The sequence below is a fragment of the Tripterygium wilfordii genome, chromosome 8 (genome assembly GCF_013401445.1).
Source record: "Tripterygium wilfordii isolate XIE 37 chromosome 8, ASM1340144v1, whole genome shotgun sequence".
In the NCBI taxonomy this organism is placed as follows: domain Eukaryota; kingdom Viridiplantae; phylum Streptophyta; class Magnoliopsida; order Celastrales; family Celastraceae; genus Tripterygium; species Tripterygium wilfordii.
The window spans coordinates 10039435-10257709 of NC_052239.1; the positions used below are offsets into that span (position 1 = coordinate 10039435).

A 218275-nucleotide genomic window follows, 5' to 3' on the forward strand; every position below is an offset into this window, starting at 1 on the left:
TTAAGATTAATCTAATAAAACTCATCGACAATGAATCTTGTTAGAAAGAGTTTTATGCGCTGATTCTGAATATGTAATTTTTTTTAAAATCTAACATGTATTTTGAGAGTTAAAACGTTTTAAAATTTTATTTATGAGACTTGTCTTTAATTATATGGGCTATCTAACACTAACACTGTATTGTAAAAAAAGGTCATTAATGACGCTATTTGGATTTTGGCGGCGATCTCACTTTCAAACACGTTTCTGGCCCTTTCAGTCAAACAATTCACATTAGTGATTTTTCGTCTCCTCCATTTATAGGATTTGCTCGAACTAACAGAATTGAGAAGTGAGAAGATTAGAACCAAAGAGAAGATGAGTAAAGTAAATAGAAGTTAAGATGATACATTTTATTCATCGTGCAATGTTTATCTAAGGAGATGCCTTATATAATGGTTTGAAATAATGATGTGACAGTCTGTCACTCAAATTCGAAATTAATCAAACTATCCGTTAATGAATCTAACGGCTAACTCACAAAGTAACGTTACAATTTGATAAAGAGTAACGTTACAATTTGACAGAATGGGCTGAGTGGCCCAAGCTAATATAAGTGAGTTAAATAGGCTTGGCCCAAACTATATTGTTTGTCTTCAACTGGTCCATTGTCTTCAATTGGCCCATTCAGAAGTGTGCCTTTTGGCCCTTGTCTTCAATTGGCCCATTCAGAAGTGTGCCTTTTGGCCCTCTTCTTTCACGAGCTTCCCTTTTGTTCTTGAGAGCTTCCCTTTTGTTCTTGAGACGATGGCCAATCTGCACATTGTTCTGACATCCCCCCGCAAGTTGAGCATGAATATCCTTCATGTTCAACTTGGAGGAAAGAAATTTTACTCTTTCTGCAGTAAGTCCTTTGGTCATAATATCCGCAGGTTGCTCCTTAGATCTGATATGATTCAATTGAATTAATCCTTCTTGTACTCTTTCCCTGGTGAAGTGTAGATCCAGCTCGATATGCTTCGTTCGCTCGTGAAATACTGGATTCCTTGCTATATGAATAGCAGCCTGGTTGTCGCAAAACAAGGTCATAGGAGTTTTGACTCGAAATTGAAGATCTTCAAGCATCTGTTTGAGCCATTGAAGTTCACTTGCCGCTGATGCCATGGCTCTGTATTCGGCTTCCGCAGATGAACGGGAGACGGTTTTCTGCTTTTTGGACTTCCACGAGATTAGAGCTTCTCCAAGCTTCACACAAAATCCAGTAATCGATCTGCGTGTGTCTTTGCAACTTCCCCAGTCAGCGTCAACAAATCCTTGTATCTGCATGCTATTATTGGAAGGATAAAATAGACCTTGTCCAGGACAACCTTTGAGGTACCTTAAAATTCTGTAAGCTGCACTTAAGTGTATGTTAGTAGGATTTTGCATGAATTGAGCAAGAGTATTAACACTGTAGCTAATATCAGGTCTACTAATTGTTAAGTACATTAGCTTACCAATAAGCTGTCTGTAATAGGATGCATTCTCAAGAGGTTTACCATCAGTAGCACTGGGTCTGGAATTTACTTCACTGGGAGTTATTGCTACTTTGACATTCATAAATCCTGTATCTCGTAAGAGATCAAGACAATATTTTCTTTGATTGACTATGTAACCATAATTTGATTTACTTATTTCTAAGCCAAGGAAATATTTCAGATTTCCTAGATCCTTTGTTTTAAAACATTTACCTATATAGGATTTTACTCCCCGTATTAATTCAATATTGTTTCCCATAATTATCATGTCATCAACATATAATAGAAGCACAATCACATGAAAGGTTTTCCTGAATACAAACAGAGAATGATCAGATCTGCTTTGTCTAAATCCATAGTTAAGTAAGGCTTGTTTACACTTTAGATTCCATTGACGTGGTGCTTGCTTTAGACCATAGAGAGATTTGTTTAATTTACATACAACATTTTCATTCTTGCATTTAAAACCAGGAGGAAGTTTCATGTAGACTTCCTCCTTTAAATCACCATGTAAGAATGCATTGTTTATGTCAACATGATGCATAAACCAATTATACATGCTAGCTATAGCCAAGAAAAGTCTTACAGTGGTTATTTTAACCACTGGTGCAAAAGTTTGATTATAGTCTAATCCCTCATGTTGACTATAACCAAGTGCAACAAGTCTAGCCTTGTATCTTTCTATTTCTCCATCCTGTTTATATTTAATTTTATATACTCATTTAGAGCCTATAGCTCTTTTTCCTGGAGGTAGTTGTATTAGAGTCCACGTATTATTTTCTTCTAATGCTCTCAACTCACTTTCCATAGCTTCACACCACTTGGGATGTTTGCTGGCTTGGCTGAACCTAGATGGTTCAGAGTGTGCAGTTATGGCACAAAGGTATTGTCTGTTACTTTCAGACAGTTTATGATTATTTACTAGTTCTTCAATAGGATCAATGGTTGTGAAATTCAAGTTATGTTCATAGTCTTGCAAGTATGCAGGTATTTTCCTAACTCTTCCCTTTCCAGTAGTTGTAGAAGGTTGGATTGCTACTTTATCTCCTGAGTTAGTTTCCAAGTTTTCTGATCTAGTTGTCATTTCAGATTGATTCCTATAAGGAAACTGATTTTCTCTAAAAATGATATCCCTTGATATCATTATTTCCTTAGTATCTAAATCCATAACCTTGTATCCTTTGGTACCTGGTTGATAACCAAGAAATACACACAATTTCCCTTTGGCATCAAATTTCGATATATTAGGTTTGTTAATTTTAATTATACATGAACAACCAAAAGTTTTGAGGTTTTCATAGTCTACTGGCCTATTGTACATGATCTCATAGGGTGACTTTTTGTTTATGACTGCTGAAGGCAGTCTATTGATAATGTGTGCAGCTGTTAATATACAATATGACCAGAAGTTTTTAGGTAGCCCTGCCTGAATTCTGAGAGATCTAGCTGTATTTACTAGGTATTGGTGTCTCCTCTCAACAACCCCATTTTGTTGAGGGGTATAGGGGCATGTTTTCTGGTGTACTATACCTTTTTCTAGATATAGATCCTTGATTTGAAATTCTAATCCATTATCACTTCTAATTGTCTTGATGGTTTTGCCAAACTGAGTTTCAACCCATGAGATAAAATGTTTTAAGTGTGCTCTGGTTTCACTTTTCTCATGCATTAAGTATAACCAGGTCATTCTAGAATGATCATCAACAAGTGTCAAAAAATATCTGAATCCATCAATAGAGATTTCATTACTTGGACCCCATATGTCTACATGTAGTAGTTCAAAACAATCTGTGGATCTAGTGTTACTAATACCAAAAGTATTCCTTTTAATTTTTGACAGTAAGCACACATCACACTCCACAGAATCTACATTACATTTTACAGGAATCCATTTAGATATAGTAGTGCTAGGGTGCCCTAATCTGTTGTGCCATAACATCTCATCTTTAATAGCAAAAACTGCTCCTAATGGCTTGTTCACTCTCAGATTCTGAGTCTGGAACATGTACAGTCCATTATTCAAATGGCCCAGGAAAGTCTGCCTCAAGGTGCCTAAATCCTGCAGCCAACATTTGTCATGAGTAAATTTAACAGTATATTTCTTACTCTGTGTTAGTTTACTAACTGACAGTAAGTTAAATTCAAATGTTGGCACACAGAGCACCTGATCTAACCTAATTTCATTAGTCAGCATTACAGACCCTGTGTGTGTAATTTTGTGTTTTTCTCCATTAGGTAAAGTCACATAGGAATCATATAGAGGCAGACAATTATCTAGCAGAGAAACATTACACACAACATGACTAGATGCACCACTATCTAATATCCACATTTTGAGTTTTTGAGTTTGATAGTTACCTCCAACAGCAGCTGCTGTTGCTATATTACCCTGACTACTGGAGGTTGCTTCTCCATTCTGCTGCTTTCCTCTTAAGATCTCCAAGATTTGTTGATATTGTTCAGATATTTGTCCCACATTCAGACCTTGAGTTTTGCTGCCATTCCCTTCAAGCTGATTACATGAGTTGATTGAATTTGTTCTGTTTGGCCCCTTGTAATTGTTGTTTCTTGGCTTCTTTCCTGGTGGAAAACCTACAACCCTGAAACATTTGTCAACAGTATGGTTATCTCTTTTACATAATATGCAAAATTGATTTTCTTTGCTTTTAGATTCAGCATCCTTGTGGAAGTTTCTTCCTGGTTTTCCAGTATCCCTGTAGTTGTTCTGCTTCTGATTGATACTTTGGAACTGATTGTTGCCTTTCACAGCCATAGCTAGATTTTCTTGAGATGAGTTCAGCCCTTGAGCAATGTTCTGCTTTTTCTCCTGCTGCTGTATCATTGTTAATGCTTTTGTTATATCTGGCCTTGGTTCCATAAGAAGAATTTGATTTGTTGCATTGCTGTACTGCTCATTAAGGCCCATAAAGAACTCCATCAATTTCTGGCTTGTATCTTGCTCATGTACCTTTTTCAGCACATCACATTTAATCACACACTGACCACAGGTGCAGGCTGCCTTCTTTTTGTATCTGTCTATTTGCTCCCAGAGAGCTTTAATGCGATTATAGTACTCAATCACAGTACTTGAACCTTGCTTGATGGTGGCTACCTCTCTAGCAACTTCATAAATTCTTGTAATGTTCTCTGTTGAGTATCTTGTTTTGAGGTCTTCCCAGATGTCCCTTGCTGTCATTCCATCACCAATACTTGCATTTAAGCTTTCTGACATTGAGTTTGTGAGCCAAGTTTTTACAAGGCAATCACAATTTGCCCACATTTGATAGTTGGCTTCACTTTTATCTGGTTGAGGAATGCTTCCATCTAGAAAACCATGCTTGTTTCTTGATTGCACTGCATCTCTGAATTGTATGCTCCACCTGTGATAGTTGTCACCAGTTAAGGTGGTTGAGATTAGCTTGGTTGCAGCATGATCACATGGCTGCACGTTGTAGGGATTCTGAACACTAGGAGAGCTGCCCAGAATTCCAGCAGATTGAAAGTTTGGGATAGCATTTTGCTGCCCCAATGCATTTAGGAGACTCATTAGACTTTGCAAATTCTGCATATTGCTCTGCAGTTGCTCCTGTTGTGTAGTAGGAACATTCATTTCTTGTGGCAAACCTTCTGTTAGTTCTGCCATTTGATTTTGATCTCTTTTTCTCCAAGATCCTCTTGAGTAAACCTGGAGCTCCGATACCATAACAGAATTGAGAAGTGAGAAGATTAGAACCAAAGAGAAGATGAGTAAAGTAAATAGAAGTTAAGATGATACATTTTATTCATCGTGCAATGTTTATCTAAGGAGATGCCTTATATAATGGTTTGAAATAATGATGTGACAGTCTGTCACTCAAATTCGAAATTAATCAAACTATCCGTTAATGAATCTAACGGCTAACTCACAAAGTAACGTTACAATTTGATAAAGAGTAACGTTACAATTTGACAGAATGGGCTGAGTGGCCCAAGCTAATATAAGTGAGTTAAATAGGCTTGGCCCAAACTATATTGTTTGTCTTCAACTGGTCCATTGTCTTCAATTGGCCCATTCAGAAGTGTGCCTTTTGGCCCTTGTCTTCAATTGGCCCATTCAGAAGTGTGCCTTTTGGCCCTCTTCTTTCACGAGCTTCCCTTTTGTTCTTGAGAGCTTCCCTTTTGTTCTTGAGACGATGGCCAATCTGCACATTGTTCTGACACGAACACCGAATCCCTCGCACTCTCAAATCAATCTGTCGTGACCAAGAAAATTTCAGGCAATCAGAGATGGAGAAGATAGAGCACACTACAGGGTCCACAAATGGCATCAAAATGCATGTAGCATCTATCGGCACTGGCCCAGTGATTCTCTTCATCCATGGCTTCCCTGAGCTCTGGTACTCATGGCGCCACCAGCTACTCTCTCTTTCATCCCGCGGCTACCGCTGCATTGCCCCTGACCTCCGCGGCTATGGCGACACGGATGCTCCTCCATCACCGCGCTCCTACTCTTTCCATCACATTGTGGGCGACCTCGTCGGCCTCCTTGACTCTCTGGGGATTGAGCAGGTTTTTCTGGTCGGCCACGATTGGGGGGCGATTGTGGCGTGGTGGTTTTGTCTTTTTAGGCCTAATATGGTTAAGGCTTTGGTCAATTTGAGCGTGCCGTTCATACCGCGGAATCCAAAAATTAAGCCTATCAATGGCTTCAGGGCCGTGCTTGGGGATGATTTCTACATGTGCAGGTTTCAGGTTAGCGATTTTGAATTCTTCTTGAGCTTCCTGAGGAATATTATTCACAATTCCACTCTTTCGTTATTCTGTTTTTTAAGGGATTTGTGATTGATTCATTATTTATGCAAATAAAATTATATATCCAGTGCTTTTCTTCTACTGTCTATGGATTGGTGAATGATTGGTTGTTTGATCTGAGCAGTGCAATTAAAATGAAAAAAAAATGGTTGGTTGTCGATAGAGAGGTGGTTGTTTTGGTTCTCTGGTTTGAAGCTCTGATGCCAAGCTCAAAATAGGAAGATTAATGAGTCTAATGTCCTAATTTGGCCCTTTCGAATTAATTTGACTTCCTTTGCCGCCGAAATTTTTAACCTGAACCATTTTAGACCAACCAACTACAGCCACCATGAAGTCAGATTAGGATTTAGGCATCCACCCAATTAGTTTGATACTTATTTCTTCTCATTAATATTGCTTATGATGAAGATGAATGATCTTCCGTTGGATTCCAAATATGTCTCATGAGGCCTGAGGGATGGTTCATCATTATGGAGACTTTCTATTATGAAATACTAATGGATTCTCTAGCCCAAACTTGACTATCTTTGTAAGATATTATCCGCTTTCTTAAACCCAAGTCCAACCCAACCCATCACAGGCCCTAAAGGGCTCATGGCTTAAAACGCGTCTTACTAAGTCAAGAAAACTCACGAGTTTATAACTTGTCCATTAAATCAATCTTTTATTTTAGTAATGTGAGACTTTTCTCAACACTTTCAATAAGAATCATGGAGGAAATACTGGAAAGTTCAAGATTTCATTATATATATATCTTCCTTAAGACATCAGAAGTGAGACAATTTGATTGGTTTGGATGAATTTTTAGCATTGTCTGTTTGCAGTACACTATACACATCATTTAGTTATGATATGAGGGAATAGGGATGACCATTTTTATGCCTTACCATTCAATTCTCATCATGTCAGCGTTACTCCTTTTCGAGTCATTTTGTTCTCCGCTCTTCTAATTGATATTATTGTGTTTAATTATGCTATAGGAACCTGGAGAAATTGAAGAAGAGTTTGCTCAATTTGACACTGCAACATTGCTGAGGAAGTTTTATGCATTGCGCGATCCACAACCTTTTTGACTACCTAAACAAGTAGGACTAAAAGGTTTGCCTTACGATTCAAGCTTGACGCCTTGGCTCTCAAAGGAAGATATTGATTACTTTGCCAGTAAATATAGCCAGAAAGGGTTCGTTGGAGGACTGAACTATTACCGTGCATTCAACTTGTATGCTCTCGGCTTAATATATTGAACTTTAGACCATTAAGTATTACTTGAATTGAAACATATATAGCTGCTGCACAAACTCTTCTTTATCTTGTCATAAGTTTGGTGATGATGGTCTCATCTTCAATATCAAAGTTTGACGCTTTACTGTCCTATGATCCAATTTGAAAAATCTTATGATGATAACCTAACACTAACTGTTTCATTTAGTGCTATTTTATATAATGAAAGAGTTGGGTTCATAGTCCATGTAAATTGTTCTCTTTGCAGAAGCTGGGAGCTCACTGGGCCTTGGACGGGGGTACAAGTCAAAATACCGACAAAGTTTGTTATGGGCGATCTGGACCCTGTCTATTATATCCCAGGCATGAAGGATTACATTCACAGTGGTGGCTTCAAAAAGGATGTGCCGTATTTGCAAGATGTGGTAATTATGAAAGGAGTAGCTCACTTCATCCAGCAAGAAAAGCCTAAGGAAATCAACGACCTCATTTACAACTTCATAAAAACATTTTGATGATGTTGTTGTCATGCTTTTTGTATGGCTCGCTGGTAAGAAATCTGTATGGCTAAATCCAGTTTCAGTTTCTATGGATTCCATTTCGCATCATACACATTAGTCGTCACTAGAAAAATAAATTCAGAAACTGCTGTGGGATGATGCATTGCGTGGTATTTTGTATGGTGTGATTTTCGGTTATAAAAAATTAATTTCGTCGCTTACTGTGCTTGCGCTCTTCCTCGTCTCCAGGTTAAGAAAGGAATTGGGGATATGTTTCACTTACATGTAAATCCACATAAAGATTTGCTACGATAAACATCATAACTTTATTCCTGCACTTTACTGTTTACGAGAGAGGGCGCTCAGAACAGCGAGCAACCTAAAACCAATATCCAAAGTCGTGTCGTGTCATGTCATGTCTTCGGGAATGTAAACGGTTGTTGACGGCGGTTTGGACTATTTTGAACAAACTTCGTACAATACAAAGCTTGTTTTATTAAAAAAAAAAAAGAATGGGGAGGGACACTGACAAAAGTTGTAAATTACAAGGACTAATCGCACAGCCGGCGATCTTTCACTTTCCATTCCGTCTGCGTTTGTCAGTTCTTCCGGTCACTTCTTCAGAATTCCACCGGAGATACCACTTTTTTCTTGCCCTTTGAAGTCAAACAATTCATATTTTTCCTCTCCTCTATTTGTTTTTTAAGGGATTTGCTCTAACAGCAGATCCCTCATACTCTCAAATCAATCTGTTGTGACCAAGAAATTTCCGGCAAGCAGAGATGGAGAAGATCGAGCACACAACAGTGTCCACAAATGGTATCAAAATGCATGTAGCATCAATCGGCACGGGCCCAGTGAGTCTCTTCATCCATGGCTTCCCTGAGCTCTGGTACTCGTGGCGCCACCAGCTACTCCTCCATCGCCGAGTTCCTACTCTATGCCCCACTTAGTGGGCGACCTCGTCGGCCTCCTCGACGATCAGGGGATTGAGCAGGTTTTCCTGGTCGGTCACGATTGGGGGCCTCTGTGACGTGGTGGTTTTGTCTTTTTAGGCCTGATAGGGTTAAGGCTTTGGTCAATTTGAGCGTGCCATTCCCACGGCGGAATCCAAAATTTAAGCCTATGGATGGTTTGAGGGCCGTGCTTGGGGATGATTTCTACATGTGCAGGTTTCAGGTTAGCGATTTTGAATTCTTCTTGAGCTTCCTGAGGATTATTATTCGCAAATCCACTCTTTCGTTGTTCTGTTTTCCAGGGGATTTGTGATTGATTTATTGTTTATGCAGATAAAATTATATATGCAGTGCTTTTCTTCTACTGTCTATGGAATGGTGAATGATTGGTTGTTTGATCTGAGCAGTGTAATTCAAATGAAAAAAAAAAGGGTTGGTTGTCGATAGAGGGGTGGTGGTTTTTGGCTCTCTGGTTTGAACTTTGAAGCTCTAATGCCAAGCTCAAAATAGTAAGATTAATGAGTCTAATCTCCTAATTTGACCCTTTTGAATTTGTGCTAACAATGTCTTTGAAAATAAGTCTCTGGCTTATGTATTTGTTAGACAAATCAGTGGTCGTACTAATCGATATCTGCGGAACTTTAACCTGAACCATTTTAGACCAACCAAGTACAGCCACCATGAAGCCAGATTAGGTACCCAGCCAATTGGTTTATACTTATTTCTTCTTATCAATATTGCTTATGATGAAGATGAATAATCTTCCGCTGGATTTCATATGTGTCTCACGAGGGATGGTTCATCATTAAGGAGACTTCCAATAAGAATCATGGAGGAAATACTGGAAAGTTTAGGATTTCATTATATGTTTCTTCCTTGAAACATTTGAAACATGAAAAGTTGTCCAACTTTTTAACCCCGAAGTGGGGATCTTCTATTTGCGTCCACAAGTTGCAGCAAGGGAGTTGAACAACATGTGGCATGGCATCGGTGAAGTTAACCAGGTATATCTGACAATAACGTGATGGTGCCAAATATGGAGTAGTTTTTAATTCAGTATATTCAATACTAATACTCGAGACACTCAAAATCTAACCTCTATTTTATCCCCACATCTCTGTGACATATGTGAAATAATCATTAATTGATTATAATCATGCATTTAAGGTTCGCTTAACATTAACATTTGACATTGATCGAAAAAAAAATAAAGATCTTATTCCGGGATATCAACATAGGTGGACCTACAACAATGGCATTGAGGGCACGGCCCCCCAATCATCTAATTTTTTTTTCCACTAAATAGAGTCTTAATCCTTGACAAATTGACCCTAAGGTTCCTAGTCAAAAATAATAATAATAAGGCCCCCAATCCGCTACCTAGCCCAGCTCATTGACTAAGTTTGACACAACCATAAAATAAGACCCAACCCAACTCTATTGATACTCATTTTACCTTGTCAAGCCCACTTGCCCAAACCCTCATTCCTCAATCTCTCACTCAACTCAAGTCGAGTAATCCCTAATCCCTTCCGCCTGAGTTAACAAGGCAGTGGCACCGAAAAGGGTGATAGCTCGAATGTATTTTCTTATTGTTTTAAACTATTATTATGTGTTTTTATGTTTGTGATTTATGAGCTTCACATACCAATCCCGTGATTGAAAATGATATATAGCTATAGCACTGCGTACGTAAATAAATCAATTTCAAAATGAAGAATATAATAGAGGTTTGGCACAATCACTTGTAGAGTCTTAAGATTCGCAACGATTGATTGTGTCGTTAAAAGGGTTTTCTACTATTGAAAGGAGTTGGATTCAAACTTACGTACCACACAATTGACTCTCACCTGATCGATGTGTGATATTTTATATTTTTAAGATCATTAGATTATAAATACTTGAACTACCTCAAGATTTAAAAAGTTGGTAATTTTTTTAACTGAGAACGACATAATATAGTTTTTCTTTTAAACATCCGATATGAGTCTAAACTCAGATAGTCAGACCCGCACGCACCCAGAAATTTCTCACTTAATAACAGGATAAGTTGGGTCAAAAACTCTGGGCGTATCCAATCCACAAGTGTATTGCTTTCAGCCGGAAAATCGAATTCAGAGAGAGAATGCGGTGTGTATTGTTGTTTTCTTATTCCCAACTTGACTAATTATATTCTACCTAATCTACAACTGACAAAAGTAGCAGCGGGAATGCAGATGATGAATGCCCATACTATTTGTTCTGCGACTGAATGTGATTGTACTATGTACGTGAATGTGCATTACCAATACCTCCTTTTTTGCACATAAAGCCAAAGGTGATATGTTCCTGTACAAATATTGAAACTGTGGGTGGTCAGTGTTTTACGTCTGTCTATTGCCACTGAAAATTTTATTTTATGAACATAAATTTGATGGACCACGTTTTCGTAATTTTATCTAATTTCGAACAAAACTTAATCGCTAGCACAATAGAATGTAAACGATGAACCAAACTTGTAATCCAAACTCTCTTAAATATAGACACGAGAAAAATGATGATGTAAATTTTTTTCTTCACCCTATATTTAATTTTTGCATGTAAATATTCTACGATCATCTATCATCGGGGATGTGAACATTTTTCCAACACGGACCAGTCCCAAGGACATGTGAGGCCCACATTAAATGGCACCCAAAATAGGCCCATTGCTCATACCATATCCAACAGAAACGAAATAGATTTTCAAATTAGGGTGGAATCCCATTTCCGCATTTCAATTGGGATTAAGAGCACATAAACTGAAAACGAAGAGTGATTGAACCTGCCTTCGACAGGGCTTTATTTTGGACTTACTGGGTTACGAACCGATGTTGGGCTCAAGTCGGCCTTTTGATATATAATAGGCCTTTTTTGTGTAGTGGGCCGGTCTTTGTCTTGGAAAAAAAAATACGAAAGCATTAGATGTCCATAATTTATGTATCTATAATGCGTGCATAACTAGGTGGCATCAGAAAAATATGGGGATCATAATTAGGTGGCATGGGGAAAAGTGTGGAGACTATTTAGAGTTAACATGCCACTTAGATTATGGACGATTATCAATACTAAAATTATGGACACATATAGGCTACGTTTGGTTGACAAAGGACAATTTTGGGACCCGAAAATCGAGGTATTTTTTTAACAAACGGCGTTGCTATTTTTACCCCCTAAAATTGCTTTTTACACCCCCACTAATAGGACTAACTGCCAATTCTTTTTGCTTTGTGTTTAATTGTTACCGTAATTAAAAGTCTCATAGATATAGACTCTCTCTCTCTCTCTTTGTGCCCCTACTGCCTTGGAATTTGCCTCATCCCTCTCTCTCTACCTCTTGTCTGTTTGTAACCTCCACTTGGGTTAAGATATATATATATATATATTCCAATAGTAGATTCATGTCACCACCATATAAATTTCTTTTTTAACAAAAAAGAAACCATTTAAATTTGTTATTTGAATATTCGATATGATACGTCAAACACACGTAAATAAAAATATTTGACGACAACATGTTGTAATTAAAATCTTTTTTTAGTTGCTCATATCATATACATATACATAATTCCATAAAGTCAACTATCTCTCATATGGATCATCTAAAATTATGGGGTGAAGAGCTAAGATTGTCAAGTGGTTCTAGTGATAAGGTAAATATATCAATTTTATTGTTTTAATAATTATATTGATTAATAGCATATATTAAAGTGAATTTATATTGTTGGCAGGATGATATTGATATAAATGAAATAAAATAAGAAGCAGAATCTGATCTTATAAACGAAGGTCAAGAAAACATTGAAGTGGATGTTACAAATGAATTTTTCACCGATATGGTACGCTAAAAACTTGAAAAATATATTTGGGTGATCTATTTTGTACATTTTGAAATTTAGTTGATCAAACTGAAACATTTTAATATGTAATGTACATATTAGAATATGAACTATTTTTTGGTGATCGTGTGTGATATGATACATACTAATATTAACTCATTAGAGCACCCACAGTGAGTGCTATATCTCACACTTGATACCCCACTTTTTGGAAAAGTTCGGCACTATACCCTCACAATGGGATCTTTTTGCATACTTGATAAATAATGGTGTACAATGGAAATTTTAGAAAAACTTGAGAGCTCAAACGTGAAGTAATTTTTCCAAAAGCCAATCAGAATGGGCCACCTGTCCTTGGTTGTTAGAATGGGATATTGTTTATGAATGCTATTGTTTATGAATGATACTGTTTATGAAAGATACTGCTTATGAAAGATACTGCTTATGAATGATACTGTTTATGAAAGATATTGTTTATGAATGATACTGTTTATGCATGATACTGTTTATGAATGATACTGTTTATGAAATATACTGTTAATGAATGATACTGCTTATGCATGATACTGTTTATGAAAGATATTGTTCGTGAATGATACTGTTTAGAAATGATACAGTTTATGAAAGATACTGTTTATGAATGATACTGTTTATGAAAGATATTGTTTATGAAAGATACTGTTAATGAATGATACTGTTTATGAAAGATACTATTTATGAATGATATTGTTTAGGAATGATATTGTTTATGAATGATATTGTTTATGCACGCAATTTGTTATTGTTATTCCTATTGTTAATTAATTATATGCATGCATGTTTGAGACAATATCAAGTGTGTATCAAGGGCATTCATTGTGGATGCTCTAAGGATTGTAGGTTGCAAACAGTATGTCATTTCACATTTGTTATGTAGTGGTTTATAACCAAAAAGATGATTTTGTGAACTGAATATTCTCTCTAATTAATTATTAGTTGTGTGCATGCTTTTATATATATATATATATATATATATATATATATATATACATATATATGCACTGTATTATTTATGTAAGGTTGAGTTTCCTTTATCAATTTTTAGCTTATTTTTCTCATAAAAATTATTAAAAATGAGTAAATAATTAACATTGGACCTAGAAATAATTTATAATTTATTATTATCTTTAATTAATTTAAAAGTTATTATATTATTTTTATAATTTATTCATGGAATATATTAGTTAATAATATTTTTTGGTAACTAGAATCACTCAACCCAATTTATTTATAAGTATAAATGTTAATTTATAATTGTTATTCATTTAATTTAATGATATGTTTTGTAGTTTATTAAGAATTTAATTTAATTCATTAAATATTTCTTTTAAATGTAAAGTTGATGGTCCCATAATTTTAAAATAAATTAATAAAAAAGTTTGTTAAAGCATGTGGTGTGTGGGACCTATGCCTAAGAAAAAATAAAAAAACATAAAAGTTTGTAGTCAAAAGCCGCCTCTCTTTTCAATAGGAGGTTTATATAGTAAAAATGGGGGTTTGGATAGCATTACCTTTACCAAATATTATGAAATCTGGAATGGTCCCATTTGAGACAATTTGAACACAAGATTACTTAACTACCCTTGATTTTAATCTGTCTTGACATTAATACCCTAACCATCCTTCTCGTCAGTAGCACCATAGGCGTCTGAAAGTTTGGTACTCCATGAACGTTTTTACTCTCGGAAACACACCGACGAAGAAGAGACCGAGAAACCCGACCCGGATAAGAATCCTCTTGGTTACTGGTTCCTCTTCGAAGCCTTTCGAGAACCCAGTTGATAATGAAAATTCTGTTGTCGCATCCGGAAGTGGAGTTTCTATGGTGGATGGACAGTGATGCTATGGTCACAAATATGTGATATGAGGTGCCTTGGGAGAGGTACAAGGGTTACAATCTCGTGAAGCACAGTTGGAACGAGATGGTATACGATCAAAAGATTATTTTTAAATTTATTAACAACCCAGTTGTATTTGTTAATAAATATAAATTTTACTTTTATATTTATTAAATTTATTTAAATAATTTTTAATTTTATGATCATTTGTTTCTTATTTATTTAACCCGACTTTAATATGTTACAAGTTAAATACATAATACCACTGTATTTAATTTACACAACAATTTTAACACCGTACATATTACCATCAAAAGTAATACTAAATACCTATCAGCATTTCAGGAATCATATCTGTTATCATTTATTACTATTATTTATTATATGCAATATATGTTATAATATATATTATTATCAAAATTGTCTACCAATGCATTTAATTTACACAACAATTTTAACACCATACATGTTACCATCAAAAGTAACACTAAACACTTATCAGTATTTCAGGAACCATATCTGTTATCATTTATTACTATTATTTATTATATGCAATATATGTTATAATACATATTATTATCAAAATTGTCTATCACACAACCCATATTTTGGAAAAAAATAATCTTCGGATTCTCATCTTTGGACATCATATTCATGGCAGAAGTGCTGAACATGAATCATATAAGATCCCACCGAATCGCATGATATCTATCATTTCTTCAGATTTCCACCGGTATTTATAGGATTTGCTCGAACAGCAGATCCCTCACTCTCAAATCAATCTGTTGTGACCAAGAAAACTTCAGGCAAGCAGATATGGAGAAGATAGAGCACACAACAGTGTCCACAAATGGCATCAAAATGCATGTAGCATCAATCGGCACGGGCCCAGTGATTCTCTTCCTACACGGCTTCCCTGAGCTCTGGTACTCGTGGCGCCACCAGCTCCTCTCTCTTTCCTCCCGCGGCTACCGCTGCATCGCCCCCGACCTCCGCGGCTATGGCGACACAGATGCTCCTCCATCACCGAGCTCGTATTCTGTCCACCACTTAGTGGGCGACCTCGTCGGCCTCCTCGACGCTCTGGCGATTGAACAGGTTTTCCTAGTCGGCCACGATTGGGGGGCGTATGTGGGGTGGTGGTTTTGTCTTCTTAGGCCTGATAGGGTTAAGGCTTTGGTCAATATGAGCGTGGCGTTCACACCGCGGAATCCACAATTTAAGCCTATCGATGGAATGAGGGCTGTGCTTGGGGATGATTTCTACATCTGCAGGTTTCAGGTTAGCGATTTTGAATTCTTCTTTAGCTTCCTGAGGAATATTAATCATATTTTCACTCTACCATAATTCTGTTTTCCAGTTACTTAATATCTTATTGGCTGTTGTGAGATTATTGATTGATTTATTGTTCGCCCTTGTTTATGCAAATAGAACTATATATGCAGTACTTTTCTTCTACTGTCAATGGATTGGTTGTTTGATCTGAGCAGTGTAATTAAAATGACAAAAAATGATTGCTTGTGGGCGGAGAGGTGGTTGTTGTGGTTCTCTGGTTTGAACCTTTGATGTAAACCTCAAAATAGAAAAGACTAATGAGTCTAATGAAACACTTCACGATAGCCTCGTTGGTTATCTCTTGACTCAAGGCATATACACCCGAGGTCTGAAGGCCGAACCAACCAGGTGGGATATTTCGTTATGATATCCTGGTTCCGAGGGCTTTTTCGCTTGGTTACCAAAAAAAAGAGTCTAATGTCATAATATGGCATTTTTGAACTTGTGCTAACAGTGTCTTTGAAAAGTCCCTAGCTTATGCATTTATTGGACAAATCAGTGGTCGAGCTTATCAATATATGCGCCAAGTATGAGTTTAGAACATCAAGTTTTAATTAATTTGAGTTCCTTTGCTTCCGAACTTTAACCTGAACCATTTTAGACCAACCAACTACTATTGCTTATGATGAAGATGAACAGTTTTCAAGTCATTTTGTTCTCACTTCTTTAAATTGATATTATTGTGTTTAATTATGCTATAGGAACCTAGAGAGATTGAAGAAGAGTTTGCTCAATTTGACACTGAAACAGTGCTGAGGAAGTTTTATGCATTGCGCGACACACGGCCTCTTTTTCTACCTAAACAAGTAGGATTAAAAGGTTTGCCTCATGATTCAAGCTTGACGCCTTGGCTCTCGAAGGAAGATATCGATTACTTTGCCAGCAAATATAGCCAGAAAGGGTTCACTGGAGGACTGAACTATTACCGAGTGCTCAACATGTATGCTCTCTGCCTAATATATTGAACTTTAGACAATTAAGTGTTACTTGAATTCAAACATCTATAGCTGTTGCACAAACTCTTCTTTTATCTTGTCATGAGTTTGGTGATGATGGTCTCATCTTCAATATCAAAGTTTGACGCATACCATCCCACATACCTCTTATTTTACCGTCTTGTGATCCTTTGATTTTAGTTGCGTTAATTTGACTATCTTTTGATGATGGCCTTACCCTAACTGTTTTATATAGTGAAAGAGTTGAATTCATAGTCCATGTAAATTGTTCTCTTTATGCATTGCAGAAACTGGGAGCTCACTGGACCTTGGACGAGCGCTCAAATCAAAATACCGACGAAGTTTGTTATTGGCGATATGGACATTGCCTATTATATGCCAGGCATGAAGGATTACATTCACGGTGGTGGCTTCAAGAAGGATGTGCCGTATTTGCAAGATGTGGTAGTTATGGAAGGGGTAGCCCACTACATCCATGAAGAAAAGCCTGAGGAAATCAACGACCACATTTACGACTTTATAAAAACATTTTGATGATGTTGTCATGCTTTATATTGCTCGCTGGTAATAAATCTGTTTGCCATGTATTTTTCTAAGACATTAGTCAATCACTAGAAAAATAAATTCAAAAGCTGCTGGTGGATGCATTGTGTGGTATCTGACCAGGAAATTTTTAATATTTGAGGTAACATATATTTCGTTGCTTATTGTGTGGATCGGTTACGCTATCGTGGTTTTCATATTACATGTACTTAAGAGGTCATGGGGACTCATTTTCCCACCTCTAAGAGGTCGAGGGGATAGGGGGGCCGCAATGTGCATTGCAGCATTTACTATAAATTGTTTTAATCTCAATCATTCCTTTCATCCAATGGTTAAGATTAAACTTGTCTAAAAGAATATGAGACAAATTCAAAACTTCTCTAAAAATAATGCTTATTATCAAGCTGTATTAGAAATGCCCCAGTCCTTTGAAGCCACAAAAGCTCACAGTGGAATTCAATTATATCAAAATTAGTTAAAGAAAAAAAAACACATCAGAAAGAGCAACACTTCAGGGGAAGAAGGTGCCTGAGGTCTTTCGTCAGTGGAATGGGTTTTTGACAGGTGCCAAGCCAAGGATTTCAAAGAATGGAAAGGGAGAGGGAAGAGATAAAGTTGAAAGAAAAGAAGTCTTCTTTTTTTCAATGTTATTTACCTTGTTTAATCTTAATCATTGGATGAAATGAATGGTCAAGATTAAAACAATTTCTAATAAATGCTGCAATGTACATTGCAGCCCCCCTATCCCGAGGTCGAGGGTTCAAGTGGATTGGCAGGATCATTTCTTGAAATAAGACACACAATATCTTACATTGGGCATATGAGTCAATCATCATCCGTATTCCGTCTTAACAATCAATGTATTCCGTCTTAACAATCAATATCTAACTTTTCATGCAAGCGCGCTGGTCACATATAAATTTGGGCTAAAGTATTCATATCCAAGAACTTTGCACATTTGTCTTGTTTATATTCTAGTCTCCAACTCCTTAACGGTCAAATTTTACTTGGCAAACGATTGACCGTTAATCACACGGTCGAGATTGACAAATGACAATATAGCAGCTTACATGGATCAAAAGTAAATAAAAATTATTTTTTAAAAAAAGAAATCAGTAGAATGACGTGGAAAACAGAAGGCAAGAAAACCAAAATTTAGGGAAAAAAAATCCGGAATTCTTCCTTCTCATTCACTGTGGTGTGGGGATTCTCAACAACCATACATGCAAAATTCTTCTCTCGCATCATCCTTAGTTGTCTTTCTTTTTTTTAAATGAAGAAGAGGAGATTCAAACCTGTCAATAAGGGGAAACACATCACTCTTACTACTTCAATTAGTAGATCGGATGTAGTTGTCATTTCAATCCGTCACTATGTTCATAAAATAAACAACAATTTCAAACTCTTCAACTAATTTAAGATGATATAAAATGAAGAACAGAATCAGATCATTTTTGTATATGATTCTAGTAATACCAAAATATACTCCACTGAGATCTAGACGCGTGGCACGTAAAACCAATACCATCAAGAAACTTTCTCAATCACCGACAAAAGTAGAACCAAGGACACCGATCGAGAAGAAAATATTCAATGAGTCAATATAGGAATATTGTTTTGGGTCTTACATATTTTAAATCGTGAAACTATAGGTCTGTATTTTAGGCCCTCAGTTTAATTCGGGAGAGAGAATTCGTGTATTAAATAATATTAAAAAAGTATCAATGAATCTAATGATATTCGCAATAGTGTTAATTGTAAAAAGGGATAAGTATGAGGAAAGCCCTCGAACTTTCAAAAACAGACCAGTTGAGCCCTTTATCTTTTTTTTGTGTCAAACCAACCCCTCACCTTCCTGTTATGGTCCACGTTAGCCCTTGGTCCAAACTTCCGTTAAAAAAATGCTGATGTGGATCTAAATCTATGACATGGCATTCATTTGATAAAAAATAAAATTACCTGTAAAAAGTGACATGGTTTTCAAAAAAAAAATCTAAAAAACAAGAGGAAAAAAATCAGCCCCTCAAGAGTCGAGATCTACAATCTACATCCGTCGGAAATAGCATTGCTTTTCAACAATAACAAAACAGAGCTTTCTCTGTTTCATGGCCACCCATGTAATCCCACCCAAGCTTCTCCGATCCGTCAATCGGTGGTGGATTTGGGTTTGCTGGTAATGAGGTCTCGATTGATGGAAATAAAAGGTGTGCGTGATGTGTTGTTAAGCACAATCAAACACTCATTTTACGAACAATTTTGTGCGGGTAATGAGTGTCTTTTGAAGGTTGATGAGATTGGGTTGAGAGGGATGTTGGTTTATGGGGTTGAACATACCTGTGACGTTGGTGCTTGTGATCGCAACCCATCTCCTCGTTCTCTCTCTCGGGTTCGAAGCTTACCGCACCCACAACTCCGTCACCACCACTTTCTTTATTCGATTTCTCTATTTTGGTCGAATCGAAGAGTGATGTAGGTCAGTGCCAAATTGTTGGTCGCCGGAGATGGGCTCAGATGACGACAACTTTTCAATTAGGTCGAACTGAGTTTCTTCAATTTGGGAAAAAAAGTGACGTGTATGATTTTTTTAACGACTAACTTTATTTTTTTTATCAAATGAATGCCATGTCACATATATATTCAGGTCCACATCAACATTTTTAACAGAAGTTTGGACCAAGGGCTAACGTGAATCATAATTGGAAGGTGAGGAGTTGGTTTGATACGAAAAAAAGATTAAGGGCTCAACTGGTCTGATTTTGAAAGTTCGAGGGCTTTCCTAATACTTATCCCTTGTAAAAAAGGTCATTAATGCCGATATTTGGATTTTGGCGGCGATCTCACTCTCAAACACATTTCTTGCCCTTCCATTCAAACAATTCACATTTTTTATTTTTTGTCTCCTCTATGTATAGGATTTTCTCGAACACCAAATCCCTCACAGTCTCAAATCAATCTGTTGTTGTGATTAAGAAAGCTTCAGGCAAGCAGAGATGATGGAGAAGATAGAGCACGCTACAGTGTCCACAAATGGAATCAATCGGCACTGGCCCAGTGATTCTCTTCATCCATGGCTTCCCTGAGCTCTGGTACTCATGGCGCCACCAGCTACCCTCTCTTTCGTCCCACGGCTACCGCTGCATTGCCCCTGACCTCCGTGGCTATGGCGACACGGATGCACCTCCATCACCGGGCTCCTACTCTTTCCATCACATTGTAGGCGACCTCGTCGGCCTCCTCTACTCTCTGGGTATTGAGCAGGTTTTCCTGGTCGGCCACGATTGGGGGGCGATTGTGGTGTGGTGATTTTGTCTTTTTAGTCCTAATAGGGTTAAGGCTTTGGTCAATTTGAGCGTGCCGTGCATACCGCGGAATCCAAAAATTAAGCTTATCGATGGCTTCAGGGCCGTGCTTGGGGATGATTTCTGCATGTGCAGGTTTCAGGTTAGCGATTTTGAATTCTTCTTGAGCTTCCTGAGGAATATTATTCACAATTTCACTCTTTCGTTATTCTGTTTTCCAGTGGATTTGTGATTGATTCATTATTTATGCAAATAGAATTATATATGCAGTAATTTTCTTCTATTCTTTGTTTGATCTGAGCATTGTAATTAAAATTAAAAATATGGTTGGTTGGTCGTCTATAGAGAGGTGGTTGTTTTGGTTCTCTGGTTTGAATCTCTAATGCCAAGCTCAAAATAGGAAGATTAATGAGTCTAATGTCCTAATTTGGCCCTTTTGAATTAATTTGACTTCCTTTGCTGCCGAAGTTTTTAACCTGAACCATTTTAGACCAACCAACTACAGCCACCATGAAGTCAGATTAGGATTTAGGCATCCACCGAATTAGTTTAATGCTTATTTCTTCTCATCAATATTGCTTATGATGAAGATGAATGATCTTCCGTTGGATTCCAAATGTGTCTCATGAGGTTTGAGGGATGGGCTCTCTAGCCCAAACTTGACTATCTTTGTAAGATACTGTCCGCTTTCTTAAACCCAAGTCCAACCCAACCTATCACAGGGCCTTTCAGGGCTCACGGTTTAAAAAATGCGTCTTACTAAGTCAAGGAAACTCACGAGCTTATAACTTGTCCATTAGATCAATCTCTTATTTTAGTAATGTGAGACTTTTCTCAGCACTTTCAACAAGAATCATGGAGGAAATACTGGAAAGTTCAAGATTTCATTATATATATATATATATATATATATATATTCCTTAAAACATCAGAAGTGAGACAATTTGATTGGTTTGGATGAATTTTTAGCATTGTCTGTTTGCAGTACACTGTACACATCATTTAGTTATGATATGAGAGAATAGGGATGAGCATTTTTATGCCTTACCATTCAATTCTCATCATGTCAGCGTTACGCCTTTTCGAGTCATTTTGTTCTCTGCGCTCTTCTAATTGATATTATTGTGTGTTTAATTATGCTATAGGAACCTGGAGAGATTGAGGAAGAGTTTGCTCAATTTGACACTGCAACATTGCTGAGGAAGTTTTATGCATTGCGCGATCCACAGCCTCAGCCTTTTTTACTACCTAAACAAGTAGGACTGAAAGGTTTGCCTTACGATTCAAGCTTGACGCCTTGGCTCTCAAAGGAAGATATTGATTACTTTGCCAGTAAATATCGCCAGAAAGGGTTCGTTGGAGGACTGTACTATGACCGTGCATTTAGTGCTATTTTATGTAATGAAAGAGTTGGGTTCATAGTCCATGTAAATTGTTCTCTTTGCAGAAGCTGGGAGCTCACTGGACCTTGGACGGGGGTACAAGTCAAAATACCGACGAAGTTTGTTATGGGCGATTTGGACCCTGTCTATTATATCCCTGGCATGAAGGATTACATTCACAGTGGTGGCTTCAAAAAGGATGTGGTAATTATGGAAGGAGTAGCTCACTTCATCCAGCAAGAAAAGCTTGAAGAAATCAGTGACCACATTTACAACTATATAAAAACATTTTGATGATGTTATTATGGTTCGCTGGTAAGAAATCTGTATGGCTAAATCCAGTTTCTGTTTCTTTGTATTCCCTTTCGCATCATGTACATTAGTCATTACTAGAAAAATAAATTCAGAAATTGCTGGGGCATGATGTATTGTGTGGTATTTGTATGGTGTGATTTTCGGTTATTAAAAAAATTGATTTCGTCGCTTACTACGCTTGCGCTCTTCCTCGTCTCAAGAGTAGGAAATGAATTGAGGATATGATTGACTTACCTCTAAATCCACAGGACTCAAATAAAAAGGGATCTGCTATGGTTAAACCTCCTAACTCTATTCATGCACTTCACTTGTTACGAGAGAGAGCGTGCCCAAAACAATAACAGAAGATGACAGAGGTTGGTGCAACGGATCCACTGCACCAAACAGGAGCAACCTAAAACCAATATCCAAAGTCGTGTCGTATAATATTTGTCAAGTCAACGAGAATGTAAACGGGTATGGACTATTTTAAACAAACTTCATACAATACAAAGCTTGTTTTATTAAAAAAAGAATGGAGAGGGGACACTGACAAAAGTTGTAAATTACAAGGACTAATCGCACAGCCGGCGATCTTTCACTTTCAATTCCGTCTGCGTTCGTCGGTTGTTCCGGTCACTTCTTCAGAATTCCACCGGAGATACCACTTTTTCCTTGCCCTTTGAAGTCAAACAATTCATATTTTTTGTCTCCTCTATTTGTTTTTTAAGGGATTTGCTCTAACAGCAGATCCCTCACACTCTCAAATCAATAATCTGTTGTGACCAAGAAATTTCCGGCGAGCAGAGATGGAGAAGATCGAGCACACAATAGTGTCCACAAATGGCATCAAAATGCATGTAGCATCAATCGGTGCGGGCCCAGTGATTCTCTTCATCCATGGCTTCCCTGAGCTCTGGTACTCGTGGCGCCACCAGCTACTCTCTCTTTCCTCCCGCGGCTATCGCTGCATCGCCCCCGACCTCCGTGGCTATGGAGACACAGATGCTCCTCCATCACCGAGTTCCTACTCTATGCCCCACTTAGTGGGCGACCTCGTCGGCCTCCTCGACGATCAGGGGATTGAGCAGGTTTTCCTGGTCGGTCACGATTGGGGGGCCTCTGTGGCGTGGTGGTTTTGTCTTTTTAGGCCTGATAGGGTTAAGGCTTTGGTCAATTTGAGCGTGCCATTCCCACGGCGGAATCCAAAATTTAAGCCTATGGATGGTTTGAGGGCCGTGCTTGGGGATGATTTCTACATGTGTAGGTTTCAGGTTAGCGATTTTGAATTCTTCTTGAGCTTCCTGAGGATTATTATTCTCAAATCCACTCTTTCGTTGTTCTGTTTTCCAGGGGATTTGTGATTGATTTATTGTTTATGCAAATAAAATTATATATGCAGTGCTTTTCTTCTACTATCTATGGAATGGTGAATGATTGGTTGTTTGATCTGAGCAGTGTAATTCAAATGAAAAAAAATAGGATTGGTTGTCGATAGAGGGGTGGTGGTTTTGGCTCTCTGGTTTGAACTTTGAAGCTCTAATGCCAAGCTCAAAATAGTAAGATTAATGAGTCTAATCTCCTAATTTGACCCTTTTGAATTTGTGCTAACAATGTCTTTGAAAATAAGTCTCTGGCTTTGTATTTATTAGACAAATCAGTGGTCGTACTAATCGATATCTGCGGAACTTTAACCTGACCCGTTTTAGACCAACCAAGTATAGCCACCATGAAGCCGGATTAGGCACCCAGCCAATTAGTTCATACTTATTTCTTCTTATCAATATTGCTTATGATGAAGATGAATAGTCTTCCGCTGGATTTCATATGTGTCTCACGAGGGATGGTTCATCAATAAGGAGACAATAAGAACCATGGAGGAAATACTGGAAAGTTCAGGATTTCATTATATGTTCCTTCCTTAAAACATCCAAAGTAGTAAGACAATTTGATTAGTTCAGATGAATTTATAACACTGTCTTTTTGCAATAAACTTGTAGCTGTCATTTAGTTATGATATGAGGGATGACCCTTTTTATGTCCTAGCATTCAATTCTCTTCCAGTCAGTGTTACTTATTCTCTAGTCATTTTGTTCGCACTTGTTCTAATTGATCTTATTGTGTTCAATTATGCTATAGGAACCTGGAGAGATTGAAGAAGAGTTTGCTCAGTTTGACACTGCAACGTTGCTGAGGAAGCTTTATGCACTGCGCGATACACAGCCTCTTTTTCTACCTAAACAAGTTGGATTAAAAAGTTTGCCTCACGATTCAAGCTTGACACCTTGGCTCTCGAAGGAAGATATCGATTACTTTGCCAGCAAATATAACCAGAAAGGGTTCAATGGAGGACTGAACTATTACCGAGCATACAACATGTATGCTTTCTGCTTAACATATTAAACTTGAGACAATTAAGTATTACTTGAACTGAAACATATATAGCTGCTGCACAAACTTCTTTATCTTGTCACAAGTTCGGTGATGATGGTGCCTCTTACTTTACTGTCCTATGATCCTTGGATTTCAGTTGTGCCAATTTGACCATCTTATGATGATGGCCTTACACTAACTGTTTTATATAGTGAATGACGAGTCGGGTTCATAATCCATGTAAATTGTTTTCTTTATTCTTTGCAGAAGCTGGGAGCTCACTGGACCTTGGACGGGGGTACAAGTCAAAATACCAACAAAGTTTGTTATTGGCGATCTGGACCTTGTCTATTATATGCCAGGCGTGAAGGATTACATTCACGGTGGTGGCTTCAAGAAGGATGTGCCGTTTTTGGAAGATGTGGTAGTTATGGAAGGAGTAGCCCACTTCATCCAGCAAGAGAAGCCTGAGGAAATCAGTGACCACATATACAACTTTATAAAAACATTTTTATGATGTTGTCGTGTTTTTTATGGCTTGCTGGCAAGAAATCTGTTTGGCGAAATCCAGTTTCAGTTTCCGAGGACATTATTCGTTACTAGAAAAATAAATTCAGAAACTGTTGGTGGATGCATTGTTGGTATCTGACCAGGAAATTTATGACATTTCAGGTAACTTATATGGTTATACTTCATTGTGGTAGTACCAGCATAAATGATGTAGTTATATTTCAGTTAACCTATATAGTTATATTTCATTATGCTAACATTTCAGGAAGATAAAGTTGAAGAGAGGAAAAAGACGAGGGTATTTTTGATAGTTCGATATTGATTTGAGGGTATTAGACTATTCGGAGGATAATACAAATGCACATACAAATGCTACCCACAAGTCAAGTATTGAATCATTGATCACAAGGTAGAAATACAAAAATGTGAATCAGCTACGCTGACACTCAGTTTGTAAAATTGTTTAGTGGTTGCCACAAAGCATTTATGCTAAAGATGAGCATAAATATTCGTAAAAATCGCTTATTAAACTGATTCTATAATATAGACACACTTTTGGAAAGTAACATATATTCAATACCTTAGAGCATCATAGCCTCGGTCAAAACCTTACAACCGTTGATAGCATGAGTTATTGGGGGTTGTAGTTTTTTTACAGTAGCCCCTATTGTAATTCCATTATAGCCTTGAGTAAATTTTTTTAAAATTTCTAAAAAATTATATTTGTATTTTGATCGTTTATATGAATCCAACGATACATCATTTGTCCAAAACATAAATCAAATTCAACATAAAAAAGATATAATAATTTTGAATCGTTAGATATAAACTTAAAACTTTCTATGTCTTTTTTCTAATGAATTTGATTTTTGTTTCAAACAAAAAATATATGATTATTTTCGTTAAACAAAAATACTACACGTATATAATTTTTTTTTTTTATTTTTAAAAATAATATAAATGTTCAAAATTATAAGAGCGCGGATGCTGCTGTAATTTGATGTACAACAACTCCCAATAATATGTAATTAAAAGTTTAATCAATGATGATGCAACGGATGTTATGGGTGGAATGGGTTGGAATCATTCCAGCACAACCATCTCAAAATGAGTATTTTGGAAAAATTGAGGTCCCACCTAAGACTAGGAGAGGATTTCTATATGCGCAGGTTTCGCTTTCCACCCAACTCCTATGACCATCCCCAAGCCAAAGTAGGGACGCAGAAAACTACGGAAATATGTTGTTTTTTTTACAGACGTTGATAGGTTGTGATTGTGACAAAATTCACTTAATTTATTATCTCCAATCAAAAGTCCAAAGATGTCACTCCATTAATGGCGGATCTTTATTCTCTTGTACCTAAAGAAACAGGATTGAAAAATGGACCTGATGTTGCAACCCTACCTCCTTGGCTCTAAGAGGAATATATCAATTATTTCGTAAGCAAATTTAGCCATAAAGGATTCATTGGAGGATTATGTTAACATATATATAGATAAATCTATTTCTTTATCATCACCAAGTCACCAACGCGTTTTTTTAGAGAAAAACATTTCGTAGTAACTCCGCTATTCAATGTGTTTATGCGAGAATATCATTGGGATGATTGACCTCCTGGAAAGGTAATGTCATGCAGACCTGATGTATCAACAAAAATTGGACAAATCAAAGCAGGATGAGTGACCTCATGAGAAAATAAAGTCATGCGAGCCAATGTATCTATAGAAATCAAACAACTCAAAACAGATAATATTGTCAATGTATATTGGGCTGAAAATTCTAATAAACTAAACTTTTACCACTTTGATTTTTCATTTTTTTGCTAATCGAGGAACCATAGAGTCCATTATGAATTTCAGATAACTAAATTAGCATAACCTTGAGCCGCCAGAACACCCTGCATCATAATGGCAATAGGTAAGACTGAGTCGAAGAACATGCGACAAAGGGCACAAAAGTGGAACCAAGATTCCACAAAAAATATCTCATCTGATTGGTTCAAAATCCAAACCATGATTTTCGATAGTTGAGTTGGCATAACCTCAAGCCGCCAGAAAATGACGCACCATGTTGCTGACAGGTAAACCTGAGCAAAAGTCATGCGTGAAGGGGCTTGGAAGTGTGACAAATCTATAGAATCATGATCACACAAAGAAATATCCCTAGTATTGATTCGGATTCCCGATCTCGGGCTCACACGCCTAAAAATCCGAAAGATAACCAGTGGCTGATATCCTTACTTGATGATATTGGTTGGTCGGATTATAGCATATTAATGTTGATCACAATGAACACCCAAAAGGTCTTTCCGACTGCATCACGAGGAAAATACTACAGCATTTAAACACGATGATTGCTGATTGGGGTGGGGCTTTGATTGGATTGGATTGTAGTTGTAGATGCCTAAACATTTGATATCAGTTGGATCGATGGTTCTTTGGTTGTCGTTTCTGGAATTCCAATTTTTTTCCTCGTGAAAATTATTAAAATTTCCCAACTTTTGTCTTCTTATCTTTCATATTCTCTCCTTTATTCTTTCGGTCAAAAGAAAAAACCCAGTCTTTTCTTCTTTTATTATCCGTCCCTTTGTGAAGAAGGGCATCGCTGCAACTCTCGATCCCACGAGCACGAAACAATGGAGAAAATAGAGCATACAACAGTGGCCACAAATGGCATAAACATGCATATTGCTTCAATCGGTACTGGCCCAGTGATTCTCTTCCTCCACGGCTTCCCTGAGCTCTGGTACTCTTGGCGCCACCAGCTCCTCTCCCTTTCCTCCCGTGGCTACCGCTGCATCGCCCCTGACCTTCGTGGTTTTGGCGACACCGATGCTCCTCCATCTCCAAGCTCTTACACGGCCCTCCATATCGTGGGGGACCTCATCGGTCTCCTCGACTCGCTGGGCATCGACCAGGTGTTCCTAATTGGTCATGACTGGGGAGCCGCCATGGCGTGGTGGTTTTGCGTCTTAAGGCCTGATAGGGTGAAGGCGCTGGTCAACATGAGTGTGGTGTTTGGTCCAAGGAACCCAAAAGTGAAGCCTGTAGAGTGGTTCAGGGCTCTGTTTGGCGACGATTACTACATCTGCAGGTTTCAGGTCAGATTTTCGATTCTGTTAAGGGGATTGGTGATTGATTTTTGCTTAAATTTTCGTGGTTGATCGATTCAAATTTCATTAGGCCTAGTTGGGAGAGTCTTCTTGTTCTTGTGTGGCTGTTTTAAATGCGATTGTGATTGTTTGGTACTAAGCTTTATAGTTGGGCTTTAATGGCGGATGAAGCAATTAGCCACTCTGGTGCTCAGTTGTAAGATTACAGGACCAGCCAGATCCTTGCCCTTGACAATTTTGATTCACTAATTACCTTGACCAACTATTTATAAGTCACTGCTTGTGTTAGAAATCCAAGCTCAAACACAACAATAAATATTGTCGGTTTTGGCTACGGACTCGCACGGAGTTGTTCTCATATGTCATTTCCGTAGTATTTAGACCCAGAAAATGTTGTGTGAGAGGTGCCGACCTTTGCTTATATATTACTCAGTTGGGTTATGTCAATTCGATGTAGGATAACAAGTTTTGACAGCTTGTCCAAGCTTTTCATGGCAGTGAGGATCCCATTTTTTCGATTTTTGGCTTCTAGATAAAGGATTAGGGTAAGTGTACACTCTGACATTAACTATTGTTTGGTTCTAAAATCCTTCCTAGAATTCTGAATCACATTCAGAAGTGAGGACACTTGATTGAATGATCAAAGGTTCTTTAAAGCTGTTACTTTTCTTAAAATCATAAATTTTTTTCTCAGCTCCTCTCACTTGGTTGTTTTTGAGTTATGCTTTAGGAACCCGGAGAAGCCGAGGAAGATTTTGCTCAAGCTGGTACTGAGAAAGTGATGAAAAGGTTTCTTACTTCTCGTAATCCAAATCCTCCTCGTATACCAAAAGAAACAGGATTCAGAGGTTTACCTGATGTAACAAGCTTGCCTCCTTGGCTCTCGCAAGAAGATGTCGATTATTATGCAAGCAAATTTGACCAGAAAGGATTCAATGGAGGACTGAACTATTACAGAGCACTTGACCTGTATGTCTGCAGAACATAGTACCGATATTTGATTTCAGATACATTCTATACGGACTCATCTTCCATTTCTTTGTTTGATGCATACTTTCTGCGTCTAGTTTCAATAAATTGTTTGTTCTTTTAAGCAACAGAATGCCTGGTTCGTGGATTCAGGAGTATATGAGTTTCTGTTGTTTTTCGAAAAACGTTGAGCGACTAATTAGGCATGTAAATTGTTTTCTTGAATTCTTTGCAGAACCTGGGAGCTCACCGGGCCGTGGACTGGCTTACAAGTCAAAGTACCAACGAAGTTCATCGTGGGGGATCTGGACATCACCTATAATATCCCAGGCACGAAAGAATTTATTCACCATGGCGGCTTCAAAAAACATGTACCATTTCTGCAAGATGTGGTTGTAATGGAAGGAGTAGCCCACTTCGTCAACCAAGAGAAGCCGGATGAAATCAACGAGCACATTTATGACTTCATCCAGAAGTTTTAATGGGATTTCCACTCTCCCTTTTGCGCTCTGATGCTTGGATTTCCATGTGGTTGGATAGCAAAAAATAACCCAAGTGGTCTTTCTCTGACACTTCTGCTTCAGCTTACTTGTTTTTCATCCCACTGTTTGTGTTTTCTGCAGATACAAGTAGAATGCAGAAATAAATGGTGAACCTTTCGCATTGTCTGGGAACCTAATTTGAAACAGAATAAAGATTGTGGAACTTTGCATTTTAGTTTGTTGATTATGTTGTTTTCTTTAATTTCATTGCTTTGTTCAGGAATTTACATTTCAGTAAGTTGTTTGTGTTTGACAGTTCAGGAATTTACATGGAGGACTGCTAAGTTAATTACGGAATACAATGGTTCCATTTTAGGGGGTCATGGATGTCTTTTGCTGTCTCTTTTTAACGGTCATGGTAATGAAATGGTTTCAATGGTGGTAGTTTGTTGTCTCTATTTTATTGTGGACAACATGGGGGCATGGGACATTGTTGGCTCCAAACATGAGTCCTACTTGAACCACAATCACAACTAGATTAAAAATAAATACTGAGATTTACCTCTATTACATCAAAAATAAAATCAAGCCAGTAAATTTATACTATTGTATAACATTTCATTCTCGATCATCTCAGTAAAACACGTCTCTCAATACATTTTATTGTTCCCAACAAAAAAAACTCTTCATTGCAAGTGCTAGCAAAAAAAAAATCAACCGACCCGGACACTGCGAACTGATTGTTCCTTGTTTACTACGATTCCTATCTGAAGTTTCTATCCTATATTCAAAAATCAACCGTTTAATAGTCAAAATGCTTCATCTTCTGCTTTATCTCCCTTGCGTTCCTTGTCAACGACGACAAGTGCTCGTCTTGTCTTGTTTATCTGGTTTGATCTCTCTGTGACTATAAAATTCGCAAGCTTACCTTACAATCAAGGAATCTTGAGAAGTAGAATCAATGGAGAAGATAGAGCACAAAACAGTGGCCACGAATGGCATACACATGCACATAGCTTCAATAGGAACGGGCCCAGTGATTCTCTTCCTTCACGGCTTCCCTGAGCTCTGGTACTCGTGGCGCCACCAGCTCCTCTCTCTTTCCTCCCTCGGCTACCGCTGCATCGGCCCCGACCTCCGCGGCTACGGCGACACCGATGCTCCCCAATCTTCAAACACCCACCTCTCTCCACATCGTCGGTGACCTCATCGGCCTCCTTGACTCGCTGGGCATCGACCAGGTTTTCCTTGTTGGCCACGACTGGGGCGCAACCATAGCGTGGTCTTTCTGCCTCTTTAGGCCTGATCGGGTCAAGGCCCTGGTTAACCTAACTGTGCCTTTTCTCCCAAGAGACCCAAAAATGAAGCCCGTGGAGACTCTCCGAGGTCTGTTCGGTGATAATTACTATGTGTGCAGATTTCAGGTGAGCAATTGTTGAATAATTGAATCTTGATTGATGTTTAATCGAACTATCTTGACAGATTTCTTGATGAATTATGCTTCAGGAACCTGGAGAAATCGAAAAAGATTTTGCTAAAATTGATACTGCAACAATACTGAGGAGATTTCTTACATATCGTGATCCACATCCTCCGATGATACCTGAAGGTTTACCTGATTCTTCAAGCTTGCCTACATGGCTCACAGAGGAAGATGTGAACTACTATGCAGGCACATTTGAACAGCAAGGATTCACAGGAGGATTGAACTATTACAGAGCAATGAACCTGTAAGTTTTTGCAGAACATATATTGTTAAACTTGAGAAGTGAAATGTCAAGAATAAAATCCCCTCGAGTCTAGCTCTTCTCACATTGTAGACGCATATAAATCTAACCATGAGCGTAAACATGTGTATCCACATAGAACTGGAGCCCAAAGAAGACTATCTCTTGTGGGTCTAGTGCGTCCACTGTGACATTATGAGGTCTAAGTACTAATGACGATGGTCCGTAAAGAACAAATATGTGCAGGTCCAAACACAAAGCAGACAATACCTTGAATGTATTTGAGCTGTGAATTTCAATATGAAATATTGATTTCTGAACTGAGCTGTGAATTTCGATATGAAATATTGATTTCTGAACTTCTCTCTCTGGCAGAAGCTGGGAGCTGACCGGGCCATGGACGGGGCAAAAATCACTGTGCCCGTTAAATTCATTGTGGGGGACTTGGACCCTACTTATAATATGCCAGGGGTCAAAGAATACATTCACAATGGTGGTTTCAAGATGCTGGTGCCATGTTTGCAGGATGTAGTTGTAATGGAAGGAGTAGCACACTTCATCAACCAAGAGAAGCCTGATGAAATCAGTGCACACATTTATGCCTTCATCAAGAAGTTTTGATCAGCTTTCTCAGGCCAACAACCCTTCAACCCCTCAGCCAAGGTGGTTAAGTTATATACTCGAATCGAATTGGGTGATACCCAAGTTCAAGCCCCTAGTCCGGATCAGCTTTCTCAATCTTTGTGCTTCAGCTTGCTTTTCCTTTAGTTTATCTTAAATAATGAAATGAATTTGTTATATACCTGTTTTCCATTTAGTCAATCATGAGATCTTCATTACTTGCCTTGATCCAGTTTCTCAGTAAACTGTTGGCTGCATAATGATCTACTAAATGAAAATTGGCTAGGATTCCATTAAAAGATTAGGAAAAGCTCTACTGAAAACTCATTTCTTAAGGGAGAGATGGTCACAGTAACTCCAATAAAACACCATTATCAGATGCTTTCTTAACACAATTATATGCAAGAGACTATTCAGGTAGCAGTTTTGGGTATCCAGCTATCCGCATCACAGAATTCACTCATTTAATAAAGGAAACCATGAAAAACATCATTTGTTGCAGAAGAGTTCTAAAAACAACTGATACATGAAACGGGAAAAAAATGGCACAAGAAAGTCGGGATTGCTTACTCGATCTACGCATGATGGTAATGATGCAACTTGTACAACAAAACTTTTCCAGCAGCATTTCCCACAGCCATAAAGCCTCCACCAGGACTGAAATCCAAACAACGGGGATAATGCAGCAGCCGATTTGGTCCAGGCCAATTGGAGAATACAGTGCAGGATGGGATGTGTATCAACTTCATACTATTTTTCTTCATGTTTGAACACATGGCCAATATTTGAGCATCATTGTTAAACCTTAAGAAGTCCACTTTCGTGGTCAAGTTCTCAATAGTTTTGATCGGCTTTCTCTTGCCACCTAAAAACTCCTCTCTGTTGTAAATATTGACTATCCCACTATCCGAACCAGCTGCAAACAAAGCTCCATTTGTGGAAGTGCAGAGAGCAGTACCATTTATGCAGCCTTCATCCACCCCCTTGTGGAAGCAAGCTCTTGTTCTTTAATCCCAATGGTAGATCTGACCATCACCTCCAGTGCTTAATAATTGCAGGCCATTGTTAGCAAACGCTAAAGAACGAGTAGTGCCATTCATCTTCAGAGTTCCAATCAGTTCCTTCGTTTTGGAGGAAACCAATAATATATAACCTTCATTGCCAACAAAAGCAATCGTACTAGAATCAGGGGATACCTCAAAAACTTCAAGGCTTTTCTCCTCCCTACCAACCAGGGGGCCTATCCTGTCAACTTTTGCTTGCACCAAATCAAAGCTATAAAAGAAGTTTCTCCTTCCCACCACAATAACCTGAGATCCATCGGGAACAAAAGATGCCTTCCGAATAGGGCAATCATCAAGAAAGATGCTTTGTATTTCGTTGTTACGTTTGCCGTCAATCTGAAAGAATCTAAGTCTTCGATCCAATCCAGCTGTAAGTAGCAACTGAGCATTTCGATGGAATTGAACCGAATTTATTGGACAATTAGAAGGATCCTCAGCATTTGCATCCACAAGTCTCGAGTACTCAAGGATTCCTGGCAACAATTTTGCATTGCTCTTAACAACAAGGTCTTCATTTGTTCTCAGAATGTCATCAAAAGCTTCAAGCTCCTCAAATCCACGGGCTGCAACTGCACCATCTTCTTCATCCGATAATTCATCATCATATCCGCTGTCATCTCTAACACGTGAATCAGGTAGGGCCCAATCTGTTCCGGGGTTCAGCTTTACATGTTGGGCTCTCAATCTCGATACATACTCCGAGCCAGAAATCAAACTCTCATCCTCCTCCTTCATTAGTTTCCTCAATCTGTTGGTTTTAGCTATGTGCACATTAGTTTTCTCCTCCTCATCATCCACCCACACAGCTTTCCTCTGCTCAGTTGCTCCCTCATCACTACTCTCCTCATCAGTTTCAGCATCCTCTTCATCGAAAGACAAATCATTTGCAGAACGATCAACATAAAACAAAGCAGATCCCTTCTCAGCCTCATCTTGGGCTTTTTCCTTCCCAAATTCAATAGGCGAATACAAGGAACCAAACAGAAAGTTCTCTAGTTTCATCATTTGCTGTTCTTGTTCAACTCCCAATTTCCCTTCCTTTTCTTTCTTCCTCTTCTTCTTTGTTGGGATATCCAATTCAGACTCCCTTAAATCTTCATTGTTTTTGTTCTCCTCAAGAAACCTAGGTTCATCAGCCTGCTCCCTTCTAGCCTTTACTCTGTTTCTAGAAATAGCATTCTGAGAAATTAAACTCATCTTCACCTAGCAGAAAATTCAGCCTCCGCAAAAACCAAACAAAAAAAAAAGAGAGATGTCATCAATTTGACCTATATATATATATATTCTTCTTAGTTCATATAATGCAATTAAAAAAAGAGGAAATAATTCAATCAACTAACTACTAGGGCTGTAAACAGTCACCGATACGGGTGCGGAGATACGGGATACGAGATACAGGGATTAGCCATTTCTTCCAAAACCTAAGATACGGGTCCGACTGGATACAGCTTATATAAATATAATTTTTATACATTTATATAAAATTTCAACAATATATTTATATACATATCTTGAACAAAATAACAATATAAACTAAATTCATCACAAAGCAATATCATCAACCTGATTTCATCACACAAGTACAATAACAATAAAACAAATAGAAACTCGTCTCTTGCCACGAAAAAGAAAAAAAATACATCATCCTTAATCAAAAACAAAACAAAATATGAAATCATGGAACTTGTCCCTCCCTGTTTTGATGTATTGCTTGTGCTATCAACCTATGTAATTAACAATAATTTGATTACAGTTATAATGTGCAAAAAAACAACCCTTTTGGTTATGGATGCCTCTTATTGCAGAGTTTAAAGTTTGAAACTTCAAAACAGAGTAACCGAGTCAAGTTAAAGAAATACCCTTGAGAATGAAGTGAAGATTGGAGGGAGACTGTAGAGTTGGAGACTATCGTCGGACTCCAGGAGCCAAGCGTCGGCGTCGAGCAGGTGATGTGAATGTGATGAACTGAGTGATGATCGATATCGATACAGTGAAGATGATGAAGCCTTTGTAATCTTTCAATGGGCTTGGGCTTTTTATCTTTTAATTATGATTGATGGGTATTATGGCATAAGGGCTTGGGCTGTTATTAATCAAGTTTCAGCCCATTATTTACCTTTCAGCCCATGTTGTTATAAGATACCCAAAATTTTGGCTCCCAGCCGTATCTCATATTTTTTCATGAGCAGATAAACAGGAAGCAAGGGTTGCAGCTTGCTGGGATTTGGGTATACTGTATACAATCCCAAAATTCACGAACTACATAATTTTTCAAACTGGGCTCAAATTCAGAAGAGAAACCAAACCAAATTAAATAGTTAATCAATAACCGAGAACCGTTGGCCGGATAATTAACTATTAAATGAAAATTAGCTTGGAATCCATTAAAAGATTAGGAAAAGCCCTACCAAAGAACTCAATTCTTAAGGGAGAGATGGACACAGTAAGTCTCAATAAAAGACCATTGCAAGATGCTTTCTTAACAAAATAAGAGGCAGCATCAATCCTTGAACATTTAAAAACACAATATCCAAAAGAAGATAAACGATAATCTGCTAACAGAGAGATTAATTGTTTGATTTAAAGGGTCAATAGGAAAAACAAACAACTGCATGTAAGAAAATAGATGGCATCATGGATTTGTATGAAGTTGATCAATAGCTCAGAATTTTCTCTGGATGAGTTAAAAGACTTAATTTCTGAAGCCCCTGCTGTTCCTTCTTCCTCTAGCCTTCTCAAATTTCCTTCCTTTTGCTCGCACATAGGGTTTAGTGTGGCTGTGGGGCACACCGGGAGCAGGTCCAAAATGCTTCACGGCTTCACGAGCATTCTTTGGGCCTCTGAGAAGAACCTGTAAGAGAGGGCCAAAATAATAGATCAAAATGTAAGAGAAATATGAAGTAATTCTTTCTCGGAATCCATGTTTTTGCAGTACTATCACCATACAAAGAGTCGGAAAAGAAAATAGAGTGAATAGGGTATGTCATCCTAAGAAAAAAATAAGACTGAAGGTACCATCCCCTTGATCATTGATATGATCAGGCCACAAGGAGGACAGAGCATCTACGAAACACACGTAAAATGAGCTAGAATCTTGTTTTGATTTAAAATGTTATCTGTGAAAAGAAATAAAAATCGAATAAACTTGAGCCTTAAAGATTTGACCGGCACACTGAATAGCAAAAAGAAACCACATATTTAGTATATGAGGCTTAACATTCTTACTGACCAGTGAACTACCCATGTGCATAGTGTCAAACACCTACAAACTTCCTATGCATTTGTAATAGAAGATCCTAACAGAACAATAATTATCCAGTCCCAGCATTGCTTAGATAAGTTAGCTTAAGAAGAAGCAATACATGCTTTTCAACCTACATACTCAAATTCCAGCAACAACCATAGTTGTTCAAATACCCAAGGTTGAAAACACCCAAGCTTACATAATACAAAAATCACTTATCCACCAACACTATGACCAGCCATTTCTAAATGAGAGCATTCAACTGTCAAAACATCACCAAACGGAACTTTCACCAAAAACAAATGCCTACAGATTAATGCTTATGCTATATGATGATTAATACAAACAAGACAAAGCACTTGATACCAAGCCATCTACAAAATATCATTAGCAGTTTTGGGTATCCAGCTATCCACATCACTGAATTCATTCATTTAATAAAGGAAACCATGAAAAACATCATTTGTTGCAGAAGGGTATTAAAAACAACCGACACATAAAACAGAAGAATAATGGCACCAAGAAACATTACCGTGTTCTGACCAAGAGGGGCTCGCAGAGCAAGTTGATCAAAGGTTAGGCACTCTCCACCAGCCTTCTCAATCCTTGCCCTTGCAGTCTCTGTAAACCTCAGCGCTGTTACCTTTAAGGTGGGAACTTCATAGACTCTGACATCATCAGTTACTGTCCCAACAACCACGGCAATCTTATCACCCTGGTGAATCAAACCATAACAATGCAGTAAGGTAACACGAGCATAATCTCTCCACTTACTTTCATTTTCCTACTCTCTAACACAAGGTGTGACCAAACCAGATCTAAGTATTAGACTAGATCAAAAACAAAAAGGTTCCGAATTGGACTGCTACCCGCTTGGTTTTCTTAGAAAAATAGATAGTTGAATGAGTAAAAGAAGCACCTTTCCCTCCATGAAACGAACCAAACGAGAGAGTGAGAGCGGAGGCTTGTTGACCTTGCTCATGAAAAGCCGCTTCAGTATCACTGCATTGAACTTGCTACCAGTCCTCCGAACGAGAAACCGGTACAACTGAACACCATGAACGGCAAATTTAGAATTTGAATCAAATTCTTTAGCACAAAAACATACGCAAAATACAGCGGAAGGGAGAGATAAAGACACTGAACCTTGACGATGAGCTTTAGGTAAATATCATCTGATTTTGGAGCAGTGCGCTTGGTCTTCTTGCTCTTACCTCCGGCAACCAAATCGATACCCTGAAATTGGAAGGCAATAATCCCATGAGATGGCGTAAGCGTAAGAGACAAAGAAAGCAAACCATACCATTCTTCCTCTGCTGGTGCCAACAACTCGGCGCAAATGTCCTTCAGCTTCAAGAGAGCTAGGGTTTTAGAAGAGTCCGACTTTGTATGAGAAAGTCGAAACGATTTTGGGCTGGAAAGGGTGGAGTTTAGGCCCAATCGTGAAAAACTAAACGACCATTTGGTCAATATTGATGGGCCGCTGACGACAACAAATATAAGTTTAGGCCGGGCCTTAAACAGCCCATATGTAACCCTGACATTCTTGAACCAGCCCATTTAAAACTGTTCTAAAAAGTAAAAAACTAATGTCTAACAGCTCGAGAATAACAAAACCGTGCGGGCATGTAACCCAAAACGTATAATATTGATTTTATAGTGCTTGAGCTGGATTTTCTAACATATCTCATGTTAATGTACACCTTTGCAATACATTGAGCCCGTTTATTCACTTCAAGAGAGCTAGGGTTTTCCCTTGCACTTGTGTTCTTCTTTCACCTATGTCAATGTGATGAGTTAGCAAAATACATTGCGAGGGATGTCAACGAAGTGATTACCAGATTTCAACTATTTTTCTTCCTGAGATTAGATTTGAGTAGTGGTGAAAACGTTGGTTACGGTTGTTTTTCTTTTTTTAAAATTTTTGATATGATTTTTCGATCAATTCGTTAAAGAAATATGCTCTCTTTTAAAAAAAAAAAAAAAAACCGGCCGATAATTTGGTTATCAGTAGATTCAATTATTCGGTTATTTTCTTCAGAGTCCTAGATTTGAGGGTTGGCAACCAAACTTTTGTCTCCAACTCTTAAGTCTTAAATGACATTGGATCCTACCAATAAGCCACTTGAACTATTAATTGTGTTTCCAACTTGGCAAATGGCCAATTAAAGGTTTTAATTTCACAAGTCTGAACACAAATTAATATATGGTTTATAGTTGAAAATAGTTAACACTACACGTGATTCCCATTAGTGATAAATTATTGGGCTCAAGTCAAGTCTAAACGAAATTGAGTTCCTCGTCTCTTTTTATTTCTTCAAAAAAGCAATTATGTGTTGAATATGAACAACGTCTAGCTGTAAAGGTTCCATTGGATGTATAAATTCCCCACATATTTGGTTTGCTGGTTCCGAGTCAAAACTACGTAGGTTCTTGTCACCACACGAATCAGTGCTGAACAAGTCACCGCATTTGGGACATACCAGAAGAATACCACATTATGTTTTCAGATATAAAAAAAAAATATCAAAGAAATCATTAGGAGACAAAAATTGGCCTAACTATGCAAACGTCATATATTATTATATCTTTCTTATTAATATATAGTATCTTCATTGGTGTTGCATACTGTTTCGGCCTATTATTCTCTCTTCTCATGATTGAACCAAATAATTCATCCAATGCATTGAATAATCAGAGGGGTAGTAGATCCAAGCAACCATCATGATAGGAGGGGTGGCAAAACTCTATTCGGTTCGTATGACCGAATTTATTCAATTCGGATTAAATCAAATTTGAACATAAATTATATGTCTGAAATCTGGGTACAAATACAAAAAAATTTATAATTTAAAACTGGGTTCGGGTCTAAATATAAAAATACTGTTCGATTTACTTGTCTGAACCTAACCCGGACTACGTTATTATCCAGTTTTAAACAAACTCGGGTTTTGTTAATTAAGTACGTTCGAAATCCAATATGAGTTGGGGTCCGAACATATAAATATTTTATAAACACAAGATGTTATCCGACCCAAAAGCGACTCGGAACCTTTTTTCTTTTTTTTACCCCTACACCAACATTCCACATGGCAATTAGCCATAAATTTCTTAGGCCAGAATGGAGAGGCAGAGAATTTATGGAAATCTCAAGGAAGCCGGAGCCATACATTATTTTTGCCTTTTTGGAAGATGAAAACAAACAAGCCATAACAAAGGAAAGGCTAACCTTCACCTTCAATCTCTCTTTTGTTTTATGCTTGTATTAAAAGAGGAAAGGATAGAAACAGAGTGATTGCTTAAGTTCATATTATCTGCGGTTTTTTCAATCAAATGAATCCCATGAACATGTAATTTCAAGATAAAAGAACGACAAACAATCTCTTCTGATTATAAATAAGTAACTGTTCTTTATTCATTCTGTGAAAACGAAAATTACATCCCAAGAATCTCTCTCTAATGGTGCCTAAAACAGAGGAGGAAAAGCCAAATCAATCCTTTGATGTTACATTGATTTTAATTCAAAGCGCACATCGACGGCCTTCTATGGAAACCCGGCATGAGAGTGCCAGACTTCGTTCAAATCTGTCTTTAATGCTTCTTAAGGAGCAAAGCACGGAGCTCCGCCACATCAATCTCCTCCGCACCACTCTCCGGTCTGTAGTAACCGGTGACGGGGTCCGGCACCCACGAAACCTTCTCCCCTTCCTTCTTCACCATCGCAGGTGCGCTGCTGCTTCTCGGACCAGCTGCAGCCACGTTAGACACAACTCGTCCTTGTGAGGGAGCCGCGGCCGTAGCATAACCTCTCCTCGCGACAGCCTTAGAGATCACATCGAAAACAACCTTAACGTTTGAGAAATAGCGAGCCATTTGGGATTTTATTTTGAGGATTAAGACTTCTCACCACCGTAGAAAGATTAGATCAATCGAAACGATTTTCAAGAACTCGGATTTCGAAAAATCTTTCTACAGCAGTGAAAAGAAAGAAATCTTCTTTGTATTGAAGACTCCTCTCTCTCTCTGGAAAAAGTTTGCTGAAGATGGATTTGAAAGAGAGGGGGCGGTGGGTTTATATGGAGTGGGAAACAATTGAAGAGAAGAGGCGTGATTCTTTGCGAGTTGAAGGGAAACTCCGTCGTTTGGTGGTAAGCCGACTCCGTCAAATCAGTTTTTATTGCCACCTGGCGTTTTTACGTCAAGACGTTTACGTCATCTGCCCTTTTTTTCAAAACGTATTATTAGGGGTGATAAAATAATCTTCTATCCGGATAATCGAATTTATCCTATCCGAAATAAACAAAGTTTAGACATAAGTTATACGTTCAAAATATGAATCCAAACACAAAATTTTTGACCAGTTTAAAATCGAATTCGGGTCTAAACACAAATTTTACTTGTCCGGATCTTAACCCGGATTAGATTATTGTTCGATTTATTTGTCTGGATTTAAACCAATCCGGGTTTTATCAATTAAGTACATCCGAAATCCAACTCATACTAAGATCCGAACATGTAAATATTTTATAAATACGTGATGTTGTTAGGCCTGCACCGAATTTGTGTCACCCATACGTATTAGGGTCTCTAGAATGCTCCATGCAATTGTTTCATTTTTCCAACTAATAGAAAATAACCTCTAAAACACTTTTTGTTGCTCTCTTTAGATTGTCGCAGCAATAAAAAATTATTGAAGAACAAAAAACCAAAAAAAAATTACAAACCAAATGGACGCATAATTATTTAGGGGTGATCAAGTTAACCAAAAATGAATCCTTCCAATTAAAAGATATAAATTAAACTCTCCACATCAACACTTACTTATTAAGTGTTTGTAAAGAGTGAAACGATTTAAGTATTTAAAATTTGTTATAACTCAAAAGTCCCACATCAATTGAAACTCCACTAATCAAGTGGTTTATACAGGTAAAATACACCCTTAACATGCATGCAACAAGGTGTTTCCCAGTCAAGTGAGTTGGACTTTGACACATGGATTTCGGTCCTTAATAATTAGGTTAAAGTGGAATAAAGTCCAGAGCCCATGTATCATCGGAAATCGAATAACTCAAAAATAAACAATATTATTGGCATGTTTACATTGGTTGAAGACTCGTAATACCTCCTCATACAAAAAAAAAAGTGTTTAACTTAAAAGAAAAAAACGAACGGCTCTAGTACGATCACCTTGATCAAACGGTGCAGGTTTAAAGATTCAGAAAGAAGGGTCGGCGAGAGCGTCAGGAAACCGACGTGAGACGGGAAAGATGTGTAGTCGTCGAACGTTTGACTGTGTCGCACCTCACATCATCATCGTATACACGAAAGTCAGAGAGGCGGCTTGGAGTTGGAGGATACTTTTTCTTCATCGTTCTGGAGTACTTGACCATTAGGGTTGGCGAAAAGTCTTGGTCATGGAGAGCAGTCGTCGTCGACAAGTCTACAATAACGTTTTAGGATGTGTTTGTCTTGCTATTTGTTATTTAAAAAATTTTAGTGAATATATTAATTAAAACATGTAAAACACTAATTTTTAAATTTTAATTTTTTTTTAATATTAACTTATTTACACAGTGTTGGTTTGTTATTTGTTAGTGTGTGTTTTGTTTTGACGGGAATTCCAAACTATGGTGATGTGAGTTACTCTTGAAAAAAATGTGGCGGGTCATTAAAATTATTGCGGTGATGTAACAATAAAATTGGATATTTTACATTTATATCAATCCATTTTTAGATTAATTTATTTTATGTAAAAATATAAATGAAATAATAAAAATGACCAAGAGCAAAATTGAAAAAAAAAATTGTGTTTTGACACTGAAAATACGATCAATTGCATTGTGTCAAGAATAGAACTAGCTCCCTGTAGCTTTACCATAATGCATGATACATAGGGTCCGCATAACTTTACATTTCCATGAGGTCACCCATCCCTATAATACTCTAGCAGAAGCATATTTAACTGCATAGTTACTACAAAATGTTGTCCCTAGGAAAATGAATTGTTAATGATTAAGAATTGAAATTAATTTTATATGTTAACTCGTGGTGCATTCAAGCCAAAAGTATTACGTTGGAGAGGTACAAACATGCTAGTTCGAGAGGTAGAAACATGCTACCAAACGCATGCATAGACAAAATGACAGAATTGTTGACGGGGTAAATCAAACAAACACGTTCGACATGCTGTTGCGTTTCGCTTTCACCGCACAAGTTTGGGGCTTTCCTTGAACAAAGTTTGCCTAAATCAGCAGCTTTGTTTATCTTCTTTTGCTCTCTCCCTCACGATTTGGTTGGTAATCAAGAGTGGCCATAATTGCGCCGCACTCTGTCTTTTGTTTCAAAATTCGAAATTCAGGAGTGGTGGACAAACAAGGCATAAAAGACCTTTATTAAAAAATTTAGTGCAGAATTGCTGTGAAGGGAATGGCATAAAGCCTCGAAGAAACAGAGATACCCACCCAAACCTGTGAGCTCTGCAAAACAATGTCAGATTATTAAGTATCAAAAATTCACCCCTCATACATATCAATCATATTGTCCCATTTAGATTTATTGATTCCCGTGAATAAATCGAGTCCGCACGGGACTCGATTTGTTCTTTCTAAGTCAACAGCATGAACCGAAGCCCAAGTAAACCAGATTCTCAAAAATGCCTAGTTGATTGTTGAGGGAAGACTTTGCCCATATAAATTACATAGTAGATCTTAGTCTAACCGATGTGGAATTTGGTTCTTTACATTAAGGGTCTCTCTTTAGGTTTTATAGTGTTTGGGATTCTCTAGTTGTTTGAAATCTCTTAGGTTTTTCTGCCAAAAAAATCGTAAAATATCTAGACTATTTTGCATGCTTGCATGCACACACATTACAACTAGATACAGCTCTGCTGATTGCCTATGTTTAAGGTAGCCACCAGCAATGCCACGCTGTCTTGTCGCAGGCATCCACATACTAATTAATTTGTGTAGTTCAGTGTGTCTACCATCTGTTTCCGTGAAATTTGATAGCAGGCGGCTCTTATTGTTGTCTACAAATATTGGTAATAATGATATCCGCAGAAACCATGCCAATGTCTTGTTTTATTTAAATAGTTCGACTCTCGTACCAATTCTGAGTTGACTGTTCGACGCCCGAGGAAAACCTCCGAAGGGGCCGTTCCCAATCCGTCCCCCGGCCGACTATCGGCAATCCGCTCTCACCGCAGGAGCAACTTGAGCAGTCCATTGACAGTCGTCGGGTTCGAAACTGAGACTCCCTTGCCCAACCATCAAAGTCAATCTTTTTCCCGTGATTACGGATCCATTTTGTCTACTTACACTAACACATGAACGACCAATCAGAAGGCCCATTCACTAAATGGGCTTTGACTTACACGACATGACCTCTCGTTTGGGCCGATATTACTTCTTCTCGAAAAGTTTGTTTGACTTGGGCTGTAAACTTGGGCCAACTCGATCACTTTTAAGTTTGCTATTGCAATCTTTCAAATATTTACGCTTTAAATAAGTTAAATTATCAAACAAAACAAGTAAGATCCACTGTAGCACAATGGCAAATTCTTCAGCATGAATTCCGGGTTCAACTCCCGGCGGTGGAATAATTGTAACATTCTTTTTATTGCAAGGGAATTTTTATGGGCCACTGTTGATTGTTTTTAGTGATGGGCCCAATTATCAGGAGACTTACGAATAACACAGCCCAGTTTTTGGAAACATGTGGGCTATAAGCTCCATTATCTAGCGCTTTTCTTGATTTCAAATTTCAGTAGTCTTGCTTCACAAATGTAAGGTTGGTTTGGTAAGCAATATTCTTAAGTAATTCTTTTTTTGATAAACGCAATATTGAATAACTTTGTAGCATAAATGTTATTTGTTTACCAAACAATCATTTTGTAGTATGTATTTTTAAGACCATTTTGGGACAATAAAGTTAGCATTATTTCAAAATGGTACTCATATGAATAATTTTGTGACAATTTCAAATTTCATGACCAATATATCTGTCTTATTAAAGGAATGCCGAAATTAACCCTGTGGAGAAGTGTAGTAGAGAAGTGTAGTAAATTGTTAATTATGGTTTTAATACATTTTTGCTATAATTATGTAGCGAATTGTTTTCATTTATTAAATATTAATATTTAATTTATTGTTTAATTAAGTAAAAATATGAACGTATTAATTTTAAATATTTATAATTATTTTTTAAATTATTTGTTATTTATTTTATTATTCATTTTACATTGTGTTACAACTAAAATATATAATACCACACATCATATTAAGCAATATATATTCTACCAGTAAAAGTTGAAACAAACATTAACATATGTATGATGTCGCGGGTGCTCACACGCGGGATCCCTCATTTTCATTAATTTGTGGGATATGGTTTTTAACCACACGATTCATCCAACGCTCACAGGAGAGCATACCTCTGTACCCATTTTGAGACCCACTTCCATGCTTCTAACCCGTTTTCATGCCCGTGCAATAACCTATGCCACAACTCTCACTTGAATCCTCACCCATTGAATCTCCATTTCCACTTTGATCTCGATCTGGTATGCCCACCTTGACTATCGACACTGGGTACCAAAGTTGCTGACAACAACCAATCTTGGTTAGCGTCGACGACACTGCCAGGAACACACCCACGAACTAGGTTTGTACTCATGGTATTTGACATAGGAAAAGCAAAACAACTAATATTCAATTCCAAAACAACTACAGCTCATGGAATTGCAGATGGAACCCCAAAATCTAAACCTCATGGAATTGTAGAATTGGCAAAGTTCTCAAACCAACGTAGTTTGCATTTGAAGGAAGTTGCGTTACAAATTGAACTAAGAAATTATCATAAGACTTCGATTTCGACCCATGATGATCCCAAAAATCTAAACTAGGTAAGAATTGCAGATTTGCACAATACCCATTTCTGAATTTCACAAAAATCCCCAATGATCCATAGGTTATCGCATGGGCAAGATTCATATGGATGACGTCGATTCGGCTTATCCGCAAGGGAAAGAGGAGGAACCAGATGAATAACAATGTCAAGGTGGGCACGATCTACCAGGTGGAGATTAAAGTGGAACGAGATGGAGATTCGCACGAGCAGCTGTGATGAAAACGGGTTAGAGTCATGGAAGTGGGTCTGAAAATGGGTACAGAGGTATGCTCTCCTGTGAGCGTTGGATGAATCTTGTGGTTAAAAATCATATCCCACAAATTAATGAAAATGAGGGATCCCGCGCGTGTGAGCAGCCGTGTGTATGATGTATCATGTATTTGGGAAAAGCTTGACGAGGGAAAATTATAGAACAATCATAACATTGGGCCAAGGGGCCCAAGTACGAATATACCCCAAAAGTTATAACATTGGGCACTCTCGTAACCCATTTGTTCCTACTGGCCCGGCCCAAAGAGAAAAAGGTCTCTAGAAAACACGAACAAATGAAAAACCCTCTGTGCACTGAATTAGGATTTTTAGGGCATCAAAACCCCATTGTCCAGTTCCTCGCTACACTGTTTGGTAACTTGAGAGGAGGGAGAGAGAGAGAGAGGTAGAAGTTATGGCGGATGCTAATGCGGGCACGGGGGCCGAGGTTCCTCCAAACATGACCATATATATCAACAACCTCAACGAGAAAATCAAAATTGACGGTATCTACTCACTGAATCTTCTGCTTTGCTGTTTCTTGTGAATGTTTGAGATGAGATTTGACGGTTTGATGATGTGTATAGAGTTGAAGAAATCGCTGCACGCAGTGTTCTCCCAGTTCGGGAAGATACTGGAGGTGTTGGCATTTAAGAGACTGAAGCATAAAGGGCAGGCTTGGGTTGTTTTTGAGGACGTTAGTGCTGCAACCAATGCGATTAGGCAAATGCAGGGCTTCCCCTTCTATGACAAGCCTATGGTACGCACCCTTACTCTTTATCTTCCTGGATTTGTTTGTTATCTACGTGCATCAGTGAAATTGTTTTCTTCAATTTGTGTAATAAGAATGGAAAAAAATTCCTACTTGCTAAAGGATATTTTCTCAAAAGGTGGATAATCGTTCTTAACCTTAATGATGACCACATTTTTTTTTTCCTTGTTAAGTTTGGTCGGTACCAGTTCATTCTAGTGGAAACCTATAGGCAGCATGTTAGTATAAGAAGTCAGTTGATGCCTGATTGAAATCATGTTGAAACTGTGATTGAAATCACGTTGAAACTGTTTTATGGTTGTTTGTGAGTGCTTTAGTCACGCTTGTTCAGAAAGGTTCTGTTTTAAATCATTGATTCATTTGGTCAAAACCCGGTTAGCATCCAATGAGCAAGGATTGTTATGTAAAATCCATTGGCAATTTTAAATCATGTTTACTATGTTTATTTTGATGAATCATGCAAGTTTATGTGCTTGAAAATAGAGTCTGAATGCTATTCTCTAGAGATTTATATTATGTATCAAATATAGGGAATGTGGTGTCATTTGTTGCAATTAGTATTTACTGTCGCAACATGTATTTAGATTTTAGAGTGTGCTTTTGACATGCTGATGTGAATGCACCTTGTGGCCTGTTGTTTGATGTGTGTCTTGGGATAAGTTTCAAGGTTTTGAACTTTTTATAATGTAACTCTGGCAGGCAGTAAATTATAGATTGAGTTGCCCTTGGATTTCTGATGAGATGAATCGCCATGTTGCTTACTTCCTCAGCAGCAACTTATTAACTAATATGAATATGTATTATATTATCATCCTGATGATTTGCCTTCAATCTATTGAAAATTTTCCAACTATGGTTGAGCTTAGGACTTCCTGGCTTGTTTCAGTTGATATTTATGTGTGTTTCTCTATGTGTATAGTCTCCTTCATTGGTTTTCAATGTTCTAGAAATATATCCAATGATGTTCGTGTATAATTACGTAATTCTTGCAGAAATTACAGTTTGCAAAAACTAAGTCAGACATCATAGCAAAGGCTGATGGCACTTTTGTCCCTCGAGAAAAACGAAAGAAGCATGAAGATAGGGGTAAATCACTCTCTCTATATTCAAAAGGATCGATTAATACTGTAACAGATTATGACTACCTAATTTGGCAATTTCTCAAGTTAAGAGTATAATCAGTAGATGTGGCAACAGTCTAACAATGTACATTGCAAGTCTATGTTTTTCCTTCATGCCAAATCTTCAAGCATATTTCAAATGGATTCCAAGATCATAATCATCTATGAATCATCTGTAGCTGTTATCATAGGTGAAATTCCCATTGTGATCCTGCTGATATCTTAACAAATTATCATTTGGGGAATCACAATCATTAGTTGACACTAAGCAGCTTATAATTCCTATTGTGTCAATAAGAAAAGAAATAGACCTTTATAGTTTAGATATAAGATTTTATCTACAATGGAAGAAAGTTTCTTCATGTTTTGCTGCATGTTACATAATTTGTTAATTTGGACAGCATATATGTTCCCCTAATGTCACAGGTAAAAAGAAAAAGGAGCAGCATGATAATCAAGCAGGAGTGGGTGTAAACCCAGCTTATGCTGGTGCCTATGGTGGAATGCCTCCTGTAAGCATGTTTTCTATTCTTAGCCTCACCTTTGAATTCTTTACGATTTGGCTTCTTTTTTTTTTCTTTTTTTTCTAGATTGTTTATTTGTGGCTATATGTGGATGAGTTAGTTCATCTGCTATTAGTTTGTCTTTAACTGCAGTTCTATTGTGACTGATCTGAAATTGCTTTGGTATAATGTTAAGCTAATTTTGAAAAGTTGGATTGTTGACTTGTACGGTTATACCATCAAATATAACAAGCTAAATGCTGGAAAAGAATCTGATATGTAATAACTAAAAAAAGTTGACCACAATACTTGAATAGAGTACTTAATGAAAGGTTTGAACCAAAATAAACAAGAAAAATGAAAAACAGGAGAACATTATTATTGATAAGAACGACTATACTCAAAGTTCTTGATTAAAACGGCTTCGTGGAATATGATTTACAAATAGTAACAAACCATCAGTTTGGGGATCCTAGTCCTGTGGATATTTTACCTCGAATGTTTTTACATTGTGCTCAGGGCACTGCTCTGTACATGCCTAGATTTTACCAACTTAAGCACTCATTTGCAGAAACTTGATTTGCTTTGGGTAGCAATGGAAGAGTAGATTCCAAATGTTGCCGCTTTTGTTGGATCTTACCTTAACCTTATATCTTATTTGTTACTGCTTAAGTGCTTTTTCCTAACTATTTATTTTCTTTTTGAAAATGTTGTAGCTATCACAGATTCCTTACCCCGGCGGTGCAAAATCCATGGTCCCTGAGGCTCCAGCTCCACCAAATAACATACTGTTTATCCAGAATCTTCCTCACGAGACAACTCCATTGATGCTGCAAATGCTGTTCTGCCAGTATCCTGGCTTCAAGGAGGTTAGAATGGTGGAAGCGAAACCGGGAATTGCTTTTGTAGAGTATGAAAATGAGATGCAATCAACTGTAGCAATGCAGGCACTCCAAGGTTTTAAAATTAACCAGCAGTGCCCTCCAATGTTAATAACCTATGCCAAGAAATAGATAGACATTTTTGGTTTTGCGATTCAAGCAAGAAGGTGGCTGTAGTTGAGGATTGTCAGTTAAAGCCGTGCACCGCTTTGTTGCTTCTTGGTGTATCTATCTGTTCTGTAGGAGGTTTGAACTGCTAATGCATCCTCGTAGCTAGGATGCTTTTCTTGGCTGTGTGACTTTCCGATCATTTGGTTTATAGTACAATTTGTAGTGCTGTGAATCTTTTAAGATTTGATAGATTTCTTATATTATTGTGTAAGGAGAATTAATTTTCCAAATTTGGCCTTGTGTAAACTCAAACCAAATGGACTGCATTCTTCTTTCTCAAATGATATAGCAGTATAATGATATGCCTGAAGAGAATGTCACTCCCTAAGAAGAAGATATCCCTCCTGATATCTGGTGAAGGGTGAACCTTCAACAGAGGCAGTTTTGAGTTCTAGCAAGATTAGTCCAATTGCAATTAGTATATGATTTCCCCTTTCCTTTTTATAAAAAAGGACAAGCTCTTCTTTTTTTGATTACAGGGATGGGCAAGCTCAAACTCAACCTCTATGATATACCACACACGTGAGTGTCATATGAGTTATTTGTGGTTCTCAAGAACAAACTCTTTTGTTCACCAAGCATACACACATTATCATGTTGCTTTCTACATCCACAAGATCACCCTATATACTTTTCATTCTCAATACATGTTAAATCTCAGCATCACCAAATATAAAGAAGTTCTTGTCTTTTTTCCATCAATGCTCCGAATTGCTTCAAGAAGATCAACTGATCAAGTATGCAGTTATAAACTATATAAATCTTTCACCATAATCTACATGCGACTCCTAATCGAAAATGCCACTTTTAAATCGAAAATGAATTTAAGCATCGAAACTCTGAAATAAATATGCAGTTGCTCGGAAAAAAATCCAAAAAGAAAACTAAAAGAACATCATCATCTAAACCTAGATTACAAAATCTTATGGGTGCAAATCGAGCAGGTTTCGAATGCACAATTTGTTCTTAACCAAAGACATGCTTTTCGAAATTTATAAATTTGCGAACGAAACAACATTCACCAAGGAATATGCGACCAAATTATACATTTCGGGGAAAGGATTGATGAGAACGAACCAAGTCTTGATATACCAGAGATGAACATTCAAGTTTCAACGGCCTGGAAACAATGAGAATCTGTCAATATGAAGAAAAAAATGAACTAATTAATCAAATATAATGAACTAATTAATCAAGCAAGCTTTCTATGATCAATTCCAGCTACGGTACTTGTTTCCAACAGAGTGCATTGTATCTAATGCATAGAAAACTTGCTGGATATTGGAGGTAACCTCATTTCCTTTCCCTTGCTCGAATGGTGCTAAAGACTATTTGGTTGGTCCCAAAAGAATGCGGCTCCACTTGAGAGTTGGATCATTTACCAGTAATCTTTGCAAGAGCATAGTCCCCCTCTGAAATGGTGAAACCGATTGCAATCTCTAACAACAATCTCCCGGTTAAACACTCTAGAAATCATCTTCATAACAACATGACAGTCCCTGCAAATCCTAAGATTCTTAACTATTCTTATTGAAGTGCCTGGTTTTGTCTTTAGAAAGCAAAAGGCAACAGCCAATTTTTCGCTATGACGGGATAGGGCCAATTCCTTTCCTTCATCCTCCAAATCAAGTAATACCTCGCTCGTATTTCCCACATATCCGTCTATCTTCAACCTATTCATAATTTCATCAAGCATCATATATATTTCCTGGCTTTCAGGATGAGACTCATCCCCAACAAAAAACTCATGAAGGATTCCTTCCAACTCAACTAAACTACAACCAGGAACTTTCTTTATCCCCTTTGTCTCCATAAGGTCTCTCACATCCCTTACTTCCTTCCACCTACCCATCTTTGCATAAACATTAGAAAGAAGCACATAGGCACCACTGTTTGACGGATCCAATTCAATAAGTTTCTTGAGTGCAGCCTCACACGAATCAATATCCCCATGCATCCTTGATCCACTCAGAAGAGCTCCCCAAACAAGCACATCAGGCTCCATTGGCATGGATTTTACTATATTCCATGCATCCTCAATGAGACCAGCTCTACCATAAAGATCAACCATGCAACCATAGTGTTGGATCAAAGGAGCAAGACCATATTCCTCGGTCATCCTCCTAAAATACTCGTTCCCTTCACCCACGAAACCTCCGTGGGCACAAGCACAAAGCACACCCAGAAACGTTACATGATTAGGCCTCATCCCAATCTTTTTCATCTTTGAAAACAATTGAAGACTTTCCTGTCCACGACCATGCATAGCGAATCCTGAAATCATTGCACTCCAAGCCATCACATCTCTGCTAAGACCCAAATTGTTAAAAACCCACCTTGCTCGTTCAATACTCCCACACTTTGCATACATATCTATCAAACCAGTCCCCAGAACCGCATCAATTTTCATGCCACTTCTGTCAATATAAGCATGAGCCCATTTCCCCTGGTCAAGTGCACCTAACCGCCCACAAGCTGAAAGGACAGCTGACATGGTAAACTCATTAGGCCTAACACTGTCCACTTCCAACATCTGCATTTCACGAAACAATGCAAGCGCCTCCTTGTACTCGCCACACCTCACATGCCCATTAATCATACAGCTCCAAGATATCACGTTTCTTTCAGGCATTAAATCGAACAGATTCCGTGCAAGTCTAACCAATCCCACCTTAACATTGGCATTAATGATGGAATTCCAGGACGGTAAATCAGGGTGGACAATCTCGTCAAACACTTGATGGGCAAGGTCCAATCTGCCACAGCAGGAGTACATATTAATGAGAGATGTCTGGACAAACTGGTGGCAATCAAGCCCAAAGAAGAGGGTTTGAGCGTGGATTTGTTTCCCGGGAAGAAGATGAGGCGGGGAATTAAAGCACTGGATGAGGAACGGGAAAGTATGGAAGTCAGGTATGACGCCATGGGAGCGCATACGGCGGTAGACAGAGACCGGAGTTAAGGCCGCAGATCGAGCCGCGGACTGAACATGGGCTCGTATGATGTTGTTCCAAATGAAGGACTCGAGGGTCGGGTGCGCAAAATGAAGGGTTGGGTGCGTAGAGGATATGAGCTTTCTAGGAGCCAGCATTTGGTTATTCTTGATGGCCGGAAAATTTTCTCGCCATTAATGCTCTTCGTTGGCGCATTTTGTCGAGCGGTCTGTGTACAAAGGGGCAGCCACCGTATATTTGATTCAAGCCGAATGGATCGCATTCTAATTTCTAACAAACGGCCTTTAAATATTTGTAGATACGATACTTGCTACAATCCTGAATCCATGTCATATGAGCCCAAATTGATCCTATACAATTCATGTACTACTCTTACCCATATTTTTATATTTTTGTTATACCCACTTAATTCATGTACTACTCTTAACTATATTTTTATATTTTTGTTATACCAACTTAATATTTGGATATCTTATACAGAGCTAGACCTAAACTCTGGCCACTACACCTTCATGCACATAAATTTCTCACCTCTCGGGCTACCAAGCCTTCATGCGCATAAATTTCTCATTTGACGTTGAGATACACCACTAGACTATTAGTCAAGTGTTCTTTTACTAACTCCTCAAGGTTTCCTGTTCTTTCGGTTCCTTTTAGTAACACATTCTCAAAGCTACGATTAAATTTGGAAAGCTAAAGTTCTTCACGGTGCAAGGTGACACTAACACCAATGTCAACTTCATATCAAGGTTATAAAGCAGAGTAGAGTTTGATGTACATTGAATCATCTCAATCCCTGGAACAAGTTTTCACTCAACACCTCTGCAGTAAACTAGAATGATCAAGGCATATCACACTTGCAATAAGGATACGATACATCCAATAGAAAACTACATGTCACAAGTCTATGAATTGAAACATAAAGAAAGATTGGCTGTTCACCTGCCGGAGCAGGAGAAACTTCCTGCCAAGAACCAAAACAGCCACCTTAGCTATAAATTGAACAGTAATGAGAAGAAGCAGTACGGCACCAGAACTACTTGGCCTGTCATGAATAACATCTATAGCAGAAAATGCAATGGAATGCAATTCCTTACTGTAAGTATAACTAAGCAAAATAGGTGAACATAAGCGGAAGAAATTGCATCACATCCAATTGCCCTTACAAGAATAGAACAACCGTTCTAAGTTACCAAAATTTCAGCAGATAATGTATTACGGAAGGTCAGAAAACAACTGCAGCAAGTCTGTAGTCTAACAGGCAAAGTATATAAAGAAGCTTAAAATAAGTAAACCAAATGGATAATATAAGATACAGAGCTAGGTCTCTACTCTTCCTCTTCCCCTTCGTTCTCAGCTATGTTGAAGTACCGCAATTCGTAAACATTCCTATCTTTGTTGGAGGAAATCACCCGAAGCCAATCACGCACATTGTGTTTCTTCAAATATTTCTTAGTCAAGTACTTAAGATATCTGCAAAAAATATAGTGATTGAACTATCTTTCTCCGAAAGTAAAAAAGAAGATTTCATTAAACAAGCGCCACGAATTCGCAACCTCAAAGAGAGAACATTACAAGCTTGAGACATTGATTTCCTCCAAAAAGTCTACACTACTACAAGGAATTGAGCATGAAAACCAAATTGTCAAGGCACAACGCCAATCTTCAATAATACCAGACAAACAAGATTACCTACTATTGTTAAAAGACAATTGTTTTCCTAGATAGTAAATAAACTATCATGAGTCATTAGGAGACTGAAGGTGCAGTAGATAGGGAATATAATGAAACTTTAAGTAAACATAGAAAACCCAAAATTTCAAATATTATCATATCTTTTGGATGACTAAGATCAACGCGTAAAAGAGATGCAGCAAGTAAATGACCATGAAAACAACTCACTTGTCATCATCATCAAAGCCTTATCCCAAACCATGCCGGGATACATGAAACAACCAAGTAAAAAAAGAAGAAGAAGAGGAATGGAGCATCCAACATCCTAACTTTCATCAATTCATCTCAATAATGTCAGCAATCTCAGAAGAAAAAAAAAAGAAGATCCACAGACTTGAATTTCCAGCATGGACTCCCATATTCATTTCAAACCAAATGCTTAAGATGACGAAAAATATCTCAATAAAATTAATCTATTATTGAAGAACAAACTCTTTGCCTAGCAGTGGCAACCATATTCACCACTCAATCTGTAACCCTTTGTCAATTAAGGAACCACTTCCAATTACTCCACACTCTAATAAATTGATAAGAAACAACAGTCTGCCAACCCCAGAACGAAAAAGGGAAAAAATGTTGGGTTTGGCTAAAATTCCAAATGGCCAATGGACTGGCATATCTGAACATAGATTTTGCACTTGACATCCTTTCTGCGTTGACAAAGAAAGTAAAATTCAATCTAACAACTTCAGCCTTGTAATACCCAATTTTTGTCCAAGTCATATTTTTACTTTTATTTTATTTAAACATTTTCTATTTATTTTTTTAAAAAAAATTAAATTTCAAAACCCAAAACTAAAGTCCAACCATATTTTTGTTGAAAGTCCAATTCATTTTTAACCCAACTTATATTACTCTAACTCATAACCCAAACCACTTGTAACCCACTAGTCCATAAACTACGAGTTCTCGGGGGCTGCTGTAGTAATAACTACAGCAGCCCCAGCTGTAGCCCTTTTTGGGCTTCAAAATATTTTTATTTTTATTTTAAAAAATTATATATGTGTAGTATTCGGAGTAACGATTCCAACGACATATTTTTTGTTCGAAACAAAAATCAAATTTAACGTGAAAAATGCATAACAATTCTGAACCGTTGAATATAAACTCAAAACATTCGATGTTTCGATCGCGATGAATTTGATTTTTGTTTCGAACAAAAAATATGTCGTTGGAATCGTTAGACCGAATACTACACATATATAATTTTTTAAAAATAAATAAAAAATATTTTAAAGCCCAAAAGGGCTACAGCGGGGCTGCTGTAGTTATTACTACAGCAGCCCCCAGGAACCCATAAACTACAAGCCCAATTTCCAAACAAATTCAACCCGACCCCTATTTAGAACATCTTTTTTTGGGTTAATGTGCTTCGGTTGGATTTATTTGGGCTTGTAGTTTATGGGCGAATGAGTTATGGGTAATTTGCGTTATGAGTAATATAAATTGGGTTAAAAATGAATTGGGCTTCCGACAAAAATTTGGTTGGACATGGGTTTAGAATTTTTTTTTAAAAAAGAACTAAATAGAAAATAGAAAATGCTTAAAGAAATAAGAAATAAAAGAAATAGAATAAAATGAAAACTTAAAATAGAAATAAAACTAAACAACAAAAATAGGGTATTAGAAGCCTCAAAAGCTAAATGAGTCGGGCGTAAACCGTCTCCTCTTCATACTATACTTCCTTCAGATATAACAATCATGATTGAAAATGACAAACATTCCGAAAACAAATTGGAACCAAATCCCACCATGAAGCCAATGACCCAGTGGGCATATATAACCATGTAAATACCAAATAAAACTGGATTGAACAGGCTGTTAAACAGCCTTCTGAAAACGATGTAATAGTGGGCACATAAGGGGCAGAGAATTGAAAGAGTATCAAACACTTATCCTAGGACCATTCGACCCTAAATTGAATAATTGTATAGACTTAAATTATTGAATCACATGCAAATGCAGGATTAAGAACCATTTTCCAGATGTAATTCACCAAAGCACCACGTCGAGGATGAAAAATTACATGAAACTAACCAAACAACTTAAATCGAGGAACGAATTCTTGAAACTGATAAAAATTGCATAAAATCAACAACTCAAGGAGGAAAAGTGATTAAACATAAACCAATGACTACCTCTTAGAGAAGTCGTTGCTGGAGGTAACTGTGATCTTAGACTTCTCTCGTGTCACGGTGATGTCGTCACCGAGGGCACCAGCCTTTCCGCCGACCTTAATCCTCTCCTGAAGAAACTTTTCCAGTGAGGCAATGTCCATGATCTTATCCTCCACCGGCTTCGAGCAGTCAATAACGAACGTCGCTCCCTTCTTCTTCCCTTTCGCTCCTGTTCCAGCACCGCGACTCATTTTGCTCTCCCTACTCCTCCAGTCACAGAATCAATCAGCCCAGATGCACAGCTCGCCAATGCCCGTGGTATTTCCGTGAATATGTTTGCGATCTGCCGCCAGCTTATGCTTTTAGGGTTTTGGATTGGACCGGGGGCTCAACAACAGTTTGTTTAAAACGTCACCGTTTATTTGCTACAGAGAGTAACTTCTAAGTTCTAACCTTTTTATTTTTATTTTATTTTTTACCAGCTAAGGCGCTATGTAGAATGTTATTGGGGTTTGAACAAATATAAACCCCCTATTTTAAGGTTATGCTATTAACACCCTCTCTTTTTACTTTTTACACCCCTAATGAAAAGACATCATAGGAGGGGTAGCTTTTTATTTTTTTTATTCTTTCTTAGACATGAGTCCCACATGCTTTAGACAATTTTTTATTCATTTATTTTAAAATCATGAGACCCATCAACTTTACATTTAAATGAAATATTTATTTGAAATAAATTAAATTGTTAATAAACAACAAAAACATACTATTAAATTAAATTAATAAAAATTATAAATTAATATTTATACTTATAAATAAATTATTCTTATAATAAATTAATAATTGCTATAATAAATTAGTAATTATTATAATGAATTAATTATCCATTCTGAATAAATATTAAAGTAAATTAACAACTATTACAAATAATAATTTAATATTTATTCATTTATTGTTGTAATAACGTATATATATGAAATAAATTATTTTTATTCATCAATAATAATTAATACAATCAGAATAAATTTTTTTATTCGACGTTATTATTTTACTTTTACTCAATAGCTTTTTCACTACAATGAGTTTGAAAATTAAGTTACAAGAGGCTCATTTCACTCTCAATACAACGCGAAAGGGTAAGAGCATCCGCAATGGATGCCCTTGATACACACTTGATATTGTCTCAAAATTTGTGCACTCAATGTCTTTTGAAGTGTGTAGTTCATAGACACTTACAATGGTACAAGCTTCACCATTTCTTGAGAATGACCAACATTCACTTTCCCTCCATATCTCCTATAATAAAAATAAAAAAATCATTGAGCACAAACTACCAACCTCCACTTTCTCTCTATCTTTCCTATAATAATAATGAAATTATGTTATATTAATTCATAAATTCTTATATGAACAAAATACTTCAAATTATTAAATAAATAACAAATTGCATGCATAAACAATATCATTCATAAAACAGTATCATTCATAAACAGTGTCTTTCATAAAACAGTATATTTCATAAACTGTCTTTCATAAAACAATATATTTCATAAACAGTGTCTTTCATAAAACAATGTCTTTCATAAAACAGTATCTTTCATAAACTGTATCTTTCATAAAACAGTATCTTTCATGAAACAGTATCTTTCATAAAATGGTTGTGATTTCACGTATTGGTATCTCTTAAAGTTTGTTTGTCACAAGAATTATAAAATCGTCAAGCCTAGAGAAGTAGATTTGACCTTAAATTTGACACTTTTTGATGATGATATGACTACCCTACCGATAACATATGTATCCTACCGATAGGATACTTATGTATCCTATATCGGTAGGATACAGTGATTAGACAAAATATTTATTTTTAAATTTGTTCAAAAAAATAATATTAAAAAATATTCATTTAAGATATATATTGAAGTTCATAGTTTTCCAAAGAAAAAAAAAATGTTGTCGTCAAATATTCAAATAACAAATTTAAATGATGTATTTTTCATTAAAAATGAAATTTACATGGTGGTGACATGACTCGACTATTGGAATATATATATATATATATATATATATATATATATATATATTTCTTAACCCAAGTGGAGGTTACAAAAGGGATGGGGCAAATTCCAAGGCAGAAGAGCATAGAGAGAGAGAGTCTATATCTATGAGTATTTTAATTAAATCAACAATTCCAACGTTTTTTCTGACACAAAGGTGAAAAGACTGCTACCTAATACTAACAATGGGGGTGTAAGAAGCAATTTTGGGGGGTGAATATAGCAACGCCGTATTTTAAACCCCTCCTCGAGATTGTCATGTCATGTCATGTCATGTCTTTTTTTTTTTTATGTCATGTCCCATCACACACACATATATTAGGTACATATATATATATATATATATATTACGTACATATATATATATACAGATATATACATATACATTTATTAATTTAAATGCTTTGATTTTGATTAATATGTTTGGTTTTTTTTAATTATTATTTTTCTTTTTAATTTTTGTGTAAAGAAAAGAGAAATTATATTTTTTTTGATATTAATTTCATAATTTTGTAAGACGGACAATAATTTATTCAAACACATAAATAAAAGTTTCTGATGAAGATTTGATGAATCCATATGAGTGCATGTACGCATCTAATCGTTCTGCATACGGAGTCGTCCATGCAGCTGCGCAAGTATGCCTACAGTGAACCCATTCAGGTGTGATGGGAGGCATTGGATAATTCCTTGTCAAACCAACTTTGACGTAGTGATTACCATTTACATGCCCTATAGCGATGGCAACGCGCTGATAGGGTGATGGAGGAGCTGTACGTAGTGGTAGATATGTCCAACTCTCTGCATGATGAAGAACATGCAATATCACATTGTATGCAGAAGCAATCAATAGACCCATGTCTGGCATTGTCATCCAGTGCTCAAATGGTGCTGCAACATCATATCGAAAAAAGTTCAATGAGTGTTTAACATTGTATGCCCTCTCTTCACCGCCAAGTATTTCAACATATTGTTTCCAAAATACGTTCAACTCTGCCATCAGGTTATATCGAACATTGGGCCATTCATCTTCCCCATGACCAAGACACACAGCTATCGATCGAAAGCCGCAATTTCCATCAGCTTTTACATCTTATACGTCCCTAATGTAAGGATGCAGTATAGCTGGAAACTAATCAATATAGGATCGTAAAGAGTAGTCTTCCTTTCTTAGCATCGAACTTCCCTGTGTAGAGAGACTGAGTATTGTAAATTGAGGAGCAACTGTGTCTCTCTGGTTCATAAGATTGAAAAAAATCGTACTAAAAAATCTTCGATTCGGGGCGTCCGAATGAGGAACTGTGTCTTTGAGGCTCCTGAGGATGAACAAAATCACTCCCATCAATGACATATGCAGTTGGATTGTTACGAGTGGTGGTGGCTACCTTTTTCTTTGTGGACGGACGTCCTCTAGTGTTGGTCTTCACAGTCGGTTCACGGAGAGAAGTTGTTGAAGGTCTGAATATTTCCCTCAATTTCCTTAGCCAACTGAGTTTAACATGTCTTGTCTGCTGCTAGAAATATTCTGTGAACATTTGTACATCAGCGCTACAGTAGATGTCATCATCCTCAAGCGTCTGACAAGGCAATAGATCAAGCTTTCTCCAAAATTTATCAATGGCATCAAGCGGTACAGTATGACCCTTACTCACGTACATGGCTTGTTCGTGAGCACACGGTAGTCCGTAGCTCTTACGAAGGTGACATCCACATTTGTAAGCAATTTGTTCAACATCTTTCTCGACCGCTCAAATTCGATCAACATTAGATTCAATGCCTCGATTGAAACAAAACCACATAAATCCCGAAGGTGCTGTATATTGAATCGGTGTTGGACGATGGTTCGACTTCTCTCAATGCTAGCTTTGATAGCTGTATCCTGAGACAAGATAACCTTATGGATCCATGACATGGATCTCTCCAAGTCTGACTGTGACGAGCTCAAATATCTTTTTAGCTTAGCATGCTGACTCTCGACCCTATTAGTCGTGTGGTTCCCGAAATGTAGATATCTGTCAGTCCAGGTGGATACAAACATCTTCTTATATGGTGTCAGCCATACATCTTTCAGATATTTTATCCCTACCGAGAACTTCTGTAAGACTACTTCAAGGCGTTCCATATTACTTATGTACGCGCTCTCATTTTCAGACTCGATCACCGTAGTCCACATGTGGTAGAATGCATTCCATGCTCTATTGTCTTGCATTGATGGTTTGCATTTGGTTAAAATACTTTGATAGATGTGTCATCTACAGAGTAGTTTCGAAGCCTCTGGAAATACCTGAGCACACGCTTTCATCAGTCCCAACTCTGTATCTGTAATGATAACTCGTGAGCTAGTGCATCCATGCATTGCGGATCGCAAACATTCCAAAACCCATGTATAACTGGCCTCTTTTTCTAAGTTTAAATATGCAAACGCTATGCAAAAAGTCTGACTAGTTGAAGTAACACCAACAATTTCTATGAAAGGCAACCCGTACCTGTTGGTCTAATATGTCGTATCTATCAACAACACGTTCGGGAATGCACGCAATCGATCTAGTGAGCCAGGATGTGCAAAGAATAAATCTTCAAGCTCATTGGTTGTATGGTTTGCCTGATAATCGAAAAGGTATTCATGGTCATTGAGGAATGAGAACACAGATTGCATTTGTGATTGACCCGATCTCTCAGTAGTCTTGTGCTTCTTGAGTGCATTGTGTATAGTTCTGATGGTGCTCACGTTGTTTGGATCACGCTTTTTTAACTCCGTCAATATGTCCCGTGACTTGACATTTCGCGCAGACATGTCAACCATAATTTGAATTTCAACTTCAAAAAGCCGATCGGGATATGGATGTCCCTCCATATATGATGCTGGATCATGATTATGCTCCGCACACATCACCTCCACCATCCAATCATCTTCGTGCTTCATTTTCCTCCCTCTCAATTTGAACGGACATTCTATTTTTTTGGTGTCAATCTGCTTCAATGAGGGTTTCTTGCTTTGATAATTGCCACCGCGATCACAGTTGAATTGTAATATGTGTTTTTTACCGAGCCCACCAATATCTGATCTATAAATGACGATGATATATCCCAATTTGCGTCCAGTTTGTTGAACCCAATCGATCAACGATTGTCGTGATTTGAACACCTGATAATGTGTTAGATCTTATTAGAAACTTACGAATATTCATTCAACATAACAAAATAGCTCATATTTTGATAGACTAAAACATTATACCATATCAGTTTCAAATTCACATCTATCGTCAACTTTGATATTATCTGTCATCTCATCCGCATGTTCGTCTTCTTGCTTTATTTCGGCTGAGATAAAATCACCCTACCAAATAAAAAATAAACTAAATAACAAATACACTAAATAAAAAATATTTATTTAAAATTATTAAATCAGTATATGTATTTACATGTTCACTTAAATTGCTTGGCAAATGATAGTCGAAAAGATCGCTGAAGTAATCCATACCCACAATAGATCTCGGCTGCACTTTAGCGGAAGTGGGAGCTACGAACCGATCTCGTCGAGATGGCTAAAGGCGGAGATACTTGCACTAATTAATCTGAGAAGTAGGCTGGATTCAAGGTAACAAGAGATGGGTCCTAAAGGCCCACTTTGGGAAGAGATTTCAGTAGGAATGACGAGGTTGGGTTACAAGAGGAATTCCAAGAGATGCAAGGAAAAATGGGAGATATATATAGGTGTATATGGGAGGTGTGGGTTGCACTATAATGGAAGCAGAGGAATCTCACGCTTGTTGGAGCATAGTGGTCTCATGTTTATTGACCATGAATTATCAGAAAAAGACAAAAAAAAAGAGGCAATTGGAGCTAGGTTATAGAGTTATAGGTGGGGGTCTGAATATATAAGATTCCCGTGAGGTGAGTTCGTGTTGCATATTTACCGCTCAAATAATTGAGATAACTTATAACTGTGGATCAAATGCAATTCTTTTCTTTTTTGTTTTTTTTTTTGAGGAAGCAATCAATACAATTCACAATAATATATAATATAGTTACAGGCTATTACGGATTCCCATGCAAAAAAAAGAAAAAAAAAAGGGATGGCATGAGATTCTCTTCTCACGTTTGTCTTGATGTAAGCTTTATGAGATTCTCAATGTGATTGATTGATGAGATGAGATGAAATGAGATAGGGAGGGTTTGTATAGAGTTATTGGGAGGGGGTTTGAATGGTGCATCCCATGTTATTGGCATGGGTGTTAAAAAAATCATAAAAATCGATTCGGCATCAAACCGGATCTATTGGTAGGTTATTTTCAAAAGGAATTTACTTAAAACCAATCAAAATAATTATCGACGATGGATTGATTGTTCGATTAAATTCATGTAAAAAATAAACCGTGTACACCGTAATGATGCAGCTTAAGGCTAAAACTCCTCCGTATAGGACGGCAAACCTCGTTTGGGCCATACAATGCATCATTTTGATCTTTAGTTGCAGGCCCAATATCATTTTTGGCCCAACAGCAACTTTGCAGACCGTGGTTATATCATCTATCGATTTATTCGTCCTCCTTCAAGCTCAGAGGGCGACAGATCCCGAAACCCCTTCACTAAACCCTAACTTGTGTGAGCTCTCTGATTATTCCGATATTTTGATTGAAATTGTTAGTTTTCTCTTCCATTAATTGTTGCAGCTGCGGTTTTAGTTAATTTCTTGGCTTCAACATGAGGTACTTCGCTATGCCAATTTTTTCCTCCATTATTTTGAAACTTCTCGAGCATGTAGTGACTGGTGAATGATGAGCTTGTGATTTAGTGTTATTTTGGATTTTCTTCTTTTTTATTTCGCGTTTTTAGTTTTGTTCATTTTTGTCTGACACAGAGTACTGCTATAACTCCCTCCATCAATGGATCTGTTTATTAGTAGGTAGACTGTTTATTGCTTTGCATTGCATCCTAATCCTTTCGGATTTCTTTTTTTCTTTTTTGGAGTAATTTGTTTCTCTCCTGGGAAGTTCTGTTTCTATGAGTTTTCTCAATTTTATCCATCGATATTTTTCTTCTTTTTTCTTTGCTTGCGTCTGCACAACATTAAAGCCAAACATCTGGAGTTCTGGTTGTTATTATGAGGAAAAGAGGGTCGAAGACACTTCTAGTCGTACTTTAAACGAATTGGTTATGTAGTGGCAGATTATGGTTATGCATCATTTGCATTGTATTGATCACAGATTACTCATACCTCATACCATAGTTGCAATTGAATTGAATCACTCTCTAATTTTTGTTGTGATAGAAGTTGGTTATGGTTAACATGACTTCAATGTTCTGATATTGCTCTCTCTTTTTCTCTGTTGTAGTAAGCCAATGGAGGAGGATGCAAATGTAAGTATCTTACGGCTTTATGTATATATATATTTTTTTCATGTTGCACCTTGTTCATGCTTTTCCCAATCTGTGTCCATAGCCTGGGTTCAAAAAGGGTCTTCAGAACCGTTAATCATTTTATCAATATATTGATCATATTATGAGGTAACATATGGTTGCTGAGAAAATGCGGCATCATAACTTATGAGAGAATGGTGATAAATGTAATGAATTTTTGTGCTTGACCATGTCTCTACACCTTCACCAGTGCAAAGTGTATCAAAGAATGTGTGGGGGGAATGTTGATTGCACCAATGCTTCCTGATTAAAATATAGGCTTTCCTTCTTTTGCTTTTATTGAGTCGGTGAGCCCTCAAACACGAAATTAGGATATGTATATGTTTATTTATACATGCACTATGTTTAAGGAAAATGTTATAAACAAAAAAAATCAGTTCAGGAAGCTCCAAATTTTTATTAACTATATATAACCTTTTGTCTTACTGGCTGCGCTTGTCTTGTTCTTCTCGCTTCATTCTTGATTCTTCCATCCCATCATCTTGAATTTTTTCGTTTAAGCTAGATGCACTTACTTAAGAAGTCTTCATGACAGGGTGGCAAGACCAAGGAAGAGGAGTTCAACACTGGGCCACTTTCTGTGCTGATGATGAGTGTTAAGAATAACACCCAGGTAGGGAGTTTTGTTAGAAGCAGTGATTCTGTTTTCCTCATATTGCTATCTTTTAATTTGGCTAATCTTCAAAATTGTAAATAGAGTGACTGTCGAGAAGTGACACATAAGTCAGGGTTGATTGGGTAACCTGAACCTGTTTACCTGGGGAGAGGCAGGTTAGTTTCATTTGGTGAGTTTAGATATGTAGGTTTTTTTATAGCCCTGATCGATGCTCTCTTAATTATTGTTTTATTGGTTTTAGCCATAAGTAGGTAGTGCCATTTGTGTCGTCATAGTATGCTCCAATACTTGTAATAAAAAAATCCTCATTTTGAGTTTTGGACTGAATACTGTACTCATATGGCTTGTTCTTCTATATTGTTATAATGATGCAGTGTTCTTTCTCATCAGGTGCTAATAAACTGCAGAAACAACAGGAAGCTTCTCGGTCGTGTGAGGGCGTTTGATCGGCACTGTAATATGGTTCTTGAAAATGTTAGGGAGATGTGGACTGAGGTTTGTTTATTTTGTCACTCCTATTCTATAGTATTCTTTCAGGAAATTGATAGTGCAATTAATCAATGCTTTCTCGTGTTCAGGTGCCAAAAACTGGGAAAGGAAAAAAGAAAGCTCTTCCAGTCAACAAGGATAGGTTCATCAGTAAGATGTTTCTTCGTGGAGATTCTGTCATCATTGTGCTTAGGAATCCAAAGTGAGATTTAATCTAGAGTTATTTAACGTCTGGGTAGAAGCAAGCAAGTAGCTCCTTGCAACTTTAGTTTCGAACTCATTGCAATTGGTGATATCGTAATGTACCGCTTGGCCAAACATTTTTTTATCCGAATGCCATGTGTTCCTTTAGGTCTAAGACTGTCGACGAGTCCAGCGGTGTTCTCACTAATCAACAGTCATTTATTTCAAGCATATGGAATTCCGAATTTGGGTTTCGTTACTAAAGATGCCATCTTCATGAACAACTACATGGGAGTGCAAAAATACACAGCCCATGATACCATTAAACTTTTAAGGAATCAACAACTCACTGTCTATTAAGACTGAAAGGGAAGGTAAACAAGAAGGTCTCGAAGATGACTGAAAATAACAAATGAGGTTCAATTCCCGCTCTAATGCTGCAGTTGTTCAACAGCTGCACTGTTTGGGGGAATAGATCTTCCCCTTTCTCCTTCTATGTATAAACACCACCAACTTAAGATGCCACGGCGGGGGTTGTGTTACCTTCCTTGTGGTCGCCAAAGATGCGTTGCCGGAAGTCTGAAACCATTAGAGGTAGACCCTTTCGAAGAGACACCTTGGGTTCCCAACCAAGTTGATCTTTGGCCTTTGTGATATCAGGTTTCCTCTTATGTGGGTCGTCCTCTGTGTTGGGTCTGAATTCAATCTTGGCATTGGGGTCAATTGTTTCCTGAACCACCTGCACCAGACCAATAAAACAACTGAATATACTGAACACAAGGCCCTCAACAATAATCACAACTATTTTTACCCCACCACCATATATAAATGAAATACAAATGCCAACCGACAGGGGCACGGGCACCTAAGGGAAATAAGGGAGCTTACAAGGCCTGATTTATCAACTAGATATTCACAATTATTTAGATTTTTTCCTAAGGGCCTACATTGTATATAGAACAATATTGAAAATATTGATAGGTACGCTTTCAAAACTCATAAATTGCCCTTGCAACCACCATTACCAACATACCTCTCTAAACAACAGCAAGAAAATGCATAGTACATATTTATCTTTCGTTGTTTCTTACTTTAATGGGCTATTAAATGCGCATATAAAAAAAAGGCTATTAAATGCCATCCTTCAAATTCAGTTTAATGGTAAGGAAATGCCTCCCTTCGTCACTAACAACACTTTATCCGCTTTGGACCAAGGCCCACATGAATTTCTTTCTCAAACCCGCACGGGAGTTTGGGCCCGAAAAACCGGTCGAACAACCGACCCCCTGTATACACAAGCCCGGTTATTCCAGCTCACATACCAAGGTACAGAAAAACCAGTTATTGTTAGTTAAAAGAGTTTGGCCTCACTTATACTCTGCACCAAACTATGTGCGTAACATGTTAATGTTTCAGGTATGCAATTCTTTCCTTTTTACTCAAAGAACAGAAGCAGAACTCTTTGCAAAGAGTAATTTGAAATATGGACTACAAGAATAAACGCACTCACCTGAGCAAGTTCAAGCATGGTGAATTCACCAGGATTTCCAAGATTGAAAGGTCCCACATGTTCTCCTTCCATAAGGCGCATTAAACCCTCAACCTGTTTTCGGACACATACATTACATCATCTTAGTAATCCTGACAGCATCAACTATAATGTAATTGTTGTTGGGTGGGGATGCACAACTACTATTTAGTATTAAGAAACTAAGAGAAGATACACCTTCCTTAGATAGTACAATAAATTCACAAGATCCCACCACCAATGAGGAAACACCTCCAATCCCACAATCCTGGCATATCTATTCAATGCTTTTAAAGGTTGCTCAAATATCCTATTTTCATTACATGCAAACTATTTCATACATGGCCACCACAGGGACCTTCATTGATTGTGAACTAATGCAGACCAAACCAAACAATAGTAACACCTACGTATGGGCAACTGAGATAGGTGGCCCACTTAAGTCTTTTCAATGTGGTGGGGTCACATGGGTACCAATTCTTCAATCTTCCCTAAAAATCTCAACATGGAGTGCTTTTCGGGCCAAAGAAAGCAGTGGGCCTGTGTAAAAACTTTACCACAATTTAACAAGTTGAAGCTTTCAGAATTTAAATCTACCCTCTCTTTGTAACATCAAGTGCAAGAGAAGGTAGACTGTACACGCCGGTGCTCAACTCAGTTGGCTAACTATTCATGTATTTCTAACTAAGGTGCGGGATCCGTATCCCGGAGACAATATATTTGTGTATATAGTGAGTGTATTGTTGAATGTGTGTGAATTCTATGTGTGGCAAAAAAAAATGCAAGAGACTCAGTAGAGAGGGTCTAGTTAGGTCTCATTCTGGGCAGGTTGCCTAAGTTCAAATCCTTGCTTTGGCCATATTCATGTTTTCACGTGCAAAAAGCTTCTTAAGTTAAAAAATGTACACAAACCTCGTTAGACAATAAATGGCAATTGCATAAAAAGAAAACAAACCTACCCATTACATAATAGCAGATTGGGTATGCAATAAAGCATATATAATTAAACAAGGTATAATATAAAACTCTTACCAAGTCAGAAACATATTGAAAGCTCCTTGTCTGTTTGCCATCACCATAAACAGTCAAAGGTTCCTTCCTCAAAGCCTGCATTGTGATCATTAATTAACTTCCATCATTAGAACTTTACCATGGAAGGAATATTATTAACAATGTGATTAAAAAGCAAATAATAATATTACCTGAGCAACAAAATTACTAACGACACGGCCATCATCAATGCACATGCGGGGCCCGTACGTGTTAAAAATTCTGGCTATTCTCACCTGCAACAAATCATTTTTTATATTTCTCTTTCTTCTAATTTTATGTAAAATAACAAAATTTTAATTATAAAATAAATATTATTTTATTTTAAAAAATAGTAAAATACAGACCTCAACACTAGCACCTCTGTGGTAGTCCATTGTCAATGTCTCAGCTGTCCTCTTTCCCTCATCGTAACAGCTTCGGACACCTGTCACAGAATTTCGTATCAGATTTGACTGACGTGCTTGGAATCATTCTACTCTCACTTTTTCCACTTTTAATTCAAGACCAAATTCCAGGATTCAGATCTCAGTAATACTACATACCCAGCAAAATGTTACCCTAAATCCATGTGACATACAAATATTCATTGATTATAACACATATGTTGAACTAATTTAACATCAACACTCCACATTAGTTCGGGTGAAATGGGTTTATATTTTGGGAAGTCTCGAGTATTATTCTTTAGATTTAACCATTAACCGGCACGTATTGTGCTCCTACTTCAACAATTGACCCATCTCAAGCATGATTTCACTGTGGACCGCGACTGTCAAATAACGCACAAATCACCAAATCACCCGAGAGAAGCGTAAGACTAAAATATTATGTCGAATTGACATAACTCAACAGAATGACTTAAACTCAACCCTCTCACATTGATGACTCATTTTCTAGACTTAACGACCGATGATGACAATCTGGGAGAATAAACATGTGCGGCCCGTGGCTCAGAGCAAGTAATATAGCTCATATGTTTTGGGATCTAAGGTAACGGAGGGTCATGGTCCCCACCATTGCAGTCCCACGAGAACCAGACTCCTAAAAGAGACAATTGACCGTACCGTACACACGCATATGTCAATGTTGTAAGCACGTTAGGCCAACGACCCTCCTAGATCGAGCCAGAAGTGAGCCATGTGGATTGAGAAAACTGGATCGCGGACACACAGAAATTGCAGAACAGAAATGAATAAGATAAATAAATAAAAATTAGTAAACTAACCAATTGGGTTAACGTTGCCCCAGTAAGTCTCCACCTGTGGATGCTGCAGAGGATCACCGTAAACCTCGCTGGTGCTGGTCAGCAAGAACCGCGCACCGACTCTCTTCGCCAGTCCCAGCATGTTCAATGTACCCACCACATTCGTCTTGTGCAATGATGAATCAAGGAATAATTCAACAAATATTCGCAAAAACAGATCAAAATTCACGAAAAAATGAGATTGCAAAGGATATGATAGTCTTGACGGGGTTGAATTTGTAGTGAACAGGGGAGGCAGGGCAAGCGAGGTGATAGATCTGATCAACCTCCAGCAAAAGGGGCTCAACGACGTCGTGTCGGATGAGCTCGAATCTCGGGTTAGAGAAATGGTGCATAACGTTCTCTTTCCTTCCGGTGAAGAAATTGTCCACGACAATCACGCTATCTCCCCTCGCAATCAGACGGTCCACAAGGTGCGAACCGACGAACCCTGCCCCGCCTGTGACCACGATCCGCAGCCCCTTCCGCTTGAGCCCTAGAGGCACCTTCCCGCTTGAGTGCACCAACATCCGGTTATGCTCGTACGGCTTGTTCGACTGCCAGTGCGAGTCACGATCGAAGTAAGAGATGGAGCCCGAAATCGGGACATAGCTTTCGTGCCGGTAAGAGGCGGGAGACGAGGACTGGAGGAGAGTAAAGAAAACAGTAGCTATTGCAATGCCAACGACGACGAAGATCAGTCTCTGCTCGCGAAGCAAGTAACGAAGCGGACGAACTACCGAGAACCATGGCTTCGCTGGCTTCGGCGAGTAGCCGTCCGCCGTCGGCTGGGCCTCCTCGTGCCCCCTGTATATCAACTCCGATCCCATCTCCTTCAAGACTCAAATTCAAAATTCAAACCCACAACTAACAGACTTTCTCAGAGATTCAAATTTGGTACTTCGAATCCGTTTTATTGCAATCAAGAACTTGTCTCCGGAACCGGTCTCCGACAACGCCGGGTCACGTAAGGGCGGGTTCCGGTTTGTGTATGTGCCTTAGCGAGACATCCCCTGGCTATTTAAGGTGTGATGTGACAACTAAAAGGGCCTGGTTTAAGAGTTAATTACATAAATGCCATAGAACTCTTTGTTTCCTTACGTTTAAGCTGTTGGCATTGGGTGGGACTAGGACACGTATTTGGCAAAATATTTAATTAAGTTTTAAAATAATAAAATATTGGTTTAGTTGGGAGGGAGTGGAGGGATTGAGTTGGCTAATTTGACTTTTGGTCAGATAGATTTTGCCCCAGAAAGAATCAAAATCAAAGTGCCAAGGGGCTTTGATCTGCGGTATACATGGGCTAACACCTGCCCAGTTAATTCGCACACGAATTTAGTTTCACCACAGACTTAATTAATATACTCGAAATTATTTTTAACACACATATTGAGCTTCCCAAATTATCATTTCTTATATATTAATTACATAATATTTAATATCCTAAACTATCATCCCCACCTAGCCACGTATCTGATTTTCTTCACCTACTACTGTCAGTTAAAACAAACATATACCCATCTTCATTAGCAAGCATTTGTTCATATCTAGACCTCCCTCTAATATTTCACTAGTAGGTTTACTGGAGGAAGAATGATGAATTGGAAGGCTCCATGTCATCATGGCACGTGCTAGACAAAATCTAAGAGAAATCATGCGGAGGTGTGACTCACCATAGAAACAAGAAACCTTGATAGATTAAAGATATAAATTGATCTTTAGCCAATTTAGTTGTATGGAGAAAAAAAAAGAAGGGTAAAAAAAGTAAACAAGTTTTAAGGTAATTTCATAGAACGATAATTTAATAAACTTCATTTTTTTTAAAAATGTGCGCGCAATGAGTTCAACTTCGTGTGCGAATAGCAACTCTCGATATATAATTCTTCTATTTAGTCTACATCTAATACACTAATACATTCGCATTCTGAATTAAGGTTTAGCCCTACTCAATCCACTTAAAGTATTGTTCGCTTTAAGCCTAAAGTTCGTATAATTTTGTCTTTTAAAAAGACTCTCAAATTTTTGAGATTGGACAATATCTTATAAATCACATCACTTGGTTTTCACCAAACGACTTGGGACTTCTTACTCTCAACAATGCATGAGTTTTTTCATATGCGCTCATAGGCTAAAATTTATATATATATATATACACACTTATTGTGGGAGACACATATTAGAGCCTAATGTTCAATAAATTTACAAATGTAAACTTCGGCTTCCTTCATAAGGATATATATATATATATATATATATATATATATATTCACTAATGACCTTAATAGGGTTAGGGTGATCCTTAAGGCTACGACCTTTGAAAATGTCGATAATTGCGCCAATTACTACTCACAAAAGTCCGTTTGGTGTGTAAGCTTTGAGTGGTTTCAAAGATCGATCATTCTACATAAAAGAAAAGAAGCAAGTTTTATATTTCATATTATTATTTATTACTTTGTTGTAATTAATTTGTTGCACTGTTTAATTGGTTTGTGTTAGGAATGGTCTCCCAACCTCAAACTTGACTATCCTTGTAAAATAATGTGCACTTTCCCAAATCCAAGTCTAAACTCAATCCATCATATGGTTTCCAGGCCTTTCAAGGCCCATGACTTTATAAAGCATCTTACTAAGTCCATGAGCTTAAAACTTGTCCATTAAATCTTAATGAACATTATTTGTATTCCATTTTTTATTAAGTACACCACACTCTAACGTGTTTTTAAATAGTTAATGGGGCATACTTAATAAAAAATAGGGTATAAATAATGTTATCTAAATATTTATTTTAACGATATGAGACTTTTTCTCTAATAGTTTGGAAAAGTCCAATTTTAGTTACATGCTAAGACAGAGGCGGTGATGATGGAGACCTTACAGTCTTGCACCATAAATGGAGCTAAACACACATTGGTGTGGACAATTCAATTAATTAGACCATTGAAAGCAACATTTGAAGAGAAGGAATTTTGTTCCACGAAAATGTGAATGGTCGAATTTATTTTGGCCTTATCAGAAGGTTATGAACTTGATTCTCATTAAAAATAAGACCCTTATAGACATACGTTGAGACTTAGTCAAACTTATCATCATGTCTCTATATTAGAAACTTCTACAAGTGCGGGCCTGGGCCTAAGTTTAGATTCGAATTGGATGTCCAGAGCATAAATTCGTGCATTGTCATTCTCGGTTTGAAAAAAAAAAAAAATAATAAAAACCAGTGTCAACCCTACTCCTAAAACAAATATTGATGACAAAATAATGAAATGAAATAAAACAAATATTGATGATAAAATAATGAACTGAAAATAATTAGAATTATTGGATACGTATCATTTGTCTTAAAACTTTGGAGATGACTAACAATTGAAACTTTAATGTTAGAAAATCAATTAGGATTGATTGTCCAAGTGCAATGAATATGAAGATATGCCTTATCTGGAAATTATTAATTTTAAAATACTTAATTACATTACTTTCAATTCTATTAAAGCGTAGAATACCTTTTTTTGTGGAAATATCGTTGAGTAATATATTTTTTATTGGAATCGAATCTTATGTACTCATATGTTTAACCCAGTGGATTGTCAACCGAACCACCTCTCGTTGATAAGTGCAGAATAATTAAATAGTAAGGCTTTTTTTCTTCGGAAGTTCGAATTGCCCCAACGACTAGAATTCAATAACAAGTGCGAAAATCAAGATTTTAAAGTACAAAACAAAAACAAAAAAGGAAATGAAAAATAGAAAAATAAACAGAATTAATTTCAATTATTTTAATTAGCATGGGGACACAAAGACAGGCGCTTCAAATGCGCGTCGCATGAACATTCGTTATTGTTAAGCAACACTGACTCGCACAGATTTTTTATGGGCACAAATATTATAAGTAGCATACTCGTGAGAGCACCATACAATTTCAACTCAAACGATCCGAAGAGTTATTATTCGTTTTCGGCTTAAGGCCTATATAATTTTGTCTTAAGTGAGGGAGATTGAATATTTACTTATAAGATCTATATTGATAAGTGGTAACTAATACGTATTGTCTGTTTGACACAACAAAAGTGGAAGCGGATCCGCTTTCGGCGTCCGCTGTGCCAAACAGCACAGCGGAACCAACAGATCCGCTGGCGCAAAGAGCTTCTTTTGCAGCTTTTATTTTTTTTAATTTTTTAATGCGTGGGTCCCACACTTTTATATAAAGTATTATTATTTAATGATTTAAATATAATTATATTTTAATAAAAATTATAAATTAATATTATTTATGCATTTATAATTATTATAACAGTAAATTTAATATTGAAATAAAATAATTAAAATTTTAAAATACAAAAAAATATACTTTTAATTTAATAATTATACTTCTAAATTAGTAGTTATAATACATAAAAATATCTTAATTTTTATATAAAAATATTTAATAATGTATACCTAAAAATAATATAAATAAAAAATATATTTATTTCATTAAATTTACTAACAAATTTAATATATAATATTATAAATCTAATATTATAATACTTTAATTCAACAACATTTCCGCTAACATCAATTTTTAGTTCACCAACACCTCACAGAATATTTCACAACTTTAAGCTCATCTTTTTTTTTACAGCATTTCCGTTAATATTGAAAATCAATTTTTTTCGCTCTACCAAACAGAGCCCTAATTGATATGGAATAGAATTCTTAACACTCCCTTCACTTGTGAATTCAGTTATATGAGGTCTAACAAGTGTACATTGGTAGAGACTGATAGATTTACTCGGTCCGCATCTCTAAACTTGTCTAACATACGTGATTCGTGGGTGATTTGTATAGGCTCGATCAGTTTACTCGGTGCGTATCAAAAAGATAATGACTACGATTCTCAAATAAAAATTAAATGTTGACTATTCAACCCACACGTGGCATTTTACCATTTCCCACATTTCTGTCAACACCGTCCGATGCCATGTCCCCTTGTTTAAGTCACTAAAACCATCATCATTAATCATTACAAAGTAAACATCCCAAGCCCCCACATAAATAAATACCAACAACTAATTTCTCCGTGATTTATTCGATTGCCTAAACAGTTTTACATAGAAATTGAACTCAATTTTCTTTGGAAAAAAAAAACAAAAATGTTAATAATTTCAAAAAAAAATTTCAACTATTCCAAATGTTGAGTGTTACGTATGGTATAATGAGAGGGATGGGCGTGATTGCCACGGGAGCTCCTCTATGTATTCCAATCGGTGTAGCGACTCTTGAACGAATTTTCAACGGTCCTGTAAATACTCATACAACATCTCCTATTCATGAATCAACGTCCCATCTAATGTTGAGATAAACATACATGATTTATGTGAAATTTTAGAACCGTGGGTCGCTTATGTCTCACATGATCCATAATTCCACATGAAATCATGAGCGTCAATTTTAACATTTGAAATAGCCGTAACAAAAAAATATTGAAATTCGTAAGATTGGTAAAATGAAGAAGCCGCCTAACTCATTTGAGTGGTGGAATCTAGGGATTTGAGAATCATGGCATGTGTCTCATTTGCCTTGCAACAAAAATGCAGCAAAACAGCAGCAGCCCCACTAGTGGTTTAGACGTCCTTGGTTGAAGTCTTTTTTTATGGTTAGATGGGTTCATTGTCTAACAAGAATCGCATCTCTTAATTGTCAATTGAGTCTTTAGAAAAGTAGGCAATCACATCACTATAAAATGGACCTAAACTACCAATAATTACTTCAATTTGTGTCAAACTTATTGATTGACACAACTCTAAAGTACTCCAAAGTGACCAAACTAAAGATGGAAATGGAAGTTTGTGTTAAATTGTCGTTATTCGAATGCTTTGGATTTTAAGATAATTTAAAGTAGGCAATCACTTGGGAGATAGTCTAGTTGGTGAATATTTTTGGGGGTCAAATGTATGGATTCGGGAGATATTGAGTTCGATTCTCACCAATAACAATATCCTTGTAACCACGCGTTGAACTTTTACCCAACTTACCTTATTGTTTGGTGAGAAATTTTTATACACATGATGTTTGACGCAATATTGTGAGTGGTTTAGACACCCTATTAAATTTTGTTGTGTATTTTCGAATGTTCTTAAAATTTCTAAGAATCTCAATCGAGCTCTCGAAATTTTTCCGGACTGAGCCTGATGACACTATTTAAAGTGATTATACTGTTAATCATATTTTTGCATAAATTTGATTGAGTTCGAATCAAATAGGCATCGATGCAATTGATTTTGATTCGAGAAAGATGAGAAATGAATTCCACAACAAAAAAAATAAAAAATTATGACTAAACAAAGTCTAAACACACATTATTCCTCTCAAACCAATTGATATGTTTTTGTTTCAAGGGGCAAACATTGCTGATGCCTCGGCCGACACAACAATTGCGCTGTTCAACTTCTTTGACTCCAAAGTAAGTTTGGTAGCGTGTGGAGTCTTTTGTCTTTTTCATTTCGACAACTTGGGCCTCATCTACCTTGGGCTGGATCAGATAGGCCAACTTGAGCCCAGGAGTTTGTTATGAACACTCCAGGTCCAATAAGCTACTGGACTGGAGCTGTTATGGCGTTGCATGGAAATTGTTACAATATTTTTTTATCATATAAACTACTATACCCGTTTTTTTTTAACCGAAAACGACATCACTGGCTAGACTTTTCTATTTTGGAGATCCAAGTTGGGTGTAAAAATTCAGACTGAACAAGCCGCGCACACAACAACCTATCAACATATAAGTTGGGTCAAGGCGCAACACGAAATCTAACGATGATAGATTTCACTGGATCGGACCACAAAAACCATGCATGCATACACTTTTGGCTGAAATCGATAACCATTTTTCTGTAACCAATAATTCCCAGCCCAACATACCCACCGAACAGTTAGGCCAGCTCTAAACTCAGGCCACCAATCCAGTCCTAGTCCGGGCTGAAGCCCTTACGGGAAATAACAACGAAATTGCTGGACGTGAGAGTTAAACTTGTGACCTCCCGTATTTACAAAGAATTGCCACAATCAACTTCACCATCTCAACCAAAGTTTCTTTGTTCGAAGCGGATAACAAGCCAGAGGTTGTTTAATCTTATTTTGTACCGACTTTTATCAATAGCTTGTGATACTAATTAATACATCAGAAGCTTAAATACTTGTTATTTATTATACATAACAATGTACTATACTTGTTGTACAGGTGATCCCATTAAAGCTGCAGTACCAATCCAAGATTTTTTTCTCCTTCTATGGATCAGTTAGGCCTTGTATACCAGTTCCTGCAAGTTTGTTAACCAGAGCCAATGCATTACTAGTGATGTAACTGGCTCTTATAACCCTATTTCGAAGCACCTTCACTTGCACTCGCTCTGCATTTTGGCCTTCAAAGCCATCCAAGCAAGTGTCTGCATCAGTAAGAGCAGCACTTAACCATGTTGTTAGGTCCTCAATCTCATTGTCAAAGTTTCTGGCATTAAGCCTTCTTAGAACACCAAGTGATCCGTGAAGGCGATCGATCGCGTCCTGAAAGCACTCAGAGCAATCAGAGAGTGCAACTATGTTTCTTCTTCCTTGAAATCTTTTGATCCTTTTCAGTTTAATCAAGTAAAGATCGACACTTTTTGCCTCTCCAATCGCCACCGACACGCCGGCCCTAGCCCACCGGCTAGGGCTTCTCTTAGCAGTGGTTGAGAATGATGCAAGTGAGTGGACACAGAGGTCTTGATATTTAGTCACACTGCATGCTTCTTGTACATAACTGTTTGTGTGATGATCATAAGCTGAGTGGCATGTATTGATGGTTAAGACAAAGAATATGGAAGCTATGAGATTGATTAGGATTGGCATGTCTATGTGTTTGATGGTGTAGTGAGGTTTGAGGTCTGGGTTGTGAGGTTTATAAGGTGTTTTTTCAGGTGATGAGTTGGAAAGAGAGAAGTTTTTGTACAGGTGGGTTTGATAGAGAAGCAAGAGCCTGGTGATTGTAATAAAGAGGCGTAGATTTGGGTGATCTCAATTAGGTCAAGACTAGTGAAGTAACATGTGAATGCATGAATGGGTCATTAATAAGGAAAATAAGAATAGTGCTTGAGACTCTAAAATGTGACCCCTAAAATAATTTCACTAATATGGAGTGTTAGATGTGAAGTGGGTCTTACATATGTGTTTTTAATCAATGACAATTTTAATGTCACATAGATTTGGAGACCTTTAGGGGTTATATTTTGAGGGTCTCTAGCATTGTTCGACAAATAATTGTGTGAGAATGTGAGAAATGGAGAGTTCTTATGAGTGAAGTTTAGGTTAAGATCCATAATTTTATCTTTCTTTAGCACAACTCACCTTGTGAAGTTCTTCCTTTTCCATTAAATGATGTATTATCTTCATATTTTGGGCTCGAGCAATGTTACAGACCCTCAATTTATGACCCCCCATCTCACCTCAATCCACGTGGAATATGGGATGATCATTAATTATAAACACACATCTATGACCCCTTAACATCGAAGACTTCCACATAGATTGAGGGTAAAATGAGATTCATAAATTAGGGACTCAAATATTTTTCTTTGGGCTGGCCTAGAGAAATTTGGACGAAAGGCCCAGACTCCAAACCGTCCATTGGGCTTTGCTATTGTAATCAGAAGGCCTACTTAAGTAGTCTTACTTATATTGGGCTTAAACTTCGGGCCGAGACCTACCCAATTAGTTATCTCCATAAAGCCTAAGACCCAATCGGTGTAAAACCTCTGGGAACAGATTTCAACAGTAGTAGCAGGTAGACATGGAGAAGCATTCTCCTTCCATTGCTAGGGTTTGAATGGAAGTGTCTACTTATTTACTAAATTTCATAAAATCTTCGGTATTCCGAATCTGCAGCAGATGAAGAACATTGCAAATTTGCATTCCATTTGTAATGAGTTTAGCCACATTTATAATTACTCAAAAACACAATGCTGGGAAACAATGCAAATTTCTTGTAGTTTTGGATGAGATCTAGAACTCAAGACAAGTCAATCAAAACAAGCATGGCCGTCAATAATGAAACAAGAATCTTGCATGGCCCTTCAAGAATACATCCTTTGCTGATTTGCAAAGCTATCCTCAGCCGTGATGGATAAAGGTACAAACTTCCTCTCCTTAAACAGACTTTTGAAGTAGATCTTCAGAAGGAATTTCAAGGGTTGCTCCTGCATGCTCCTTATCTGCCTTTACTTCTGCACCAACCAGTATAGCAAAACAGAGTCAGGATTCATACATGGATTGTTGCTGATAAAGTTCCAAAGCTGAGACCTTCCTTTGGTCCCAAGAGCTTCTTCGACTTTGCGGAGATTATATTAGAGGTCGGATTTGGTATTTAGATATTATTTGTATCAACAAGTTCTGGGGCAAGACAAATAGAAATGATCTAGAAATGATGAAACGATAAGAACAAAATTTATTCATTTCGATTATGAGATGCTTATGCAATGTAACCATATAAGTATTTCAAAAAAAAAAAAAAGGTAACCATATAAGGGCTTTAGATGTCTCTTCCACAGTGGGAATGCTACCAGTAGTCCAGTACCACCTAAGTGTGTTTTTTCCCGAGAACGAAAACATACAAATTTATCCTTTAAACATCAAACATGGACCTAACTCAAGCATCATACCCGTGGGCAAAGATATTACTACTAATGGGAATCGAATTCAAAACCACCTCCCAAGTCATAGGGTTTGATTTCAGAGAGATTCATAAACTAGGCTATCATCCAAGTGGTTAGTACTACCTAACTTCGGAATAGCAAAATTACCAAAAGTTATGATAACGCCGTAGCAGTTGTTCATAATTTTTTATCTTGAACATAGAGGTCTAAGAAGTGCCTGAAATGAGCTGCTACTAATTGCCTAGAGCTTTCAAGCACATGATTTCAACTCATTTTAAGTTTTTCCAATGGTTTGGGATGCAAATAAGAACAACTTCAATTCTCCAATCATTCCAAATATTCTCTCTTTAGGATTCATGCATCCAACCACCACAAATGTTTGGGATCTAGATGCTTTGTAATGCTTCTGACTATATAGTCCTAAATAATGTCTAACTCCAATCTACTGTATTTAACATTCCCAAAGAAAATCAACCAACACTTCTTCGCAAAAACAACAGTGTTTTGTGTGTTGTAGTATAACAGAGACAATTTGACAAACATATGATGTGCAGAAAGAAACAACAGGACTAGGCGCATCACAGCATAATAAACGACTGTATAAGATCTGTAAGATTAATGTTAAATTAGAATTTCGAAAGTACCGTAGCCTCCTCGTTCATTGAGTTTGGCTTGGACGATCATAGTGGAAATAAATTGCGAGGCCTCGCGCGCCTCTTCAAGGAGTCGTTGGATCTCGGCGTCGGATGTTACATGACGGCTCTCCTCAAGTTTCTTCCTGACCTCCGACGCCGACGCGTTTAACATCAAAGTGTCGCCGGCAAATGATTTACAAGTCGCTTTAAGTAGCGCTCTGTACGCGCTCAGTGCTTCTCCTCTCACCATCTCTCTTCTCGTTACTCCTCCAGCACTCCTGTCTGCCTGCCATCCCTACACGCCCAACTATACAGGTTGCTAACTAAACGGCGCCGTTTTCCAACACATTTCATGTCGAATTTTAAACGAACTCGTTGCGTTGCGTTGGTTGTTTACACACTATTACTTGTACCTCCCATATAGACCTAAACTATCTAAACTCAAGCTGTTTAATCATAGCGTACAAAAATTTACAAAAATTTCTCATCGACACATAATAAGTTGAAATAACGCGTTACCATAAATATATTGTTCCAAACGAGAAAAATATTCATGTCTTGTATATCATGTCATACGTTGATGTGGTATATCAACCTATGAAATGTCACCATATTATTAATTATGATTGATACACAACATCAACGTTACATACGAATTCCTGTCAAACCCAGAGTTTTTCACCTGTACATTTAACAAATTCGATTTACTATTCACCGCACATAAGAAATCCTTCATGCATTGACTCACGGCTCGCAGAAGTTGTGGCCTCCATAGCTCATGGATATGCCTATGGGAATTGGAACACTCTCACAAAAGTCATCAAGCAGAGAGGGGCTTGCCACAATAATGCAAAATAAGCTTCCTGAATCTCGTCGAAACAGCACGAGCAATAGAATCAGATAGACCTTTTCATCGGGTATAAGAGAGAATGCCCAAAAGATTCCATCTTATCAGCAAAAAAAGCAGCTATCTTGAGTCGACAACCATTCTATAATCATGCTTCTTCCGACGAAATCTATGGTGAGCTTTCTGATCAGCGAATGTATTCTCCCCAACCATCTCCTTCTTAGAGTCTGCATCTGTTGAAGTAGAACACAACGAGAAAATCAGATGAAGATGAAAAGTAAAAATAATCAACTTCAACTTCTTATAGTTGAATTAACAAATAATCAGGTAAAACATGTCTATCGATGAAACAGCAACACATTAGATTTCCATCACTTAAAGTATCTAGGTTTTTTTTCCACAAGTCTTCTCATTTCAACATTTCTAAGGACACCATTTGCCTCAACGACATTCAGTTGCTTGGATAACGAATCTACAATCAGTTGAATAGGCACGATCAAAAAAAAATGTTCAATTCATTCCAAGAACAGAAGAGAGGCAATATAAACAATGGAAATCTTAACTTAGGATTCATTTCTAAGAAGATAACGGTCCAATGTCTAATACAAATCACAAAACCCAAACAGAATCACGTGCACTTCTACTTCTGTTAAAGAAAGTTGTATATTATAACTCTACAATGCGTAGAGGTGTCTTTGATCCATGACCACTATAGAATCCTTTCAAGAACATTAGTTCGTAGTCAGGCCTTCGATGACACAACTACAAAGAGCATTCTTCATGTATAACATGGCCCTTTCACAGAAATATTTTCCACAAAATCCTTGTTTAGAAAACTAATTCCCCCAAAAAAATACTCCTGATTGATGATATTTCACTACTCATGATGATGGTTAATGGCTATAAACCGTTGATAGTGACAGTTGACATTGAGATGACGATTTTCCAATTCAATTAGCAACTGTCAGTAATTAACAGCGGTTATTAGCAACCAGAACATAATTTTCAACAATCAATCAGCAGTGGTGATCAGTGGTGGCTCCCAACAGCTCATTCTGATAGCTAATAAGTGATTATTAAATACAGTTTAAAAATAATAATTTGTACCGACTCCAATAGACACCCATCCTTAATTGTAAGTAGATTTCTACATTTTAAAAGGACTTTTTCTGGTAACAATGCAAACCTAAATTTTTCTTGTGAATCAAGTATAACTCTGAAAAATTGAGCCAAATACTTATCCAAGCCCCATCAGCCCCAGTATATCAGGCTAAGCCCCCACAAAAAAGAAGAATCTTTAGCTGGCAGGACCATTCCAATATAGAAAAAAGGACCACCACCACAATAATAATACTATTATTTCCAATACACAACCATACATAAAACGTCTGCTTTCAAGAAAGTCCACATTTTAGCTACTATGGCTAACCCAGTCTCCTCTGCTTGATCCCATCAGCTATATTGCACAGCACCACCACCTCTACCACCACACAGCTATCCTAAAATCATTTAAGTTCAACAACGAGTATTCATTCACTATTCCATAAAATTCTATTGAAGCAAGGTCAGAGACTCAGAGGGGTTCCAATCAAATCCCCAGCAGAGGAATATACTAAAACATACGCACATAATGGAGATTTGAGGTAAATGGCATATAGAGAAACAAATTTAAGGCAAAACGGAAAAATATTATCGGAGAATTTAAGGACTAGACACTTCCAAAGAGTTTTAGGGTTGATAGCTGTTAGTGACAGAGAGTCCAAATGAGACCTGGGGAAAGAAGTTATGATTGTCAGGTAATATCTACATGAAGACATCAATTGTCCATATCGACTTTGTAAGATTGACAGCCTTTTACAGACACAGGGTCAAAATCAACCAAATATAGGGAAATATAGTTGTAATGGTTGAAGCTAATGCACCTCTTGATCAGATACCCTAATCTAGTAAGGTCAGCTACTCAGAAAAGAAAGCAGAGAGACAAAATGTAATGCTTTACGGCCATAAGAAGTAGCAGACCACAAGCTTGTTAATTTCAAATCATAAGTGAGGCCGCAAGGTAACAAAACAAGACTGGAATGGACATGTAAGACTCTTCTTTTTAATAAGAAGGAACCCAACCAAGACACAACCACAATGGACTCCGCCTTACATGGTAAACCCCAGATATGTGAGTCCTCCCTCTCAGAACGCACCAGGCAATTATAGGAACTTTGGCCCATGGGGATGGTTCCCAAGAAATTTTACTTGTTGTAGTAGTTGAACCTAGGATCGCTTGCCTTGGCAAGAGTTAATTATTAAACTTACCATCAAACCAACTCCCTTAGAGTTGTAACTCTTAACCATACAGGCGGAATCCTGCCTTCACCCAATTACTCCAATGGTCGCTGGTGCTAAAACATTCAACGGTCATAACTTATTGAAAACAAAGTATTTGATTAACTGCATTTTTCCAAATATATTCCCGCACCTCCATTAATATGAGTATATGACGACAAAAACAGATCCAAGATAAGCTAGATCCTTGTAACCTTTCCGCTTCAACTTGGTAAAGGAAAGAAGTTGCGGCCAATTATGCAGAACTATATCAAAACCACCATGGACTCCATCTAACAGAGCAACAAAATATAAAGACGAGCTCAAAAATGAAATCCATAGAATCTTATGAAAAACTAAGCCAACTCCTGCATACCTCCAAGTTGCAGGCCCCAAAACAACAAACGCGCATCTTCCTCCTCCTCATCAAGCTCATCTTCATACCCAAACTCTGCATCTCCGCGATATCCCGGTTCACTTCCATACCCTGACTCATTCCCTTGAGCATCAAAACCCCCACCAAATTGCCCAAACCCTCCCCCCAAATTCTCCTTCTCCCCGCTCCCCCCATCCTTCTCCCGCCTCGAATTCTTGGCCTCACTCTGATCTGACGCCCAATTCGCATCCCCATTCCCAAACAGCTCACCACTCGAGTCAGTCCCGATCGCCAGCGGAAAGTCCGAGCAAGTACCATAGGCCGCCGACGCCCCAACAGAGCAGCACCGACGGTTCCTACTCCTGTCGCTACTCCGTCCCGACACCGATCGGGAACCCCTGCGGCGCCGCTTCCTGGCAATCAAACTAAGGCCGCTGCGGTTGTAAGGAGCAGCAGTGTTCGACTTGTCATCTTCGATGAGGCTGAGCTTGGACATGTCGATTGCGTCGACAGAGAAGGAAGTGGCGCGATCGGAGAGGCAGGGGCGCTTGGACTGTGCCCCATTGGAGGAGGAGGAGTAGGGTTTAGGGGTTTGAGGGGGATCGGAGTCAAGAGACTTGGACTGGAACGGATTCCATGATTGAAACTGGAAAGTACAGGAGCCTATGTAATGCCGTGATTTGTGCGACATGGCGACTTTGAGATTCAAAAGGTTTGATCGGTCGTTGGGTCGTCGGAAACCTCACCTTCTTCGAGTATCCGAGTGTGAATGGAAGTATAGACGCCGGCGATAGCTAGCTAGGGCGGATCCGAACTAGATTTTGGATCCTATTGATTGAAGCTTACTAGAGTGGATAGTGACTAGAGAGACCTCATGTGTGTCCGGGCTCGTGACACGTGTCCCTCGCAAAATATCACAATTTCGTTGGGTGGTAGGGATGGAAGCCCAAAATTTTATGGTCTGTAAAATCATTTCTATCACTTTACAATTTTTATAAATGTCTCAACAAAATTAATTGTGTTTTGATCAAAATTACGAGTTAAACGCATAATTTTTGCTAAAAAAATAAAAATTAAATTCATATCAAAAGAGGTATTGGATATCTCGAGTTTAATTTTCATTTCGAAAAAAAAAATCCTTCAATTCATAAAATATAAATATAATTTTTTAAATTCCTAATTTATCTATAGTGGTTCGAGTAGTCGATAGAGATTGTCACAATCCACATGATTTTTTCAACGGAGAATTCCCAACCCAACATAATTACCATACAACTAAACTGTCTAAATTAGAACTGACAAACCAACCAGCTATATGCACGACAACGAGGGATAACTAAATAAAAGTCTGATTAGTAAAATACAAAAAAAGGTCCACACCTTTCAGTGCAGATGTTCACGTGGTAAAATTGGAAGCTGGCCCTTGAAACAGGGCCCTCTACGAGCTCTTGGTCTCCAATCTAGGCCCATAAAATTGCTCTTTGGAGTTTGGACAGCTAGAATAGGAAGGGATGGACGAATGGTATGGTTCCTGGCCAATTCTCAGACCAGTTTTAAGGATTGGCTTCAGTTCAAGAGGAACCCTCCTAATTGGTCTGGTCTGATCCAGGAGTAGTGCTGTGGAATGCCTCCTTAGAGAGGACAACAACTCTTAGGCAGACTTGGGGCACAAATTTTCTGAATTGATAGTAAAGGCAGGCAGGAGTAATCAGCCCAACGCAACCTGTCATAAAGAACCTTGAACTCTGCTTCAGGTCCGCGGCAGCAGGATATCAGCAAGTTAGATCTATCTTCATGAATCAGGCGACATTGGCTACAAAGACTGCGTCAGATTCACATACGCTACGATGCGAAAATGTTCAAGGAACAAACCTTCAAGATATATACTAAGAAGATAAACAGGTGATTCATACATATGTTCCAAGAACTCTCACCCAGCGGGGTAAATAGCTGCAGTACAGAATTAACTCTAATCCAAAGGGCCCTCCTGTATGAAGGTATGATATTCAAGACAAATTCTGCGACTTCTAGATCAGTTGCGGACAACACAAGAAACTCCTAGATATCTTCATGGATTTCATCTAGACATTTGTGAAGTGTAGCTCCATAGTTCCCAAATTGAATGTCGGTAGGCGGGTATAGATCAAAAATATATGAGGTAGGCCTTGATACCAACAGTTGTTTCTTAGTGGCAACTGTACCTGGAACCTCCCCAAAGCTTGCTTCATCAAATGGAAAAGATTCTCCAAGGAAGAAGAAGTTTTCTCTTCCCAATTGTTCCACCTGAAACATAAATCACCACACTTCATAGATACAATTGCACGACTATTCAATGTATCTAAGCTGCACCTTTAGAACCTCAAGTTCTCACCATACGGTTGAGGAAATATGTGGAACACAAAGATAAGGCACGTGGAAATGAAAATCTTAAGCATATCTATCAATTTCAGAGATGAGAGGGCAAAATCCAAAGTACGCGGGAAAAAAAATACCTGTAATTGTGAGAATTTTATATTGTTCATGGTGATGATCACTTGAACTTCATACAAAGCATCACCCAGCAATCTGATAGCTAAATATTCGAAAAAATTCTGCACTAGAGATTTCTGTCTATCCAATTTTTCACTGTAGCCGTCTAGGTTAGGAAACCACAGCACGCACTTCACATCATTCCATGGAATCGGCATCTTGCTTGCTTTGCCAATGATGGTCTGGTAAAGGCTAGTAAGGCCCCAAAAAATTCTGATACCATCCAATAATGGCTGATATATTGACATTTCTGATAAAGATGTAGTAGAGACTATTTTGCAAGGATCATAGTAGCGCGCAAGATTTAAAGAGAAATGTAAATCGCAGTCGTCCAATAAAAGAACGTATCCATCAGAAGATGTGGGAAACAATTGTAGAAGGGATTCCATATTGACTTCACTGTCTTCTGGAAGGCAAGATGTTGAGCTAAAGGTGGATACTGATGGATCCAGGTCATGAGAAAAGGAACATGACTCTCCATTTCGACAACCCTGCAGATCCATTCGCAGAGTCGTAAGAAATTATCAATGGAGCAAAGACAAAATAACTAAGAACCAAAAAGATTATTGTATTAGGTGAACATCTTCTCAATCTTGTATCCTGCACAATAATATTTTTGGCCAGAATCCATAAACTTCTCTAACTCGACTAAAGATTCTGAACAAAAGTGGCAACATGTATCAAACCAAAATCACTTAGAGGAGATCTAGACTCCAGTAAAGAAACATAAGATACCTGAAGAGAGAAAAAGAATCTGCACACAGGTCTTTTCGCTTGAAGTGAATGAGAAAATGAGCATTCACTACCCCTATTGCAGAAACCTTTGAGGAAGTAAATACATAGATCGGGCTCCACATTAGGAATAGAGCTAATATCAACATCATTAAAATGTTGAATATGAGAAGCCTCTTCTGTATATTGTACTCTTATCTGGTAAACATGACAAGCAAAAAATAAAATTAATATCTGAGACATGGGCAGCATGGCGCGGTTAAAACATGCAGAAGATTGTACCTCTTTGATAATATTAGTTAATTTTTCAGATATAGACTTGGTCTGAAAGTGAGTCGAAGAAACGAAGGGTACAGCAGCACATATCCTTGTTTGGCAAGGTGTCTCATTGTGCTCATCATCTGCAGCAACACCTGTGTCTTCATTTGGCTGACATTTTATAAGGCATGTATGCTCAAACTCATAAGGATCATAGTAGGTTGGCAGGCTATTAGAGACACCCAAAAATTTGGGCCGAAACCGGTGCACTGAACTAAGTATGTCTTCATCTGGAAGAAAAAACACAGTCAAACTTGAACAAATTTCACATGAAGGGCAAGTGAGGGGATTAGGAAAGGCAGAACCCTGAAAATATTATGTCGAGGGATTCCTGATATAAGCATAGTGGTAGATGGTAATTACATAAAATTGTTTGCAAGAAAATAAAGATATATTTATACTTTAGATCCATACATATCTCAGAGATGTGATGTAGCGACGATTGCACAAGATTATGCAATAAGCACCATTCTTCTTCAATCTTGGGCATCACTCGTGTGGCAGCCCTAACTTCATCAACTTTTAGAAGTTGCTTCAGATGTTCAAGGCGATGCTTATCCTTTAATGGAAGAGAGCGTTTATATTACATGTCAAAGTGCAATGATAAGTGCATTCTTCCAAAAGACAACCAGAAGCATGTCACGTTACCTTAAACACGCGTTGCCAGAACTCGTATGCACACAAATTTGCCATAGAAAGTGCCTCCCTTCGACCAATTTGGACAGTCTTGTCACAATCTCCACTGAAGTAGCAGTTAGTGTATTCTGCAAACTGAGATACAAACAAACCTATAAGAGGGATAATTCACAGAATCAAGTTCCTCATAAAAATTCAAACTTCAGTGTATACACAATACCAAATGTTCTTCCCCAAAAGGATGGAGAATTGGTGAAGGCATTATATCCATCAGTATACCCAGCAGAATGCCTTCACGCAGCATTCCACAGTCCCCAAACTTGATTACAAGAACTGAAGCATCAAAAGACAGTGAGAAACTGGCAAGCAATCGTCCGTAAAATGTGGCCTCATAACGACCCCTAGGAGGTGTTTTCTCCAGTGCTTTCATCTGAACAAGCAAGCTCAAAGCATCCTCAACCACTTCAGAGTCTGGGGGATCAAGAGCCCTCTGCAACAAGACTAACAAGAAAAAAAATCCATACATTAGGAATGCTGAAGTAATAAATAAGTAAATAAATATAACACGTCACCAACTTTCTGAATGATTAAGCCTTTGGTTTCTCCTGGACTTGTGACATTAGATGGTAGAAAATATATGTACATTCCAGCACCTCAAGCTTGTCATCATTCCCTCCTACCCCTTGGTATTCAACACAATTTCACCGTTCAACACCATATGACCATGACTATAAATTCACCTATTACACCATCCAAGTATCAAAAATAAATATAAAAGGAAGACAATAAGAGCTAACGATATCAAGCACAACCAGCAACAGCACTTGGACTTCACACTAATGTGCCCCCCCCCCCCCTTCTTTTCTTCACACTAACATATTTTTTTCCTCCTTAATTGTTCAATGGCAGGAACTCAGTACGCTCCGAGTCGTGGTACGGGTACGGGAACGGGGTACGACACTTGATTAATTTGTGGTACGTTTGGGGGTAGACTTAATTGGTACGCTAATTGGAACGTGGTACGGTTTGAATAGTTATTCTAAATATTGAATGAAATATTAAATTAAATATAACATATTTTACAATATAAAGTACAAGAAAAAAAACAATTTCAATGCTTCTCTATTATTTTTGGAGAATGGGCAATAAATTTTAATGGGCTTTGTTATTTTTAGGTCAATTTTCTAGGCTTTAGTTGTGGGCTTTAATAACCACAAATTTAGGGTTCAGATACTCTTCTTTCCCAATTCCAATGCCCTGAAGACTCCTCTCTGGTTTGGGTACCCTTCTCTGTCATGCCTTCTTTGATTCTGTTGTGGAGTAACTGATTCTGTCATGGAGCATCAACCAAGTATGATTTTTGGGTCTTTTTTGGTTTGGGAACTATCAGTCTGTACGCTGTCTTCTACTCTTCTTTGTTCTCACATCTCAATCGATTTTTGGGTCTTTTCATGACAGAATTTTGGGACGCTACTTTAGGCGTCCCAGGTCGCGTTCCCGAGCGTCCCAAGTCGCTAGTGTACCCCGAATTGGGACGTTCGTCCCAATTCGGGGTACGAGGGGGTAATGACCGTTCCCGGTAACTATGATTTAAATCCTAGCTATTAGGCAGGGTGGTGAGAAGCTTAATCACTTGAACTAGTGGTACTCCCCTTCCCTTTCAATCCTTCGACAACATATTCCTTTAGATAACATTTCGCTTCTATCCTAAACAGCTAGAACATCCCCGTACCAGTAGCATTTTTCTTTACCTATGGACCAGCAGATTCCCTAAGAGCATTCATAAACCAATCTCATAATGCAAACTGCCATTGCTCCACACAAAGTCCCATCTAATATTCTAACTTCCTTAGTCAGTCTCTCAATAAAAACTATTTTCTATTTCCCCCCATTCAAGTTCTTCTAGTAGTATATTATTATCATTCAACTCCACCAGAAGTGCTAAGGCACCTAAAAAATTCAGTAATTATGATAATATCATGCTATTCACTAAACCAAAGGTTCCATACATATTCAACATGTGTGAGCAAGCTAACAAGGCTTTGCGGCTAAATGATATTGGCAGATAAGTCAAAGTTAAATTTGAAATGTGGAGGAATCTTCAAAACAAGCTCATCTCAGTATGTAAAACCCTAACTAATGCTTTCCCAGGATTAAGAAGAGATTGGATGACATAATTTCTGATTCCAGGTAAACATTGTTATTACTATTACCAAGTCCGAATCATGGCCTAAATAAGAAACTATAACAACAAAATCATTATGATGCAACCATACCCTTGGGATCATTTATAGCTTTGGAATCAGCACAGCAAACCAAAAGCACTTGTGATCTCAATGACAACCTCAAAATAGCTGGGCACTCATAATCCTCAAGCTTGTTGAAAAAGGAACTAGTAACTAGCCGATAAGTTTGGCCATCACAAGTACGCCCAGTTCTCCCTTTACGCTGCTCAGCCTACCACAAAATAAAGTAAAAAATGAAGACAATATAAAGGTTAGAAGCATTCAATCAAAACAGCAACAACAGAAAAGGTCAAACTGTAAGATTCACCCATTACCTGGGACTTGGACACCCAAACAAGCTTTACAGAATCTTTTTTCCTGATACTGTCCCAAAAAACTTGCAGAGATCGACATGAGTCAATGACATAGGCAACTTTGGGTATGGTCACAGATGATTCGGCAATGTTTGTGGCCAATATTACCTGTTGAACACCACTTTACAGTTAACAGATTTTCCATAACACAGTGTCACACTAGAGACTAAGATTTACTAGAAGAATCAAGGATAAAAATTACAAATATTAGAAAATAAGAAAAACCACACAAGTAAAGAATACCACAATCTGCTGTCTAGAGTGGCAACGGGAACATTGGAACTTTTTCTTACATGTAGGATGATCTCACCAATTAAGTGAGGGAAGCTACATTGGAACTTAATAAGGAGCTCTTGGCCTAGTGGTAGCATCCTCCTTAGGACTTGATCTCATGCTAATATTAATAATAACAATAAAAAGAAACATTATCTATGGGGAAAAAGATTCCTTATATTCTCCTTTCTATCGAAAGACGGTAAATCAAGGAATATTCACCCACTTCTATCCCTCACACTTAACACACAAGTAGACAAGGTCCAGTTTCGATGAGATGTGTTCAATTAAATCCGTACCTTACGATGGGATTTCCAGATTTTCATAGCCCTCAGAGCTTGTTCTGTGTCAATGCTTCGATGCAAAATGTGAACTTTAAAAATTGAAAAAAACGGCTTCAGAAGGTACCACTGCTGCGCAAGGGCATGGTATGTTGGAAGGAAAACCAAAATACTTTTCTCGATGTCAGGCTCATTCTTGTGAATGTGTAACACTAAATCATGAATAAGTTTGTGCACCTCGGGCTTGATATCGGCATTAGCCATAGATGGGCTTGGACCAGGACAATACCTAGATGATAAGTCTGAGCTTATTCCAAGAGTTTCTGTCACCTGTTCCGAAAGCAACAATATCATCATTAAAATAGAAACAACCTAAAAATATATACACCATGTTAGACTCTAAATGTCTTCATATTTTATAAATAATTAGAACCCGTGCGCCACCATCCCATGCCATAAATATACTATCTGGCATTCGCTATAAATATTCTAACAGTGAAGCAATTCGAATTGGAGCACAACACTGACTTAAGATTAACATATTTATACTATTCAACCATTCCAAAGACGTGCAGATATTACAAGATGAAAAAAATTACACCTGAAAAGTAAAGGTAAAAAGGTGCTTAAGCTAGTCTGTTGTCATTAAATGCATATGAAAAAATTCCAGAAAAAGAAAAAGGAAATTAGCTATTGCCTGCTCAAGGTATGACACCCTCTGTTGAAAAATGGCTTGCTGGTTGGAACTAGGTATTGCAAGCACTTCAACTCTTTCACCCCTTCCAAGATCCCTGAAGTAATCCCGGTATCTCGCAATGTCAGCAGTTGCAGACATCAATACCAACCTGAAAAAATTATAAAATCATTGCAAGTCCTCCAACAACCATAGCCTCAGAATGCGGAATGATTTTTCTATATAAAGTTAATGATTATATAGCTTCAAATTAGTCAAAATTGAATTTAAATAACTAGGGTAAGAGGACAAAAAATTCAAATTCCAAAGAGCTTATAACTACTTTCAAGCACATAAGAAAATTAGGTCGTCAACCTCAAGTCGTTGTTCTTTTGCAGAAGCTGCTTCACACAGACTAGAACAAGATCAGACTCGACAGATCTTTCGTGCACTTCATCAAGAACAATAACCTTATATTGAAGTGCACTCAAACCCCTGTCCCGCATTTCATCCAACAATACTCCAGCTGTTTTGAAAACAATCTTTGACCTGTGAAACAATGATATGGAGAGGTGAGTTTAACAATTAGTGACCTTTAAGTTGCATAACTAGGAATGCAATCAACCAATTAAAAATCTTTTGTACGAAAAGTTGTGACGTGCCAAGGGAATAACATTTGCTATTCACCTATTGCATATATTCACTTTTAACTGTGATGTCGAAAATAAAACAAGAGGAAAGAACATAGAAAAGAACATATTGGATTCTCATTGATTTTCACATATATACACGTAACAGACCCCAAACTTTTGGGATAAAGCCATAAAGGCTTGGATGATGATGATGATTGACTTCTTTGACTATGGAAATAGACGCCTTCAAATTCAAATTAACAACTATTATAAAAGTTCTCCCCATTCCTGTCCAAAAAACTCAAAGATATAGCGTAAGGCAAAAATAATAGAAAAAGAGAGAGAAAGGAAAGGAACATATGTTGAGAAATAATAAACTAAAGCCCAAGGAATACACGGCCAGTAGTATATTATGTACCTTGCTGATAAATTCTTTGAGTGACCAATGTGATATCCAACCTCCCCCCCAAGTTCACAATTACGAGCTTTTGCCACCATTTTAGCCACAGCGACAACAGCAAATCTTCTCGGCTGTGTACATAGGATGGGTTCCATGTTTTCTTCAATAAGAAACTGTGGAACTTGAGAGCTCTTCCCTTCATTGTGAATAAATAATAATAAAAGATCAATAGAAAGAGAATTCTCAAATAAAATAACAAATAAAGTAACCCTATTCAACATGGCACTTAAGTAACCGGGCCCAAGCAAGATAGAAAAGAATTTCCATTCCAAACAATACAACATTAAATTTATTTGTGCCTATAAATGTGTTTCTCACCAAATACAGTATAGAACTATTGCCACAGTGTTTTTTTAATATCGATAAGCATAATTTCCTATGCTTTGAATGTGAATCAATTTTCTGAAAGATCCGGGTCCCAACCTTTAGAAAATAGAAGCAAGGGATAAAACTGAAGAAGATTCATTTTGCTCGCCAGTCGTCATTGTTTAGTTTTCTAGCTGAAACTGACTTAGTAAGAGATATCATTCATGTGCACGACACAAAGCAGACAGAACTCCCCATTCCAAGTCTAGGAATGTTTTAGTTTTCCAATATGACCACAGATCCACAGCCAACACAAAGGGAAAAAAATATGAAATGCAAGACAAAGCCAAATTTCTTGCATTGACCTGAGAGTCATAGCACTAGCTCAGAATATTCCAAAGCAAGAACATAAAAACGACAATAAAATAGAATTTCCTTGCTTATTAGCCCATCAAAACTGCCCTCATATAAGAATAAATCGACAAAGAAACATGTCCAATGACATTTTTATTTTCTAACTTCTTTCATAAGAAGTATTAAATGAATCCTGTTGAAGGCCTTCTCCTTTCCAGTATTCTCAGCAACCAACCATGAACCATATCATCGCGTAGAAAATAATAGACACAAATTCAAAATAACCAGCAAGAGGCGCAATCAGTAAGCCAAACAGTTAGCCAAATGAAGAAAGTAATGGGTAGAGGGATAGAGCATGGACTAGTAAATAATTACAACAACAACAAACAACTCAAAATCATCATTGGACTACTTTCAGACGATAAAAGAAACCATAAAAAGCAAAATATTGTAATTCATTTTTTTCTCAGAAACCAAACGCTGCCTTACAAAAAGTAAAGCAACGCAGTGATACACTGATACTGTTCCAGTTTTACTCACAAGAAAAAAAACAATAACCATAATAATAATGCAGGAAACGAGAGATGTAGACGTACCGCAGCCGGTTTCGCCGACGATAAGAGTGACGCGATTGTCAATGATTTTCTCGACGATTTTGTCACGGAGAGCCATCACGGGAAGATTCGAGAACTTGGAAGCCGTAAATGGTGAAGAAAACGAAGAGCTACACGAAGACGTCGGTGACGATGACGCCATTGTTGAATCTTGGTTCCCCTTCTCTCGCGGTTTCCCGTCACTGATCGTCTAGGCGGATGGAATTTGGGGACGAATTACTTCTCTTCAGGTTTTAATAAGAAACCGAGCTTCTCTCTCCCGCCTAAGACCTCCTGGGAGCAGAAATCCAGGAAATTCGAGTGTATATGAGCTCGGCAAGGGAGTGAATTGACTTTGTACTGTAGTCAATGACTTGTCTCTTACATTTTGACTATTTGACTTAGGTCCAATGGAATGCTTGCATAAGCTACGAGCGAGTTACATCGAAGTCCAGCTGAGTCCTTATTGCGCACGTCGAGCGAGAGGTGGGACACCCTGTCCAAAAACTTTTGTGACGCGCGACTGACCACTGTGATTTTGACGGGACATTGTTTGTGCATTTTATTTATTTATTTGTTTTTAGACTTTTAGTGACTTGTTTGGGAAGTTGAATTCTTCCCTCCTTTTAAGTTGGTGGATCAAGGTGCCAAGCCCATTTAAAAGTACTACCGCTTGGTTCAGTGGTAGGATTCCGATTGTGAGGCCCAAGTTCAATTTCCACTACATCCACATTTATTTATATAAAAAATATATTGTAACTTTTTGGCAATTATGCGGGGCATGGAATTTGGGCACATGTTATGATTGGTGCATCAAAATCATAAATGTGTAGTATTTGGGCATTGTGAATTTAATGATGTATTTTTTTGTTCGAAATAAAAATTAAATTAATTGTGATCGGACATGACAATTACAAATCATCGGATATAAACTCATAACATTTGGTATTTCGATTGCGATAAATTTGATTTTAGAATTCATATTACAAGTCTTACTAAAACTGTTCGATTTTTATGATAAATTTGTGATTTAATTTTTGATGCAACAAGGAAGGGAAAAACAATTCTTAGTTGTTGGTACCAAAACTAAAGTAGATGATTCAGTAGCATGAGTTGCAATATGGTCTTGGTGTCGTTATGTTAATAAAAAATGGCTCGAATCTACATTTGACATAAGACACTCATTTATAATCGTCAATCTAAAACGCTATTGAATTAAGAAACAAGCTCCAAAGTGAGATCAAGACCCGGTTCATTTTGTTTGTTTTTTGTTTTTGCTTTTTTAGAGTCTGTTTTATTTGTTTTTCATTTTTCTTGAAACGAAAAACATAAAAAAAAAATTATGTTTCATGTGATTTTTGTTAATATTATGTTTCCTGTGTTTTCTTAAATGGGCAACCAAACTTGTTTCGGTGTTATTTTATGCTTTTACGAAAAATTTAAATCCATGGAAAAACATACTACCCAACAAACCCTAACTTCTAAAAAACAAAATTTTGTTTCTAAACTTGTAAATAATAAATAAAAAATTTGGCCATATGTTCTATTAATTTTGTCTAACAACAAATTTTCCATTAACCAAAGTTTCTCTCGTATGTGAGGAGGAGGAAGAGACCACCATCTCCTCCTCCATACACAAGTTTTGCTAATTTGTTATTAGTTCGTAAATCTAGTCTACAATTTTTATTCTATTCAATAAGAAGTACACATTGTTTCTTCACCACATCGTCTCTTATGAATATGAAATTTGGTTATTCTCACCCAGCTGTGGTGGAAAATTCACAACATCGATTATATTAGTGTGTTCTAGTGACACATATTTGATGTAAAGGCTCTCAAATCTGGTGGATATCATATTTCTTGATGAAGTGTTGAGATTTAAAGCATTTATAAAAATAAAAAAACTTTCTAACCAAACTAAAATAAACAGGAAATTGGTATCTCTTTATAGTGGGATAATATTTTCCAAAAACAAAAATTTTCCAAATTTTTTTCCCTCAATTCAGATTAATGGATTTCGTTCGGGTCATATTGAGCGACCCCCACCAATACCCATCCGGGTTTACCCTGTTGCTGGTCTGTCAGTCTCTTTCACAGCCAAATTCGCCAAACAAAACAGGAGGTCATTTCAGTACACATCCGTCGATTGAAGGAGACTAGGGACTACTATCGAGAGAGGGCGAGTGATGGCATCGGGCTGGGGAATCTCAGGGAACAAAGGTAGATGCTACGATTTCTGGATAGATTTCAGCGAGTGCATGTCTCGTTGCCGTGAACCCAAGGACTGTGTTCTCCTTCGTGAAGACTACCTGGAGTGCCTCCACCACTCCAAAGAGGTATCCATCTCGTTCTTTCGCTATTCATCCTGATAAGATTCGATTATAAGCACTCTCTATCTGGATTATTAGTTTTGTTTAATTCGTGGATGATGATGACATTCTTTATTACATCGTTTGTTATATTGCTGCATCTGGGAGCCCTAATTTGTTTTGAATATAGAAATAGGAGTTCACCGTATATCCGTTGCAGATTGGATTTGGTGGGGCATATGACTGTAAATTTGAATAATTAGATCTTATGTTGCTCACAATCTATTTGTTAACAAGGCTACTGCAATGGCCGCCGCTAGCATTGAGTAGACTCTGTCTAGAATTTGAACCAGTGACTCCTGGGTTGCGCTAAAACAGCTTTTCCATTAGGCAACTATTTCACCCGTATAAGGGTAAAAGCCTCCTGTCCACAAGCCTCCCATAGTGTAGTTGGGGTAAGGGAAGGGCAAGATGTTCATAATCTTAATCTCACAGGGCTCAGAGTCTGTTTACACTTTACATGATTCGAACTTGTGACTTTTTTGAATGGGTAAAAGTTTATTAGAGCACCAAGGTGGTGGTGTAACCCAGAGAATTACGAGGAGGCTGGGATGAGGATGGGGTGGGGGGAGGGCAAGATGTGCGCAATCTTATCCTAAAATGCTTTTGAACCTGCAGCCAAAATCAATAGTTATCCGTCCCTTTGTAAGATTAATAGTACGTTTTCATTTTTGAAACTATCGAAAAGTTTTCTAAAACTTAATTTCCTCATTTTTTAAAGGGAAAGGAAATTGTATGGCAAATTCCTACAAAGTTTATTTTGGAATTTCTCTTAGACTGGCTTTATATTATTGTGTTGCACATGATATCTTGTTTCAAGAAAAATGATACGTAGTTGCATTAAGACTTTAAAAATTCAAAGATGGCATAGATACAAAGGAGTATGTGTATTGGTATTGTTCTGCTATTCTGACATGTATGTCATTTAGAGCCTTCTGCAGTGTTGGAGGGTTTAGGGTTTAGGATTCGGGGAATGTGGATGACATAACTTTGTGTAAATTAAGAACAACATAATGGAAAGTCTGCAAGGGATTTCAACATAAGAATTCATGTAAAGTTAGAGTTAACTTTTCATGTAGTGCGTCCCAACACAAGGATCTTTTGGTGATGAAGATAATGGCTATGGTACCAACAGTAATGCAAACAGAACTGAGGGTTTGTTGGATTAATAGTTACTTTGACCCCATCACTCGACTTAAATTCTTAAAGGAGTGACTGAGCTCCTGATGTATTAAAGTTTGTTGTCGTGGTTTGGTCTGTGTTGTAACAAGAACATATTCTTAGATTTTGCCTCAATGATGAGATAAGCATTTGGGAAAATGTTGTCAGTCAATTAAAGGTATATCTGAAGATTGTATCTGTTTCAATCGAAATTGATATCAGGTCTTGCTCAAGCCTCAAGCTAGTACTTTGAATCAAATCTTCTCCTTTTATTTCAAAAGAAATTGTGTTTTTGTCATCGTAATCTCCTTGTCCCCAACTTTTTGGGGTCTGCTACATGAATCCATAAAGAGAAATCAATGAGAATCCATTACGTATTCTTTTTCACCCTTGATTCCTATCTAATGCCGCTCTCCACAACTCCTATTGAATTCACATCCTTTTTTTTTATTATTACTTTTAGCCATGTATTTTTTAGGTCTTTCTCTTCTCTTTTTACTATCCCCTACATAAATTCTCTAAATTTTTCTCACTCCTGCACCCCTCTCTCTACATGATTGACAAGATACTAAGAACATATTTAACTTTTATTCTTTGATTAGATACTTCAGTGAGAAGGTTCAAATATAATCCTTTAATAACATTTTGGGTTTTGACTGTATGTCAAGGTTGTTATAATCAAAACCTCTTTTGGACTGTTTTGGGATTTTGTGGTTTAATAATTTATCCGAAAGTCTAGATCTTTCCAAACGTAACTGTTCATTGTATTGGTACGCATTTTTTATCCTTTTTCTTTTCTGTAACCAGTATTGGTACACATTAAGCAGTCCTTAGAAGTTGTACAAAGACAAATTACATTGAACACACTGTTTTGGATTGTAATTTGAATATTATGTGGAATCAAATATGTTACCTCTCCTGCTTTTTGCATTTTATTTGTCACTTATCTAGCATGCTTGATATATCTTCTATCTTTTAGCAGCAATCTTCAAATGTCAAGTTTGGCAACACATTAGAACTTGTTGTAGGAGTTGGAGTCCTTTCGTAAATTTTTGTATTGAATTTAGTTGCATCATGTCAATCTCTGAACTGATCCCAATGTTGATCAATTTTATAGGACTGTAGTTTCTAGAGCAGAGTAGATTGTTTGAAAGTCTTGGGCTATAGAATTTTCTGGTTTGGTTGCAATTTTAATAATCCAATGACCATGAATGCCTAATTACATACCACGAATGACAGTTGGCCCCTAAAGGCAACAAATTAGAGTCTCTAACGCGCTCTCTCAATAGCTTTTTCAGTGCTGTACGCTGCCAATAGAGAATGGGAGCTGAGATTCTGGCATTTGCTTCGTATCTTCCTATTGCTTGTGCATTCAAATGTTCCCACATTGAAGATTCATAGTAATTTTTATATGCATTCTTAGGGAAAAAGTAAAGAATAACCTGCGACAAATGAGAGTTGTTCATTGAAGGCAACAAATTAGAGTCTCTGATGCGCTCTCTTAATAGTTTTCTTCGCTGAACGTTGCCAATAGAGAATGGAAGCTGAGATTCTGGCATTTGGTTCGTATTTTTCTGTTGCTTGTGCAATCAGATGTTCCCATATAGAAATCTCATTGTTTGGCTTCCAATTTGTGTACTGGTGGTCTAGTTGGGATTAGGGTAAAACATGCCAATTGGATTTTCTTTTAAAAAATGATTCTCATTGAATTTTAATACCGTTGGTGTCCTATGAAATGTTGCAAAGTCATCAAACTAGAGACCAAAGTATTTGAAAGTTGAATATCTGATTGTTCTTCATTTTCATTTAAGCATTAAATCTCTATGTTGGTGAGAAGAATGACATGACTTTGTCGAATGAGTTGTTTTACCGAAAGTTTACTGTACCGATCAGTCACCTTATATGAGAATGTATCATTCAGTGTGCTTGTCACAAATCACCTAAAGAAAGGATTGAGTCTATTGTTTTTTGTTTTGTCTGAAAGTTGCATCATGACATCACATTGTTTCGAGTTGTAGTTCTTTTTCAGCTTTTAGGTCCATAATTTACCTCGATATGCTGATTTCGTTGTCTGAACTTGTAGTAAAATAATCTGCCCCCCCCCCTCCCCCAAAAGAAAGAGAATTGACAATGTCATAGTAATAAGTAATTTCCATCGTATTGCTTTGATTCAACCACTTGTCTTTAGTTTTGTTCAGCATTTTGGTTGATGAAAATGTTTGTTGTAGTTTCAACGGAGAAATCGTGTTTACAAGGAAGAGCAGCGTCAACTCAGAGCAGCTGCGCGGAAGGGCAAGGAAGGTGGAGATGTTATTGATAAACACCATTAGCCGTAATCAATTTCCTTTCAAAACTTCTACTAATAAAAGAATATTTGAAGATGTTGTATTTGTCTGAACTAGTATTTTGACTTGTTCAAGCAAGTGACATTACTTTTGTTTACTCTTTGATGGATGTGGGCGGTTTTGGTTTGTGCAATAAGGTAAAGGTCAATAACCTCTACTTGTGTACACGTATTTGCTACTTGAGTCTAAGTATTTGTCTCGTTATGCCAATTTGATACTTGGAACCTCTTCAGATATCATTTCATTTCAGGTTATATGGTTATTCCAGATTTGCATCTCATGCTTAGATTTGCACAGTAAGTTGCCGGTACAAGTTGCATAATGTAACTGGATTCTGTCCAGACTCCTGAAGCCCTATATTACCGGTTATGATATACATACATAATATTGGTATACATAAAGATAAATAATGACATGGCTTGCCATGTAGGATGCTGACTAGACATATTCAAAATTCAAAAACTAAAAATCAAACCCTTAAAATAACTCTTTTATCTCTCTTTGCACTCAAATATTTTTTCTCTCTCATCAGTCTCTCCCTCTCCTCCCTCACGACTTCTCTCTTCCTCTCTCATGGCCAACACCGGATCTCCACTGTCCGGCCACCAATCCGACCACCATTGCTGTCAAAAGAAGCGCCCGGCTCCCACAAGCAAAGCCTAGCCACCACTTGTCGTCATCCGTCACTGGTTTTGCCGGAAATCCACCTTGAAGCCGTGGGTTTTCACAGGACAAAAACGCCGATCCAACGGATTCCAGTGTCGGTTTGGCAACCCGACACCACCAATAAACTCTGTTAGGTGGGGAGCACCTAGCCCAGCCTTTTGTCGACCAAAACGGTCACCGGAAAATGGAGACCCACTTGAAAGGTATGCTCTGGTTCGTTATTACATTGTCAGTTCAAAGTGTAATACAATTAAAGTATGCACAATATAATTAATTTGTTTGTAAGCCTTGCAATATTGCATAGTATATTCCCAATAGTGTAAATTTTGCACAATGCAGTTGCTAAATACATTGACAGTATGAAAGTGTATTTGGTTATTGTTCTTGCATAAGACTTTTGCAGACTCGTTTCACATAGATCTCAGTTGTTGATTTGATTATTTTGGCTTGATGTGTTCAAGATCCCAATGATTACACTTTGCTATTTTGGTAGTGTATTTGTTCACATTATTTATGTATGTTGTGATTTGTGGTAGTATATTTCTCCCAATTTGTTTACCCCAGTGGGTTATTACACAATGAAATCTGGCAATGTATTTAGCACAGGGGGTTATTACACCATACATTTGGTAGTGTATTTAGCCCAGTGTGTTAGTGCACTATTTGTGCACAATGTAATTATCCCAAAGATTGTTGGGTATTGTCTAAAAAACATAGCAACCTTGATAGATACATCAAATTATAAGCTCTTTTTAGACACTGCAAAAATGGGGATGTAACCATTGGGGCCTCGGGCAATGCATATTGTATTTGGAACATTGTAAATTATGCACAATGCACTCGTTCAATACATTGACATTTTGATATTTAATTGCTTTTCGAATGCATTTTTTGTATTTCGATACCATATCATTTTGCACAACCTAATTTGTTTGTTGAAGGTCGTCATGCACTAGTGCGTAATGTAATTGACCTTTCTTTTTCATAATGGTCAAAACCAAAGACACAAAGAAGAAACCCATCTCATTGCAATATTGGTCTAATATGCAAGTGCTAACACCACTAATATGCTTGAAGAAGAAACATAAAAGGAGTTTGCGAAAGACACATTTTTGGATTTTGTTCAAGTTGTTCATCGACAAGAAACACGTGGAAATTACACCTCGAAGATTTTATTTTTGTTGACATGGATTGTATTGAAAAGTGTCAAATACGTTGTCAATTTTGTTAAATACAATGGTAGTTCATTAACAAATGAGTAATAAATACTCTATCGAAAGACAATGTAATAAAGAATTGCCATGAACAGCTACATTAAATACCATGTTAATTAGTAATGCATTAACGTATGATATACAAAGACACTATAAAAACATAATGTAATAAGACACTACCATTGACAGTTATGTTAAATAGCTTGTTAATTCGTAATACATTAACATGGGTGATGAGAGATGATAATAGAGAACATGAAAGCTGGAGAGAGATGAGGAGATGACAAGAAAGCTGGAGAGAGAACGAAGATGTACAAAAAAGCTGCAACAAAACTAAACAAATTTTACAAAAATCGAAAAAGAGAGAAGGAGAGGGAACAAGGAGAGAGAAGCGGGAAATCTCCTTTGCTTCTTTGAGTTTTGTGTCAAAAAATCTATGTGGCATGCCACATAGATTATGTATCTTATGAACCCCAAAAATTATGTATGTATGTCATTTTCCCTATATTACTATATCAGTATCCTTTCATTTTGCTTACTGACATTGAATGCTTTTCTCCTGGTATAGAGAAAGTTGTGTATCGTTGTAATGGGAAGAAGGGAACTAGGGAAGTGATGAGCCTTTGCATATTCAGTTTTGTTATGAAAGATTATTTGATTGTTGCATTCAAGCTGGAGTACATGTTACACACAGCATTGAAGTGGGCCTGAGAAAGCTTCAAAATTGGTGGGCTTCGAAAGTTCACAGTCCTGCTAATAGTCAGGCCCACGATATTACTAATTGGGTTGCGACAGTCCAATGGACTGGTGGCATACCTGTATATTCCAAGTCAAAATGGTTTCTCGAAATCTAAAATGCTTGAGATTATGATTCTCGTTATACTCTCAATTCATGTGAAGTGCTAAATGTTAAGAGGAACGAGAAGCCCCAACTGGATGGACAGTTGGAGCTTCTCAAGCTTGAATGAATTATGAAGTGTGAAGAATAGGAATTCGTGAGCGTTCGTCCTTTACACTTAGAAGTTAGAAATAGGGTTATACATAGATGAGGTGACATAATAGAAAATATCAGCATGATTCACTTTCATAGTCGAACGAGAACAAAGATTCTCATGCCTCAATTCTCATCTTCTATTTTACACCTGTATTTATAATTAATAACTATCTCACATGTCACGTGAGATTGAGAATAAAATAGAGATCATAAATTGAAGCTCTATGGTATTGAACTCGGGATAAAATGGAGGTCATGAATTACAGATATAATGTAATTTCTTTATCTATCAAAAAAATTATTGCTTTTAAAAAACAAATATTGATAATAAAAAACGGAAAAGGAGAAAAAAAAAATGAGAAAATAAATTTACAGAATTTTTTTTAAATATTATTGAGATATTTGCAGAAATTTGACCGTTGTGATATCTACATAGCGTCACACTAGATAACTCCCGTGTCGTTTTTACCAAAGCTCAAAGGAAATTATTATTATTATCTTATATATAAATAAATCCCTATTTCCTTCAGCGTTTACTCGACTCCTGCCAAATTCCATCGAAGCAAGCTCTTACCGACATTTACATCCAGGTAAACCCTAGAGGTTATCGAATTTCTGTTTGGTTGTCGTCTTCGTTGGTTTGGTAATTCGCCTCGACGAATCTGATGCTGATTGTATGTTCGTTTGAGAGTTTAAATCTTTGTTTTTCTCGTTCAGATTGTGTTAGGGTTTTTATCATTTTGTCTTTGGTTTTCCCGTTGGCTTTATTATGTATGGTGGTGAGAGCTTACATGTCACAAATCTTTAAATCTTGCAGGAAATATGAGTAGCCGTGCGAGCAGAATTCTCTATGTTGGGAATCTCCCAGGCGATATTCGTGAGAGGGAAGTGGAGGATTTGTTTTACAAGGTGAAGCTGCTCAGCTTATTATTCCTGTTGTGTCTGTTATTGTTTGTAATGCTTTGATCTGTTGAATTATTATTGTTTTGAAAATTGAGCGAATGATAACTTTAATCTCTTGAATTTGAAGGAAACCAAGAACTGAAGTGGCGATTATATGTTCTTTATAAGTGCTAAATTGATGTTCTAAACTGCCTTTGGATTTCTTAGCATGAGTATCTATGGAGATTTTCTTTGGAACATAAATAAGAAATCCTAGATTCGATCTGATTGACTATGGATTCGGTGCTTTGTACACCTATGAGAATGTTACCAGATTTTAAGGTGCAAAAATCAGAAGTTATACCTATATTTTGTATTCTTTTGTGGCATTCTCTCTTGGTTGAGTCATTGAGGTAAGTCAGGGACTCGGGATGGAGATAAGGGATTGAGCACTCCTCATTTATTTATCTACCTTTTCGTCCTTACGTTTTCCAACTTTGGAGTCATATCTGCAAACCTAGCTGTGTCAGCTCTCATTTTTCTGTCATTGAGCAATCTCGTGTTGAATATATGCACTACATTGTGATGCGATAAGTTGTTGATCACATTTGTTTATAACAATCCCACTATCTGTCAACTGAATTGCTGTTTAAGATAAAATTGAATGGTTAAAGAGCACATACACAGTGGATTCCAAATAACTTAGTATGGGTTTATGTAGGCCACTCCAAGTATTTAGAACTAATACTTTGATGGTGATGACAGATGTATTGTCAATTCTTTCGACCATTCTGGAATTAACTAAGTGGATATTTGAATTCATGCAATGGGATTTTTGTTTTAAAATATACTCCTTTGTTTGTCTTGGATGTCTTGGAGCAAACATGAACTTTGCTGTAACTATACTTGTTCTTCATAGATTTCTTCGTATTTGTCTTTGCAGTATGGACCTATATCCCATGTTGACCTAAAGATCCCACCAAGACCCCCTGGTTATGCATTCGTTGAGGTGAGTCTAGAATTTCTTTTAATTATAGGTTTTACTTTAAACATTCAGTTGTACATCTGTCATTTGCAATATTTCGCAGTTTGAAGAGGCTCGGGATGCGGAAGATGCAATTCGCGGTCGTGATGGTTATGATTTTGATGGGCATCGTTTACGGGTCTGTTGTTGTTATTGTACATTGCTGCTCATGCATGGAAACATTCACTGACCAGTTGGTAGAGCTTATATGCAATACCGTATTCAGTGATCGCATGGATATTGTTACAGGTGGAACTGGCTCATGGTGGGCGTGGGCATTCATCATCAGATCGTCATGGTAGTCATGGCAGTCATGGCAGCAGCAGTCGCAATGGGCGTGGTGGAGTTTCCCGGCGATCTGATTATCGTGGTGCATAGTCCTTTTATGTTCTTGCAGTGTAGGATTTATTGGGATGCTCTTGTTTGGCTTTAATTTGTAATTTTGCTCTGTCACGCAGTGATGGTGACTGGGCTACCCTCTTCTGCTTCATGGCAAGACCTTAAGGTAATCTGTGTATTTCTGGGAAGGAGGATATTGTTCTGATTCTAATCCTCTACTCTCTCCTTGCCACGCATGTTGATCTCTATCTGTGTATTTGAGAGACTGGAGTTATTGGAGTTCATTTCATGGGGCTACTTGTTTTTGGTGTAGATAAATATTGATATTGTGTATTCTTATTTTAGGACCATATGCGTCGAGCTGGAGATGTCTGCTTCTCTCAAGTCTTTCGGGATGGTAATGGTAAGGCATTGCAACATTTTTTTGGTGGTTTTATTTTTCTAAGAATGGCCTCCTACCGCCCTGGAAGGGGGGGAGGGGGGCACCTGAAACTCTTACCTGATACCCAGCCACTATACAAATAGTGTCACTACTATGGTGTTTTTTCTTTAATGTCTTAAGTTCTTTGGATAGAAAGCCATGGAATTTTAGACCCTTTTTCTTCTGTTGGTTGTTTAGGCTGGATTGTTGGGATAATTCCTTTTGAAGCTGTTCATTTATCTTATGTTCCCTCCTAATGCCACGGGCTACATGGTTAACCATTAGTTTCTGTTTTCTTTTTCCTTTTTTTGTTTAAAATTTCCGTTTATTTAATTGTTGATTTCTAGAGAGGACGTCCTCTTGTTTCCATTGTTTAGCATTCATATTTAGACTTGAGAGATATTGGGTTATGACTGTTTTGTAGGCACAACAGGTGTTGTGGATTATGCAAACTATGACGACATGAAGTATGCAGTAAGTTATTTCATGATTTTCTTTGCTATTTATCTTTTCTTTGGTTAATCCCCAGTTGCTTCATTTCTTTAGTTACAATTTCCATTAGTGTGAATTCTATGTTTAATTGTGAAGTTTTATTTTGCAGATCAAGAAACTTAACAACTCTGAGTTTCGAAATGCATTTTCTCGGGCAGATGTTCGTGTATGGTTCATCCCTAGCACTTCTGGAAATTGCAGTCTTTCCTGTCTCTGGATATCTTCTATTTGTTGTTCATTCAAGAGTCATTGCTGACTCATTTATTTGCTTACAGGTAAAGGAATATGATTCTAAGAGTAGTCCTGGCCATCCTAGAGGTCGAAGTGAGAGTCGCAGTCGCAGCAGGGATCGAAGTTATAGTCGGAGCAGGAGCCTGAGGTTTGTGTTTATATATTTTCTAACAATGTTTGGTTACCTTTGGATCTATTGCAGTTTCTTATTCTGGTTATGTGCATGCAGCAAGTCTCCAAAAGCAAAAGCAAAAGCAAAATCTATGCGTTCCTCACCTGCTAAGTCTAGGTCAAGGTCTGCTTCTTCTCGCTCTCGCTCTGGGTCAAGGCGACGCTCTCTGTCAAGGTATTCTATTCTTAGCCTATATTGTAAAGTCAGTTGTTACTTATGTGTAATTTACCCAGTATTATTTATCGGTTACTTGTTTTAGCATTATCCATTGCTAATTGTTGTCCTCTCATTTTGTTTGGCTGTGGGGAAGCATTTCCCGGAAATGGAAGCTTCTCCGTTACAAATGGTGTGAGTTTATGGGTTACTTGTTTTAGCATCATCCATTGCTAATTGTTGTCCTCTCTTTTTTGTTTGGCTGTGGGGAAGCATTCCGTGGAAATGTAAGCTTCTCCGTTACAACTGGTGTGTGTGTTTTTTCCCCGACTCCTCAGAATTAAGGGATGGAAGTCATCTCTGAAAACAAGAATCAAATGTCAGTTAAGCAATATAAGTGATGCTTGACATGTTTTGGAATTTTCATGGACTTCAGCATACGTGTCATGGACAATGGAATTATTGTCCAAATAATCGGGGAGACCTATTCTACTGGCCAACTAATAGTTTGAATTGATATTTGCGAGCTTTTTTTGTATTTGATTCTATTCTTGTTAATACTTCGTTTGTTCCTTTTAGTAGTGGCGAATTAATTCTTTAGATATAGCTGTTATCTACAGTAGCCATGCTCATTCTTTCCCTTGTGAAATTGTTTATATTTCGATTGAGGAATAAGGTTTTCTTTCTAGCCTGTAAGTTCAATCCCCTGCTGTCTGAAAATAGAATTTTGTGCCTCCATGTGAGTCTGCTTCAAGTATGGCAGTATTGTTAGCTGCAGATCTTGTTTGCTTTTGAGTTGTGATTTTGTCATCCAGTGGCTAGGGAACTGCGAGTTTTGGACTAGACTAAATCCATTTTCTTTCTCTTATGTGGAATGAAAATCACCTTGTTTTGTTTGTTTTAGATATGGATTTATGGAGCGAACTGGGGATTGGATAATAGTTTCTTGATGGAATATGGTTCAGTTGCGTGCATCTTTTTTGGTTGTGGAGGTATGCTGTTATTCAGATGGGCAGCTCTGGCACCCTTCATGGTCTGTTCTAATTTATTTAGCATTGTAAATGTGCATGGGCGCTAGATTGGAACAAGGAGAATATGGATTGCATTTTAGAGCTGGCATACAATTGACTAATCGCCATTGGATCTGGGAGTCACCAGCAATGAGCCGTAGGAACTATTTCATTACCATTTTCTGCTCCAACAACTGTGAAGCTAGTTGGACATGCTATCTGGATTGCTGTGGATTTTGATCTACTCTAGGGAAGCATGCTCCTGTCTGTTTGTCATGGCTCAAAATATCTTGTGATTCATCTTATCAAGCCTTTTCTTAATTAACCTAATTAAGTTATTTATGCGTGAATTTAGGATTATTTATGCAAAAATCTACAAATTTGGCCAGATCTTTTCTACGTTGACTTGCTAAATACTTTATGGCTTTTCTGACGTGCAAGAGGCGTCAAGGCTCTTGGATGAAAGTTGTTAACGGGAACATGCGGATTTTAAACGTGGGTTATTTCTGGAACTTTTGCAGATCTCCGTCAAGATCCAAATCTCCGCTGCCATCTGTAAGTTATTATGCACTCATGTTTGGCAGATTGTACAATATTTGTTTTCTTGCTCCTTTTTTGCTCCTCTGGTTGTTGCTTTTGTGGTTGCATAGTGTTTTATCTCAGGAACATCGAAGGTTATGGTACCCACACCCAGTGTAGTCAAAGGAGGAAATGGAAAGTGGTGGTTGGGCGTGGACTTCTGCTTCCTAATGTCTAGGATTCCCAGTTTATCATCGTTATCTGGAAAAAAAAAGTGGGGGGTGGGTGGGGGGTGGGGGGGGGGGGAGCCTACTACTTGAAGTGCTGGAAGATTGCATTAAATTAATATATGAAACAAAAAGGGGTTTTTAAAATGTTTGTTGATTTGCATCTATTTTTCTAGCATGTTCCTATTTTATTATTGAAGGTATTTATAGAATGTAATTTTCTATATATACTTAGGTAACGAACTGATAGACTTGACTGTTCAGAAGACCTCTACTATCATAACCCTCTTGAGTTGCGAATCATTGGATTAAGCAGGCCTGCCATTTTGTTTTTTTTTTATTGATGATGGTTTGGACTTTTGTGATGTCAGAAACGCGCGAGTACAAGCCCCAAGAAACGTGTGAGTAAAAGCCCCAAGAAACGCAGTCTAAGCAAGAGCCCAAGCAGGAGCAGGAGCAGGAGTTTATCGCGGTTGCATTCTGTTCATTTTCCTTGACTTTTTCATTTTTCTCCTTTTCAATATCCATCCTAAGTCATCTGTATCTTTTCTGACTTTGTTCTTGATTGAAAATTTGTTTTGCAGTTGAGATTTGATCGTGGCTTCTTTGTTTCCTATTCAGGAAGTGGAAACTGGACAAGAATCGTTATGTTTTGTTATCCTGATAAATTATTATTGAGCAGTGTTAGTGAACCGTTGTGTTTACTGGAGAATGACAGATGGGTTTGGCACAGTAATTGTGTCTTAAATACTTTGTTTTATTTGTTGTGGTGGACACATTTTATGCATAATTTGGATTCATAGCGGAACTGAGGTTAGCTCATCACATTGACTATTGTGTGGCTGATTTTATCATCTCTGTTTTATGCTTTTTCTGAGGAGATTTGTCTGTCCATCGATGTTTTTGAAAGCATTGATAATGAGTTTCATAGTCCAGGTTCTCTTCTGGACCCTGAAGTTGAGACAATGCCAACATAATTTCATTTGTTTGTAGTTCTGCTTGTTTTGAAGCCGACTGAACCTGGTTGAAGGAAATGTGCGGAATAGAATTGGTATAACTACCTTCTTTACAAGGCTTGTGCTCGTATTTTTATTTACGTGATCCGATGTAGCATTTTCACAAGGAATCTTCATTTGAAGCTGCAGATGATACCTTGGCCTTCTTGTAGTTTTCAACTACTTCTCCTTCGAATTTCTACTTAAAATGGTGTTCCGTGACATGGCTGTTGTTGTTGCTTGAATATGGGTGGCTGCTGTTGGCTGTTTGTATATCTGGGGCCGGCCGCTGAAAGTACATTGTGGTAATACTTGATAGTGGAGACTGGATAAGACGTATGGATAGGACTGTTGGGAAAAAAAGTAATGGCTGGCAGAGTTGCTCCTACAACTTGTGGTGAGGAATGTTAGGTACCGTGAAATAAGACCAATTCTGCATCTCACAAAAAGTGGAAAACAATAATCAAAGAAAGAGGCAGCAGTTACTAGCCAACAAGAAAACAGCGAAGCGAACTGGGAGTTGTCCCTGTAGTGTCCCAACCTGTGATGTCCCAACCTGTGTGCCCATCGGCTTGGATTCTAATTATTTGTTGGGAGATATATGCACACTCGTGAGGATACGTGACTAACATATATGGATCATATATTAATCACTTTTTACTTTTTTTACTTATATTTGTACTTATTTGAAATGAGACTCCAATAATTTGTAAATTTTCTAAAACTCCAGCCCCAGAAGAAGAGAGTGCTCAGGCTCTGCTGTAAATAAACCTACAGCGGAGTCCACCATAGCCCATTTTGGGCTCAAAATTTTTTATTCTTTTAAACAATCATAAATTTTTTTTTCGGAAATAAAAATCAAATTTAATATGAAAAATGAATAATAATTTTATATCATTAGATATAAATTCAAAATGTTTGATAAATTTTCATGTTAGAATTTAATTTTTGCTTGAAGTTCAAAAAATGTTGTTGGATTCATAAAACTTATGAAAAAACAGCAGGCTCTGCAGTTTTCATTAACAGCAGAGCCCAAGAATCCACAAATTTCTATATTTATGGAAGAAGATGCGTTTTAACAAGTGTCAGCGACTCAGCGGAACAGCTTTCAAGTTCAACACAGATACACTGTTCCGCCAAAACCATTATTATTGTAGCTTTTTAGGTGGTGGCGGTGGTTCATTCCGATCTGGAACAACAAATGACAACGATGGCCGAAACAACCTTCTCCAAACTCTCCGACGATGTGGTCCTCAACATCTTCTCCAAGCTTGAAGATGATCCGCGTCACTGGGCCAGATTGGCTTGCGTCTGCACCAAGTTCTCTTCTCTTATTCGAAACATTTGCTGGAAGGACAAGTGCAACGCCGCCATCCCCGCTGTCGTTTCGGATCTCCTTTTCTCCTCGTCATCGGCGCCGCCTGGAGGCTGGGCTGCCCTTTTTAAGCTCTCCGTCTGCTGCCCTGGCCTTCTCAACGTCGGGTTTTTATTCAAGGATTCAGACTTTGGCCTTGAACGTGAGCTTGGCCCAGATGAGAATTTCAGCTTAGCTGGCACGGCAATCAAACATCCATGCTCCAATTGTGATCTAGTAGTGTCTGCTTCTGCTGCTGGTGGTGCTGGTACGTCTGTCTCTGACTCTGATTGCTCTTGGTCGATGTACGACGATCTGTATTTCGACACCGTTTATGATGTCTCCGAAGGGCCAGATGCGGTTCAGAGTAGTAACGAGGAGGTCGTGGAGAAGGGGTACGGGAGAGTTGGGCATGATTTTCATACGCGTAAGAGGAGAAAAATTTGTCGATTGCTTAGGTCTCATTTGGCGTCAGGGGTTTGGAATTTGAGTCGGGAGCAAGGGAACAAGCTGTTGGCGAGCCAATTTAGGGATGATTGTTTGTATATCTGCGATTTTCCTGGGTGTATACACATCGAAGAGAAGCGAAATTACATGCTTTTCAGGGGTGTTTTCAAAAACTTCAAGCGGTCCCGGGTGTGGAGGACAATCAATGATGGGAACCGCAGGAAGATTGATCTGAATTGTGCTTTTTGTGCGTGCAATGAGACCTGGGATCTGCACTCTGCATTCTGTTTGAGGCGGGTCTTTCGGGGTTTCCATGACGATGGAGACCCTATTGTTCGAGCTTATGTCTGTGAGAATGGGCATGTTTCTGGGGCCTGGACTGACTTGCCATTATACACTTAATCTGATTCTGGTTGCTTCTGAATTGGTATTCCTTTTCTTTTCGTGTTCTTTTAATCTACATTGGTCTTGTTAGTTTGAGAGCTTAGAGATTGGGAAATTGTTTAGGTATATTTGCTTTTGTGCTTCTGTATGCTTTTGCTTTACCATGTTCATTGTAATTGTTATTCAGATGATATGCTATTATTTGGCTTGAGTTCTAATGAAGAACTATTTGGTTCAATTTCAATGATCGTGTTGACTGTTGAGAGTTGCTACCTGAACTCGCAAGTTTTGCTGTCTGATTTCCATCGATTGAGGCACATTATATATCTGAGTGGGAGAATAGCAACTATGTCTAGTCGTCTGTGTTATCATTTGTTTATTTCATGCCACAATTAGTGCATTCAAACTTTTTTTTCCTCTTCATATCTCAATTAAGAACATTTGAAGGAACTAATTTCAGTTCAGACTTCAGAATGACAGCTGTTAGAATAGATGTCATGATTTTTACTTCCAAACAGGAAACTAAGACCTCATATCAAGCATTATGAGGAGATTGTTAGAAGATTCATACATAGTGCAGTTGAGCCTGCATGAAATATGAAGCACACAAACCTAATGTGAAGTAAGGATACTGAAAAAATAATGTCTTGGCTGCTGGGGGTTTTGGAAAATCCTGAAACGTCTTATGGAGACTAGTGCAAGATTGCTCATTGCCACTGAAAATAGTCGAAGTACTGGTACTGAACAAAAATTTTAAACTGGTTTATTCTAGACTTTTGATATTCTTTGAACTGGTGTATTCTTGTGGTTATTTAATCATTTAAGTTATATTACTGGATTATTGACGATGGGACGTGTGACTGTGAGTCAGTGAGTGTATTATTAACTTACTTTATAAGAAATGTTGCCTGCAGTTATCCTCTCTCAGGAAATGTTTGTAACATTTCACTATTACATTACAGGGTCCCCATTGATTAGTGCCTTGGCTCAATATATCATGAAACTAGTTAGGAACTTACATGGAAAAGTCTGTGAATTTTTTTCTCGCTATGATGTTGTTTTTCCACATGGGAAGAACCGCTGTTTGCTGACTTTCTAAGCCACTTTGCACTACCATACCCACCACTGCATCATAGCAATTCCTGCTGCTTCATGCATACTAATATTCTGTGGAGTGAATTATTCATTTTGTGTTATAATCTTTGGTGAATTATCCATTAGACATCGAATAGAAAAATTTTCAATCTTCTTATTTGTTGTTTGGGTGATTACTACTGGAGTTAACTTGTCGCACACTTTCTTCTACTGTGAAGTGTGAGCTATGTAAGTTATTATGCCTGCTATAGTAGGCATGTTGTGAATCAATCAACCGGACTCTCGATAGCTGTCTAAAGACAGATTATTAAGTTCCTCTCAAATGGCGTGCTTGCGTGTTATATCTCATTTTTTGAACTGAGAAAGTGTTAGTTCAGAACTTCAGATGGAGTTGGCTTGGGAATGAACTTGTTAGTGCTTTCTCTTGGCCACTTCTCTCTGTAACTTGTGCCAAGGGAGAATGAACGGTGAAATATTCTGTCGAGTGTGGCATGCCCTATTGTCTTTGTTCTTGAAGATGGGAGAACTACTGGATAAGATGTATGCAAAGGTTTGAAATTGTACAATGTGTTCTACAATCAACAGCAGTGTTCACACCCATATATTTTGAGTTTAATTGTTTAAATGACCATTCTGAGTGATTTTGGCCAATTTAGCATGAGATTGCATATAACCCAGAGGCACGACCTAGATTTGCACCAGCCACAGATCCCCGAACCCAGAAAACAGGCAGGGGTGAAAATGGTTGGTTTTTTTTTTTTACATAAATTTAACCGATTGATCCATCGGTTATTTCGATTATCGGTCGGTCATTTTTATTTTTTTTCTTTGGGTTTTCCAGTAATTTTTGTACAGTGCTAGATTAAGTCTACGCAAGCTCACGGGTTTCAAAATCTAGACAGGCCAGGAGAACCACACATAAACACAACACACCCATTGAGTACGTAATTAACTTGACAATCTATTTTGGTCCTCATCCCTCAAGGATCCCATTAGCTGTGCCCACAGCTTACTATCAATCAGACATGAACGGAAGCTAAATTGACCAAACCTTAGGAGCATCTTCTTCGTTAATAATACTGAAGAAGAAAACGACAATATACTGAAAAGGGTATGAAGAGGAAGTGATATTGAAATCTATTACAATCGCTGGTTAGTGCGTGGGCATCAAAATCTAGACAGACCAGACAGACTAGGAGAACCCCAAATCAACCTAGGCCATATGAGATTTTTGCAAGTCATTACAACAACGAAAATGATAAGGTTGGTATCCTAGTTAAGTTGGTATTCCAAATATCTCATTTCATTGCTGAGTTGGATGTATATGGAATGATGTGCTTATAATTCCGTCAGTAGTCGAGATAACTAAGATACATGAGTTGGATGCGTATGAAATCATTTGCGTACAACTCAACAGTTTCTGAGATAATTGAGATACCAATTATTGGGATCCCTATCATATATCAATTATTGGGATCCCTATCGTGACTGTAACAACAAATATTGACAGGTTTTTGTCCTTTTTAGTGTTTATTGCGTGACTATTATGCCTGTCTCCTATTGGTCCATTTCGCGTGCGAGGTTTGTGTACGGGAGTTGTTTTGTGTATACATGTGACCTGTAACTAGATGGACCTTGAAGGCAATTGAGCTTCGCTTGGTTTGGGAAGAGAAACTAGTATGGCTGTGTGGAAGGCGTTTAGCTTCTCTTGGTGGCTTGTTGTGCTTGTACTGTTAATCAATACAAGCCTAATAGTCAATGGTGCTAGTGCGTTTAGCAGAAAGGACTTCCCTCCTGGCTTTGTTTTTGGTTCTGGAACTTCTGCTTATCAGGTCAGTTTTTCCCCAAATTTTTTTCTCTGATTTTTTTCTTATGAAGGAAGATAGAAGGCAAAGATAAAACCCTTGTCAATTATGAAATGTGGATGGTATGGCAAAGGTTGAAGGAGCAGTGAATGAGGATGGTAGGACTCCAAGCATTTGGGATACCTTCACTCATTCTGGTCAGCTTCACATCATTCTAATTTTTGTTGAATTAGTTCTTTCACATTTATCTTCTCTCAAACCATGAAAATGGACTAATAAAGGATTAAGGGTGGGGTTTGTTCTCTGTTTGGCTATGGCTAATGGAATCCTTAACCCTATATTTAACCTTACTTGTGTACATACATACAATAGAGTCATCAAGTAATTGGGTACTCAATTGGTTCCTCTCTGGGTCTCATATAGTTGGCCGGGTTTACATTCTGAATTGATTAATACATCTATGTTTTGGAAGAGATCAATTTTGAGCAAAAAAATGGACCAGGATTTGAGCAAACAAGTGTGGATGGTAGTTATGTTTGGTGCTCCAATAAGCCCTTGAGGCAAAAATGTGAGAGATGGGGAGGATAGAAGGGATGGAACTTTTTGTGGTGAGGAACTGAAGCCTAAAGAGTTGAAGGTGTCTTTCATCCTTCAATCTTAATTTTTTTTTATACCTTCTGATTAATGCATGCTATTAAAGGTAAAAGTTAAAAAGCAAAATATGACTCAAGAACATAGCTGGTGAGTCATTTGAGTTAGATATTTGTTGGACTCTTGAACAGTGATCCTAACTCCCAAGTACTTGAACATTAAACTACCTACCTGACTTTCAGAATATTCTTTATGAAGACTGAGTTGGCTGATTTGTATCAATGCTGCTCAATATCAATGAACCGGTGCATCAAGCTCTGTAGTTGCTGAGATCTGTTCTTGAAGTAATACATGGTTTAATGCATGTGCATTGTGGGCATTTGGTTAATTTATGGATAGATATAGCACAAATAAGCAGAGATGATTATGCGATTACCTTCTAATTCAAATTCCAGGGAATATGGGTAGGGAGACTGGAGACGTAGCATGTGATGAGTACCACAAGTACAAGGTATCTAAAATGACCTAAATCTATTAGTTAGTTCAATTGCAGCGAGCCATATCACGTTTTACTAAGGTCCATTGGTTGGTATATGTATCTCTGGCAGGAAGATGTCCAACTCATGGTTAAGACTGGCTTAGAAGCCTATAGATTTTCCATATCATGGTCAAGACTTATTCCAGGTATTATGCATCCAAACTCCACCCCAATATGGCAACAAACTAAGCAAATTCTGTTGTTTTGATGTCAGTTTGATCTTAATTTTCCCAATTTCAGGTGGTAGAGGACCTGTCAATCCAAAGGGCTTACAATACTACGACAACCTCATCAATGAACTTGTTAGTCATGGTTGTGACCAAATCTCAACATAATTGAGCTAATTACATTTCCTGAGCATTTGGAATACAAACATGCGAATAGGAATTTTCGAGAATCAAGTCAAATGATGTATTAATATTCAGTTAACTACTGATGCCATTTTATCTTGTCATCGAGCAGGAATCCAACCTCATGTTACATTACACCACTATGATCTCCCACAGACACTTGAAGATGAGTATGGAGGATGGCTAAATCAAAAGATTATGTATGAGGCCTGTTCTTTTTTTGCTTACAGTTTTCTTTTTGGTTCTTAAGGTGCATTTCCTGCACCCAGTGAACTATAATTATAATCAAGTGTTAATTTTGTATGTGGATGCAGCAAGGACTTCACAGCTTATGCAGACATGTGCTTCAGAGCTTTTGGCGACAGGGTTTCTTATTGGACCACCTTAAATGAACCCAATATCTTTGCTTTGGGAAGTTATGGCCAAGGTATCACTCCACCTGGAAGATGTTCAGCTCCATTTGGAGTTAACTGCATCAAAGGCAACTCCTCAACTGAGCCATACTTGGCACTTCATCATATGCTGTTAGCACATGCATCAGCTGCAAGATTGTACAGAAAGAAGTATCAGGTGATATGTGAACATATTTATTTTACTACCTAGATTATTTTTGAGGACATCGAATCTGCTAAACCTTCCCTTTTTTCGCAAATTCTATAACTTAGCTATTACGCATGAAATTTGTCTAGCTCTCTCTGATTCCTGACTTCCTGGGTATATGATAACCTTTGGACTTATGTACATGACATAGTGTATAATTCTTGTCGGTTTTCTCTTGGGAGAAGGCAGGCAAGTGACAAGCATGACAAGATAAAATATTTCATGAGAAGGTTGTAATTTTTACCAAAAGATATAATGCAGGGGAAGCAACATGGATTTATAGGACTCTCCCTCTATTTGTTCGGGGTCATCCCTTTAACGAACTCAAGGGAGGATATAATTGCGACTGGAAGAGCTAAAGACTTCTATATTGGTTGGTAAGTTCGACTTGTGGCTGTTGAAGAATGTAATGTCAGATTCATATGGCCCTTTAAATAAATATTTGTGATGATGCACGTATGCATAAAGAGGTATGATTCAAATATCAGGGGACAGAGATATAGCTTATAAATTCTTTGATCTTAACTGCACTTAGTTTTACAATTGCTGCCGGCAGGCTGAATATGTGCACTTGCTCTGCAGGGTTGCAAATCCCCTTTTCTTTGGGGACTACCCCGACATAATGAAGAAAAATGTAGGCTCGAGACTTCCAGCCTTCACTGACTATGAATCTGAACTGGTTAAAGATTCATTTGACTTCATAGGACTGATACATTACTGCAATATCTATGTCCAAGACAACTCCTTCAGTTTGACACTGGATTATAGAGATTTTATGGCAGACATGGCGACTAACATTATCAGTATGTCTTTTACTATTGTTTTGATTTGTTACTTTGTTGAGTCAACTGATAATGTTGAATGCACCTTTGTTTAATTGTCTGTAATAGAATTCTCCAGGTGTAAGCTTGACTTATAACCACTGATTATGTTCTTCACAATTTGGCAAGTCAAATTTAGATCAGGATAACCCATTGAATAATCAGCCATTTTTTTATATCATTCTCTGGAGCTTTTTTTAGTCTCTGAAGATGAAACTGAACTAAACTCGCTATGACTATGGCAGGTGATATATTGACAGATGAGGTGAGAGGTGAAAAGCTATAACTTTAAGGTTAATCATGGTTAGTTGTTGATTTTTTATCCTAACCTGTTTCACTGCTCAGTACCCTATAGAACCCTGGGGTTTGCAGGGAGCGTTAGAGTATATTAAGCAAGTTTATGGCAACCCTCCTATATATATTTACGAAAATGGTCAGTCTTTCACTCTTTCTTTTTCTCGATCTCTTTTCTTCACCTCGCTCGCATACATTCATGCGTACACCTTCGAAATTGTGATTTCTTCGTTATTTTCTTTTTCCTTTTCTTTTTTTCACAAAGAACACTACTAAACCAAACTCTTATCAAATATGGTCCTTGAGAGTTTTAATGATTTGCAATGGAATTTACTTGTATTGAAGGTTAATGCTTCTCAAAAGCAGTCCTTAGGTTAATGCTCAAATCTTAAGTTAAATAGAAAAGAAAGAAAAAAGAAAAGGAAAATATAGGAGCACTTCATAGTTCATAACCCATAGAAATAATAGTAAAAAACGTAGACAGTCAAAAGCTGAACGAAACTGTGTTGCCTATGTTTAGGAAGACCAGGACTTCAAGAATGTATTAAAAATATTAGAGCTGAACTTGAATAAACTGTTAGCATCTTAATGTGAAAACTCATTGAGAAAAAAAGATTGTACCTCCCAAGAAAAGAAACATAGCAAAAAAAGTCGTTTGATTGAGCTGCATTCAGGATAAGAAATAGCTGTTGCTGAGAATGACAAGTCTGGTGAAGAAATGTCTTTGTTTTTTGCCTCTTTGGAAAGTTAGTTCTGCGCATGATTTTTCATACTATGCGCGATTTGCCCCTCATACACCATAAAACTTATTATCAACAATTAATTTACTGGTTACTTGGTTATTGGCTCGGTAGAACATGCAAATTGTTGTTAGAACGGCTGACCGGGAATGGGCTCATGTGTTAATCATCTAATTGCTTTACTGGGTTTTACTTTTAATATATTTCCAGGTCAGAGCGCTCCCCGCAATTCTTCATTGGAGGATACTTCAAGGATAAAATATCTGCATGCATACATTGGGGCTGTGCTAGATGCAGTGAGGTATGTTCGAGATCACGAATCTCCCACCATTTCATTCAAGCTGCTTGTTATGAGCCACTCACAGAATGCAGATTTAATTTGTTGTTACTTTTTTTCTGCTGAGAAGATATCATGCATGATTACGATTCATTAACTCGTGTTTTTGACTATTCAAAGAGTAGTAATGCAGTTATTCAGTGTTTGATTCTTTTTCTCCATGTCGTTCTTAAAATCTTTGAAGGAACGGATCAGATGTAAGAGGGTACTTCACATGGTCCTTTCTGGATGTTTTCGAGTTATTGGACGGCTACAAATCTGGTTTTGGCCTATTTTACGTTGACCTCGACGACCCAGACTTGAAAAGATACCCAAAGCTCTCTGCATACTGGTACTCCAATTTTCTGAAGGGAGGAAGCATTACTTCATATACAATTATTGATGAAAAAAACCTATCTACCCTTACTACTGGCCACTCTGTTCTGTGAGTGTAGACGTCTTTAGAGACTAATACTATTGTTCTTTGTAGTCTTCATATGTCAGCTTCATAGAGGACTACAATGGGAGATTATAATCCATAAATAAATTGACCAGAGAAGTTTCGTGCTTCACAAAATAGATTGTTGTTTTTCCTCGAGTTCAATTTTTTGTAACTTTCCATAATTTGTACTAAGGCCTTGCTTGTTATGGGGTTGTGGGGCTTTGGGGTTTCTAGGTAGTTGGAGGTGTTGGGGTATTTTAAGGAGGTGGAGGTATTTGGTGGTTGTCAAGGGAGAGGTATATAACCCTGTTTGGGAAGGAGGGTTTTGGGAGAGGAGGGCTCAGGGCAGTGAAGGTATATTGGGTAGCAATCATCTTACAAGTCTCCTCGATTTGCAAGTTCGTTATTACGGGTAGTTCTTACAATGTATCGGACTAATAACGTATACAATGTTTGAATTCTCAATGTAGAGGCTACATGGTTGGTTCTCTCATACTTCAGAGACTATCAGTGTAATAAGAGCATCCATTGATAAAAGAACCACCCTACGATGATCAAATCTTTCCGACTTCCTCTTACGGAAGCCAGATCTTTTCGAAAAGATTGAGAAAAATCAGTCATTCACGACCACTGACGACTCACGTTCTCCACCTTTGCAAGTAGAAATATCAACAAAGCTAGTCTCAAGTAAATAAAAATAAGTAATGAACGTCTCTTTTGCAAGATCAAAGATGAACAAAACAATTTGAGTAATAAAATGAAGTTATGTACATCTCTTGCGAGATATAAACAAAACAATAGGCCACAAAACAGAGCAAGTTTACCAAAATTTACAGTTTGTACAACAGCTTATCAAATTCGACTTGTAGTTTTTCATTCCAGGCATATGCTGGAACAAGGAGAAAAACAATGCCTGCAATGGAAGCAGTAGCTGAATGCACAAAATGGAAGCATAACTGTTGTACGCAATTCACGCCTGTATTGTGGTTCGCAAGAAACCAGATAAAATCCAGCCCGGGATTCGAAGATTAGCGTCTTGGCCAACCACTGCCAGATCTGTTTCCAGAAAAGTGACCAGGAATGTGATGAAATGGTCCCGAACCTGCGTCTCTATCAAATGAGGGGTTTGGAAAATGAGAGAAATGATTTGGTAAAGGAAAACCTGCTTCATGAGGATTCCGGGCGGATAAACTTGGAGGAACCATATAGAAGCCACCATTATGGTCAACATGTAGTGGTGGTGCTGGTACTGCCATAGGCGTGCTCCTTGGAACATCAAACCTTCTGATGCCATGGCCTAGAGGTGAAGGCATACCCTGAGGATGGTTAGATTGCTGCTGATAAGGAAAGGGATAGAATACATGGTGGCTTTCACCGTTCTGAACGCTGCCAAGAGGGTGACGAGGAGGAATACTTGTGGCAAGTGAGCTCCCACCTCTAGGACCAGATCTGTTTCATAGGGTGCGGATGGTCAACATTCTCATTCTCAAAAGGCATATGAAACAAAAACAATCCTGCATAATGGTATTCTCATGCTCAAAGGCATATGAAGTCCTACATATTTGGTATTCTCATTCATGATACGACTTAGCAATGTACGCTTTTTGTTGTGACGAATGCTATTGGTAACAGAGTGTATAATATGTTGTCATGAAGTAGAGAACAAAGTTCTCTGAAATTCCATACCACTAAAGAACAGAAACAAAAGCATATTATCAAGCCTTTAGCTTACCCATGATGAAAGACAAATGGTTGTGTTAATGCCCTGGGCATTGTCACAGTGTCAACGTCCCCACGCGAAGGTCTCAATGTTACAGGTGGGACAGGATTTGGATCAGCACCAATGCTATGGCCACCAGGGAGGGGCAGAGGAGTGGAATAACTGCTCCAACCAGGGTATTGGCTAGTTAAGGCAGGAGATGCAAGCAGATTAAAGATCTCACTGCGTCTAGATGCACCATTCCAAGAACGACTGGAGGAATCCACAACTGTATCAGTAGGTCCAGAGGATGCAGGTGGAATTGGACCAACATATGTGACATATGAGTGAGCCACAGGTATAGCAGTCTGATCAGCAAAAATTGGAGGGTGTCCGTGCATGTTTTGAACTACAAGAAGGAAAAAAAATCAAGCATCATTCAGTCATTGGGCATTTAATAGCAGACATTTTTTCTGATAAGTTCATAACAGAAGACTTACACATGGTCGATGGAGACTCCACTTCTCTGAAAAATATTTAGTGTCAAATGTCAGGGATAGCAGAAAATTGATGCCACTGCTAGGCAATACCCAAGATTTTCAAGGGAAAAAAAAGAAACATGAAGATATTTTCCTCGTTTAATGTTCCAGGAATATTCTTGTTGTTGGATGTTTTACTCAACAAAACAAACGCAACAGAAGAAATCGGAGATCAAACACTAAAAAAGGAAAGAAAAAAAAAAAGCGCAACACAACAGCTCGATATGGAAGAAAATTTTCGAAGAAGATTATGTACCAGTAAAATGAAATTCATGAACAATCAGACACAAAAGGAACCTGCGGACACAAGACTGGAGAACATCCATATCCCACTATGATAAGCAAGAAAATGGTATCAGCGATCTTGGAACTTTATTTCACAACAGGGTGAGAGCTGTGGCAACTGTAGCAGTGACGATGGTGTCAGGCGCGTCAAGGGTGGTCGCAGCCATATTTGATACCAGAAGTGCAAAATCTTTCTCCATTGGAATTTGAGAATGAAACCTATATTGCATGTATTTTGAGGACATCTTTTATCTAGATGCAGGATTTGACAAAACATGTGGAATCTTAGGCCCTTTATAAGCCTTGAGTGCTTAGGTTGCCATGGGAAAGAAGTTTGAAATGTAAACCAGGGCAAAGAATTTGTGTATAGCAGACTAGAAAATATTCAATGTGTTTTGAATTATGTGACTCAGAAATGGAAATGTTGCTATTTATTTATTTTCTAATTAAAAATTATGACTGATACCAGGATCTGACATGTTCAAATACTAGAAGATTTGTTAAAATAAAATAGAAATAATTAGTAGATTCCATCAGCTCGCTCTTAATATGCACAATGTGATTGAAAAAGAAAAGAAAGTGTTTGCAAGTCAACACATGACGGGAAGGGAAAAAGAAAATAAGAACCCAAATATAAAACCAAGGAAATTTTGCTTACTCAAATGATGAACCAGGTTGTGCTAAATCACCCAATGGGCACCATTGAACTCGGAATGGCTGCAAAGGACGATAGAAGCCACAAAGCAGAAATGTAAGGGTCACCTTATGTGAGACAGTACAAATAAGAACAATTTAAAACATTTCCAAGTATTACTTTTATTTTAGAATAATAAACATCTCAGTTTTAGAAAGCCAGATTTAAGGAATCTGATGAGAATCGTAGGACTGAGAAAGTTAATTAGAATCCTTATTTAAGTCAACTAATTAGAGCTTGTTTCCTTATTTAGTTTAGGATTGATGTCTTTAAATACTATGTTTATGTAGCTGTTTTATTATGCATTGGAGAATTAGAAGAATGTTTTGGAGGCTTTGTCTAGGGCTTATCCCATATAGACTCGGCTCTTAAGACACTCTTGGCTTTGATTTGTTTGGGCTAGGATAAAATCATTGTGTGTTCTATACTAGATTTATTCGGCTCTTTGGGGTATGCTTGCTCCAACTGGCTGGGGCTAGTGTAAATTCATTATGTGCTTTCCATACTAGAGATTGTATTAGGGTTCAATTTTGTGAATTCTATCAATCAAATCTATCGTTTATTTTGTTTGTTGTGGGATTCTTAACCAGATTCTCAAGTCTCAACAGAATCATCACATAACGCAGCAGACATCAATTAATAAAAAACATAAGCAGTAAATATCCTGAAAACATAAATATCTTCATTTCAATGTCCAGCATAAGCCTCATTCAATTAAACTGGTTAAATGATGCATGCTTTAGAAAATGACCTATGCAAAACATGAGAACAGAATCTTCAAGTTACTATCTTACCATTTCAGAGAAGCTTAGACCATAGACATCTTCATCAGTAATCAAGTTATCCATGCTCAACTCAGGAAGTGAACGGACCGGCCCGGTTACGTACAGCCATTGGCCTTTCTCAACTTTTCGACAATTAGGGCATTGCATTGCCCCCTTCATATTAAACGCTGAACCAATGCAGTCTGCACCATACGAGATAATAATTATATAATGATGATAGTGGTGATGATGACAATGTTATCATTTCAGTATCAGTAGCATAACAGATGACAACACAACAGATATATGTATTGTTTATTTTTTGGATGCATTGAGATTCTCTGCAAATAGAAAGCAAGCGCAGTTAACAATATTAAGCAATTTATTACAACAGTACTAATATTTCCTAGCACACACTTGATACGGGAAGTATGCGAAGCTCTATTATTAAAAATTTCAAAACAGCAGAATTATTTGATTCAATAGATGAATGCTACAGGATTAGAGGATAGCAAAACTTCAGATTGAATCAAAAGTCTTAGGAGAATCCATTGGTGGATTTCTACGTATTTTCTTTATGGATTCAAACAAGGTCAAAGTTTAAACACGGTAAGATGTACACAACATTTCCTTCATATTAGTGAATAAGCTGTTTTTAGGGTTTGAACCCGACCCCTTGAAGTACTAAGAATGTTCTGTTCCCAATTATGACCGGGGTTGAAGCAACTTTACCACTAGGCACACATACGTACAGCTATTAAGATTGGAAGTATGCAAATCACGTACAAGTGTGCGACATGCAAAGCATCATGAAAAGAAAAACTTTAAGCACTTTCACTTGGATGAACTTTCAATATGTTCAAGAATCAAGATACAAGTAAGAGAGTTCAGTGCTGAACCCGTAATAGACATTTTGAAAAGGGCAATTAGGGCCTGCAGATGAGGAGTATGAAAGACCCATGGGTGTTCATTTAAGCATTCGAAAACTATCATCTCATAGTGATATCACTGAGCATTTGAATATTTCATGAGTAGCCAACTATTTTTGGACAGTTCTTTTTGCCTTTTATGCCAATTGGACTTTTTTTTTTGGTTGAGAGTAAAGAAGATTTATTAAGGCGCCAAAGGGTTTAGGGATATCATCTGCATGTGATGAATGTCCATCTTCGAATTTTTGAGAGTTCTAAAAGAAAGCAGTCATTCCAAAATAAAGATTTTTGATAAAATGATTAAAAAACGAAAAAGAACTCCCTTGCACAAGGCTTTTGCAAGGGAGGTGGGGTTGGGGAAGGGCAGGATGCACACAACCTTACACCTGCCATGTGGAGAGACCGTTTACATGATTTGAACTTAAGACCTGCAGGTTGCCGTGATGCGACTTACCACTAGGCCAAGGGTTTCCCTTCTTCTGTTCAAATTAAAGGTCAAACTTAGGTATTGCCTCCATTTCAAATGAAAGGTCAAACGGCTTTCAAACTATATGAGTGAATATCTAAGTTAAAATTGTTTCAGACATCGGCCCTTTTTACCTCCTTAAGAATTTCCGTTAGCAATATGGCTCCAAAGAGCTATGGCCATCTATCTCCAGACCAAAAGATTAAATATTCAAATGATTTTTAGCGGCCTTGTTATCATCATCTCTGAAGGGATACCAATTGAACACCCAAAACAACCACTTGATTGTTAGTTCATTTTTCTTAGTACTACATTTTCCTATTTCATCTTAACCAAGCAGAACTACCATCCTTTATGGTAAAGCATGTATTTAACATTTCTACCACTACAAAAGGTAAAATATGAACTACTTTACCATGTATATTATCTTCATTAAACAAAACTTATATCACACCGCTAAATGTATTCTACGCCATATTCAACCATCTCCCGACGAATAGAAATTCTACACCTTCTATTTCACATGCAATAATGTGGCACAATATCACTATTCCTCTCATTTACAGAGATATGTATGAGATACATCATCTTTAAATGCTGATCAAACCAATCAATTATGTGGCACAATATCAGAGTCTCCCCTTCCATGTTAGTATTTCTGTTAGTTCTTAAATTTCATTTAAGAACAACTAATGTATACAAGTAAAATGGTATTATAAGGGATAAAATATTTCCTCCCTTTCATAACGAGTATCTATACATAAATGCAAAATCACCATCAAATAAATTTTACATGGTCTCTAATAGAAGTATAGCATAGTTGTCAACAAACCAAGCAGTTTCACGGTCACCCTCTATGTTCTTACAAATTCAAAGAAAAATACACATACCCAGCACCCAAACAGGGAATCTATTTCTGCCAATTCAGATAAAATGAAATCGTCATCCACTAAAAAAGACATATTAAAAACAAATGGGGCATACCCAGATGGAATCCATGACCGCATTGCAGCTTAGCCGTGGATCTAACTCCATTATCTTCCACCGAATCCAAGCAAATCGAGCAGCTAATGCCAGAATATGGAAGCTCTCCATCACCATCAGGATGATCATCGACTAAACGATCCAGATTATGGTCACGATCAGTGTCGTTCGACCTCGCCATCAGCCAATCAGTAACCCAGAAGCTACAATTCTGCCAGAACACTGAATCTCTCTCTTGCTCTAGTGGGGTGGTGGGGGGGGGTGAAACCTATCTATCTGCGCTCCGACCTGTCGGATTACGTGGTTGGGGCATTTCGTGGACTGTACTGGGAAAGTAGACTTGGTCGTATGGTTCGCCAACACTTGTCACGAATCCGTGACTAATACAGTAATACCGCTAGCCAACAAAGTGACGCAGCGGAGTCGGTTTTTCATTGTTTTTTCTTTTTGCACGCCAGCACGACAAAACGCTACACAACAAGCCGTTTTGGGAATAATTTTGTACATGTATTTTCAATAAATAAAGTCAGTCCAAAAAATATGTGGGATAGTAGTACCTTCAGAGCCGTTTCCGATCATGTTGAAATTCTCAACCCAAATATATTTTCTGTTATGGGTTTTACGGATTCACTTTTCATGGACCATAGTTATTGATACTCATGCCCATTAAAACGCATGTACAATTTGAGAGAAGTTAAATTTTACTAATAAACCACTCAAATTATGACATATTTGTTATTTATGGATGTCATTATTGGTATTTAGACTCATGAAAATGTTACACTCGGTTTACAAATCACTTGACTGTATTATGTCAGACCATTTTTGTCTTAACAGATCAAATGTGCTCTTTACGTAGGGTTTTACATGATGAGGCTTGGAAAGATCATTGTCATGAACTTCTTCAAATACGATATTGCTTCACTTATGATTGTTTAGCAAAGCTTGAAATAGAAACCTATTTTTCTAGTTATAACAATGAAAAGGACATACACATAGATATACGTGATGTACAATACACAATAGACAGAATCAAAATTCTCTTACGCAAGCAGTGTAGGTAGGTGTAATATTGAGTTTGATCCAGAAATTATTGTTGAATATATCCAAATACGATCTTCAATACTTTCCCGGAAGAACTAAGTGGCTTAGTGCTTGATTTTAGGCCTCTTCACAATCATCACAGAGCAGTGAGCATGATGAGCACAGTAGTCACTCACACTACCCAGGACAGCCCTGCACGAGAGTTTGATGCAATGTAAGCGAAATTGGCAGGAATAAAAGAGAAGAAACATTTTTTTACTCTCTGCATTCATATGCCTAGGGCCAGAGAGTTTTCCTGGAAGGAATTTCCACTATTCTCAGAGATATATATATGCACATGGTCCTAGTAAATTAACTGGGGCAAGTTTTCAAATTCCTTTCCCATGAAATCAATCGGAATACTGAAATGTCAATTGACTATACGATCTAGAACTTACTATTTTACACTGGCCTAAAACTCAGCTACGGTGTATTAGATACAAGCATAGACAGGCATTTTCAATACCTTTTAATAGCTCCATAACCATGATTGCCAACAACCAAAATTGAGGCGTGGTGTTTCTCTACAGCCTCGCAGAGAACATTCCTAGCATCACCTTCCACCACTTCAAGGGTTACATCATGGACCTGCACAGAATCTGAAACTCTTCAGAAATATTACAAACCAATGCATTTAGGTTAGTGTTGAGCTTGAGATAACCTAATGTAACTGAAAATGATTACTCTGCGTAATTACACAGCAGGAAAGCACTATGCATACACAAGAAGATACAGGCATGCAAGCACTAGCTTCCACCCTCCTCCCCACCCCCACCACATACGCACGAGTATAAAGGATGCTAAAACAACAGAAATTGCATCGAGAACTACTTTTTAGATCCCATGTTGGGCGCTTGTCCCTAAAAGTTGTCACAACATGTCTCCAACATTTGCAAATTGAGGCAAACCGAAAACCTACTTAAATGCAGCAGATAGTAAATTTACTGAAAAAGAATTCTCCAAGAGAACGACAAATTTGGGATAGTAGTTTTCCACAAGCTCCAAAAACAGTAACTTATAATGGAATTACTTTGGAGGAGCCATTCAAGTCATCACTAAGGGTAGATATGTTCAGGAAAACAACCTGTACCATTCTGTCAAGGTTTTCAGTTACTCATGCAGTCATGCAAGTCTTTCACATCTTAGTTTAAAGTTTCCATGTAGAGTGCCAAGAAACTGCATCCAATCCCCAATTTTCTTGATCATAGAAGCTTCTTTCTTTTAGTTAGAACTATTTCTCTTTCAAAATCAGATTAACTGTGTATCAAATCCAAGTTCCGAGTACGGTTTCTTGAATTAATTGTGTCAATTTGCTCAGTAATCACTCCAAACACTGTTTTTGCATATTATCATTTGATTATGATGGGAACTCTCTGGAACTTTTCTCTAAAATTAACTTTCCATTTTGTTCAATAACACAACCATTACTGAATTAGGAAAAATAGCAATACACAAAATTTCAAAATTATACAAAAGAAATACACAAACAAACTATCAGCTTATTAATAACATCATAGAATACCATAATTGGGATGCAGATTCAAAATGATTATGATTACCGATTTACTGATGCAGATTTCTTTAGCCTTCTCTACAACCCTGGCAGCTATCCTCTTCAAATCCACTTCCACATACGGCAAAACCTCCGCAGCTCCTACAGCTCATCAAGACAGAGCTTCAATTTCCACTCCTTAATCTCAATAAAATTAAAAACGATGAATGTTTTCGAACACCGATTCAAATCCAAACATGAGAAAAGAGAAAGAGAGATGATTAGAAGTACCAGGACCGGCGAGTCCGACGGCAGAAGCAGGAGAAGGTTTGGCGTGGACGATGACGAGCTTGAAAGGAGAATTCGAACCCAAAGTAGTAAAGAAGTGGTCCAGAGTCCAAACCAGAGCATACGTGCTGTGTTCACTGTCGTCGATTCCCACCACCATCACCTGCTTCTCTGTCGTGGTCGCCATGAATTATAGTGATCTCTGTTTCTCTCCAGAACTTGCACGAAACTTGTTATCATAGACTCCGTGCGAAGAAGGGACTGTCCCTGGCTTTCTTCTGTGTTTCTAAGCAGCAGACCCAGCAGTGAGACATGATGAGTGTCTGGTGTCAACGACGTCGTATATACCCTTGGTATGGTCTTTTCTTTGTTTTATTATAAAACCAAGAGAAACGTGATGGTTTGGGAATGGTCATCCGGCCCTCGTGAAGTGGATGTAATGCCACTTGTCACTGTTTGTGGGCTCTGTTGGATGTGGATAATGTTTGAAACTTTCAAAAAGTAAGGGTCATCATTTGTCCTATGGGCCTAATCCCGACCCAACCTTATCCGAAATTATATCAGGTCTGGGTAGGTCGGTTCAATGCCTTGGGTGGGTCTGAGCTTCATTTTTTGGGTCCAGTCCGAAAAATATGTGGGATAGTAGTACCTTCGGATGCCGTTTTTGATCATATTGAAATTCTCAACCCAAATATATTTTCTGTTATAGGTTTCACGGATACACTTTTCATGGACCGTCGTTATTGATACTTATACCCATTAAGACGCATCTACAATTTGAGAGATGTTGAATTTTGCTAATAAACCATTCAGATTAGGACATATTTGTTCTTTATGGATGTCACTATTGGTGTTTAGAGTCATGAAAATGTTAAAACTCTATTTACAAATCACTCGACCGTTCCATGTCAGACCATTTTTGTCTTAACAGATCAAATGTGCTCTTTACGTAGGGTTTTACACGATGAGGCTTGGAAAGATCATTGTCATGAACTTCTTCAAATACGATATTGCTCTACTTATGATTGTTTAGCAAAGCTGGAGATAGAAACCTATTTCTCTAGTTATAACAACGAAAAGTACAAATACATAGATATACGTGATGTACAATACACAATAGACAGAATCAAAATTCTCTTATGCAAGCAGTGTAGGTAGGTAGGTGTAATATTGAGTTTGATCCAGAAATTATTGTTGAATATATCCAAATACGATCTTCAACACTTTCCCGGAAGAACTAAGTGGCTTAGTGCTTGATTTTAGGCCTCTTCACAATCATCACAGAGCAGTGCGCATGATGAGCACAGTAGTCACTCACACTACCCAGGACAGCCCTGCACGAGAGTTTGATGCAATGTAAGCGAAATCGGCAGGGATAAAAGAGGAGAAACATTTTTTTACTCTGTGCATTCATATGCCTAGGGCCAGAGAGTTTTCCTGGAAGGAATTTCCACTATTCTCAGAGATATATATATGCACATGGTCCTAGTAAGGTATTAACTGGGGCAAGTTTTCAAATTCCTTTCCCATGAAATCAATCGGAACACTGAAATGTCAATTGACTATACAATCTAGAACTTACTATTTTACGCTGGCGTAAAACTCAGATACGGTGTATTAAAATACAAGCATAGACAGGCATTTTCAATACCTTTTAATAGCTCCATAACCATGATTGCCAACAACCAAAATTGAGGCGTGGTGTTTCTCTACAGCCTCGCAGAGAACATTCCTAGCATCACCTTCCACCACTTCAAGGGTTACATCATGGACCTGCACAGAATCTGAAACTCTCAGAAATATTACAAACCAATGCATTTAGGTTAGTGTTAAGCGTGAGATAGCCTAATGTAACTGAAATTGATTACTCTGCGTAATTACACAGCAGGAAAGCACTATGCATACACAAGAAGATACAGGCATGCAAGCACTAGCACCCACCCTCCTCCCCACCCCCACCACATACACACGAGTATAAAGGACACTAAAACAACAGAAATTTCATCGAGAACTACTTTTTAGATCCGATGTTGGGCGCTTGTCCCTAAAAGTTGTCACAACATGTCTCCAACATTTGCAAATGGAGGCAAACTGAAAAGCTACTTAAATGCAGCAGATAGTAAATTTCCTGAAAAAGAATTCTCCAAGAGAACGAAACATTTGGGATAGTAGTTTTCCACAAGCTCCAAAAACAATAACTTATAACGGAATTACTTTGGAGGAGCCATTCAAGTCATCACTAAGGGTAGATATGTTCAGGAACACAACCTGTACCATTCTGTCAAGGTTTTCAGTTACTCATGCAGTCATGCAAGTCTTTCACATCTTAGTTTAAAGTTTCCATGTAGAGTGCCAAGAAACTGCATCCAATCCCCAATTTTCTTGATCACAGAAGCTCCTTCCTTCTAGTTAGAACTATTTCTCTTTCAAAATCCGATTAACTGTGTATCAAATCCAAGTTCCGAGTATGGTTTCTTGAATTCATTGTGTCGATTTGCTCAGTAATCACTCCAAACACTGTTTTTGCATATTATCATTTGATTATGATGGGAACTCTCTGGAACTTTTCTCTAAAATTAACTTTCCATTTTGTTCAATAACACAACCATTACTGAATTAGGAAAAATAGCAATACACAAAATTTCAAAATTATACAAAAGAAATACACAAACAAACTATCAGCTTATTAATAATATCATAGAATACCATAATTGGGATGCAGATTCAAAATGATTATGATTACCGATTTACTGATGCAGATTTCTTTAGCCTTCTCTACAACCCTGGCAGCTATCTTCTTCAAATCCGCTTCCACAAGCGGCAAAACCTCCGCAGCTCCTACAGCTCATCAAGACAAAGCTTCAATTTCCACTCCTTAATCTCAATAAAATTAAAAACGATGAATGTTTTCGAACACCGATTCAAATCCAAACATGAGAAAAGAGAAAGAGAGATGATTAGAAGTACCAGGACCGGCGAGTCCGACGGCAGAAGCAGGAGAAGGTTTGGCGTGTACGATGACGAGCTTGAAAGGAGAATTCGAACCCAAAGGAGTAAAGAAGTGGTCCAGAGTCCAAACCAGAGCATACGTGCTGTGTTCACTGTCGTCGATTCCCACCACCATCACTTGCTTCTCTGTCGTGGTCGCCATGAATTATAGTGATCTCTGTTTCTCTCCAGAACTTGCACGGAACTTCTTATCATAGACTCCGTGCGAAGAAGTGACTGTCCCTGGCTTTATTGTCTGTGTTTCTAAGCAGCAGTGAGACTTGATGAGTGTCTGGTGTCAACGACGTCGTATAGACCGTTGGTTTGGGCTTTTCTTTTGTTTATTATAGAAAGTAGAAACCAAGAAAAACGTGATGGTTTGGGTTGGGAATTGTCATCCGGGCCTCGTGAAGTGGATGTAACTGCCACTGGCCACTGTTTGGGGGCCCTGTTGGATTTATAACCACTGTGTATGTGGACGGTCCAATTCGAATGGTCTCCTTGGTAAACTATAGGGCAAAAAACCACAAGGCCCAAACCATCAATAAAATTACCTTCTTTCGATTATATCCTTGAAGTATCAAAATTCTCGATTATATCCCGGAACTTTATTATTTTATCTGTTTATGTCCGATGGATTTCAAATGCGGACTTGAGACTTGAGAGTGTTGAAAAATGAAATAATGAGTGGACTTCATTGTTTTGGATCCCACTTATTTATAAAAACAACGGAGATTATCTGTGTTGGAGAATTCCTGAAGGATACATGCGATAATTTTTATTCTTCATGGATATAATCAAAGAAGGTAATAGTTTTTCCAAAAACAATGTATCTAGAGACTAGTTTGTTATATTTGTGTGGATTGAACAGGGAAACCTATAGAATATTTTGTCTATTAATATTCGGAAACGTATACCTAATAAATTCAGTCATAATCAATCATAACATGTAATTAGACAACTTAATAACGAAAATCAATGTAATTCGACAATATAATAATGAAAATCAATATAATTAAATAATGCAATAACGAAATTCAATATACCACATGTTTGCACCAAACGATGCAGCGGATCCGCCGCAGTGGGTGAGGCGTTTAGCCTCCTTTATTTATTTATTTTTTAATGTGGACCCCACGAAATAATTGCATTGTATAACTTTTTAATAATGTGGGTCCTACAAAATAATAATATTTTATTATTTTTTAATAAACGATGACCCACATGCATATTAACATGTATTATCTGAAAAAACATTTTCAGTTTATTATTTTATTTTTTTAAAATATTTACAATGTTATATTTTATTAACATTTATAACATTAATTTTTTTTACTTTTTTATTAATATTGACAACATTATTTTTATTATTTTATTTCTTTTACTAATTAACATTTTTAGTTTTGATATAAAAACAATTTAATAATAAATTATATTTATTAGCTGAAAAATAATAACAAAATGATTAAAAAATTATGAAAAATATTTTAATACTTAAAATTATTTTTAACAGTTTTAATACTATAAAAATTTTTAACAGTTTTAATACTTAAAATAAAAAAATATTAAAATTTTATTAATTAATAATTAAAAATATTTATTAATTAATACTTAGAATTATTTTTAATAAGAATTATATTTATTAGATTAATTTTAATATAAAAAAAAAACTAATATTATAATATTTTATTTCAACAGTTTTTCTGCTAGTATTAGTTTTTAGTTCACCAAACACCTCACAGGATATTTCACAGCTTTAAGCTCAGCATATTTTTCATAGCTTTTCCGCTAGCATTGAAAATCAATCTTTCCGCTGTATCAAACAGAGCCATAATTAAATAATATAATACTATTATAGTCAGTTATGGACGACAATGTTAGGGATATAAGTCATTTTCGATTAATATTTTGAAGGGAAACAAACTTTAGTGGTCGACAAAGTATCGTGGCCTCTCCATTAGCTCAGCAGCTGCTTTGCCTTTAAAGGAGATTCGAAGCTAAATTGAACTCCAGGACACGCAAAAGGTGGTAGCTTCAATTGCTACATACGTTCAACTTTCTCTTTCTTTTTTTTCTTCAAATTTTTTGTTTTTTGAAACGAAGGAGAGGAATTCGAACCCTAATCGTCAAGGTGATATACATTATCCTTGCCACTCCAAATAATGATTCGGGTGCATTTAACTTTCTAATCTAATGTAATTAAGCAATCAATTATTTCAAACTTCCAACCAATGAAATAAATTTTTTTAGTAATCGAGAATGATGTGATACATACTAGTTTGTCCTTTAGACATTCATTATGGACCTAAATTCGAGCCGTCAAACACGTAAATTTCTCATTTGACGACAGGATAAGTCCAGTCAAAATTCAGCGCTTGGATACAAGGTTATTGTGAGCCAATGAAATGAAACTACATACTGTTGCAGAAATCGTGGCATCATCACTAACATCACTATTTCCATTAATTTTTGGGAACTAGACAGAATTCCACACATTAACCATATAAATAACGAAATCAATGAATCATTACCTTCTCTATATTTGTCAAACTTGGAAATTCTCCATTTTGTGTCACTACTTGTGTTGGAATGAACTAGTGGAGTTGAATAATGAACAGTTGGCTTCTCTCTTTTGATACGCCAAAGCCGGCAACAAAATTTATAAGTTTAACTTATTTTATGTGAGTCACAAGTGGAGCCACCACTTGAAATAATGAGGTCACTGAGGGAGGATGTCACATTTTTTTGGTAACCAAGGAATATGTCCAGTCTAGTTCACATGCTATTCGGATTCTTGAGTGGGCGTAAATCTCGAGCCATCAGAATAACCCATATCATGCTAGAGAGAGATAAGACGAGGTTGAAACTCATGCGGGTGAAATAAGACTCCTAATCTCTCTTTGGAAGTAGGCCATAAAGCCCATGAGATCAGGAAAACTCTAAGAAAATACTTTCAACTAGTTTGAACTCTTGAATCTTGACATTAAGTGGGTCATAAAGCCCATGAGACCAGGAAAACTCTAAGAAAATGCTCTCAGTTGGTTTGAACTCTCGAATCTCGACCTTAGCAACTTGTCGAAACAACCATCCGCTTGAGACTCAATGACTCGATCAAAATCATACTAATAAATTGAAACTCTAGGTTTCGATTCATAATCATTTTAATTACAATCAATTAAGCTTTGAATTTTTGATAAAAAGAATATATGATTAGTTAAAGATCCTGATGTGCATAAATAATAAGAGAGGTGAAGAAGTCAAAAACGTTTTTACCACGTCACTTGAGTATTTTCTCGAGTTATCAGGGAAAATCGACTTTTTCTCAGCAATCGCCGTCCACTTGTCATATACTTCTGTATATCTATGTCTTCACATTCGGCGAATTGTTACAAGGGTTTTATGATTTTCGGAGAAAGAAACCCACAAGTCACTTTCCTCGTCGGCCTTCCTTCGCATTGTTTTTATAAGGAATTTATTTTTGTGTCTTAACTTATACGACAAAAGTTATAGGGAGCGTCATTGATTTGTGGGTCTTTTATCGGAGAGGGAGGAGTGGTGTGGTGGGTTTGATGAGTGATGAAGTTTTGCAAGCAATACCAGAAGTACATGCAAGGGCAGGAGAAGAAGTTGCCTGTGCTTGGACTCAAGAAGCTCAAAGGGATCTTGAAGAAGTGCCGGAGGGATTTCCAGTCACATGAGGATCGTGAGGAATGCCATGGTGCCCAATCGTGCCCTCAACATTGTCCAGGTATCCAAAAGATTGTTCCCTTTATTGGGTTCTGGTAATATTCATTGGCCTTGAAGGTGTTTGTGTTATTGTCTCTTCCCCTGTTTCTTGTGGAGTTTTAGTTGGATTGCATTTGCCTTGTATATACAGGTGGGCACATATAGAGGCTACACTCCACGTTAATGAAGATATCTTTGCTAACTAGCATCAATTGGTGGATTGTCCCCAAATCTTTCTATGAGAAAAAAAAAACCCCTTCTAGCCTGAATATGATATCCTATTATGCTTATTGTTTTATTTCTTTCCAATGCATTAGCTTTCATTTTGGTTCTTAACTCTATTCTAATTCAAACGTATCTGCAGTTTGTGATGGGACCTTCTTCCCTTCTCTTCTCAATGAGATGTCTGAAGTGGTTGGCTGCTTTAATGAGCGTGCAAGAAAACTTCTTGAGCTGCATCTGGCCTCTGGGTTTCAAAAATGCTTCATATGGTTCAAAGGAAAGCTAAGGGGGAACCATGGTGCCTTGATTCAAGAAGGCAAGGATTTGGTTACCTATGCAGTGATCAACGCCATTGCCATTCGAAAAATACTAAAGAAATATGATAAGGTTTTCTTTTTCTCTTTTTGCCCCTCATAGATAAAGGATCCAGACAATCTCAATGAACACAACATGCTAAATCATCATAAGTTACTTCATATTTAGTGAACTGATTCACCATTATGTTATCTTCTGTGTAATTTGGAATATCGTAAAATCTCAACTGATTAATTAACGAAATACATGATTATGGTCCTGACTTCTTCTATCCAAGCAATTTAAAATGCAGATAAATTCTTAAAAATTCAAGCCATGGTATAGCAAATTGATTTCCCTTTTTGCTTAGATTATAAAATTTTAATCTGTGCTGCCATAGATAGAATTACTTGTTTATATGCACAATCATATTCCTGATTACCACTGTGTTAATAGAATGATTCATTAACTTCCTAACATTAAACTCGTTTATGAATTTGTCATATATACTTGGCAGTTAATGTAATTGGACAGTGCATATATTTGTATTTTGATTGTTGTATTTTGTATGTTTGCTAATAGGTTCATTACTCCAAGCAAGGGCAAGCCTTCAAGTCACAAGTTCAGAGTATGCACATTGAGATTCTTCAATCCCCATGGCTTTGTGAACTAATGACTTTCCATATCAATTTAAGAGACTCTAAAGTCAATTCAAGGGTGGCTCCTGCACTGTTTGATGGGTGTTTGCTCACATTCAATGATGGCAAACCATCACTCTCCTGTGAGCTCTTTGATTCTATCAAGCTCGAAATTGATTTGACTTGCTCAATATGCTTGGTAAGCTCTCATTCTGCATAATTTGCTCTGATTGGTTTCGTACATGGTTCGTGTCTTGTTATTATGTCACGACATACACTTATTGCCAACCTAAATATTGAATATTAATCAAATTTTTTCAACATGAAATCCAGATAGTTTGCAATCATATATGAATTACGAGAGAGGAAAACCTTGGATTTGTAATTAATGTCCTACTCATACCATAGCTTATTCCTAATGTGACTTTTCACTTGGTATCAGGATACTGTATTTGATCCAGTTTCTCTTACATGCGGCCATATATTCTGCTACATGTGTGCTTGCTCAGCTTCATCAGTGACCATTGTTGATGGGCTAAAGGCAGCAGAGCCTAAAGAAAAATGCCCTCTATGCCGGGAGGTAAGTCGACTTGTTTTTCAGAAACATTTTGTTCATCATCTTCATTTATCATGAAGTGCGGCTAAAACAATCATGTGTGCAGTCTAGTTTGCTGTGTTTAGTTCGTTGGATTTTCTTTGGAAATAAACTATTTGGTCTCCAGCCACCTAGAATAAACTTTGAAAAGAAAAGATGCCAGGTGATAAAAAAGATTGGCGCTAGATGCAGGACCTTGTCCTGTTCTACATGAATCTAATTCCTCAACCTGTAACTGTTCCTTCTCTGTTGTTTGTAACTCATTAGAGCGCAAAGTACATATGTGCTGAATTTGGTTAATCTCGGTGTTTCTCTGACCTTTTTATCTTCTTTTCATGCTGTGGTTACTCTTAGTAGAGATAAGATGACCACTCTTTTCAGCTATGATTGGCGGAGCAATCTGAGTGTGATTGACTATTTATGATCAAGTTTTTTCACTTATATTTTTCCATCAGTAGCATATTGGTTCTCCTGTAAAAATGAGTCACGAGACATGAATACAAATCGGCTGTGTTTTTTCATGTGAAGAAATAATATAAGTGAATTATAATCAGCACCTAATATTCTTTCATTTCCCCTTTTTCCTAGTTCAGGCAGGAGTTTATGAAGGTGCTGTACATTTGGAGGAACTTAATATTTTATTAAGCAGAAGGTAATTCTCTTCCTCACTGAAGTCATCTTGATGCTGTTGTTACCTTAGCGCTGCAAAGAAAAGAGAATCGTCCTTCGACGAATGAATATGTGTATGGTGCCAATACTTTTGCAAATTATGCCTCTTTTTTATACATCTTGCATATTTTTACAGATGCCCTGAATATTGGGAGCAAAGACTTCGGATGGAAAGGGTGGAGAGGGTTCAGCAGGCGAAGGAGCATTGGGAATCCCAGTGCCGGGCATTCATGGGTGTTTAGTTTGGGAAAAATTTGCTTATCTGGTGTGTGCTAAGGTTTTTTCACCTGAAGATCTTCCAGTCTAGTTGTTTTTTCAGGTGTTTTTGTTATATAATCCTTTATTTAGGAAAATTCTGTGTATATTATCTTTTTGTTGCATAAATACTGCAACCTGTTGCTTGATATTGATAAACCCTATGATTCTTGCCTCTTAGGTTGGGTCATTCGGATGTTCTTATGAATAGACGACTCATAAGTTTAAGGGGTATCAAATGGACCCTAACTCATATAGTCTATTTATTGAGCCTCACATAACCAAGCCTACAGGTGTGGAGATTGTAAGAATGATAATATCTTACATATCTCGGAGAGTACCAAGTGACGTGATTTATGAGTCAAACTCAACGCCTCAACACTAGAGTGCCCTTCTAAATAAGAACAAAGTCGTGCGGGTCTTAAGCTGAAACGAACAATATCGCAAGTAGTTTGCTTCAAACTTCCCTCTCAAGTCTCACCAGTCACCTCCATCTTCCATTTCTCACCTCTTTATTCAATTTATAACAAAGATAATAACCAAAAATGAGTAAATAATGCTAAAAAACCAAAACAATTTATCCAATCAACCAAACATGAAACAACTTAAAGTTCAAGGAACAACTTCTTGAAGAGAAAAACCAAAGCATAGACCTTTTTTTACATATCTAGTTCGAGCCCATCTCACTTGGTAGGAGCTTGGGCAGCGGCCGACGAAGACTCCTCAATATAAGAATATCGGTGCGGTTGACCATCGCCACGTTTGCGCTTCAACCCAATTCTCTTCGTCGCTTGCTGTTCTGCTTCGCTAAGGAAGAACACACGGTTGCTCACGCGACAAATTGCGGTGTATGTGTCGTAAAAGATCCGGAGATTGCAATTCGGGCCGCAAACGTGGATTTGACTTGTTTGTTTGCAACGATATACGTTTGCGCAAATGCGTTCGTTGCGACAATCAGAGTTGCATTTGTGGGCCGGGCGTGGCCCATTATAGCCCAGAATGGTCGTCAAATAAAGTAACTCATCTGGTAGTATTGCAGCCCTGCAAGTTCTGGTTCTCCCCATTGCTTGTTCTTGAATTAGAAAACAACATGCATAACAAAATTAAATATTTAATATTATCAAAAAATGAAGAAAGCATAAATTTATATGTTAAGAATAAAAAAATTAATATAAAACAAATATAATTATAAGAGATTTTTAATCATCATATATATTCTTAGAACATCCACATCAACAATTTTTTTTTTCGAAACGTAGAACCCACCCAGACACCTAGCTATCCACCGGAAAACGCTTCAACACATATTCTCAAATCGTCTAAAATACTCCAGTTTTACAAAATCACAAGTCAAGAACACTCTAGATCAACTCCTTTAACTATCTTATCTTTATGACTTTAAATATTTATTTCTTCAAATTATTATTTTTTTGTGTTGAAAAATTAATTATATTATAAACTAACATATTTTTTATAGCCATCATTTAGAAATAATAAAAATGTTTATTAAAATTGTATAAAATATGTATTTCTTCATATTTTATCACAACATATGTATATCTAATAAAATAAAAAGACATAACAAAGAGTTATATGGAGTTACGGTAATCCGCTACATCTAGCGTATCACTATAGTTCCGCTTTCTTTTTCCACCAAAATATCGGACACATAGAGGATTCATTTTTTTCCAATATTTAAATCTGCTAAAATAGGATAGAAGATGATTTTACACACAATCTATGGATGTTCTTATGGTTGCAAATGAAGAGATCTAAGATCTTTGATGTCATAAAATCATCTTAATAATCATCAACAAATGGACATGGATGATATGATATATATATATATTTCTACTAAGGTATAAATGTTGGAGTAAAATCATACCTTAAACCTGCTAATTCATTGAGATCTTTCCTCTCCACTATTGCTTTGGTTTATTCTTTCCTCCCTTCTCTCTTATTTAACACAATCACAGTGATTAGGTGAAGTTTATCTTTAATCTAGAAAGGTGACAAATATGGAATGCCAAGAGATAATTAGGTGTTAGTCATTCCTTATTAAGGATGAATTGATTTAAGTCTTAAATCCCCGGACACGTGAACCATACCCTCGATAGTTTCCCTATACGGGATCAATATGCTTCGCTAGCATTTTATCAAGGGGTGTGACTTTCAGTGTTTTTGACGAAAGGTTTTCGAACCTATGAACCATGTATTTACATGGAATGTCAAGAATCAACTCGGTCAATCCCTGAGTTTGACATTGTTTGCTAATCCCCTGTTCCTAGGGTTGGGGAAGGTTATTTGAAAATTGAAACCTTCACAATCATAGTTATTTTAATATCATTGCTATTATTTTTATGGCCACTTAATGATGACCTTGACATCAAGGGCCTCAAAATGGGCCGAACAAAATCCAGTGCTCACTATTCGTCTGTCACAAGGCATAAAAGTAAATAAAGTTCTCATCACGGGCCCAATTTACACATTGGGCCTAATAAAATCTCTACCATAGCTTTCTTTTTTTGATTGTAAGAATAACTTAGCAGGAGTGCCATTTGGACGGTCAATTAAGTCCAAACTTGGATCGAACTAGGCACGCAGATTCGCTTTATAGGTTGGTTGGGGCGAGGCTTAGTGCAAACAATTAGGAAATAGTTGCGTCAGTTTAGAATCGAACTCTCAATCTCGAACGAGATTCTTTACACCCTAAGTCCAGAAAAATAACCGGTTAGATTATTGCCACATGTTTTCCACTTTCCACACCACTATAATCCATGTCATGAAACAAGCCCACCTCTAGGACATTTACAAACTGCTGGGACAAACAAAAGTTGGTCAACTAGATTCAATGGAGATTGACCAGGCTCGGCCTATCAGCAATGATCCGTTGGGCCAATTTCGAAAGCCCGGACCGCTGACAAGAAATTAATATGGATCTCGGACCACCAACTCGATTACACTCTATACTTTATAGCCGTTGATCTAACTTTTGATCAGTAATTCTCCAAAAGCAAACCCTAAAGGACGCTAATTACCGTGCGAGTGGCGATATACTTTAAATTTATTTGTACTAGAAAGTAGAAAGTACTAGAACTGACACTCCCTCTCTCATCCTTAAATCACAGGCCGCCTGGGAGTAGCGCGGACTAAGCTTTCTAGGGTTTTACACGCTCTCTCTCCCTCTCTCCCTTTAGAGACAGAATGAGGTAAGCTCGATCTTCTGCTCTCTCTGCGTTAGATTTGCTTTCGTTTTGTACGCACGTTTGATTGAGTTTACGCTCATGCCATTGCTTTTTTTTTTTTTTTTTTTTTTTTTTCTTTCGTATATGTGCTCGACCGACGAGTGTTTTGATCAGTTACTATGTTGGATGCGATATTGCTTTTATTGTAAGTGTTTGGCTATGTTCGTTTGATTGCTGAGAAAGTATTGGAAAATGAAAGGCATTGAGATTTTGTATCAACAGAAAATCAGTTGAATAAGTTATCTTAAAATTTATTTCGGGTAGGGAACTGGGAGTAGCAAAGGTGAAATTAAGTGTTTTTCAGGGCAAAAGATGATGCTTTATTGCTTAGTCTTGGGCCAATTTCATTTGGCCTATATATGTTTGGTTATCAAGGATTAAGTTATGGAGACACTCTTAATTTTTGTGGGATGGGGAATTGAGCCTTTAACTTATATAGGTGTAAAGATTTGGCTATCAATAGGTCACAAGCTCTTTCTTCATTTATTGTGTTCAAGTCTAGTTTCCTTGTTCCTTTATTGTGTGAAGCATAGTTGTAGGGTTTTATTGTCTGCATCTTATAGACATCTCACCAGAATTTACAATTCTTATTATTTGCATGCCATCATTGTTGTATTTTTATTGCCTAATACTCTTCTTCAGGGTCTCAACTCTTAAGTGAAACATGGAAAACGTATATCTAGGTGGAAGGTGAGTCACTGCGGTTGTGTGAAGGAGAAGTCCCTTCTCTGTACTGTGGGGCAAGCAATATTGTGGGAACTAAGATTGGGACAGATAAACGTGTTTTATACTTTAAAATCTACAGAAACACATTCTTCTAACAAATGAACTGAGTTAACTGATATCGAACAGAAAATCAACTCAATCAGTAAGATTATCGTAAAGTTGTCATCCACTTGGTTATCAAACTTTGTGGTGTCATATTATAAATGGAATAATGGATTTTATTTTATTTTGCTATTCTCATTAAACTGCACTTATCTGATATTTTAATTACAGGAGAATTTTGTTGGGAATATCTTATTTCCTGTATATGGTCGGTACCCTCTTCCCGCCTTTTGTTGTATTGTTCCTATCCATACTTTAAAAATGGCTTTGCTTTATGTTTAATCTTCTTTATTTTACTACCTTTTCTCGTAGTTACTGCTATTGAATATGGGATAATTATTTTTCAAGGAGCAAATTGCGTCTGTATGTGCGGTGGATATGTGGTTGGTTTATATTTTGGTTTAGCACCTGTGGCTTTTCTTCTCCTTCATGTGCCTTTTGTTACAATATGCTTTATGTTCTATAGTCGTCATCCTGAGGTGAAGTGGGCCCAGAGGCGGGACAAAGTTTTTATCACAGTGCAGTTGCCTGAATCAAAGGATGCAAAGGTTAATCTTGAGCCCGAGGGAGTCTTTACTTTCTCAGCTAGTGGTGGAGCTGAAAACAACCTTTATGAACTGAAATTGGAGCTTCATGATAAGGTCAATGTGGAGGTGAGATGATGGTCTCGTGGGCTGCAAGTCTTATACCATATGGTTTTTCATTGCTTTGTCAGTTTGTCTAGTTATGAATGACATGACGTTCCTATCGATTCCAAAAAAAAGAAAAGAAAAGAAAACATTTCTACGTCTATTGACCTATCATGCTGATCCTTATTCTTCTTTTTTCTCTCCCTCCTTATTTGACCCACGTAAAGAAGAACTTCAAAGTATGTCACGCTTTGTGGTTTCTCGGTAATGGTTCTATTTCGAGTGATCCTTTTTTGAGGGAGTCATTGAGCTAAAAGTGAGCAAGTGTCTTATTTCACTCGAGTTTTATTAATCTTGTATTGTAGATTTGGACTCAATTGTGACAAGTTCTCTCTCATTGTTTCAGGAAAGTAAAGTCAATGTAGGGCCAAGGAGCATTTTCTGCATCTTGGAGAAAGCTGAAATTGGGTGGTGGAACAAGTTATTGCGTGCAGATGGTAAGGCGCCTCATTATGTGAAGGTAGATTGGGACAAATGGGTGGATGAAGATGAAGATGATGGTACTGGTACTGGTATGCATTATTGTAATCTATATTTTAAATTTTGGATCATATTGATATTCGTCCTGTGCTTTCACCTTTTTTTTTTCTCCAATTGGAAATCATTTGATTTAATTTCTCATTTAATTTTTAGGTTCTGGTGACTTAGACATGGGAGGGATGGATTTCTCTGTAAGTATATGTTAACTTTTGGAGGTTTCATTGATCTTTTTTTACTTATCCATCATTCTAATACTTTCTATGGCATGCAGAATTTCGGTGGCATGGGCATGGGGGGCATGGGCGGCATGGGCATGGGTGGCATGGGCATGGGTGGTCCGGATGAATTTGATGATAGTGATGATGAAGGTAAAAGCCATAAGCTATAATACTTGATAATGGTTATGGTGTTGCATGTGTTCATCTTCCATGACTTAGTGCAGGTGGTAGAACTTTAATTTTTAAGATCCTCTGTTATTGAGTGACGGTTATATTCCTGATTGGGAATGCTGCGCTGTAGCAGAAGGCAGAATATAAATGTTTTATATTATGGTTAATATGTTATATGCTGTACTTATAAAAGATCTTTTAAAATGATGAAACTTCTTGCTTCTTGTGTAGATGAAGTTGCAAAGCCAGAAGCAGAGGACGTTAAGAAGACAGGAACTGAGAAAGCTGCTGAAGAAGATGGTGACATAAGTGTAGCCGGCACACAAGAAGATAAAAAATAAACCACCTGAAACTGAGTGAAACATGTGATTTGACATAATTCAAATTGTGCACTTAAACTTATAGTTTGTGCATGAAATTTTCAGTCTTTGAGGCTGGTTATATGCATGTTGTTTTCCTTACTCGGGTGCAGTTGGAGTTTACCCAGTCATTGAGAACATTAGTTCAGTGTGTCTTATTTAAATAGTCAAAAACACTTCTTTTAACTATGAATTAGATCTTCGTACTTTTTAATTATTGCTTGTTTTCATCGTCTTAATTCCTCTAGTATTGGATTTTATCTTTTTGTTGCTTACTTGTACCTTTTGTGTTGATTTAGACTATCATCTGGCCAACTGTGGGCTGTCATCATCTCTGGTGAGTTCAGATGATTTTGGTTTACTGCTCGAGGATATACCCTGACTAGCTAGATGTGCACCATAAGTTTGTTGATGCTGAATATGGCAGAAGTACTTTGCTAGTGTTGTGTTGGCCCAGATTAATTTTTTTCCTATATTTAAGTGTGAAACTAGCAAGGTTAATTTGTTTTGAAAGGCTTGGGGGGGGCTCTCCAAGGGCAAAAGAAAGTTGTTAAGTTCGTTTATTAAGAAATTCTTGGGTGCGGATTGAACTACTTATAGTATTTATCTTGTTGGTAATTTAAGCTGAATAGGATATTTGAGTATACTTTGTCATAGGAGGTTCAATGCATGTTAAATTTGGTGGTGAAAATTATCAGGTAATTTATCATTTGATCTTGTTACCAAAAGCTAATTATAATTCTATTTATCTATGATCTATGGTTCTTGGTAAGCCTTTTTTTTGGGCTCTTGATGAGCAGCTGTGTGGGGATTACACACGGGAATGAATGTAAAGCAGGTTGAATCCTCGCGTTTTTCTATGATTTTCTTGAGGGCTCTCGCTAGGGTGCAAGTACCCCGCTGGCAGTTGTGGACAGATTTCCCGTGCCACGTTTTACAAGTAACGCTATAGACCTCGTAGGATTTATAAAGATTTATAACAAATGTCCCCAGCCACATTTCTCCATCATTAGATTCGAATTCTAGTGTCATTAGATTCGAATTGTAGTTTAGGAATTCTAGTGCAATTAGATTCGAATTGTAGTTTAGAGAGTGTCACGTTTCTTCACCATTAGATTCGAATGGTAATTTAGAGAATGGGGAATTCTCCAAATTCATATTCAGATGCCTATAACACTATCAGGTCTTTCAAACGTTGGAGTGTCGGCACTCGGCAGGCAGGCCACAGAGACCAGTAGGTTCACGAGATAGCCCAATGGGCCGTGACAGTCCAATGACTGGTCGTATGTCCTTTGAACCTCTTGAGGCCCAATCGGGTATTTGGATTCTGGAGTGGAGGAACCGGGCACGTGGGAGCAAGATGTATTGTGAACCGTTTTGAGTCCCGATACTACTCGGCAAGTCTAGAGGAAACGACCCCCGTCGGCCGCCGCTCCTTAACATCTGATACTCTTCCGCCGCAGCCGCACTCGTAAGTTCGCTCACATCTCTCTCTTGTCTGTATTGCAAGTAACTTTCTCATTCTATTCCTCTTTCTGTTATGTCTCTTCCTCTCGCTTTTGATGCTGCATGGTCTTGTTTGTATGGCGGGTAAAGTTTTCGTATGTGGAAAGTGTTGAGCTATCGTGTGAATGTATTAGGTTATGGTTTGAGATTGTGGAGATGTTTGTTGGTCACTTTTAGGGAAGAATTGTAAGTAGATTGGCCGAGGCTGAAGTTTGCTTGTCAGGTGGAAGGGAACGTAAAATGGAGGGGAAATCTTGGCATTGAAACTTAGAAAGGATTTTCCATTGGCTAAATTCTGGATTTATTAGAGATTATGTTGATTTCCTGTGATGATTCACGAAGAAAATGAGTTTTTTTTTTTTTTTTTGAGATATAAACTTACACGATGCCTTGTTGGTTAGGTTGATTTACTGCATTAGAGTTTTATGCATCGAACCAATTGATGTTCTGTAGACTGTATCCAATCCGCGTGAAAAATAATTGAGGTCGCGAACAAGCTTCTAGTTTCAAGCTTCAGCTCAAACCTGAAATTGAACTAACGAGCCCAACTGCATTATTCTTGTTTTGGTTAACCTTCTCTTTTCAAGTAATCTATCTGATTCAAAATTGAGCTGGAGCTAGAGCTTCTACTAAGTGTCTACTTGAAACCGAGCCAAAACCTGGAAGGGTTTGGCTTGGGCTGACTCAAATAGAGCCCTAGAGAAATTTTTACCAGACAAGTGTTGATTATCTCTCTTGCAATGAAGTAGTGATGGACTGTGGTAAAGATACATAATACTGTTATGCGTAGCTTCCATTTATGGCTGGAGAAATCCTCCAGTTTTAGCATACATTTCGGTCTAACTGCATGATATGGCAGGTATCCAGAATTCCAGATCATCCAACCAAGGGGCAGTGGCATTGCAAAAGAGATTGCCTGCTAAAAAGTAGCTTTAATGACCACCCCATGTCACAGTATCCGACTGTAAAACCTTGATAGCCCTACAAGGAGCTATGTTTTAGTGCTTCTTAGTCCTGAATCTTTTGCCACAATTGTTAGAGGCACCAGCATGATGGAAGAAGGTTCAGAGATGATGGAAGTGGAAGAACCTAAAAGTCAAATGCATCCTAATTCCATCAAGCGATTCGGACTTAAGAACTTCATCTCAACTAATTTTGACGATGGCTATGTATTCCAAATTGTCCCCAAGTATGCCTCTTTTATGATCTATTTTTGTTTTATCTAAAAGATTTCAATGAATAACAAGAGTTCACTTGAAAATTTGGACTCAAAGGGATGATAGGACACAAATGGCGGTTTCACTGTCAACAAATGCAGTGAAGCTGTACTCATCAGAGACAGGACAGTTCATTGGAGAATGTAAGGGTCACTCTGGTACTATTAACCACCTCTCCTTCTCTGGCCCATCTGGCCCTCATGTCTTGCACTCTTGCTCCTCTGATGGTACGCTCAGAGCTTGGGACACTAGAACCTTTCATGAAGTATGTCCTTTTTAATCCCTCTCGGCAGTTTAATGGCCTTATTTACGGTCGACTTTGAACAAGTGATTTAGTGTTTTCTTTTCTTTTCTTTTTTGTTTAGTTTTTGGGTTGTGTGCTGACTATTGAAATTGCAGGTGTCAGGTGTAAGTGCTAGCTCATCTCAAGAGATCTTTAGCTTCTCATTTGGAGGATCCACCAATAATCTTCTTTCTACTGGGTGCAAATCTCAGGTTCCATTTTTTGGTTTGCAGTTAATTGCTAATATATGATTCTTAGCACTTGCTAGTTTCATTATTCATAATGCAGGCAACAGTGCTAACTTTTACTTTTACTTAGATACTCTTTTGGGATTGGAGGAGCAAGAAGCAAGTCGCATGCCTAGAAGAGTCTCATACAGATGATGTCACCCAGGTATATTCCCACATAACTTGCTTAGCATTGCAACTTTAGAATGAAAAAGGGGGGGGGGGGGACTGTTGGAGAAGTTATTAGATTTAGTGTCTTTATGCGTGGATCCATCTGCCTCAGTGGCTTGGGTTATGGTATTAGATATATTACGGCGGGCTTGAATGGCAATCTCTAGATGGTCCAAACACATGTTCTGCGTTCATGAAGTAACTCAATTCACATGTTACCATGTATGAGGAAAAGAGCAAGTAACGACCTCCTAGTGGCGTTGGACACAGCAGCTCTTTTGGATTCGAGAGCATGTGATTGATGTATCTTCACCTATGCTTGTCTGAATTACCGTAATTTTCATGTATACAACTAAGTATCTTTGAGCTTTTGAGTAAAAGAATCTTCAGGACGATGCCTTGCTGGCTCCACATATGCTGCTTCAAACTTGTGTTACATGATTCCTCAGTCAGGCTGCGAGTATTCTGAATTTTTTTTTCCAACTTCCTTGCTGTAATTTTTAAATTTATATGTTTATTTGATCTTCTGTTTGTGATATGGAATAATGATGAGAATTTACTGTCTAATTGATGTTGCCTGTCCTTGAGTTGAAGCACATGCTTAGTTTTATTATTTACTGTCTGATTGATGTTGCATGTCCTTGAATTGAAGTACATGCTTAGTTTTATTTATCAATAACTCGATAATTTATGGTAGGTTCACTTTGTCCCAGACAGTTGCAACAAGCTTGTCTCTGCTTCAGCAGATGGGCTGATATGCATATTTGATACAGATGGAGATATCAACGACGATGACAATTTGGAATCTGTAAGTGTTGGCTTTTAATTCTTAGAATTACTTGGCTCACTGTTGATGGTCATGGTTTCAGTTGAGTGGAATACCCATTTTTAACCTCTTTAACCACCCACTGAAGCACGGCAATCTTGTAAAGTTGTAATCATCACTTTATGAATTGTTTGTTTGCTACTCTCTTTTTTTAATGGAACTGTTTAGTACATTTTACGATATTAACATATTTGCTAATTACTTATAAATGGATGGTTTCTTTGCTAATTATCATCTGGCTTAGTTCTGGAAACATTTGTGTCTGGTTAAAAAAATTACATATTACCTATTCTATGTTTTCTTATGAAGGAGCTGTTTATACCATTTTCCTTAAACTTAGCATTGTCACACTGTTGTAAATTCTTGGCTAAAAGACTACATAATTTTCTGTTTGACAAGTCTATAAGTCTTCTATAATTGTTGTTTGAAAAACTCTTTCAGAGAAACTTTTCTATTAAAATGATTGAATCACCTCTCTTTATGTTGTACTTGTAGGTGAGTAATGTGGGAAGTTCAATTGGGAAAGTGGGGTTTTTTGGAGAATCCTATCAGAAGCTCTGGTGTTTGACGCATATCGAAACTTTAAGGTATCTTTCTTTTTTTTTCCTTTGTTAAATAATTCCAGGGAGAACTCTCAGAGGCTTTGTGTTTGTCTTTTTTTACAAGGCATATTATCTATCACCTTCATATTAGGGGTACCTTCTGTGAGCTATCATTGATACCCTTTGGACCCTTGCATGGGTTTGGTACCTTCCCATGGTCTTTTTTCAATTCAAAAACTCTTCTTGTCATTTTGATTTCAAATTTAACAGGGCCCCACACATAAACCTTCTCAACCATATTGATTGGACCTTTTGATAGGTCCAAAGATATCAAGATGGGTAACTGCTGTGAATAGCTCACAGCTGGTACTGCCATCCTCACCCCGCAAGAAATGATGAGAAAAACAGGAAAGTAGTCATGGTGATCTGGTGAATTACATTTACCTCCTCAAGTATATGGACTTCGCACACTCTACGTACACACTTTTAAATGCTTGCATAAGCATACATATATTCAGGTCTTGCATGCATATGCCCCTGCAAGGATATAGACCTAAGTAGTTGTAGTTTACATGCCATCTATATTTATGGTTATTGGATTTTATTCTTATTGACAATTGTTTACTGCATGTAGTATTTGGGATTGGAAGGATGGTAGAAACGAAGCAAACTTACAAGATGCTCGCTCATTAGCCTCTGACAGTTGGACGCTGGATCATGTAAGCATTTATTTTGAATGAATTTCTTGAACTTACCAGGTCAGAAAATTAACTGTAGCTCAATTGTGAATATTCATTTTGGAAAAAAGGTTCTTGGAAGGGGGAGGACTGATACATGACATATCAGCCTGGGCTGATTGATACATCTGGTAATCCCTTACATAGTTAGACCTTCGGTACAGTGCAAGTTCTGCTGCCCTGTGAGCACAACCATTCTGTGGGTAGTGGAGCAGATTCAGCGCTCAAAATCTAGTCTTGCTTTCTTAATAATTGAAGTACAAATTAGAGGACCCGTTAGATCAGGTTGAAGTCACGAGGATCAGTACGCGTACTTGATTCTGAAAAGGCAGTATCTTGCATTCTGAAAATGATTAGTTAGTTGTTAGCCCAGACCGTCATGCGATGCAGTTAGTAATTCAGGTAGCAGCATCATCGTCATTATATTGGCGGGAGATTCAAAGGAATTAGTAAGATTATTGTTGAATTCTTCTTGCTCAACTGCTTATGGTATCTTAGTAATGTAATCTCATGTTTGATTTACTGTTGATAATAGAATAGGAAACAAAAATTGCGAGGTCTTCGTCATAATTGAGATTTATTTTAGGATAATTTCAGCATGTTTGTCAATGTTCATTTAAAGAAATAAATTATCTGTTCCTGTGACCTGTCTATTTTGGCAGGTTGATTATTTCGTCGATTGTCACCACTCAGGAGACCGATTATGGGCAATTGGCGGCACTAATACTGGTTCTATAGGTTATTTCCCTGTAGATTATACAGGAGGAGGGAGAATAAAATCACCGGAAGCAATTCTTGGAGGTGGCCATATAGATGTTGTTAGAAGTGTTCTGCCAATGTCAAGCGAGAATGGGGGGCCTGCCCAAACCCAAGGCATTTTTGGATGGACGGGTGGTGAAGACGGTCGCTTGTGTTGCTGGTTGTCTGATGATTCTAATAACATGAATCAATCCTGGATTTCAAGCGAACTAGTTACAAGATCCCCGCGGATCAACAGAAGATATAGACATAGCCCTTATTAGTCTCATTTTTCCTTTGATTTCTTTGCAGACAAAGTACTTTTTCCAGTTTTCTTCACTTTGTTTTTCTTTATTTTGAATCTCAACTTGTATCATGACAATCTCTGATAGGCTGAGCAACCCATTGAACCTGAACCTGAACCTGAACCTGAACCAGAATAGCAATTCAGTGATTTCGAAAAAGCCCTACACTTTGAATGATTTTTTTTCCCAAGATTTGAAGATAATACTGGACATGTAGTCTGAGCAACAATCTGGGGCCAAGCATTTGAGATGAGGGACGAGAGGGAGTAAATGGAAGCACGTACTGCATATAAGACAACAAAACCATGCAAATTCAGACAAACCCCAATCCTTAAAGTTATCCCCAAGTGCAATCAACAATTGGAAAAAAAAAATCCATTTTTGTCAGTCATGTATCAAGTAGGGGTGGAAAAAATCGGTTTCGGGTCAGACAACAACACGTGTTTATGAAATATTTGCATGTCTGAACCCTAATCCGGATTGGATTTAGGATGTACTTAACTAACCAAACCCAGATTGTTTTAAATTCGAACAATAACTTAATCTGAGTTAGGGTCGGGACAAGTAAATTGAACAAGATTTATGTGTTTGGATTATGATTCCGGATATATAACTTATGTCCAAACTTGGCTTATTCTAGGTTGGACAAATTCACATTCCTACCGGACAGAGTTTTGCCTCCCCAATCTTCGGGGTATAACTATTTAGTTGATAACCTAGTGTTGAATCTCTATGGGACCAAACGTATGGATTCGGAAGGTTATGAGTTCGATTCTCATTGAGAATAATAACTTTGTGACCACATGATGGTTTTTTACCTAATTTACTTTGTCGTTTAGAGAAAAATTTCTTTGTATGAGGTCTGACTGCTCGAGTTTAGACTCATATTGAAATAACAAACTTATATGATATCGTTTTCGGTTAATCGGGATAGGCCTATATAAGAATATGAGGTGGCTTGAGCCGAACTATTGGCTCTATAGCCCTCTTAAAGATGAATATCTAGTAATACTGACGAACTTCCCAGAATAAAAGAAAAAATCTGTCAAAAAGGTGGGTACTACTGTCATTTCAGGTTTGCTTCTGTGCTTATATGGAAAACATCGATAACCCCAACGCGAGAGAGAGTCCGTGATTCTTACCTTATCATCTCAGCCATCACCGTCTCTCGCCTTCTCGCTCTCTCCTCAAACACCAAACCCAATCCAAAACCCACCTTCACCAACCAATAAAACCTAATCCCTATACGAAACCTAATCGAGCTCTCGAATTCTCAATCGCGCCTCACTTTCTAAAACCAGAACTCGGACATCCATGGACGGCAAGGCAACTGCAACCGACGTCATGTCGCATCATTTATCGGACTCAACAGGTTCTTCTCTGTTTTATCCGTCTAATGATTCTGTAGTTGATACTTCATTGGAAAATGATGCTCTGGATGCTGACAATAACAAAGCTAGTGCTGATGGGAAAAGTAGTAGCAGTAGCAGTAGCAGTAGCAGCAGTAGCAGTAGCAGTAGTAGCGATGGTGGTTTTGTGAGTGGTGAGGAAGATTTTGAGACGGCGTCGGAGAGGCCGGGTATGGGAGACCCGGTTGAGGAGACCCTAGAGAATCCCGTCGAGGGTGACGATGTTGATGGCCCTTTTGTGGATTCTCCAGAGGTGTTGGTGGCGAAGGATTTTTCGCCCATTTTAGATGTAGTGGCGTTTGACAATGATGAAAATGATGTTGTAGGAGATTCGAAAATGGGGAATTTGAAAAATTCAGAGGTGGTTGATGCTGGTAAGGGTCTAGAGGTGGATAGGGATGAAGAGGGAATTTTGATGAAGGGTGAGATAGGTCACGTGAGTGATGAAGAGATGGAGTTTACGGTGGAAAAGGAAAAGGTGGAGGATAAGAACCCCCATGAATGGGTGGAAGGAACGGAACTGATGAAAGATGGAGGTTCTATTGAAGGGAACAAAATTGATGGCCTTGTGGGTGAAGAATCTGCAGTTGTGGGGGAAACTAAGAAAGAGAGTAATGGAGTTATGGAAGAAAATGTAATTGTTGGCAACAAAAATGAGTCAGGGGATGATGTGTTGGTTGAAACAGATGGTGGAGAGTTTGCTAGTGGAGGGGAAGATAAGGGGGCTCTGGTGGAAATGGGGGAGAGGAAGAATGATGATCTCGACAAATTGGTGCTTGAGAAGCTAATGAAAGATGGAGGGTCCAATGAAGGGATCAAAATTGAGGGCCTTGTTGAAGAAAATGCAATGGTTGGCAACAAATATGGGTCAGTGGATGATGTGTTGGTTGAAACAGATGGTAGAGAGTTTGCTAGCGGAGGAAAAGATAAAGGGGTTCTGGTGGAAATGGGGGAGAGGAAGAATGATAATCTCGATGAATTGGTGCTCGAGAAGTTGGTGGTTGAAGGAACCGAGTTGAATAACGACGGGGGTGCTGTTGAGGGGAACAAAAGTGAAAGTTTTGATGGCAAAGAATCTATACCGTTGGAGAAAACTAATGAAGAAAGCAATGGAGTAGCTGGTGGTGAAGAAAATATGAAGGCGGGTGATGAAAATGGGTTAGCTGATGATAAGTTGGTTGAAGCGGTTGGCATGAAATTCACTAGTGGAGGGGACTCTGTTGTTGAAGCTTTGGATGTTGATTTGGTTGGTTCAGGAGTGGCTGTTTTTGGTGATGTCGAGGGAAATAAGGATTTTGAATCCAGTGCAGAAATTCAGGGTGATAGAAGTGTGAGTCTGGAAAATATTAGTAGTGTTACTGAAGAACTTGTTGGATCTGCAGCGGAATTTGACAAAAATGTTGAACCAATAACTGGTGCTGGAGCTCCAGAAATCGAGGCTGATGGTAAGAACTCTGGTGTTACTGCTTTGGGCCAAAATGAAAATTTGCATGTTGGTGGTGGTGTTCATAATACCGTGATGGCAAACAAGGATCTTGCATCAGAAGTTGAAGTATCCATTGACGAGAGTGGAAATGCGGGGTTCATCAACAATGATGAGCAACTGGTTGCAGAAGGCAAGCTCGAAGTTGATTTTGGAGCCAAGCCAAGTGAGGTGGATGCAGTTTCAAAGACCAAAGTTGGGCTAGATGCCGAAGATGAAAGGAAGTATCATCATGATGAGGACGGCGAGTTTGGAGGCTCAGATACTGATGAAGAGACTGAAGGTATGGTATATGGTAACTCTGAAGTTGCCAAACAGTTCTTGGAGGAATTGGAACGAGGAACTATTGGTGGTTCTCACTCTGGTGCGGAGAGTTCTCATGATCATTCACAGAGAATTGATGGTCAGATAGTTACAGATTCAGATGAAGAAGTAGACACAGATGATGAAGGAGAGGGGAAGGAGTTATTCGATTCAGCTGCATTGGCAGCTCTCTTAAAAGCGGCAACTGGTGCTAGTTCAGATGGTGGCAACATCACTATAACATCTCAAGATGGATCAAGGCTATTCTCTGTTGACCGTCCTGCTGGTTTAGGATCCTCTATTCGATCAATGAGACCTGCCTCACAGTCAAACCGACCAAATTTTTTTGCTCCTGCGAGCCTTTCAACTGGCTCGAGCTCAGAGATCAACTTAAGTGAAGAAGATAAAAAGATGCTTGAGAAGTTGCAGCAAATAAGAGTAAAGTTTTTGAGGCTTGTTCAGAGGTTAGGTCAATCTGCTGAAGATTCTATAGTATCCCAGGTTCTGTACCGTTTGGCATTTGTTGCAGGACAACACACTGGTGAACTTTTTAGTCTTGAAACTGCAAAAAAGACAGCTACACAGCTTGAAATTGAGGGAAAAGATGATCTGAATTTCTCCTTGAACATACTGGTTCTTGGGAAATCAGGGGTGGGCAAGAGTGCAACAATAAATGCTATTTTTGGTCAGGAGAAGGCCTTAATTCATGCTTTTGAACCTGCAACCACTTCTGTGAAAGAACTAAGTGGAATAGTGGACGGAGTTCATATCAGAGTAATTGATACGCCAGGCCTGAAATCTTCTGCAATAGAACAAGGTGCTAACAGGAAAGTCTTATCTGTCATCAAGAAGTTCACAAAGAAATGCCCCCCTGATATTGTGCTCTATGTAGACAGACTGGATGCCCAAACCAGGGATCTTAATGATCTACCATTACTAAAAACAATCACTGGTTCTCTTGGCTCTTCAATATGGCGAAATGCCATTGTTGCTTTAACCCATGCTGCTTCTGCTCCTCCCGATGGACCATCTGGTTCCCCTTTGAGTTATGAGGTGTTTGTTGCTCAACGGTCCCATGTTGTTCAGCAGTCCATTGGGCAAGCTGTTGGTGATTTGCGTCTGATGAATCCTAGTCTTATGAATCCTGTAGCTCTTGTTGAGAATCACCTGTCCTGCCGCAAAAACAGAGATGGGCAAAAGGTACTTCCTAATGGACAGACTTGGAGGCCTCAGCTATTGCTATTAAGTTACTCTATGAAGATTTTATCTGAGGCAAGTACTGTGTCAAAGCCTCAAGATGCTCTTAACCAGCGGAAGCTGTTTGGCGTTCGAGTCCGCTCACCTCCCCTTCCGTACTTGTTATCTTGGTTGCTGCAGTCTCGTACGCACCCCAAACTCTCTACTGATCAAGGGGGTGATAATGTCGATTCAGATATTGACACGGTCGATTTGTCCGATTCTGATCAAGAAGAAGAAGAGGATGAGTACGACCAACTCCCCCCATTTAAGCCTTTGAGGAAAGCCCAAATTGCGAAACTTAGCAGGGAGCAAAAGAAAGCGTACTTTGAGGAATACGATTATCGGGTGAAGCTCCTTCAGAAGAAGCAGTGGAGAGAGGAGCTGAAAAGGATGAAGGAAATGAAGAAGAGAGGAAAGACATCTGTAGATGAATATGGTTACACCGGTGAAGATGATTCAGAAAACGGAGGTCCAGCTGCTGTTCCAGTTCCATTACCTGACATGGTCCTCCCACCTTCTTTTGATGGTGATAATCCTGCTTATAGGTACCGGTTCCTGGAGCCTACTTCACAGTTTCTTGCTCGACCGGTTTTGGACACACATGGCTGGGACCATGACTGTGGGTATGATGGTATCAATGTTGAACATAGTTTAGCCATTGTCAATCAGTTCCCAGGAGCTATTACTGTTCAAGTGACAAAGGACAAGAAGGAGTTTAACATCCATCTAGATTCTTCAGTTTCTGCAAAGCATGGTGAGAGTGGTTCAACCATGGCAGGATTCGACATCCAAAATGTTGGGAAGCAACTTGCCTACATCCTTAGGGGTGAGACCAAGTTCAAAATTTTTAAAAAGAACAAGACCACCGCTGGGGTATCTGTAACATTTTTGGGTGAAAATGTGGCTACTGGAATTAAGCTTGAGGATGAGATTGCACTTGGAAAGCGCCTGGTGTTGGTTGGTAGCACTGGAACTGTTCGATCTCAAAGCGATGCTGCTTATGGAGCTAATTTGGAAGTGAGGCTGAGGGAAGCTGATTTTCCTATTGGTCAGGACCAATCATCTCTGGGTTTGTCTTTAGTGAAATGGAGAGGAGACTTGGCACTGGGGGCCAACCTTCAGTCACAGTTTTCCGTTGGACGGAGTTCAAAGATAGCTGTTCGTGCAGGATTGAACAACAAGCTTAGCGGTCAGATTAGTGTTCGAACAAGCAGCTCTGATCAGCTTCAGATAGCACTTGCGGGTCTTCTTCCAATTGCCATGGCTATCTACAAAAGCATTCGTCCTGGGGTCAGTGACAATTACTCTATCTATTAGACCCTGATTCATTTTTGGTTGCTACATTTAGATCATGCAGGAATTAGGTTGAATCTTGAGTATGTTTTACTGTTAAATAATGTTATATTTCTTCATGTCGAACTCATGTTACGTTGGTTTTTGTCAGTGAATTGCATTTTTTGGTTGCTACCTTTAGATCCAGAAGGGAATATATTGGATTTTGAGTATCTTATATTGCTGAACAATGGCATATTTTCTCTATTTATAACTCATTACCATTACGAGGTTAAAAAATGAATTGCTTTCAGTAAGATTTCATTGGTGGTTTGGATAGATTAGAGATTTACAATGATTGCATTGTTTGCTCCGCAGACGCGTGTAATTCCTTGATTCCATTTTCTTTGAAGCATCTTCTGCTTATATGGTTTAAGTTGAGAACTGATATAGTTGTTCCATTTGAATTTCGTACCACTGGATGATTATGGGTCCAGATCTTAGATTGAAAATACTCTGTTAGTCTGTTTGATCAAATGTTGATATATACTCTGTTTGATTTTTGTCCTGTTAGAAAGATCATTCCCTATAGGCTCTAGCACATTACTATTTACTACACTCGCCATTCTATATGCACGCACAAAAGACCCGAGATCGGAATTGAGGGCTCAGATGGCCGGCTAACCAAGGTTGAACTGGAGCTGACCTTACCCTGTGAATGCCAAAGAGGAACTTGAGATTTGCTTCATCTGTTATCTGAAACCCTTCAAAATTGTCTCTAATTTTGCTCCAGGTTGCTCTGTAGGATGTCTAGATGGTAAGGTGAATGGATATTGTTAGAAATCTCAACCTACTCACATTGTATGTTTTGGGTTTACTGTTTTTTGTGGATACATTGAGCTCCACCTGTATGACTTTGTTATTCTTGGGCCGTATTACTTAATGGTATTTAGGCCCAAGGAAAAGGCCTTAGTGTAGATTGGAGACTTAGCTTGCTCACATAACAATATTGTTTGCTCTAGATTACCGGTTTCACAGTGGATACATTGGATTATTCTCATGACTTTATTCTTATTCCGAGGCCTTGTTAAAGGGGAAGGAGTGAGATTTTCCTTATAAACCACACCATTTGTGCGATTTTTCCGTTCCAAGTCGTCATATATTGTATAGATTACTCAATACATTGGATGGTTCAGAAGAATTGACTTGAGTTTCGGTATTCTCTAAGTGTTGGCTAGTGCAGCAGTAAAAAGAATTGGAATAAAGGGTGCGAATGGAAAGACATCAAGGGCAAACTTGGATTCCATCTGGAGTTCATGGGCATAAAAGTTGGGAGTTGGGATTTTTTTAGTAGCCGAGGAAGTACCGTCCAGCCTTATATGTCTTTTGGACAGTTGAGTCGACGTAAATCTCTAGCTGTTTGTCAGAAGAGCCCGTATCACTTTGACAACACGCAAAATTGGACAGAAGTCCATGCGGGTAGGGCCCCATGAGTGGGATAAGTTCATGAAACCATTTTAGCTTTTGAAAAACACTAATTAATGCTTAAAAATTGGCATTTCAAGGTAAAATTTAATAATAAAATCATAATAATAGGAGAATAAAGTAGCTTTGTTATAGCTAAATCCATAGAATTACTTGGATCATCAAATGTGAATTCTTTCACTAAACATTTGATACTAACTTTGGTGTCAATTTCATTTTGCATTAATCCTTTTAAAACACATGTTCATATAACAAAAGAATTGTTGATCTCAACCAAAACTTCAACATTCATTGTCGTTCAGGATATGATGATCTTGAAGAACATGTAATCACTCTATGTTGTTGATATGAACATGTGTTTTAAAAGGTCAGGAAACACTAATGGAAAATGAAATCGACACAAAAACTAGCATAAAATGTTTAGTGAAAGAATTCATATTTGATGATCTTCTTCTATATGTTCTTCAAAGAACACACACATATATAGTTTGAAAAACATAGTTAAATTCTTATTGGGAAACTAATTTTTTTTTATGAAAGGTAAAATAATAAAAATATTATCCTTAATGCCATATATATAGAAATATAATATTTACTTTTTTTGGAATAGAAAGATTATTAATAAAATGTTTTCCTTTTTTCTAGCCACCATAAAAATGGGCCATTTGTGCGTTAAGTTCTGAGGAAAAAGCCCGCCAGAAAAAAAGTTGGAATTTAGGTCAATTGGCCCAACAGGCCTCTCTTAAAGATAGATCCCCAAGTTAACCCATATTCCATAATTGGGCTAGATAAGGTAACCGTTTAGGCAATTACTCAGTAGATATGGACTCAGGTTTCCTTTGGTAGGGCTTGAGATGGACTCTGGTCTGGACTGACCTTGGTTCTGTGCCTCGCAAGAAACTTGGCACAGTTGAAATCGGGCCCCTAGCTCTCCAATTTTACCCTCAGATCATTTTATTTTACAAAAATAAATTCATCAAAAATGAATTGATGTCATCGAAAAATATATAATTTTATCTTTTATCTGACGCCAAAGGTTAAGGCCACCTCACCAAAGTTTCGGAACTTGCCTAACCTCATTGGAGGAAGTCAAAATACAACACACTTCCACACGAACCCATGATTACGTAACTTGGTGAGTGGACCTTCCTGTGAATGTCAAAAATTAACTTGGGGTTTGCTTTTATCTGTTATCTCAAACCCTTCAAATCTTGCTTGAGGTTGCTCTGTAGGACATCAAAGAAAGTAGATGGTAAGGTGAATGAATATTTTTAGAAATTCCAACCTACTAAGTACTCACATCAATAATATTATTTGTTTTGGGTTTATCGATTCTCGTAAATATATTGGGTTCAACTTTATTCTTCATGGCTATCTCACTTAATGGTACTTAAACAAAAGAAAAAGCTTTATTGAAGATTGAAGATTTGGCCCGTTCACACAATAATTGTTGGCATGAGTTGAAGAGAAATTATGGGCATTGACTTGATTGGAGGAGATAATGCAAAAAAAATATTTTATAATGCAATTTAGCTTTCTGTAATCACGTATTTCCTACCTACCATAGAAAGTGTACACATACCAAAAATAGTTTATTTGACTTTCACTTGTATTGATCTATATATAGGTATGTAAATCATTGAATTGAAATATGAATGAAAAGAAAAGATCTCCTCCCATCTTCCTCCCATCTTCTCTGTTTACATGGTATCGGAGCAGGTTAAAGCTCTAAACATTCTTCAATGGCAGACCATATACCCTCCACCACCGACCATGGAGAAAACCCTTTGACTTCATCCATGGTAACCCAACCAAATATCGAAGATCTGACATCCCGAATGACCCAACTATTGACTCAAACTCCTACCCCAAATATTGAGTCTTCCGTTGCACAGATTGGCATCAAGTTGGATGGTACCAACTATGCTTTATGGTCCCAGATTGTTGAGATGTATATCTCGGGCAAAGACAAGCTGGGATATATTAATGGCGATCTACCAGAACCTCCACAAACTGATTCCAGCTTTCGAAAATGGCGAACTGAGAATTCTATTGTCAAAGGGTGGCTTATCAATACTATGGATCCACCCTTAATCAGCAACTTCATTCGCTTCCCAACTGCGAAAATGGTATGGGATTCGATTGCTACAACTTACTTTGATGGAAATGATATTTCTCAGGTTTATGATTTGAAGAAAAAGGTCCACCGGCTACGACAAAACGGAGGCCCTATTGAAAAATATTACAACGACCTGCAAGGCTTATGGCGTGAGATAGACTTCCGACGTCCAAACCCAATGAAATGTGCTGATGATATTAAAAGCTATAACTCCTTATTACAAGAAGATCGGGTTTATATTTTTCTTGATGGGTTGGATGATCGATTGGATAAAATCCGGAGTGACGTGCTACAGCTCAAACCGTTCCCTTCGGTCGAACAAGCCTATGCACATGTTCGAAGAGAAGATATCAGGCAATCAGTAATGATCACTGGGACAGAACATTCCACTGGGGCGGTCATGGCTTCTCGAGGCGTTAAGGCTGAGCAATTACAACCTTTGAACTTGAAATTTAATACACCTGGTTCCTCTATTTCAAGCATGGGCAAGAATGGTGGAACATCCAAAGTGAAACCTGAGGGTGGTGGTTGCGCACACTGTGGAAATCTGAAACATACGCGTGAAACTTGCTTCAAACTCAACGGTTATCCAGAGTGGTGGACTGAGTTTAAAGCGAAAAAGCAACGTGAAGCTGCTACACACAACCACCCCGGTCGAGTGGCCATGATGACAGCTGATCCTCTATTATCTCTCATATCTCAAGCAGATACACCACCTGACTCCTCTACTTCAGGTAACTGTGGCTTTGCACTATTGGGTTCTAATCAGAGTGACTTTCATGGCTGGATTATTGACTCCGGAGCAACCGATCATATGGCTTTTAGTCAAAATGATTTTACTGCATTCACTCAACCCCGAAGAACTAGTATCGCCAATGCAAATGGGGTTACATATCCAGTTACTGGGGCAGGAACCGTGAAGCTATCACCTTCTCTTTCTTTATCTAATACATTATTGGTTCCTTCACTTTCTAGTAAATTGTTATCTGTTGGTCAAGCCACCGAGGAACTAAACTGTGTTGCTCTAATCTACCCCAATTTTTGTCTTTTTCAGGATATTCTCACCAAGGAGATCATTTGGCGTGGTACTAAGAAAGGGGGGTTGTATTATATGGATGATTTCAGTTGTGGAGCTGCTCATACTATGCATCAGTCTCTCAATAGCAAAGAAAGACAAATTTGGCTTTGGCACCGACGGTTGGGACATCCTTCTTTTAGTTACATGAAACATTTATTTCCGGCATTATTTTCTGATGTTCATGACTCCAAGTTGAAATGTTCGACCTGCATTTTAGCAAAGAGTCATCGTGTTCCGTTTTCCATCAGTTTGAATAAAAGTAATATTCCCTTTGCTCTAGTTCATTCTGATGTTTGGGGACCCTCACCGATCACTACAATATCTGGCAATCGTTGGTTTGTTACATTCGTTGATGACTGTACTCGCATGACGTGGCTATATCTGTTAAGAAATAAATCAGATGTTCTTCATATATTTCAATTATTTCATGCCATGATTCAGACTCAATTTTCAGCAAAAATACAAATTCTACGTTCAGACAATGGAGGTGAATTTGTGAATCAAAAATTCCAAGCCTACTTTCAGCTTCATGGCATTCTCCCTGAAACCTCGTGTGCTCAAACGCCTCAACAAAATGGCGTTGCTGAACGAAAGAACATACATATCTTAGAAACCGCACGTGCTCTTTTATTGGGTGCATATGTACCACAACGATATTGGGAAGCAGCAGTTAGTACGACAGTTTATCTGCTGAATCGTATGCCTTCAAAGGTGTTACAATTTGAAACTCCACTACAAGCTCTCTCGCACCATACCCACGTACCATCGGTCTTACTGCTTCCTCCTCGTATCTTCGGGTGTGTTGCATTTGTTCATATTCATAAGAATCAACGGACCAAGCTTGATCCTTGTGCCGTCCGTTGCATTTTTTTGGGTTATGCTGCACAAAAAAAGGGATATCACTGCTATCATCCTAGCACCAACCGGACATACATAACTGTGGATGTCACTTTTGTGGAATCTGATAATTTTTTCTCCTCTCAAAAATCTGATTCTCCTCTTCAAGGGGAGATCCGAGATGAAGAGAAAAATCAGAGTTGGTGGAATTGGCCTAGTGAAGAGTCAAATATACCGACATATCCTCAAGAATATAAGAGTGAGGGTGGATCTGATAGCAATCTGAATATGAACAAAAATGAAGAATTTGATGATAAATCTGGAGAATTTGTACAAGAAGTCAATACCCCCCTCTCTTCAGTATCTACGGACCCAGCTCCTGAGAATATTCCTGAGGTAAGTACCACTATCCAACATCTCACTGATAATTCTAATGACGTGGATAATTCTGTCAACTACAGCTTACCTCTTAGACATAATAGAGGCAAGCCACCAGATCGATACTCTCCTACTTTTGAATCAAGAAGGTCCAAGTACCCTATTGCAAACTATGTATCAACAACAAGGCTATCAGAACCTCTCAAGGCATTTACACACAATTTAGACTCGGGTTAAATTCCAAGTAATGTCCAAGAAGCCTTGACAAATTCAAAATGGGTTCATGCGATTCAAGAGGAGATGATGGCCTTGCAGAAAAATAATACTTGGATTCTTGTTCCTTTACCAATAGGAAAACGTACTGTGGGGTGTAGATGGGTTTTCACCATCAAATACAAGGCGGACGGTACCATTGAGAGGTATAAGGCGCGGTTGGTAGCAAAAGGGTATACACAGACTTATGGCGTGGATTATCAGGAGACTTTTTCACCAGTGGCTAAGTTGAACACCGTCAGAGTTATATTGTCTCTTGCAGCCAATTTAGACTGGCCACTACATCAATTCGACGTAAAAAATGCGTTCCTGCACGGTGATCTTGAAGAGGAGGTTTACATGGATATTCCACCGGGATATACTACATCCACTGAGAATGGAGTAGTGTGTAAATTACAACGAGCTCTCTATGGGCTAAAACAATCCCCCCGAATGTGGTTTGGTCGTTTTAGCTTAGCCATGAAGAAATATGGATTTCAACAGAGCAATGCCGACCACACTTTGTTTCTTAAACATAGATGTGGTAAGGTAACAGTGCTTATAATCTATGTTGACGATATGATTATTACCGGTGACGATGTGGAGGAAATTGCAAGACTTCAAGAACAGTTGGCGAAAGAGTTTGAAATGAAAAATTTAGGAGGACTTAAGTATTTTCTGGGCATTGAAGTACTAAGATCAAAACAGGGTATATTTCTATCTCAAAGGAAATATGTGCTAGACTTACTATCAGAAGTTGGTTTGTTGGATTGTAAGCCAGAAGACACTCCAATTGCACAGAATCTCAACTTAAGGGAACATACAGACTCAGTGCCAGCAAATAAAGAGCAATATCAGAGATTAGTTGGTAAGTTGATTTACTTATCCCATACCCGTCCTGATATCGCTTATGCCGTTAGCTCTGTGAGTCAATTTATGCACTGTCCACATAAAGTTCATATGGAGGCTGTATTAAGGATTGTACGTTACTTAAAATCCTCACCAGGAAGAGGATTGATGTTCTCAACGAACAATCATTGTAATATTGAAGGATACACGGATGCAGATTGGGCAGGAGATATTGACAATAGAAAGTCCACATCGGGCTACTTCACATTCGTGGGAGGTAATTTGGTGACTTGGAGGAGCAAGAAGCAAAATGTAGTAGCATTATCAAGTGCTGAAGCTGAGTTTAGGGGGATGGCAAAAGGGTTGTGCGAGCTTCTTTGGCTTAAAAGACTGTTAACTGAAATTGGCATGGCTCCTCGATCTGAGATGAATCTATTTTGTGACAATAAGGCAGCTATCGCAATTGCACACAATCCTGTCCAGCATGATCGTACAAAGCATGTAGAAATAGATAGACATTTCATCAAACAGAATCTTGAAGACAAAGTCATTAAGTTTCCGTTTGTGAAATCAGAAGACCAACTTGCGGACGTTCTTACTAAGGTAGTTTCAAGTAAAATCTTCTTCAACTCACTTGACAAGTTGGGCATTAGAGACATCTATGCACCAACTTGAGGGGGAGTGTTGGCATGAGTTGAAGAGAAATTATGGGCATTGACTTGATTAGAGGAGATAATGCAGAAAAAATATTTTATAATGCAATTAGCCTTCTGTAATCACGTAGTTCCTACCTACCATAGAAAATGTAGTTCATTTGACTATAATGCATTTAGCTTTCTGTAATCACGTATTTCCTACCTACCATAGAAAGTGTACACATACCAAAAATAGTTTATTTGACTTTCACTTGTATTGATCTATATATAGGTATGTAAATCATTGAATTGAAATATGAATGAAAAGAAAAGATCTCCTCCCATCTTCCTCCCATCTTCTCTGTTTACAATAATATTGTCCACTCTGAAATTTCGATTCACTGTGAATATATCAGATTACCTCACGATTTTGTCCTTATTATAGGGTCTTATTGATGGAGAGGGAGTGAGATTTTCCTTATAAATCAGATTGTTTGGATTTATTCAAGAGATGGGAGATATTTTACAAGACTTGGAATGAAGTGTGCGAATGGAAGTGCTTCAAGGGCAAACTTGGATTCCAAATTGAGTTCATGGAATTTCGAGTCGTCAGAACACCTTGTGCCGCATAAAACTAAGCTTAAATCCATGCAGGTAGGGGCTCCAAAGTAAGACAAGCCCACATTACCATTTTAGCTTCCAAAAAAAATCACTAATTAATGCTTAAAAATCAACATTTCAAGGTAAAATTTAATAATAATAATAGAAAAATAAACTAGCTTTTTCATAGCTAAATTTAATCCATAGAATTACATGGATCATTGTTTTATTAATTAATTCGATCCAAAACGAAATTAAAAATACACTATCAGTTTCACTTTCACCAGCTGTAACATACTCTTCGTCCAATATTATCAGTTGTGCATAGACCAACTGCATAAATATCCCATATACATTCCCTACACCAATCTCTTTTTTCTTCGTAGATATCGACCCTATGAAACTGTCCAGGCCATGAAAAGCTACAGTAAAAGAGTGTGGTGAGAAATATATTAGGTGTAAATTTAAAGTGATAATCTTGCTGGTGAGTGACTACATGGTCTCCGAGATCATTATCCCGCGAACGACAATGAACGGTGAAGTTTTGGTTGGGATTTGCAAATACGTTGTTGATATGAACATGTGTTTTATAAGGCCAAAATGCATGACAAGCACTAGTGCATAATGAAATTGACACCAAAACTAGCTTCAAATGTTTAGTGAAAGAATTCATATTTGATGATCTTCTTCTATATGTTTTTCAATGACTATATACATTCTTATATACATGAACCTATTTGTTATATTGCCATATATGTCGTGATTTCTCAAAAGTTTTATTGGGAAATTAATTTTTATAAAAATGAATAATAATAAATATTATCCTTTATGGACATTATAATGCCATATATATGTACTAATATAATATTTATTTTTTCACAAATAGAAAGACTATTAATAAAATAATTTCCCTTTCTAGCTAGTGACCAATGCATTGGGGTAGAAAATAGCAGTCCCTCATGTTTCTTGCCTTTTGATATCAATAACTTTCAAAAACATTTAAAACAAATAAATAATAAATATCAATGATTTTTTAACTCTAATGATGGATTTTTGTAATAAAAAATTGAATGATTAAAGAAAATGTGTGAGAAATCGGAGTGGTTCTATGTCGTCGAATGCAAAGTGTATAATATGTTATCTTTTTTAAAAGATCCAATAGGTGAATGCATGATGCAACAATATAGATCTACAAAATTTCCATTTATTATTTTTGGAAATTTTAAAATATTTCAATTTTTTTTAAAAAATATTCTAAATAATTAAAGATGGTATCTCTCTTTGATGCTTAGGTAATTGGTTCAGTACCATTTGAATAGTATAGAAACGTATATAATATTTTGTTAGTGCTGAATATTGTTTCTCTACGAGATGGGCAAACTAAGAGGTCCCCGATATGTGTTCCTCGGGAAAGATGCTCTGATACTTAATTCAAAACATGAGAAAACAAGAGAATAAGAATTCATACGTAAGTCGGGGCTCTCAAGTATGCAGTATTGTGTCTCCATTATACCAGGTGGAAGTGCATTTTTATAGCGGTTAAATAAGTAGTACTCCGTTATGGATTGTGATCCTTGTTTCAAAGGAAGTTCTAACTTTGCTAGGAAACCACCTCCCTTGGTATTCAAGTTGGAGAAGGGTTCCTCTTAGTGAGATCTATTCCTTTCTGCGATCCGTGTGATCTTCTTGGTTTATCCAATACAGCTCTGCTGAATATTCTAGGCACATAATCCGAGTTATCTGGATAATATTGAGGTATGATCAGTGAAGTACTCTTTTATCTCGGGTCTGATTGAGCTAGCCTTCGGCAATATACCGAGGTGGAGCTTTAAAGTGTCCGCCTATGTTTGAGGGATTTCATCGGGTAGGTTGGATGTCCTTCTTGACCATCACATTGTCCAGTGATGACTGGAGGGTGTTTTGATATGTGGTATTTATATATATATATATATATACACACACACATAATATTTTAAAGAAATAATTAGGTAATTAACCAAGGTTGAGCTTGGCGTTTGCTTCATCTTATGTGTAACCCTTCAAAATTGTTTCTAATCTCGCTGAAGGTTGCTCCGTAGGAAGTCAAATAAAACTTGATGGTAAGGTGAATGGATATTGTTAGAAATCCCGGCCAGCTCACTCACATCAACAAATATTGCTTTGGGTTTATTGGTTATCGTGGATAAATTGGGCTGGCTTGGATGGATTTATTTTTCCTAAACCATCTCACTTAGTGATATTTAGGCTCAAGAAAAACATCTTAGGGAGAATGGAGATTTGACCTGCTTACATTGTCCGTTGGGGGTTCCGATTTACTGTGAATACATTTGATTACCCTCACGCGCAGCTTTGTCCTTATTATGGGACCTTTTTGATGGAGAGCGAGTTAAACTTTTTGATGGAGAGCGAGTGAAACTTTCCTTATAGATAATATTGTTTGGATTTACCAAGCAATGTGAGATTTTTACACACAAGTCTTGACAAATATGATGGACGTAATTGTATATATTGTCCTGTCATACTCACATCAACACTATTGTTTGCTTTGGATTTGCAGATTTCAGTGAATTTATCAGGTCTACATGACTTTGTTCTTCTTGAACCGTCTCGCTTAAGAGTCCTTAGGCTCAAGAATAGGCATCATCAAGTGATAAGGATTTAGAATTTCTTATAAATCCACATCAATTGAGTTATATTCAAGCGACGTAGGCAAACTTGGATTCCATATGTGTAGGTGCCAAAAATGGCATGGCCCCACATGGTCACATAACGACAACACAGGCTGGACTATCTAGGTCCATAGGTTAACTATCACAGTTAGGCCCAAACCTAAAAGCCCGTCTTTGGGTCCATATACAATCTTTACATCATTGCTAAGTAATATAAACAGTGGTCTGACACCAAAACTGTCATATTCTCTGACACTTGTTTACAGGATCTTTATAGCTTTATAGACTGGTCACTTTATTATAATCCTTCCTTAGCATGATGGAACTAGGTGTCAAGACATCCGCAGGTATTGACGATCGGGTACAGTCGCCAGAACATAGTAATGGCGATGGCACATATGAGCGCTATTACTTGGACTACCTCACTTATAAAGCAGTCCTTATCAATCTAATCTACAGCCGATATTTACAGGTGTGACTGACTCACATCCTTAAGGTATGACTTTCTTTCATATACGTATCTATTCATTAAATACCGCCTACAATTCTATCCATACTTTCATCAACACCTGTCTTAATCATGACACATTGTTGCTTTATCACTTACCCTGACACAACCGGGATAGTAGACTTTTTATACACCTCTTTCATACAAGTTGGGCCAATGGTATAACTGGAATGTACACACAATTCCCGATGTTGATCCTTGTTCTCTATAAATACCCCCCTCTTTTCATATGACGGGAATCAAGCATTTTTTGGACAAACTAGACAATACAAAAAACACTTTCTACCAACTCTATAGAATACTCATTCAGACAAAACACCTAAGACTATAGTTGGTCTTCCATCTCCGACAAGTACTAACTTGATCGTCGGAGCCTCCACGACCGGCACCCCCCAAGCCGGTTAAGGAGCTTTCACGGTTTGCCTTGTTGTGAAACTTGTAGGATCCAAAGCTACAAACGGACCCCATAGGAAGAAAAGTTGACATTTCAATGATTGTAGAAATCTTTTCCTACAATATGGAGTTCATGGGCATCAAAAAATCAACTTTTGAGAAGAAAAAAAATCGCTAATTAATGCTTAAAAATCAACATTTCAAGGTAAAATTTAATAATAAAACCATAATAATATTATAACGAACTAGCTTTTTCATAGCTAAATTTAATCCATAGAATTACTTGGATCAAAGTTTTATTAATTAATTTATTCCATCCAAAACGAAATTAAAAACACAATAATTAAGTTTCCCAATTGTAACATACTCTTCGTTTTGCATTATCGGTTGTGCATAGAGTAGTTGGATGAATCTCCTATATACATTCCTTACACCAATCTCTTCCTTCTATGCAGATATCATACCAATGAAACTGATTAGGCCATGAAAAAACTACAATAGAAGAGTGTTGTGCCAAAATAATTAGGTATGAACGAAAAGTGATAATTGCGTTGATGAGTGACGACTTGCTCTCCAAGATCATCGTCCCCCGAGCGACAATGAATATTGAAGTTTATATATATATATATATAGTTTGATAAACATAATGTTATATTGCCATATATGCCATGATTTCTCAAAAGTTTTATTTTGAAATTCATGATTTTATGAAAAGGAATAATAAAAAAATATATCCTTATTTGTATAAAATAGGAATAATAAGAAAATGTTATCCTTATTTGCATATAATGGCATATATATACAAATACCATATTGAATTTTCTCGGAATAGAATGATTATTAATAAAAACATTTTCCTTAAGCAATGGATTGGGGTAGGTTGACAATAGCTGTCCATACTCTTTGATATCAAAATATTTTCCTTATTTTTTGATATCAATAATTTTTTTTAAAATTTTCAAAACAAATAAATAATAAATACCAATGATTTTAACTCTTGAGGTTGTGTCTTTTTTTTTTGAATAAATTAAATTCATCAAAAATTAATTGATATATCATTGAAAATATCTAATTTTATCTTTTTATCTGACGTCAAAAACTAATGTCAAAAACTAATGTCATCTCACCATAATTTCGAAACTCGCTTAACTTCATTACATGAAGTCAAATACAACACTCTCACACAGACTCATAATTACATAACTTGATAGTAGAGAAGTTCATTTATGAGTTACGTCTACACGAGTTGAGCCTTTGTGGATATGAGTAAGATGGACCCATGTAGTTTCGATCCATGTGGGTCTATATGGATTTGGGCCATGTCTGGTTTGATGTAGGCCTTGGTGAGCTTAAATTGATGACAGACTTCGTATTGAATATCGAAGTAAAAAACGTGAAAATAGAACCCAAGACCTCTTGAATCTATATCATTCCACATGACAAAAAACTAGACCATCACAAACGATTATAACTCGTTATGCAACTCGACAACTAATTATTATTAGTTAAAAAATTAAAAATTTGAAATTTGTATTTATAAACACCATCCAGCTAGTTATTATTTATTAACAAAAAGTCGCACTAAATATTTACTCTCAATGCTTGTGGAGAAAAAGAAGCTCAACATCTACAACAGCCAAAAAAGCAGCCCAAGCCAAACAAGGCTTAACGAAATCACCCGCAATCGGATTAACCGCTCTGAATGCCTTAGAACACCCCGCCAAAGCCCCAAACATGCCCAAACACACAATTAATCCGAACCAAGGCGACCCCATCCCGAACACGATTGGATACCAAGCCAAACTCAACCCCAGCTGAGCCAAATACAGAGACAGAGCCGCTGGGTTCCTATGGAACCCACCTTCGGCCCAAACAAGCCAAGCTGCGAGGCCCATCAAGAAACTCGAGCCCAAGTAACTTAAATTCAGGATCCACAGCGGCGGAAACCAAAACGGTTTCGCTCGAGCGCCGTAGATTTCACTTGAGCCAGAGAAATAGATGTCGAAGAAGGTCATAGAGAGAGGAATCGATACTGCTACGGCTAGCGACCTGAGACCGCGTTTGGCTGTGGCCATTCTCTTGTCACGCCTCGGCCTGCTACTACTACTTTTGGTTTTGTCGTCGGCGGCAACGGCGTCCATGGGGGTCACGTCGGGGCCATCTCTGCTGTTACGTTGTTTCAGATTTTGGGATTCCATAATGTCTTTTCCTCGATTTCCCGATACGAAAGACGAAGAGAGAATTTTTGTGGTAAGCGAGGAAATTAAGGTAAAAGTGTTTTATAATTTATAGATGAGAGCGCGCTGTTCGCGCGAGACATTTTTGGCGGTCGGGAAGTGAGTGACAGGTGGATGGAGGAGATGGTGAGGAGTGGAGTACGTAACACGTGTGGGAATTTTGGTTTTACGGGAAAGCTGTGGATGAGCACAGGTGTGCATGTTTAATATCAAGTTTTTTGGGATAACGATGAAAGCAATATCTTTGTTGTCAAAGATGTTATATTTTGGTTTAACTTATGTTGTCGTTGGATGAGACTTCGGTGTGCGCAAATTTGCGGTATGAATTTAAGTTTAAATTGGATGTTCAAAGGCAAACTAATTTGTATGATGTCGTAATATTAAAAAAAATAGAAAAACGTATTATTTATGCCGATGACATAACTAGGATACACTTAAGAATAAATAGTTGAGTGATTTTATTTGTACACCAAGATTTGTTACCTTTGCACCAGTTTTATTAATTTTTTTATTTACATATATATTCATATATGAAATACCTAATATGTCCTTAAATGGAAAATAAATAAATATATAAACATGTTGAATGAGAAAATTATAAGTCTACACGTAACCTAGAAACTGTTTCAATTCAACTGTGAGGGAAATCATAGGGATACTGTAAAATAGTAGTCACGGTATTGAGGTACTTTTTTTAAGGGATTTCAATACAATAATTCTTTGAGTGAGTAAAATACTGCCACTTTGAGAATTCATATTCTCCTTTCCCTTTTTTTTTGGTGTTGGAATTGGTCGCTACAATATAAGACCAACCATTGTCGACTTTGAGTTTTGCTAGCCAACTTTCGAACTTGCTTATCTGTGACATAGAATGTCAGTTTGGGATCAGAAGCTGATTTACAAAGTGCATTTGATAGCTTTTTGTTGGCTCATGCTACTATCTGTAAAGCTCAAACCAGATGGACTAAAATCTCAAGCATATTGAAGTAGTTCTTAATAACTGGTTAAATGTTCTTCTGTTGGGTTGAGGTTAAAAGACCTCTGTCTTCAACTTTTGATTCTTTGTTGGGTGGATGATGGGGTTAATGTATGGGCTCAACTATTTCTATGAATTTGTGTAAAGATAACATTTTGTATATTGACAACTTAAATCAAGGGTTATTTTAGGATTAACAATATTAATTGTATGTAAACTTTGATAAATATGGTGTAAATTTATATGGACAAAATTGTTGATATAAAAATAACAAATCTTCGTGTACAAATAAAATCACTCTAGATAGTTTTTTCAATATCTTGTTTGTGGGTTGAGCTTACAACAAAAATGTTAGGGATCTCAGTAATCAATCTTGGTCATTGATTGATGTAAGTGTAAGGGTTCATAAAACCTTATGCACATCAATCAAGGGACATGATTGAACTCTATTGTTGCCCTCTGTACGGCCAACAATGGCAAGGCCGAGGCATGGGCCTCTCATTGGGTTTACTGGGTTGGTGGGATTGACTAGTAGCCCGAGGGGTTTTCTTTTGTGTGGGCCTAGCCAGGAATTTACGAGCTGAGTTTTCACTTTTAGGCTTTTAGCACAATTAGGGGTGTACACCGGGCCGGAAAACCCGGTCCGACCCGGTGACCCGGTCCGACCCGGTGGTTATCGGGTTAACCAGATAATGTTTTTATCGGACCGGGTTAAACCCGACCCGGACCTTAGTTAACAGGTCCGGGTACCGGGTCTGAATTTATTCTGTTATCGGGTTATCGGGTCAGATAACCAATTAAAACAATATTTTAAATGATTAATTAGTAATTATAATAATTAAAACTAATTTGTGGAAAATATTTATCAAATTTCATTGTTTTTTGACCTAGATTACCACTTTTTCACTCGTTCAATCCTCTCTCGTCTCTCAGCATATCAAGTCTCCGCCGCGTTCATCATCGTCGGAGAAGGCTTCTCCGCCTCTCGATCTGTGCCTCTGCGGTCTTCGCCTCTACCCTCTTTGTCTCACTTCGGCGTTACGGTGAGCAACCGAGCATCTCATAAATTCTCCGCATCTTCGACCCATCTCCGCCTCTGTCTGTCCATTGTTGTTGTTCTGTTAAGTTCAAGAAGTGACTTTTTTAGGGTTTTTGATTTGATATATTGAATATTGGTTGTTGTTCAATTCAAGAATGGATTTTTTAGGGACTTCTTGATTTGATTTGTAATTTGCTAGTTGCTTTTTCACAAACTGCATTTGATCGGACTCTCTGTCTTCTCAAATATGGGCATATAGAAAGTCAAGAAGAGGAAAAGGCATGACCAGAAGAAGTTTTTATAGGAAAGACATCCGATGGCATCTCGGTCTTCGATTCAATGACTTACCATGCCTATCGGGATTGGCTAGTTTTGTCTTGTATTCTTTATAAAGATAAAGAGAGAACAAAATTCTTAGAAAGAGCAGCAGGCACTACTCCCAGTTGGCTTGGTACAGCTTTTTCATTGCATCTTTTGCTGCATATTTGATGCAAGTATTGCATATTTGTCTATCCTGGGCATTGAGTCTTTGACAGCTTAAGTTTCCATTAACCCATTTTTTGGTTTTTTTTTCTTTTTAGGTGTTTATTGAACCGGGTGACCCGGGACCCGAACCCGATAACCCGGTAACCCGGAGACCCGAAACCCGATAACCTGGTACTTCTTAATAGAGTTACCGGACCGGGTCCCTTACCTTTAAAAAATCACCGGGTCGGGTCAGACCCGATCCGATAACCCGGAACCCGGCCCGGTGTACACCCCTAAGCACAATAGTCCAGGCATTGGCATGGGCCTGTCAATTGGGGTGGTGGGCTTGACTAGTCTAGCCCGAGGGGTTTTCTTTTGCATGGGCCTAGCCCCAAGGAATTTAAGAGCACCATTGATTTCGTCCATTAAGAAATTGAGGACCAGGCTCATTACAGATCAAAAATAAAGATAAACCATTAAAAACTAAATTAAACTGTTAAGACTTATATATCTCACATCGTTTAAGTGTAAGCTACAGGTGTAGTTTATAAGTAAAGATCCAATTATTTTCAACCAATAGGACCATGTGAAGAACAAAATTGTGCGGACTTTCAGCAAACAATACATCTTCGAGTTGTTTGTGTTTGGTTTATGTTGTGCTCTCACGAGTATGCGATTTATAACATGGTATCATACCAAAAGACTTGATCTTTTCAAAGTGTCTGAGTTAGAGTTATGCGGTGCTCTCACCAGTACGTAAAATTTTCCAAACAATTGTGTTTTGTTATGATGCTAGAGTCTAGAGAACTTCTCACTTGGATAAGTCAAAACTGTTATTATGCATGTCACTAATGGTACGTCCGGTTCAACGTGACCATGATTAGCCTTATCCACCACCACATGACACAAACTTTGCCTCAAAATATATGAACTCTCTAGATATGTTTTATTCATCTCCCACTTTTTGGCTTTTATTTTCATCATTCACAACATGGGCTTTGAAGCAATTTGCTTTCTTCCATTGTCAATGGCCCCACCAAATTATTCTAAAATTGGAAACCAAAGGGACCAATATAATGTTTACCTATTCGTGGAATGTGAGATTAAATTACTTTTATTAAGATAATCGAAATGATATATGTACATAATTTTGGTGTCTATAATTGTCCATAATTTAGGTGGCATGAGGGGAAGTGTGGGGACCACTTAATACAAAATGGTCCGTCACACTTCTCCTCATGCCACCTAGATTATGGACATCAAAATTATGGATATGTAATGCTTCCATTAAAATAAATCCATAACAATAGCAACGGATATTATACATGGTGGGTGGAGTAACTCTGCAATTTTACAGATTCTCAACTCAATGCAGAAAAAATCTAACGAAATACTGTGACACATCTTTCAAGTCACTTAATGCGATATCAGATTTGTGGTGGAGTTTGAGATAAAATTGACTTTCATTAAAAGAAATTCATAACAATAGCAATGGATATTTTACACGATGGGTGGATGAACTCTGCAATTCTACAGATTCTCAAATTTGTATATCTAATAAAGTGATGAGGTGTAAAAAAAAATCTAACAGAATAATGTGACACATCTTTCAAGTCGTTGAATGCGATATCAGATTTGTGTTGGAGTTTGAGATAAAATTGACTTTCATTAAAAGAAATTCATAACAATAGCAATGGATATTATACACGATGGGTGGATGAACTCTGCAATTCTACAGACTCTCAAATTTGTATATCTAATAAAGTGATGCGGTGTAAAAAACAAAATAATATGACACATTTTTCAAGTCATTGAATGCGAAATCAGATTTGAGAATTGCAGAGTCCGCATATCTATACATAGTGGCCTTTATGATAGAAGACATGTTTATGGAGAAACATAACCGCCCCCCCCCCCCCCCCCCCCCAATCCCTTTAGAAGTCGTTTTTGATATTTTCCATTATGTGTGGATATCGTCGTCTTGCATGGGAGGGGGGAGGCAGATGGTAGAGGGGCCACAAATAATATTCCCTTAAGATAATACTTTTCTCATGCACAATGATTACTTTTAATCTCAAGTGTTTAGAGATATTTCTTGAGGTGCGCACTGAATAAATATATGGGTATATCAGTATATGTAATAATTTGTAAACTACGCAAAATACATTATACTTTTATGTATAACTCATCAATAAATGATATTATCCGCTCTAGGCCACAGTCGACGTAGATTTGGTCTTCATGGACAGTCGCAATTGATTCATAGGTTTAGGAAATGTGTTCTAGCATTAAAGGTGTAAGACCTTTATTTATATATTACTCGATTGAGTTATGTCAATCCAATGTGAGATATTAGTCTTGACACTCTCTTACACTTGTCGGTTTAGTTATATCAGATTCAACAAGTGGACATGTAAAGACCATGTCCAAATGGATCGAGTATTTACTTCGATATCACATTGAAAATCGAAGCCGAAACATATCAAGGACAATATTTGCTCTAAGCCACATCTCGCATAGATTTGTTTTTCATGGGTCATCGTCATTAGTTCTTCGACATAAAAAATACGTCGTAACATAAGAGATGCAAGTTTTTACATATATACCACTCGATTGAGTCATAATAATCCAATGTGGGGTTTAACCTTTCACATATTTGTTGGTTAAAATATCTACCGAGCTTAGCTAAGGCATATATATATATATATATATATATATTTGTGCAATCCATCATGTTGTGTTTGAAAATTTTTCAGAGGGAGAGTGCATGCGGATGTTGGGGTGTCGGGGGCCGCAATTCCACTTTATGTTAAAATTTCTAAACACATGTTTTTGATGACTTCTTGTTTTAAGTGACGAATGCATGTACCTCGAAATACGAGAATGATTGGACGCCGAAAAACAAGGGAAGTGTAGGCGTAGGGCATTCCTTCCCTTCTCCAAAATATCTTCACATATTTAGTTTACTGTTTGATTGGATAAATTGTAAATATTAAGTAATGTTCTATTTCAATCAATCTGCATGTCATTGTTGTTGACTTGTATATAATCAAACAAAACTTAAATAATTAGTTTTTATTTTCTTTCCAGATATGTGTTATTTTTTTAATCACGAGGGATCCATGTAAATCCTCGATACATCGATAATCGAAAAATCAAAATAACCGATCGCTCAATAGGTTAAATTTATGTCAAAAAATCTAAAAAACTAATCATTTTCACCCTTAATCTGGATAGTTAAACTTTGATCAACCTCAATTGAAATTATTTATTATTAGCCAACTCGGTCACCCGAGGTGATTTTGTTAATTCTCTAATTGTATGTTTTGTTTCTCCAACCTAAATTATTGGAATGAAATCCATACGCATATTAGTCAGCTTTTACTCATACAACGAAAATCGTCAAAATAAAACATGCCAAGCAACACACACACACACACACACAATATATATATATATATATGTATAGCAAATAACAAAAGTTGTTCTTAATTAGATGATACTACATCATAGATTAGGGCACCTTTGTTATTGCTTGGGGCGTACCCTTTTAGTTGAAAGACCAAATTACCAATCAAAAGACACATAAGATCAACAAAAAAGAGGATTGTTGATCAATTTTTGTGTACAAATATTCAAAACACAATTCAAGGGATCCAATTAGGATCCTTATAACTGAAAAACGAAGCCTTGACGTGCGAATCAAGCAATTCAAGTGCAACCCTAGACTTGACGCACCTCGGTGTTTTGTACTGGTTGATAGACCCTCCTTGGCTTATGAACATGTCCATGAGTGCCTCAAAGGTTCCTGGCTCCACCACCCGTATCTCCAGCGGCCCGACAGACTTGTCGTGGGCGCGGCACCTTCTGTACGTATAATCCAATTCTTCTTCCACTGCAAGGCAACATTGTTCAATCACTTTGGAATATTCATCAGCTAATGAATCTACATTGCTTTGTGGGGGATGATGTAGGATTTCCCAGTACAACACATAGTGCCCCGGCACGGATGATGTGTCTGCATAGCTAGTGTATTCCACCAGTATTGCATTGTAGGGATCCAGCAACTTTTTTGCAACTGTAATGCTTTTGTGGAGATCTTCTTCATTGGTGTTGTCATTGTCGATGCTGAGAACAACGTTTCTCCTGCATATGAATCGGAATTGCGGGGCCCGGTTGTGGAATCCGGTCACTTGCAGCACATCACCAATCCGATAACGATGCAGTCCTACATCAATTAATCAAGGTAAAGGTATGTAAACAAGCGCAGTGGGCAGGGTCGGGGACAAGCAGAATTTACGTAGAGATTGAAAAGAAGACTTACCAGCATAGGTAGTGACCACCAATTCATAGTAGGACCCAACTTTGACATGAACCAAATCAACAAGCCTGTCATTGGGGACCTCCTCTTCTTCATCTAATTGCATCAACAATGTGCCATTCTCTCCCAAAGGCAAGAACTCATAGTAGCACATGTTAGGCATTAGTGTGAACGCCACGTCCGCGGGGTCACAGAGCGGCTTCAAATTGACACCAAAATAACACTCAGAGGAAGCATACATTGGTGAAACCAAAGGCAACTTCCCATCACTGTAATACTCAAGTGATGGTATGTATTGTCCCATAGAACCAGTCACAACTGCCTCAATATACTTAGCTTTTGGCCACAAATGACACAATATTCCCCTCCACGACGAACGGCTACAGATTTCCTCAATCTCATCAGCCAGAGAGGGGTCAGGGGACGATATCATGATCGACATACAGGAACGACATTCAGGATCAGTGATTTTCGAGTCTAATTGGCCTGCGCGGATGTCATTGCACATTTTAGCCCAATTGCGCTCAAGAAATGAAATGGAACGCAGAAGTGCTGACGCAAATACTGCGCCAAGGCGCAGGACTTGTTGGCGATGGACTAGACCGGATACTAACTGACAGTACATGCTCTGGTAGCTGTCATTGCATAAAATTGCCTGGTTTGGACTAGTGTAATCGTTGAATGGATCGTGTGTTCGACACTTGAAGTGCTTGCTTTTGTAGTAGCTGGTGAGGACTGTTCGGGCAGGCAGTCCGCAAGGCGTGGACATCTCTGCCTTGACAAAGTATAGTTGCATTGCTTTGCCCTCATCCAGACCAGAGATGTACCTGAACCGAAAACACATCGAATCAAATATTACCTCACATAACATTAACATTAAATTCAAGAATTCGAGAGGGAAATCTAGGATCAGAACCAGAGGACAGACGTTTTGAGGTAACTTAATATGTAAATGTATATTAACTGATTCATGATTGGCATGATGAGGTTATATAGAAAGGTTCGCCGGTCCAAATCTTCCGCGATCGATGGCATCAACTTAGGCTCTCCTCCAGAAGTCCCTGAACTGCATCATCAGAGATATTGAGTCCATCAACATATATGTACATGTAGGTAGTATGTGGAAGAGAGGAAAAATATGAAACCTGCATAACATTTCGACTATCGGATGGCCAGTGATCAGAGATGAGTCCTCCCCGTTCGCAATCCTACGAATATAAGGATAGATATCCTTATAAGTAATGACAGGGACATGCCTCTTGAACTCTGTAACATCCTTTGAACCCTTCAAGTACTTGGACAAATATTCGGTTTCGGAATTTCTTGTTAAAATATCTTTCAGTATGCTTTCTTGTACCTCAGCAGGATTTACTGTCAGATTCTCAATCTCCTTCAGTGCTTCCTCTCCTTTGTACTCCAACTTCTTCCCGTCCATGGAATCGGAAAGATTGAGAAGAATGTGAATTAAAGGAGAAATCACAGTAATTGTTAGACACTTGGGGTCTTGCAATCACACAGTCACTGAAGGTTCTATATATAACAATGATCAATGGTGGTTGGATGGTTTTTTTTCAGTACTATTGCAACCAGATTTCAAACAAGTGGGCTCCGATCAACGTGGCAGATCGCAAGCATTTGGGAAGAATTTCATTTTCACCTTATGATTTACTGCTATTATTTTGATGCCCTGATAAGCATGTTTCTATATTCCTACCAGACATATTACTTCACAACACAATGACAAATTCCACTTGTTCTGCACTTGTCTAAAGTAGCATATCCAACACCCACTAGTTTCCGCACCCAACAGGTATTTTGAATGAAAATGAAAGCAGCATGTCTTCAGTGCTTCTGCTTTGCTCAATCAAGGTCTCATCAATCAGGGAAAAAAAAAACATCGATCGATCCATCCGTCAATTATGATGCCTCTAATCCAACTCTGTTATTCTGATTATTATCGTTTCGATTCCTCTGCTGGAATAACATTTTTCAAAGATTATTCCAACTGTCCCCGACCCCGCCCACTGCACCAGTCTTTTGCAAGAGAGTTGTTTACTTGCACGCGACTAACCCGTGATTAAGTTACATACTTTAGTAACCACCAAATGAATGAAGTTAGCTAATTGAAGCTAAACAAACACATTACCTAACATTACCTCTGTAAACAACCCAACTAACATCCTTGAAATGGTGCAAACAAGGAGATGAGAGTTATTGAATGAAGACTTCTCATTTATGGCAAATTCTGTTGGGAAATTTACTCCAATTTCTACATCTTGATGGACATTTTTCTAATGTGATTCATGACAGGGCTGGTACTTGTTGGCAATCAATCTTATATTTCTACTGTGACTTGATGAATTAAGCTTCATGACATACATGACACTGTCTAAAACACTATTCTTACATCCCAGTTGCGCGACAAGACTAAGACTAATCACCAATTACGATTATATGTACCGGTAAGGCGGTAACAGAACCGACATTTCTCATTTTTCTTGCCTAAATGCAGAGCATGAGACAATCAAATAAAGCCAAATATTAGGGTTATCTATGTATCTAAAGAGGACTCTTATGTTATAATGTCATATTCTTAAGCAGTGCCATGAAGAAAACAGAAATATACAACCAGATCCCCAAGGGAATTCAGAGTTTGGGTGTCTGCAACAAAATAAAATTTAATTTTCTCTTATAGGGGGTGTCTGTGCAGCAAAACAAAGTAAAATTTTAGGGGATTGAATGGATAATTGGACACTAACCCAGATATGTTGGATTAATTAGCCCAGATATGTTGGATTAATTAGGTGGAGTATAGTCAACTTCCTTTTTGTATTGAATTTGAAACAGAGTATGGAAATCACTACACGTTGACAAACTAAAGATGAAGCATTAATCTCAACCACTCAATGAGATGAAGAAATGCTCCAAGAACCGTATTTATGTAATGATAAAAGATCATCATCTTTAGGACAAACGTACAATTGAATTGAACAAGGTGGATGTCCGCTCATCGATCGATCGATCTGACTTGTATAGTTTGTCATTGTGTGCTTTTTTCTTTTTCTTTGTCTTTTGTCGATGTCCAAACACATGCACACATGGTGAAATATTTTCATATTTATGCAAGAGAGAAAGTGGAGGGTTAGGGTAGTGGAATACAAATAAGGAAAACTTGGGGATAATGGAGAAGAAAGTGAACAGGAGGGAGCACATAGCGTAGCGTGCACTTGGTCGAATCATTGTATTCCTTAATCCCCGTACACAACCGCACTTGTCAAAGTACAGCTACAAAATCATCATTTCTCTTTACGTACTTCAATTCATTCCATATCTCACACACACACATATATTCTTCCATGTCATGAATTCACTTACAGGGAAATTGTGCAAACGTATTGTCGGCAAAGACTTGATTAAAACATGGTGGAAAAAAGGGTAAATCTAAGATGCTGTTGTTTAGAATGTAATTTTCTTTATGCTGGAAAAAAAATGATACTATTATGGTGTTTAATACATGAGGTGAGCTCTATGGAGGAACAACGGGTCCTTCGCTGAGATGGTGAACTTGACCATGGTAATTCTTAGAGCAAGCGGGAGGTCGTGAATTCAATTCTCATGGGTGTTTTTATTATCATAATCTGCAATATGAGTCCTTATTCAGCCCAACGTGTGCAAATGTCACTCTACGTTATCTTCTCGCACTAGGTCTTGGACTCTGCGTTATCTTCTCACACTAGGTCTTGGTTCAAGTCTCAACTAGTCTATGGGAGTTGTGGGGTCTTCCATATAGCCCGGGGTTTACCGAACAACTAGGTGGATTCAATGTTGCCAAAAAAAAAAAGTAACATTAGTTTCACATTGCGGAAATCGTTGATTAGGAGGAAATCTGTCCTATTTGGAGGTTGTCGAGGGTTTGATTTCTATATAACTTACGAGTTCCAATATTATTTAAGAAAAGATTTTTTTTTTTTTTTGTGATTTCTAGGTTACAATCAATATGCAATGTAACTGTGATAGATGGTAAGTTGGGTACTTACTCTCGCATCAGGACCATCAACAAGAGGTCATGTCATGTGTTCGAGTGGGGGAGGCGTGATATTTTCCTAAAATAAATCCGTGAGATTGATGTGCTTATTGACCGGCCTATCCCATGAGGGACTGAACTAACCAATACACAGATGGCCGGAGCGGACAGTTCTTTAGTGGGCGGAAAATATCCAGTAGAGTAACAATTCACACGCCATTATGCATAAGATAAACTAATTACAACAATTGAAATTTTGATTGTGTAGAGTATACATACAATCAAAGACAAAATAAATGCTTTGGCGAGTATTGTGTTATTGGATGGATCAACCAATTATAACAAAAAATGAAGGCAGCCTTTTGCGCGCATCGAATGAAAAAATAGCGTCGTGGAGAAGGAAAAAAAAGTGCCAAATTAGATGGCACAAACACCTTTTAACATGAAAAATATGGTATGCTTTTTCACGTGAAAGTCAGGGAATGTTTCCAGGACTATTTGTTCCTGAAATGACCTTATTGGGCGTGAGATCAGCATCATTGATTCATTCTTTTCTCAACCACCAAAAGGAATTGTACCGTAAAGTAGTAGTAGTGGTGACGATTGGGGCTTGAATTCCACTTTCGCTGGTTTTGGGATTTCATGGAATCCCATTATTTGGGTCTCCTTTTTATCTAAAACTACTAATTTATCAATCTTTTACTCCGACGAGACGAGTCGAAGCAGCATGAACTTTCTACCTTTTGACTTATGTTAAAAAAATTTGATGTAAATGCACAAACACATACTTATGACGTTCAAAACTTGTTCGGTTTTTTCGATATATCATGATGATTAGGTTAACTGTCAGAAGAAGATTGTTTGGTTGTTCTTGATTGCATGCACAAGAAAAGAGTTAGCTATGGAGTCCTCGAGTTTATTCTCAAGGGACTCTCCAATCCTCAAATCAGTTCTGGTGTGAAATGAAAACTAAGAGTGTTTTTATGCTCCGAGCTCTCCCTTTTGTTAGTAATCAACTAGTTCAAAGACTTAGAATTACCTAGTACATAGTCCAATTCCAATAGAAAGATGTTTCTTACCCTAACTATTAGGAAAAATGTTACTCGGCATCTCGGTGACGCGTGTCGACGCATTATTGGAAGGTCATTGTTAGGTGTTATCACTTTGTTTTTTTTACAAAGAAAGAAGGAAAGAAATTAAAATTACAAGCTGAGATGATGGACCGGATAATAATCCCGCAAGGCCGCAATCCAGAAGTCTACCGTAGGGCCGTAGAATCAGGCGGCATTCTAAAAGGCAAAGCCGAGATTATGGGCCGCTCCCAATTTTGAACTCGGCCCATTTGTTAAACTTCCCAGGCCCAGGCCTACCAAAAAGTCCTCGCATTATACACTCTAAGTATATACGATAGCTTTACATACGGTTTCAGATACGCAACGTATAGTCTTGTTGTATTCCTACTCCTCCCCCGGGATGCTACAAAATGTTTATCCCCCATGTGTGTTCGTGAAGCTCCAATGGCCGTGGCTGCTCTGTCACTGAACAATCAACTGCTCTGCTTCGCAAATTCAAGATTTTCATCAAGACCAAGACCACCATGGCCCTCCAACAAATTTACGCTCTTCAATTCAGAATCAAAGGCTCATTTCTATAGCATTTCTTGCTCCTCGTCGTCTTCGTCTACTTCTCAGTCCCCAGAAACCGATTCACAGACAGCTGAATCGTGTGTCAATTTGGGTCTCTCACTCTTCTCCAAAGGACGGGTATGTGTAATTTGTCTGTTGTTCATTTTTCTTATCCTATATTTGTGAGATTGGCATATGGAATTTTCGTCAATTCTTGTTTAGTTTGTTGTTCGGATGTTGTAATTTTGTAACTTCCCACTTGTAATATATTTCAAAGCATATGTTTATTGAGTTCTTTGAATTGCTTCGCAGTGCACCTTGATGATCTTTGGAAAGATAATGGGATTCTTTTTTGAACACTTCTTGCATTATTTTGTAATTATAAACTTGAAAACACTTACTGGATTCTTTGGAAAAATGCTAATGATGTTAACTTTAGAATTTTAATACGGGCATCCTAGTTTCAAGTCTCAGTGGGATTGATGATTTTGGTCTACGAACCCTGTGGGTTTCCCCTTGGACCAAAGAATGAAGAGATCACTGACATCTAACATCCTCATCTGTTTTCTTCAGTTTCTAACATTGTACGTGCATTTATCTCGATTTTTATTTGATCCCAGGTGTCTTACTTTTCACTTTTCAGGTTAAAGATGCATTAGTCCAGTTTGAAACAGCACTTATTTTGGATCCCAACCCTACAGAGGCCCAAGCTGCACTCTATAACAAAGCCTGCTGTCATGCCTACCGGTGGGAATTTCAGATTTTCTAATAAATAAGTTTCGAGAGTTTGTTTTCTCCTGTCTCTGATCAACCATTTCTATTGAATTTCTTTTATTTGTTTTAGTTTTAAAATAGTTGACGGAATACCGGAATAGTAATTGTCCACTGGGAAATATGCCACAAACTAGATGCTTATTTATGTAATCATTTTCTCTCCATAGCTTTCTTCACTATAGAGGTGGTTCATCTTTAAGAGTTCTTTTTTTTGGGGGCTGCGGCTTCTATTGGAGTATAGTTAAATACTGGATTCTTATTATTTAAACTGAAGAATTTATAAAGTAACTGAGTATCTTATGCTGGATACAAGAATAACATTCCCCTCGTATTTTTTAAAGATGGAGATAAACTCCTTTGGATGTTAGTTCAAAAAGTTTGTTAGGTTGTTGGTTCAGTTTTTTTTCTAAAATGCTTTCAGAACCACTTATGAAGTTTTGCACAAAAGATTAATACTCAAATTAGAATTGTCCTAGCAGAAAGGTATATTAAGTTTGTGACAAGTGGACCGTTATTCTGAATTTTTTTCATATATCTCAGTATGAATGAGCACATGCTAAAAGCATTTGGTTTGTATTTTTTTTAAGTTATCGTGTTTGTAATTTAGATGTTAATTTATATAGAGGCTGTTTAGCTAAGAAGATTAACTTTACTTTTCTTTCTTTTTCTGAGGAAGCGGGGAAGGAAAGAAGGCTGCTGATTGTCTGCGGACCGCTTTAAGGGAATATAACCTTAAATTTGGCACCATTCTTAATGATCCTGATTTGGCATCCTTTAGAGCTTTGCCTGAGTTCAAGGAATTGAAAGAAGAGGTTTGTCAGATGCAGATTTTTCTACTAAGTGTCTATTTTTCTTCCTCACTTATGCACCTTGAAAACTTATGTAGTAACCTTCTATGTAGTATTAAAAATTGCACCTTTCGTAATCAGGTTCCTTTAACATCCTTGAATTTGAAGATGATAGACTCACTAAAAAAAAGGTTCTAGCTATAGTTGAACATTTTGCATGATTTATCCCATTTAATAGCTTAATTTTTATTTATTTTTTTGCAGTGATTCTCTTATGATTATTGTTATATACAGGCTATACTGGGTGGGGAAGATATTGGCCAAAGTTTTCGTAGAGATCTAAAGCTCATTAGTGAAGTCCAAGCACCATTTCGCGGGGTTAGGAGATTCTTTTATGTAGCATTCACGGCAGCTGCAGGAATTTCAACGTTCTTTACCATACCAATGCTGTTTCGTGCAATTAAAGGTGGTGAGGATGCTCCTGATCTCTGGGAAACAGCAGGAAATGCAGCCATTAACGTTGGAGGTAGGTCTTGATCCCCTTTTACTTCCATGGAAGGAGATCAGAGTTACAATTGATACATGTTTAGTACAAACTAACATTGACAAGCTAATTGCACTAGAATCAATAAACCTAATGCAAATATTTAGCAAATGCTTCATAGCATCCTTCATAAAATGACTAAGCTTTTGGTTCAGCTATCTGCAGGTATCATTGTTTTTATGGCTTTGTTCTTTTGGGACAACAAAAAGGAAGAAGAACAACTAGCTAAAATTTCCCGAGATGAAACTTTATCAAGGTTACCTTTGCGTCTTTCCACTAATCGGGTTGTTGAACTTGTGCAGTTGCGTGACACCGTGAGGCCAGTTAGTATCCAGACTCTTATTTATATTAGTTAATGATTGCATTTGCCTGCTTTAGATGAGCCCATATGATTGTATTTTAGAATTTCCTGAGCTGAACAGATGTTATAGTATCATATGATATTATAAGAATGATATTTTCCTGTCAATGATTTTGTAAGTTGTTACAGAAATAGGTTACTGCATTTTCCCTCCTGTGATTCAATGACATACTTTTCTCATGATCTCATCTAACACAGTCTGAATGCATGTTAAATTTAACGTCAAAGAAATTTGGATTTAGCTTGTTATAGGTTAACTTTTCTTTCTTTTACGTAGATGCTTGTCCTTTTCATATCATGTCAGTGGTATAATTGACTAATGGCTTTAGGTGATTTTAGCGGGAAATAAAGAGAGTGTATCTTTGGCCATGAAAAAGGCAGAGAGATTCCGGACTGAACTCCTTAGAAGAGGTGTTCTTTTAGTTCCTGTTATTTGGGGTGAAGGTAGAACACAGGAAGTGGAGAAGAAAGGCTTCGGTGTTTCTCCTAAAGGTGCTGCAGCTCTGCCTTCCATTGGGGTAAGAAACAAAAGTTATAGTCTATGATATATGTTTTACTTTCTTATGCCCCTTTTTTTGGGTTCTGATTAGTAGTACAACACATTCCATTTGGTATGCCTTGGATGTAAAAAACACTCTCTTTATGGCACAAAATTATTTGCAAGCTTGCTTTAAGGTTTGATTGTTCTGTTCCTTCCTTGATTCAATCTGATATCACTGTGATAGGAAGACTTTGAGAAACGAGCTCAGTCAGTAACTGCAAAATCAAAGTTAAAAGCTGAGATTCGGTTTAAAGCTGAGGTTGTGTCACCTGCAGAATGGGAGAGGTCTTAATTTTTACCTCACTTTGCATTCATCTCCTTTTTCTACCCCCTTTATAACCGTTGTTTTTGTTGTATGCTTCACAAAAATAATGTTACATTGCTTGTCAGAAGGAACTGCGTGTCGACAAATTACAAAGCAAACATCCATTTTCTTTTCTTTTTTTAACCTGGATCTCTAACTTTTTGAACTATGTTTCTATTAGTCATGTATAAGCTAAAGTTGATGATGGACTTTGTGGTTGTTTCCGATTAGAATTTTGGTTTATCTGGCTAGTCATATAGTTTTTCAATTTTAGGTGGATAAGGGATCAACAAAAGTTTGAAGGAGTTTCCCCCGGTGAGGATGTCTACATAATACTGCGTTTGGATGGCCAAGTTCGAAGATCAGGGAAAGTAAGTGACATGTTAGAGAACTTTTTAGCGGTCCATAGGTTGAAATGGATTTTGATTAGTTATCAGTTAGCTTGCTTCATTGGCGTCGTTAGAGAAACAGCGAATTACTATTTGCTGGATTGCTATGCTGTGGGAAAGATTAAAATTTTCGAAATTTTCATCATGGTTTTGATCGCAAATGTTTTTAAGATGCATATTGTTTTTCCCATCTGCATTCTTGATCCTTCCAGTAGAGATGCTCAATTGAATATAAATCGTATGCTCTCCTGTTGTCAGTTATTCCGAAATTCCGCCCTTTCTTACCTTGGACCAGTATAGGTTTCATATGTAGACTTACGACTGTCTGTTTGTTTGCAGGGCATGCCAGACTGGGAAAAAATTGTGAGTGAGCTTCCACCGATGGAAGCATTGCTGAGCAAGCTAGAAAGATAAAAATCCCAGGTAACATCCGGATTCTCAAACAAGCGTATACACAACACTCTTAAAGTTTTGTACTTCTTATGATACAGAAACCACCTTGAAGATGCCTCATGGTGACTTACTACAAAAGGTTGTTTTTTTTGTTTTGTTTTGGTCTTACTACAGAGTCGAGTGCAAGAAACACCGCTCTCTTGCTCCGGTTACATTGCTAGAACCTGGTAATAAATTCTTCCATCCAGCGGCAGTATTAATTTGTAAATGGTATAATGCGAAAACATAAGAGAAAAACAAGGAATTGGTTTTTGGAAATTGATTTGGGGTTCTCCATCTAATACTTAGATCTGATACCGCAAGCAGCATTTTTTTTTTTTATTTCTTGAAGTGCACAGAAGATATTGGATTTTCTTTAAGTGGTTATAAAACTATCGGAATTTTCTTGAGCTTACATGTAGAATAAATAATGAATATCAAGGATTTATTGCTCTCATTCCATTTACATTGTCAGTACCGTACACTATACGTAAAATCTCCAGGGGTGTCGCTACTCGTCTTACGATTCTCCGCGCCATGCTCCGACGGTACTGTGAGACCTTCATCTTTGATGCCACGCATTGCAAGCTGATTCCGAAGGTTGGAGATACGGTCTGTCACTTCGGCAACTGTAATGTAGTAAGGCATCACCGTATCGGCACCTCTTGCGTACAGTAAGCCCCTGCTAGCAACTACCGTCGAGCTATAGTTGAGCCAATTTGTGACAACTTTAAAACTATGTGATCAGAATCAAACCGCAAGGTTAATGTTTAATGTTTCTGCTGATTATTTAAAGAAGAATCAATTGGGGTTCGAAAACTTCTACAACACCAGCAGTGATTACATAACAATGTGAAATATATGTAAACAAAAATAAGATTAGAGTAAGAAGATTGAAATTGATTGTTTTAGCGGAACAAACAAACAAGCGCATCTAGTGTAGTGGTATCATAGTACCCTCCCACGGTACTGACCGGGGTTCGATTCCCCGGATGCGCACTATTGTTTGTTTTAATTTTTTCCTTGCCTACTCTTCTTCTTCTCCACCCAACTCCCTAAACCCGATGTTTTTTTTTTTTTGAAATATTGTTGAGAAATATGCTTTTTATTGAAATTGAATTTTGGACACATATATACCTAACACAATCGATCATCAATCAAACCACCTCTCGTTAATAGCCCGTATGTTCATTTACAACACCCTCATCAGAGCCATTTCTCGCGCCCGAACCCCTTATGTTCCTAACTACATACATATATACGTAATAAGTCCTTATGCATAACAACACCCGTCTTCCCCAATAAGTTAATAACTGCACCTTCCCTTTCCTTTTGGCAGACGGCCCGGGTTGGGCTCACGATGGGCCATGTCCATTGAGATTAGAGATTGTGTTCTTGACCATTTGGGCCGGCCCATGTCGGGCCGGACCTAGCACCAGGTGGTCCACGTCCCACATCCTTAAAACTAGGGGTGTTCAGCGGGTCTGCAAACCCGGTCCGACCCGGAGACCCGGACCAACCCGGAGCTTATCGGGCTGACCCGAAACATTATTTATCGGTCCGGACCAAACCCGGCCCGAAAAATTAATAACAGGACCGGGTTCCGGGTTAATATTTATGTCATTTTCGGGTTATCGGGTGACCCGATAACCCGGCCCACGATAATTTTTAAATTAAATGTTTTTGACTTTGTGTCAAATCGTGTGTTTCTTTGTGCTTTTATAGCCATTTTGCCCATGCTTCTCTTTCAACTTTTACGATGTGGGATACTGACATGTCTGACAATTTGATTTTGCATGTGTTTCTCATTGCGATTCTCACTTGTGATGGGAATTTCTCAAACAAATCTTTCTGCCAGCAAGAATTGTACAGTCCAATGGGTTAGGTGAAACAAAAGCATTGTACAGTCCAACGGCATGATGCATCAAAAAGATTTTTGAAGCTCAATTAGAGCTCAACTAGTGCTCCTTAAGAATCTTAACCAAAACACACAAACACTGAAACACCCCTAAACTTAGCTCGTCTCAGTCTCCTCACTCTTTCACCTGGTCTAGTTAAAAGGTGGTGTTTCAAGGAGAAAAGAAGGCTTGTATTGGTGAAGACAAACAATTTATTTTTATAGAAATATAATATATATATTTTTTTAAGCAACTTGTTAGTTCACTTTTTAGTATCCCACATTGTTTATAAAAAGAGAGGCACATGGAACGGGCCTTTAAAGCACAAAGAAGTTTTACTAAAAAAAAAAAAAAAAGAGCACAAAGAAGCCTTTGAACAGTCAGCTGTTTGTTTTAATGTCTTCTTTCTACCGGGCCACCGGGTTAACCCGGTCCGAACCCGATAGCCCGGTGGCCCGAACCCGATAACCCGGAATATTTTTTACATGGCTAACGGACCGGGTCTATTGATCTTAAAAATTATCGGGTCGGGTCAGACCCGGTCCGATAACCCGAGACCCGACCCGATATTCACCCCTACTTAAAACCTTCCTTTCCGGGCCAGTCCGTTTGGGCTGAGAACCCCGACCCAGCCCTTGTATCAGGTAAGGGGCCGGGCCGTGCTGCTGTGCTCACGGCCGCCGGCCCACTTTACACCTCCCATGGAGATCTCCATGGGATTTTGACCTTCTATATTTGTTTGTTTCCTTCGGGATTCTCAGCAAGCGACGCATGAAAGCAGGACAACAGTGAGTGAAGAATAAAATGCAACGAAGTGAGTTACTAACGTAGACGTAGAACACGATGCAGTGGTACTTCGTCGCCGCTCTACTTACTGTTCTAACGAGCTCCCAGGTCAGTAACTTCCTCTTTCAAACCCTATCTCTGAAGCTTCGATCTGCACCACAGATCTCTCTTGTGCTGTAGTCATAATGCTTCTCCATTGCTTAATCTTAATGTGCAGTTGGTGCTGTTGTTAAGTTTCGAGCTGTCATAATCCATAATTTCCCTAATTGTACGATTTTAGGCAATAATTGTGAGATTTATATGATCAACTTGAGTCTTAATTACGCCGTGATTTGAACGATTCCGTGGAAATGTATCTGATGTGTGACAGTAATTGCCCTAAGTATACCTGCATGCGTTGCATTCAAGGAGTATTTTGTAGTTTCGTTTGGTTGTTACTCCTTTATATGTAGTATATCCAAGCTAATTAGAAGAAGAGGTCTTTGTTGTTGTGAGGTTTATCTTGGCATAGTTGATTTCTGTAATTGAATCTTAAGAAAAGCTTTTGATGTGTCCTCTTCTGCCTGTTCTTTTAATTTGATAACAGGGGATTTTGACTACTCTATCTCAATATAATGGACGGTACTTGTATGACTATGCAACTATTCCATTTCTTGCTGAAGCTTTCAAGGTACCTTTGCTTCTATTTTTTGTTTAATTCGATTGTATATCAGCTTTATGAAAAGTCCTTTGTCCTGCTTGAACCATGTATACTTGAACAAAGAACTGGCAGATTATTCCGTCTAAACTTTTTGTCCCCTTTTGTTGTAAATCTTGAAATTGCTCGTGTGCTGTTTGTGTAACCTGTAGCTATTGGTTTCTGGTTTACTTCTTTGGAGAGAGTGCAAAGTATCATCTTCTACGAGGATGACTACAGAATGGAAGAGTGTGCGTCTATATCCCATCCCTTCGATTATTTATCTGATCCATAACAATGTTCAATTTGCTACTTTGACTTATGTGGATACATCAACGTACCAAATAATGGGTAATCTGAAGATTGTCACCACTGGCATTTTATTCAGGTGCATACTTTGTCCTCATTAAATTAAATCACATGGATTGTATATTTGTTTTCAACTATTTGACTTTTTTTCACTGTTTGCCGTGATAACATTTTTTAATATCTTAGTTTGTTGCAATTATTTATCTTAAATTTTCATTAAAATATTATCTTAAATTTATTTGTGGGAGATGTTATCCATTGTTTTGTCTTCTTCACTTTTTAGGGTTTTCCTGAAGAGGAAACTGTCTAATTTACAGTGGATGGCGATTGTTTTGTTAGCTTTTGGAACAACCACTAGCCAGGTGATAATTAGAAACTATTCTGGGTTGTTTTAAAAGCTGCATTTCACGTAGCATTCCCATGCAATTTGGTTTGTCTTTCAGTGTTCTAGTTGCAATTGATTATATGTGTTGGGGCTTAATGTTTGTGGGACCCAATTTTGATTATACTTGAAGTAATACTTAAATCGAGGTAAGGTATAAGCTTTTGCCCCTGATCTCTGTGCTTATAGGATATTGAAAACCAATATTCGAGTAAGTTATTTAAAGAAGGTGTTTGTGTTAACTTGTGGCCTTGATCATACTAGCAGTATTTTCATCTTACAATCCTCTCTCCCCGGGACACTTTCAAGTCAAGTTCTATGCCCCCCTCTTTGTTCTAGCAGAAAAGGAAAAATGGGGTATTGACTGGAACAGAAGGAAAAGTAGTAGGTTTTGTACTTTCAATTGTAATATTTACGAGAAACTTACTAGAGTTCTCCACCTCAATAAACTCAAAAGGTCCGGCCGGTATGTTGACAATTATGCAAGTTTGTTTGTTTTGAGTTATTGCGACCCTAATAGACTGCATTCAGGAACTCATGCTTAATTTAAGAAAGCGGTGCACTTTCCACATGGACTCTTATTATTGGACTTGTTTAGTTGGAAGTTGGACGTAATCTTGACCACAAACATTCCAGGTTAAAGGTTGTGGAGAAGCTTCATGTGAGTCTATGTTCGCTGCACCGATACAAGGATATATGTTGGGAGTCCTATCAGCTTGTCTATCAGCATTAGCTGGCGTTTACACTGAGTTTCTGATGAAGAAGAATGATGACAGCTTGTACTGGCAGAATGTACAATTGTATACGTAGGTATCTTTCTCCCCATTACTAGTTGCTTTTCAGGGTAACCCTAGTTTTATAATATTGTTTTACATTAATAGTGGCAGCCCCAACATTATTAGCAACTGGCACTATTTTTCAATCATTTTATGTTAGAAGATGATATTCGACCTTCCTCATGCTCTCTTGATATGATAATTTTAGGTGCGGCTTTGTTGTCTCCTCTACAAATAATGGTTACTGTGTACTATCATAGTTTCTAAAACTTTTCACCATCCATTATAGTGGTGATTTTTCTGCTGTTTTCAACCCTTTTCAGGTTTGGTGTTTTATTTAATATGGCACGGCTTTCTCTGGATGACTTCAGTGGTGGATTTGAAAAGGGTCCTTGGTGGCAACGCCTTTTCAGTGGATATAGCATCACAACTTGGCTTGTAGTTCTGAATCTCGGATCCACTGGCTTACTGGTTTCGTGGTTGATGAAGTATGCTGACAATATCATAAAGGTAATGTTCTATGTTTTCTTCAGAGTAACATTCATAGTTTCTCAACCCTGGGCCGAGAAATTGGCATTTGTGAAGAAAGAATAGTGCCCCCTCCATTTTGAAAGACTTGAGAGACTGCAGGCATGATTTTATGTTTTTTCCCTTTTGAAGTTTCTTCACTTTCTTGTCACTTTCAGTGGGATAGGCACCCTCTCTTTCCACAGCTAATGGATATTAATATTCTGCATTTTGCACAGAACCCTTGTTATTTAAAGTGACTTGCAATTCTTACCAGGACTTGTCTTGGATGAGCTTTAGCGAATCTAATCTTCACGCTATAGCTGTGCCACAAGATCAGGCTCTAAGCATGATAGTGTTGTGGCTACACAATCAATTTTATGTGTCACCGTTGCTAAAGAATAGTGAAGCACTGATTGAATAAATAAATGATGATTTGCTTCTTTCAGGTTTATTCCACCTCAATGGCAATGCTGTTGACAATGGTTCTATCTATATACCTTTTTAATTTCAAACCTACATTACAAGTAAGAATCCCTGCTCAGAAATCATGCACTTTTGTTCATATTCTCTGAGATCTGTACTAGGATAATTGATTCTCTGTTCGATACTAACTGTTTTTTTTGCCACAGCTCTTCTTGGGCATCATCATTTGTATGATGTCGTTACACATGTATTTTGCCCCTGCAAACATGCTTGTAGATTTGCCCTTGGTGAAACCTGCTCCTGAGAGTCTAAAAGAAGTCTCGATCGAACGAAGATAAGATTCCCAACAAAATCAGTCAAGGGTGTAGAAAACTAATGCTTCGTTGTCTGCCCAACAAAAGCAAAAGAGGTAAAAGAGTGATTGCAATTTGCAAAGTCAGATTTTTTTTCCCTTGATTTTTTGACATGAATTTAATTGACCAATTGGTTGATTATGGACAACCCATGTACTAACATGAGGACTAAAAACCTGAAGAATCTTGTTTATTTTTACCATATTAATTACAGGATTTCCAATTCCAAATATATTATGATCTCACTTGTACTAGTTCTGTCACAAGGTTGAAGCCTTCATCCCAAGATTGAAAGCAAAGAGCCAAAACACAAACAAAATGCAATTCATCTAAAGGCCCACTGGGTGTTTGCCATTGCAAGAACTGAAGAATCTTGGCAAAAACAGTTATTTCGTTAAGAAAAAAACAAAGAAACAAAAAAAATAAAAATATTTGCACCTTTTTTATTAAGTACACCTCATTAACGCTTTAAAAACACATTAGAATGGAGTGTACTTAGAAAAAAATGAGGTGTAAATAATGTTCATAAAAAAAAAAGGAAAAGGATTACAGAGTTCATGGAATTTAACCTCTAACCAAAAGCCATGCCCTCCATGATTTTCTTGGAAGCAGGCCTGGAAGGAATCTCCTCCCACCATGCCTTGACATAGGAACGCTCATTGATCACTTCAGCATAAGGAGTTTTCGTTAAATACAGTGTATGAAAGATGGTGCAAATCAGCCAGGCTATAGAACTCTCCTGCAAGATATTTGGTTTCACCCAGCTTAGCTTCAGACAAATCGAGGACTTTCCCCAGCTTCTCTAAGTTGGCATCGATCGCGGCTTACCACCCATTAATGGTACAATCCAGTGTTGGAAGATAATTGGGGCTATAGCAGGATTGTAGTTTTGGGATTCCACCTCTAAGCAGACCACCACCAATGCAGCTTCTTTGGGGTTTGAATGCCTTCAGAGATCATAACCAGTGTTCTTGAATTTCTCAGCCAGATATGCTGTGATTGCTCTGGACTCTGGCATGGTAATCATTTAGTGATCGATATCAAGAGTTTGTAAAGAGATCACTGGAAGGGTTCAATTCCCCCTCCCTCGAAAAATTAAGAGTAACCCCAGATAATTTATATATAAAATATAATATAATCGATAACAACTCAGCAGACATGCCTTTTGAACAACCTACTAAGCCTAAACTCGGGTCAAGCTAGGCACGTGCAAACTGGCTCTACGTTGAGGGATAAATCCGCGTGTCCAAGCTTGGAGGGAAGCACAAGATTAATCCCTATTTTTCCTGACAAAATCCTACAGGCCCACGACGTACCCAAGAATACGCCACGATCCAACGGCTCAACTGGGTCTAGGGCCAACGGGCTCCGACATTTGGCCCCCAGCCCATTGAAAACCACTTGGAATTAACTACACCAACTTAGAATAGAATTCTTGACCTCGGGTGAGATTCTTTATAGCCTAAGTGCATACGCCAAGTGCTTGAGGATGGTAAACGCCAAGCTAAGACACTTCTAGTGTAACACCCTTAAGAGAATCCGTTTAAGGTATAAGAATTGAGAGCTTACCGAATAGAGTGAGATCACCATCCACAAGTGCTGGAATCTCACCAGATGGCTGCACTTAACATAAACGCAAATTAAAAACAAACGAAAAATTATTCTCAAGAAATGCAAGTTCTTGAACAAGATAATCATATGAAAAATCAAAAAGCATATGGTAATTAATTACATTCTTGGCGAGGAAGGGAGGTTGCTTGTGTTCACCAGCCACAAGATCAACAGGGACAAGCTCAAAATCTGCTTTTTTCTCATGTAGACACTCGACTGGCGCCCACTGACATGGGAACTCCACTGACTGGTCTCTTTTTCATCGACGGCTCCGTTTAATTTGAATATTGCTTCCTTCCTTTCTTATATTATTCAAATTACACCGCGATGGAGCCAAAGACACAATTACGACGCTATTTCTCGTGTGAACTGTGAAGTTCTACATATGTAGTGGTCAAAAATCGTCTCCTCTTTTTGTGAGCTCAAGAACTTTTGACAGGTACAATTTTTGAAATTGCATCCTTGTTGCATTCCTCGAGACTCTGACCTTTTTACCACCTCGATCTCTCATCACTTCGACATCGACCTTCCCATCACATCGATGTCGACCTCCCAATCATCTCGACTCAAGCTCTCAACCTTCCATCATTTCGACATCAAATTCTAATGTTAACCCTTTCATATCAATCCAACACTCATTCTACCTTATACATCCTTGAGAACAGCCTCGATACTTGTGCCAACATCGTTCCTTACAACAAAAGCATTCATCCCATACATCTCTCGGTAAAATCCGGTTTGTCAAACCTCACTTCTGACACACAAAACTAGCCCTTGTTCTGTCCCTTTCGTCGAATTAACAAAGTGGTCTAACCTAGTACTGACACACTTACGCTACAAATCGTTTCTCTCTTACCGTAACCTTGACAAACCCTGTAAAGCTTGAGGACATGTGTCCCTTCAAGGATACTATTTAAGCCAAAACCCTTCACTATTGAAGGGGATCTTCTTCTTATTCTTCTTCTATCTTCTAAGCCAACATTTCTCTCTAGTTTACAAGCTATTCATATTGACCATAGATGACTTTGCATTTCATCGAAGATCATACACATTCACTACATTCTTTTTGTTATCTGGACCATTATTGACTTGATCGTCAGAGTATATTTTGCTGGCACCTAACTGGCGTCTAAGATCTTCGATTATCAACGTTTGCTCACTTCACAGATTGCTGGCGGCCCTCTACGAATATTCTTTAGCTGTACATACGAATACCTATAGCATATACTTGATCATTTGTTAATCCAGCGTGATCGTGACAGCAAGGGAACAACCACTTGCTTGCTTGGCAAAGTTACCATCGCTTTTCTCCTCTTGAACAGAGATTCATTCACGGTCCAGCAACAACCATGCCACTTGCTCGCATGGCAAGTTTTCCATCCCTTTTGTCTTCTTGAACAGAGATTCGAACCCAAACCCGAACCCCTACTCCTTAACAAAAAGAAAACACACCCCATCCTGGACTTTGATTGTTTGCTTACTTTTCAGACGTGCAGGTTTTTTGAAACAGTCAAACATGTAGTTCAGTAGGAGAGTTATGCAACGTAGAAGTCATAAAATAAATTCTTAAAAACACCAATAGAGCGGAGAGGAATGTGCAAGCAAGACCACAGTAGACATACACACACCAAGAGACAGCGTCCACCCAGTTAGTGCAATAGCCCTCATCCACCATGGGCTTATCATACTCTCCAATATTATAATGTGACCATCTTTAGTCCGGAAAGTAAACAGCTGCTACAGGGATAACAATGGTTGCATTTGCATTTATACAACACTTTTCATCGGTGGAGCTTTACAAGATCATCCGTTACATACAACATATATTTACGGCAAATCTTTATGTAACTTGTAAGGTTAAATAAGGGAAAAGAAGGTGAAAGAATACTACATGATGTTCATATATATCTTCATAAAACATAAAATCCTTTCAGAAGGGCGCTTCTGGTTTCAGAAAGTTGTGATACTCCAACTGAGTCATCTCCCCTCCGTTCACTGGGTCAAATTGGCAGCGATAGAAACTGCAATCATATCCAATAGCACACATCAGCAATCTAATTCTAAAATTTCTTTAGGCTTTACCCAAAAGACAAAAAAGATATTGGGACGAGATACTACAAGAAATTAGACATCAAGGGCACGCAAAGCTGACAAAAAGGACAAATGTAAGATGCCACAACGAAATTGCAACCCCTCGTAAGCTATTTCTTGAAAGAAATCAACGAAGTCAAAACAAGGGGCCATGATTGGAAATTTCCTAGAAGTTGGGCCACTTGCTTCTCAAGTCCCCTACATAAAGTAACCCAGATAATGAAATGAACACATTCTCAATTTATGGACCATTTAGAATCATGTCCAAATATAGCGATAAAATGTGAACGAGGTTGGAAATTGGAATTCTTGCCAATTATTCCACAAATTCCCCAATTCGTCACCTCAAAAAAACCATATAACTCATACGACTTGTTTCATCTATTGCTTCTAAAAATTTGATAAACAATAAGATGACAAATTTTTGACAGTACGAAAGCCAAAGCCGAATTTGAACATCCTATCTTTTGTTTCTTACCTTCCATCCATGCCTAGAATTACCACTGTATTCTTCTGATGACCAAAAGCAACCATATACTGCAAACCTTCAAGCAAGCGGAACTGAGCCACAGACCACTCAGAGTTGAAATACTTGGGCAAAACTCCTGCAATAGGGAATCTAATTCAGATCTGAATGTGCAGGAGGCCAAACTTTACTTTCATTATAGCAATAGAAGATTATCGCATAACTCAACATTGAGAAATTTATCTTTTTTTAAAATATTTATTCCCTCCTAAAGCAAGGGGGCAACAAAACATTAGAGGGGAAAAAATCCAACGGGAGGAAGAAGATGTCAAATGATATTGTATAATTCTACTTTATGATGCAAACAAGCAAAAAAAAAAAAGGGCTTGTCTACTGTTATGTCCTAAGATAAACCACAACAGTGTCTGCTTCAATCATCAAAGTCTGTTAATGTGCCTTTGGCAAAAAAAACTAAACCATACAATATGCCAGATCTTTAGGAATGTCAAGAACTTGGCAAAAGCTAATTCGATACTTAGTCCTTTGAGGGTCTACAATAATCCAGTTAAAGTAATTCTAACAAAGTTATGCCATCAATGTGATCCATTTGGTTAGCCCCCACCACCCCCGCCAATCCAACACACAAACACACACCAATTCCCGTGCATCGAATGGTTCAGACAGATCAGAAATTCTAGCATTTAAATGCTTGGAAATTTAAAAAAAGAAAGATTTGAGAGAGTAGACAGGAGATAAGTGATAAGTGCAGTGCAGCATTGAAAGAATTTACAGCAAAAGAAACACACTGATCCTAACACTGAGCATAAATGAAAAACTTCACCTTTAAAGAAAGATAGAGATGAGGATGGTGACGATGCAGAATGATTTGGATCCGATGAACCTCGTGGCTTGTCAATCACTACGGATCCTGAATTGACCTTGAGGCTAAAAATATGGACAGTGCCCTTATCACTTGAAACTGCGAGCCACTGGGCACTTGAAGAGAGAGCCAAACTATAAATCTCAGCTCTATCTGCACCCCTCCGTACCTACATATAACGTCCACTTAATTTCAATGTCTTAACAGAGATCTTAATGATAATTCAGATGAAACAAAAGGGGATACAATTTATTGGAAAAGATAACACAGTAAATTAAAGTGTCTTTTAAATCATATAAACCGGAGGTTTGCTATGAACAGAACTACAGAAACAGCTTTTCCTCACAGCCATGACCTAAAAAGAGAGGAAAAATGCATCTCTTTGCAACCATAATCTCATCTATGTGAACAACAACTTAAAATATTACTTGGGCGCTTATATTATCTTTATGATTCATACCACAAAAAATCAAGCTCACACACAGTTGGGTAGGACTGCTGGGATCATCCTAGTCTAATTACAGTATCTGCAACCATTACTAAAAATTCACAAGGACATCAATAATTAGCCGAGATAGTTACAAAGAATACAAACAAATTTCCTAAACGAAGGCAGCATGAGAAAGAGAAAGCAGCCAATCTAATAAATAAGCAATAGATTAGGCATGCTGGTTACCACCTATCCTTTGGCGTTACAAAATACCAGTAGTAACTCCTTGCCCACAAAAATGTTCACCAACTCATATTGCAAATCACAAAGCAAATTATCCTCAATTAAGTCACATGCTCAACATATGTTAACCCTCCATAGTCCATACAATTTTCTTCTAATTGAAAATAATCCTGGCAATAGATAAGAAAAAACCACTCCAAACAAGCTCCATTACTATTCTTTTGGCCAATCACAACTTGCTTTTATCAACCCCTGCCCCCCAAATACTCACCTAAACCCTTTTTAAGAAAACAGGAGCTTTGCTAATGCAAAACTGAGTGGAATTAGACCACAATTCACCAAACACTTTAATAACTTCTTAAAAGTTCTAAAATAAAAATAGATTACGTACTAAAATCCCAATCTAGAACTTCCAAACCCTATCATCGTACAATTCACAACGCGTCACAATGTAAAGTGACCATCATCAAAATAAGTACTCACGGATCATAATTCAGCTACATACCTCTTGTAAAAGGGTCCCATCCGCAGTATTGAATATCCGAACAAGAGTCCCCTTGGTACTAGCTGTTGCAAGCAACTGCCCATCTTGGGAGAGAGCAAAACAGGCAATCCTGGAATCGTGCGCCATAATAAACTTAGTTCGCTTAGATGCGTAATGCTCCACCCTCACCTGCCCCTTCTGCAAACCAGGACACACCAGCACCAACGACCCGGCCACCTGTGAGACCTCACATAGCCCCTTGGGATTCGCGATAGTCTCAATCTGATGCAAGAGCTTCAAATCCGCGAAATTGTAAACAAATATCTTCTGCTCCAAGACTGCAATAATTCGGTCCCGCCGGAGCTTCACCGATCGAACGTCAGAACGAAATGACAATTCCCCAATACATCGGCTCTGGTGATCGTCCCAAATCATGACCTTACTCGGAGGATACTGAGGGTCCGGACCACCACCAACAAGCGCCAAAATATTGCACCGGAAAAGCATCTCAACAACTCCAATACCACCGCCACGATCGAAATCGCGGCGAAAGATCTCTCGGAAGGGGTCGCAATTATAGATCCTGAAACCACGGTCTGTGCCAGTAGCAAAGCACCCAAAATCTTGATTAAACGAGAGATGGTAAAGAGATAGCGGCGCCCAAGGTGAGACAGACACAGACTCCGGCGAGGAGGAGAGAGTGGAATTGAAATTGTGATTAGGTATAGGGGAAGGAGCAGGGCCAGAATTAGAGTTAGAGACCGGATAATCCGTGTGTTCTTGAGGATCGAGACTCCATGAGGAAATAGCATCAAGGGCATCGGATTGGGGCTCCGATTGCTCGTCATCCGGATGGCGGGAAGAGAGAAAATTAGGGTTAGAATTGGGATTGGGGTTCGGCCATGGAGGAGAAGAGAAGGCGGAGAGGGTCTCCATGGGAGGAGGAAGATTTTGCTGTAAATTCCGTTTGATGGTACCTGTTTAAGTGACATCAAAATTGCGTAGCACGGCCTAGAAGTAGAGGTGGTGTAATATGGGCCTGGCTGTGCTGTGTTTGGTGGGTTGGAAATCCCAGCCCAGCCCGTGAAGGAAGATGGGTCGGGCCATTCTGGGCTCACATGCGTCCGATCCATTTGACACCTCTACGCACAGCACACATCTTTACAATTGCATAGCCAGCATAGCCAACCCTAACCATTTTGATGCTAAAAGCGACACGGTATAATGAAACCTGTGGAAGAGGAGAAGGAAATTGGGCTGAGCTGATTTTTTGAGTACACATGAAAAAAATTTAAAAAAATTGTGGTGCTCTGAGTCAGTCTCACATCCAAATCCCTAGCTTTGACTGCTATGGTTAAGGCTGGTCCGGCCTTTTTAGGGATAGTTCTGCAGAATCTCATATAAGCCACACACTTGCATGACCGAGCGATGCGTGACTATGGTGGGTAATGTCCACCTAGTTCTACTTCGAGTTACCGGAAATGCATTCATGGCAGCCCAACTGCCTATTCGACATTACAAAATATTAACTAAATACACCTGTAATAGAAGCACAAATGCAATTGTCCTGTTTTCCATGGTGCAATATCAGAATTCTCAAGGACAAAATGCTTCGACAAAGCCGAAATGGCGAAATCAATGAAGCATCTACAAAAGATGATCATATTTTCTATCCCTAATCGGTGTTCATATGGCATGCGAAAGATCTTGAGAGACGAGTAGAGTTAGCCATACATTCCACCACGCTTTCACTTTGTAAATTGAAAAACAGCTTCAGGCACTAAACACAGAGAACTGCATGATTCTTGAAGAAGATGAACTATTCACATGTTATGCAAGGAAAATGGTATGAATACTCAACTCCATCGGACAAGCCCGCTAGTGGTCAAACTGAAATTTGGTAAAAATATGTAGATAATATAATGTTCTCGCCAGTGGCCATCACTTGCATCTCCTTCCTGCCCAGAAGAAGCAAAGCATCAAACTTCAATTATGGGAATATTGCTTAAAGAGAGGATAATTATTTTAAAAACTAGTTTATAAGAGAGCTAATATTATCTAGTGAATGTAGGGAAAATAAGTCTACACAAAGAGTTAAATTTAAGATATGCACCATGGAGGGTGAATACGAATCAAGTTTCCAACTTCAAGGTCGACATTACTACAAACTCTTGGATGAAAAACAACTGTCTTATTTTCTCCATTCGTGATTGCATTGGAGCTCTCTTGCTCCTGGCAGCCCTGCAGCAATGGACAGAAACGAATAGCCTGTATGAGGATTCTCAGACATGCACCTTAGAAGCACGTGTAAAATTGTTGATGGCGGTGACCAAACTACATTTTCATTCCTTAATGCAATAGGAAAGGAGAGGCAAAGTTGGAAGATGATTTAGATGCTACCATATGTGAAACCTCAACTCATGCATTTATAATAACAGGGTTGAATATGAAGGAGGGGGCTTCAGGAACCCCCGACCCATGGAATGCGGGGGGTTTGTATCTAATAACTACATAAAGCTAAGAATGTACGTGGAAAGAACCAAAGACCTTGCCTTTGCAGCTATTGCTCACAGCTCCTCACTGACTAAGAATGGCATCAATACAAAATTTTTGACGAGAGTATCTCGGAAATCTCTCAAGTTATCGTATCTTGTATCAAAAGAACAAAATCCACCTTAAACTTATTCTTGATTTTAAACATACCTCTATATTCTTGGCAAGAAAGCAGCGGCAAACTATCAACTTTGCATCTAGGTATCTTGATAAGATTTTTACATCGATGCAGTTTGGTTCATCTGAAAAGGAAAAGGAATAATTAAATAAGAAAGCAGATGCTCATGATGAGCAACGGCCTTAAAGAAATAACACTAATTCATTGTATCTTCTTTATATATTGTGTTCTTATATCAGATTCCAAAACCCAACATAGTTTTAGGTCCTAAATCAACAGTTAAACAGTGAAGGGCTTACTATTTAAGCAACACTCCACTTGTGACTTTAAAAAATCGGCATCTTGATCCTTCTCACTTTGGATGACCTGCTGCAACTTCCCAAATAATCCAATACTGCATGATATGGCAGCAAACAACCAATCATTCAGATATCTATAGATCACTTAATCTCTTACATATGGTGTGCCAAAAAAGAGAAAACTGTATGGCCACCATATACCCTGATGTTTTAGGAGCTACGAAAAGGGCCCCTTCACAACTAAAAGAGGCAGCACCTAAAGCTTGGTGAAATCGATCTGTCATGGTTTGTCCTTTCATCTCCAAGACATCAAACTTCAAATGTTGATTGGCCTGTGTAGCGCGTAATGTCAGGTTGATAACTTAATAAGAGTGAACAATAAAAAAAGAAAGAACAACCAAGTAATACCTCATTATCACTTGATGATCCACTGCTGAGAGGCTCAGGTTGGTCTTCACTATCAATGATTCGATTCTTGAATGACAATAAACTTCTCTTTTCAACAAGCTGTATCCTTCCTCCTCTTGTTCTGCTATACTGCACCAACAACTGGATTAAACTGGGAAAGGAGACAAGTTAGAAGAAAGAAAGGTATATAAGTTATATATGAGGGCCAACCATTTTAGAATTTCCTCTAACTAGAACAGCATTATCCTGAAGTCCATGCAAAAGATCAGTCATTGAATGCTCCATACAACCATGTGCAAGAGTTTCTGATTCAGTTGACGTATTTTCCAAATGGTTTGCCCCTTTTTCAGGAACGTCTTCAGGATGCTCATCAATTGGGCTGTCTGCAGTACCTTGTTCAATGTTCTCCGATCTTTCAGGCACTTCATGAAGATCAAATGACATGTCATTCTCATCTTTTATAGAAGGCAAAGAGTTTCCATCATTCATTGAGTGGAAATGGAAAGAAAATCTGGGTTTGGCTTTTCTTCTGACGCCTGCAGACCATAAAGAACAAGATATTCATAGTTGAAGAAGAACAAACTTCATATTGCCCCTCAGGCGAAGAGCAAAATCTCAACTCCAAAGGCAAAAGTATTTCAGATGAAACTTCAATATTATAAGCACGTATATCCATACCTCATCCGTTCTAAGATTCACAAATATTCACTCAGAAATTCACAAGTACTTCAAATTTTATGGCCTCGTTTTCACAGATGCTTTCTTTGTATAGTTTGGTTAAAGTCAAGAGCTCACTTTGCACTCCCTTGTCTTACAGTTACTGATCTTTCCCTTGTTTCTTCTTTATAACCAATATTATTTAGCACAAGCTTCGACATTGGATGAAATAGGCGAACTAGGCATTAGTGATTGCAGTTGGATCCATAGAAGCCATAGAAAATAAGTATGAGAAGATGCTCTAAAGGGCTCAGCACATCATAAACTCTTATCATTGACAGTAACGAACACACAAGTAAATTATTAATAGAAAAGGTAACAAGCAGCCATTGAAGGATGAAAGAGAACCTTTAGAAGGTCTTTTTGCTGTGTAGGACGGTGCACAATAAGCATTGTCATTCAAATGGATTAGTGCCTCAGCTTCTTTACTTGCAGCAGCCCACGTGCATGACCTATCTTGCAATTCACTTCTAGAGCTACAAAGATTGACTTCATTGATTTTCTCACTGGCTGAATACTTTGGAAATGTATTGTTCTATAACCAGGAAACAACATTACAAGAAAGCCTTTATGTTCATCATACAAAAAAAAAAAAAAAACCCGAACAATAGTGTACCTCATCATGTGAAATTACTTCTTCAGCTGAGTTGCACATAGCAGCATCTTTTTTTGAATAGCCGATAAAGTTACTCTCGTCAGGGAAGTCAGGCATTTCAAGCTCATCTTCAACAGGGAAACTCTTTTGCTCCTAAATATGACAACATTGTTATACATCATTCCTTAACATACAAAACGATTAAAAATTGAAACCATAACGCGGATCAACTTACACATGCCTCATGGGACAAATTGCTTAAAGTCCTCAAGTTCAATCCATGATCACCTGTAGCAGTAAATACAATTAGTGACAGGTTTTTTTCCCCACGATAGACATCCAAAGCAGAAGTAAAAACAGCATTAAGCAAGTGCTTCACCATACCTCTCAGTTTCAGAAGTCGTGATTGAAGCTGAAATCCTTCATAGTCAGACTGCATTTAAGAAGAAATTCCCCATTAGTTGTTGCAGATCTAATACGCATAAAAAATGCAGTTCAACTGTGAGAAACTGACGGGACGAACCGCTCCAGCGGAGGAGCAGCCCGCTGTGTCGGCATGAACACCTAAGGACACACAATTGTCGAGCGAATCACAATCGAACTCTTCCTCTGTCAAATTATGAACAGAAATTCAAACATTAAACTCGCGAATTATAGTCTTAAAACTACAAAATACAAAATGAGAAGCTGCATATATCATCGCAGTTACCGGAAATGCTCTGATCAGAATCGTGATTTAGCTACAAAAGAAGGAATCCAGACATTAACATCATAAATGTAAGAAAATTAGAAAATGAAACAACGAGAGGATTAGGGTTTGATGTTCACCACACTAGTTTGCCGCCACATCCCCGTTAACCAAGCAGGCAAGCACCAGCAATTGATCGATTTCAAATTGTTGCCAAGTGCGTGTTTGGTCAGGCGGAGATGCTGTGAGTTCCGCTGGCGTCGAACGCCTTACCAAACACATAAATCTCCCAATGGGGGCTTATTTTAAGCGGAAACGTACGCATATCTCGTTTAAGGTTAAAAAAAAGAAAACTTTTTTCACTCTCACACTCTTCCCTTCTCTCTCTACACCTTCACCTCCGAGCTGGCTAATATCCACATACATCGACCTTCGTCAGGGCTTAGGTTGGTTCAATCGAGCTTCCCGCGTGATCGATCGCCATCTTCTGACCCGATCTTTGCTCCACATAGCGATTGTAAGTTTCGATTTTCTTCATATTTTCTTCAGATATTGTTCAGATTCTCTTCGGTTGGATTTGAGTCATCTTTTATCTCATACGGGACATCTATGTACCTGGTATCCCATAACCGTTGTCTGATACAACCTCAGCAATTGATTTCCTCAGCTTAGTCTATGGTTGAGCTGGTTTTGCTTGAAATATAGTTAATGTTAGACAGATAAACGAAACTTTGATGTTTGGATGATGGTTGGTATGTATCTGTGAGACAGATTGCACTTAATTTTGTTCAGTGCATTTTGCTTGTGTAACTGGATGCTTAAGGTGTGTTACTTGTTGAGAATGATATTCTGTTGTGATTTGCATGTTTGATGATCTGTAGCTGTGTTTTATTCTTTGGCATATGCATATTGTTAATGTTCTGTGTTTATAGATGTCCCGAAAAGGAAAAGATAAAGTTGGCTCTAGTGTTGTTTGTTTATATGTATGTGGTTCTAAATTTTTGTCTCTCATTAGTGTATTATCCAGTGCACTTATATAAGGTATTTAATAAATTAACTTTGCAGGAGAACAAGGAGTATGCAAAGTTTTGCAAACATGGGTTCAAATTCAAAGAAGAACTTGAGTTTTGTTTTGCAGGTACTTATGCTACTGGTGCATATCGAATGACATCTTCAAGTGGTGTGATACCTCCTCAAAATACAACAATGGGGCAGGAAAATCAGAACTATATGGATGCAGATGGTTTGCATACGTGGTTTGATGATGATGCCTATGTGCCCGAGCCACCCTTGAAGGACCTAAACCTTGATAACAGCCCAGTAAGAGTGGTGGATGCAATGCATGATGAGGTTTTCTCTACAGCTACTTCCCCACCAAAAGTTCAGCAAGTGACTCCATCACATACAAGTGGTACTTTGGGGAAAAGGTCATCTCAGATGAGTAGTAGTAGGATTCCCAAGAAGCGAGCTACTAACAAGGCGGATGATATAATGGTTGAGCTGGTACAAGCTGTTCAAAGCGTGGCTGGGAAATTAAATGCACCTTCACATGGGTCTAGTATGGGAGATGGTGGATGGCAAAGCCAGAATGAAATCGCTTTTGGAATTCTGAAGAAAATGAGACATGATATGCACATGAGTACAGAGTTGTTCTTATTTGCAGTGGATCTGTTACGGGACAGCTTTAACAACGTATTCTTTATCACATGTGATGATGAACTGCGATTGCCATTTATAGAGAGGAAGTACGCTCAATATCAGCAAGGGACAAACATGGGCGGTTTGTGAATTCTGAATCTTGCATGAACAGTTTATTTGTAGTTTAAATTCTGGGTTGACATGCATATTTGGCACAAGTTTTTGTTATTTATTATGGCTTCACACAGAAATATGATGTCCTATGTTCATGTATTGCATCTGGATGATGTTTTCTGTTTATTATGGATAGTGCACATTATGGATGATGTATTATGTTTATGGTGGAATGAAATTTATGTAATGTTTTGGGTATATTAGTTTATTCGTACATATGTGAAATGTAGTTGAATCATGTTTTCGTATACTTAAATGGATGTATTTTGACGTTTATTTGTTAATTGTGATCAGGACTGGAATCTATTAACGTGGATGGTGATGATGATAGACAAGCAGAACGTGAATGGGTAGGGCGGTTTGTAGTCATTGTGAGTGCAACAGTAGCTGCCATGTACTATTACAGACGGCGTGGATCATATATTGATAGGGTTTCATGTAGGACTTCAGCTTTACAGGGTTCTAATTGGATAGCAGAAATTTTGAGAGGACACCCAGCTAGATGTTCTCAACTTTTCAGGATGAAGAAAGAAATTTTCAGAGAGCTATGCATAGTGCTAAGGGACAATTATATGTTACCTACAACGAACGATATTGGAATACCGGAAATGGTTGCTATGTTCCTCTTCACTCTGGGGCAAGGTGCTGGTAATAGACTATTGCAAGAATGCTTTCAGCATACAGGCGAAACCATTAGCCGGCTTTTCAGGCAGGTTTTGCATAGTGTCTACCTAATGTCAATGGACCTTATAAAACCGAGGGAGAACCAATTTGATACAGTACCGGCTAGGATTAGGAATGACCCCAAGTATAGTCCATTTAGGAACTGTATTGGTGCTATTGATGGTACTCATATTCCAGCTATTATCCCCAAGGATGAGAGAGGTCGGTTCATAGGGAGGAAAGGATTCACTACACAAAATGTGATGGCTGCGTGCGACTTTGACATGTTGTACATTTTTGTCTTGGCTGGGTGGGAGGGATCTGCACACGATGCACGTGTATTTCAGGATGCAATTACAGATGAATCGTTACACTTTCCACATCCACCTCCCGGTAAGTGGTAGATTTATAATCACTTGTCCGACAAATTCGATATAGATTAAATCTGTTTAAAGTAACCATTATTTATTATTAAGATTTGTTATTGTTGTAGGAAAGTATTATCTAGTCGATGCGGGATATCCTAATAGGATCGGTTATCTTGCCCCATATAAAGGTGAAAGACATCATTCATCTCAATTTCAAAATGGACGCCAAGCATCGGGACCTCATGAGGTATTCAACCATGCACACTCATCTCTTCGAAATGTGATAGAAAGAACTTTTGAGGTGACAAAGAATAGGTGGCCGATACTGAGAAATATGCGTTCCTATCCGTTCCCGATTCAAGTACAAATTGTGATAGCGTGCATGGGGCTTCACAATTTTATTCGATTAAGGGTGACAGATGATGAGGAGTTCATAGACATGGACGAAGAACCAAGTAGTTCTGAAGAAGGTCCTAGTGGCGATGTTGTTGTAGGGGATTCGGATTTGCGTGATGACCATACAATGACGCGTGTTCGGGATATTATTGCAAACAAACTTTTCCGTAAAAGGAAGCGTCATTGAGATTGTAGGAATATGTAAACCATATTTAAGTGTTAAGTATTTGTTGTTGTGAGATTGTAATTTAATACTCACTATTTATTTAATGTATGCGTATTTGGAAAACATAAATTACATTACTATTAAATTAATAATTATAAATTATTTTTACATTTGACAAATTAGACAAATTAATTTAACATAGAGATTATATATTTATTAATTTAAACTGCATCTGAAATTTCAGTTGTTAATTGAAAAATGAAATTCATTATAACATAATTCAAAAGCATTTTAGCTAGTGTTAGGTTTTTAGTGCACTAAACACCTTATAACATTTTTCATAGTTTTAAGTTTAACTTTTTTTTCACAGTTTTTTTGTTAGTATTGAAAATCAATTTAATCACTCTGATAAACATAACAATGGTATCTTCCTATATTTTTTTAGTAATCAAGAACAAGCCATACAAAATTGTTTTTTAGACATTCCATATGGATCTAAATTCAGACCGTCCGATTCGCAGGACATAAATTTTCCACCTAAACGAAGTAATTTGGAACCATAAGGATATTGTTTTCAATGATAATCAAACTCAAGACCTCCCGAATCCATACGCTTTAGTCTTAGAGATATTTACCAACTAGGTCATCACGCAAGTGAATACAACATTCTATATACCTTCACTATAACGAAAAAATAAGCCTAATCCTTCACGACAACTACCATCCAGTAACGTTGTGCTTGACGTGGACATAAATCTTGATGCCATAACTGAGCTTCCACTGATATCCTCACCATGTAATTGAGCCAAGCGAGTTGAGTTGGAACAATGATAAGTAGAAAAGATGAGGGAGAAATTAAACAGACATTGCAAAAGAAGGCACATGACTCTCCAAAGGGCTCAACCTTTGATATAGACAATTTTATTATATCAGTCAGTATAGTAATATGAACATCCTTCGCAGAAAACTAAAATGTTGCCATCAGTAAACCCTTCACAACTTTCAAATGTATTGATTTCTTCCCAAGCCGTTCGCCACGTAGTCCAACCCTAGAGAGAAGCTCTGTTTCTATGTGAGCCGGTGAGGAGATAACAAGATTGAAGCTTGCCTGCAGCGACAGGGCCAAAATGGAGGATCAGAATAGTTAAAATCTAGAAATCAAAGCAGTCAAAATGGCGCAATAAGTATAGACAAGAATGAGGAGCTCACATCAAGAACCATTCAGCATCACATTTTCAGCCACTTTGGCTTTGCAGGCTTTTTCGCAGTAGGCTTACGCTCTTGAGCAACAGGGGGTGGAGCTTCTGTAACTGGTTCTGGCGCAGACTGTACAGGCTCCATCTGCTCATTGATCATTTCCAAACCTTTCAAAGAAATGACCTCTTCTTGGAGGAATGGACTCAAATTGCCAACTGTAGAATACTCATCTATATGTGACAGAGAAGAGAGGAAAAAAGGGATCATTTATCAGCAATAGCTTAATCACAACCCAAGATTCAAGGTCACTCCTATATTAATGTAACAAAAAGGAGGGAGAATGACATTTATTCCAAAGCTATTAGATAAACTCCACTCAGAATTGTCTTCGAAACACAATGAAGGGGGTTGATGGATGCAAGTCACACTGACTAAAGTATACAGAAACTGACAACTTATGCAGTAATTTTACCGATAAGTCACACTTTGCACATCATTTTTTTAGTAAAAAGAACTTTTTGCAATTTTTTTGAGTAAAAAGAATTTTATTGTAAGGCACCAAGCAGGTGCCTCCCAGGAAGTATAAGGATCAAGCATTCAATTAGTCCCACACAATTTAGCTTCGAAACTTGATCTGTTTCATCCTACCACATGCTTAAGTTCTCATCTATTACACTAACTAGGAAGTGTGATGATTAAGACAACTTACGCTCAAATGGGAAAGTTCAACGATAAGTATCTTAGTGTTTTGACACCTTCAAGCACATTATGCATGTACTAACCTGTCGGTAGATCATATGAAAAATACACAATTACACCAGGAATAAAGCCTGCATTGTAAAAATCCTGAGATAAGTCTCTTAATTGCTTCTTAGGAGGAGTAGTATCTGCAACACAAACACCCAATATGCCTTATTATTTCGTGAAAAACTAGTCCACAGGGAACTATTATTGTGGCAATGAAACTAAAACATTGAAATAACTATGAAATGACAGAAGATCCAGGAAATATAACGATATATGTGCATATGTCATATATACACATATGCAAACATATTTATTTATTTAAATATATGTATAGGGAGGGGGGGGGGGGAGAAAGAGATAGACTACAGAATATATATAAAACCTGAGCAGAAAAAAGTACTCCCTTACATAGGTAGAATGGCAGTTCTGGATGAGTAACCACATTCTTGAGAAGATCAACTAGACTCTGGATTGTTTCTGATGGATGAAATGTAACCTCCAATGTGTGATTATCAGGAAAGCGAACTCTAACAACAGCCTGTATGCATGAACAAATAAATTAGTTGAAACTCGTGAAAAGAAATTATATTTCAGACTACATGATGGGAAAACCTGTCAAATGACATGCCAAAAACTTAAAATAAAGAAACAAACGAATTTTCAACAAAGTTATATCAAAGACACGGCAACATAAACAACATTAAAATCTATTACCAACCTCAGTTATTCTTGCTCTCCAGGCTGCCTCTTCAGCTTCTCGAAGTTTCCGTGTCTTTAAAAACCTCTCTGTTCATAATCCAGCAGATAAATTATAAGATACATCAGCCATCTTGCTTTGTCAATGTATATGAGTTTCCCACATCAATCATTATGAGTGGTGGAAACATATGCAAGATGCCAAGACACAAGCATATCCATGCTAATGAGAGGAGAGATGATAGACCAAATAGAGTTCAGTAACCAAACCAAGATATGTGGATTGCAAGCAGTTTCTCTATTTTCGGAAAAGTAAAAGCTAAAGCAATATTTGGCATGTTTAAAAGGCGGCAGTTGAGAGCAGTTTGTAGTACGCTAAATAATTACAGCAACTATGTTCTTTTCAGAATAGTTACAGCACGTCAGCACCTTTGCTGAACGTTATAAAATCAACAGTTAGGAACATTTTTTGTACATTAAAATAAATAGAGAGTGATATCACTTAATATCGGTCATTTTCCTATTAGTATTAATAGGTAATTCATAAACTAAAACAGAGCTATCCAAGATGATATTTGTTTACCGTTTTCAACTTATGCTTCTTTAAAAAAGCGGCAGGTTTAGCTCCCAACTGAAAACAACATAGTTACTAAATTCATGGGGTCTTGTTGCTGTGATTATTCCTGGATCTTGGGTTCATCACATGCAAAGATCAGCAATAGAATTTCCTCTCTCGCTGCTGATACAATAGTTTGAAATAATACCTTCTTTTCTGGGTGCCATAACTCGATAGTAATCTTCTGCAGTTAACTCATAGTAGTCATCAGGCTCCTCTGTCAAAAATAATAAAGAAAAATAAAGAATTGATCAGGTGACTAACTAGATGACTTTTTTAGTAGGTGAAGGATTTGAAGTAGTTCATACCACCGTTGGTAACTTCAGTAGGTGATGTAGAAACTTCTGATGTTTCAAACACACGCAAATCCCGTCCAAACTTTTCTCTTACAGCAGCAAACTTGGCCTGATCACATTTTCACCCAATAAATAAATATCAAAAGAAGGCAGAGAATGCCAGCAACTATTGCATTTTAATTGGAAGATCTCCAATACAAAGGTTAAGCTAGATTTTTATTATGATAATTAGACGAGTTATAAGTTGCAATTGTCCACTTCAAAGTTGCAGATATTAACTAAAAATTAGATGGTCTAGGATAAAATGACTTCTGATGTTTCATTTACTGTTCTGTTATAAGACTTGTACAATGAGAGTTCAACTATCCTATTAAGTTTCACAACTGGAAAAATCAGGCACATGACATTTAGTAAGAAGAAAATAGAACAAGGGCAGGCTAGAATTAAGGCTTACACTAATAAGTTCTAGCCACTAACAAATTCAAAAATTATGCAAACACCCTTTTTAAGCAGTCCAATCTTGAGGAGACTCCAATGGTTGATCAGACATTATTAAATTAGGAATGCAGAACATTGAAATAAATATAGACCTATATACCATGGACATATAAAGCATATTTCAGTTTTTTTTGTTCATTTCTTTGTAAAGATTTGTAACTGAATTCCTGCGACTGCGAGGCAAGAAAACAACCACAAGGAATTCATACAATTACAGAAAACACATGAGCTCAATTACACTGATCTGGGGTAACAAATTAAACTCTTCGACGAGTTTCTAAATACCATCAACTACAACAAAAGTTCACCAATCACCATTCACAGGCGCTCAAGCTTTACACCCAATACATTATGCCCGTTGCCCGTGATTTCAGTTCACAATACAGTGACACCAGGTTATGCATTCTAATTCCAATACTAAATCAAGAAACGCACATACATCGAATAGAATCATCAGGAAGTAACAAAAATCTAACGAAATCGAGAGAATGTTCAGAACAAAACCCTAGATCAACCTAGATGACAAGATTGGAAAAGGAAACAATAAATACATGGTTGAGATGCTATAATATAAAGAATTGGAATATTTGAGTCAAATAAAAACCTTCGATAACTCAGCCTCCATGGGATCGATTGTACGGAGTCTCCTTCTCTTCAAGGTCAGTGGAGATGAAGTACCCGCAATCATCAGCGCATACAGAAAACAAATTGGTTTTTCTTCATCTGTGCTTTCTAGCAATTCCTTCCTTTACCTTGCAAGTCTTCACTGTTCAGTAGCACAACGAAAACCGAACGTGCGAAGACTTTACTTTATCGTGATTCGTCCAAACATTGGGCCGGGCCTGCCTCGACTCTTGAGCTTGGGCTCACTCTGCGAAAAGCACTGGTTCAGAAGGGTACTATGATAAATACCCACCACATGAGATAAGAGCCCAAATCTAACATTACAAGACAACAGTATGCACGAGGATTGGACCTAACTCTCTAGGAGTATGCACATACTCTTGCATGGCTAGGGTTGGATCATTTTGATCGTCGACTCACTTACCGCCCCAGACTTGTGAGTGAGAATTACGTAGCCATGCACGTCCTCGTGCATGGTTAGGCTGGATCATTTCGACCATCGACCCATTTACCTCCCCAGACATGTGAGTGAGAATCACATAGTGCATGGCTAATTTCGACTGTCGGCCCATTTACCGCCCCAGACTTGTGAGTAAGAATCACATATTGCATGGCTAAGCTATATCATTTCTACCGTCGACCTATTTACCGCCCCAGACCTGTGAGTGAGTGGATCAGAGCTTTCCAAGTTACTTGAACGACCATTTTTTCTTTTTACAACATTTTTTCTCTTTTCCAACCCGTCCAAAATGGATATGACCCACTATCTCCTAAGACAACTCGACAAAGAATGGGCTCTGGGGTAGGCCCACCTACAATAGTACCAACTCACGAGTCTGCCCATAGGCACGTGAGACTCTCAATGAAAGCATCAATGATAAATACCTGTCACACGGGATGAAGGTTTAAGTCTAGCATCACAAGTTTGGAGCTAGCTCTCTATTGAAAACTCATGTTGACAATAGGAGATTTGTTATCTCTTATAAACTAGACTTCTAACCCATCATTTTTCGATGTGGAATGCCCATCATATTGTCTCAACTTTGGGCATGCTTGATGCCTCCAACCATGTTGAGCCGCCCCTGAATTTATGTCAGAGAAGTGGTTGGCCAAGTATTTTCTGTTGTCGCAACCATGTTTGGTACTTCCATGGTCATTGGAGATGGTGTCCTGATTCCTTGCATCTCTTGTAATTATTAATTAGTAAAAAAATCCCTAATTCAACTACTTGTGGGGTATCTTTCTAATATTATGTGCTGGCTGGCATCACTAAAAACGACATTGTCTCCTTGTGACCTTTAAGAACAATTTATTGGAAAAGCTAGAACCACCTACTTTTCTGATATTTTATCAACAACTAAAATGACTTTAGTTTCAATTCTTTTTGAAGTTTTGTCTGCTGTGGGAGGGATCAAGGAAGCTACATCTATTCATTTCAATTCCTCAAACTAATATAAATTATATTGGATACCCCAATGGACCCACGTTAGATTAGAATCTTTCCCTTTTTTCCAGGTAATCCATGATTATATACATACATACATATATATGTGTGTGAGTGTGTGTATGTGTATGTTGAAAACCTTCTGTAAATAAGTCAGAAATTTGTGGATTAATTAAACAAGTAATGGTAGTGTAGAATGCTACAATGTCATCATAATTTGAGGTCATTTTGAACATTATATGCTGAAATCTATAAATTTTATGACATGTCATTAAATGGATTTTTGTTTTCTTTCCAATGACAAACATACCAAACACTTCTAATTTTCCTTGTAATTTCAGGAAGGATTAATTGTTTGAATTTCAGTAGCCACCCAACTTGGTGGTGTTGTCCTTGCCCATCGCAGGTTCCTATTACACTTCCTCATATAGCATTATCACAGAGAACCCAAAAAACACAATTGTTGATTAACAACAAGCACTACACATTACAAATAATATGCAGCGATAGAAGACGTGTATCAAAAAATCCACCTCAAACGCTATCAATATTGTTCGTTTTAATTTGAGCCTAAACATGCACGATTTTGTTCTTTTGGACCATTCATTTTTGGTACTTAAGTCTAGAAGGTCTTGGTTTTGTGAGGGGGAGTGAATCTTTGCTTATAAACCACTCGGTTAAGTTATGCTAATCCAATGTGGAATTTTTAATATTGACAACACCGATGTCAGTCACTTCACTGTTCGGTCAATCCAAATGTGCATGTGCTTCCCCTCTTGGGCTCAGTTATATATAGGCTTCTTCTTTCTCTGAGGAGCTTCCATTGTTGGGCTTAATTATGTAATTTTCAGGAAACGACCACATGAATCATGTAGTTTTTATATGGTAGAAGGAGTTGATATATTATGAACAGTGGTATACTCCAAGCTAGTCCTCGACCTCGATCGATCTTTTCTTAGTTGTTTATACTGTCATATCAGGTACAGTTGGCCTAATCTGCTCATACACATAAAACTTCTGATCAGACATGCACATTAAGATTTGGTCATGCTAGGTCGCCTATTGGACTTAAGTACCACGTACATATATATATATATATTTGTGTATGTATGTATGTACTTCCCAACTTATATGAGACATCATTTAAGTATGATTCGTGTTTATGAAATGTAACATTTATATATATATAAATACACACACACAGAGATTGTTCTGTTCATGAGATGTAAATAAAAAAGGCAGAGATGTTAATATTAGGGTTTATATTATCTTGTTACACACCCGGATGATGCAATTAAGAGGGTTTTCCTTGTCATCACAAAAACAAAACACTGAATGTCTGAATCCATATGAAAACACTGAACTAATTAACTCGCTAGTTTAGGATCCGTAAAATGTTTCACAAATAAAAGTGAAACGACCAGTTTCGATCAAAATAGACAAAATAAAAATTCATCCAAGTATTCAATTCTAGTAAATTTTTAACCCAAAATAGCCCATAATATTCAGCCTAACTGAAAATTTCCAGTACAAAACTTTATGAACAGCTGAAATCATCAGGAATTTCTCAACATCAATACCTAAAGAAAGCACAAACAGTACTAAAAATGACACCTTTGAAATAAAATCTAAAAGAAAACTTGACAATGAGTAAAATAGCCAAGTTCTCATGATCAGAATATGGAACACAAAAAAAAAATAGCCAAAAAAAGAAGTTTAAAATGTCTATGTCTCTCAATGAACCAATCAGCCAAAGTTCCATTGTTTCTTCAACTAATCTAAATTCTAAAGTGGTGATGCTTAATTCAGAAGTTTTGGCTGTTTATAAACCAATTCAAGACTTTCACAAACCGCAGGGATCGATGATACCAGTTTAAATGAAAGTCCTAAAAATTTCAATTAGTAAACGGATCAAGGAATCCAAAATTTTTTTGGCGACTCAAGTTAAAATTGGCAAAACAAAACCCTAAAAATTGAATACCAAAATCGATAATCGAATAAAACTCAAATCAAAAACATGTTTTTGACTTCTTATCCTACAAATCTCGTTAAATTGAAGTCAAAATAAAACCCTAATAGCTGCTAGCTAATCAGTAACAAACTAACTCAAAACTTCACAATCATGCAAATCGATGAAACCAGTGAAATAGCAGTTAGACAATCAATAAAAAAACTAACTCAAAACTCGACAATCATACAGATGATGAAATCAGGTGAAATAGCAGTTAGAAATCAATCACAAACTAACTCAAAACTCCACAACTATATGGATCGGTGAAACCCTGTGAAATGTCAGCTAGCCAATCAATAATAAACTAAATCAAAACTCCACAACTATACAAATCGATGAAACCAGGTGAAATGAAAACCCTAAAATTTGTTGATTGGTAAAAGGATCAAGGACACCAAATTTTTTGTCAACTTAGTTCAAAACTATCAAAACAAAACCCTAAAAATTGATACATAAATTGATAATTGAATTGAACTCAAATCATTAAAAAATTACCCTCTTATCCTATAAATGAATCTCCTTTCAACAAATCTCGTTAAATTGAAGTGAAAATACTAACTCCAAGTGAAATTTCTCAATCTTGTTAAACTAACAACACTCAATCATAAGACAAACTCTAGGGTTTTTATACCAACACAATCTATAACAAGATTAGGAGTCTAGTTCTTCCCCCAAAATTAAACCATGTATATGGTTCTCTTTGTACTTTATAACATCAGTAGCTAGCAAGCATCAAGAACACACACACCACCTTAATTAGAAAAACTAGGAACTTTACCATGCTATGTAATTAGACTCAAATCCGCCGCGAAAGAGAGCTATTAGTTCTATCATTGAGTATTGGTTACTCATCCGTCTCTTCTTCATAGTTATTGTTCATCCCCATCTCCTTGTTTTGATTTGATCTCTCCCCTTCAAACTCCCTATACTTGTTCAAATACCTCTTCAATGGCTCAGCATAATCGTCGAATCCAAGCGTCGCCAGCGCCCAACAAACGTCGTCGCCGTTGACAGTCTTTCGCTTCTCCTTCTGACACTTATCAGATGCCTCTCCGGTGACAAAGCTTATGAACTCAGACACACATTCTTGCATGGTCTCTTTAGCTTCCTTTGATATTTTAGCATTTGGGGGCAGAATCTGCTTCATGATCCGTCCAACGTTGGCGATTGGAAGTAACCTGTCTTGTTCCTTGATGAGTAGTGACGATGATGATGATCCATAGTGGTGTTCATGATCAGCTGAGCCACCGGAGGAGGTGGTTGCTCCGCCGAAGTTGTAGTTGATCCGGGCTGCTTTGTCTGATGAATTACTGCCTATGTTATCAACCATGTCTATAATGAGAAAGTGGGTTTGATATATATCCTCTCAAACACATACACGTTGCTCCGATTTTGTAGCTAAATCTGATATATATAGAAGTGTCTCTACAGCACATAATATATATATATATATATATATATGTATATATATGAGGACCACTTCTCGAGGATTTGAATAAATGAAATGACAAGTGAAACCCACTATTTTGGGTCTCACAATTTAGGTTTTTATTTTAAGTATGCATGAGAGAATTTATCTATATATATATATTTATATATATATGCACACACATGTCCAATGAAGATGGTAAAGTTCTACAAGATTAGAGCAACTTCAGTAGTGTTAATTTGCTACCCAGCAAAAATTTATATTGGGTCTCACTTTTATTATATTAAAAGTCAGGGCAAACACGTCTCTCAATACAACCACATCAACAAAACACATCTCCCAATATAACCACATCAACAAAACACAAATTCCTATACATTTTCCTTCCTCCCCAACATGGTGGCCAACAAATTCCCATGCCCTCCATGTTATCCCCAATAAAACTACACCAAAATACAATCTTTCAATATAAAACACATTTCCCAATATAGCCACATCAGCAAAACACAAAACTCAATACAACCACATCAGCAAAACACAAAACCCCATACATATTTGTTGGCCCAGACAAAATAACACCATTGCAAGTGCTCTTACATGGCATGTAATTGAGGAAGCATTTATGATAGGGATCTCAATAGTTGGTATATTTCAATCATCCCAGCTGTCGAGTTATACACACAGGATGTCATGTGCTTCATGTGAAACATGTGGAGTTCATGAATTTACTTGAATTATGTGCGTCCAATTCATTAGTTGTGATGCTAACTACTGTGATCTTTATTATTTTCGTTAAGAATGTTTTGTACGAATCTAGGGACTACAAAGATTGCAATTCTCATCTAATGGTTTGAGAGGTATGTCACATCGCACCACACTTTTATGTTTTCTCTAAGATCAAACCTATTCTCCACCATTGAATATGAATCGTAGACTCTGAAGAATTCTAGAGTTACATCGTTTGTTATAAATGGTGCAGTGATAGTCTACTTCTTGCCATTATTATAATAAAAATGGTTATAGGTAGAATAGTCCATCAAAAAAATACTATAATAAGTCACATTCATCAATTATGGATGCCCAACAATGGTCCCTACTACCTACCCTCTCTCAAATTTTGGGTTGTCATGGTCTCAATGACTTTGGATTCCTTAAATTATGCCTTAAAATTGGAGTTGGTGGACAATATATATACACGTGTGCTTTATATACAGTGTAGATACAACCAAATTATGTCTAAAAGGAAACAATGAACTACACTATTGAAAAGCCCTATCATGTTGGATTACCTACTTAGGTTTTTGCACATAAGATCATCTCAATCTACATAAGGACAAATTAATCTTACTTTTATAATTATCTTAGTTTATATAATTATATAATAATCTCTAGGTCTTTATGGGTGAATTAGCTAGGGTTGACATGTGGCAAGCAATGGTAGATTGATCTACTATGTGGGTGGATGAGGCAAACTTGTATTATTTGGTGCAAATTAATTTACAAGTCATTATCTTGTTAAACCTCCCCTTACACTAATTGAGATTTATTTAATTACTCAATCTATAGTAGTAATACTAAAGCATCATTGTTAAGGTTTAATTTATCAATAAATTAATGTTTTGCTTATGCAAACCAACTTTAATTAAGATGCTTATGCATTAATTTTAGATCGCAGATCATAATCACGCGAATAGATTCCTCGACAAGATTACGCAAAAATTAAAAGGAGAGATCAACCAATTATTCGATGCCCTAGTTTCTAACTAACATTTACAAAACAAACTCGATCTAAACAAATTTCTTATCGTATGTGAGTTTGACATTACTTGTTTTCAGTTCGTTCCTACCTTTTGTTTTATCTTTCTATATATTTTTCTCAATTATTAAGCAGCTAAACAATGTCAAACTCACCCTAAACATCAGTAATTAATTATTAAACACAAACTATCACATGGTTTATCATATATTATATATAACCTATGAATAACAAACCACTCATATGTGCAATAAGCGACAAATAAAACCAATTTAAGGATCACATTAATTCTCAAAGTTTTTTTTAAAGGTTGAAATATATAATATCTATGTGCTTTTCTTTTAATTTGAAAGTATAATATTAAATATATAACATACTAATTTTGGTAAGTTAGGATCTCGTACGTTAAAATAAATTAACTTTACAAACACTATATTAGACAACTCATCCTTTTAATTAATCAATTCAATACTACATATATAAATACACAAACATAAAAAAATATGGCAATATTATATAATACATGTACAAAACAAAATATACATTGTTGAAGAATA

At 37.7% G+C, this 218275-nt stretch overlaps 36 protein-coding genes, 1 non-coding gene and 5 pseudogenes across 55 annotated transcripts; 21 read left to right on the forward strand and 21 right to left on the reverse strand.

The window, feature by feature from the left end:
* Positions 1-229: 229 nt before the first annotated feature.
* Positions 230-8229, forward strand: LOC120003874 (annotated as a pseudogene).
* Positions 8230-15286: 7057 nt separating this feature from the next.
* Positions 15287-22698, forward strand: LOC120003875 (epoxide hydrolase A-like). Of its 2 annotated transcripts, XM_038853015.1 has the most exons (4): positions 15287-15979; positions 16735-16973; positions 17277-17567; positions 22543-22698. In XM_038853015.1, exons 1-3 carry the CDS (start codon positions 15515-15517, stop codon positions 17521-17523), a joined length of 951 nt encoding a protein of 316 aa, XP_038708943.1. In that variant the 5' UTR covers positions 15287-15514; the 3' UTR covers positions 17524-17567; positions 22543-22698. The 2 variants fall into 2 exon arrangements, with proteins under 2 accessions (XP_038708943.1, XP_038708941.1); XM_038853013.1 differs by lacking the exon at positions 22543-22698 and having other exon boundaries at positions 17277-17699.
* Positions 20526-22532, forward strand: LOC120003870 (annotated as a pseudogene).
* Positions 22699-23038: 340 nt separating the features above from the next.
* Positions 23039-25568, forward strand: LOC120003871 (epoxide hydrolase A-like). Its single transcript, XM_038853011.1, has 3 exons — positions 23039-23781; positions 24647-24885; positions 25148-25568. The coding sequence occupies exons 1-3, from the start codon at positions 23317-23319 to the stop codon at positions 25395-25397; spliced, it is 954 nt and encodes a 317-aa protein (XP_038708939.1). The 5' UTR covers positions 23039-23316; the 3' UTR covers positions 25398-25568.
* Positions 25569-27672: 2104 nt separating this feature from the next.
* Positions 27673-30221, forward strand: LOC120003873 (epoxide hydrolase A-like). The gene is made up of 3 exons (XM_038853012.1): positions 27673-28491; positions 29234-29472; positions 29708-30221. Exons 1-3 carry the CDS (start codon positions 28027-28029, stop codon positions 29952-29954), a joined length of 951 nt encoding a protein of 316 aa, XP_038708940.1. The 5' UTR covers positions 27673-28026; the 3' UTR covers positions 29955-30221.
* A 454-nt stretch (positions 30222-30675) lies between these two features.
* On the forward strand, positions 30676-32530 carry LOC120003876 (annotated as a pseudogene).
* Positions 32531-32850: 320 nt separating this feature from the next.
* LOC120003869 lies at positions 32851-35377 on the reverse strand (annotated as a pseudogene).
* Positions 35378-35803: 426 nt separating this feature from the next.
* LOC120003383 (60S ribosomal protein L18-2-like) lies at positions 35804-38042 on the reverse strand. Its single transcript, XM_038852351.1, has 5 exons — positions 37914-38042; positions 37757-37846; positions 37530-37658; positions 37143-37325; positions 35804-36217 (listed from the first exon to the last, which is right to left on the reverse strand). The coding sequence occupies exons 1-5, from the start codon at positions 37914-37916 to the stop codon at positions 36059-36061; spliced, it is 564 nt and encodes a 187-aa protein (XP_038708279.1). The 5' UTR covers positions 37917-38042; the 3' UTR covers positions 35804-36058.
* A 1931-nt stretch (positions 38043-39973) lies between these two features.
* Positions 39974-40661, reverse strand: LOC120003440 (protein SENESCENCE-ASSOCIATED GENE 21, mitochondrial-like). Its single transcript, XM_038852432.1, has one exon. The coding sequence runs from the start codon at positions 40481-40483 to the stop codon at positions 40202-40204; it is 282 nt and encodes a 93-aa protein (XP_038708360.1). The 5' UTR covers positions 40484-40661; the 3' UTR covers positions 39974-40201.
* Positions 40662-46077: 5416 nt separating this feature from the next.
* On the forward strand, positions 46078-49480 carry LOC120003421 (U1 small nuclear ribonucleoprotein A). Its single transcript, XM_038852406.1, has 5 exons — positions 46078-46272; positions 46354-46526; positions 47531-47624; positions 48086-48171; positions 48879-49480. Exons 1-5 carry the CDS (start codon positions 46182-46184, stop codon positions 49173-49175), a joined length of 741 nt encoding a protein of 246 aa, XP_038708334.1. The 5' UTR covers positions 46078-46181; the 3' UTR covers positions 49176-49480.
* A 539-nt stretch (positions 49481-50019) lies between these two features.
* LOC120003343 (pentatricopeptide repeat-containing protein At3g62890) lies at positions 50020-52517 on the reverse strand. 2 transcript variants are annotated; one of them, XM_038852296.1, is made up of 2 exons: positions 50509-52517; positions 50020-50337 (listed from the first exon to the last, which is right to left on the reverse strand). In XM_038852296.1, the coding sequence occupies exon 1, from the start codon at positions 52303-52305 to the stop codon at positions 50593-50595; it is 1713 nt and encodes a 570-aa protein (XP_038708224.1). In that variant the 5' UTR covers positions 52306-52517; the 3' UTR covers positions 50020-50337; positions 50509-50592. The 2 variants fall into 2 exon arrangements, with proteins under 2 accessions (XP_038708224.1, XP_038708223.1); XM_038852295.1 differs by having other exon boundaries at positions 50020-50354.
* A 730-nt stretch (positions 52518-53247) lies between these two features.
* On the reverse strand, positions 53248-56368 carry LOC120003467 (60S ribosomal protein L22-2-like). Its single transcript, XM_038852470.1, has 2 exons — positions 56041-56368; positions 53248-53641 (listed from the first exon to the last, which is right to left on the reverse strand). Exons 1-2 carry the CDS (start codon positions 56268-56270, stop codon positions 53497-53499), a joined length of 375 nt encoding a protein of 124 aa, XP_038708398.1. The 5' UTR covers positions 56271-56368; the 3' UTR covers positions 53248-53496.
* A 4199-nt stretch (positions 56369-60567) lies between these two features.
* Positions 60568-61552, reverse strand: LOC120003631. The gene is made up of 4 exons (XM_038852648.1): positions 61496-61552; positions 61309-61383; positions 61119-61218; positions 60568-61004 (listed from the first exon to the last, which is right to left on the reverse strand). Exons 1-4 carry the CDS (start codon positions 61550-61552, stop codon positions 60568-60570), a joined length of 669 nt encoding a protein of 222 aa, XP_038708576.1.
* Positions 61553-61681: 129 nt separating this feature from the next.
* On the forward strand, positions 61682-62737 carry LOC120003632. The gene is made up of 2 exons (XM_038852649.1): positions 61682-61906; positions 62471-62737. The coding sequence occupies exons 1-2, from the start codon at positions 61682-61684 to the stop codon at positions 62735-62737; spliced, it is 492 nt and encodes a 163-aa protein (XP_038708577.1).
* LOC120004001 (small nuclear ribonucleoprotein Sm D2-like) lies at positions 62621-64957 on the forward strand. Of its 3 annotated transcripts, XM_038853193.1 has the most exons (6): positions 62621-62782; positions 62935-62979; positions 63410-63434; positions 64030-64107; positions 64501-64605; positions 64689-64957. In XM_038853193.1, exons 2-6 carry the CDS (start codon positions 62960-62962, stop codon positions 64803-64805), a joined length of 345 nt encoding a protein of 114 aa, XP_038709121.1. In that variant the 5' UTR covers positions 62621-62782; positions 62935-62959; the 3' UTR covers positions 64806-64957. The 3 variants fall into 3 exon arrangements, with proteins under 3 accessions (XP_038709121.1, XP_038709122.1, XP_038709123.1); XM_038853194.1 differs by lacking the exon at positions 62935-62979 and having other exon boundaries at positions 62622-62782; XM_038853195.1 differs by lacking the exon at positions 62935-62979 and having other exon boundaries at positions 62660-62678.
* Positions 64958-65055: 98 nt separating this feature from the next.
* On the reverse strand, positions 65056-69609 carry LOC120004000 (UDP-glucuronic acid decarboxylase 2-like). The gene is made up of 7 exons (XM_038853192.1): positions 68822-69609; positions 68589-68736; positions 67708-67787; positions 67513-67596; positions 67343-67417; positions 66293-66385; positions 65056-65521 (listed from the first exon to the last, which is right to left on the reverse strand). The coding sequence occupies exons 1-7, from the start codon at positions 69434-69436 to the stop codon at positions 65297-65299; spliced, it is 1320 nt and encodes a 439-aa protein (XP_038709120.1). The 5' UTR covers positions 69437-69609; the 3' UTR covers positions 65056-65296.
* A 6075-nt stretch (positions 69610-75684) lies between these two features.
* Positions 75685-76469, reverse strand: LOC120003231 (pectinesterase inhibitor 6-like). Its single transcript, XM_038852118.1, has one exon. It carries the CDS (start codon positions 76467-76469, stop codon positions 75870-75872), a length of 600 nt encoding a protein of 199 aa, XP_038708046.1. The 3' UTR covers positions 75685-75869.
* Positions 76470-77496: 1027 nt separating this feature from the next.
* LOC120004280 (mitochondrial zinc maintenance protein 1, mitochondrial-like) lies at positions 77497-79226 on the reverse strand. Its single transcript, XM_038853582.1, has 2 exons — positions 78913-79226; positions 77497-77839 (listed from the first exon to the last, which is right to left on the reverse strand). Exons 1-2 carry the CDS (start codon positions 79151-79153, stop codon positions 77763-77765), a joined length of 318 nt encoding a protein of 105 aa, XP_038709510.1. The 5' UTR covers positions 79154-79226; the 3' UTR covers positions 77497-77762.
* Positions 79227-79398: 172 nt separating this feature from the next.
* Positions 79399-83295, reverse strand: LOC120003409. Of its 2 annotated transcripts, none has more exons than XM_038852390.1 (2): positions 82443-83295; positions 79399-79983 (listed from the first exon to the last, which is right to left on the reverse strand). In XM_038852390.1, the coding sequence occupies exons 1-2, from the start codon at positions 83131-83133 to the stop codon at positions 79871-79873; spliced, it is 804 nt and encodes a 267-aa protein (XP_038708318.1). In that variant the 5' UTR covers positions 83134-83295; the 3' UTR covers positions 79399-79870. The 2 variants fall into 2 exon arrangements, with proteins under 2 accessions (XP_038708318.1, XP_038708316.1); XM_038852388.1 differs by having other exon boundaries at positions 79399-79986; positions 82443-83291.
* Positions 83296-84300: 1005 nt separating this feature from the next.
* Positions 84301-93098, reverse strand: LOC120003361 (DExH-box ATP-dependent RNA helicase DExH8). Its single transcript, XM_038852320.1, has 14 exons — positions 92832-93098; positions 91534-91711; positions 90859-91032; positions 90508-90655; positions 89829-90140; positions 89218-89364; positions 88934-89114; positions 86878-87158; positions 86670-86792; positions 86436-86580; positions 85986-86251; positions 85707-85901; positions 84935-85462; positions 84301-84725 (listed from the first exon to the last, which is right to left on the reverse strand). The coding sequence occupies exons 1-14, from the start codon at positions 92989-92991 to the stop codon at positions 84501-84503; spliced, it is 3063 nt and encodes a 1020-aa protein (XP_038708248.1). The 5' UTR covers positions 92992-93098; the 3' UTR covers positions 84301-84500.
* Positions 93099-94893: 1795 nt separating this feature from the next.
* Positions 94894-98939, forward strand: LOC120003854 (NADH dehydrogenase [ubiquinone] iron-sulfur protein 5-B-like). The gene is made up of 2 exons (XM_038852985.1): positions 94894-95164; positions 98587-98939. Exons 1-2 carry the CDS (start codon positions 95015-95017, stop codon positions 98686-98688), a joined length of 252 nt encoding a protein of 83 aa, XP_038708913.1. The 5' UTR covers positions 94894-95014; the 3' UTR covers positions 98689-98939.
* A 3098-nt stretch (positions 98940-102037) lies between these two features.
* Positions 102038-107927, forward strand: LOC120003853 (serine/arginine-rich-splicing factor SR34-like). Of its 3 annotated transcripts, XR_005469387.1 has the most exons (15): positions 102039-102167; positions 102395-102486; positions 103403-103468; positions 103548-103622; positions 103733-103853; positions 103942-103988; positions 104168-104225; positions 104668-104717; positions 104845-104901; positions 105011-105114; positions 105196-105312; positions 106196-106283; positions 106370-106856; positions 107419-107519; positions 107632-107927. XR_005469387.1 is itself a non-coding variant. In XM_038852984.1 (14 exons), exons 2-14 carry the CDS (start codon positions 102400-102402, stop codon positions 107633-107635), a joined length of 921 nt encoding a protein of 306 aa, XP_038708912.1. In that variant the 5' UTR covers positions 102039-102167; positions 102395-102399; the 3' UTR covers positions 107636-107927. The 3 variants fall into 3 exon arrangements, 1 of the variants encoding a protein (XP_038708912.1); XR_005469388.1 differs by lacking the exon at positions 107632-107927 and having other exon boundaries at positions 102038-102167; positions 106823-106856; XM_038852984.1 differs by lacking the exon at positions 106196-106283 and having other exon boundaries at positions 106823-106856.
* Positions 107928-109040: 1113 nt separating this feature from the next.
* LOC120003852 (phytochrome A-associated F-box protein) lies at positions 109041-110499 on the forward strand. The gene has a single exon (XM_038852983.1). It carries the CDS (start codon positions 109244-109246, stop codon positions 110243-110245), a length of 1002 nt encoding a protein of 333 aa, XP_038708911.1. The 5' UTR covers positions 109041-109243; the 3' UTR covers positions 110246-110499.
* A 1929-nt stretch (positions 110500-112428) lies between these two features.
* Positions 112429-117954, forward strand: LOC120003849 (beta-glucosidase 11-like). 4 transcript variants are annotated; one of them, XM_038852977.1, is made up of 13 exons: positions 112666-113154; positions 113261-113324; positions 114174-114229; positions 114327-114402; positions 114497-114568; positions 114719-114806; positions 114921-115176; positions 115468-115583; positions 115789-116009; positions 116273-116292; positions 116373-116460; positions 117272-117362; positions 117583-117954. In XM_038852977.1, exons 1-13 carry the CDS (start codon positions 113002-113004, stop codon positions 117824-117826), a joined length of 1545 nt encoding a protein of 514 aa, XP_038708905.1. In that variant the 5' UTR covers positions 112666-113001; the 3' UTR covers positions 117827-117954. The 4 variants fall into 4 exon arrangements, with proteins under 4 accessions (XP_038708908.1, XP_038708905.1, XP_038708906.1 ...); XM_038852979.1 differs by lacking the exon at positions 113261-113324 and having other exon boundaries at positions 113018-113154; XM_038852980.1 differs by lacking the exons at positions 116273-116292; positions 116373-116460; positions 117272-117362; positions 117583-117954 and adding exons at positions 112429-112585; positions 116097-116266 and having other exon boundaries at positions 112850-113154.
* A 566-nt stretch (positions 117955-118520) lies between these two features.
* Positions 118521-124471, reverse strand: LOC120003851 (E3 ubiquitin-protein ligase RFI2-like). Of its 2 annotated transcripts, XM_038852982.1 has the most exons (7): positions 124180-124471; positions 121831-122003; positions 121001-121059; positions 120019-120044; positions 119552-119927; positions 118982-119268; positions 118521-118875 (listed from the first exon to the last, which is right to left on the reverse strand). In XM_038852982.1, the coding sequence occupies exons 1-7, from the start codon at positions 124358-124360 to the stop codon at positions 118790-118792; spliced, it is 1188 nt and encodes a 395-aa protein (XP_038708910.1). In that variant the 5' UTR covers positions 124361-124471; the 3' UTR covers positions 118521-118789. The 2 variants fall into 2 exon arrangements, with proteins under 2 accessions (XP_038708910.1, XP_038708909.1); XM_038852981.1 differs by having other exon boundaries at positions 118521-119268; positions 124180-124465.
* A 585-nt stretch (positions 124472-125056) lies between these two features.
* On the reverse strand, positions 125057-127344 carry LOC120004600 (universal stress protein PHOS34-like). Its single transcript, XM_038853967.1, has 4 exons — positions 127046-127344; positions 126822-126916; positions 125729-125850; positions 125057-125415 (listed from the first exon to the last, which is right to left on the reverse strand). Exons 1-4 carry the CDS (start codon positions 127227-127229, stop codon positions 125328-125330), a joined length of 489 nt encoding a protein of 162 aa, XP_038709895.1. The 5' UTR covers positions 127230-127344; the 3' UTR covers positions 125057-125327.
* A 692-nt stretch (positions 127345-128036) lies between these two features.
* LOC120004599 (universal stress protein PHOS34-like) lies at positions 128037-130278 on the reverse strand. Its single transcript, XM_038853966.1, has 4 exons — positions 130010-130278; positions 129786-129880; positions 128694-128815; positions 128037-128376 (listed from the first exon to the last, which is right to left on the reverse strand). The coding sequence occupies exons 1-4, from the start codon at positions 130191-130193 to the stop codon at positions 128289-128291; spliced, it is 489 nt and encodes a 162-aa protein (XP_038709894.1). The 5' UTR covers positions 130194-130278; the 3' UTR covers positions 128037-128288.
* A 3046-nt stretch (positions 130279-133324) lies between these two features.
* LOC120003731 (probable E3 ubiquitin-protein ligase BAH1-like 1) lies at positions 133325-136604 on the forward strand. Its single transcript, XM_038852788.1, has 6 exons — positions 133325-133778; positions 134121-134365; positions 134855-135109; positions 135353-135490; positions 136099-136157; positions 136311-136604. The coding sequence occupies exons 1-6, from the start codon at positions 133607-133609 to the stop codon at positions 136414-136416; spliced, it is 975 nt and encodes a 324-aa protein (XP_038708716.1). The 5' UTR covers positions 133325-133606; the 3' UTR covers positions 136417-136604.
* Positions 136605-139501: 2897 nt separating this feature from the next.
* Positions 139502-142658, forward strand: LOC120003687 (uncharacterized protein OsI_027940-like). 2 transcript variants are annotated; one of them, XM_038852710.1, is made up of 6 exons: positions 139502-139638; positions 140969-141155; positions 141538-141703; positions 141825-141862; positions 141943-142039; positions 142292-142658. In XM_038852710.1, exons 1-6 carry the CDS (start codon positions 139634-139636, stop codon positions 142399-142401), a joined length of 603 nt encoding a protein of 200 aa, XP_038708638.1. In that variant the 5' UTR covers positions 139502-139633; the 3' UTR covers positions 142402-142658. The 2 variants fall into 2 exon arrangements, with proteins under 2 accessions (XP_038708638.1, XP_038708639.1); XM_038852711.1 differs by lacking the exon at positions 139502-139638 and adding an exon at positions 140865-140885.
* Positions 142659-143735: 1077 nt separating this feature from the next.
* Positions 143736-149084, forward strand: LOC120003296 (WD repeat-containing protein GTS1-like). Of its 2 annotated transcripts, none has more exons than XM_038852224.1 (9): positions 143736-143890; positions 144785-145114; positions 145200-145407; positions 145542-145637; positions 145744-145818; positions 146521-146631; positions 147145-147236; positions 147826-147910; positions 148591-149084. In XM_038852224.1, exons 2-9 carry the CDS (start codon positions 144975-144977, stop codon positions 148948-148950), a joined length of 1167 nt encoding a protein of 388 aa, XP_038708152.1. In that variant the 5' UTR covers positions 143736-143890; positions 144785-144974; the 3' UTR covers positions 148951-149084. The 2 variants fall into 2 exon arrangements, with proteins under 2 accessions (XP_038708152.1, XP_038708153.1); XM_038852225.1 differs by having other exon boundaries at positions 143756-143890; positions 144793-145114.
* A 970-nt stretch (positions 149085-150054) lies between these two features.
* LOC120003253 (translocase of chloroplast 159, chloroplastic) lies at positions 150055-154958 on the forward strand. The gene has a single exon (XM_038852156.1). It carries the CDS (start codon positions 150286-150288, stop codon positions 154720-154722), a length of 4437 nt encoding a protein of 1478 aa, XP_038708084.1. The 5' UTR covers positions 150055-150285; the 3' UTR covers positions 154723-154958.
* A 13025-nt stretch (positions 154959-167983) lies between these two features.
* On the reverse strand, positions 167984-168885 carry LOC120004574 (translocator protein homolog). The gene has a single exon (XM_038853939.1). The coding sequence runs from the start codon at positions 168676-168678 to the stop codon at positions 168076-168078; it is 603 nt and encodes a 200-aa protein (XP_038709867.1). The 5' UTR covers positions 168679-168885; the 3' UTR covers positions 167984-168075.
* A 5852-nt stretch (positions 168886-174737) lies between these two features.
* LOC120003954 (putative indole-3-acetic acid-amido synthetase GH3.9) lies at positions 174738-177223 on the reverse strand. The gene is made up of 4 exons (XM_038853120.1): positions 176667-177223; positions 176486-176587; positions 175525-176348; positions 174738-175428 (listed from the first exon to the last, which is right to left on the reverse strand). Exons 1-4 carry the CDS (start codon positions 176954-176956, stop codon positions 174848-174850), a joined length of 1797 nt encoding a protein of 598 aa, XP_038709048.1. The 5' UTR covers positions 176957-177223; the 3' UTR covers positions 174738-174847.
* Positions 177224-180999: 3776 nt separating this feature from the next.
* Positions 181000-186136, forward strand: LOC120003955 (protein LOW PSII ACCUMULATION 1, chloroplastic). Of its 4 annotated transcripts, XR_005469410.1 has the most exons (11): positions 181001-181308; positions 181814-181917; positions 182621-182756; positions 183027-183258; positions 183442-183599; positions 183967-184155; positions 184363-184463; positions 184757-184853; positions 185211-185294; positions 185439-185491; positions 185779-186136. XR_005469410.1 is itself a non-coding variant. In XM_038853121.1 (10 exons), the coding sequence occupies exons 1-9, from the start codon at positions 181042-181044 to the stop codon at positions 185283-185285; spliced, it is 1359 nt and encodes a 452-aa protein (XP_038709049.1). In that variant the 5' UTR covers positions 181002-181041; the 3' UTR covers positions 185286-185294; positions 185439-185685. The 4 variants fall into 4 exon arrangements, 2 of the variants coding, with proteins under 2 accessions (XP_038709051.1, XP_038709049.1); XM_038853121.1 differs by lacking the exon at positions 185779-186136 and having other exon boundaries at positions 181002-181308; positions 185439-185685; XR_005469411.1 differs by lacking the exons at positions 185211-185294; positions 185439-185491; positions 185779-186136 and having other exon boundaries at positions 181000-181308; positions 184367-184463.
* A 95-nt stretch (positions 186137-186231) lies between these two features.
* Positions 186232-186302, forward strand: TRNAG-CCC. The gene has a single exon. It is a non-coding gene; the product is annotated as a tRNA-Gly (tRNA).
* Positions 186303-187932: 1630 nt separating this feature from the next.
* LOC120003956 (CMP-sialic acid transporter 1-like) lies at positions 187933-191648 on the forward strand. The gene is made up of 8 exons (XM_038853124.1): positions 187933-188095; positions 188574-188657; positions 188837-189051; positions 189256-189334; positions 189991-190160; positions 190454-190640; positions 191087-191164; positions 191270-191648. Exons 1-8 carry the CDS (start codon positions 188045-188047, stop codon positions 191399-191401), a joined length of 996 nt encoding a protein of 331 aa, XP_038709052.1. The 5' UTR covers positions 187933-188044; the 3' UTR covers positions 191402-191648.
* Positions 191649-191768: 120 nt separating this feature from the next.
* LOC120003633 lies at positions 191769-193286 on the reverse strand (annotated as a pseudogene).
* A 1479-nt stretch (positions 193287-194765) lies between these two features.
* Positions 194766-198612, reverse strand: LOC120003959 (autophagy-related protein 18a-like). The gene is made up of 4 exons (XM_038853130.1): positions 197643-198612; positions 196426-196633; positions 195597-195723; positions 194766-195048 (listed from the first exon to the last, which is right to left on the reverse strand). The coding sequence occupies exons 1-4, from the start codon at positions 198555-198557 to the stop codon at positions 194958-194960; spliced, it is 1341 nt and encodes a 446-aa protein (XP_038709058.1). The 5' UTR covers positions 198558-198612; the 3' UTR covers positions 194766-194957.
* A 534-nt stretch (positions 198613-199146) lies between these two features.
* On the reverse strand, positions 199147-203235 carry LOC120003958. 2 transcript variants are annotated; one of them, XM_038853129.1, is made up of 14 exons: positions 203140-203235; positions 203021-203051; positions 202835-202920; positions 202696-202744; positions 202553-202599; positions 202333-202464; positions 202065-202251; positions 201210-201535; positions 201000-201128; positions 200793-200923; positions 200592-200686; positions 200325-200416; positions 199735-199862; positions 199147-199579 (listed from the first exon to the last, which is right to left on the reverse strand). In XM_038853129.1, the coding sequence occupies exons 1-14, from the start codon at positions 203158-203160 to the stop codon at positions 199507-199509; spliced, it is 1527 nt and encodes a 508-aa protein (XP_038709057.1). In that variant the 5' UTR covers positions 203161-203235; the 3' UTR covers positions 199147-199506. The 2 variants fall into 2 exon arrangements, with proteins under 2 accessions (XP_038709057.1, XP_038709056.1); XM_038853128.1 differs by having other exon boundaries at positions 202826-202920.
* A 41-nt stretch (positions 203236-203276) lies between these two features.
* On the forward strand, positions 203277-206563 carry LOC120003957. 2 transcript variants are annotated; one of them, XM_038853125.1, is made up of 4 exons: positions 203277-203516; positions 204065-204779; positions 205106-205867; positions 205968-206563. In XM_038853125.1, exons 1-4 carry the CDS (start codon positions 203292-203294, stop codon positions 206423-206425), a joined length of 2160 nt encoding a protein of 719 aa, XP_038709053.1. In that variant the 5' UTR covers positions 203277-203291; the 3' UTR covers positions 206426-206563. The 2 variants fall into 2 exon arrangements, with proteins under 2 accessions (XP_038709053.1, XP_038709054.1); XM_038853126.1 differs by having other exon boundaries at positions 205973-206145.
* Positions 206564-207270: 707 nt separating this feature from the next.
* Positions 207271-211243, reverse strand: LOC120003499 (plant UBX domain-containing protein 1-like). Its single transcript, XM_038852505.1, has 8 exons — positions 211059-211243; positions 209969-210065; positions 209809-209877; positions 209067-209134; positions 208757-208886; positions 208384-208488; positions 207614-207831; positions 207271-207512 (listed from the first exon to the last, which is right to left on the reverse strand). Exons 1-7 carry the CDS (start codon positions 211140-211142, stop codon positions 207632-207634), a joined length of 753 nt encoding a protein of 250 aa, XP_038708433.1. The 5' UTR covers positions 211143-211243; the 3' UTR covers positions 207271-207512; positions 207614-207631.
* A 3680-nt stretch (positions 211244-214923) lies between these two features.
* Positions 214924-215943, reverse strand: LOC120004474 (nuclear transcription factor Y subunit B-5-like). Its single transcript, XM_038853832.1, has one exon. The coding sequence runs from the start codon at positions 215861-215863 to the stop codon at positions 215378-215380; it is 486 nt and encodes a 161-aa protein (XP_038709760.1). The 5' UTR covers positions 215864-215943; the 3' UTR covers positions 214924-215377.
* Positions 215944-218275: the final 2332 nt, after the last annotated feature.

What these genes read in the sequence shown, in the direction of transcription:
- LOC120003875 (XM_038853015.1), top strand. Translation starts at nt 15,515, where the DNA reads ATGGAGAAGATAGAGCACACAACAGTGTCCACAAATGGCATCAAAATG. An exon ending in TCTACATCTGCAGGTTTCAG is followed by an intron (nt 15,980 to 16,734) that starts GTTAGCGATTTT and finishes ATTATGCTATAG; the next exon opens with GAACCTAGAGAGATTGAAGA. An exon ending in TATTACCGAGTGCTCAACAT is followed by an intron (nt 16,974 to 17,276) that starts GTATGCTCTCTG and finishes TATGCATTGCAG; the next exon opens with AAACTGGGAGCTCACTGGAC.
- LOC120003871 (XM_038853011.1), top strand. Translation starts at nt 23,317, where the DNA reads ATGGAGAAGATCGAGCACACAATAGTGTCCACAAATGGCATCAAAATG. An exon ending in TCTACATGTGTAGGTTTCAG is followed by an intron (nt 23,782 to 24,646) that starts GTTAGCGATTTT and finishes ATTATGCTATAG; the next exon opens with GAACCTGGAGAGATTGAAGA. An exon ending in TATTACCGAGCATACAACAT is followed by an intron (nt 24,886 to 25,147) that starts GTATGCTTTCTG and finishes TATTCTTTGCAG; the next exon opens with AAGCTGGGAGCTCACTGGAC.
- LOC120003873 (XM_038853012.1), top strand. Translation starts at nt 28,027, where the DNA reads ATGGAGAAAATAGAGCATACAACAGTGGCCACAAATGGCATAAACATG. An exon ending in ACTACATCTGCAGGTTTCAG is followed by an intron (nt 28,492 to 29,233) that starts GTCAGATTTTCG and finishes GTTATGCTTTAG; the next exon opens with GAACCCGGAGAAGCCGAGGA. An exon ending in TATTACAGAGCACTTGACCT is followed by an intron (nt 29,473 to 29,707) that starts GTATGTCTGCAG and finishes AATTCTTTGCAG; the next exon opens with AACCTGGGAGCTCACCGGGC.
- LOC120003383 (XM_038852351.1), bottom strand. An exon ending in ACCTAAAGCTCATCGTCAAG is followed by an intron (nt 37,659 to 37,756) that starts GTTCAGTGTCTT and finishes CATGGTGTTCAG; the next exon opens with TTGTACCGGTTTCTCGTTCG. An exon ending in CCCCTCTTGGTCAGAACACG is followed by an intron (nt 36,218 to 37,142) that starts GTAATGTTTCTT and finishes CCTCTCTTACAG; the next exon opens with GTTCTTCTCAGAGGCCCAAA.
- LOC120003440 (XM_038852432.1), bottom strand. Translation starts at nt 40,483, where the DNA reads ATGGCTCGCTATTTCTCAAACGTTAAGGTTGTTTTCGATGTGATCTCT.
- LOC120003421 (XM_038852406.1), top strand. Translation starts at nt 46,182, where the DNA reads ATGGCGGATGCTAATGCGGGCACGGGGGCCGAGGTTCCTCCAAACATG. An exon ending in CCTTCTATGACAAGCCTATG is followed by an intron (nt 46,527 to 47,530) that starts GTACGCACCCTT and finishes TAATTCTTGCAG; the next exon opens with AAATTACAGTTTGCAAAAAC. An exon ending in CCTATGGTGGAATGCCTCCT is followed by an intron (nt 48,172 to 48,878) that starts GTAAGCATGTTT and finishes AAAATGTTGTAG; the next exon opens with CTATCACAGATTCCTTACCC.
- LOC120003343 (XM_038852296.1), bottom strand. Translation starts at nt 52,305, where the DNA reads ATGCTGGCTCCTAGAAAGCTCATATCCTCTACGCACCCAACCCTTCAT.
- LOC120003467 (XM_038852470.1), bottom strand. Translation starts at nt 56,270, where the DNA reads ATGAGTCGCGGTGCTGGAACAGGAGCGAAAGGGAAGAAGAAGGGAGCG. An exon ending in AGCAACGACTTCTCTAAGAG is followed by an intron (nt 53,642 to 56,040) that starts GTAGTCATTGGT and finishes TATTTTTTGCAG; the next exon opens with ATATCTTAAGTACTTGACTA.
- LOC120003631 (XM_038852648.1), bottom strand. Translation starts at nt 61,552, where the DNA reads ATGGATTACTTCAGCGATCTTTTCGACTATCATTTGCCAAGCAATTTA. An exon ending in CAAGCAATTTAAGTGAACAT is followed by an intron (nt 61,384 to 61,495) that starts GTAAATACATAT and finishes GCCGAAATAAAG; the next exon opens with CAAGAAGACGAACATGCGGA. An exon ending in GTGAATTTGAAACTGATATG is followed by an intron (nt 61,219 to 61,308) that starts GTATAATGTTTT and finishes ACACATTATCAG; the next exon opens with GTGTTCAAATCACGACAATC.
- LOC120003632 (XM_038852649.1), top strand. Translation starts at nt 61,682, where the DNA reads ATGGGTCCTAAAGGCCCACTTTGGGAAGAGATTTCAGTAGGAATGACG. An exon ending in AAAAAGACAAAAAAAAAGAG is followed by an intron (nt 61,907 to 62,470) that starts GCAATTGGAGCT and finishes GTAATGATGCAG; the next exon opens with CTTAAGGCTAAAACTCCTCC.
- LOC120004001 (XM_038853193.1), top strand. Translation starts at nt 62,960, where the DNA reads ATGGATCTGTTTATTAGTAG. An exon ending in ATGGATCTGTTTATTAGTAG is followed by an intron (nt 62,980 to 63,409) that starts GTAGACTGTTTA and finishes TCTCTGTTGTAG; the next exon opens with TAAGCCAATGGAGGAGGATG. An exon ending in CAATGGAGGAGGATGCAAAT is followed by an intron (nt 63,435 to 64,029) that starts GTAAGTATCTTA and finishes TCTTCATGACAG; the next exon opens with GGTGGCAAGACCAAGGAAGA.
- LOC120004000 (XM_038853192.1), bottom strand. Translation starts at nt 69,436, where the DNA reads ATGGGATCGGAGTTGATATACAGGGGGCACGAGGAGGCCCAGCCGACG. An exon ending in TTCAATATGTTTCTGACTTG is followed by an intron (nt 66,386 to 67,342) that starts GTAAGAGTTTTA and finishes GTCCGAAAACAG; the next exon opens with GTTGAGGGTTTAATGCGCCT. An exon ending in CCATGCTTGAACTTGCTCAG is followed by an intron (nt 65,522 to 66,292) that starts GTGAGTGCGTTT and finishes GGTCTGGTGCAG; the next exon opens with GTGGTTCAGGAAACAATTGA.
- LOC120003231 (XM_038852118.1), bottom strand. Translation starts at nt 76,469, where the DNA reads ATGCCAATCCTAATCAATCTCATAGCTTCCATATTCTTTGTCTTAACC.
- LOC120004280 (XM_038853582.1), bottom strand. Translation starts at nt 79,153, where the DNA reads ATGGTGAGAGGAGAAGCACTGAGCGCGTACAGAGCGCTACTTAAAGCG. An exon ending in CAATGAACGAGGAGGCTACG is followed by an intron (nt 77,840 to 78,912) that starts GTACTTTCGAAA and finishes TGGTTGGTGCAG; the next exon opens with AAGTAAAGGCAGATAAGGAG.
- LOC120003409 (XM_038852388.1), bottom strand. Translation starts at nt 83,133, where the DNA reads ATGTCGCACAAATCACGGCATTACATAGGCTCCTGTACTTTCCAGTTT. An exon ending in TTGGGGCCTGCAACTTGGAG is followed by an intron (nt 79,987 to 82,442) that starts GTATGCAGGAGT and finishes GTTCTACTTCAA; the next exon opens with CAGATGCAGACTCTAAGAAG.
- LOC120003361 (XM_038852320.1), bottom strand. Translation starts at nt 92,991, where the DNA reads ATGGCGTCATCGTCACCGACGTCTTCGTGTAGCTCTTCGTTTTCTTCA. An exon ending in CGTCGGCGAAACCGGCTGCG is followed by an intron (nt 91,712 to 92,831) that starts GTACGTCTACAT and finishes TTCACAATGAAG; the next exon opens with GGAAGAGCTCTCAAGTTCCA. An exon ending in TCTGGCAACGCGTGTTTAAG is followed by an intron (nt 86,581 to 86,669) that starts GTAACGTGACAT and finishes CTTCCATTAAAG; the next exon opens with GATAAGCATCGCCTTGAACA.
- LOC120003854 (XM_038852985.1), top strand. Translation starts at nt 95,015, where the DNA reads ATGGCATCGGGCTGGGGAATCTCAGGGAACAAAGGTAGATGCTACGAT. An exon ending in GCCTCCACCACTCCAAAGAG is followed by an intron (nt 95,165 to 98,586) that starts GTATCCATCTCG and finishes TGTTTGTTGTAG; the next exon opens with TTTCAACGGAGAAATCGTGT.
- LOC120003853 (XM_038852984.1), top strand. Translation starts at nt 102,400, where the DNA reads ATGAGTAGCCGTGCGAGCAGAATTCTCTATGTTGGGAATCTCCCAGGC. An exon ending in AGTCTTTCGGGATGGTAATG is followed by an intron (nt 104,226 to 104,667) that starts GTAAGGCATTGC and finishes ACTGTTTTGTAG; the next exon opens with GCACAACAGGTGTTGTGGAT. An exon ending in AGTCGGAGCAGGAGCCTGAG is followed by an intron (nt 105,115 to 105,195) that starts GTTTGTGTTTAT and finishes ATGTGCATGCAG; the next exon opens with CAAGTCTCCAAAAGCAAAAG.
- LOC120003852 (XM_038852983.1), top strand. Translation starts at nt 109,244, where the DNA reads ATGACAACGATGGCCGAAACAACCTTCTCCAAACTCTCCGACGATGTG.
- LOC120003849 (XM_038852977.1), top strand. Translation starts at nt 113,002, where the DNA reads ATGGCTGTGTGGAAGGCGTTTAGCTTCTCTTGGTGGCTTGTTGTGCTT. An exon ending in CTGGAACTTCTGCTTATCAG is followed by an intron (nt 113,155 to 113,260) that starts GTCAGTTTTTCC and finishes GGTATGGCAAAG; the next exon opens with GTTGAAGGAGCAGTGAATGA. An exon ending in CAATGAACTTGTTAGTCATG is followed by an intron (nt 114,569 to 114,718) that starts GTTGTGACCAAA and finishes GTCATCGAGCAG; the next exon opens with GAATCCAACCTCATGTTACA.
- LOC120003851 (XM_038852981.1), bottom strand. Translation starts at nt 124,360, where the DNA reads ATGGCGAGGTCGAACGACACTGATCGTGACCATAATCTGGATCGTTTA. An exon ending in GTCTAAGCTTCTCTGAAATG is followed by an intron (nt 121,060 to 121,830) that starts GTAAGATAGTAA and finishes CGTCCTTTGCAG; the next exon opens with CCATTCCGAGTTCAATGGTG. An exon ending in CAACCTGGTTCATCATTTGA is followed by an intron (nt 120,045 to 121,000) that starts GTAAGCAAAATT and finishes AATATTTTTCAG; the next exon opens with AGAAGTGGAGTCTCCATCGA.
- LOC120004600 (XM_038853967.1), bottom strand. Translation starts at nt 127,229, where the DNA reads ATGGCGACCACGACAGAGAAGCAGGTGATGGTGGTGGGAATCGACGAC. An exon ending in CGTCGGACTCGCCGGTCCTG is followed by an intron (nt 126,917 to 127,045) that starts GTACTTCTAATC and finishes GATGAGCTGTAG; the next exon opens with GAGCTGCGGAGGTTTTGCCG. An exon ending in GGTTATGGAGCTATTAAAAG is followed by an intron (nt 125,416 to 125,728) that starts GTATTGAAAATG and finishes ACTCTCGTGCAG; the next exon opens with GGCTGTCCTGGGTAGTGTGA.
- LOC120004599 (XM_038853966.1), bottom strand. Translation starts at nt 130,193, where the DNA reads ATGGCGACCACGACAGAGAAGCAAGTGATGGTGGTGGGAATCGACGAC. An exon ending in CGTCGGACTCGCCGGTCCTG is followed by an intron (nt 129,881 to 130,009) that starts GTACTTCTAATC and finishes GATGAGCTGTAG; the next exon opens with GAGCTGCGGAGGTTTTGCCG. An exon ending in GGTTATGGAGCTATTAAAAG is followed by an intron (nt 128,377 to 128,693) that starts GTATTGAAAATG and finishes ACTCTCGTGCAG; the next exon opens with GGCTGTCCTGGGTAGTGTGA.
- LOC120003731 (XM_038852788.1), top strand. Translation starts at nt 133,607, where the DNA reads ATGAAGTTTTGCAAGCAATACCAGAAGTACATGCAAGGGCAGGAGAAG. An exon ending in GTGCCCTCAACATTGTCCAG is followed by an intron (nt 133,779 to 134,120) that starts GTATCCAAAAGA and finishes ACGTATCTGCAG; the next exon opens with TTTGTGATGGGACCTTCTTC. An exon ending in TACTAAAGAAATATGATAAG is followed by an intron (nt 134,366 to 134,854) that starts GTTTTCTTTTTC and finishes GTTTGCTAATAG; the next exon opens with GTTCATTACTCCAAGCAAGG.
- LOC120003687 (XM_038852710.1), top strand. An exon ending in AGATGATGGTACTGGTACTG is followed by an intron (nt 141,704 to 141,824) that starts GTATGCATTATT and finishes TTTAATTTTTAG; the next exon opens with GTTCTGGTGACTTAGACATG. An exon ending in TGGGAGGGATGGATTTCTCT is followed by an intron (nt 141,863 to 141,942) that starts GTAAGTATATGT and finishes TATGGCATGCAG; the next exon opens with AATTTCGGTGGCATGGGCAT.
- LOC120003296 (XM_038852224.1), top strand. Translation starts at nt 144,975, where the DNA reads ATGATGGAAGAAGGTTCAGAGATGATGGAAGTGGAAGAACCTAAAAGT. An exon ending in GTATTCCAAATTGTCCCCAA is followed by an intron (nt 145,115 to 145,199) that starts GTATGCCTCTTT and finishes TTGGACTCAAAG; the next exon opens with GGATGATAGGACACAAATGG. An exon ending in ACGCATATCGAAACTTTAAG is followed by an intron (nt 147,237 to 147,825) that starts GTATCTTTCTTT and finishes TACTGCATGTAG; the next exon opens with TATTTGGGATTGGAAGGATG.
- LOC120003253 (XM_038852156.1), top strand. Translation starts at nt 150,286, where the DNA reads ATGGACGGCAAGGCAACTGCAACCGACGTCATGTCGCATCATTTATCG.
- LOC120004574 (XM_038853939.1), bottom strand. Translation starts at nt 168,678, where the DNA reads ATGGAATCCCAAAATCTGAAACAACGTAACAGCAGAGATGGCCCCGAC.
- LOC120003954 (XM_038853120.1), bottom strand. Translation starts at nt 176,956, where the DNA reads ATGGACGGGAAGAAGTTGGAGTACAAAGGAGAGGAAGCACTGAAGGAG. An exon ending in ATCATGCCAATCATGAATCA is followed by an intron (nt 176,349 to 176,485) that starts GTTAATATACAT and finishes TTTTCGGTTCAG; the next exon opens with GTACATCTCTGGTCTGGATG. An exon ending in GGTGGTCACTACCTATGCTG is followed by an intron (nt 175,429 to 175,524) that starts GTAAGTCTTCTT and finishes TAATTGATGTAG; the next exon opens with GACTGCATCGTTATCGGATT.
- LOC120003955 (XM_038853121.1), top strand. Translation starts at nt 181,042, where the DNA reads ATGTGTGTTCGTGAAGCTCCAATGGCCGTGGCTGCTCTGTCACTGAAC. An exon ending in CACTCTTCTCCAAAGGACGG is followed by an intron (nt 181,309 to 181,813) that starts GTATGTGTAATT and finishes TTCACTTTTCAG; the next exon opens with GTTAAAGATGCATTAGTCCA. An exon ending in GCCTGCTGTCATGCCTACCG is followed by an intron (nt 181,918 to 182,620) that starts GTGGGAATTTCA and finishes TTTCTGAGGAAG; the next exon opens with CGGGGAAGGAAAGAAGGCTG.
- LOC120003956 (XM_038853124.1), top strand. Translation starts at nt 188,045, where the DNA reads ATGCAGTGGTACTTCGTCGCCGCTCTACTTACTGTTCTAACGAGCTCC. An exon ending in CTGTTCTAACGAGCTCCCAG is followed by an intron (nt 188,096 to 188,573) that starts GTCAGTAACTTC and finishes ATTTGATAACAG; the next exon opens with GGGATTTTGACTACTCTATC. An exon ending in TTGGAACAACCACTAGCCAG is followed by an intron (nt 189,335 to 189,990) that starts GTGATAATTAGA and finishes CAAACATTCCAG; the next exon opens with GTTAAAGGTTGTGGAGAAGC.
- LOC120003959 (XM_038853130.1), bottom strand. Translation starts at nt 198,557, where the DNA reads ATGGAGACCCTCTCCGCCTTCTCTTCTCCTCCATGGCCGAACCCCAAT. An exon ending in ATGGGACCCTTTTACAAGAG is followed by an intron (nt 196,634 to 197,642) that starts GTATGTAGCTGA and finishes CGTTATATGTAG; the next exon opens with GTACGGAGGGGTGCAGATAG. An exon ending in ATTCTAGGCATGGATGGAAG is followed by an intron (nt 195,049 to 195,596) that starts GTAAGAAACAAA and finishes ATATGATTGCAG; the next exon opens with TTTCTATCGCTGCCAATTTG.
- LOC120003958 (XM_038853128.1), bottom strand. Translation starts at nt 203,160, where the DNA reads ATGTGGCGGCAAACTAGTGTG. An exon ending in TTCTGATCAGAGCATTTCCG is followed by an intron (nt 202,921 to 203,020) that starts GTAACTGCGATG and finishes ATAATTTGACAG; the next exon opens with AGGAAGAGTTCGATTGTGAT. An exon ending in AGCAAAAAGACCTTCTAAAG is followed by an intron (nt 201,536 to 202,064) that starts GTTCTCTTTCAT and finishes TATGGTCTGCAG; the next exon opens with GCGTCAGAAGAAAAGCCAAA.
- LOC120003957 (XM_038853125.1), top strand. Translation starts at nt 203,292, where the DNA reads ATGGGGGCTTATTTTAAGCGGAAACGTACGCATATCTCGTTTAAGGTT. An exon ending in CTTTGCTCCACATAGCGATT is followed by an intron (nt 203,517 to 204,064) that starts GTAAGTTTCGAT and finishes TTAACTTTGCAG; the next exon opens with GAGAACAAGGAGTATGCAAA. An exon ending in CTTTCCACATCCACCTCCCG is followed by an intron (nt 205,868 to 205,967) that starts GTAAGTGGTAGA and finishes TTATTGTTGTAG; the next exon opens with GAAAGTATTATCTAGTCGAT.
- LOC120003499 (XM_038852505.1), bottom strand. Translation starts at nt 211,142, where the DNA reads ATGATTGCGGGTACTTCATCTCCACTGACCTTGAAGAGAAGGAGACTC. An exon ending in TGGAGGCTGAGTTATCGAAG is followed by an intron (nt 210,066 to 211,058) that starts GTTTTTATTTGA and finishes AAATGTGATCAG; the next exon opens with GCCAAGTTTGCTGCTGTAAG. An exon ending in TTCATATGATCTACCGACAG is followed by an intron (nt 207,832 to 208,383) that starts GTTAGTACATGC and finishes TGTCACATATAG; the next exon opens with ATGAGTATTCTACAGTTGGC.
- LOC120004474 (XM_038853832.1), bottom strand. Translation starts at nt 215,863, where the DNA reads ATGGTTGATAACATAGGCAGTAATTCATCAGACAAAGCAGCCCGGATC.